Below are 288358 nucleotides of genomic sequence, written 5' to 3' on the forward strand. Positions count from 1 at the left end.
ACAGCTCTTGGAGTGTGTTGTTGTGGGCAGCTTTTTTCTGGGCAGTTTGGGAACCCTTGTGTGGCAGGATGAGATACATTGACTTTCTTAATCTGCTTTTATTATGTGCTAAATCAGAATACTTTTGCTTGCTGCTTTTCTGTAGCTCCTACTGTAGAAGTGTTTTTGTTTTAGGGGATAAGCAGTTTCAACTGAAATGCAGTTATGTACATTTGCATACACATTTGTGTGGGCTAATTAAAAACTCACCATCAGAACTGCTTTTCTGCTAACAAGCGCTCTACAGCAAAATGGTTGTAACTTTTTGGAATCGTCTGCTTTGGTGCAGAAATCTGAATGTTTTGTAAAATCATTTGGTCAGATCTTTGGGGTTTAGATTTCCAATGAATAATCAACATTCGCAACAGAAGATTTAAAGGAAGAAAGTTGTTCATTGAAGTTTCTCCGCAGGAAAAAAACTATAATATGTATTAGTAAATATAAAGAGGCTTATGTCTTGAGTTTCATAGTGCCGCAGCTTATAACAGTCCTTCAGAAGCTTGAAGCAGGGTATTTTTTTTTTTCATTAAACAAAATGTTGTGTCCCCCCTGCTGCATTCATTACAGGCAGCATATCGGAAGGTGCCTGTGCCCAGCAGTTCTGGCCTGGGGGGCTGCTCTCACCCATCTCTGTCAATGCCGTAAGTTATTTCATAAGCGATGGAAATACTTATTTCAAAAGTGGATGCAGAAGGGGTGACAGCAACATCAGAGGTGTGAGGAACAGCAAAGGGGGAAGCACATTTTCTTGGTGGCTCTTTTATACGTCTGCCTCCTGAGCTTCTAAGCAGGGAGGGGGCGACTTGGGAGAGGTTCCTGGTGATTAAGCCTGTAGCTGATGATGGGTGAAGCCCTTCCCCCCCTGCCCCTGGTCTCCCTCTAGCCAGTGGTCTTAACCCCAACCTGTGAGAAGTCCCCCCTCTCTGTCAGCTGCCTCTGTGCAGTTGCTTATGCACTTGGACATTTTAGGAAATTCTGGTGGTCTCTAGGGCTGGGAACACAAGGATTTCCAGCACCACCAGCAAGGAGCTGGGGGGAAACGTTGCACTGTGTCCCTTCAATTGTTGGATTTGCCAGAAGTGGGACTTGCCAGCCAGTGCTCCAAAGCATTGCTTCAGCAGCCAGGCAGACATGGAATAAAGAAATACTTCAGTCATGTTTTCATTCCCCGTGGCCAAGTTCCAATATCCAAAAAGGGATTACGAGAAGTGAAATGCAGTTGAGTTTTCCTCTGCTGACCTTCAGCAGCTGCTGTGCCAGCCCTGGGTCCCTGGAGAGCTCTGGGGATGCACCTCCATCCTGACGTGTCAGTCTGATATTCCGGCTTTAAGCCTGTCCTAAGCTGAGATGGCCAGCTAACCTACCCAGCTGCAGATGTTCTGTGATAAACTGATGCAAACCTTTCCTCCAGCACATACGCATATGTTTTGCAAAGCAAAAATAAGCAGTAATGCAAATATCATACTCTTCTTTTTCTTTTTCTTTTTTTTTTTCTTCTTTTCCCCCTTGTCTTTTTTCCCCCTTTGCTTCAGGAAAGCAGGAAGAGGCAAGAAAGGATTGACACTTTATCCCACTGAGGGCTTTTTCTAAGATGCCTGCTGGGAACACTCACTGTGTTTCTCTTTAGGTAGTAGCTCTTTTGATTTTCTCACTGCCTTGCAAGTCACACTGAGGTGCCTGGAGAGGGATTTGCTGATTGCTTATGAAATCCATTCTCCCTTGAGGATCTGCTCTTTCCATCTTGATAAACTTTTAATTCTTGCTTTCTAATAACACTGAGGGACTGTGCTTTATGCCTGTATGAGGGTTTTGTGATTGATGTTCATCTGTGCTTGCGGGAGACCAATAACCTCATTTTGGTTTTGACAGAACATCAGGACAAGCACCCTGTATCCTTCTCCCTGCTTGTTCATGTATAAATGAAAGAGAAAGTAAAGCGGACATAATCTGTCCAGATCTGTCAGCTGGGCTCACTTGTACTCTCTCACTGTATTGCTAAACTTCTGACACTGTTTCTGTCCAGCGTGGCATATAGGCACGTGTTTAAAGGACATGGTTAGCTTATTTTTGGTATCATTCTGTTATCTTGTTTTTATTCTTGGTTCTGTACACTAACATCTGGGATATTTGGAAGTAGCTCTGTAACTTGGCATGGGAATAGATTACTTAAATATTACCTCACAGAGTCAATGTAAATTTATAGCAGATAAGACTTGGACCCCAGATGCCATTTTTAACCCATTACTGTCTTTTTTCCAATTCCATTTCCTCTGCTCTTTCAGATCTATTTCCAGCAGTTTTGAGATGAACGTGACTCCTGTTCTGTGCTTAGATCAACCTCATCTGTGATACTTGAACAGTTTCTACAGGGCCAGCAGAGAGATCTTGCGCTTATGCACATGCACACACCAACAGGTACCCACCACCGGTGAAGGATTCATCAGTGTAAGAAATCCTGGAGCAAAAATGCCTGCAGTGATGAATTCATGGAAAATACACAAAATACTGTATACCCAGATAGCCAGGTCATATCATTCACCAAACTGTGACACTGTTCTCATAGTGTAAATGTAATTTTCCTTTAAAAATCCATTTTTTTCCTTAGGAGAAAGGGCGTGTAGAGCACCTGTACTGAAAGGGAGAAGGTCGAAGAGCCCATGAGCTTGCCCTGCTTCCTGTGGCATTATGCAGATTCTAAACACAGGTTTGGTTTTTTCTTACATATGTATATTTTTCCTCTCTGATTTTTTGCTTTGAAATACTGGCTTAAGTTCTCAACGAAGAACAGCTGAGAGATCAGGAAAATGGCTTAAGACTTCAGCGTGCTGTAAGCTATTTGGATTTAAAATAGTGCCTGGGAGAGAGCTTTTTGCACCGCCTTGCTAGACAATCCTCCTTCTGTCACCATCTGAAGTTGCCATCCTTTGTTCATCATGATGTTGCCGTCCCTCTAACTCTCCAGAGCCTTCAAGGAAAGGAAACGAAGGACGAATGAGACTTCTTTTTCTTTTTTAAATCCTCCCAAGTCCTTCAAAAAACCCCAACCTTTATGGGCCATATGCCTTTGCTTTAGTTGTGCTTGGCTTTGTTTCTTCATCATTTCCCCCTCCTTGCCCCTTTGCCGGGCACCACTGAGCACTCGGAGAGAGGTGTGCAGCGGCAGCTCAGCATCCCTGCTCTCAGCTACAGCACTTGGAGCATCGAAGCCTGCTCGTCTGCCTACAGCCAGAGCCATCTCTGCTGCCCAAAGAGTCTTTTCTTCCCTCTCCCAGGATCTGCAAAAGCAAAGCTGTGGCTGCTCTGCCAGGGAGCGAGGCTGAGCCAGGCGGGCACCCCGCTGCTTGCCCCTGCTGCGGCCAGCGAAGGCGGGCAGGTGGGGGCAGGTGGGCCTCGCTGCCCGCTGCATGCAGGGCCTCCCGTGGCTCCTTCGCACCCGCCGGGCAGGCAGGTGGCATGGGGAGGGTCCCGTCACGCTCGGATTCCCACTTATTCCCTCTGCAGAGGTAGAGACAGGTGGGGGGAGCGCAGGGGTGTCCTGCGGTAGGGGCTGACAGCCCATCCTTTCGCTTTTGCTGTGCAGCAGATGGAGGAGAGAGCTTTGGCAAAGGGACGGCTCCCGGACGGGCTCAGCGCCGCACGCCGGCACAGGAGAGGTGGCTGAGAGGCCTCAGCACCTTTTTGTGATAAACCTGGGGTCTGTGAGCAGGACCCCTGAGCCACCCTTCGCTGCAGCTCACCTTTTGCAGCCTGCCAAGGAGTATCTGCCCACAGGACAGGGCAGGCATGGCTTCTGGGGCCTTTCTAAAGCCATTTTTGTTCAGAAATCCCTGTTGTTGTTGTTTTTGCTGACCTAAGCGGGCTGTATCTTTTCCAAACGTTTCTGATGTTTTTCACAGAGTAATCTATTAATGTCGCAGACAAGGATTCTGCTGACTTCAGTTTGGCTTCTGTTTCCCATTGGATGGGCTCCTCTTTATGGGGGAATGCCTCAAGCCAAAAAGAGAGGAAAAAAAACCCCAGCCCCTGAGCTAACTGAAAACAGGCCCAAAGGGAAGCGCTTTCCAGCCGCATTGCCTCTCGCTGGCTGGCTTCTGTTCTGTGCTTGGGGATGTGCCAGACTTCAGTGCCTCCGTGCTTTTGATTCTTGTTTATCCCCAGCAACATGATTGTCTATAATTATATATAATCTCTCCCTTGTTTACTCTTCTTCCTCCAGGTCTGAACGCAAGCTCAATGGCAACTCTTTGGTCTGCCAAGGCTCCAGCTCCAAACTGCTTCTCGGCATCCTCCACCTTCTTTTTCAAAATAACAAAGACATTTGATTTCCTCCCACCCCTTCTCCGTGCGCCCCTGCGCTCTCCCCCTCCCCCTCGCTGGCACTGGGGTTATTTATACAGAATGTGGAAACAATTTGCAGGAAAGCGAACAATGTAAGCTGGAGTGAGGGAAGGGAGACAAGTTTATTGTGCACACTTACAGCCCCAGAAACGAAACACTGCATTTGGGGGGAGAAGAGGGAGTGGACTGTTTTCCTTTCTTTCTGCTCCTCTCTTTCCACATCTCGCTGAACCGCTTTCCATCTTGCCAGAGTCGGGTCCAAACCAGAGCAACCAGATCTGACTGCGTGATTTGGAGGAAGTTCAGGTTGGATCCCTCCCTGCATCACAGCTTGATGAGGCAGTATCTGTGTACTTAATCCTCTCGGAGGTTTTGCTCTCGGATCATTTCTGCTCCTGGATTAGCATTAATGAAGAGCACGTGTGCTGGAGAGGTCCTGATCCAGGCCCTGAGAGCCGCGGCATTGCTAAAGGCACTGTTTTCTGCCTGGGTGTTATACCTAGGTATTCTGAGGAACAGTTTGGCTGAAAGAGAATATTCCTTGGGAGTGAAGGAGACCTCACCCACTTAGCATTACATTTTCAGAACATCCCAGCACCTTGCCAGCACCAATGTGAGTGTCTTTGTAAATCAAGCCGTTTGCTTTAGTGCCCACTGAAGAGCTGAGCTCTGCTGGAGCTTTGGCAGCGTGCAGGGTGTAAATCAGGGGAAGCTGAACGGCCATTTGGTTTGGTACTGTTGGGCAGGTCTGAAGTCTTCAGATCTCACTCTGCACTGGGCTCGGTTACAATGGAGTCCTCAGAAGGAAGTAGTCCAATCCCACACATCTTTTGGGGAAGGGATATTGGTGTTGCAGAGGCAAGGAAATGTTGCATATGCGAGCAGAGTGGCTGCCTTGGCAAACTCCTCCCGTCCCGGGTGCCTGCATCCTCCTTTCTCAACAGCCTCGAGACTTGGGGCGTGATCTGTGCCAGTTGTGCTGAGCTGGGAGGGCAGGGCCAGGGAGCTGCCAAGTGGGACATCATGTTCCTCTCCAAACCGGGCAAATTTCCGGCCACGGACTGGTGCAGCGGCTAAACTGTGACCTGATGGCACAGAGGGACAGTTAGAAGGAACCTGTAGTGGGCTGCTCCTCCCTCCCTGAGATCTTGCATCCTCTCCACCTCCCAGTACTTACTGCTCCTTCTCAGTCTTTCTCTGTACACAAAGTGTGAACTTTCAGCGTATGTTTGTTGTGTAAAGTGCCACATCTGCCCTGCCACACAGAATGGCAAGTGTCTGCAGACAGGCTGACCACCTAAAGCTGACGGCACAGCACAGAGGCTGTTCCAAATGCTGCTGCCCCCCTCCCCCCCCTTTAGCCAGCGCTTGGCCTGAATTAACAACTCCAGGTGTACAATGCAGAGGGGCCTGGAGCAAAGATACTTTGGCCACCGATGTTTTCTGGTCCTAATTTTCACTAACACTCAAGAAGGGCCCACAACAGCGATCATTTCTGTTTTCTCTTCCAAGCCAGGCTCTGGCGCTGTGGACTGGAAGCCTGCAGCTGGGAGCAGAGTGTGTGCCACAGCCTGCGGATCCACGGCGGCAGCAGCAGCGCCCAGGCACGGCAGCACAGTGGCTGTGGCCCGACGGCCACGGGGCCCACAGGTATTGACTCCATCTACACTGGTGTCTGTAAGCGCCGCGTGCTGCCCAGCCTGGCTGCCCGTCCATGCAGCCGCCTCTCGCAGAGCCCATGGGTGCCGGCAGCAGCCTGCCCGGGCACGCCATGCAGAGCGCTTTGGCTAGCGGCACGCGGGGCTGCGGGGAGTGCTGAGTGCATGAGGCTGGCGGGTCCCCTCTGGTCCCCCCTGCAGCTGCACTTGCAAGCTCGGGCTGTAAGGACAGCAGCTCTGGGTTTGAGGGTAGTCTCTGGGCACCCCACTGAAGGCCTTGGGGCCGCCAGACATCTCCAATCTCTTTCTGACTCCTAAGGGTCTCCCCCTTTACTCCTGGAAACATGTGGCCTTGAATTAAACTACATGGAGAGCTCTCGACTAAACAGCTCACAGCAGCAGTACAGGTTTGGGCAAAGTAGAGTCTTGTAGCTGTACCTATAGAGACTTTAAAATGCAGAGACCAGAGGGATCAGTGTAATTTCAGGGAAACAGTCATTGGAGCGCTTGTGCTTTTTCCCTTCTGGTTCTAAATGTTCAAATTCTCATAAAAATATGAGAAAAAAATCTCCGTGGAATGATTGTGCTGCTGGAATCATCATTGGCTTTTTGGAAGTTCCTCTTTCTTTTTTTTTCTTTTTTTTTTTTTTTTTTTGTAATTATTTTTAGGGCTCTTTAGATGAGAACAGATTTGTATTCTTCTCTTCACGCTGCTCGCTTACCACCTGAAATCCTCATCTGCTCTTTGCAGTTCCCAGCACAACTGCAAGCAATATCCTGAACAGAGCATTCTAACTTCAGGTGAGGAAAAGCAACAGAAGCAGATGGGCTTGTAAACAGCAGAGATCTGGCTCTCCCACAGAGGTCCTTGCGGAGTGGAAAGGAGCAGAATGGTTAGTAAACACTGAGCAACTTTCATTTTCTGGGCTGAAATGTGATAATCTGGGGAGGGGAGGACAGCGTAGGAACAGCAGCTATCGCATTCTGGCACAATCAGCTATTCCCAGCAGAAGCTGTTCCTGTTAGAACTTGCAGCAAATTGGAGAATATGGGAAAGGGGTGTGCGTTTTCCAGCATCAGGGAATTTGTGGGTGATGAAAACAAGATTTCCAGCAGCCTTTTTGCACTAGCATTTTAGTCTTGGTTTCCAAAGAGGTATCCTGCTGTCTTTCTGTCATTCTTCCCTCCCCTTGGATGACTTCTGAAACTGTCAGTCAGTCAGGGTTGTGACTAACTTCATTGCTGACAAAGTTCCCACCAGTTACCTGAAGGTTTGCAGCTGTACGGAGGAAAAAGAAACCCAAAGTGGGGTCTCCACTGGTGGAACAAACCTCAGCTGTGCACCCGCGCCGAGCAGCAGCAGCAGCAGCCAGCTGGCCAGGTGGTGCACTGCTGCTCCAAGGGAGGGTGCGCTGCCCTGGGGCCAGCCAAGCACCTGTAGGATGTGGGAGTGAGCGGGAATGCTGATCTGTGGGGTCTAATGCCCCAGTAACCCAGCCTGGGTACTTCGGCTTCTCAGGGGTCTGCTTGCTGCCGCATGTGTTTCATGAGTGGGGTGACAGTGCAGAGAGCCACAGGGCATCAGCCTCGTGCGTGGGGTGTGGGCAGGTGGCTGGTCTGTCCCACCAAGGGGACACCACGGGGGCATGGGGAGAAAAGCCCAGTGCTGACACAGCTTGTCAGGGCCTTCAGACTGGGCGCTGGCAAACCTCCACGTACATCGCGCCACCCCCAAGAAGCAGCACGTGAACCGTTGCCTGAAGGGACGCGGATCCCCGACTATATAAATTCTGTGTTTTCTTGTCCTTTCCTTACCCTCTGTGTTGTAGAGCCTGAGAGTGAAGCACCCAGGCAGGTACCTTCCCCCGTTGGAGGGCTGGGGACTCCTCCTTGCTTTTCCTTCATGCTTGGGCAGGACTCTTTTTCCTGCTATTTCTGTCGACCCTTTGCTTAACAGTGAACCCAGGGGGATTTGGCTGCTTAGCTTTAGAGCCAGGAAATGAATGAGGAAGGGCAGAAAAAAGGAAAAAAAAACCCAACCAGAATAGGGAGGCTCACTGCCATATTTTATTGAGCCCACTGAGATTTCTATAAACCACATGGTATCAGGTGTAAAAGGAATGAAAGATGATAACCGATGTGGAAGAATGGAGCAGCCCAAAACTCCCACAGGCCAGTGAGTCTCCAGAAATGTTGGAGAGGCTTAAACAGCAATTTAATGTGTACCTGCTGGCAAAGAGCAGCCCCTCCACCTTGTTCCTGTCAAGAAGAGGTCCTGATTCATGTCATGTGTTTTCTTTCCTTGGCTAGGGAGACTGCTGCAGATCCTGTGGAGTGCAAGAGTCACGGAGAAAAGAGACCTATGAAAGATGGTTCCAGGTTGGGATTTTAGAGAAGTTTGTGCTTGAACTAGTGTTGAAGAGATGATGTTTCTATTTTTCTTGGAGATTGGGAGGGGAGAGATTACTGAGTCCCTGAGTCATAATGCAAAATGATTAGATCTGGAACGGATTCCAGAAAAGACATTTAGGGACAGCTAAATGCACAAAGCAGCTTCAATATACCCACCACTAGAGTTCATCCAGTTTTGGATGACGCCTCTGAAGTGGGCAAAGTTTTAATAAAATCCATATGTTCAGGGACTCAAAATACGAGAAAAAATAATGAGGAGGAAGAGATAACACTTTCTCTGTCTCTTAGAAAGAGAGAAAATTCCAAAAAGTTTCTAATTTTGAAAATGCCAAAAAGTTTCCAATCTTTTTCCTGAGAATGTCTCAGCTGGACAAGAACCACCACAGGTTAAGATGATCCCCATAACCTGACACTTGCAGAACAAGTGGGCTCACTTCATCCTGGCACAGGTAGTTCTAGCATTTCTAGGGAGAGGTGTAATTCCAAAGAATAACCTCGGAGGTTAAGTCTGAAAATCAGTTTATTTCGTAGGTGGGCTAGAGGGGGTGTTAATTATGTGTTTAGATTGGTGTTGCTTTAAACATTAATTTTTCCTGGGAAGGGAAGACGAATCATGAATGACACCTTCATACAGCTCAGATGTGGAGATGGAAAATCAGTGGGGACTGGTGAAAGCCCACAGCCTCTTATGGCAGGTGGAAATGAGCTCTGAATTAAAAAAAATCTCTTTTGTTTATTTTGGGCCAAAAATAACTGGACTCAGGGCAAGGGCTAGTTCCCTGAGAATGCGTGCTCAGCAGTTTTTTGACAGTCAGGCTGTCAGAAGGAAGCTGTCCGCAAGGCAGACTATATATGCCTCAATTATTTTCTTTGCCTTATTTCTCTTTTCTGCTTTGTGTGTCATATTCTCCTTGCAACTTCCCAAAGCAGAGTTACTCTTCCACTTGTTCCCCTTTGCCTCCTGCTGAGTCAGTTCCTTTATTTTCCACCAGTACTGTAGTCACTCCCAGAATCTGGGAAATCTTCCTCAGAAGTCTCCTTGTCTCGGGAGCTTACTGCCAGCTCTCCCATAAAGCTTTTAATTCTTCATTATAAAGATGAATAAAAGGCCAGAGAAGTGTGCTGTGACACCCAGTCAGGTGCCATTACCCTGTAATTCTTTAAAAACGCCGTGTGCATTTACAGTGGCTGAGAAGCTCCACAGTGGGAAGCCTGCGGCCGGGTGGTGTTAGCAGGTGAAAGAGAAGCCAGCGCTGTGGCCTGGTATCAGGCACCAGGTTCGGGTTTGGTTTGAACGCTGACTTGGTGAGCCTGGGGAGTCATTTCCCTCCTCTGTGCACCTGTTTCCACTCCCCAGCTCTAATTGTCTCCCTGCTTGGCCTGGGAGCTCTTCAGGACACAGCCTGTCTGGCTGCGTGTAGGTGCAGCGCCTCAGCACAATGCAGCCTTGTCTTGGTTGGGGCCTTAGGTGTTCAGGTAATGCAAACAAGAATAAAAGCTGTGCCCAGACAGCAAGGCAGGCTTCCCAGACATGCTGCCCTGCAAGCACGTCTGAAACCCGATGTACTGGGAGCTGTCTCCATTCCCAGACCTTGGCTTCGCTCAGCCAGCCAGCAAAGCATTAACCAGTTCCAATTACAATGGGGAGGTGAACTGGCACGTTCCCAGTTCCGCTGGGAACTGGTGTGAAATCACTGAACTCATTTTGCAAACTGAAGCAGCACCTGATAGGAACCTCCATCCCTCGCAGCTACGGACCTGCCTGGAGCTGCGCCACTTCCCTGCAGGTGACAGCTCCTGACGTCAGCCCTGAAGCTCAGAGCCATCTCGTCCCACTCCCAGCCCACGCTGCCCGTGCTTGAGCCTACTCCAATTTGCCAGCGGAGAAACGAGCAAAACCATTTTCTCCTTTCCTCCCTTGTCTGCGGAGGTGCGTTCACGTCCCTTTGACTGTTCTTGTCCGCTGGCTTCTGCACAGCCCCTTCCTCCCGTTGCTCGTTCGTTCCCTGTACTCCATCCCATCTTTTGCCTGCCTCCCTGGCTGGATGCAGCATCTCGCAGGTCCTGCTTCACACTAAGAGAAGGGGTATTAGATGGATTCCCCACAGAGTATAAATTGAATGGAGAGAAGTGGCTGGTTTCCCAGCAATAATTTATCTGATTAAAAAAATACTCCCCAAACTCCCCCTCCTCTGCTGATCCTACGCCCCCTCCAAAAAGAACATTGGCATTCGGGCTAGTGTTTGAACTGTATTATTCAAATGGCTGGAAGGGGGATTTAGATGGGAAAATAACTGTCAAAAGATGGCTCTCTGGGGATTTTCCCTGGAGCGTGAGCTCTGAAATTTGGAACATGGGTTGTTGTATGGCAGAGGCAGAGAGAGTGAATAATTCTGAGTCAAGTACCTCCACGATTTCTAGCTTTGCCCTCATCTAACAAATACCTTACACAGATACGCACAGATGCACACACACATGTGCCCCGGCACACACGTTCCATAGAAGAAGCCATTAGCAAATGGCTAAAAAAACTCCAAAGCACAGCAAGCTGTTCCTGCTGTTCCCTTTCTTCTCTCTTTTTATTTTTTTTGGCCTTACTTCAGGGCTGGTTCCAAAGAAAAAAAGAAATCTGCCTCATAAAATGCCTGTCTCCTTGTGTGTCACCTGTACAGGTTTTATTCCTTTCAAATCAGCGCTATCCAAGGCTGGTAATTCCCTTCTCCTGCATTCCTTTACTCACATGGACTGCTGTAACTGGGGAACAGGCACCCTGACACCCCTCTTCATCACAGCAATGCAGCGTGGGTGACCTGAGCCCCCTGTTTCTGGCCCATCTGCATTTCGCCGTTGCCTTGTTCTTTGAGGGAGAGAGGCAGGTATTTTACATTTCATACTGCTCCCACAGTACGCCGTGATTTATAACAGGTGCTACCTTATTAATGTCAAGGGCAGAATTGCTACCGACATTGGAGCTGCAAGAGCGTATGAAACCTGTGTAGTTAGCTGGGGCACCGGGCTGCTGGCTGATGTGCATTCCTCTGCCCGCGGGCTGCGCCAAGCCTGCCTGCCGCTGGCTGGGCCACTGGGCACAGCTTTGCAGCCTCTAGTCGCCAGGGCTCAGGTTTCCTTGCTTTTTGACAGGAGTACTGCTCAGATGAAACCTCTCTCCGCTCCTTCTGGAGGATTTACACTGCCACAAGTCTTCATTTTTTCCAGATGTTTTACCTAATAAATCAAGGAGTCTCATCAGAGGATTCGAATCCAAAAGCTGTTGCCATGACTTCAAAGGCACAGGCTGGAATGGAAAGAAGCAGTGCAGACATTTTATACCACTCTGTAGTCACTGATCAATAAAATACACTCCAGTTCCAGGATTTTTTCCTGTGGATACCAAAACTCCACTGTGATTAAATGAAATGGTGCTGTGCTCCTTTGGCCAATCTTTGCTTAAAAGCACTGAGCTGCAGTCCTCGCAGGCTGCACCAGTGACCCAGGATGGGGCTGGTCCTGAGGCTAGGGAGCTCTGCCAAGCCCCGTCCGAGATCAGGGACCATTAACTCAGGTTTGAACTCGCTCTGTCCTTTCAGATCAATACATGGCTGCGTGTTTTCTCTCAGTGCTAGGTTGAGCTATTCTCATGTGAAGGATTCAGATGTCCATTCATATTCTTAAGATGTTTGGGAGAGACAAAGATAAAAATACTTACGTGGCTGCAAAATGTGATTGTGATTATTCATATTGGTTTGTTCCTTGACTGAGAATGTAACTTTTTTTTTTTTTTTAAATATAGTGAACCGTTTTTTTTTACGGTGCCTACATGGTGTCATTTCCTTTCACTGTTACATTTCTAAAGATGAATGCTCTGGCATTTTGAGAAACTGTTATGTGTGTGTTTCTGATTACTTGATAGCAGACTGCACTGCAGGATAATGTAACAAAGACAAGCAGCTGAAGAAAGAAAAGATGTTGCTGCGGGTAGGTGAGCAGAAAACCGGCAAGACTGTGTTTTGGTTCCCTGCTTTCCCAAAGAGTGCTGGCATGGCTCCAGCTGCCATAGGTGCTGCCCATCAGAGAAGCCCAAGTGAGGCTGTGTTCAGCAGCAGCTGCTTTGCTAAGGTAAGCTGCCCTTCTTCCCCCTCCACCTTGTCTTCCCTCTCTGTGCAGATAGCTGTGGGGCCATATGCCAGACAGTTTCCCATCTGGATTTGTCACACCACTCCAGTAACAGTTGTGTGTCCAGGACTGAATGGGTGGTGGCAGGAGGGAGAAGGTGGTGTGGCTGTGGGGAGCCCCTTCAGCTGTGAAGAAAGGTGCCCAGGCTGTGTTGAGTTTCAGGAGAGGATTTGGACTGTCTCCTTCACAGGGCTGCCCTGCACTGCCTCTCAGCACAGCCATGAGGCTGTGAGAACATCCTGAGGCTACCTGCAGCAGGTGGCGTGAGCAGAGACTTTGGCTTGTGCTGTCTGAGGATTCTGGTACATGAATAAGTTGTCACTGGGGGGCTGTTGAGGGAGGACTAAGCTAACCCTGTCTTACGCTTGTTGCAGGTTAAAAGCATGCAGAGAGCTCTTGCTGCACAGCAGATGTGTGGTCAACTGCTTGTGGGCCAGATCTTTAGGGTAAGTGGGGACCGTAGCACTTGGAGTGCTGTGAAAATACAGTGCAACCCCCAGTAAACACTGTAGTTATGTAAAACAGACATGGGACATGATTTACTCCAGCTAGATCATATTCTATGTGTCCCAGGCAGCAGGGAGCAGAGGGCATTTGGTCCTGTGATGTGTTTAACCGATCTTAAAAAAACACCATGGTTGCCCAACAGGTAGATGTTTCAAAGAAGGGGACGTCCTGCTGCATTCTGGTGGAGGGCTGTCAGACAGGGAAGAGCCAGGTATGTATCTCCTATGTTGTCATGATATGTGCAGACTGAAAGATAACCTGATCTAAATATTAATAATAAAGTAACAGTTACCATGATACAGTTTGTTCCTGCCATAGACTTCAGAAAAATCACTGCTTTTCTTCCCTCCCCCAGGATGCTGAAGCACAGCACGCCAAACCGTTGTGACTGCCTGGGATTGGTGACATCTAGAATGATACGTGTTGGATCATCAGAACAGAGTGGGAGCTGCACAGCTTGGCTTCGGGATCCAAAAATAGGTACTATCATTTCTGAGCTGAAGCCTCCCTTCTCTTTCCCCACCCAGCCCTGCCTATTTGGCACATGCAGCACATAATTGTAGTGTTCACATTGTACCAAAGAAAAACCACATTCCTACAGCAAACCATGCATTAAGTAGTGGACATGCTTTGGAGGCAGAGTGTATTATGACATGGAGCCTAAAGCTGTGAGCATCAATGCTGATGGTTTGCAGATTTTCTATGGGCAATAGGTATAGAAAGGAGTACAGCTCATCTGCTGCATTGCCATATGGAAAAGCATCAGAGATGTTCAGAAACGTGCTGTAAAATAGGGAGCTTGAATTCCTTTCACTGGACAGCTGCTCAAGTATGTGTAATTGAATGATTGAGTGATGAATGTAGCACATTTGATTTTTCTCTGGATCTTTTCTCCTTTATTCTGTAGCTCTGTGAATTTCAGTCATGCTTTCACCTTTTTTTTAAGTCTGCTCACTGGAGTAAGTATTTGTCTGCCTCTGCCAAACCCCAAAAAGCTATGTTTCATTAAAAAACCCTGATTATTCAGGAAGGGTGAAGGTTGATCCACAAAGATAACACTCTTTGAAGATGTCTGCTCCTTTGGTAGTGACTGATTTAAATGGGTTCCATTTTATTATGCTTGTTACACTCTTCTCAAGGCCATGCAAAGGAGGAGGAATTGTGTGAGGCCATATAAATCAGGGTTTGTTATAGGGATGTCAGACACAACTGCACCGTGGGGTGTTAATAGTGAGCAGGCAAGTAGTCAAAAGCAAGTCAGGACCAACTAACAAAAGCCACAAAGCTAATCTGTCTGGTTCTTGATGCTTCCCAAAAGTGCCATGTCTGCACACTCATGTTCTGTTCTGGGAGAAGCTTGGGGTGTTAGCCTGATCCATATCACATTTCCAAAGTGCTCCAGTAGTTGGATGAGTAGGTTTGGTGGAACATCTTTGATTCTCAAGTTCTCCCGTCAGGAAGGACCTAAAGATGAAGCTGTGTGACACATCGCCAGTCCAGGTCTCTTCCTACTTACTAACACCACGCTCACTCCGCTGGATTCATGCTCAGCTAAAGCAGTGGTGATCAGGCCACCGGACACAGCAAGGGACCTGCTGGATTAAAATTCCATGGAACAGGTCGTCATTGCATGGAGGAAGAAAACTGCCGATCTTGGTGCATACAAATAAGAGTTTCCTCCTTTTCCAGCAGCACTTTGTGGGTAGAGTGGAAGGCAGCCAAGAAAATTTAACCAGATTGAGAAATATAAAAACCCTTTTAGTGTGCACTTGAAGCGAAAGCTCTCAGGCAATATTTGCTGTACGCTGGGCCACGGAGACGCTGCACTCACCAGGTCCTTTCTCCAGAAATGTTCGCCCTCGACACGGCTGCTGCAGTGGCGCCCCATGTTGCATCTATAGTCAGGTTCTTGCAAGCCCTGGTGACCTCTCCTTATGGGTGGATCTTTTATGTGTAGGTTCATTGTGAGGTAAATCCCGAGGCTCTGACTCCACTGAGTTCCTGAGTGCTCAAAGAAGTGGTCTGGGATCTTGGTGTGCGGCCTTTGGGGAAGGTACCAGCGCACGTGCCTTCCCCCTTCCTCGGTCCTGTGGTGTAGGAAGCCTTGAGTGCTTCAGCTTTTCAGAGGTTTCTGCTCGCTCTTTCCATCACCTGCTCTTGTCTCTAAGTCTCAAGGCTGCCTTTTTACAGAAGGAATTCAAGACAGAGGAAAGTTTCAGGAGTTGAATGTAGCTTGTGAGCAAGGATCTGGGATGTCCCTTGGACAGACTGTACACATGTGCATGCCCATGTGCCTGCGAGCACATACCATTGTGGTTTCTGTGTTACTTTTTGTTATTTCTCAATATTCCCATTAATATTTAATGTATTTATCTTGGTTGCTGGTAATTACAGCAGGGAAAGTGCTGACTCTGATGTCCTTTTGGGACATGATATTGGCTTGGGACAACCCAACATTTTTGTGTGGGCTTGTGAAAAATGTTCTGCCCACTACCCGGCAACCCCAAGAACATTCCTAGTTTCTCTGATAACATCCTTAAGCACAGCACCGATACAAAGACTCCTGTGTAGATGAATGACCTGACACTTCCAAAGATTATTTATTTTCCAGGACTTCTGGGTCAGGAGAAGCTATTTGAGTTCTACCTATTCCTCTCAAGAAGGAATTCAGCTATCTCAGTTCTATACCTACAGTGTCCCTCCATTTCACAGATGGAAATAAACGAATCTGGCAGACCAGCAAGCAGGGAGCGAGAGCCCAGACCAGGACAGGCTGGTGCCACCGTGGTGGCCTGACAGCTTTTCCGAAGACAGTAAATGAGATGGGAAAGGCATAATGCTGGCAGGGAGGAGGAGCTGGGTGAGCTCCAGCACGGGGACAACAGAGGGTGCTGTATGTCACAGCGCAGCTGGCGTGACAGCTGTGCAAAGGGTGCCACATGCTCCAGTTCAGGTGCAAGGGATGCAGCTGTGATCCCTTGTCGGGATGTCGGTTGTCTTGCGACGGTGACCGAAGTGATGGTGGGGGAATGATGGTCAGGGAAGACTGAGGTGCAACTGGATAATGCCAGATACTGGCCAGGGGTTCATGTCTCCCTTTAAAATCAAGCAGCCCTGCTTCTCCTCCTAAGCAGAAGGGCTGTGTTTAGGAGGCTGGGGGGTTCGGGCAGCCGGGGTGCCTGTGGGAGCTGGGAGCGCTGTCGGGCGGGGAGGACGCGCTCAGGTTCGGCACACAGGTACCCTCCAGCTGGAGGCACAAAGCTGGATTTTGCCGTTGTGAACATTTGCCAATTATAACATATCATGTGCGTCAATAGTGCCTCTAACTTGCCTTAATACCTTTTTATGAGAATAAAATCTGTTCTTATATGGTGCTTTTCATGCTTGAGGCAGTTCAAAGCGCTTGGCTAAGCACAGTAATGAGTTAGATCTGGGGAGCGCAGTGATTGTGTAGGCAAATACAGGGCCTATTATGTGCTTCGCAATAATTCACAGAGCCGCCTATGCTAGAAACTTATTTATTGAAGAGAGGAATGTTGGCTGGGTCTCACGGTTGTCCTCTGGAAGATTTTAATGCTCTTTAGCTTGCACATAGACTGGCACCTCAGAGAACTGGAGCCAAGAGACCTTGCTTGAGGAGCAGCACGCGGAGCTGTGCAGCGCCAAGGCAGTTGTGTCTGCTGAGGGGCCCCAGACAGTGGCAGCCCTCAAGCCCAAGATTTACCTTTCTGAAGCATATTGCATCTCTCTGAACCCTCTCAGTGTCTTCAGGCTGGCTTTGTTATTTGATGTCCCCTTTTACCTTACTTTTACTCACAAAATAAAAGCTTTTTTGTGCAGTACCTTCCACCCCTCAGTCTTGAAGAGGGATTACCGAGTGTAACAGTGACACTGTGGAACACCGTGGAAGTATTGCTGTTCTCCACAGGAATAAAGGGACATTTAAGGCTATATCCAAGTGGATGTCTGAAGTGAAATCCACACAAAATTTAGGCACCTTAGTCCAAAGTCATGATCCTGAAAAACCTGCTCTCAGCTCTCCCTGCTGCAGGAGCTGCCTATGCATGGCAGACTCTGAATATTCAATGTTCAGCTTCTTCCTTGTCTTCTCACAGGCACTTGGGAGTATGTCTTCCCAGACAGACCTTTCCTGCTGACCGGCTGGCAAAACTGACTGGCATTTCTTCCTGAATTATTTGGGTCAAAATGAACTGGTCTGGTGGAGGAGGACAGTAGGTCAGTAGGTGCTTCCACTGGCCTGGCCATCTGTGCTGGTAGATACCCAGTGCATGACTGCAGAACGCCATGTGCCGTCCAGTCCTCAAAGTAAATTCATGTCTTTTTACCTTTTCTAGAAAAGGCCAAATTGCCCTTAGCTCCTGTGGGTATATGCTGATGGTTGGGGTACCCTTCCTGCTATTATATAGGCCTTGGTGGAAAATACACATTATCCACTTCTGCTCTGCAGTGGTATTTCTCCAAAGGGAGCAAGATTTTTACTATTGCTGTATAATGACTCTATGATTCTATGCTTACAGAAGGATAATTGAGAAAGTGAGCAGGCTCAAAGGGGAAGATGCTGCCCTTCTAGGTGTTGTCTCAGCATACACACCTTCACAGGCTCACTGCTTGCACACCCACCTGGCCTGTGCAGCTTGGCTCTTTTGGGCTGTTCAGTATATTCAGCTTACCGAAGTGTTTGCCTTCATGGCAGAGGCTCTGCCCTTTGGTGTCCCCTTTGCATACCACAGCGGTGGTAATTAGCAAAGCAGTTAAAGAAAGAAGTTTCTTTGGCGTTTGTGATGCCCCAGAAAGCATCCCATGTTCCAGGGTAGCCTTGAAACGCCTCCTTAAGCTCCTGTGAGGTCACTTATGCTGCGCCTCCTGGGAACAAAGAACATTTGCATGGCTTTTCAGCGTCTCTCTCCCCCTGCCCAGTGATTTGTGTGTTAACTTTGAACAACAGTCATTACCTCTCTGGTGTTCAGAGCACCAGAGGGTTTCAAACCACTGTGAACAGGGCAACCCTGCTGTCAGGAACAGAGCTGGCCAATTTGCAGTGTAAGCAGAGTCTGACTTACTGTCGAATTCACTTCCTAGCAATTGTAGCAGGAAGGATAGGAAGGTGTCACTTTGGGCTCCTCTGGAATGGGACAGGGAGACCAAAACCAAAACAGTGAAGACTGTAATTAAAGTCTAATACTATCTCTAATTGAAATCTGATGAAACATTCAAGCAGACAGCCTACAAGTGCTTTACAAAAAGTGGAAAGCAAATGCTTTTCGGGTAAGCGTTTATGCCTCACAAGGGTTGTAAGCGCTAGTGAGAGTGCAAGAAGAGAATTCAGCTCAGTTAGCACCGGTCTGTAAAGGTACATGTCCAGTTTTGCATTTAATTCTGTTTATCTGGGACTATTAATTAGCTCCTTTCAGTTTCCTTGTGAAGATCTGTTATGTTAGGTCTACTGAACTGTCTTGCACATAAAGATGTGTGTCATTGATTGCTTGGGCAGCTAAATTTGGCAGATGGTTCACTACTCAAAGGAATCTTGACTTCGCATCCTTTTCTGCTGGGGCAGGAATACTGGGGATGACTTCAATCTTGTTGTAATCTGCTTGTACACTTTGCTTTTCTAATTTCATGCCTAGGTATGACATTTCCATTACAAAGGAGTTTTGTTGGGTGAGTTCTGCTGGTCTGGGTCTTTCAAAAGCTGATCAGAGCTTCTGGTCATGTGCTTCTACTCTTTTCCCTCAGAACAAAACATCATCTACACCAATCTTAGGCTATCAAAGCCCATGAAGCAGTTCAAGTGCCAAAGACAACCCAAACGGCAGCCTGAGAAAATTATGTCTCCCATAGGGGCTGTTGAATATGCACAGACGTATGGTCTGTTTTCCTAACGTGCCTGTCAGAACCCTGCTGATGCCTCCAGCAGAGAGAAATATTTGGCATAGGCCATTTCCCTGCAAACTACTCCTTGCAGGAAACAGAAAATGTTCTTTTCCTACATATTTATTTGTGCTTAACTGTAATCACAAAGGGTTGCATTTTTTCCCCTTTCTCTGGTGACCTATGAATGTCTACTTGCTGTCCTGCATTTCCTCTTATCTTTCCAGAACTGTCAGGCTTTTCACCCCTTCCTCTGGTGTCCGCTGTATGCCACATAACAATTTGCTGTAGGAGATGAGCTTTAAGGTGGGTGTGCTCTATTCAGGTTTACTTAGCACCCTGTGCAGGCTTTCCTATTTTTTAATCCTCATTCTCTTGTTCAGATACCCTGGTGAAGATGTTCTAATGTGGACAAGGCTTTTCAACACAAGTATATGTGCTGCTAATTTTCCAGACCGTCTCTTTTGCTGTCTGTTGTTTTCCCATACATTGATCAGTGGATTCCTTTGGTCAGAGAGAAAATCGCCCCTGTAAGTGCTGACTTAGAGTAGTTTCACCCGCTGCTCAATTTCAAGAGTCTGCTTGTAGCTTTTTTGGGAGTGTGAATTAAGTTCCTAGCACTGCATAAGTTGGTGTGCAACTCGCAATGAATTAATATCCATTTATCTTTCAGGCTGTGGTTTGCTCACCTGCTGCAGCATCATCCCACCCACCCCAGGCCCATGAAGTACTTCAAAGGGGGATTTTGTCGACATTGACCACTGTGCTGATGTTCACACATCCTTGTTATCGCCCCTTGAGTTACCCTGTCTTTTCCCAAAGGTGGGGACTGGTTCTGTTGCTCGCCCCACTGTTCAGTTCCATTGTGCATTTTTGCAGACTGCGGAACACTACAGATCTCTACCCGACTCCCTTCTGTTGTAGGTTCTTGGGTTATTGGATCTCTCTTCTGTCAGTCAGCTTTAGTATAGACATGGTGACTTTCCAGTGCTGTTTTAACAGGTTGGTTCACTGACCTCAGACCCTCAGCCTGGAGGCGGTCTCCAAGGCAACTGCTGCGGTGCAGCAGATCCAGTACTGGACTCATTGATGCCCATGTTAACTGTGAGTAAAAAAATCCACTTTTGAGTGGTTTGTTCCAAAATCTAATCAGGATCCGTTCTCTTACCTGAGTTCACTTAGCCTTTCAACATTGCAAATAAACTATTCAGGGGAGAGAATCACAGCGCTTTCTGTGCTTAGTCCTTTGTACGTATCTGTCATTTTTAGGTGAAGTGCAAGATATCTTAGCTTGGTCACTTCTAACACAGTAGGCATCATTCATCTGCATCAATTGAAGTTTAGTGAAACCTCTCATACGTCAGAACTGACTGTAGCCAGGAACAAGACTGCCGTCTTCATCTTCCTGGTGTGGGAATTGCCACGTGCGGTGCTTGCCTTGCTCGGGGCCAGAGCTCTCACCTCCTGCAGCAGCAGCCTGCGCACAGCAGGTGCTTCCTCGGGAGTCATCTGCAGGCACCGTACCCCACAGACCACTACCTTTGCCAGAAATTGGATGCAACACTTCAAGAACAACAACAACAACAAAAATGAATAAGAGAATAGGAGTGTTATAGGAGGGTTTTCTTCCTGATGTCTTTCACTGCAACTTTTTTACAGCTTTCTTTTTAGGCTAAGCATAATACATGAGTTCTGCTCTTCAGTAAAAACACACATTAACAGCAGTAGTAGCAATAAACATCAAAAGCATGTCAGTAATACTATTCCTTGCCTTCCCTGTGCTGCCTTCTCCCAAAGCAGTACTTCTTGGAATGACCTGGCAGCATGAGAAGTAGTGGCTCACTGCAGATACTGTGCTGACAAGTCCAGAAGGGCCAGGTCAGCGCTACCTGGTGTCTGGTGAGTGGGCTAGAGGTCAGAAGGAAAAAGCTGGGCAACCGTTTGAAAGGATGGTTTAGACAAAAGTAACAGATCATGAAGCAAGCATCAGCCTGAAAGAGGATTTTAGAGGCAGACTGCAGCCATTTGGGGCTAGAAAAACATTAGATTTGTGAGAAAGCTTTTCTTCCTCTGTCAAATATATCTTATTTGTTACCTGCCTCAGAGGGCTCACAGCTGAAAAATGCCATTTCTTTTCTTCATAGAATGTAAATGTTCATTCTAGATGATATAGACGTAAACCTCAATTTCTTCTCAGCCCTCACTGTAAGTTTTTGAACATGGAATGAGAGTCTTTTTGAGAAATGGATTTCTTGTTGAATATATGCACTCCTGTACTTTGAGGAATGAAGGGTGATGCTGATAGCCTTAACCTCTTTCTCGTTTAGCAATGTAAATCTGTTCTAGCCATCTAAATTCTCTCCAGTTTTTGGTAGTTATCCTTTTTAGCTGAATTCCTTTGGGAATGAAAGGTATCTTGCTTTTATGCAAGAAGTCCATTGCCTGTATAGCATATTATTTGCCTGTATAGCGTAGTATTTTCCTCCCAGATTTCCTTGCCAGCATGTGCCTCCCACTACACTGAAGGAGGATATGCCATTTCAACCTTTGGTCCTTCTAAGAGCATCCCCCCAAAAATGTGCATTAGTGGAGGGGGAAGCAGGTGGAGCAACAGCCTGGGCAACATCTGCAGTGTGGTGGTACCTTGGCTGGGAGGTGAATAAGCGCCTTCTCTTGCTTCAGGCCAGGATGCTCTTTGGGCAGTGGTGTTCAAAAAGCACTGATCTCTGTTGGTATGAACTAGCAACCTTTAGTTTCCTGCAATTCCCTCTGCTCCATTCAGAATCTCTGAATGTCTTTGTGACTCACTTGGACACAAAGTCACATTCTGACCTCTTTGAAACTCATTTCATATTTCTTAGAATCAATAAACTTCAAATGCAGTAGCAGAAATACCAAGCAGTCAATAAGTCCAGTCAAGTTATGTTAGAAGTAAAAGCAGTTTGTTGTAAGGGCAACATTTTCTTAAGGAACTGCTATTCAGGCATATTTGTTGTTTCAATTAGTCTGATTTAGTGGCTCAGTCAGGGGGCTGCAGCCTGTAGCACTCAGACTGTAATTTGATTTCTAAAGCTGCCATTCAGGTACTAAGGAAATAAAAATATGTGGTAAGACCACATCGTGACAGCAGACATATAGATCCTGGTGTGCTCAATGTGCAGCGTACCTGTCAGGAAGATACAAGGGTTCACGGTGTGATCACCCGCATTTCATATCCCATTGGAGTTGCATGTGTTGCTCTCCTGGCTTTGATCACCAGTCCCCTGAGAGGAGCATGGAAAGGTGGGAGAATGGTGGTATTTTTCCAGAACTGTTGCCCTGAAGGGATGTTTAAACAAAAAAAGAAAGTAAAATTAATGTCTGTGAAAAGTGCCAGATTGACAGCTTTAGCAAGTAAAACATTTTGCGTATTTGAAGGCTACCCACGTTTTATCTGCTAGAGCTGTCAGCGCTGTACCATTCCTCAGCATGAAATGTATTCTTTTCTTTTTAAACTGTCCTTGTGTTTCCACATTGCTCAGTCCTGCATCTGAGGAAGATTCAGACAGCACTAATAGGGATACGAAGTTGGACTGCTGAAAACTAGGAAGAAATGTTGGCAAATTTGCCCTGGTTTTGGAGATGCTTAAAATTTGCAAGAGGCTAGAAAGGATTCAAAATAAAATTTATGCAGAATGATTCAAGGCGTAGCTCTGCTTTCAGACTAGAAACTGCTGGGAACAGAAGCTTGTTCCTCTCCTAAGCAAATCAGGACTGCATCACTTGCTGCTTTCTGGAGAGAGACCTCCGTGCTCTCCCCTGACACTCCGTAGCCAAGGTCTTGCCCGGGCTTTCACAGCATGCCCAGGCGCGGCATCGTGACCTGCTGCCTTTCCTGGCAGGAAGGTGCTTTGAGAGGCACCGCACTCATGATGCACAGATCACATGGCAGGAGGTCACTGGGAAAGGACAAGTCCTCCAGGACTCCAGGTATCCTTCAGTGACACCTGAGGAGTTTGGGGAGTGGAAACCCTGTCTGAATGACGTCTTGGATCTCTTGCTTTATGGCATTGGTAACAAGCTATGTAACTTGTGGGATAGAGTCAAATCAGGTCTCTGCACTTTTATGCATAGATAAATTTACATCTAACACTGCACAGTGAGGTCTTCAAAGTATGATACATGAACATGAAGTTCTGTTCTGAAAAATTTAATTTTACAACTGTTTGAGTGTGTCCCTTTTTCAGATGACAGGATAAAACTGAAGAAGGCCAGTATTTCTCCCAGGAACGATTCATGATATTTATAGGAAATTCCTTCACAGCATTTGAAAGGGTGACAAGGTGTTGAGGAGCATTCCAGCAGGAGGAAGCTGACCCCAAACTCTCACTTTAAAGGACTGCTTGAGACGTGTAGGCACTGGGTAGCTGCTCATTACAGCAAACAGGACTCCGTCCCTGTCCTGACCTGTTGTCCCATGTCAGTATGCTTTCCCATTTTGGCAGATTATCGTCCCTGTCCTCAGTATGTCACAGTAACAATGGCGCTGCTGGTTTTGAACTGTAAACTAGTGGACTAAGGTGATGTTGTTCATATTTACTCTGCTGTCACAGGATTCCAAACCTGTCAGTTTAAAGCAGAGGGGTACTTCAGCCACTATTTTCAAACAGGGGCTCCTGGAATCATTGTATATGTAAATGCAGATTTAAACATTTAAAGTGGTAGCCTGAGATACCAGCCAGCCGTGACTGACCGCCAATGGCAAAGGACACTTCTGGGAGCTGTAGGTGATGGTGCAACAGTCGAATCTGTCTGCTCTCAAGTTTTATACATGAGACTTGCTCGTCTAACTCTGGCTGATCCATTTGTATCTCACGCAGGTAATGTGGCTTTTTCTTCCCACTCCCAGGACTCCAGGAGCGCAGCTGACCAGCCCACTGACCAGCGTGAGGGTCCCAGAGCTGCAGAGGGGGACAGTGCTGTGTAGCCGCGGGGAAGCGTGCCTTAGCCTCTGGTGTCACCTGGCACAGCATGTGTGGGCTCTGTGTTGCGGCAAACTGGTGAGCACTGTCATGTGCCAGGAACAAGGGGAATGAAAGATTCCAGCCACATGACCCTACACATCAGGTGTACCTATCAGGTAACAAAAAAAAAAAAAAAAAAAAAGAAAAAGAAAAAAAAAAGTGATGGGGCTGTGCTGTGCTGGGGCAGGTAACCTGCCACACTGGGCAGAGGTGAGGTTTATTTAGTATCTGTAAAGTGTGCTGAGATCACCAGGAGCAATGGACTATATTTTCTAGGCATCCTCTGTTGCTGATCTGAGATTCTTTGATTCCCCAAGCCCAGAGGCAAACGACTGTTTCTATGTGCCAAGTATCAGTTCTCTTCCTTTTGTCTTTAGCCTTTCTCCACGTTTTTCCTCTCCGTTTTGAATTGCTCTCAGACTGCTGCAGTCTCACTTCCCTGCCTTCACTGGCACAGACACCAGGAGAGAATGTGACAGTTTATGTAGCACTGAAGCACTAGGACCCAGGAGATGTGAGAGGTGGACCTGCTGCACTACCTTTGGTGACTCACACCGCCTTTCCTTTCCATGGTTCTGCTTTCCTTCCAGCTCCCTGCCAGGCTAACCTTCTAGGCTAATCTCTGGGGAAAGGACTTGCTTTTGTTGTGTGATCCTACGGTGTCTCACACAATAGGACCCAACCTCAGGTAGGACCTCTAGGCACTCCCATTATATGAATGAGAATAAGATTGTTGGTGTCAGTAATTAACATTCTTGTGGGATTGTTGGAAATGCTTTGGGATAAACACCACCTGGAATCCTCGTCTGGTTTATGTGGTTTTTAAGCTGCAGAGGAGGCTGATCCTGTTCACAGGAGAGGGCATGGACCATCTGTCTCTTCTCTTACTGGATGTGCAAAAAGCCTTTCCGTCCAAAGATGAGTTACAGTACCTCAGTGAGAAGTGGGACACCGGGAAGGTGAGGGCACTGCCAGTGGGGAAGAAGAATGGAGACTCAATTATCAGCGTGTCTCGGGTAATGAGAACATCTGAGAACAAAGACTATATGACAAACAGCCAAACAGAGAAAAATACCAGACTAAGTGTCACTGATAACATTGTGAATGCCTGTGGCAGGGTGTCATCCCATGACAGGCTTCCAGAGATTAAATCTCGCTCTGGTTGAATGCATGGCAAAAATCCCGTTGACTGCGATAACATCAGGCTTTTTTCCCCTTGAGGGTTACCTGGATTTCTCTCCTGAATGCCCAGCCAGCCATATCCCACATCATTATGCACATTCTGATAACAAATAAATTACTCTTTTCCTTTAAAGTGTGGATTGAATTCAGTAAACCCTGCATTTGGGATTCTATGTTCCCTCTATCTACACCTGAAATCCATAAATAAACAAACATTGAATTAGACCTCAACAGCTCCCTCTGCTCAGCAACTGAAGCCTTTGAAAGCATTTCACACCAACTGCTCTGCTTGGATTTCAGACTCTGTTAAACACCGACTCAAGCGAAGGGGCTCCATCTTCCTCTCAAACTTCCCAGGGAACTAACCTTAGTTATTGGAAGGCCTGCCTCCATTTATGACCCGACTCCAGTGAGGAGTTGGAATTGTTTAGCTGTTGACATCAGGAATGACATAAATATTTGCTGGGGTTAGAGGGTTTCTGTCAAATGGCCTGGTAACCTAAAATTTGCTTTGCAAAGTCAGAAGAATGACTTTTAACCTCTGAGCAGTTTGCAAACCCACATCTGTGACCAATAAATATGAAAAAAAAAAAAATATAGTCCCTCCTGAGTGATGAAAGACAGCATACCTCGCTGGGCACTGTGGTGCTGGAGCCGGTATGGAGACCTGCGCAGGAATAAGCAGACAGGTCGTCATTGCCAGGAGTTGTCTGTGGATGTAGCTGATGCCTCCTACACACGGGAGGCAGCACAGCAGATTAGACTGAAGGTATCTCATGGCTGTAAGTCTTAAACTTAATGAGCCAGGTCTTTATTTCTGCTGCAGCCCCTTCTTATCCCAAAATTGCCTTAACCAGCTGCTAGAGGATGCCCAGTAATGGAAAATTCTCTGGGTAACAATAAATTGGTGTAACAATTCAGTGTCACCTCGCATCCTGCTAAGAAATAGAGAAATCATGATCAGAAGAACGGATACAACCAGAGGGCCACTGAACAGTCCAATCCTAATTTCATCACCCTTCTTGTGGGCAACAGATAACCCAATGCAATTTACAGCAGCTCTGAAGTGGTTCCAAATCTCAGCAGGAGTCAGAAAGGCTCAGTGCTAGCCTCGGGACCGAGGAATCGCAAAAGATCACTGAAGCTGTTGTTGTAACATAACCTTGCTTCTGCACCAAAAAAAACCCCAGTAGGCTGGTTTGAAATATGAAGCAACTCAAGCAAAAGACAAAATTTTAATCCCTGGAATAAAGGTCCTCCTCTGGATCCCTCTCTGGAGAACACTGCCTGTCTCCAATGATCCTGCACAGACTTCCAAAGAAGGTAAATTTTGAATTTAAAACTCTACATCAATGCATGAGTGGCAGCATTGAAACTTGGCTGTAAGGCTAAGATACCTCCAAGAGGATAAAACCACTTTTTCCACTGAACCACGCAGCAGTGTGTGAGGTAGATGAGGTAAATATATTGTCTCTGACTATTAAAGGCTGAGCAAATAATTTATACACGTATATTACACGTTGGCAGCCTAAGGGTGATTTTTTTTTTTAATTCAGCGGTTTAAGAGTTTAGAAGTACCAGCATTAAGGTGGCCTGTGCAACTGTAATTTGTCCCTTTTGTGCATTTGCACTATGATACACTATTTAACTATAATTAGCTCACACGCTGTTCTTTCGACAGGTTCCCGGCCTCACTCATTGTACAGAATAGACTGTGCTAACTAAGTAATAATTTTATTTTCTCCTTGCTGTTCACTGTGTGGCCCATGCTTTATTTACTGCATGCTATTCAAATATTGTTCTGAAGACAGATTTATTCATTTCCTCCTGGGCTTTTCCGTGGTACTCATTGCTATGGTATCCAGGCGCTTCACAAACTAATTCATTTTCTCAGCACTGTTGTGAGAACTGGTTGCCCTTATATTACAGATAAGTAACTTAGGCATACAGACAGAATAGTAAAAAAAGAGTAAAAATAATTTTTAATTTTAGATACCCAATTAGAAATACTCATGGCCTGATTTTGTCAGAAAATATAACATGGCAAAGCATCTAATTTAGTCAAAAGTTGAATAAATTCTCATTTACTGCAGATACACCTGCAAGTGCTCTTCAGTTCTGCAAATCAGACTTCAAAATGTCAAATCAGGCAGCTAGGAACCAAAGACTGCACAATTAGTGCATTGCTGTGAAGCCTGGTTTAAGCACTGTGCTTTGCATCCCACAGGAGCCCGTCCGGAGGCTGCAGCCCTTTCCCGGGGCAGCAGTTGCCCACCCTAGCCACCGCGCTGGGCTTGCTTTCCCCACGGTTCCTTGCAAGGGATACAAAATACCTATATCTGATTTTTATAGTAAATTAAGTGTAAATTGTTTAGGCACTTACCTTGGTTCCTTAACCTTGGTTCAGCACCTGAGCCAGGCTTATCCTCTTGCACTGGCAGCCTTTATTCTGGTATTTCATAGTTTGGGAGTGGTTTACTTTGCCGCCTAACTACTTTTTTAATATATGTGTATTTCTCTTCCATTTAGAGATAACCTAAAAAATCCCTCAGCGATTTAATCCTGCGCTGACATCAATGCAGGCCATCAGCAATGCGGCAGCTTACCCTGTATGAGGAGTGTAGTAGTTTGCCTGCGGTCCAGCTCTTGCAGGGCACGAGGTACAGTCTCAGTGTATTTCACATACTTGCTGCCAGTAGAGAGACGACAGTTTTCCAGGTGGTCTTCATTCCTGTTCCTAAACCCTCACGTTTCTGATCTGCCTTCCTCAGTCTCTGTCATACCCATTTCTACATCCCTGTCCTTAGTGAATTCCCTCTTCCCGCTGCTGCATCTCACACTCAGCCTTGGGGTTGCATGTCCTGCTCCCACACTCTGCTCCAGCTCTCCCCTCTGATCCCTTTTGCCAGGCAAGTTCTCCTTCAGCTCTTAGCCAGGTAACGTGCTGGTCTTGATTGCCCCATTCCTCCAGGGCTGCACGTCCTTCTCGGGGCAATTTTCTCCCATTACCAGTCTTCTCCCAACAGGCTGGCTTCCAGACTCTTGCTTGTGAGCTTTGCTTTATCCCTGCCTCCAGGCAGACCCAGTTTCCCCTTCCAAGTCCTAGTTCCCTTCCACTGCCCCGGAGAACCTGTCTTTTCTCCAGACTCTTTGTGCCTGCCAATTCATTTGTCCTGGATCCAGTTCTCATCCCCACCACCTGTTATTCGAGGAGCTTCCTACTCCGCATTTCCCAAGAGGACTGGAAGGACAGGTTCCCTGCTCACCCTTCCTACCTTCAGACTTGGCATGGTCCAAAGCAGCCGGGAACTGGAACTGCGGGTCCAGCTCTGACTCCCACAGCCTGTGATGTGCTGGGTGCGCAGGGAGCTGCTGCAGGACCATGCTGCGAGGGGTGCTCGGCCCCCACCAAGCGCAAAGAGGGTTCGCAGTGGGGTTTGTCAGGGTGGGCGTTGAGAGAGCACCTCTGACAAGGTGACCATCCTTGTTTTCAGATTCAAAGATCCCTGACAGAAGGAACGAAAGAAGAAATGTGTATAATTTAACCTGAGGTATGAACTTAAGATGCCTAAATTTCAGCATAGTGGTTAGTCTGGCACTATTAAAAGTGACTGAAGGTAGGATTTTATGATGGGAACTGCTAACCAGCTTTAATAGGAGTTATATGACCAGTCCTGCCTATTAATCAGTGCTTCCATGTTCAGTATAAATTGCAGTTCGTTGCTGGTAATCCTTCTGGCATATCAGATATCAGCGTAACTCTGAAAGCATGATGTGGAGAAACCCAAACATCCTTCTCTCAGGAGGTAATTATTCATCATTGTGAAAATGCTTCAGGATATTTTTAGTGGAGGATGAAACTCCTGTTTCTTGACAGAAACACCAAACAAAATTGTAAAATAATGAAGCAAGTTTCACAATGAGAAACACTTCAGACACCTGTATCAGCTGGTACGTTGTAGTCATGTCAACATTTAATTAGTCGTGCACATCTCTACATCCGCATGTACAGCAAAATGCACACCTGCGTTTTGGTGTACTGCAAAATGTGTCAGCGTCTGCCTCTCCAAAAAGCCTTTAAATAAACAAATCTGCAAATCCCGCTGGATCAGGGATAATTTCTCGGGGAGCCAGCGGTGCCTGCATCAAGGGGGACACCCTTGCCCCGTGCAGGAAGGTTACCAGGGCAAACGTCCCTGAAACCAGTCCTGGGTTCCTCAGCAGGAGTGCTGCTAGCATTGCAAAAGCCTGTTTTTTTCTGGAACAATTTTTTTAAAACTAGTTTTAAAACATTTTTGCAACAGAATCAGACTTTTCAGGGGGATGTACCCGTGTTTCACGTCTGGCAGTGCCCCAGGGGTGCGGTTATCTCAGGGTTACCACTTCTTGAGCCCTGGTACTACATAATTTATATACTGAAAGAGACAATTCAATTAGTTAATAATAAAATGAGCAAGGATAGCGTGCACATAGTAAAAATATAATTTACTGGGTAACAAGCTGAGATGGAAAAAATATAAGAGTACACTTCACATGATTAACGAAGGAGGAATGTATATTTATAGCTCTCATTGTCCTCTTTGTAAGGATACCGGATCCAGCAGCCAGGCTAAAGCCGGCTGGTAACGATGCAGCATTCAAATGATTTGGATTTGAATGGCAAATGCTGTGTAAAACTGATTACCCCCAAGAGGACGAAAATACAGTTCATGGGCCTTTGCGGAGTAGGTTCGAGCTTTTTTTCCACATTTATTTATCCTCTGGCTTGCTGAGGCACAGGCTTGCCGCAAAATGCGGCAGCCCAACTGGGCAGCAGCGGGGCCCGCAGGGAGCAACTTCCCTGGTCACTGCGGCGGGAGCTGGAACGGCCCCGGCCCAGCGCGGCGAGAGCGGCGGCAGCGGCGCTCCGGGTCCGGGTCCGTGCCGTGCCGTGCCGTGCCGCAGGGCTGCGCACGGGCTCTGCAGCGGCGCCCGCGGGACCCCGCCGGGTGGCTTCGCTGAGGCGGGAACCCGGCAGCGCGGGCTGACAGGCTCCCCTCCGCGCGCGCCCCTCCGGCCCGGGCGGCGCAGGCTCGCGCGCGCGCGCAGGCGCGGGAGCGGGCGGGAGGGCGGGCGCGCGCAAACCTGGCGCGCGGGGGGTGTGTGGGGGCGGGAAAGCGCGCGTGCGCCTGTGCCTCCGCGCGACCGGCCGGGGGAGGGAGGGAGGGGCGCGCGGGCGCATGCGCGCGGAGGAGGGGGGCGGGCCCGGGGGGTGTGGGGGGGGGGGGGCGGGAGCGGGAGGGAGCGAGGGGAGGAGCGCGCGGCAAGCGCCCCTCCGGCTCCGTGTGAGGGAGCAGCGGAGCCCGGCGCTGGGACCGGCCCGCGATGGAGTGAGCCCCGGCCGCTCCCGCCCGCCCTACCGGCCGCGCTGCGAGCCCTGCCGCCCGGCTGAGGGCCGCCGCCTCGGGGTGCCGCAGGGGCGCAGCCCGGCGGCGGACGAGCGGGGAGCGCGCCCCGGCCGGCAGGCAGGCAGGAGGAGCCCCCCCGGGGGAGGGGCTGGCGCTGGGTGCCCGGCTGCCGGGCGCGGGGAGCGGAGCGATGGCGGCGGGGAGAGCCGGGCGGCTCCTCGGCTCCCTCTGGATCGCCCTTCTCCTCGGGCAGCCGGACCCGGCCGCTGCCGCCGCTCGGAGCGGCTCCCAGAACCTCCCCACAGGTAGGGAGCCGGACGAGAGCCTGACAGCGGCGGCGGGGGGCGAGGGGGCGGCGAAGGCGGCGGCGCGGGGCAGGGGGCGCCCGGCGGGCCCGGGGCTGTGAGGGGGGCGGCGGGCGGCGCTGAGGGGGCGCGCGCCGGGGGCCGCGGGCGGGGGGGGCCGCGAGGTCGGTCCCTGCGCTCCCCTCGCGCGCCAGCGGCACGGCCGCGGAGAGTGGCGCGCGCCGGCAGAGGCCACTGCACACCTGCGCGGGCGGTCGTCGGCGCCTGGCGGGGGGGGGCAGCCGCGCACCTGGGTCCCCTCCCCGCCGCTCGGCGCTGCCGCCGGTCCGTCAGCTGCGCCTCGCGCCCGCCCGCCGCCGGAGCGCACGTGAAGCGAGCTGGGGCGCGAGCGGCCCCGCCGTGCCTGGGGGAGCCGGCAGGCTGGCTGGGGCCGTGGGGGCTGCGCACCGCGGAGGGGTGGCGGGCAGCCTGCGGCGGGAGAGGAACGTGCCTCACAGCCGTGCCGCGGTAGCCCAGAAACGAGCGATCTGGCAGCGTTTCAGTCGCTGTATTTCTCACACCTTTTACCATTGTTACCGTTAATGATCCCTGATTGAATCCCGATTCTTTATAGGCCATGAAAAACGTAACCTCATCCAGGTGAAGCCTCGCGTGCCTGTGAGAAGCCTTTCTAAAAAGGCCCTTGCAAAAGACCGTTAATACTGTAGAAGGCTCCCTAGTTTTGCAGTAATGTTATCTGCTCGTTTTGCAAAATGCTGGCTTTAAAAAGTAACTTTTTTCCCTTTCCTTGTCAGCAACAAAGTAGTAGAAAGCTTGAAAGGAAATCTGGACGTGAATGTTGAATGCTGGTTGTTGTTGCTTTTTTTTCAAATACTCCTCTGTACGTTGAGTCCTGATACATTAAAAGAAAGCTCTGTGCAAGTGGAATTTGGGAAAAAACCCGAACTGCTGGTTAAATAAAGTGGTTTTTAGCATCTTGGAAAAGAGGGAATGATTAAACTCTGATATTAAATGGTGTAATTGCCCTGTTTCGAATCATGTTAGGCAATAACGTCCGCAGTAGCTCTCATCTTAGATACTACTTGTGTAGCCATGTATGCCGACTCCTGTTGACAGGGAATATATTCATTCATGTATTCTCTTGCACAGATTTGGAAGCTTTGCAGATTCCAGGTCTGAAGCAGATAAAAATTTCTTTTTGCTTTTGAAAAATACTGTACTTGGATTCAAAGATCTACAGAGTATGTGTAATAGATAAGTCACTTTTTTGATGTCTAAAATCTTACCACGTGACAATTCTTTTTCGGTATTTACTGATCTGCTCACTGCAGTTATGGTTGTGTTGGTTGCTCTTTGCTACTTTAAAAACTTTTATGGTTTGAGGAAATCAAGTTGATAGGTGAAATCTATCTGTTGAAACCAAATGTGTGAATTAAGTCAGCAAAGGGGGAGTGATGTGCTCAAACATGCAAAATAAAACCTTAATTGAAACTGTTTATCAGAGCTGGAATTTAGAAGTATCGTTATGGAAATCTTGGAAGTTCAGGTGAACTCCTACTCTCTCCTCTTTCTCTTTTTGTGGAAAGTGCGTTTATGCCATAGCAAGGGGTACTGTCCCATTTCATCCCTGGTAAGGATCAGGAGCCTGGCTTTCCCTAACCCTGAGGGTGTTGTTTGCAGGTTATTTAGAGGGAGCCAGTGACTGAGGAGGGAGAGGCTTTCTTGGTTCTTTGTCTCGATGAAGATAAGATACTTTATGCATAGTGGGAGTTCATCTTAATTCACGCTCTTTTCCACCTGATTATTACTATTTTTTCTTAAATAGGGGATGTTCCACATACTTTCATATTTAGCAAGTGGGAGAGGGACATCCAAAAGTCCCTCACTGCTCGCAGGAGGGGAGTCTGGTGCAGATGCTCCACCTCATGCATGAAAGTGCTCCCCTTTGTGTTTTAGATGCAAGGATGGCAGTACCATCTTCTGTCCCGTGTTTTGTGTGCAGCTTGACCTCTAGAATGCTCGTCAGAGGCTTGTTACATTGGTGTAAGGGGCCAAAGAGGCCGAGGAGCACCTAGTTTGTAGGTCCAGATGGGGCTTTAGCTGTGAGAACTGCAACTCTGCTTGTCAAGTCTGAAGTGCTACTTGCTGTGTCCAGAACAGCGGGTTTTTAATGGAGGGGGAAAAAAAAACCCCAACAAACTTACTTTTTGGTGTTGATAAATATGATATAAATGAGCAGAAGTGAAGAGATTTGGAAGCCTGTATTCTTTGTAGTCGTGTATGTTTGAGTGACATTTGATCCCATCTATAAATAGCCAGTCATTACACTGTGAAGAAGAAAAGAGTGTAGCTGAATTATTTTAGGAAAAAACTGTGTAACTTCATTTATTTGTGTATCTATGAACCTTAGTATATTTTCTAGTCTATTTGTTTTGCAAGTAAGGTAAAATGAGCTACTAACTTTAGAATTAGGACAATATTTTACTGAGCTAAGGGAATAAAACCAAATAAATCAGTAGTAAGGAACAGGCATCTACCTCTTGTAACTGTTTGAAACTGACTTGAGATTAATGTGAAAACTTTGATCTATACTGGATTGCGTTATTAAGAATAAAATTGAAGTTGGTGTCCCTTTTAATTTTTAATAGAAAAGCTGTGATAACCTATATACACCATTAAGATTCTGAATTAGATTATTCAGAAGCAGGAAATTTGTTCTGTCTCTCCCTGGTATTCTTGAAGTCCTTGGAAGTATCTTTTGTTAAAGGGTAAACTGGCAGTTTTGGAAGTTGACAGTCAAATGAAATGAGAAATTGGTGGGCATGGAAGCTGCACAAGCCTCCCAGAACTGAACAGGTCTTTTTAGTGACATGTTGATTATGGATAATTGGTGCAGTATGTGCTGCTGTATGGGATGCTCCTTCTGGGGTGTGAGAGTAGTGTGCAGATAGCTAAAGAAGATGGGAGCATAAATCACCTGGGTTCCTTAGAAACATAAGGTCTTAATTTGTTTCTGTTTTGTGTGCACTTCTTGATTATTTCTAAATATATCACAAGTTAAAAATAGAGTAGAAGTATTCAGGTCTCGGTTACATCCCAAGGCACTTAAGCATAGGTCTGCGGTTGATATTCCTGTGTCGTATAAATACGGTATATGTCAGCCTTGTGTATTCTGGGTGTTGCAGATGATCTGATAGAAGCAATTTGATTGCTCAGAGCCCCTGTGATGTGCAGAGACTAGTACCACTGCTTATACGCACGTATAAATAGCAACGGTGGAAAGGTCTGTTGATGCTGGAGTGTAGCTCTTGTGAGGGTGAACTATTGTTCTAATAAACTGTGTATCAAGGTGCCTTTCCCCGGGGCTGGGGTGATGCATTGTTGCTTGTCCTCACCAATAACTGCCTAAGTTGCATACGGCTTTTATGGCATGTATTTATTTATTTTATTAGGCATCTAAGAAATGGGTTTGACTTGCTTATGAAGAGTAATAAACTAGTGTTTCAATTTAAAAATTGTAAGATGTGTGTACACACCTGTGCCTAATATTTACCACAATGAAAAACAGCAAACAAAAATTGTCATTTTTGGGGAAAAAAAACCCAACTTGGTCAAGTTACCTCCTGCTAACTTATCAGTGCAATTTAAGTAAATACATAAGGTATATTTTTCTTTATATAAATAAGAATACTTGATTATTCCTGATGATAAAATGTTTTTGTGATTTTTTTTTTTAAGGCACTAACCTTCAACCAGAGATTTTCAGAGAAATCTGAAAACTATGTAGGCACCTAACTGAAGTTTTCTGCATTGCCAAGTAGAGGAGGTTGATAAGAAGTGAGCATGGAAATGGAGTGGGAGTTTAAGAAAACTACACAAAGAGCAATATGCTATGTTTCTTAACCTTTACTTTCAGAATGTAACTTGTGCAGCACCAGCTTGAGTATGATAAAGGGTTTGAAAGCAAATCTTTGTACTATCACTAGTTTGGCATGGAAATAATTTAGTGTATAAAACATGCTGATTATGTTTGTAGCTAACTTTTCTAAACATGAAATGTTTTTATATATGCAAGTTCTGTGAAGTTTCACTTTGCATTGTCTGTGAGGTGGTATAACTGAAATTCTTGGTAATAACTGATTAATACCAGCTTCCCATAAGGAATCTGTCCTAGTGTCAAGAGATGTCAGTCAGTGGAAGGGAGGCTTCATGCCGCTTCTGTTTAACCAGTTTGCATTTTAGGGATTTCAGGGGCTGCACTATTAGAATTAAGCTGGCTACAGGGCCAAGATTGCAGCTTCTCATGCGATAAACCTATTTTGTAACCAGTGTTGAAGTTGAATTACTTTCCTATGAATGTTAAGAACTGGTTGTTCAACCCCTGAAAAACCCAAAGTCACAGTATGTGTTTGGAAATGGCAGCTGAGGCAGCGCTCTGCTTGCCTGGCCTGTGCGCTGGGCTTGGGGTGGAGAGGTGCTGCCCCAGGTATTGAGGGGTGCTGCTTCAGGCTGTTCGCTGCAACAGATCTCTGTCCCTTGAATAGTTAAATGTAATTGCTTTGAGGCTATTGATCTTGTTAAAAAAAAAAAAAAAAAAAGCAAACCAGCTCTTAATAGAGAAAATGTCTCAGCACTGTGGAAACAACAGTCATATTTTACTGATTGGATGCTATTGATCTAGTTCTCCAGTTAAATTGCCAAAATGAAAGTGGTAATCCCAATTAATTCCATCTAAATACATAAGCACAATTTGTATGTGTATAGCTGCAGAGCTCTTTAGGAAAACTGAAACCCTAACTTTATATGGTCTTTTGGGTGCTTTAATTTTAAATGTTTGTTGTTTTTTTTGGTGTGGTTTTTTTTTTTTTACTATTTAGTATTCATGCTGAAAAGATTATCTTGATTTTACAAAAGAAGCAGACTATCAATTTATGATAAACCCTTTTTGTGGAAAGTGATTTAATGTTTAATTTCAATGAAAAACATTTAATGTCCCTTTAAAATCTGATCACTGCAAAGCAAAAGGAGATTTTTGGGGTTTTTTTTTTTTTTACATTGTGACTAGACAGTATCACTCTACTCATTGCTTCTGGATGTTTTGGGATACTTGAAAGTGATTGGACATGTGGTTGTGATTTATTTTTTTTTTTTTTTCTTACTAGCATCCCTAAAGGTGCTGCTCAGAAAGGGCTGTCAAACTCGAGAACTTGCTGGGCTCTGAATATGTAAACTTACATATTTTTTTAGGTGTTTGCTGATTCTCATTGCCAGTCTTTGAACTTTCCTGGTTCAGCTTTGGTTTGTAGTTGTGACATGACCAGGACAGAGTATGGCATTTTTAGCAAGGAATGTACTGGTAAATCTATGATGTGACAGTGTTTTATTCTTCCCGTTCCTTTTGCATTCTAGTTTTCATAGTTATTCAGTAAGAAATCTTGTCTTGATAAGTTGATGTAGGAACAGTGAATTACATGTTGGAGACAGCTTTTTTTCCTTCAAAATGCATCATTCTGCATACATTAGCAGTGAATTTTCTTTGCTGTGAAGTGGTTTGTGGAGCTGACTTGGTACTGGTTTCCATTGAAGAGTCAGGTGCTCAGCTTGTGCTGAATTTCTTCATTTGCAATTTTAATCTATTGATCTTGGTGCGTTGCATAGGTGTTGGCTCATACGAATTACTTTTTATAATATAATTTTTGGTGGTTCAGTTATTTTGTGTGTCATCAAAGTGTAGTAGTTTGATATTTTTTGGTATCCTCTAGTTGTATAGTTTTGTCCAGACATTTCCTAAAAGATGTGGAAAACCTGTTCTGTGACAAAATTGCTCACTACTTCATTCCTTTGTTCAAAGAATTTGAAGATACTACTGTCCTTTGTAGTGAAGTTAGGCAAGATTTTAATTGTTAGCCATACAGGAATGAATTTTACTGTGTTTCTATTAAATTTTCTTTTTAATATTACCTTAAAAAAACTATACTTGCTGGATTTTGTTTTATTTTCATTTGTCTACTATACAAGCTTAGAAAATGTGTTAGTTTTTGAAAGTAGCTGAGCCACTTAGCAGTCCGTCGATGTTTCAGCCCTTCGGATCACCCGGTGTGTTTTTACTTGGTGATGATGGGAGAGCTATCCGAAGGTGTGACTGCCACCAAATGCCTGAATGTCTTTGTTGTCTTGTTTACTATGGTTAGTAGTTCATGTGTCTTTGTACTTACGCTCCCTTAAAAATTCACTTCATGTTGTCTAGTTTTCTGATCATAATGTGCTTTATATCCTTCTGGGTTTCAGGGGGGTTATATTTCTGCTTGATTGGTATAGCTCTGCTGAACTTTGCCACCTACTGATCTTTTCTAATCTTTCTCTTTGGCTTGGATATAGGGCCAACTTCTGAGTTTTTTTGATTCTAGCTTTCTGCCCTTACATATATGTGGGCTCTTAATATTTTACCTTTGTTTTTATTTGATGTCTCTTTTTTTTTTTTTTTTTTTGTTTTGAAGCTGTCACATTTTGTGGCACTGGGTCAAAGCATATGTCAGTAGCAGCACAGTTGTCTTCCATTATTATTACTATACTTTGATAAATTTATCTTGTTTGATGTGCTTTTTACTTCTTTGACACGTGTCTAATGTTGATGTTGACCTAGAGGAAAACAACGCAGTGCTGCTGCTTTCGAGGTTTGTACCAACACAGGCTTAACCGGTGTTCCTTGCATATTAAAATTTTGAAGTTAGACTTCACATAGTTTTGAAGGGACTTTGTGCTTTTCTATAGCTTCCATCTATTTAATGTTCTGTATGTAGTTTCTGGCCAGGTATTATTGAGTGCTTTTCTATAAAAGTTTTGCTTTATTTAATGTTTTCTTTGCAATGATGTTTTGAGCTGTAGAAAATCTTAACTCGTCTTCATATTTATGTGACTATGAATACATATAATATTTTTATGTCTGTAGCATAGCAATTCCCACTGCGTTGTTTTGGCAGTAAAAACTGTATCTCTGATCATTTTGGCCCCATTGATTTCTCTTTTATCTTACTGTTGGCAGAGACCCCTTTGTATTCTGACATCACTAACCGGCCTGAGCACTCAGAGGCAACTTCCATCTTTTTTTCAGCTCAGTTTTCAGTCTGATGGTCCAAGCAGCTTGCTGCCACTTGGGTTGAGGTGGAGTCAAGTCCTTCTGTATAAGCTTCATTTTTCTCAGGTTTCCTCTGTAGTTAATAAACCTGAACATCTCTTTTTAACACTGCTCTGCAGTTCATGCATTGAAACCCTATAATGTAAATGTAGTGAGAAAGGGAGAACCACAAACAGAGGCTTTGGATATTCTTTCAAGAAGTAGAACAGGCTGCCAAAAGTCATTTAAGTCATTAGACCTGTCATGACTTTTAAAATCTCTTGAGAGTGTATTGAGAAGCGGAGTATAGCTTGCTTTCTAAATTTTAAGGGGTTACTGTCACAGTGGTTAAAAAATGAATAATTGTAACAGCCATTGGTTTCAAGCAGTGTTTTATATAGCAGAGAGGAAAGCTGGGTATTAACAAGATGATGAAATATTTCCAAAAGTAATTTATAAAGCCAGATGCTCCTGTTTGAAAGCAGATGGGGAAAGAAGTATAAAAGAACTAGAAATAGAGGAAAACTTCATCCAGAAACATTTTCTGATGTGTTGGGACACCTAAACAGTTTGTAGTGTACTCCTGTGCAGCGGGAATTGGAATTTTCAGTGTTGTACTGTGAGCGCTCACGTTGCAGGAAATCCAGGTATTTTGTTAATCAGTTTGTGAATCTTTTATTAGAAATGTGTTTGGGCAGATATGAAACACAGCATGTATGAAGTCATTGCCAAATGTTAATCCTGTTTTCATGTGTTCAGTTTCAGCATTTCAGGCTGGCAGTGCCATTAAAAGGGGGAGGAGGACCTGCATACTGCGCCCTTCGATTTGCTTTCACGAGCATTTGTGAAGGATGTAGGGAATTGGATCAGCTCCCTGATGTGCTGTGCCATGTGCCTGCATGGGTGCTTGTGTGAGCAGGAGGGAGAGGGTGACATGAGCCTGTTGGAATGGTGTCGTGGGAAGGCGAGGCTGCTTTTTCTGGTGGGGGGTAGAGATTGGCTTAGTATGTGAACGTGAAAAGCACTGTGAACAAAATATACTGCATGTCTTATGTCGCTGTATTAGTCTAATGTTATGACATATTATCGCATATTGATTTCAGATCTAGAGATTAAAACTTCGTTGAAGTGTGCATTATTGTTTTTAAATTACTTTGATAAAATGTTTCATAAAAATTCATCTTTAGATTGATAATGAATTCTCAATTTCGCTTTAATTACGGCTTTGGTTTGTTACTTTTTTCCCTGCACTGAAATCCCATTTGTTTGACTAGTTCTAAAGTGGGAATAAAGTTACAAGTTTCATCTTAAAATACATAGCCTTGTAGAAAAGAAATGTAAAACTATATATAAATAGGTTACACTTTCAGAAAAGGATAGTGGCCTAGTAATTTTTTGAGTGCAGTAGCTGTTTGCTTGCTTGAAGTCCAGAGGAAATCATTTGATGACGATTACCTTGCGTAGCATCATTTCAGGTGTCACTTTGAATCTGTCACGTACTAACAGCTGTGTTGTAGCTTTGTGAGGCCAGGACTTTCAAAATCATCCTTGTACCAGTAGTGAAATCCTGTAAGGATAATGCTGAGTTGAAACCTGGTTGGGAGTGTTAAGAAAAGCTTATAGATGTCCTATGATGGGACAGTATGATAGTGAAGGTGCATGGGAAACAAACCAAACCAATTTATGGAGACTTCCAGCCAATTGAATGGTTAAGGATGACATTATCCAGGTTTTCACAGGAAAAGATTTGTAGAAATTAAGTGTCAGGGATGTGCACATACTGGGAGGCTGGTGTGAAGGTGAGGTGTATTTGGGCTGTATAGCTGGGGGCAGGTGAGGGGATGGAAAACTGCCCCCTTCCTTCACTGTTGCCTATCTGTATATTTTTGGTGGTTCTGCAGAGCAGTTCAGGGGAGGGTTCTTGAAATGATTTAATCCTTGTTGCTTAAGGAGATGATGGTAATGCAGAGGTAGAAGTCTTTATGCTGATAGACCTGCCTCTACCAATCGACCGAACAGTGCAACCTGTTGTGACTTGTTTAGATGCTGATGAAGGGATAATCTCAAGGATTACACCTGAAATTACAGGAGTATGTTCTTATTTCTTTGCAAGGGCCAATTTAAACGCATTTTATGGGACACACTATTTTTATTAGCAGTAAGTACTATTAGAGAACATACAGCAAATTTTGGGTGGGACAGTGCTCTTCTGTAATTTTCCCAAGTTGCTTCCTTTTATAGAATCTGACATGGCTTGTTATCTGTTTGAAGTGTAAAATAGCTTGTTTATCCTAATCTTCTCATGTAGTTGTTTATAGCTATTTCAGGTCTTCGGAGCCTTAATTTTAAGTTCTGTAGTTTTTCTTTTGTTGCTATGGATTCTTTTTACTTACATCCTTATTTGAAGTTTTTAATATTTAGTATTTACAGTAATAAATAATAGTATTTACAGTCGTTTTTTAAAAAATATCTGAATACTAAGAGATCAGAAACAGCTTGGATATCTGCAGTGATTTAGTAACCATTTTGATGTTGTGGTTTTATGTAACTTTTTTGAGATGTGGATGAAAGAAAAACGCAAATCATAGCTACAGGAAGCGTAGTGTCATATTTGAACTACTGAGTTTTTTTCAGTTGTGCTATTGAGTGTAAATCAGTGTTCTTCACCTTTCAATTTGTGGTCTTTGAGTACACGCAAGTAATAATCTTTGTAAGTGATGTAAATATTGTAGGTCTAGCCTAAAATAATGAGGCAGAATCTGCAAGGTAACACCACAGCATATGAGCAGAGGTTTTAATATTTCAAATTTGAGGGTTCTGGAGGGTAGAGAAGTCTGTTTCTGAACGTGGAGGGAGAAGCCAGACACCAAATGCATCCAAAACAGGATATGATATATTCTGACTTCTAGGTAGTGCTAGTTAAAGGCTGTTTCTGGTTCAGATTGATTGGAAAATCTTGTGCTCATGGTAATAGCATGATCAGCCCCAAAATCTGAAGTGTTATTTTTCTTAAGTAGTTTTTTTCCAGTTTTCTTTCTTTACTGATTGTTGCCAGCTTTTCATTTTACCGAGGAAATCAATCTAAAGGAAAAAGCCAGCATTCATGGTAGCTGAAGATATCTTGTCTATACCACATCTGGTCTATGTGTGCGTTTTGATCTGTCCTGTTGTTTGTTCTCTCTGGAACTTACCTGGGAGGTACCACTGGTCACGGCTCTGTAGCAGAGGTTGAGCCTATGCTTTGGAGTTTCATCTTTGCCTTCCCATTCCTCATGCACAGGCTTTATTACTTTAGCATAGCATTTTCATGCATGTCCTTTGCTTATTAAAATTAAAAGGACCTGTAAGAAACAGATTTTTGCCTTTGTTTTTATCTTTTCTCAAGTTTAGCCTATACAGTTGTCATTCTTTTTTCTGCAGGAGGCTTTGGAAGATTATCAACTGATTGTTTCTGTTATTACAGATTCATCAGTGGAGCATATTGATTGCTTAAATCTAGTTTAGCTCCTGTTACATGGGTAAGTTTATTATTCTTAACTTGCATGCTGAAGGACACTTGCTTATTTTGAGTGCTTGCACTGAGTGGAGGAGAGGGTGTGATGGGGTGATGGTGTACATTTAAAAAACAACCAAAAAAAAAAAAAAGGGCCTTTGTAGATTCTGCCTTACAGCTACTGGTGGTATCAAGTGTCTTGCTGAATTATTACCAAATGCAAATCTAGATTCACTGGCCTATCTTGACTGTGATTCCCTTGGGATACAAAGCAGCTGGAGTGAGTTGGTAAACTGAACCTCAAATCACAACACATTCAGTGAACTACCTGTGTTGCTAGCATCTAATTTCTTGTAATTTGTGCAGTCTTGCTGTCTGTCAGTTGTATTAAGAAGGGAAGGTGGGTTGCAGGTTGAGTTGATGGCTTGTATCAGTCACCCAAAGACTGAAAATTTATGTATTTTTTAAAAAAATGTGCAGCTTTTCACAGAACAAAATCAAGAAATGGTTTTAACATATGAAATGCAGTTGAGGAGTTCAGACAGATTTAACTTTAACCTACAGTGTCAGAAAGAAGGTAGAGCGTGGTTTCAGCTAGGGAGAAGTTGATACATGTGTCCTAATGCCTTTCTCCTAGCTGTGTGGTTATTGTCTGGCATTAGCTGTTAGCACAGGTCTTCAGAAGACTGAAGGGTAAAGGTCATGTCGTTACCTGAAACACCTGAAAGGTAATGGTAGGATGGGGTCATAATCTGTTTTTTAGTGTCCAGCAAATTGTTATGTATGTTTTTTGCTGACTTTTTTTTTTTAAATAACTTACTAGTAGTTTCAGAAACAGAACTTAATCTTTCAGGGCTTCCAGAGGTGCTGTGTAGGTGGGGAATTGTTACCTATTCTCTGCAAATAAGCAGAAATATTTCTGTTATTAGTGCTGTGCAGTTTTTTGATTGTGGAAGCTGTTGTGGGTTTTTTAGGTAGCATTTTGGAATTCTAGTAACAAGAACACCTTTTGCTTCATCATTTGGAAAATACCTCATCAGGCAGTTTTCTAACAGATTAATAGAAGGGATTTAGATGTTGACCAAATGATATCTGGGTATCACTGTAAAAGCAGATTCACATTTGATTCATTCTTCTATGTTTTATGATAATAATTGTTACATTTATGCAATCTTTTATAGCAGTCTGAACATCCGTGCTTGTTCTGTAATTGCTTATATATTCTTCCACACAGCCTTCAGTGGTGTCTGTGTAGAAGTAATTTCAGTTTGAGGTGCCATTTCCTAAATGTTTGTAGAAAAAAATATGACTTGTTTTCAGGTCTTCGGATTTGCATGTGCGGGTAAGATAGAGTGAAGAAAGCAGCCATAATGTATTCTGCAGGGGCATTACTGCTCACTATAAAAGAGGTGAAAATGAAAGCATGAGCTTGAGTAGGCCAGTTGGGGAAAACCAAACTTTCAGAAATCCCAAAATGTCTGTTTTGTGATTGTAACTGACATGCATTTTAGTATACCAGTGAGCATATCAAGACTCAAAGCCAATTTAAGATGGTGTAAATATCTGACAAAAATTGTTTGTAAATGTAGTCTGCGTGTCCTTTCTTTAGCAGGCTTTTGATGCAGGAAAAGAGCAATGAAACAATCATTCTTCCCACAGAAAGAATAAGTTCAGTAATTTACCGCAAAGGCATTACATGTTAATTATTTGTCGTGCACTTCACCTTTAATAAACAGTTCTGGGAGTGTGGTTGCTGTTTCTTTCAGGTTAGCTCCTCCCACCCCTCCCCTTTGTGTAAACTCTGTAGTGCATTTTCTCAGCAATTGCCTCCAAAGTTACTACTAAGCTGGATTTCACAACTTTCTGATAAAATCAGAAACATGTTCTGCAACACATTTATTTGCCGTGGCTTTGTCATCCCTATGTCTTAACTTTTTTGCCTATAAAGATAGACCTGGACCTGATATGATTTTCTTCATACATGTTTTTGCATTTTCAAACTTTGATTTACAGAAAACAGTCATAAAAAATTGTTTATCATGGAAGTCTGTAAAACTGTTTGTGACATCTGGCATCATCACCTTATGATACTAGACTAAAAAAGAAATCTGGTGATCAGAACTATCACAGAAGATGGAAGTTGCGCTGGTCAGTAGGTCAGTCTTTTTAGATTAAGCTGGTAAATTTTTGAGAAACTGTCCTGATGACTTGGAGATACTTTTGAGCACAGCTGTAATAGCATGTAAGATCTTTCTCAAGTTGCTTCATGATTTTTGGTGTACAAAAGTGTAGATTTTCAGACTGTATTCTGGAATTCAAACATAACCTGGTTTGTGGCATCCACAAGGCTAAACTTAATTAGGAAACTGTATGTAAGTCACATAGGTAAAATCCCTGTTAGAATTTGAATAAAAAAATTATGGATCTGTTTGCTGATGGCTTTTTCAACCCTGAAAAAATCCTAGGTTTTCTTTTGCATGCCCCCACTCCACAGCTGTCTGTGGGAAGTTGTATGCAACGGATAATGTAGTGGGAGCAGAGGCTGACACCCACCTCCCCTACACCCTCCTTTCAGGCAGTTGTAAAGAACAGTAACGTCCCCCCTGAGCCATCCTCCTCTCCAGGCTGACCCCCCCCAGCTCCCCCATCAGACTGGTGCCCCAGCCCCGCTGCCCATCCCTGGACACGCTCCAGCCCCTCCATGTCCCTCCTGCAGTGAGGGGCCCAAAGCCGAACCCAGGATTCCAGATGGGGCCCCACCAGCGCCCAGTATGGGGGGATGATCCCTGCCTGGCCCTGCTGGCCACGCTGGTTTGGACACAAGCCAGGGTGCTGCTGGCCGCCTTGGCCACCTGGGCACACTGGGGGCTCGTGCCCCGCCGCCCCACCGGGCCCTTCCCCCCTGGCAGCTCCCCAGCCCGGTGCCCTGGCCCGCAGCTGCCTGGGGCTGGTGTGACCTGCGGGCAGGGCCTGGCACGGAGCCCCAGGGGCCCTCAGACAGCGGCCTCGGCCCTGGGGCCTGGCCTGCCCAGCCCCCCCCTGCAGAGCCCCCTGCCCCTGGGCAGATCAACCCCCCAGCTGGGTGTTGTCTGTGACCTGACCAAAGGGGCACCCAACCCCTTGCCCAGATCCTCGATACAGACAGCCCTGAGGAGCAGCATGTGTGCCCGGCAGCTCCATTCACCACCAGTCTTTGCATCCAGCCAGATTTTTGGTCAGCGTACAGTACAGGCATCCCAGCTGTGAGCAGCCAGTGTCTCCAGGAGAATGCGGTGGGAGGCTGTGTCAGAGGCTTTACTCAAGCCTAAGTAGATACTATCCACAGCCTTTCCCTCATCTGCTAAGCGGGTCACCTTGTCACTGGAGAAGATCAGGTCCGTCAAGCAGGACCTGCCTCTCACAGACCCGTGCTGACTTGGCTGTGTTTGTGTCTGGTTGTCTGGTATGTGCTGCATGATGGCACTCAGGGTGGTCTGCTCCATAACCTTCCCCAGCACTGAGGTCAGGCTGACAGGTCTGTAGCTCCCCAGATCCTCCTCCCTGCCCTTATAGATGGGTGTCATGCTGGCTAACCCCTCATCTGCTGGGACCTCCCTGGTTTGCTGGGAGTGCTGGTGAATGATTGGAAGTGGCTTAGTGAGTGCTTCTGCCAGCTCCCTTAGTACCCTCAGGTGGAGCCTATCTGACCACATAGACATGTGCGTCAGAGTGGTGTAGCAGGTCACTGACCATTTCCCCTTGGATTATGGGGGCTTCATTCTGCTCCCTGTCTTCCAGTTCAGGGGGCTGGGTACCCAGAGAACAACTGGTCTTGCTATTAAAAGCTGAGGGAAAGAAGGTGTTAAGTACCTCAGCCTTTTCCTCCTCCTTTGGCACTATGTTTCCCTCCACATCCAATAAGGGGTGGAGATTCTCCTTAGTCCTCCTTTTTGTTGCTAATATATTCATAGAAACATTTTTTATTGTCTTTTATGGCAGTAGCCAGATTAAGTTCTAGTTGGGCTTTGGCCCTTCTGATTTTCTCTCTGCATAACCTCATGACATCCTTGTATTCCTCCTGAGTTGCCTGCCTCTTCTTCCAAAGATCATAAATTCTTTTTTTCCCTGAGTTCCAGCCACAGCTCTGTGTTCAGTCAGGATGGTCTTTTTCCGTGACAGCTCATCTTTTGGCATATGCAGCTGTCTTGCTCCTCTGCCTTTAAGACTTCCTTCTTGAAGGATGTCCAGCTTTCCTGGACCCCTTCGCCCTTCAGGGCTGCTTCCCAAGGGACTCTGTAAACCAGGCTCCTCAGCTGGTCAAAATCTGCCCTCCAGAAGCCCAGGGTGGAAGTTCTGCTGACCCCCATCTCCTCCTCCAAGAATCAAAACCTACCATTTTGTGATTGCTGTGCCCAAGATGGCCTCAAACCATCACGTCACCTGCAAGACCTCTGTTCACAAATAACATTTTCAGTGGGGTGCCTTCCCTCACTGACTCCCTCACCAGCTGTGTCAGGAAGGTCTCTTCCACATGCTCCAGGAAACTCCTAGATTGTTTCCTCTGTGCTGGATTGTGTTTCCAGCAGACATCTGGGAAGTTGAAGTCCCCTACAAGAACAAGGGCGGGTGATCATGAGACCCAGCTGCTTTTTGTGCTGGTTGGGTGGTCTATAACAGACTCCCACCATGTTACCTGCCTTGTTGGCCTTCCTCCTGATTCTTGCCCATAAACACTCAACCCTGTTGTCACCACTGAGTATTGATCTGCTGGCTCTTCCTGGTTCTTCCTTCATCATTCCCTGCAGCTGGAAGGACAGAGGAGAAGACTGCTTGGGATGACTGATTAAGAGATCAGGAGCACAAGGCCTTGAAATCTCTTGATTGCCCTTGGATTTCTTGTTGCAGCTTTATCGCTGCCTACCTGAAAAATCAGTAATGGATAATGATAAAGGTAAGGAAGGGAGATACATACAGTACAAGAAAAATTGAGTTGGATGCAACGTGGCTGTGTAAGGGAGGCAGAAGGTGGTGAGCTGAGCTAGAGAGTAACGCAGACGCTTGTTAGGCAGCAGCACTGACATGCATAGTGTATCAGATGACGATAGTAAAAGAGTTTGACAGATCTTTTACTATCTTCCTTTTTTCTGTGCAAATCCACCTTGGAGTGGGAATGAGTTACATGTGCTGAGGTTTGGATTTTATGTGGTTGAGTAATGTGTTTGTACGCAAGTCCCTTACACTTTTGCTGGATTTGCAAATTGAGGTAGTTACCTATAATTTTTTTAAAAATTGAAATTCATGCATCTTTAATGCTAATGTAATGCATAAACGCCTACATACTTTGTAGAAGTAGGATTTCATTTGATAAAGTTACAGAAATATAATTTGGTTTCATAGGGAGATTGTTGTATTTACTTTGTGACTTGCTATAAAGCTCTGAGGCTCTGTGAGGGTATTGACGCTGCTCAGCAAAGCTGCGAGGTGAATAGGGCTCCGGAGGACTGAGGTGGGGAGGGGGAGAATATCTCCCCTTCCCCCCCCGAGCTGGAAGGTCCAGCGTTTACACTCTTCATAGCTGTCAACAATTAGCTTTTTAAGTAAACATGGAAAAGGTTTTTAAGTATGTGAAGAGGAGTATAATTATGAGAACCTTACTACCTTAATGTGGCCTGGAAGCCACACTGGGATTGAGTAATTTTATTTAGATATATTTACTTGGCTAAGTAGGTGAATGTAAAATCCAAACCTGAATACTATAGTGAGGGCCTCCTTCCTCAGGATTGTTTTCTTTCAATTAGTGTGGTGCTTGGAGCCTTTCTCAAGTGTTCCTCTTCTTCCTTACTGTAGAAGAAATATTTTTCCTTTCTTAATGCTTTTTTTTAAACCACTTTAACCCTTGACCACTTTGGTATGAAGCTGAATAGAAGAAGAATAGAGTAGCTGGCAGTGCCTGTACCAAGATGTGAAATAGGAAGGAGAGGTCTTGCTTTCTAATTTTGCTTGTTCTCTTTTTCTGGTACGTAGCACATCAGTGCAGGAGTAGAAGCCTGCCTCGCTTAATAAACACTTACAGACTTTGGTTGCATCCTGCAGGAGTGTAAGGCCTTTTAATGGTGCAGAAGTATCACAGAATTTTTAGAAGTCTTAATTTTTCTGAAGCTTAAAAAATGCCATTAACAGTTGTAATTGAGAGTCATTACCAGTATTGTGAACCCCAAAAGACATCTGTGTTCTTTCCTAGACTTTGGATGTTAGAGAGCTAGTCTTTTTTTCTGAGGCTCGGTCTAATCCTGTTGCTGATATTTTCATTGCTTGACAGAGCAGAGGAATGTCTGAGGCCGCAGCAGGGGGCTGGAGAAAGCTGTTAGCCATCAATGGCAGCAAGGGTTGAGCCGTGATGGGGGAAAGGCTCTGCGCTCCCCTGTGTTTGAAAAGCAGTGGCTAGAGCCCAGCAGATTTTCCTTCCCAGGACCAGGAGGAGTAATTCACACACGGCGCAGCACGCTTGCCTTATGGTGTGGGAAGAGATGAAGGCTGCATTTATGCAGCTTTATTTGCTCGAGAAATTAAATGCCATTTTGTAACTGTGAGCACCAAGGACCAGGATTACAACCATTTGCTTTATACCTGAAGCGACTCTTGCTGTGCCATGCCTCTCTGGCACCAGCTTTGGCTAATGGTTGTATCACAAAGATTTTTAGTGGCGATAAAGTATAGAAAGACTAAGAACTTAAAACATTGCTTCCAACGTGATGGCTATTAAAGCCAAAGCTTTTCATAATCTGTTGTGGCAGTTTGGTTATTGTCCTTAATTCACTCTTGCACTGGAAGCATTTTCATGGTGAAAAGCTGTTTTGTGGATTTATACAGAGAGAGAACTCCTGAGTTTTACATCTTGGCAAGGACAATACATATACTATGAGAGCTAAATGGATTTCATTATCCCAAAGACAAATGCAGAAAAGCCGCTAAGAAGTAAATATATATTCAAATTATATTTCTGTCACCACAATTGATTTCATATATGAATTAAACATAAAAAATTACTTTTTTGATGTCTGAGGTTAAACAGTTAAAATGTTGCTCTGGAACATTACAGAACACTGATGTATGGACAAGTTACATGGAAATGTAGCTGTGCATTCTTGACGTTTATCCAAATATTAGTCAACGTTGTAGCCCTTTGATGCATCCTTTGCTTGAGAATTGTTATGAATCTCACTGATCTTAATGATGCTAATATTAAGTCAATTCTTTCTGTGAAAACTGAGTAGCTGATCAATATACAGATATTTTTTTGTGTGAGTGCCAGAAATTGATTTTAATACTACTTATCTGTCTCTAGCCTCCCTGGGTTCTCGAGACGTTGTTTTAAGAAACAGGTAGAGAAGTGTCTTTTATATGGGTATTAGTTTTGTGGCATGGTACGGATCTGGCAAAGGAATTAAACTTATTAAATGTATGTAGTCATTGCAAGGATTTTTCATGTGGGCTAAACAATATAGTTTCTAAACATTAAAACAGTGAGGTTTGTGGGAATACAACACGGCTGCCTTGTGTCTTGAAAGCTCCAAAGAAAGCACTGTAATTATGTTCACTTCACTAATTCAGAAGAATACAACCTGTGAATTTGACTTGACATTTGAATCTCTATGGCATGAGAACTTCAGGATACGTTTTTAATTTGCATAGTTGGAGATAAAGGGTACCATGCATACAGATCTATGCTGCTAAATTTAGACGTAAAGCATAATATTAGCTGAAAGACCTGCTTGAAAATAGTTTGAGAAGTGTACTTCTCTCTTGCTATAGAGCAGTACAGACAAGCTCACCTTGTGGGGACTTAGCAAATGGCGAACCTCCTCGTAATCTCAAAGGCAGTTCTCCCAGTGAAACAAAGGTCTGCTGGAAGGGCATGTGTATGGGGCCCACAGTGCTGAAAGGCTGGTGGCTGTTACTGACCAGAGGTTAAAGAGCAGCGCAGCACAACCTAAATTGTTAAAATACGATCGTTGTACTGAAGCAACTGATACAGGGTGGGTAAGAAGGTGCTAATCTGATTCATTTGTTGCACCATTTCATAAGCTTGTGAATTGAGGTGGTGGTGTGTGCTGGTAATAGCAATTCCATTGTTTGTGCTGTACTGCTCTCTTACTCTCTGAAATACAGAAGTTATTTTAGGCATTCTTGGGTTCTTTGAATTTTGTGTAAAGGTGTAGTTGCCGAGTGTTGTCTGCAGGTGTGTGACACAGGTAATGGAAGCGGAAGCAGTGGCTGCCCATCGGGGCTTCAGTACTGCTTTGTCCCAGGAGCTGGTCCCTGTTAATGATGAGGACCTGATGGTGAGACTAAGCTACACGTTCTCTCACACTGGCAAATCTCCATTGATTTATACTTGTATACACTTCTTGTTTTCCTTAGCAGGTTTTTGCTACCTTGGTAGTATATTTTTTTCCTGTAGATCTTTACGTATTTCAGCTGCTGTGTGAACCTAAAGGAATTCTATAGACATGAAATGACATTAGCAATCGGCTGGGCACTGTACTCCGCTGTGTGCGCCCTGTCTCCAGTAGCTGTTTCGGGTGGAACTAGGCACTTTGCATGCATGCTGTTTGTTTTGAAGAAAACTAGAAATTAAAATAAAATGTGTCAGTCTTTTCCGAACAGTTTTCATATGGAAATAAAGCTACTTGGCTTGTTACTTTGACAAGTGAATTTTATTGTAATGTGCTGTTTCACTGTTGTTTTGTGCAGATTACACCATTCTTATGCATATAGTCTGGTCACATTATAGTTTATTCATGACTAAAAATTATTTTGGAGAAGTGCAGAGCTGCTAGCAGTTGTCACTTTCCTGAGTCTTTCTGAATGGCTTGAAATCACTATGAACTCTTGAACTGTCGTTTCTTGTTCCTTGGAATATTAACTTTATCACTTAAGAAAGGAGCACAATTTGTGTGCAAAGAATACACAGTATTTCATCATTTCAATCTCCAATTTTATTTTATATGGAAATCAAGATACAAAATTCCAAACCTTGAATATTCTCCTGTGACCGCAGGGTGTAAGGTGACCTCCTTGGCTCTGGTCCCAGTCCAGGAATGTATAGTTTCTTTGAGTTAGACTTTGAAACAGGTATTACTTTACAATTTAATTGGCTGCATACATCTCAAAAAGGATATAAAGCAGTGGGTTTTTCCGCTATGGAGACATAAAGGCTTGTTTCACAGAAGAGGAGGCATAAACAAGCTGGTACAAGGAACCCTGTATGAACTGAGCTATACTGTATACTTCAAGGAGGGGGGGCAATCCTGATGATTTTTTTTTCCTTGTGGGTTTTGGCAAGGTCAAACAAAACAGTCAGTGTTCTAGAAAAACTAAAAAATTCTTTTATATCTTGAAAACATATTTAAAGACCCCCCCTGGTCTTTGTGCCTTACTGCAAAGATTGTTCAGTCTAACTTTTGCGGGAGGTTCTTGCATAGTATGGTCACTGATGTGTTTTGTGTGTTCTGGTGACAATTTCAGATCTGGGGCAGCAACCAGCTGCTTTGAAACCAAAAGCCACTGACAATTAGAGAAAAGAAAAAGGAAAAAAGTTTTGTAGGGTAAACCCTTTGTTTTGGAGGCTTTTTCTTTTCTCTCTCTCTTTTTTTTTTTTTTCTTAATAACGGAAAGTGAGCTAATTAGTGTCTGTAGCTGGATCCAGAAGCCTTTTGCTGACCTATATTCAGACCCCTTTCATCAGCTCCTGTGTGGTTAAGATCTTCATAGTAGTTATCTAGCAGTAAGGAGTCAGAAATTGCAAGGAGAGCGGATAGGCCTTTTAGTCCTTTGAATCTTGTGCTAGTTGTTCATTCCTTACTTCAGTGTTTTTGGCTTATCTTCAATTTTAATCTTACTTTACTCTTTTGACCTTCCTTCTTTGTAATCTGTGGCTTTTAATGTCTAAAAGGTCCTAAATATTTGATCAAAATAAGACATAATTCCCCTTCTGAAGAGAATAAATCACTTTAAAAGTGGCAGAAAGAGAAACCATATGCAGGCAAAATGTAGTTTGAGGGGAAAGATACAGTGTGCAAGCATACACAATCAATTACTGAAACCTGGCACTAATGATCCCTCTGCTCCTTACTTAGCCACATCCAGGCTTACAGTGCAACTTAGGTAGTTTCCATTAATCTATTTAACGTTAAGAGCTCTGGGCACAGAACTTTTTCATGGGCATTCTCTTAAAATCTCATTTTCTCCCAGTTGCCTCTGTCCCGGTTTCCCCGGTTTCTTGTTCAGGTGTACTCGGTGTGTTTCAGTTAGCCAGCTGCATCAAGACTTATGTCTTAATTATTTTGAGGGGAGAACAGGGTTGTAAGTTAGTGTGTCTCTGCTGTTTCATAATTGCAAGTGGGACACAGTAATAATGTGTATCCTTCCTAATGCTTTTTTAGTAGAGTTTTTCTGCTGTCCACGTTTGCAACAGCTTGTCTTTTATGAAAACCTGATTGCGGAACTACCACGTTCGTATTGCTCGGACTTGGAACTAGAGGATGATCTTGTTACTGCTAACTAGTGGAGGTTGTTAGAGCTTTGAAGATGTCAGGTGCTGCAAAAGTGATATGCAGTCTTCATCCTGAGGTAGAGTTAATCAAACTGATGGAACATGCAGAGGAGACTGCAGATATGGGTAACATCTGTGGCAGAATAGGTTATAGTTACTGAAATACTTTTAGTTACAGTGTTTTTCTCTTGTGGATTTGGTTACTAATAACAAGTTGGAAAAAATTATTAATTATCACTCTTCTCCCTTTTTACAAAATCAGAGATGTCATTTTCAAGCAATTCCTGGCTTGTTAACTCCTGTACGTTTTGTCTAATCCTATCTGAATATTTTCTGGCAAGGTGGTTAAAATATTATTTAAACATAGTGTGTCACTTAAAGCTGATGTTTTTTCTTTTGAGAAAGCTAAATATTTAAAATTTTGCCCACTTTAAAATCAACATTTATATTAATGCATAACTAAATATTCTGGCAGTACAAGCCTGACATTTAAAATAAATTAATGTGAGTAGGCAGGGGAAGTCACTCAGTGAGCACTGGAAGTAGAGTTTAAGTGATCAGCTGGATTCTGACAGACATCAGGCTTCATGCTAGTGCAAGAAACAGTCACTTTGATGGAAATTCAGTAGATACTTCACAGAACCTGAAAATATTAATAAGGAACAGAAGAATCAGGGCAACTGTGTCTTCTGCTCCAGTCTGTAAATTAAGAAGCACGTGTGAGAAACAGAGATCACAGGACCTTGTGATCAAAGCTGTTCAGCTTAATGACTAGAGAGACTTTTGTCAATAGATCTTAAATGTGTGAAACATGGTAGGTTTGTAAATCAAAACCATTTAATGTTTATTGTTTAAAAAAAACCCACAAAAAAACTCCAACACCCAAATAACTTTTCCTGGTGTTTACAGCATTCAAGTTGATTCTCTAGAAAAGCAGCTTGATGCTGATATTAAGTAATTTTATGTAATAAGTATTTCTTTCTATGTAATAACATGTAAAAGTAGTACAGATGGGGTTTAGGCAGTACGATTGCTGATACACATAAAATAGCTTTCTCAGTCCAAAAATTATAGTATGATTACAGGGTATCATCTTGAAAATTACCAGCCTGGCTTTGAGGGGGAAAGATTTAGAAGAATAAAAATCATGATTTTTAGAACAAGTGGGGGATGGGATGACACAATAAAACTCTTTTCTTGTTCTTGCAGAGTAATAGCATTAATAAATTGTGTATCTTTCTTTTTTTTCTTATCCTGTGTTCTGACTAAGCACTGAAAGGACACCACCCGACAAAATCCTGACTTAAAAGTTCTGTTGACTTAATATTTTTTAGCTGCAAGTACAGCACTTCTATGGAAGATAAGTCTGATGCAATTTTAGTAAGTAACTAGTGTATTACACATTAAGATCAGTTGCAGGTAAAATTTTATTACGTTAAAATGGAACAAAAAGGATCTGTTGCATGTGCAGACACATTACTGTTTTGGAAGGAATTCTTTGTTGCGTCAAAGGTAATGGAAAAATAGGGGTTTGGAGCATGAAGAAGCATCAGGTTAAATGCATCATGAAAGAAATGCTTTTCTTCCCCTCACAATGCTTGTGGTGCTTTACTACATACTACTTTTTTTCTTTCAGACTTGCCCCCCAGCTTGGTTTTCTATTTGTGATTGGAAGGTGTGCTGCTTACAGGTGAATTCTAAAAAGCCTAAGACATTGGGCATTACCTGATCAGTTCATTCTTACTCTCCTTCCGTACGGTGGTAGGTTTGGCCAAAAGAAAAACCTATTGTTAGTGAGTCAGAAACAGGCCTGTGTCTGCATTTTAGGAATGTGCTTTTAATAGTCTTGGATAACTTACCTCTCAACAAGAATTGTTGGTGTTGGAGCTGCAAAGACTGAATAAACTTCCTGAGAGGAAGCAATTATAAAATATCCAGGAAGTTATTAGGAAATGCGAACTTCTGCTCCTGTCTGCTAACTATATGAAGTGGTCTGACTTCATGCGGTGGAGCTTGAAAAAAATGGACTTGTTCTTCAGTAATGGGAAACTTTTTTATTGACTAGATGTCAGAAATGTGACATCAAGTACTGTTAAAGCTGGGGCTTTTATAAAGGTTCCTAGCCACCCTGAGAAAAAGGGTTCGTGGCAGTTCTTCAGTGTTCAGTACTCTGCCCTGCTGATAGAAATGGATCTCATTTTCATTATTGTTGATCCAGTTTTATTTTTGAGTAACAGCTTGTCAACTTCACACTGTACTTCTGTCTGGGAAAAACAGGCAAAAAACCAAAACAAAACAAATGACAAGGGAAGTGTAACAAGAGAGGCAGACCTGAAAAGGGAGGCATAGAAGATGAATTTCTCTGTGTTGCCTTCTAGCCTGATAGAGGCCCTCCTGGCTGCGCTGCTGCTGCACTGCTGTTCCAGTGTGTTTTATCCTCGCTAGATTAGATTGATCTTAAAAGAAAGGAGGATCATCTTCATGCGATTAAACACCTTTTATGGTTTTGATTTTTTTTTTTTGCCTGTTTGTTTTGCCTTGTTTTATGCAGAACTGAAGTCTGTTTGGATAAATAAAATTGTAGATGATTGTGTTCTTGGGCTGCCGTAATAGGCATGGTTTCTTTGGCTTTGTCTTATTAATGTAAATCAGAACTTGCAGCATGCAAGTACATAGTCCCAGGTGGAATAATGATTAGTTAGTTAACTGCAAGTGTTACAAAAATATAAAATCAGTCTATCCTCTTATGGTAATGTAGATGAGGAATAGCTTTTTTTTTGTATTTGAACGCAACCATTTTGAAACTTGAGCAAGTTCAAGTTCAGATTTTTCCTAAATCTGATAGCATGTAAAAGTATCTCTTGAATTTGAGAATGTTCTTGAGGATAGCTGAAAAACTTGCGAAATTTCTCTGGTTTCCAGGGTGTGAAGGAAAAACATTAACATGTAATGTAATCTATATTTTGTGGAAGTACTTTTACCATTTGTCACAGATGCTGTTAACTTGTTTTACTGAAAGACTCCAGCAGAAGCTTATTGAGACAGCTGAAACATATTTTTGAAGTTGCAAAGTGCTGTATTTGTCCTGTTAATTTTGTAGTTGTTTCAGGGTTGTTTATTGCTGCCCTTTGCTGCTGCACAGACCATGCCACTAAGAACCCTATCCAGCTGCTTCATCTTCCCTTTCCTTTCCTAAAGCTTAGCCTGGCTCCATGAGACACCAGTATACAGAAAGAGCAAAGTCTGTGGTGGGCCATGTAAAGTAAGACAGACTATCTGTAAGTGTGGTCAGCATTAGTTTGTGTATTCTCCTCCTAGAAGTAATTCTGTAACTACTCTTTGAGAGAGGATACTGTGCATCTGGTGCAGTCATGCTGCAAGACCTGCATTATCCCAGAGGAATGTTGCTTCACAAATTGAAATTCTGTCTTTGTAGCGAGGGCTTTATCTGGTAGTTGCTTTGAAAATCAGAACCAGTTCACAGACTGATGCTGGAAGCTGGCTGAGCTGGTGAAAGAATTTGTAGTCAATTGCTGTTTTACTTTGCCACCTTCTGCTTTGGGAGTGAGAGGACAGCAGTGTTTGATGTTTATTAAAGATTTTATTCAAGTTCAGTTGTAAATGTGGTGAGATACAGATGACACCTCAAACAGGGATATGGGAGTGTGCTGGGGTTCAGCCCCTTATCTGAAGGAAAGGGAAGAAGCTGTCCTAGCTAGGTGCAGACTGGCTGTCCAGCTCAGCAGGGAACAGATGATACACTTCACATAAGCACTGTATCTCCATGTACTGTGCACTTGTAATCAGTGTCTTGTAACTACAAGTGTTTTCGCAGTCTCAAAGAGTAGTATTCAGTGTTTCTGTTGCTTTTGTTTTGTTTCTGTAACACAAATCTGGGAGGAAGGCAGGAGATAATTAATGATTCTCCTAGCAATGTAATGAATAATTCTTTCAATATATTTGTAATTAGCACTGAAGTACTATGCAAATTTTTTGGTGGTCAGAGTAGTTTGATGTGGCCTTTTTTTATGTTGAGAGCAATAAATCTTCCTGCTTGTTTTGATTGTGGTTTTATTAATTTTGTGGGACCTCTTCGAAATCAACTCTGTCACGTTTGGTTACAATTTGGAAATACTTGCAGAAATTCCTGAGTCTGTAGGGACTGTGTGTGCCCATATGTACATATATACGCACCTGTGCAAAATTAGCCTTGTTTACTTAAAAGCAGCTAGAAATGATGATGTGAGTATGGCTGATGTTTGGTGGACAGCAGTATTTTGGACTTGCTTGCTATTTCCATCTCTGACATGCAGTTTTCACTGCTCAACTAATTATATTTTGAGCACTTTTTTTTTGTTTTGGCCTTTCAGTGGTTTTAGATGTTTTAGCAGCTTGTAGAATGAGTTAGCAAAACTCAATGTTTTTCTGTGCAGTTTCATAGTAGCTGGCCATGCTTGCTTAAACTGAGCTAATTGGGGTGTGATTAAACTCATTTAATTCTGAAGAGAACAGAAATCTATGTACATCATTAATGAACTCCAGAAGGCCATTTAACTTATTTCTTTTCTTTCCTTCTACATGTCTTTCTGTATAAAGTGGAAACTTTGCAGGACTTGTAGTAAAGTATGTTTGGGCAGCACCTCATTTAGTGATATCCAAACTTTTGAGACCTTCAGACACAGTGCAATATAAGTAGTACTTAAGCATAAATGTGCAGGGTTCATCTCATCCCTCCCTGCCCCTCTTCCAGGTTTAGAAAGTAATTTGATAAAGGAAAAGAACTTTGAGAGCTATTTTATTCTAGAATTAATAATTTAAGAAGTGGTGCTACAATTTGATCCAATGTTGATAGCTATCTGCTGTGCAAGGCTTAGAACAGCCTCATGAGGACAGTTTAAAATTCACATTTCTAATAATCTCTTAAAGCTGCAAGAAATGTGTAGTCCTCAATAAAAGTTTTGGAAAGAATTCAATTAGAAAGAGTTCTGCATGTTCCTATCAATTCCGGTTCTTTCTGTTACCACTGCAAATGCTGGTCTTCTACTTCAGAATTTTGCTGTTATTCCTGCAATATAATCCTCAGAAAAGGTAATTATGGTGTAACAGAAAAGGTGAAACTTCTAACTAGAAGTCTTGTATTTATCAAAACCCATCTGCCCTTTTTTTTAGTCCATATCATGTATCGATGTCTCTTGCTTAGCCTTCTCCTTGATGGCATTTACAAGTTTTATCCAGCTGCTGTGTTATTCCATTGATTACAAATGCTAGGCGCTTCTGTTGTAATATCAGCACATTAGCAATACTATAGCCTAAAAGTGAGAAGGTTCTTAACTGTAATTGTTTCTTGAAATATTTCAGTTGTGTTTTCTATAGGAGCTGATATGTGCTTGTTAACCCTCTTGAGGAGGACTTGTGTAGAAAGCTGTGCTTCATGAAAACACTTTTCTTCTTTTGACCCTGGCAGTGCAAACTGTTGGTCCATGCTGGTTCTGGTGTCCTTATGTGACTTACATCTTGGCTGTATTACAGGCACAAGATACATCAGGTACTGTAACAGCATGCTGATGTTAGTCAAGTTCTAAGGAAATGGGCAGCAAACTTTTTAAGGGCTATTTTTGATAATTTTTAAGTAGAGAATGCCTGAACATAAATAGACTTCTCCATCCACTAATGAAAGGATTGGAGTTTAATTTGACTTAGTATGTTTTCTGGATATGCTAAATTACTTTGATGTGGCCCTTGTGGTTAAGAATTGAATTTTTTTTTTCAGCATACTGGCTCCTCTGGCTTAAAGCTTGCATGAACCAATGTTATAGCAGATTTTGTTGGTAAAAGTTCTGTATGTGTAAGCAAATGGACAAGAAAAAAGAATTTGATTTATTAAACATATTTTATTACATATTATACTACATATAAAAAGTATGTAAGTCTAATAAATGTTGACTGAATGCAGTTTGGGGTAAGGCTTTTGAACGACAAGACAAATTTCAGCCTAAAGGGAAATTTTAAATGTAGGATCTAGCTGTGTTTAAGCAAAGACTCCAGTGATACTGGGTAGAACTAGCTGCTATGCAGAATTTATTATAAATTACCACTGTGCTTAAGGTTTGCCACGCGCAGAGATCCCAACAGTGCCAGCATCAGTGACTTTCATTGCAGACTTTCCATGAGGTGCCCAAGTAGCTTCTAATTTCTACCTGTTTCTGTGTAAGAGTTTAGCCTGCTGTTTTTCTCTAAGCTTTATGCTGTTGCTCTGGGAGCCCCTCTAATGCTTGTTGTAGTTTCTGTTTGAAAATATTGGGGATTCTCATTAGGACCTCATGGTTTTCTATCTCCATGTCAGAAAGGTCCAAGAGACTCCTCAAACTGTACTGTTACACTTAATGTATGCATTGGGATCAACAGGGAACCCTTCCCCTTTAAAGATGTGTTTTGTGAAACCTTGAGCAACAGCAGTAGCTTCCTCTGAACTGTACCAAAGGCAGATGTATTCAGGTACTTTAAACTGTTTATTTACAACATACTTCACTGACTAAAATGTCCAGAAGTGATGCAACTTTTTTAAAGGGTCTGTCCTGTGATTTACCTTGAAATAATGGCTTTCTTTCAGGTTACATATGAGTACTACTTATTCATAAGTACAATTTTTAATCACCCTTATTTTGTGTGGAATTGTGTACAGTTGCTTGACTGAAGAACATGATTTATTTGCCTTTAACAGTCTTCAACCTTACTACTGTCTGCACTATTGGAGTTCAGTTCACCTGAGTCTAATCAAGAAGAATTGGTTCATCCTTTATCATTACCAGGTGCATGCTGTACAAAGAGGTCCAGGCTTGCATCTTGCTCTTGTAGGTGCTGCTAAGGGGATGAAAACCTTGGCTTAGAGTGGTGATGGAGTGTAGTAGTCACTGACTGAGGGAATGGATAACGTGTTTAGAAGGATAGCTCGAGTTATGTAATCTGTCACTTTACAGTTTTAGGGATTATAACATAAATGTGTTTAAACTGGTGTTTATTTAAATATGTGAGTTGAGTAATAAAGTTAATACTTCTGTTGCCCAGCCACAAGTACCAGAACTCTATCATTATCTAAATTTGTTCTGCTCTTCACAAAAAAGGTCGCCTTTGTCTAGGAAAATAAAAACACCCTGAACCACCTGCTTTGAAGAAGACAAAAAAGTGGACATTTATGTATCACTTTAACAGTTGAATGGTTTGTGTCTAACATGCAGCATCTCTTACAGTCCTTGAAGCTGCAGGCATCTTTTCCAAAATCAATATTTGGACATCGACCAAATGCAACTGCTTCCCATAACGCAAAAATTGAGGGCTTTGTGAATTGAAGAACTTCCTGGCAGAACGAAGTGTCAGATTTGAAAAGTCACAAAAAGCATGCAGATTCAGTCCTTTTCTTGAGTTTCAGAATAGAAATTCGTAGTGTCGGAATTCTGCTGATAACCATTGACCTCAGAAGAAACCAGATCATGTCCTTCAGTACCAGTGCCCTTGTTAAGATTGCATAATGAACAAAACAGCTGAAATCTAGGATTATATAGGAGAGGTTTTTTTACTTAAGAAAAATGTTCTTAACAAAGAAATTAATTTAGGCTACAACTGATTAGATTTCTCTATTTTATTTCATTGTTTGATATTTAGAATTGTTAATACAATTTTTTTAATGATGTGCTAATTTGCAAACTGATTTTTTTCACTTTCAAGCCTTTTGCAGATTTAATAACTTCAGTACTTCAGTTTTGCAGTTATAGCAATATAAAATTACAGAGAGAGGACAGTGTGATTTTAAAAATGCTGTCTGTGGCTTACCATATCGATCTCTTAACAAGTCACAATTCAAACTTTAGTGCAAGTTTTGTCATTCATAACTGTTTTAGTGGAATGGATAATTTCCCATGAATGATGACTGCTGAAGCTTATATACAGAGGGTCTCTTATTACTTCATCTGTTGCTTTTGAGGATGATGGATCACAATGCCCAAGCTGATGGAATAGCATTGTTGCTGACTTCGTTCATTGCTTTTTATTTGTTGCATTAGGATTCTGAAATCCCCAAGATTTGAAAAGAATGTCCGTGAATAAGATCTTGGATAAGTTTTTGAGGTCAGTTTAAAGATCATAATATTGGCTATGTTTTCAATTTATTGAGTTGTTAGAATAAAAATGTTTTTTTTAAAGCATTTCTTTAAATGAAAGGAGGACAACCCCTCCCCCAATGTTCAGAACTTTTACATTAAGGTCATAAATAATCTTGCCCTTTTTTAAGTCTTGTGTATGCGTATTCAATGTGGGTAAAAAAAGCTGGTGTCATAGTGGAAATAGCCTAATCCACAGTCACTGCAGTCAGTGGTGTTAATTTACCCCACAGCCTCCTTTATGTAGGGGAAAAAAATAATTTCTTTATATGTCAACCATATTCTTGAAGTCAGAAACATTGCTTGATTTGTAAAAATAGATAAGGGTGGTAGGCTAAGGATATGATGAAGTGTTGTGTGCATAGCAAAATTCAGGTACAAATGTGGGTTTTCTTTTAAATGAAAACTGTCATTCTGAAAACAGTGGTAAAGCTCTGCATATAGAATGGATTTTCAGTCATTTCGGATGTTGAGGTATGAGATGAAATCTGTATTTCAGTGTCTCCATTTGTTCATGTGTTCTCAGTGTCCTGCCTCTGGCAGGGAACTATTTTGTGATTACTGAAGAGCCATCTTTATGGCCAACAGCCATTTTGCACAGGGGTCCTCAAACTTTTTAACTAGGGGGCGGGCGTGTGGATGAAGGGGCAGGCAGTCATCTGCGGCTGCTTGGTTTCCCCCCCCACCAACCCCCGGGGGGGCGGGGGGGGCAGGGGGGTTCTGTAAATACCGGGGGCTGGATTGAGGACCCTGGGGGGCCATATCTGGCCCGCGGGCTGTAGTTTAAGGACCCCTGATTTTGCATAAGGTATGGTGAAGAAGTTTAGAGAATCTACTGCAGACTAAATTTGAAATTAAATTATGTATTGGTAATTAATAAATGTAGTAGTACTCAAATTTTCAGTGATCAGCACTTCAGGAGAAATGGTTAATTGTTTTGAAGGTTGCATTGCCTTGCTTTTTTTTCTGTTGAGCTCTGCTATTTAGGTTTCCGAGTCTCAATAGCTTTAAAACACTTGATTTGTATCACTGAAGCAGTTATCCTCTCACTGACTTTTTAATTTACTTCCTGCCCCCACAACTTCTTGATTCATTGCTAATGTGGCCCTTCATTTTCAGTAAAAAGTTGCCACCAGTACAGGATACAGAATAAACTGGTGAGTCACTTCAGTTGTCTTCATAAGAATTGCTACAGAACTTTCACCTGTTGTTTTTGATGAACAGCAGGATATTTCTGTTTATGTATGAATTTCAGAGGGTTCCCTTGTTTCATGTAAGGTATTTCTTAGCATCTAGTCCACATCTGGTAAGATGAAATTTACAGAGGCTGTCATGAGAGTATACTCCATATTCTTCATTAGAACTTTTAAAAGGATTTGGACAGATTAGGGAAAACCATTTTTTGGTCTTACTGATATTTCCACTATTTCAGTTCTTTGTAAAATTAGATGCATAATACAAAACTGGTGGGTACCTTAGGGAAGAGAGCTATGCGTTACTGTTTGCAGATGCTTGAATAGGTTCTTAAACTCAAAGGGCAAAGAACTTGCCTGGTAGGAGGCGTGATGCTGAGGAGGTGCTGCTGGTTGGACAGGGAACACCATGGGGAGAAACTGGCTGGGGATGGAGACGTGAGGGGAAAAATATAAGTTTCAGCCATAAAGTGCAAAGAGGAGGTGAATGTCTGTTGGGAACTGCTACTGCCTGTCTTCATACTTTCTTGGGATAAGCTCATGGATCTCCTCTCTGAGCTCTGTGAATTTTGGCATTGTAGAACTCTCATGTTTGGAAACCACCCATGACACCTACATACCTGAAGTAGCATTTTACAGAGGTAGTAATGTTATCCTACAGTTTCTTTGCCCATCTTTAACATCTTCTGTCCTGGGGGACTTCATAAATATCACTTCTTCCAGCAAAGCTGCTGACATGAAGCAAAAGCCATCAATAAATTATTCATATGCTGTTCATTTTCTATGTTTAGGAATTAATGCAGCTTCACTTCAAAATTCTCTTCCATGGCTGAAATAGAGTAAAATTGCTGCATACTAAGTTACGTCTTAATTTTCAATAAATTATTTTGCATTTTAGAACAGGTCGTTTAAAAAAAATATTAAGTTGCATAAAAACTCCCACTGTAATGTTGAATACTTTAGGTAGGTCCTATTTTAAAGGATTCACAGTGTGTACTTTGGTAATGAAGGCTGGTTTTTTATACAGTCACTTATATAAAGTGAAGTTTTGTGCTGTTTATAAGATATAATTTGTGATACTTTAAAACATTTATGAAGCAGTAGCTTCAAACTAGCTAATTCTGAAGTTAGAAGATGTTGGTTCTATTGAACAACAAAACAAAACCCACAAGCCAAACACCTAAACCACTAAATCCCCCAAGCTTCTGGTGTTGATTGCTTCTATCACATTTATGTCACGTTATTTTTTAAGAATGTGTTTTCTTTGTAATTTGAAGAAAGTGTGAAATTATGGTCTTTCTCTCATTTTAGCAACTATCTGAGAGGCAAAGACATATGTGTGTATATATATATGAATAGGTTAATTCTGTAATAATGTTACTCTCCACCTTGTCTGTTTTTTGGTGGTGTGGTTTTTTTTGTTTTTTTTTGTTTTTTTGGGTTTTTTTTTTTGTTTTGTTAAATCTTGGACTGGACTTGTTATGGGAAATAAGCCCTTTTCTTTAGGTCACAGATGTAGTTCATGAAAATGTCCAAATTTATTCCATAGATGTTTTATTTCAAGCACTGAAACACAGAGAAGAACACAGGATGAGGGTACATGGGGAATGTATGTCTTTGAAAAGATAGTAAAGAAGTTTAAAAGCTTCTATGCTTTTAGGACAGCAAATGAGGAGAAGCAATATTGGCCTTGCTGATGGGAAATAACGAAGTGTTAGGGATTCCTAGCTACTTACTAAATGAGCACTTCACAACATTGCAGACTTTATCTGAGACAATATAACTTTTATTTTTCAGTGTTGCTACACCTTGTTATTCTAGTTTGCTTGAAATTGTAGAAAAGAAAATAACGTCAATACTTAATTGCTGTGATGGTCTTTAAAGGCCGTTGCTGTGATTTGAAAGCTTTTGTCTTAAGCTTTTTTTGCCTTGGGCGTAACATGTAATTCACTGTAGCACTTTTAAACCTATTTCCTTAGTGACTGGGTGGCAGAAAACTTGGTCAAGGTGGGCATCAGTATTGGATTTGCACATGTTGGGGTACATAATAAGAAATACTCAGATGTAAAATTGTGCTGTATTTCTTTTCCCATGCAGCATCCAGTGTAAACCAATATAAGTGTTTCGAGATGAGTATATTTAGCTGCTGTAAAAATGTGGTACAGGAAAATACAGTTAAGCATTTTCTTCTGCTGTGTTCTTGTGTAGTGAAATGTGCCAGGTTGTGGATGAGGGTAGTCATGGGCTGTGCTGATGGTGAGGAGCTTCAGAAGGACCTCAGAGCATGGAGCAAGTGTGGAAAAGACAGCAGGTGAGTATCAGTGTAGTTTCAGCATATGTAAAGCTTTGAGAGGAGAAGAAATCAAAACTGAACCTACCCACTGCTATGCTCAGTGCTGGCCGTTACAGCTTGTGGACTCATGGCTGACATTTCTCTGATGTCATTAGCTCAGTATGCAGTGACAGCCAAACAAGTTGTTGAAGTGTAGTACCCCATTCAGGAGGGAGGCAGAGCGTTGAGAACATTATTTGCTGCTATGTAAGATGCTGGTGGTATGTGCAGCTCTGGTCTCTGACTTCACTACTTCTTTCCTGAGATGCAGAGGGGAGAAAGTGAAAAGCTAAGAGTGCTTGGCCTGAGGCAGGGAAGGCTGAGGCTGGAGAAACCTCTGAGGGCTGCCAACTTGGTAAGGCAGTGGGTGAGGTGAGTGCATCTCTTCACCGGACCCTGAAGTACGAGAACAATACGCTGCTCTATGAAACCAGTAGCTTAGTTAAGAACAACCTACAGAGGGAATGACATTACACAGCGGGGGCTGAACATCTGGAACTTGATGCCACAGGAGGCTAGAGGTAAGCATTGAATTCAGAAAGGGGTTCGGTGTGTTGAATGACAGGCCAATAATGGGGTAGTGAAAGTCTGAGCTGCGGTTTGCCCCAAACAGTTTCTGTGTAACAGCTGTAGATACTGGAGGGGTACAAGGCAAATGGGTTACAGAGAATGGTCAGGCTTTGGTGTTTTCACTAAAAAAAAAAAAAAATATAAAAAAAAAAAATATGCTGCTGTTGCTGGAAACTGAACTGTAAGTCTGGCCCAGTGTGGTATTATGTATGTTTCCTTAACCAAAGTGGAGACAACTCTAGGAAATGCATCCTACTTCAACTTCCAGCTGGTTGACATGCATTTCTCTGCCTCCTTTTATGATACTGCTTGTACACCTCTCCATTCATGGAGTCTTGTCTTTTGCAAATCCTGGAGCTCTTGTAACACACTGTGCAGGTTCTCTGCTGCAAGGAATGTTTTCTTTTTTATTAGTACACCACTGTGCCATATCAGTTAGAAAACAGGAGTGTCACTCCTTCATTTTCATGGCTAGAAATATGAACTGTTGATATGCTACCAAGTTTACAATCTTTACATTCAGTACCAATTATGGGATTTATATGACTGCTTCTTCAAAAAATTCAAATAAATGTTTGTGTGTACAATGCAAGGTGTTCTGTGGTGGCATGTACATACTGGAGAGTCTTTCAGGTTTGATCAGAAGAGTCTTGAGTGATGGGCAGCTTTTCACACTTGTTGTTCATCCAGCCAAGTGGTCAATTACTTGTCTTAAAAACATGACATCTCTAATTAAAGCTTGTGGACAGAGGCAACAGAAGGAATTGAAATATGTTCTAATGTTTTATGGCATTTTTATGTACAAATAATTACTGTCTTCTAATTTCCTCAGTAAAAGTTAGGTCCTCTGGAGGACTTTCTACGTTGCTTACTTTTGTAGGCTTCTACTTTAGCTGTCTTCTCAGTTTGTAAGTTTGGCCTGTTCTGTAGGTGTTGGATCTGAATGTGGATTTCTAAGAAGTTCTTACCCCTATCAATGGCAGAATTCATACTTCATATTAAATTTGTGTGATGTTCCGACTGTAGAGAGAGTTACGGCACATGCTTTTCCATTTGTACTGGCATTTGGAGTATGTGGCAGTTCAGAACATGATTTGATGGTGGACTTGGCTGTTTTAGGTTAATGGATGGACTGGATTATCATAAATGTCTTTTCCAACCTAAATGATTCTGTGATTTTATGATTGCTCAGGATTTGAATTTTCTTGAGCTTTAGCAGAATAATGCAGTGTTCTCAACATTAATGTGATAGGACAGACATGGAATGTGTTTGCCATGTTTTTCATTAACAATTTTGAAACCTGGATTTGTCTTAATTGCAAATAAATCTTTTATTTTGTGCCCTTTTTGAGGTGTCTGGAGTCTTTCACTGCTGAGTGGATCAGAGATAACTCCCATCTATAAGGAATGAGAAATTCATTAGCCAGAGCAATAAAATGAGTAGGGTTATCAGCTAAAGTTAGTGGAAATGCTGGCGTCAGAATATGTGATCACCTCTTATGCCAGCAGATTGTGTATTTCCTTAGGCTGAAGTGCCCATTGTAACATTTTTCTTAGGAGGCGTGGAAGTGTGACGGTTGTGTTGAGTGTGTATCACAGGAGATTGATGTTTGGTAGGTCTGGAATTATTCTGTTTCATCTGAACCTTTCAGGCTTGAAGCAGTGCTTAGTATACAGTGTCTTTAAAAGCATGAGATAAATTTCAAGTGATTGGTGGTAATAACATGGTGGATTTGAAATGGAGCTTCTAAATCTAGACTAGGATGAAAGGAAACTTGTTTTCAGGAAGTACTAGCATGCTGTATACACAGATGCTTTACAAAATGACTGAATGATGGGCAGCGCATTACCTGCAAACACTTCAGCTGTAAATCATCTGAAGCTCCGTGAATGCTGTTTTACAAGGCAGAAGGTGAGTCTGAATGTCGGGATTACCTGTTGTTGAACCTTCCTGAAATACCACCACTTTGATGTTTGTGCAGTCTCCTTTTCAGGAAAACCAATTGATGTACTTGTTTTGAAGTAACGTATAGGAATTACAGTTAATGCTTGGGTCGTGTTAGATATGGTCTTGTATACAGACACATCATACCTCTGCCAAAGAGTTTATGGTTTACTTCTAAAGAATTAAATATGGAAAGGATAGGACATGGGAAAGGCATTGAAGCTGTATAATAAAGTTTTAGCGTAGGCTAAACCCCAAAATATTTTCCTTCTGTATTTAGAAAAACACCGATGTTTTTGTGGGATGAGTAAACAAACATCTGGATGTTCTGTCTTTGCTGTTGCAGCTTCATAGATATTGCATTTGTTGCTTTTATTTAAATTTTTCCTGAAGATGCAAATTAAAATGAAAAAAGAAACTTCATTTCTACGCTGCTTATTGCTGTGGAGCGGTGCTCTTGAAGAGCTAGTTATTTGGCTTTTGTGAATTCTTTTCTTACAGGAAAAAAAGAGTGGAAAATTTGAGATGCATGAGGGAAAGTTGGAGCTGTATGCAATTGCACTATACTTCTAACAAAAGAAGTAGACTTGTGGGATTAGAAGTGTACTTTCAATATCAAGCACTTCTATTCTGGTATGGGACAATATTTATTCTAGTCTGCTTAAGGGACCAAGCAACATAGCAAAGTGGTTCAAATGATGGAAAAGGAGTTATAAGTTAAATGGGGTTTAAAGTTCTGGTTTGGTGTGGGGGACTCTAATGCAAACATGCCTTTCAGGTACGTGTTTAGCTGAGTTTAGAGAACATGTTTTCTCCTGGGGAAGGAAAACTTGGCTTTGGAAACAGCTGAAATCATGTGACTTCCAGCCATGTTTTTCTAGCTGATAGTGGGTTAACTTTTCAACTGTTGCATTGCAAAGCTACTTTATTTTGCAGAATGCTTAACCTTGAAGAATAAGTATTTCCTGAATATGGAAAACTAATGCTGTTTTTATCTGTGATCCCCATCTTCCCAGATTGCTTGCTTGTTTAAGAACACTTGCATGTTTGGTTAATTTTTATTTTTAAATAACCCATTGGTTACAATTGGTTAAATAATAGCTTCAGCTTTTTCAGTGAGACTTTTTCTTAAAGGCAAAATGGCATCATGGGGAAAGGGGCAGTTCACAGTAGCCTTCCGTTTGCATCCAGGAGTCAGGAAATAGCTTTCCTTTGGGTGAGTTGTGGCATTGTTAATCCAGGGCTGGCAGTTCTCTTTGGTATGTGGTTAAAATCCCATTACTGTTCTGTGGAGGATGGAAGTATCCAAAACATCATTATTGAAAATCCTGCTGCCAAAAGGTTACTGCTGCTATCTCCTATTCTGTATGCTCTTTCATTTTTTGAAATTGTACAGTTTAACCCTGTTTTATAAAATACTATTTAAATTATAAAAACCTGTTGAACTTGCTAGGTATCATTATAAATGCTAGTAACTTCAAATGGAAACCTCTCTAAGCTTTATCTTTTCTTCAAGAATGTCTTCTTACTATAGTTAACACCTCTTTATGTTTTAATCTTAGTATCTTTCCCAGAGCTTTTAAAAAATAATAATTAGAAAAGAAAAGAAAACGCACAACAAACCCAAAACCAAAAGCCAAACCCAATTATTTGTTTTGGGATCATCTTGTAATTTCCTCTGGTCTTTTTTTTAGCTGTTAGTGGCCTAGTGTTTTTCCAGAGTGTATAAATACATTTGAAAAATTAGTCAGTGCTTTTTTGGATAGTTATTTCAGTTAATAGTATATGGATTGTTGAAAGGTAGAGGGTAGGCTTGCTTGCTTACTTTTAATGTGTTTTGAAGTTTCTGCTGTTTTCCAAGCCACCATCTCTTACCTCTTGTCTTTGATCACAGTTGAAGACAGACTAAGGCAGTTGCAATGTTCCAGCTGTTGCTTATGCTGTGTACCTTCAAATCTGGTCCATTCAATCTGTGCTGTGAAAATGTGATGATGGAGGAACAGATAAATTAATGATAAAGCAGGCGAAGTGGAAAAACTGATACAAGCAAACATGGACAGTTTAGGTTGGTAGCTGCAGGTAGGCAACAGTGTCAACAATGAGTACAAAGTTCTGCCTCTCTTTACAGCCTCTTCTGTTTCTGCTCACACCTTGGAAAAATAGGAGGTTATTGTCCAGCATTAGGAAGGGAAGACTGATTATTTTAAACAGCTTAAAGTAGTAGCCTTTTCTAATGGTAATTAGGATGCATCTCATGAGTTTATATATCTTACTGGCCCTGGTGCATGCTGAGACAACTCATAGCCAAGAACAGGGAAGAGTAATTAGTTCTAAAATGAAATGGTTTTGTGGATACCTTGAATTCATACAGCAAACTTTTCTCTTAATGCCTTTACTGTCTGAGTGCATTCTCTTCGTGTTGTGGACCTTATTTTGTTAACTTTCTTGGAGGTAGAGGCGTGCTCTGAACTGTTGTCAGTTTTCATATGGAGGACTGCAACTTTGTTAGAGCAAGCGGCTTTGGGTTTCCTTTGACATCTTATAAAATTCTGAGCAAATTGGTTTTAATTTTGACTACAAGTTGAGAGAGATGGGAATGTGGTAAACTACTTAAATATTTTGTCCTGTTTTGACACTATCCTCTGTCTCCTTGTTCACTTATACTTGCCTTTCTCCAAAATAGGATTACTTCTGGGAGACCTGCCTGGCAAGAGATGATTAGAGCCACTGCCTGAAGATAGTTGTGGGGTTTTTTTTTGTTGTTGTCTTGAATGTTTTGGAAAGTGTGTATCTGTGTAAACCCCGTTCCCATATGTTTTTCAGCTTATAGGAGTCCAAAAAAATAGTAAAACAACATCAGTCTGGTCAAGGCACAGAAATTGTAGGTTGCCCTGTGTCTGTAACAGTGAGCTGATTTGTTTTTAAGCTCCGCAGTTGGGGGATGGGGTTGTCAGTCATGATAGTATTTCCGCCCCCCCCCCCCCCCCCCCCGCAAGAGCTGTTTTGCAGAAATACGAGTGTTTCTCAGAAAGGGCACATCCTATTGTAATGTATTGCTGCATTGTACTTTTGGCTTGTTAAGTGGTTGAAGGAAGATAGAAGAGCTTCCTGATCATTTCAGCATCCTTGCACTGGTTCCGTAAATGGCTCAAGTTTAAAAAGATTCATTTATTTTCCATCGATCACTATCTCTGTAAGAGGGCAGGCTGTTACTGACTTATGGTAGTCTGTACTTAAACACTAGCAAAAAGGAGAACAGGGCATGCAGAAGCCAGTCATAACATGACAGTGGTGCACCTTCACAGGAACGTGACTGAATGTCAACACGAACTTTCGTGACAAGAATTCTGTTGCTCTCAGAAAGTAGGAACTTTCTATTTTCCCTAGAAGAGAATTCCTATGATAGATCTCCTTTTTCCTCTTGGCAGCTTGCGGTTGCTAGAACTGCATTTGCCATTCACTTGGGAGGCTTGAGTCTGAAGGGGTCCTCTCCTCCGAGGGTACTGAGGGAGCTGGTGGAAGAGCTCGCCGATCTGCTCTCCATCATTTATCAACAGTCTTGGCAAAGTCGAGAGGTCCCAGCAGGCTGGGGGTTAGCCAGCGTGATACCAATCTACAAGAAGGGCAGGGAGGAGGCTGGGCCGGCGGGGCACGAGCCCCCAGTGTGCCCAGGTGGCCAAGGCGGCCAGCAGCACCCTGGCTTGTGTCCAAACCAGCGTGGCCAGCAGGGCCAGGCAGGGATCGTCCCCCCCATACTGGGCGCTGGTGGGGCCCCATCTGGAATCCTGGGTTCAGCTTTGGGCCCCTCACTGCAGGAGGGACATGGAGGGGCTGGAGCGTGTCCAGCGATGGGACAGGGAGCTGGGGAAGGGGCTGGGCCACCAGTCTGATGGGGGGTGGCTGGGGGAGCTCGGGGTGCTCAGCCTGGAGAGGAGGGGGCTCGGGGGGACCTTCCCGCTCCCTGCAGCTGCCTGGCAGGGGCTGTAGGCAGGGGGGTCGGTCTCTGCTCCCAAGGAACAAGCAACAGGATGGGAGGGAGCGGCCCCAAGTTGCACCAGGGGAGGGTTAGATTGGATCTCAGGAAAAACTTCTTCCCCGACAGGGTTGTGAGCACTGGAACAGCCGCCCAGGGAAGCGGTTGGGTCACGTATCTCTGGAGGGATTTAAAAGACACGCAGCTGCGGTGCTCAGGGACATGGTTTAGTGTTGGGCTTGGCAGCGCTGGGTTAACGGCTGGGCTTGATGATCTCAGAGGTCTTCTCCAACCTAAATGGTTCTATGGCTCTATAATGTTGCTGTGAGAAGTATTGAAATCACTTTATTATGGTTAAAACGAGGATCATAGAATATCTGGAGACTTGTATATGGTTTTGGGTCTGCTTTCCTGTCCTAATGGAGAATCTGAAACCTTGGAGGAGCCGGTTTTGTTTTGTTCAAAGGGAACTCGCTCTCTAAATGTCAGCTGATGTTCTGCTTTGTGCAAGTGACAGAGATGTCAGCAATGGAGATCTGTGGTACAGCTGTGGTGGTGGTGGTGGGGGACCCAAACCCCACAGTCCTGCCCTTCCACTAATAGGAAGGGGATGCTTCCCTGTGAATGCCTTGTTCTGTGAACAGCTGCAGGCAGCTCAGAGTGTATCTAGCAGCAGTAGAGTACATCAGCCTTTCATGAGGATCTTCTGCAAATCACCTTCCAGGCGCAGCCATGGATGTAGGACTGTGGGTGTTTCTGCTTGAGTAGGAGGCTGAGACTGGTCAATTTGATTTCCCTGAAAAGCTGGTGGGATTTCATTAAGTGGAGTTGTGGAGAAAAAAAGGGTGAAGGGATTAATTTTTCTTGCATTTCTTTGCTTTTTCTATTAAGTATTTTTTTTGGGCAACCTCCCTAAAGACCATTAGTGTTTATAAACTGGCTCTTACTTTTTGTCACAGTTCTGAGAATTTCACTTTCTCAGTCTTACATATTGGAAGAGAAACAGTTTGGCTGTACTCAGTCAGAGGGTACGTGTTACCACCTTCCCTGCCTACCATAATAAAATTATTAAAGGTTCATATTTTATAAGTGGCTGGCCACAAAGACCTCCTAGCTTTTCCATGCTGACCAGTTGTAGTACTGTGCAATCATCTAAGTTTTATTTTATTTTTTCTTGTTCTGATATATAGCTGCTGGTTTACCTCACTTCTCTTCCTACCTAATGTTGTTCATAATCGCATGTAGTCTTATGAACAATAGGATTCTTTCGGAGAGAATGGTTTTACTACCCAATTGATTTCCCAGGTGTTGGTTACACACACAGGTTATAGTAAAACAATGTCCAATAAAACAATTTAACACATGAATATGAACTCATCATACATCTGGTTTACATGGGTTTATTCTAAAGCTTTATGTAAGCATTTTTTTAGTATAGGCATGTCTTACATTGATAACTGTTTCTTGAGTAATCAAATGTAGTCTTGGCATTGCAAACTGATCAGTAACTTCCTGGTGAGCTGAACTATGCAATGCAAGTTTTTACTGATACCCTTCACGACTTCCCTTGCTCACAGATTTCTTCAGAGGCACGAAAATCTAATTGTGATTTAAAAAGTACAGTATTTTTTTAATAACATGTTCATATATGTGTATATAGCTTATTTTATCATCTTCCTGAACTAAAGCTCAGATTATTATTTCATTTTTTTCCCAGTTGTAATGAATGAGTCACTTCTGTTTATAAGGATTTGGTTGTTTACTCTGACAAACCCTTGATAGGAGACTCTTGACAAGATCTCAGTAAATCAGTTTGTTCAGGATCTATCTATAAGCATCTCATTAGCATTTATTTGCAATGCTCATTCTAAGCTCAGCTGCAGCTGTTTAACATGCTGAATCTCTCAAAGATTTCCAGGATTGTACACATGTGTTTTGAGATTGTGCTTTAAGTGTAAGAATTTTGTGGGCTTTTTTCATCTTTTTGTTGCTGCTGTTAACAAAGATCTCTTTGAATTGAATTGAATTGCAGGCTCTGTGTCTATAATCTTTCCCATTTTTGACTGCTGAAAGCTTAGTTGGAAAAAACATTACTGCTGGAGTGGCATGACTGAAAATTTATTCTTCTTCCCGTTATTCTTTTTACTTCATAATTGCTGTGAGGACAACACTTATGTTATAGCTGGAGTTCCTGAAATAATAATTAAAAGGAATCATAATGCTTTTTACCTTCAACAAATCCCACAGAGACGAGTGATGTCGTTGTCTTTGGGACTTGCAGCACAACGCATCCAGAATTTACATGGCGCGGGCTGCAAGTCAAATGATAATGCTTTATTTCAGAATGAGTGATGTGCTTTGTAACATAAAAGGAGGCCAGGACTACCTGCAGCTCTTAGTGATTGATTTTTAATACAAATCTCATAATAGTCTTTTTTTAAAGAAGTGTAGCAGAAAACTAGTCAGATGCCAACATCTCAAAAGGTAACCAATAGCCAAAATTATATCTCCGAGATTCTAAGGAGAGTAAGTTATTCTTTTTTTTATTTTCATGTCACTAACTAGACTGTAGGGAATGAGAAAATGAAAAAAATAGAAGCTTTTTCAGGGAGTGGCTGGGTAATTCAAATACTGCATGCCACAGATTGGAGCCAGGGTATGCTCTGTACACAGCCGTTAGTGATCAGCATGCCTGTACGTGTGTTCTTTATTAAAACTTCATTGTAACTTTTGTGAATATCAGTTTTTAGGAACGCAAAAGTGTGTATAAAATGGTTCTTTACTGCTCCTGCCAAAGCCAATGAAAATGCCTTACTGGCAAAGCACAGTGATATTTTACACTTACCTGTAATATTTAAATGCCTCTGGCTTCCTGCAACTCATACCACTCTCTGTGGCTCACCTTAATTGAGATAACCCACGTGTATTGTTCTTTTCTATTCAGGTGATGGAAAGATGTGTGCAAGGCTCAAAGCTTGTTTCAGCTCCAGCGGGGATTTGCCTGACCCCAGCACATTTATTCCTGCGTAGGCTCCATCAGCGCTTCCTCCTGAGAGTGGCTGTGGAGCATCCTGGCAGCCTGGTTGTTGCGAAAGGCTCCTCTTCAACTGGTGTAGCCATGGAGACAGCAGGATGGGCTCCCAGGGTGTCCCATCCCCGCTCCTGACCCCTGGGCCAGGGTTGTGGGATGCTGGTGCCCAACTGCTCCGGCAAACCCACCCTTGGCGTTAGAAGGCTTCCAAGTAAAGCGATTTTTGTGTACAGGCAAAAAATGGAAAAGCAGTGCTTCCTACTTTGTGAGCTGTGGGTAGGCTGGGGGAGTGCAGCATGCTGGAAATCTGTTAATCATGCTGGCTTGCTTTCGTATCTTGCAAGCAGATTTACTAGGATACTTGGAATTAAAACAAAAGAAATTGTAGGACAGTAAGAGGTAGTAATTATTTAAGAAAAAGATATCATGTTTTTGAATGGAGCGGTTTAAAACACCTAGATTTGATCAGTCAGCCCTAGTGTACCACCTAGTTTTGGTGAGCGTATCATAAGAGAAAGTGTCGTCAGATACATATACCTGAGTTAAAAAAGGCTGTTTGTTTGCTGTAGCTAGGGGAAGTTGCCTACTTCTCAAGAAACAATTTTCAAAAGATCATTCTGTTTTCTGCAAATGGTGATCACATTCTTTCACTGTAATCAGTACGTGCTCTGCGGAAGCCCTCCCACAAGTAGTCTGCAGTCCAGCAAGCTGCTTAAATACTGTTTTCTAAGTTCTTTTCCTTGTATGGGATTGGAAATACCATCGCTCATTCCAGCTGTTTACTGGTTTACTAGGTTTCTAGTGCTGTGGATGGCTTGCTAGAGTTGACCTAGTTTGAGCAATAGTTCAGTGAAAAATTGATAGTGTATTTTCAGCTTAGCTCAGTATTGGATCTGTGATTTGGGGGGGACTTAAAATACCACCTGTACAAATTATTTCTCATGGGAAAAAATGTATTTATGGCTGAACCAATTATGCTGAAAGTATGATTTAATAAGAAACTTGTGATCTAGAGGCATAATTGCAGGAGAGGATGATGAAATCTGGATCTTAAACATACAGCTTTGGAGTGATGAGGAGAAAAATTATGACTTATATTTTGTTCATATTCCTTCTGTAGCGTAACACAAAAGAGAACACAGTTTGGAACTGGTGCAAAAATCCAAGGTCATACTTAAAAAGATTGAATGAAGGAGACAGTGTAGCTGTCATGACAAAGATGCAATTTGTAAGCCGTGTAGAGTTTGGATATTTTTGAAGGACAGGTGTTAATTTCTGGAATTTAATGTTTAAATAAAATTAAAAAAAGCATGGCATTAACCACCAAGAATGTCCATGTTTGAGAGGTCAGTTGTTCATGCCCCTGAGCAGTGATCTTATTCAACCAAAGCACCAGACCAATTTTTAAAAGCTTTCAGAAAACCCCGAGTGATGTTCTTAGTTGCTCTTGTTCCGCTTGCTCCAGTCCTTGCCACTTGGATCTTTGCGGCAGGCAGCCAGCAGTATCCCTCTGCCAACGAGGAGCCTGCCCGTATTCCTTTCTGACCTCCTGCATCGCCTGGCAATCTCGCTTTGTTGCCTGGCAGTAGCTGAGGGTTTTATTGATTCTGTATTTTAGAAAAATTAACTTCAGATCATGACTGTCAGCAGAATTGTTTTCCAAGTGTACTTTGCCAAGTAGTAGTGTTATCACCTTTGCAGTGATAATCTCCAGTGCCTCTTCTACTTTGCTGTTTTACTCTTGCACCAGTGTTGTTGTCTTTTATGTATTAAATAACCCATATTTTTTTTCTAAGCCTAGTCATTAGCTGTGAACTAACTAGAAAGTACGTTTGTTCCAACACCAGACACAAATAACAGAAGTGTGGCCAAATGTAGCTATGGTACTGTGTTGTTAGGTAAGGCTAGAAATTTTTTTGTTCTGACACTGGTATCACCAAGATGAAGTGGCTGAAAATGCAGCTTGCTTTATTTTGAGTTTAATTTAAACTTTAAAATAGTGTAGCGTAGGCAGGTGGCATACTCTAATTGTAGCTTGAAATAATTTCCTTTTTCTTAAGCCCCTTTGACTACATAGAAAAATGTGTGTCTATTTAGTAGCTCCACCTCTCTCATTCTTTCAAGGTTACTGGTAAGCTGGAGGGAGGAGCCAGGTGATGAGGGGAATCCGGAGTGAATAAAATGCAGACCTTTTTTGTGTGTGGTTACTGAAGGTGAGGGTCTGTGGCAGTTCTTAACAATCCTTGCTGAGCAGTAGTTTAACCTTGAATTGTACAGTGGGGAAAGAGCTCCCATTTCCCATCTGATCACTTAATGAAGACTCAGTTATATTTTTGGCATAGCACTTGGAGAATGATCTATGAGTTGCATGCAAAATTAATGATATTTAATTTAATCAATGCGATATCAGAGACACCTTAGTATAATAATGTTTTGATCATGTTAATGCTAATTTTTTCCATACGAACTAAAAGCCAAGTGATGCAAACTTAATGTAACTTCTTGTAATGTTCTTCTTGGCTTGCTGTTTGGATGTGCACTTTGCATGTGATATGTTTTTGGTTTGGTGGGGTGGTTTTCAGTCACCAGCCCTTTATTTGGTGAGGAGGAACTTGTGACAGCCAGTGCTTTGTTCTGCAGACCTGGGAAGTGGCGTTGCAGGTTTCCCCAGCCATTACACTTAGCTGGAGTCCCAGTCAGGTGGTAAACCATCAGGTTAACTGGGGTTTTCTAGTTTGTTTATTTGGTTTTATGCACACTCATTTCTTGTTGAAAAGTTGACTCGTATCTGTGTGAACATTACTAACAGCTCACCAAAAGATGCTCTTCTTTCCACGGTCATCATTTCCCCTCTCATTAGACAGTGTCCTTTTATATTTTTTGGTCTTTTTCCATCATGCGGTCCCCAGATTTTCTGAAATCCTTAAGTAATTATAGTTTCCAAGGAGATTTCTCTGATTAAATACATTCTGGTAAAAATAGTTTGCCTAGATTACCAATTTAAAATAGGTAGCACCAATATCCAGGGTTACCTTTTTCTCTGTGCATATTTAACAGTTAAACTGGTGAGATGAAGCCCAGGTTCATTTCCCCAAATTGCATGGGACTGCAAATATGCAAAAAGTGATATTTTGTGTACGAGATGCTCTTGGCTAGTGCACCATCTGCTTCACCGAACGTATTTATGAAGAGCACTTAGACTGCTTTAGCAAAGAAATTAATTTGAATGCCGAAGTAGATCTAATGCCATTATTGGTTAAGTCTCGACTGATCTAATTTGAGATCTGTTGTATGCTTTATCAAAAACTATGGATTTATCATCTGTCCTATTGATAGATCTAGCTGAATTTTTGCTTTAGAAATCATTATGTATATAATTTGTCCAGCTTTGCTGATGTCTATGTTTTTATATATAAGAATATATAAAAATAAGTCAGTATAAGATTTTTATATGCTTCTGTTTGGGTTGCCTGTGTTGTTGCAGACGATGAAACGCAGGTGACCTAGCTCTGGGCACTCAGGTTGGGTGTTGTTAGATAATGCCTTGTTTCATCCCATTCCTGACACACTTCAGCTTGTGGCTCACTGAGCACTGGCCCATCTGCCTGCCCTGGTTGTGGTTCCCCCCAGCAGCCAAGTCACTTTTGTTACTGGCACAAACTCTTGTGCCAAATATTTATGTCCCTTCATCCCCCTCACATTCAGCCCATGTGGGGAGGAAGTCTTGCATGGATTCCAGTGGCTGGATGTACTGGTCTGGGAAATGGGTGCTGTTAGAACTGAAACTGAAGTGTGAAAATGTGAATAGCTTGCCCCTCCCTTTTATACTTCAGGTTTACAAAGATAAATCCAACTTTTAATACATGCAAGCTATGTATTTGAAAACTTTGAGGGACAAACTAATTACATTTTAATATTGGCTCTAAGAAATCTCAGCTGCATAGAAACCCTAGTGAAATAAGAGCAAAGCATCTTACTTAATACTATGTGATTTATATCTCCTCTCAGGTACAAGCAAGGCAATAGGGTGGTAAGTGAAGGAGGACCTCAGTAATGCATGTTACTGGGCGATTCAAAGCCAGAAAATCTGAAATAAACAAAAAATAAATAATATTTTTTGATTTAAAGAAAAAGTGAACATACTAATGTTTTATTTGTATATGCAGAATGGTGCGTTTGTGAAGTGCATCACCCCACATATGCTTCTTTTGACCAGTTCCAGACTTAAGTTTGCCCACTTCCTCTTATAATCTGTTCTGTAGCAGCGGATGTTTCTGTTATGGAGCTGGTACAACGATTTTGCATGCTTTTGTCTGGGACTTTTTGGTAGTTAACAGTGTCACGAGTGCCTGGCTCTCCTGGAAAGCTGTGTTCCATCCATCTTATGAGTGAAAGTAGGTGGTTCAGTAGTTTTGTTTTCTGGTTCTATAAACACCCCCACCCCCCCCACCCCCCATATTATTTGACAATTTTTTTTCTTGGAAATTTTTGTTTAAAAACAGTGCATATTACTCTGCTAGAAAATACAGGTTCCCATTTGTGGTAGTCATCAAGTGTTGTGAATTGATTGAAAAGCTTTTTTTCCCCTTAAACATAGCTTGTAAGTGTTAATAGTAGACTCACCAAGGATTGCAATCTAATTATCTGATTATACTGTGATTAAGGTATGTTTGGGTTAGGAAAGTTTCTCAGGAGCAGGTTGTAGAGGCTATTTACATAAAACCTCAGAACAAACAGGGAAAAGGAGACGAAAGGAATTTTTAGCTTTTTAACAGTGCCTGATGGTGGTCAGTGGTGGATGCCTTTGTGGAGCAGATCTGCCCTTCAGCTGAAAATGTTTGTGGTTTTATCTTAAAGCTAGTATTTTGTTGACTGGGACAAATAACAGCAGGAACATTTAAATTAAAGAATCTGGGAAAAAGCTTTGCTGTAACATCTTTTGGAACTTGTTTTATGCTGCGATGCTTGAGCTAACTTATTTGTGTGAATTGCTTTATATTTTAATGCAGTTCTATCGACATGTATTATTTAAAATAGAAAGCTTGTTGCAGCAGGCATTGACCATGATGAAAATATGAAGGATATGCCAAAAACCTTACCTTAATGCTAGCTAGAGACCTGAAATAGAGGAGAAAACTAGACCTGGCAGTATATAGAAGGTTGTAGCTGAAAGAGGATGAAAAAAAAAGACTGCAGTTGAAAGGTGTTTAGATCCTTGTGTTCCACGCTTATGCTGGTGGTGGCAATCACTGCTGACCTTGGAGAGAGCAGTCACATCTGAGATGTATCAGACTGTCCTCACAGATCTGCAGCTGACAGGTGGTGACAGCTTACTCTGTGCTTTAGTTATGGTAAGTGCAGTGCAGCTGATAGATAGGCAGTCACAAACATCCAAACCAATTTGCACCGTAGATTAACGGATCAACGTGTGCAGTTTGGAGCTTGGTTGGAGTCGAGAACTGATGTGAAGAGGTGTTCGAGGACCCTGAAGGACATTACGGTGCTTAACGGTTCTGTGTCAGGCTTGAAGTCATCACTGAGTCTCTTGGTCATTGGACTTGTGTGCTCTGTTTTTTGTGCCAAAACAGCGCACTTAGCATCATCGGTAGTGTAAGCAAAACCGTAATTACAGTGTCAACAAGCTCAACAGTCAGGTGATTGTGTTCAGGTTAGGTGAGGTTGTGTTGCAGCCTCATGGTTCCTCCAATACTGTGTTGCTTTTTTTCAGGTAGGTTTTGCAAAATCCTACTTCTGGGATGAATGGTGGGTTTGGGTGATACTCTGCTGAGAACCAGGTCTGTGCTTCCTGCTGCCAGTCTGAATACCTAGAAGGTGTGAATGTAGATTTTCAGTGTATTGGTATACTGTGTGCTTCTCGTTGTTTCTAAGTATGGTAACAGATCAGGCACTTTGTGTAGCTTTTATTGCTGGATTTATCAAAAAAGATTTTTCCTAATGTTGCCATTATCATGGCTTTATGTTCTGCTTCCTGTGATTTTTGTGGTTTTAATTAGAAGATATTTAACCAAAACTCACTGTTGTGATGTATCAGAAATGAAGTAACAGAAAGCCAGTTTGGGGGCATATTTCTTGCCATGCTTTCCTGCTTTGGATGCTTGTACACCTCTTGCTTGCTTGCCTTCTGTTGTTCTGTGTCCTTGGGGAAGCTTAAAGCTTGGCTGCCCAGATCCCTGAGCAATCTGATCTAGACCTGCTTGGAGCAGGTGGCTGGGCCAGATGACCTACAGAGGTCCCTTCCACAAAGAACTGCATTCATATTATCTTTTATGAAGTATTATCAGCTGGAATTTTATTTTGGGCCATAAGTTGGCAGCTGGTTTGATTCTGCTGTCCAAGCAGGTTGAAAAGCTTTTTGTCACATGAAGGTAAAGGTTTCTCTTGCGAGAACACTTTAAATTTGGTTACAGAGTACAAATTGGGATAAATGTTAAGTGTAAATACTTCATGTCCTGTCTTTACTTAAAAGTTCTCTTCAGTAGCTCACGCTTTAGCTCTCCTTAATCAGGTAAGCTTTTGCATCTTAAAAACTGAGGAGACAGAGTCAAAGCAAAAGCTGATATCAACACAGTCTGCACAGGTTTTTTTGAGCCATCTGTTACATGTCTGAAACTTGTGCAGTTGTCAGTGCTGGAAACAGGTATTGCTCTCTTTCTGTGGAGTTGTTAGTTCCTTCTGGGGTTCTGTTGCCATAATTAGTCAAATTAATATTTCATCAGGTCTGTCTATTTGTTTAACAGCTTAAAAATGTTGTGTGAATAGAGTACTGTCCCCCAATGTGATATACAGAGTTCAGATCTGGGTCTTGTTTTAATGTTATTTGAGCTGAAAAATTATGCTTCGTATTAAGCAGCGAAAAGTCTTGAACTGGAACCTTTCAAACAGCCAGCTAGGTAGCTGTCGGACTCTGGAGCGTGGTCTGTGCGTGCCAGTTCGTAGCACAAACGGCCATTAGCCGGAGCAGAGCCAGCAGGTTGAGGACAGTGAGCTGGATGCGTGGTGGGCTGCATCCAGAGCACCACATCCAGGTTTGAGCTCCCCAGTATGTCACTGTCAAAGACTTTATTAGACTGAGACGAGCTTGCCTGGCCCTCTACCAGCATGGCTAGGAGATGAAGCATGTGCCTTAGGAGAGGCTTGTTTGGCCCAAAGAAGTCTCAGGGCCAGGGGATGGACCCCCTAGCAGCCCACCAGTACCTGAAGGGAGGTTATCAAAGTCATGGAGACAGGCTTCTCACAGTGATGCATGGCAGAAGGACAAGTGACAACGACCTGAATTGAAACCTGGGAAGCGCACTGTCAGCTCTTTATGAACAGTCTGATCCTGCCAGTAGTCTGTAGCATCTGTAACAACAGGTGACCAGTGCTAGCTTTTCTGTTTACGGCCTTTTTTTAGTGGGTAGGACAAATGTAACTAAAGGGAGACATCTCTCTGCTGAATCTAAGGAGAAATTGTGCGCTAAACCCATCTTGCACTCTTTAGTCAACTTTTCAGGAGGTTTTACGTATTTACTGAGAGTGGGATGAGAACTTCCACAGCCATGGGGCAATTGGGATAAAAGCAAATAAGCAAGTACCTTGTCATGGTGACCTACAAATTTGCTTTTCTGAAGTATTTCTGACTAACTTAGTAATTCAGGTAATACCCATATCTATATGATAATTTTGTTAATATATGCAATATTTGAATTCCCACTCTTATGTAAGTTCTTTCTAAACATGCTTACTTTACCACTTTGATGAAATAATCTGTATTATAAATGAAGAGATAAAATCATTTTTTCCTTGCACATCTATATAACATTTGCAAAGCTAATATTTGCAAATATTTTTGCTAATATATTTGCAAAGCTACAGTTATGCTTTTATATTCTGACAAAAACTGCACCAATCAAAGCTATAGTGCTTCATGGGAATTTAGGAGGTTGTATCAGTAAACAAGCTAGATGAAAGCTTTTGTTTGTCTTTAGAAAATGAAACAGGAAGCAGTTTCATTAATACACTTTCAGAAGAGACAAGAATCTGTGTAAAGCTTTTAAAACTGGTCTTTCAGTTCATTTTACTTTCAACAGATCAAATAGGGAAAGCTATGGCAGTTAGACATCCTCTGTTAACACCCCGTGGTTTATATTCTCAGTTCATGTCAGACATACAAGTGCTGCTTTCCGGGAAGGCACAGAAGCTCACCCCAGAGCTCCGCTTCTCCCTTTTCCCTCACAGGGAAGTGGAGAGAACCACATACTGCCTGCTCCCCTTTTTCAAAAGGAGACCCCAACAATCGGGAGTTAAATTGAGGCGTTTGGCTGTTTGTCTGTTAGCTTTTCTTGGCTTATAAAGAGCTCACAAATAGTTTAGTTAGAATCTCTTACGTAAAAATGTCAACTGAGTAAAATAAGATGCCTGCAAAGTTGTAATAAAGAATTAGTGCAATTAGATTTTTTTATAGATCTGTTTTGAATACAAATAAGTTGTTCATAGGCTGCAGTTGCCTTCCTGAAGTATAGATCTTTGATTTCATACATAAAAAAGTAATAAACAAAAATCCAATGATTTGCTCTACTCTGTGTGTGTTCAGCGTACTTGAAATAATTAAGTTGCAGTAAGAAGGGCATGGGAATTTCTTTTTTATTCCAGATCATGTCGGTGCATTTCATGATAATAGTTCAGTAAGAGTTGCAAATATTTCTGTCATGTTCTGGCTTGGGGTATGAAGCAAGGTTAATTTATAATGATAAAGCTTCTGAGGTAGCTGTACTGTTCTGGGATGGCTTGTTTGATCCTTGAAGGTAGTCCGGAGTCACTGGTGCAAAGCCGTAGCTCAAGTCTGCTGTAAAGCAATTTTGTCATAGATGGCTATTCCCAGTTGGGAAGGGGGTGCTAGGCCAGCCAGAGCCTTACACCACTTCTCAAACACAACGACACTCTCTAAGTGTTATTGATCCAGACCCAGGCAAATTGTATAAAAGGTATTAAATGTTTCCAGGATCAATATGCAGAATTCACAATGGAGAGGATGCAAAAAATGTTTGAAACTTGTAAACCAGGTGTGTTGTTGAGATGACATATGGAGAGTTTTATCCACTGCTCAGAGTAAATAAATAAATAACTAAAAAGGAGGAGTTGTTAACTCAGTGACATGTGTTTGAGTTTCTGCTTAAACTGTTTTCCTGGTGGGCACTGGTCTGTGATGTAGCCGAGAGTTGTTTCTTGCCTTATTCTTGGCCACAGTTAGAATATTGTTCACTTGTGGCTAGTTATCCTTTTTTTAATATTGGAGCTGGTCTAGGTGTCAGACTTTAATTTCTGCATCAGCAAATACCTCTACATTTGTTACCAGCCCTGGATCTGCCAAGTTTTCCTGAAATCTAGTTCAGAAGAATTCTGCTTTTGTAAGCCATATTATATATACTTTTTTTTTTTTTAATACAGTGAATTCGTCAATGGTACTAATAAGATGTGTTTGGTTGATGTTTTTGATGATTTTTATAATTTTTAAAGGCTTGTCTTGAATAAATAATTGAGTTTTTTATAGTAGTCTGTTATAGAGGACAGTGGTAAGTGTACATGACTATAGGGTGTGTATGTGTATAACTTTTGTAAGTTGTGTTTATGGCTAAATATATATATATGTGGGGTATATATAAATTTAAAACTATTAAAAAGCATGTATTTGTTGCCTTTAGTTTGCATTATGTATTTGTTGCATTAATGATTTTTTGCTTAAAATTCACCAAGGTAGTCCATGCAGGCTTCCAGATGATGCTACTGTATTATGGCTATATATGTTCAACTTTAAAAGACCTTTGCCAAAGAGTGTTACCACCGGAACATTCATGTGCATGGGCTGGCGCGATGTACCCCCCACCCACAGACAGCATTGTGCAGTGTCCGTACGAGGGCATGGTGTGGCCGTTCACTATGTTTACGTGTTGTCTTTCTGTACAGTGCTGTTACTGAGCAGTACAGTAATATAAAAATAAATCATAACTGCTTATTTGAGAAGTACTGCTACTATTTAACTGTGCATTTGAGACACATTGGGCGTAATAACTAAAGTTGCCTTTCCTTCTCTGCTCTTTGCCAGTTTCCTATTTTCTCTCAGCAGTGATTTATGCGTGGCAAGCTCTTCTCACTTGTGTGATTTGTTGATGCAGCCTGTGGCTGCAGATGTGTGAGTGGGTGTACCTGGGCATAGGGGCATGTTACTTTACTGTGATACAGAATCCAGACATTTTTTGCCTCCATTCTCCATTTGATTGAAAGACAACTTTTTAAAATCACAAGGTTCATCCTTACATTTTCCGAGGGGTCATAACCAGGCAAATGTCTAATCTTCTTTTTCTCTAGTGTAAAGTGCCTTGCTTATTTTTCTGTAGTTCAGTTAGTGTTGAGTGTGTGATTTTTTTTGCTCTTGCTACAGAAATTAATTTAAATCTATACGTAGTAGCTTTTCTTCAGTGACCATCAAATGCTGTACCCCAAGGCATTTGTCTGCCTCAGTTATTAGAATGCTCCCTGAGTCTTGAAACATGAACAGTCAACCCTCAATTTAAAAATAAAGCAATGGTGGTGGTGGGGTAAAAACGCTGAGAGCTCAGAGTACGTAGGATCCGAGGAAGGCTTTGCATAGTGTTCAGTTAGTGCGGGTGTCCTGGTGCTGTGCAGCGGTCCAGAGAGACTCTGTGCCAGAGACTTGTATTTCACTAGCTGGAACAAAACTGGATGTCTCTTAAGGTGTTTATCTTTAGACTGTACAGCTTTTATTTTGGGCTCCTCAAACAACAAATACAGCAAATCCTTCATCTCAATAGCAAATCTAAGCAAACTGGTGATACTACTGGGTTTTCTGTTATTTCCTCCAGTTCCCTGATGCATTATTTATCTTGGTGCTGGTGTAGCTGGAATGGACTGCAGTTTTCCATGTCACTTGAGGGCATATGCTGCATCTCTGTCCTTTCCGTGTGACTGATGATGTGCCTATCATCTGGCTATATACCTTTCTGCTAAGTCTCAATTTTTAACTCTATAGTTGGTCAGCTTGCTTTTCCAAGAGTAGCATTATGACTTAAATTTGTGAAGGGTCAGTTTTATTGCAACTTAATTTACATGTGTAATGAACTCTGCCACAAATGTTGAATTTCATGGGATAGAAAAACTTGTGTGAATATGTTTTTAAAATAAGATCCCTGAAAACATTGCTTTACGTGTGTCTTTTCCTTACCTTTCCACTGTTCTCATTTCTTTCACTAGTGTCCTCAAAGATCAATAAAATCCTTATTTGTAAATTGCTAAGGTTATTATATTTTTATATATTGTGAATCAATAGTGTGATTGGAAGTGGTTGCTTTACTAGTGTAGGAGACCAGGGGAGTGAGAGCGGCTGTACAATTAGCTGTGCTGTGTAGAGAATTAACCGGTAATCTGTCAGATTAGTCCCCCAAGGTAGGGACCGTCAAAGTGAATGCTAACGCTTGAGCTCTTTTGCCCTCTCCCTTTCCCCCTTGTGCAAGGCCGCTGCAAGGGGCCTGCCGAGGTTGCTGGTCGTTGTCCTCCCAGAGCTGTTGGGCTGAAGAACAAAACCCACTCGTGGCTGCGGACATGCCTCAGCTGTGAGTGGCAGGATGCTCAGAGCCTGAACTGGAGAAAGTTTTGCTGTATGTTTGTTCTGCTCTTAGGTGCTCCCTAGCATCTGCTGTCGACTACTGTGACAAGACACTGAGTTAAAAGGATTCTTTTTGCTGTGATCTGATGTGGCTGTTCTTCTGTTTCTAGGCCCTCTTAGATAGTCCTTGCTTGATCTAACATTAAAGGTATTTGTTAAGATTTTTTTCCTCTTTTATGAAGCATGACAGAGGTCTCTCTTTAGAGAGACACTGGAAATGATTTTCAGCAGCTTTCAATTTGGTTCTTGCTTGCATATTATTTTTTTAATGTTCAATCCTTTTCCCACTTTAAGCTTCCTATAGAAACTGGGTTTCTTCTTTTCCTCTTCATGTATCTTCCTGTATGCCACTTTTGACCGTTGGCTGTGATTGGAACACACCTGACTTTATAACAGCATTCCCCCTTGCCCTTCACACTTCTCCTGCAAGCATCCTTTGTAATCTCTGTAATCACCCTGACTGGATGAATTGAATAGGTGGGCTGGAGGAAATCCACTGCAAGCAGGGAGATTGTTCACTGAAGTGCCACTCTTGTCTCACTTAAAGCGCATCTTTAAATGAATTTGCTACATCAAATATGTTCTGTTGCATGCCCCCTAACCTTGTTGGCATCTGAGAAATCGTAATACTGCTTTACCCTTTGTGCAGAGATCTTGGATACTCCAGTGTGTTTAGTACTTGGAAAATATTTAAGTAATTGGTTTCAGCAAATAATCCTCTTGTGATGTATGGGGACTTTTATCTGTATTTATATTCTAAACCATTTTTGAATTACAAGTCTGGCAAAAAACCCCTCAAAAAACAACAAACCTGAGGCAGCGAATCTGCTCCCTGAGTACCTGGGCTTGGTTTGGAAACCAGCAGGGAAATCTCCATGGGGAGCTAAACTGCTTGTCTAGCCCTGGTGAGGGTTTGGGCGAACCAGTTACTCAAGTCTGAAGACCTGAAGCCCTGGGTCCAAACAGGGTGTAAGTAGGGGAAGGTGGAGGAATCTCTTGCTAAGTGGTTAGCATCTTGCCTGCATTGTGCGTAATATGTATTTTGAGTCTTACAAATGGGTTTTCTGGCTTTTTAACTCTTTGAAAGCCACTGTTTGTTTTTAATGTTGTACATACCTGAAGAGGTAAATTACGTTCCAGAAGATGGGAACTCTAGGAAAAGAAATCTATTACTCCAGGAAAAAATGGAAATTGTGTTCACCTACGATAACAGATGTAGTATTGTCAGTAGCTAAACATATGGTAACCATTTCTGTGGAAAAGGCAAAGTACTATTGTTCATGATGATGAACAGAAGTACATTTTCTTCCTTTTGTAGGTGTCTTTACAGTGCCCTCTAGTAATCTTCTGTAGAAATGCTAGATGTATCCTTTCTCAGACCAATTTGATAAAGTAATGAAAATGGTCACTGGAGGAATTAAAAAAACCAACAACTAATTGAAATCTGGTCCCCTATAACTGATGTGCTTTCTGAAGGAAGCACTACTGATATTAAAAATTGCTTGCCATTCTTTTCTTTTTCATCCTTGATCAGGAGGAGTATGAAAACTATAAGCACTCTGAAGTCAGATTACTCTAAAAGCTACCAGAGCTGACGACTATAAATGGGGCATTTCAGTAATGGGGTTTCAGCCAGGGCTGTGAAGTTACAAACAAAGAAACTAATTTGATCTTTTTGCTTGAAGTATGGGGAAGAAAATCGCAGGGGAATAAGAGCCATACAAAGCATTCAAAAATGGGCAAAAAAAATTCTCCTGGCATAGTGTTAATTTCATATGAAAGGTAATCACTTTGGCTTATTTTGACAGAGAAGTTTGACATTGGATGAAGGCTTTGTTAGGGGGTAGAGTGCACATTGGTTTTTGTAGTGCTTGCTTACCCTGATGACAGTCATCACCCTGAAAGCATCTTAGTTCTGCTGTTAGATCATATATTGAACAACTAATCCCAAGAGATTTTGATTAGGGTAGCTTCTGTGCCTGGGGTTTAAGTCAAAAAGGTTATACCTTATTATCATTCTAGCTTATTTCTGTTATTAGTAGCAATAGAAAAGGGATATCATATGCAAGAATGTTTTGTCCTTTGTGTCAAGTGAAACATGGTACCATTTTTAAATCCTGTGCAAGCTTAAAAGGATGTACTAGTTAAAGAGATTGGCTATTTGAATGAAAGCTGATCATTTTCTGAAATGAGAGAAATTACTTTAGTAATGCCACAAAAAAAGGAAAAGGTGGATAAAATCCTTTAAGCTCTCCTTCTGAAATAGTTATGAAAAGAAATCTGCAGTTAGGATATTCAGAGCATTTTCTTCATTGGCTTAACTCGAATATGTGGCATTAGGTGGTCTGGTTTGCTTTTCCTTTGATTTGGAAAAGCAAAATCTCTTTGAAAGGATGTTCCTTGCAGAAGTTGAGAAGTTCATGGGTGTTTGTTCCTAGATGTGTTCCATAAAACCTAAGGGTTGTTTTTTAGCAACTGGAAAGAAATCCAGATTTCGGGTCGCAGGTGTTATAAAGGATTCTTTTTCCTTGCACATGAGGAGGAATAAAAACTCGAATAGAATTTGGTTTTGAAATAGGGCTGGTAGACAGTTTTCTGGGTTTCAGTGTAGGTTTAAGGCAGATGTAGAAATCCTTGCAAGACAGTAAGTGTCTAACAGTGGCACTCCGGACTAGACAAGAGAGGGAAATGTCCGCAGTGGGGATTTCTTTTGGGACAAGTTGCACAAGAGTACCAGTAGAAGTGGTTATAGCGAATCGTGCTTTAGGGGAAACTGCTGCAAGAGGAGTTTGTGCCATTTGTTCTCCTTCAGTTTTCCAAGCTTAATGGAACTGTAGCCCCTTAGTAAAGGGGCTGTAATGGTTGCGTGGCAGCTTATTAGCTGGCTGTTTAAGGGTGCTATTGTCACAGAACTGACAATTGTGCAGCAGTGCTGTAAATAATAAAGTTGCTTCCATGTGTTCAAAATCCAGATAAAAATTTCTAACTCCCTAGAGGTGTTAGAAAGGCCATGCAACTAAACACCAGACATAAATGCATCTCTTAAGATGTTTGATATTTGAGATTACAATCTATGTTTGGATTTTGCTGCTGATCATTATCTTGTTTTCCTTCCCATTATTTAATAATATATGAGGAGATGGTATCACTTACAGAAAGAGTAGTTAGAGTAAATGCATGGATGCTTACTTTTCAGTGTTTTGCTGCAGGCACACTGTACACTATTCGGATACTTTTTTCTTAATTCTATTTTCTCCATACTTTTTTTAAATGGGTTTTTTTAATATAATTTTGTGCTTGAGGTCTGTCATGAAGGTCAGTTAAGACTGAGCAATAATTTGTTATTAACAAGTGAAAGGTAACTGGAAGTATAGACAAAGCTGTAAAAAGCATTGTTTCAAAATGTAGCTTGCTTTGTTTGAATTCGTTCTTTGTTTATTGACTGCTGTCTGAAGGGCCAAGGTGCTCCTAAGTTACTGAAGGCAAAGTCTTGAAACATACATTATTTCTATATGTTACAGTAATTCTGCTGCTGATGGTGACTATTTTGACTTTCGTGTTCTTGTTAGTACATGCTGTCAAAAACCTTCTCAACTCAGTAATTAAACCGTTAAGAGAATCTAATACGCAAAAATACTTAGGTTTTCACAACTTCGTAGATGTGTTGCCTTTTTTGCAGCTTTTAGATGGATGCCTTTTGAAAAGCACAGGAGCAGAAAGGCAGAGTTCCTTCTAAGTAAAAGCTGCCATCTGTGTGTGGATGACAGCCTGCACCTGGGCCTGTTGGTATTCAGGTAGGTGCTCTTCACAGTGGACCATAAAGAAAATTTCTCTAAACTTACCATTGTATTGAGGAGAATGATTGAGGGCACAGGTCTTCTGGTGGTATCCTAGGCTGTTAGTGTTTGCTCAGTATTGTCCACTTGGTCTGTATTGTAAGAAGGCACCTGCACACAGGACTGACAACTAAAGAGAAGAGGACAAAGCCATCCAGTGTTAATGCTGCTCTCTTTCAGGAGAATTTGCTTGGAAAAGCAGTTTTCTTCCTGTCTTTCTACAGCACAGAATAAGCCGTTCTACTAAAAAAGCTCTGTATGGATTGTTTCCCCATCACAAAAAAAAGGGTATGTCTCCCTTGCGGATCGCAGCCCCTTCTCTGGTGGGCTAGGGCAAATCTGAGGCCGCGTGGCATTCTTCAGATGTCATTGCTAGCCCACAATGCTTAATGGTGCTGGGGCAAAGATGAATCATACTTTTTGATGAATATCTTTATTAAAGTCTATTAAATCATAAAAAGAGAAAATCTGCCTGTGCTGAAGGAGAAAGGAATCTACTAAGTCTGAGAAAATCTAGATTTATACATGGCATTACTTACCTTAAAATGTTACATCACTTGCTGTCCTAGGTTCCACTGTCAGCCTATCACTGGAATTATTAAAGTACCAGCAGGATTTATATTGTACATCTGCAGTCAGGGATAGCTCTTTACGCTTTTTCCTTTTTTTCTTGATACTTAAGTGCAATACCATTTTTGTCTCATAATTTATGGATTGTGGAGTCTTTGCAAAGAAATAAATGAAATGACGTTTACAAAATGCAGTTTAGAGAATTTGACCTTGGTTTTTCAGTATAAGTGAACTTGCCAACCACCATGTATACAGTTTTGCTTTGGATGTGCTTTTAAAAAAAATAGTCATAATGATCTTTAGTTGCCTGATGTATGTTGCCATCATATGCAGTGTAATTTGATCAGGTAGTCTATACTGTATATTCCCTATGAGGGGAAAATGTAATATTAAGCAGAAAGTCTACCTTTGCCTAAACCAGGGGTCGTCAAACTATGGCCCATGGGCCAGATACAGCCCTCCCGGGTCCTCAGTCGGGGTCCTGGTATTTACAGACCCCCCTGCCCCCGCCCCCCCCCCCGGGAGTTTGGGGGGGGGACGGGACACGGGATCAAGCAGCTGCAGATGACTGCCTGCCCCTTCATCCACACGCCAGCCCCCTGGTTAAAAAATTTGAGGACCCCTGGCCTAAACATTCAGTCTGCTGTGGTATATTGTAATGCCATGTATGAATTTTGCTTATTGGGTAGTACACAATTTTTTAAATGTTGACATTTGTAACAAAAAAAAGTTACCAACATGCTAATACTTAAATTTTATTTAGAGATCAATGCATGGAGCAATTTGTCCATATAGATAATGTGCTTCTTAGTAATGACTATTTTCACAAAACCACAAAAACGAGTTTATTGTGAGCTCCTGCTGGCAGCTTGCAAAGAATAGTGTTTGTAACACCTTCAGTTAAAATACGTTTGGCTAATTCTTGAAGACAGCTTTTTTTTTTTAATGATCTAGGTTAGGAAGGGCATGACATACTGTTTTTAGGATTACAAGGGCCATTGGGAATGTTAATTAAATTCTGGTGAAAAGCCTTTTAAAAGCTCAGTCCTGCAGCAAGAGCTTGGATATTTTATCATGTCCTTGCAGTACATAAAAAGGGGCTTTATAATAGTTCCTGCCAGTCTGATTAGGATTTTGTCAAATGCTTCTATTTTAAACGTCAGTTTTCAAGGGTGTTACGTAGTCTTAAATTGCTTTGGAATCTAACTTAAAAGGATGAGTATCATCCCCCCCCCATTGACATGTCTTTACTCAACAGGTAAAAGTAAGTAATCTTTCTTCATCAAAGCCCTATATGACTCTTTCCAGTGACCAAATCCTTGTGTACTACTAATCTCATGTCAGGTATTTTTGATGAAAGATGGGTTTGGTTGCCTTAATTTATCATCCTGTTTGGAAAAAGTGGTTATACCTGTGCTTCACATTTTCTTTGTGGATGGTCCTTGAAAAATGGAATGCGGTTCCCTTCCACAAGTTATGTGAAATCTGGTATTACAGTCTTCTGCTTTGAATGCAGCTGGTCAACATCAGGAAAAAAATCACAACCAAATAGTTTTGGTGGCAGCAGTGGATTAAAGTTAAATCTATAGCACTGGTAGTGGGGAAATCTTCTGAAATACATTGCCGAGCACCAGTTTGAGGTAATTTGTATGTACTATGTAGAACTAAGATCAAAGTGGTTTTGTCTGAAGTTATTTTTGTAAATTCCATAATTTCTGAAGACCTTGTGTCAGGCAGTTTTTAAAGCACACATTTAAATGATTTATGTTTGATATTGGAATGCTGGTGTCTTTCAGAAATTAACTGGGTAACAAAGGAAAGCTTCTTCCCACTTGAGCAGGCACTTTGTATTTACTGTTGTAGGCATTTCCTCACCTGCAGCTTTGTTAAAGATGTTCTGCTGCACAAAATGTGATGCAGCTAGCAGAACATACAAAAAAATGAAAGTAATCCTTCTGTAGGTGTGGTAGCAGTGAAAAGAAAGCTAAAGGAAGGCTTGGATTTCTTTGTCCCACTGAGGTATACTGCCCTTTGAAAATGCAGCATTTGGAAAGAGCAATCGATGAGCTCTTTCTGTCTTACCTAGCTGCCTTCACATTTCCTGTGGCTGGAAAGTGTTATGTTAAAACTGTTCTTTTGAGTTTAAAAACCTTTTCGTGGTCTTTGGGGAAGCATGCTGTAAGGAGAAGTTCAGGCAGATTCATCTTAACTTTGCGAACTTCCGTCATATCTCAAATATGCTCTTTTTGATCCTTTTCAGGTGAGAAGGGTTGCATGCTCTGGTCCTTTGTCCTAATACTGAGAGGATAAGAGATCAACTAGGCTTAGCAAAGGAAGGCTAAAAGTGATTCATTGTTAAATATTTTCAAATAATTTTTCTGTGATGAGTTTTATCTTGGCTGAAACAATTTCAGAACTCTTGGTTAATTTTGACAACTTGAGACATGAGCTTGAAGAAGGACTAGAAAAGCTCAAAATATTTTAAATGGGAGGAGTGGAGGAGCTTGCGATGTATAAAAGTAGTCAGCTTGGCTTTGGTTCCTGAGGGGTGAGTGAGCAAACTTTTTTTCTGACTTCTTCTGGAAGGTAATGTGGCTAGGAGGGTTAATTGATGTAGAATTGTCAAGGAAATATTTTCCAGACCATTCTGATTTCCTTAATAGCTTAAAATGTTTCATAGAAAAAAAATAAATTCCCTTATTCTTTCCTCAGCAACCACCATCCAATTACGCTTTTGTAAGGAAACGGAAACATGGTCTTAACTTACATAGGATAGCTATGAAAAAGGATGGATAAGTGTTGAGAGAAGTAGTAAGGACAATGATACTGAAGCTGCGTTGTGGGGGATTTTGCACTTGTGTATTCTGAGTAAACTTCTATTACATGTCTTTCACTTGCAGCTGGAGGACAGAGTAAGCTATGTTTGTTAAATTTTCACACAATTTAAAGCTCAAAGAGGTAGGACAAGGTTAGAGTTCAACATCAGTAAACTTTTTTGGAAGGAGGAAGAATTTAGAGGAGCCAAGTGAAAGTTAATACAGTTAGGCAGGAGTAATCAGCTAGTCAAACATTAAATGGAAAAGAACAAACCTTATGGCAGTTTCTGAGAAAAGGATCTAGGGATTACAGTGGTGAAGGGATTATGGATCGATGTAGTCAGCAGTGTTATGCTTCTGCACTAAAACTGAATTGCCTGTATTTTGGGAGGGATGAAGAAAGGAGTTGCAGAGCTTCCAAAACATGTGAAATGACACCGTACCTGCACCCAACACTGATATTGTCTCTGCTGGAGCACCCTGTTGTGGTTTGGGCTCAGCGCTTTGGGGAGGAACGTGGGCTGGTTGGAGGGGGTTCACAGAGTTAATAGTCGGCGCCCTACTGTTTGCCTAGTACTAAATTAGATATGCTAAGCCTAAAGGAAAGGGTAGAGAAGGTTTTAAGTCCTTGAATATGTAGAAGACTGCTGGGAAAGATTAACAGCCTGTGCCCCATACCCGCATTGGCAAAAAGAACTACGCTTAAATCCTAGCAGTACTGCTTGATAGTCCTAATACAGAGCGTGAAGTACTGGAACTGAATGCCTGTGGGAAGTGCCGGGTCTCTATCACTGGTGTTCAAGAGCAGTTCTGGGGTGTGGGGTGTGTGTGGAGTATCTGTTGGGAATGAGCAAGATTTAGCTGTTCCTGTTTCCGTGATAAGGAAAATAAAGTAAGATAAACTTGTCTTGCTTTTTATGTAAGTTTCTTGGGCCAGCATTATGCAAATCAAGCCACTGATGTGTACATACCTATAGAGTAATGGAATCGTTTAGGTTGGAAAAGACCTTTAAGATCATAGGGTCAGTATGTACGTACACAAACGCCAGCCAAGTATGTGGAAAGAGGAAGGGCTCCCTCCACAAAGTACACAAATTCTGTCCTAAATAATGTGGTTTCCTTTAACTGACTAATCAATAGGTTGATGGAGTGGGAGAAATGGCTTGTTGACAGAAATAGAAGTTTATTAAGGTCTTGTATGTACAAAGCCTTTTCAGGCTGAATCAAGGCTTAAATGAGGTATGAACTGAGTTGGCAGGGGTGTGAATGCAGCCCACCAGCACTTGTCCTGAGTGCCCCTAACTCTAAATTGCAAAACCTCTCTGAGACTGTGGGCTAGAAAGGTCCCAATTCTAGTTTAATGTCCTTCAAGATGGGACATAGTTATTTACCAACCCTTTTATTTTTTTTTTATCCCCCGCCTTCTGTGCAGGAGCATGGTAGTATCCCGAGTTGAAGCAGGCTGTGCTGTGTCTTCACAGGGCTCTTGGCAAGAGCTTTTTTTTTTATGTTATCTCTGAAACCCAGCTGAGAATTTGCTTCTCATTATTCCTGAAAGTCTCTAACCCCTTCTGTGCTGCTATTTCTCCTTGGCATGCACTTTTTTTGACATCCTCAGCTCTATATTCTACAATACTGTTTCCTTGGGCACCTTGTTGCTTCCAGGATAAGAACAATCTTATCCCATCAGTGGATTTGATCTGCTCTAATCTGCATCAAAGCCAGACAAAGCAAACAAGAAGCTGGCCTCCCCTTTGCAGAGTTTTCCTAGTTTTTGTTTGAAAAGCCAGAGAAGAAGGGCAGTGAGCAACAAAACTCAAGAGTATTTGTATTTTGTTCTGGTAAGGGTCTGGATCTATACTGGAATAATGCACAGGAGCTTGTAAATGAGGGGGGGGAAGGCTGATAGCTTGGATAGAATGCTTTCTCTTGGAAAATCTAGAGACAATAAAGCCAAATCTTTAATTTTTTTTTAAAAAAAGACCTTTAGTTTTATGGAGCAATGGAGGCGATTATACTGATAAACAGGTTAAGGTATTTTCATGCCTCTGGGCTTTTCTGCCATTTGCTATATTAGAACTGAAACTTGGTACTCCACATGCAGAGGATCAAGTATATCTGCATGTAGGTGTGATTATACAAACCTAAGTAACATAAGCAGCCCTAGAAATTTTGTATTGTTTTGGGTTTTTCTTGTTGTGTATGTTTGGGGTCTTTTTTGGTTGTCTTTTTATCTCAGGAAAGACATAATCTCATGGATTCGGTTACCAATGTAACAGGTCTCCAGTCTGAGACTTACTATCACTAGGGAAACTTCAGGCTTTCTATACTTTTCCCCCTTATTCCCTCTTTGAATTCTGGAAGGTAGAAGAACATTTGAATGATATAAATTACACTTTCGTAGGTTATCTGTTGTTTCTTTCACACTACTCCTTCTGCCTTATCTTCAGGTTTCGGTGAATTCCAAGTAGTAAATAGACTTTGTGCAGGAAGGCTGGAGTCCCTCTCCAGGGGGAAGCTGAAGTCTCTTTGGAGACGGGAGACTTTCTGTGCAATTCATTGATACAGGGGATCATATCAATTCGTTAATTAAGGCTATTTTAGAAAGTAAATCCGGCTTAAAAAAGCCCAACAAACAGTCAAGCAATTGAAGAAGCTAAATGCTTACAGGACATACTTTCTTTACACGTAAAGGTCTCCTTCATATTTGTACTTTTTCTAAAAACACAGGCTTCATAATTATTCTGTGATTGAATGAAGCAAATCTGGTTATTAAATGCATATTCCTCTTCAAGGTGGTCTTGACATACTTTGGCATTTCATTATTGACCTTACCGTGAAAGATTAAGTAGTTTTGAGATGAGTGTTTTTATCATCCTTTCTGATGGGTCTAGTGTGTGTAGTAAAGGCTTAATTTTCTATTTGTGAATGCATTTTAACCCTTTTCTAACAATACCTTTCCCAGGTGTTAGAGATTGCCTTCAAATTTTTAGAGGTGCCTAAAAGGGAAACCACATTCTTACTGTGTTACATATTGCCTACTGCCAGATCGAGGAAACTGGTTTATGGCTAGGTTTGCTACACCAGTGTCAGACAACAATGATGTAACTTACCTACGAAGAACAATGGAGAACAGGTCTTTTTTCACTGCTTTGTTACATTGAACATACGCCTTAAAGACTATATGTAACTGGGAGGTAACACCCACACCCCCCAAGTTCAGGACTCCTTCCCCCACCCCCCTCCTGTTAAGGACTATATACAGACCTTAAAGACCAACCATTTTTTCCTGTGTTTGCTCTGGACCACATGCTAACTGACAGCTTAATGACAGAAACCACTTGAAGTATATATATATTATTTTTTTTAATCTTAAAAAGTGTTACTGGTGGAATCTCTTCTGGTCTCTAGACAACCTGTGACTTTAAAAAGTTATTTTAAAAATGTTTAGAGAAGGGTGGTCTAGGTCTGCTGCTGCGTGCTCAGAATATATTGCTAGACACAGTGCTTGTAAAATATGCTTTATTAATTAGGATTGTAATTTAGTTGTTGCATTTGTATAAAAGTTATTTTCTAGGCCTTGCAAAAAGACCTTGTAAGTTTGGCTGTGTCTGTTTTCAGCTGGCATTTTAAGCGTTTCCTTTTGCAGCTTGCTTTCTTTGTATAAAGGTAGGAGGAATCCCTGCAGCTCTGGGTTCAACTGACTTGCTTCAAAAGCCCTGTTGACCTTTTAGTCTGTGCGTGTTCAGGTTTGCTTTGCTGGTAGACAGCTAGTGATATTTCAGTTTATATTGCCAGGTGGTTTGTACATGAATCCCACGCCTAGTCCCTGAGTGGCGGAAGAGTGGAGTTTGTCAGAGTACATGTGGGGAGCCTTGATACTATTTCCAAGTTACCTTTAAAAACAAAGACGCCATTCTCTCCCAACACAACGCTGTGCTGATTTGGAAAATCTTTCCTGGATGAATTTTTATGCTTTCTTCTGTGGATGGTTAAGCTAAGACAAGTCAAAGTGATATTGACACAGTCTTTCTGCTTGACCAAATACACCAGAAATACAGTAATTAAAATTAATTTCTTAATGCAAATAGATGTTAATTATAGAACTCTTTGGGGAATATTTAAAATGGAAAAGTAATGATGTTTATCCTGAACTAGAACCAAGGTAAAAATATGTTTTATGGCACTTGCAAGATGTTTTAAACTCAGGAGTTGGAAACTTTTTTTTTTCTCGAGGGCTGAATTATTCTTCACGTTTCTTAATCTTTGTTATACAAAAAAAAATACTGCACTGCTGTGGTACGGCACCCATACCACGGAAGGCCAAGGAAAGAGCCATAAGAGTATGTATCATTTGTTATAAATGTGGTACTTGAGCACATATATTACTTTGCGTAAGTTTTGATGAGGCAGAATTCTGTCTGCAATGGCTTGTTCAGAACTGTTAAACCCATATTGATTGCCATATAAGCAGACAAATATGTTTTTGGGATGAAAACTTAGGTGTATTTACTAGTCCATAGGTGTAAATAGCCAAATCAGACAAAGGTCTTGTCATACAGACCAAGCTATTTCTAATTTGTACAGGAAGACGATATTGCAAGTAGTGATGGCTCTTGTGCACATTACAGTATTTTGAAATGAGGATGCAGTTTATGCTTAAGAAATGTAGAAGGCTAACCCAAAAATTGTGTGATGTGATTTGTGTTTTACAGGATCCCTTGTGAGAACCTTCACTCCTTTTTACTTTCTGGTGGAACCAATGGACGTTCTGTCAGTTCGCGGAGCTTCTGTTATAATGAACTGTTCAGCTTATTGTGAAACTTCTCCAAAAATTGAATGGAAAAAAGATGGGACTTTTCTAAACTTGGTGTCAGATGACCGTCGCCAGTTGCTACCAGATGGATCTTTATTAATAAACAGTGTGGTGCATTCCAAGCATAATAAACCTGATGAAGGATATTATCAGTGTGTGGCAACTGTGGAAAGCCTGGGGACCATTGTCAGCAGAACAGCAAAGCTCACGGTAGCTGGTAAGTCTCTTTTTGTTGTTAAGTATAACTAACAGCATGATAATGTAGATATGCACTCTGCCGTTGTGAAAAGAGAAGGGCGCTTTCCAAGAAAGGAAGGATTATTTCATCAGTTATCAGGGAAACTGGGACTGTATCTCTCATTTTACTGGCTGAAAGTTGTCCTATATTCTGTTCATCTAAGCGTCTTAATGTGGTGGTATTCCTTGGAAAATGCTGAAGATCAGGAATGCTGAAATGAATGTATTAAACAGTGTCAGGTGCATGTAATGACAATATAGACTTACCATGGCTTAGAAGGGGAAAAAAAGAACAAGGTTCTACTTTCTTTATGTATAAATACCCTTTAAAATAACTTTCTCTGCCTGCTTCCATGTTGAGATTTATCTGCCCTCTGTCACGAATCATTTGGGAAGCTCCTAAAAGTTAGCAGTGTGTAGAGTCTCTAAAGAACTGGAAGACTGGTAGAGAAGGCAGGAGTGTTGGGGTTTTGTATTTTTCTGTTTCTTACCAAGTATGAACAAGGAAGTTTGAAAAGTCACAAAGAACAAATTGCTTAAAGCTTTCCTGACAGACATGAAGAAACCAAAGTCATAACCTCACCTTTGATGTTTGAGTGTCCATTAGACATGACATGGTAATAGCTTTTATGTAGGTTGTAGAGAGCAGTAAGTGAAGTTTGCATGTAAAAATAAAGACTCTGATTGGGGAAAGTGACCTGTTTTCAGAACATCATCTGTTTGTATCTTTGGGCTTGGGAGTGTCAGACTGTGTGTGTCTTGGAAACAGTGTAGCTGAAAGAGACTTAGAATTTGTGAGATTTCAAAAACCAACTGAAAAAAAAAAAGCTAAACTAAGGCAATGTAACTAGGAAAAAAGCCTATGAAGCAATTTTCTTTTGTTTCTCTAATGATGTTTGCCAGGCCTTTTCAAACAGGTTTTTTTTTTTTTTTCTTAATAAATGTCTCAAGGTAATGAATTCTTCCTGACTAGTGCTACAGCATCTCCCAGAGCTGCTGCTTACTGTCATTTATATTCTGATGTTATTTCGATTCAGTTAGCTTGTAGCATTGGTGTGAAACATCAGAAACGTCAGGAATAAAAAAAATTGGGGTTTTATATCTTAAAGGAGTGACTTTCAGTGTCTCTGAATGAGAAATACATTTCTAAGTTTCTTGGCAATGAGGACAATAAAAGCAGTTCTCACATACTTATCTCAGGCAATTACCACCTTCTTGTATTGCTGCTGTCGTGATTAATTCTGCTGCTTTCCACATGAGATCATTCAGTGTCTTGCTTCTGTTATCATTCTGGTCTATATGATCATTAGCTAAGGTTAATGGGGTTAAAAATGAAGGTAATGCAAAATGTCTTCAAAATCTCCATTCAATTTTCCTGTATTGATGTAGAAGATACTATTTTAATTGATAGTTTTTAAAACAATGGAGTCTTGAAGAGTCTTTTAGTATTAGAAAACACCACAATGAAGTTCTGGTGAGTTTTGTTTTCAGAATATCTTTGTTAGAAAACTGAACAAATAACAGTCTAACCCAAGCAAATACGAATGTTTACCGCACAAATAGGCCAACATGAGACAAAGGAGACTAACGGCTGTATTGGAAGATTATTGATCAATAAAAACTGCAATACAAATTTTATTATTTATTCAGTGCTAGAGGAAGTGCTCTTCACCCTTGTGCTGCGTTGTGCCACCCTGTTAAGTTAGCAGTGTGCACAAGGGCATCCTCTGGCTGCAGTGTAAGTTGTCCTGCTGTTCCAAAAGATTTGTCAGCTGTAGGTGTGTGAAAACCTATTTACTAACTCGCTTAAGTGCTAAGAGTTGTGGAAGACTACTCTGAGTTTAATCCTGTAGTTGGGAGGAAGAGTAGCTTTGGTTGTTGAAGGCTTTGGAGTAAGAGATGGAATATTTAAATTCTAGTTTAATTATAGTGCTTTTCTTGACCTCATTTGAATGCCTCAGTTTTATCAGTGATTTTTAATATTTATTCTCCCCTCTCTTTCTTTTAATTGGAAGCTTTCAGGCTGTGGTAAGTGTGGGCATAGTTAGCATAGTAAGGTCCCTCCTCGGCCTCAAGATAACAGTGGGAGGCATCTAATTTGCTTCTTAATTGAGCAGTGCTATGTTGAATTCATATTGTGTGTCTGAATGTTGTACTGTGATGCACCTGATCTCTTTAAAAAAAGAATATTATGAAACGTAGCTTGCATGTTTTAACTGCTTCTGAGTAATGTAGGCCAGGGCGAAGAAAATCCTGTAAAAACATCTAGTGTTCTATCATATATATGAATAAATACAGGCTTTGAGTTTTTGGTTTCCTAACTGCACTGTTTTCCCTAACGCTAATGGATAATGCTGAGCAATCTGCCTGTTGTGAGTCTTGCATAAAGTTCTAACAGGCTGATAAATTTTGATAAATTTCTCAGATTATTTAAAGGACTTTATATATTATAGCTTGATGGAGCTAAAATTTTTGAACATGAGAAACTGAAGCTCTTTTATTGCCATAGGGTGACAGGTATTGATAACACAAGGTGTTGCAAGGTGACAGAGGAGCTTAGTAAACCACTGTATGAAAAAATTAAACCAAAACACGCACTCAATAACTGAGTGTGGACTGCTCGGACAATGACTGAATGCTTTATGTTAGAGACCTGCTTGCTTGGCTTCTTGCTTCAATTTATGTTTTTGACACAGTGCTATAAATGTGTCACAGCAGGGAAAAATTGATGAAGGCGTGGATTGGCAAGTTTGTAGTGCATTTGACAATGTGCTTTTAAAGAACCTTTCCCATACATGATAGTAGATGAGAAGCCTTTACTCTTCGGATTTTTGAGGTGTGAGAATCAAAGTTTCTGTGGCAACTGAGACTCCTGTAGAAATTGATCTTCTTCTTCTTTAATCCCGTTTCTCATGTGATTTAAAAAACAAGTCAGAAGTTATGATAAAATATTATGAAGAATATTTTAATTTAGCATGATTAGTCTATGACTTGGAATTGTGTGCTACTGCACCTTGATATAGTAAGTTGTTAGAAATTGCAAACAGCAAGAAATTTGTTAGTTTTCTTTAATGATCAGTAGTTTCAGGATACACCTATCTCTTTTTTTCCCCCTTAAGTGTGTGCTTCCACGTTTTGGTTCCTTGTAGCAAATGAAGGTTGAGATTGTCATTGCCTGTGTTTCCTCCTCCTTCGCTTCCTCTCGCTGTGCAAACCTAAGCCTGCTATCATACTCTAAACTGGATCTGTGAAGTAATTAATTTATTTTTAAGAGTGGTTTTGCTTCCTTTCTTTGAAACCAGAATATGACCACACCAACATCAGGGTAGTGGAAGGAGATGGTATGGTGGTCATATAGTCCATATAATGTATAGTTTTTTCCATTATTATGATGGATTTGAACTAGGGAAAGTCAAAGGAACTGCCTAATTTATGTAAAGCCACACCGATGCTTAATCAGTGCCTTACTACTGAGTGGTTTTTTTAATTGGCTTTTGAAATGCAAATCTGTCTTTGATACTTAAGTGCCAGTTAGATGTTAAAACGGATTGGAATACCTCTTACAAAACATAGATTAAAACAAATCTACAAAATTTTTGGAAACTGTATCTGTAACTTACCTGGGAAAAATAAAATTGCATGTATTTTAGTAAAAAATACAATGATAGTAGCTTAAAAATATCCCTGCGATGATCTCTTTTTCCCAGCTACTGTTTACTACTACTTAGTTAAAGCTTTCATGAAGTTCTTATTGGGGGAACAGATATGTAAAGATCTAAAAGGCTTGAAGCGTGACAGTAGGATTGAGTTTCATCATACGGATGTATCAGTTCTATGTATCCATTTGAAGACTGTTCACTAAATTATTTATTTCACCTCTTAACATCTATTTTCCCCAAGTAAATCCATCTGTTTTTATTCTTCTTCCTCCACTTATCTTTGCATTTGATAATACTTGCTGTGAGCTTTATACGTAATTTGCTTGGTTGTGATGAAGTAGCTGTATCGCTGCCTTGACACTGACCTCAGATATGTCCAAGTTTCATTAATTCAGAAAGCACTCCGCAATAAGTTATGACCTTTTTTCTGCCACCTCAATTAAATTGCCTCCTTATATTATTATTTCTCATTTAAGTATTTATAGAGATTTTATTTTTAAACCTTCATTTTGTAATTACTTTTAGACAAAGTACAGATTGTCTGTTAAGAAATATTCTTGCCATGTAGTATCAAAATCTAAAAGGGTTCAATAGTCAGAAAAGGCAGGTTTGTGTTTAGTAAAAATGTAATGTTGCTTTTGAAATCATCTGAAAATATTGCAGGTGCAGCACTGTCCGGAATGAGCATTGTTTCTTCCTGAAAAGTAATTCTGAAAACTATTGTGGTGAAACCTTGATAGACTTCCCATTTTAATGTTTGCAGCTAGTAAGACTTGAGTGACTTGTGTGGGTTGAGGCACGTCATGTACACACTTGGAAGAATTCGGGTTTAATTCCAAGCAGTTTGTGCTCCTTGGCATGGTGTTCTCTGTGATTGCCTGCTTTTCTGACCTGAGTAAATCCTCCTGCTCTTGCTAGTTGGTTCAGCTAATGGTGTAGCTTGGACTCTACCGGACTGCTGAAGCCTCTGGCTTTGGATCCTACTTCTGTGGCATGGTGGAGGGATTGTTGCAGTTTCATTAATAAATTTTGTCTTCACTGTTTTTCTTTCCAGAACTTGGTTTAAAACTTCTGTAGTAATATTTTTGTCTGTGCAATCAAGTATTGGAAGGCAAGATGTCAGAATGTGTTGGCTGTGCAAAATTACCTGTCCCTTTGTGTATAGTATGGTCGTGTCTACACGATGTGCAGTACCTGCTCACTTTCCTTCTGCTCACCTGTCCATAGACAGAGAATCACACTCACCGGCTGGGAGATGGGGTAGGGCTGTGCAGTGAAAGAAACGCTCCATGATTTTGCTCTGTCGGGTCTCATCCTGCTTGAAAGATACATAACCCCTTTGTTAGCGGATTGCAAAAAGCAAAGATGATTCCTTAGTGAGCACAGGGCATCAGACCGGAGGAGGAAAGCCTTCAAGTGTGTTGTCTAACGTGCTGCATAGCATTGCATAGACCTAACGAGGGTGTTAGGCCCTTGAGTTGTGATTCACCAATGTGATTGACTTGATGTCAGCACATCAGAACTAGAGAAGGAATTGTTCCAATTTTTAGCTGACTAGGTGGACTTTTTAAGGTTTATTTTCATCTTGAATATATCTAGCTTTGGGTTTCCAAACTGATGGCTAGGAGAGCTGTCTGTATAACTGCCACTGAAATTATAGGAGGCCTGGATGAGCAGCTGCTGTGGTATTCAATGTAATGTGGCTTGGAGGAATTAATTGAGTAATGAGCCAAGAGATGCTAAGGTCTACTCCTGCTTCTGTTGCAGGCTTATAATCTCAAGAAGATCTCCATGCTTTGCCTTTTTCTCAATGGGCTAATAAAGAATTTCTCTTCAATAAATTTAGAGTATTACTTTTATAATATACCAAGATGCTGTAAATGAGTGCACTGAGAGAGCACCATGTAGAAATAAGTAATTCTGTATCCATTACAGTTTTGGGATGATATGCAGTAGGTAAAGTTGTGGCCCAGAAATGATTATCCAGGACATTCCCTGAGTGCAGCTTGTGGGAAAGAGGAGGACCTGGATGGATGTGTTCTCTCAATTAAAGCTAGATCTCTGCAAAGCACATCATCGAAGTAGTATGTCATGGTTGTGAGACCTTAATTTCTGGTATGTTACAGTATTTAGCTATTTCATATCAAAATCACTTATGTGTAAACAATGGTGAATAGTTAAGAATTTTGCTCAAACATTGATTTGGGTTGAAATTTTATCTCTGCTTTTTGCCATAACTGCTAAGAACTGTATAGAATTGGCCAGGTTGTATGGTTGTGGAATCGCATGCCTTTTGGAAAGTTTGCCAAAATTTGAAGATTACAACTGAACAGCATTTTATTTCTTACTGGACCTTGTGGGTGTCTGTGACGTCTCTAAAGGAAGAGAGAAGCTTAACTTAGTGGCCGAGAGGAACAAACTCCATGCATATACCAGCTCTTTGGAGATGCAGTTAGGTTAGAAATAACAGCATGTTTTTTACTCAGTATTGCATATTTCCTTTAAGAGTGTGTGGGGGAAATCTTGATCTGATCTTCATGAATAAAGAGCTTTCTGTACCTTGGAATTGGAAAAAATGTAAGAGCATAGATATTCAGTGGAGGGTACTTAAGAGCACTTAACCAGTAAGAGTGACATGGGTGATAAATTATCCTGGCAAAAACACATTTTCTATGAAAAAAGCATCTGCATTTTTCATAAATGGGCTTAGATCAAAATGCATTTCTTGTCAATGACAGGTAAATGGGAAAGGTGGTTTTAACAAAACTGCAGTTTGTACAGTATCTGTCAGCTGTTACTAAAAATGTGAGAGTTTAGACATTTAAGATAATAAATGTTCTGCTTTTATGTCATTCTAAATTCTTATAATACACATTTGTCCAGTTAGAGTAGGAAACAAAAATCTATGTGAGCCCTTGGACTGAAAGCAGAGGTCCAGCTTCAGAACTATAATGAATATTTTCAGCGTAAGGTTGGGAAAAAAGAATTTGTCGACTTTGTTGTCTCTTTTTTGGTTGGGTTTTTGTTTTTGTTTTTTTTTTTTTAATAGTAACTGCATACATTTGAGAGATGGGAACCAAAATGATTGAAATAATTTGTGATTTTGAGTGCTTCACTTTTTGGGTATGCAGCGTGGAAAGGTTTGCTTTTGAGAGACTGCTAGCATACCGTCTATTCCCTTGCCTTCTTCCTTTCCAACAAAACCCAAACAAGTGCCAAACCAAAATGATGTTGATGTTTTACTCCGATCTTGAATGACTTATAACACCTGTCACGTGGTGTTAGAGAGTTAGGGTACAATTTTTCTTCCAGTCTTTGGTTGAATTTAATTCTTTTTAGGGTCTGTGGCAGGAGAGGACTTGGAGTTGCTCATGACTGAAACAATTCCTTTAAAATGCATTAGTAGAAATTCAGTCAGACTAAATCAGTGTCATTTCATATGTGAACTGAAAGTGCTGGAGGCATCAGCAGGGTATCAATGTAGTAACTTCTCTAGACTTAGAGGAAGAAGTGGTGCTCCTTACCCAAGGTGTGTTCTCCCTTGGGCAGCAGTTGGTGTGTCTCCCGTAGTTTGCTGGTGTGCATGCCAGGGTTTGTGTCCTGTAGCATTTCAAGTCCTTGTCTGCCCAGTTAATGTCCTGCTTTTTAGGGTGCTGTGTTCTTTCCAGCAACTCTTATGAAAGCAGTATACCAAGTTACAATTTAATATCAGACAGCATGTTGCCACATCCAAAGGAGATAGCTGTACAATTTGTCTGCAGCCGAATTGATTATTTTAATCCTGTGTGAAAGCCCACAGCAGGAGAATTTTAGATCTGCTTGTTTTTAAACTCTTCATTCATATCTTATGATCAATATATAGCCTAGGTGAAGAGATTCTAATTTGCTAGTGGAATGATATTGAAATCATTGTTTCTATGTAAAAATGCAGGGTTTCTTAAGCTTTTGTATTTAAAGTTAATTACACCTAATACCAAATAAAATCAAACAGCCTATGTTGACTAATACTGTCCCTGCCCCTAATTGTGTGGGTCAGTGAGCTAGTTAAAGCTTGTTTGTGCTTATTGGAGGGTAGTGAATCCTCCTCCTGTAGCTATAGTGGGTGGGTGCAAATAGATCTGTAGTACTTGTGCCTTAACTTTCCACTTTAGTAACAAATTAATATTACTGTTTTAAAAAAATGTATGCATTTTCTAGAATGGAGTTATGTTTAATGCAATGGGAGATCTCTTACTAAGGCCAGTCAGAAAAGGGTGTGTGTGTGTGATTATGTATCCTTTTCTCAGGTGGGTAGATGAAAGAAAAAAAAAAAATCCAAGTTGGTGAAACCTCTGATGTCCATTACAAACCATTCCATTTATGTGTAGTGGAAATCTCCTTTCTTGCTGAATGTCTTAAGGTGATTATGGTAGCTAATCTTGATTCTTAAATACACAGCACACAATGTTTAAATTCTGTGGTCATTCATTAAGTTATGATTTTCTTAATTAGACATTATCTTAGGTGCAATGTTCCACATCATTTTAAACCAAAAAGATTAGGTTTTATCAGTTTACAATTTAAATTGTTAAGGTTTGTAATTAGCAAAGGAAGTATAATTTGTGTATTTGGTTAATGGTCAAAGTTGTTTTTATGTTCATGTGTTTCAAAAAATAAGCTTGCTGTAAATCATAAAAAATCAAAGCTCTCTGCAGTGTACAGTCAAATCTTGACCTTTGGTTTTGAAAAAATGAAAGGCAATATAGTTACTCTCTGGAGAAGTGTGGATTCTGTGAAAGGGAGCTTCAGCGCAAAATGTCAAAAATCACTTGGGTTTATAGTAGATCTGTTGATTCTAGATGGCAATTCAAAAGTAGAAAGTGGGAGCATATTGGTGATGCATTAACACCCTTAAACAAGAAAGCTGGATGAACTTTGTTCGGATTAGCTTTCTTATTTGTTAATATTTTCACTCAGATATGTTTTTTCTCCTTATTTATGTTCTGCATGTGAGCACCGGCAATCTCTTTTGTAATTTAGCTTGACAAGTTTTTGCATAGATTGCTCAGTCAATCCCAAACTGTCAGGCAAGTGATAGTTGCATATGCAGCTCGTATTCTTAACTTGCTGTGTTTTCTAGTGTGGTATTCAACAAGATGTTTCAGCTTTAATTAGACAGTGTAAAAGTGTGCAGTGTAAAATTATACAGATTTTTTTTATCAACTGAATAGTGCATTTTGGAAATGATAAGAATGGAATATCACACCTACCCAAATCAAGCAGTAAAGGTAAGAAATACCATGGCAGAAGTGTGTGTATCATTAGGTCTTTTTTTTTTTTTTTTTTCTTTTTTCTTCAGAACAGGAATTCAAGAGGAAGTTTGATGACACTGAAAAGGAAACAAAATGGAGGAAAATTATTTTTAATAAGGAAAAATAAAGTTATGAAACTTACTATGGTTGATTTCAGTGAGGTTATTTCTTGGTAACATTCTTAAAAGTGTAGGAATGATGTCTTCATTCACACAAGTACACTAGAAATAAAAATGTTTAAAAATCATTAAAAAAACCCCTGCAAATACTACGTATTTGCATATATAAACCCCTATTTTGGGGGGAGCATGGGGAGATGTCTCTATGTAATTTATAGGTTTCTGTAATGTGTTGCTTTTCCTTCTCTAATAGCTTCTGAAGTCACACTTCTGGATTAGGTCTGCTCTTTTGTGACTGTTCTTAAATAGAACACATTAATAATAAAGCGAAGAAAGGCTTCACTATCTGTGATATGATGAGCTTAATTGCTACCAACTGCCCGTGATTCAGGGGTCAGTGGTATGATGATCCGCATCTTAGCTGTTATTCTCCAGATCCCTTTGAGTGAACCACAGTTTTGTTGAGTGATTTGCTCGTTATACTCCTTTTAGTGTTTCTCCTCCTTTCTGCCATACATCCTTGTTGTCTCTAGACATCATGTTTTTCAGCTGGATGTTAGTATCTATAGAAGTTCTTTCTCCTTTGTATTTATGTCTCCTGTTATGTCAGTCTTCAAGTACTCTGGTTTTGAGGGTTTCATTGCTATTCATAGATTCTGAGTATTTCTCTGTGAAATTGTTTAGGTTATTTCCTATCTTTAAATGTCTACTGACAGATACCAGCTGTCTTTGTCACTGTCTATCAAGTTGCCTGCAAAAGTTTTTCTGATCTTTCCTCTCTTCCAGTTTCTTGGTAAATTTATCATGACAGTCTTCTCTGTGCATTCATCTTCTCTGAATAGCTTGTTCACATGAGCTTTCGTAATTGATAGCCTCGCCTGAATCTAAAATTATTTAACCTGTCAGGCTCTTTTCTTTCACCAGAATACTCGAATCTTATTCTTCTTTTGTTACGGCTATTGATTTTGTTTTAGAAAGAGTAATTGTGAGCCTGTACTTTTTTTAAGGCTGTCTATTGATCAAACCCTGAGGTTTCTTAAATGATGAGGCAATCTGCATATCTTATCTTGAGGTCTTCTCTTAAAATTCCACAGTGCTTTCTTCATTGTCCTCACTATTAGAATGATCTCCAACAGTACAAAACAAATTATTCCATAGTTTGCACACCCTCAGTTCATTTTTCTGCTGTATTAGAAATGTCTGCTTACATGTTTCTCAGTGCCTGTATCTTGTTCATTGTGGCTGCTGCAGCTTTTCCTGATGCTGACGCTGGAGCTTTTCTGTTCTTTGACCCGGTAATTGCCAGTGCTGTCTCTGATTTTAATGGTACTATTATTTCACCTACTCCATTAGTAGAATTATTTTTTCCATATTCCTGTGCCATTTCTTGCAGCACTTTCTGAGCCTGACCTTCCGCTGTGCCATGGACTGACACCCCGCCCATCACCCCCCATTGCCTTTCCTGTAGTTTATGGTTGTCATCGGTGACCTCTGATGTTTCTGGTCACTGATGTTTCTGAAGATAATCCTTGAATCTCCTTTCTTGTTCCTGTTTAATTCCTGGAATAATTTATCAATCTCTTTTTCATAACACCTGACTAGAACTTGGATTTGTTTTTTTAGCCTTGGTCTATTCTCTACTGTTGTTGTCCTTGCTTTTCAACATTTTCAGTAGCTTATCAAAGATCAGTTCATCATTTCTGATCTCTTTTGTTTCCTCCAAAGGGTTTCTGAGCTACTTCCATCAAGGAAGGCTGGATTAACTTCTTGGTTAGCATTTCTTCCTTCTGTATTACTAGTTTTTTGAGGCATAGCTAAACTTTATTATGCTAGGGGTTTCTGTAAGTGCTTCGCTCCTAACTTAAGCAGCTACACGTATTCCATTATCTTCATCAGAAATTTTGCCAGGACACGTTCTGCAGTTGCAGAGGAACTATCTTTCACTTGAAGTTGCCAGGCACCAGACATGCATCCCTGCTCTGAGCTGATCTTATTCTTAAAATTCCTCTGCTGCTTCTCCTGGAGATGCAGCTGGTCAGACTGTGAGCCTGGATCATTGCTGCAGACTTGGGGTGTTGCAGAGCATAGCAAGCACACACTCAGGGGTTCGGGGGTTTTTTGTGTGTTTTTGTTTTGTTTTTTGTAAGGGACCCATACCCCAGTTGATACAATATTAGGATGCAGGTCGTGTCTGTTTGGTTTTTTTCTTGGTCTTAACACTTTGTTATCCTTGGGACTTCTGTTAAAGGTCCTACTTGGCAAAGTGGCATCATAAAGTTATTTCTAGATGTTTGACTTCTCTCTTGTTCAATATTGTACTGTCAGTCACAAGTCTAGTGGTTTCACCAGCATTGTCTTACTGACTTTGGTCTCACTTCATCAAGCTTTTGCAAGAGAAGCTCATGTCCTGGTTTGGGTATAAAGCCCTGTTCCAGGCTAAGCAAAGTTTCCTGGGGAGTCAGGATCTCTCTGTATATTTCTGTTGATGGACTGAGTTCAACAGGTACTCTGAGCTTTCTGTGTCCTGGTTCAAGACCAGAATTAATCTGAAATAACTCTTATCAGATTTGATCACATCAATTTGTGAGTATTTTCTGACATCTATGTGGCTGTGTTCTTACGCTGTTGTATTTCAGTTTGGGCTTCCAGGATATTAGCTTTGCAAAATCTACCATGGTATGTAAAGCACAACTATATAAACACTGTTTAAAATAAATTCTGAGAGAAACTCTTTCGCTGTGTAAAACTTTAGAATAGTCTGGTATGTTTTACTAGTCCAGACACCCTCTTAAATTTTTTTTATGTGTGGTTTCTTAATTTTGTGTTTTTATTTGTGGTTCTGTGGCAAAGCTCACATCCAAGCCTGAGAGGGGATGATGGCATCCTCAAATTCGTGTACTCTAACCCTGTGTGCCAGGGCATGATCAATTTTGCTCTGACTTTCCCTGTTAGAAGCTTGTTTTGAGAGGTGTAATTCTGTTCTCTTTGCATGAGGATTTTGTTCTCTCTCTCTCTCCATAGTTTTCTGTATAGCTTCCCCAAATCATAGTGTCATTGGATAACTGAGCTTGGAAGGGGCCTCAGGAGATCTTCAGTTAGTTGCCAGTTCAAAACAGCTCTGAGGTCACACCAGGTTACTCTGTGTGTGTTAATTATATGTGTATAGGTAGACATGTCAACGTGTGCATTAGTGGTACGTACATGACATCCTTTCCCTTTTCCTGTTTCTTATTTCTGATCAAGGGATACCTTTTAAAATCAGTATATGCCATGTTAATTATGCTATCAAGGCTGTGTTTAACAAAGTCAGGATTTTGATTATGTACTGAAATTTCTCATTAGTGTTGTGTATTCATTCCATGTACTTCCCACTTTAGTTTAGCCTGCAAGGACATTTGGTAGATTTTAATCTGTGTTACAATCCTTCTAAGAACACTTATCTCCCCTGACTCTAGGGGTCCCTGCCCAGATTTTCAGCCGGGTTGCATTCTCTCCTGTCTAGTTTGTCTAAGTGAGGGGTGGGGTAGGGAATTAAGTAATAGTTGGTGCTTCTTATTTGTAGAAAGTGGTGGTGCTTCTTTGTAGAAAGGACTAGAAGCATCTAGCCTTAACTTAATTCAGGTAATGCCAGACTTCTGTTCTCCATGAATGTTTTGTAATTACAAAATCTAATCTATTTGCTAGTGAGATTCATGAAATATGTCTTACTAACAAAATTGTATTTTAAAACGCGTTTCACACCTCTGCCGCTCAGACAAATGATGCTGAATAATGTTAAAGCAAAGGAGAAGAAAAGGAGCTGCAATAAGTTAATGAAGTGTCCACAGATGGCTGGACTCCGTAATTTTTTTAACAGGGTTCGAGTGAGAAGCTGATGTGCTAACAAAACAGTGTCATCTTAAAGATCTGCTGCTTCACTGAAGGATAACAGATGTTGTAGTTATTTTAACAATAAGATATCATGTTTCTGTATTCCTTTACTTACTTGCATTGCTAAAATCTTCACACTTCCCAAGAGGCTATTTTAATAAAGTTTTAATAGAGTTACGGATTTGTCATAAGTTCAAATCTATAAAGCAAACAGAAACGGGGGGGGGGGGGGGGGGGGGGGGGGGGGGGGGGGGGGAATGCAAGTGTCTTAGAATTATCAGCAGTTTGTGTAATCATTCACAGTCCGTGTTTGAACAGAACAGTTTAATGCAGAAGGACTGGAAGGTAAAAGTGGTAGGGTGGCAAAGTTTGTAGATACTACTGAAGTAACCTTAGACTTGGGTAAGTTATGAGAAACTTGTGTAAGAGTAACATTGGGCTACAGAGGGTTTTCATAGCTGGTTACGGGAGGTAATAGGTTTGGAAAAACAGTGAGCTAGTCCAGTGTTTTACTTTTTTCATACTGCAGTAGAAATGATAGGAAAACATTTGCTGAGCACATTTAGATGCCACAAAAAAGCCTGAAACCAGCTTTGGTAAACTGTTAATTGCATAAACACACAATATGCCTGTGTGTTTAGAGCTGTTTAATGCTTATACAAAGTATTATGTTAAATTCCAGACTGTGGAGTAGTAATAGAGGAGACTCAGGCACATGACAAAGAAGCTCGCAAAGGCTTTATCTGACAGGCTTGCGACCACATTGTGAGGGTGCACAGCCCTGCCATAGGCAGAAGAAAAGTGAATTCCTGTGCAGCCTTCTGTTGCCCTAGAGATGAGGAGGTTATGGTCTTTTCTTATTTTTACTTTTGCAGTCTTGATTTGGCAAGATTGATGCCAAAAGGTTAGTGGGGTTCTAAAGAAGATTAAACGTGTATGGTGATAGCATCTGCGTTAAATAAAATTGAGCATTTACAGTGACTGCTGACAGTATTTAAAGGAGGTGGCAAGCATTTACTCTGAAGTTAGTTAGGACAATGTCATATGAGCGAGTTATTTGGTAATTGTTAATTATGGAAGTTGTTCTTTCAGCCTCCTTGAAAATGATTGGCACTGGCCCAGGTCTCAGAGAGGCTACTGAACTGGATTAGCATCTGGCTCAGTGCATTGAATTCCTCTTCTGGAAAGTGCAGGAGATGAAATACTGGCTCCGTTGAAGGCAGCAGACTACAGCCAGAATTTTTACCATCTGTGTTTTCCAGGGACGTGGGAGTTAATTGCTCTTCTAGGCACATCTTTTTCAGAAATCAAGACAATGGGCCACAAATCTCAGTAATGCTTAGACTGGGAATGCCGGCTGAATGGAACAAATTTGCATTAAGTAGATTGTTCTCTCACATTCCTGCCATTGCTCTGGCCTTTTGATGAGGGGGAGGGGAGAGACAAAAGGGAAGGAGAAATTAGGGACTGAGTTGCCTCACCGACACCCCCCCCACCCCCCCTTGCTTTGTCCTAGCAGAAAATTTAAAGTTTGTGGTGTATCTAATTCCTATCGTATGCCTGTGAGAATGGCACTGTTGCTTATGTGTTCTCCCACCAGTGTTTAGAGAACATTCCCAGTGGAAAATCATCCTTCTTAAATAGCAGGAACACAGGTTAATAAACTAGGTCAGTAGTATTTTTCCTTTGGTGTCCTAAAATCAATCCATAGTGTATGTGTACTGCCACAGAATGATTAATTTATGTACAAACATGAAAAAAATGTGTTTAATATCAGAACCTCAATTTATCATTTATCATTACCTTCATTTGGCAAAAGACAGGGTAATATCTTCAACTGAATGCCTTGCAACATGTGGGTGAGGAGTGAGTGCTGCTTGCTCATTAGAAATGTAACTAATTTTCATTAAATCCTCTTGCTTAGTCTTGTTGATCAAAGTGATTGGAAAATAGAAACCATTGAGAAAAATATGTTTTTAAAATTTGCTTCAAAAATAGTTTTAAATGTGTTTGTGGTTTAAATAGAAAGACAATTCACTTACATGGTAATGCATTTGAAAATTATTATAGAAAGTTTAAGGAAATACAGGCTTATAAGTCGATTGATGTTTTGAGGAGGAAAAGAGAAACTCTGTAACGGAAAGTTTCTGGACTAGTAGATGAAAGGGTATTTTCTAGTAGTCTGCTGCTGCAGAAGGTAGGCCAGCACTCTGGGGCCTGTTACTCTCTGTATAAACAGCTCTCAGAATTAATAGCAATTAAGGCTTATATTTAGAGCACCTTTTGTAATACTTCATTATTGTTTTGTGGTTGTCTGTTGGCTAAAGCAAAAGGGTCCCCCTGCACAGTGGAAGTTTTAAGTAGTGCAAATTGCAAATAATTGTAGAATAAGACAAAATTACTCTTTAGGACAAAATTATAGCCTAGGTGAAAATACATGTTTTAAAAACACACAGGACTGATCAAATAAGCGTTTTAGTGGCTTTTAAGATGACCTAGAAAATGAACTGTAATTTCATTACTAGTGAGTAATGAAACCATCTTAAATAAAGCATATTTAACCTTAATGGAGCACCTGCACACAACAGAATACACAATGCCTGTCTTGTCCAAAAAGTTAGTGGTACTAGTAAGGGATTTAAAATAAGGCATAGTTGAGCTTTCTGTTAGAAACTGCAGGGCTTTACTCTTCCGATTACATTCTTGCTTGTAGCATAGGTTGCCGGTGTAGTGATTGTACAGGGTAAAGAGATTGCAACAGCTGAGGTGAAAACAGGAGTCATGGTGCTCATCTGGCAAAACAAGGAGGTCCAGGACTCTGTTCCAGGCTGGTGAAAGAAATGGCTTAATATGCAGGTCTCTTAGTAAAGATTTCTCGTGAATTGTGAATCCAAGGGCTAGTACGTTTTTCTTGAAGAATAACTGATATGGAATGTCTGTCCAAAAAGGCAAGGGGTGATCATAGACCAATTAGTCTGATCTCAACACTGTGCCCTTTTAAAGGGATTTTGAATCAGTGTCATTAAGACAGGAAAGTGGAAAGAAGGCTAAACTGTAGCTTGACTTATGTCTGTGGTTTGCATCTGAGTTTCTTGATGGAGCAGTTGTGTTAGAGCACTCTAATAAGTGGGCATGCCACAACACAGCCTTTTGATACGCTATCCCGTTAGAAATTATTAAAAGTAAAAATGATAGAAATTTAAATGAGAATATTGAGATTGATAAGAATCTGAGATAATTATGAAAATTTAATGGGTTCTATAGAGAGGGAGATTTTCAGAATGGAAAGATGCCTCAGAGACTAGAGTGTAGAAGGATTTTGTTTAACATCCTCATCAGTCATTTTGCTGTAAGAACGAAGTGTTTACCTGCAGAATTAGCAAGTGTGGCAAATTTAGGAGATCTTGATACTCTCGTTGTGGCCTGGGTGGTCTGAAGAATTAAATGGTGCTGTAGGCAGAATAATGGTGAAACATTAGCGTAGTGTGCAAAGTCGAGCAGATACAGTGATACTCTTGGTATTCTGCGAAGCTGGGACAGAGGGATTGGTGAGTTTATGAGAGAAAAGAAGGCTGTTTGGTGGACTGTGGGATTGAGTGTAACCTGCCAGGGTGCAGAGAGCTAATGTGATTGATAAGTCTTTTGGGAAGATCTTTTCAGTAGAGACAGAGAAGCAATTTTGTTACATTTCCGTGGATGTTTGTGATATTAAATTACAATAGACACTTCAATTTTTCCGCTGTCTCATTGTCATTCTGCCAGTGGTGCATGGTGGTAGAGTAAGAGGCATTGGATATCAATTGAAGCAAAAGAGTTTCTGACTAGGTTTAAGGAGAAAGTTCTTCACTGTGAAGACAATCATGTGGTAGAACAAGTTGCCCAAGAGGTTGCGCTGTTTCCATCCAGAGGGATTTTTGAGATTTGACTGGGCAAATCCCTGACTAACCAGCTCTGACCTTGTAGCTGACTGCACTGAGTGGGTCCCTTCCCAACCACATGATTCCACAATTATGAGTCTTAAAGATGGATAGAATGTTTAGGGGAATGAGGAAAAGAAACTAAAGATTGTAGCTTCATTAAGCAGAAGGAAAGTTGAAAGAAGCTATGATTTTTCTTCCTATTAATACCTTAGGGGGAAGGAGTAATAGATAAATATCAAAGATGCAAAATGATACCAAAACAAGGTCACGATCAAAGGACTTAGAAGTTGGTTGTAAATACACTGGAAGGGGAAACTAGAACCTTTCTTCTCAGAGGAATGAAGTTGTGGAAAGAGCCTCCAGGTAGTATTTCAAGAGGGGAGAAAGTATGTTAATGCTTGGAGATGGACCCGTAGAAGGTTATGGAAGGAATTACTTGACAACACAGAAGTGATCTGTATGTTTGAAATGTAACGTGCCAGGCAGCACAGCTATTCTGAAGGATTGTGAAAGTCTCTGGTTTTGTAGCTCCTCCCCAATTATATATATGTCTTACATTCAGTTTGTTTTCCCTCTATAACATCAGGCTAGCCACAGCTGGAGAGCACATATGCTGCTGCTTCTCATTGCATTAACATTTTTGATTTTTCACATGGCAGCACATGAGAGTTTGTGGATTTTGGTCTTTTATTATAGATCTTATGTTTAATACGGGATGTGAAGATAGTGTTTCATGGGTTTGCTCAAATAACTCTGTTCTGTGGTTGGCTTTGATTGTAGAGCACCAGAGTTGGTGCTGTTGGCTTGGTTCAGACTTACTTTTCTATGGGAGAAATATATATAAAAGTTTTATGAAAAGTATGTATTAAAGTTTGTACTTAAGTGGGTGCTACTAGTGAACAGTTCTACAGTCCAAGTAAAGATGTTTTTCATTCAAGTGAGAAAAGCCTGAACATGTGATACCAGCTGCTTCTTCGTGCTGCTTCTCCAAAGATTTGTGCAAAATTTGGAGAGCGAGATCAGACAGTTTAAATAACAAGCAAACCAAAAAACCTGTGGGTTTTCCTTGAAAGTACATAGGGATTCAAGCTGGAAACAACAGAAAGTACCATTTAACTGAAGAAATATATGTTACAGATTCTTTCTTAGGCAGTCAAATATACTGCATATGGACAGGGAAGACTGCAGGAGATGGGAGTTCTGGCACCGCTATGTAACTGATAAGGAGCACTTCACTAGAAAACGGAGGCACAAGAGGTAGAGAACTCGCCCGCCCCTTTTCTGCCCCTTCATATTGAAGAGCCATGAAGTGTTTTTCATCCATGGGTATTTTGCATACTTCACCATCAAATTAAAGTCCCTGATCGAGTGGTTATTTATTATCCCTTTTTAAAGGAAGAAAGATTTGCAAAACACTGAACTAGGTATTTAAGAAATAAATTGATAAATACAGAAAAATGGGTCTTAGTGCTGTTAAAATCTCAGTGCGTTCTTGATGGGTGTTAAGTGAGACTTATAAAAATGTTGAGTTGAACTGTTTGGAAATGAGTTGAGTGTTTAAAACAATATAGAAGAATCATCTTGACAAGAGATAAGTGAGAATTGTTCCAGTTAGGTCAAGCTTTTGAACATGGAAGATAGTGAATAAGGGACTTCACCTTTAGGCTTACTAAAACAAGTGGGAAAGGTGAGAGCTGACCTAAACTGTCCCAGCCTCATTCATGTATAATCATGAGTATGAGGTACCACCTGTGAAGAGAGCTTGTGTTTGTGCTTTCTTACCTGAGGTCTTGGCTATGTGTAGCAGCATTGAATTAGAGGTTACCAGAGCCTGCTGCTTCCCAGCCAGGTTCCATTCTCATGCTTGAATAGTTGTACTAGGATGGTTTAATTTGTGCAACCTGGAGTCCTACCTTTCTTCTTTTATATTGAAGGCATACAGTTTATGATAAATTTAAAGAAAAAATCATAGTACGTACTTGAAGCTGTGTGCTATTGAGAGGGAAAGGTAAGATGTTAAGAGTACTGACAGGCTGTTTCTGTGGCAATAATAGTTTTCAGTGTGAGCATAAAAAAGAATGAAACTTTTACTTCATTACTGCAGCAAGCAAGCTGTGCCTTGCCCCATGTCAGTGTTGACCACACAACCACCTCTGCGCAGATTACGGAAGGGAGAGCTGATAATACAGCTCACCACCATGGGAAATGGAGAGTGAGGAGGCTTTTCATTTTCCTGTCCCATTTCCCCTTTATGGGAAGTTGTGCAAAATACTTGTGGTGAGTTGGCCTTGGCTGGCTGCTGGCTGCCCACCCGGCTGCTCTCTCTCTCTGCTTCTCAGCAAGGTGGAGGGAGAGGAAAGAAGATTTAAAAGTTTGTGAGTCGAGACAGGGAGCTCACTCAGCAGTTAAAAACAGCCTTGACTTGGGGAAAACTAATTTAATTTCTTGCTAATTAAAATAATGTTGGATGTAAGAAAACAAAGGCAAAACCTAAAATACCTCTCCCTGCCCTCTTCCCATTTCCCAGGTTCAACTTCCCACCTTCATTCCCAGTTCTTCTGCTTCCTGGTCCACCCTGGTTTCCCCCGGGTGGCACCTGGAGCTGCCCTCCTCCTCCTCTCCTGCCTCCTGTCGTGCCCTGCCTGTTGCCGGGGCTGTTTCTCACACTTCCCTCATGCCTCTTGGACAGCTCCCCCAGAGGTGCTGCCAGCTGTGCTGGCTGGCTCAGCTGTGGCTTCCGTGGGGCTGCTGTGGAAAGGGCTGGAACCAGCCCCAGCCACGGCTGGCATGGGGAGCTCCAGACAGTTCTCACAGAGGCCACCTTGGCAGCTCCGCCACTGCCAACACTGCGACATGGCCACCCAGCCCAGACCTGAAGCCGTTCAGTGGACTTCGGGCTTTTCTGGAGAACTTTTTTACTCAAAAGGTGACATATTCGCTGTGCAGAGCTGCTGGGTCCTCATGGCAGTGGTAGCTTTGTGTTATGCTGTGGAGAAACTTGGTTCTCAGGTACACTAACAGGAGAAGGATAAGTATTAGCACACAAACAAATGCAGCTTTACCTTAAGGCGTTGTGTAGCTGTGGGTGGTAAGCTGGGTGACTGTAGCCATCTGAGCTCTCTCCTTGTTCCTGTCTGCTGAGTGAGTGCTAGAGGGCATGCTGCGGTGGATCAGCAGCAGTCGCAGGATGCAGTTCCGAGGGTGCTTACTGGGGGTACCAGGCAGGCACGCGCCTGGGTTTTGCCACTTCTGTGCGATACACTCCATAAGGATAGCAGCAGCACTGGCGAAGGCAGCAGAGGTTACTTGCATGTCTCCTCCCAATTTAGAGGACTTTTGTTTCGTTGTCAACAATTGCTTGCTTCTAAAATGACTTCTGTTTTTAAATCAGTACTTTTAGTATTGGCTTTATTTGCCTTTACACCAGCTGTGTTTAGCATTGTACTATCAAATATTAAGATTTTTAGAGTTGGAGAACAGCTTAATTGTTTTTAAGCTACATTCATAAATCTTGACTTGGACTTCACAGCTTTGGTGTCAACTTCAGAATATCTCTAATTCAGTACTTATTTAACTTTTCTATTTTGTATTTGCAGGCCTTCCCAGGTTCACCAGTCAGCCAGAATCATCATCTGTCTATAAAGGCAACAGTGCAATCCTTAACTGTGAAGTCAATGTTGACCTTGCACCGTTCGTGAGGTGGGAGCAGGATCGCCAGCCAGTCTTTCTGGATGACCGTGTATTTAAGTTACCAAGTGGAGCTCTAATTATTAGCAATGCTACTGATACGGATGGAGGACTCTATCGCTGCATCATTGAAAGTGGTGGGACCCCCAAATACAGTGACGAAGCAGAGCTCAAAATTCTTCCAGGTGTTGAGCTATTTTTCTTTTTAAAATTAATAATTAAAAAATTAATTGACCGATAGGAGGAAAAACCTAATGAGTACTTACAAATGGGAACATGTGAGAATCCGCGCTGTTGCATTTTTGTGTACTTTTTGTTGAACTAAGCATGATGTGTGTTGTGGAAGTTAGTGGTTGGGTTTTTTTCAAAGTAGCTTAAAATGAGTGTAGGCACTTCAGCTAAAGGATTTTGGCCCTTGGGAAGACCAGCCTGTATCTTGCACTTGGCAAACAAAAGCAAAATTGGTTACCAGTGTCTGAGGTTTTTGCAGTGGTTGGAGATAGGTCGGAGACATGCACATAGTTTTTTGCCATACTTAATAATGTAGCTTTTAAGGACTTTCTGGAAAAGACTGCTTTTAAAAAGTCACTAGTAATACGCTTCCATTGTGACATGTTATGAAGAGGGAATTGCCCGTTTCTTTGATTACAAACGTTTGGGGATTTTGAAGTTTCTCAGGCTTGAATCCTATATTTAAAATACTGTTGAAATTTACAAAATAAATTGTTGCTTAGTCTGTTGTTCTTGGGATGCTTAAGCTGAGGCACTTTAAATTGTCCCAATATTTAGGAAGTTCTGAGTCCTTAAGCACTGGACCCTTTTGGGAAGTCTCCAGACCCTCAAAAGGGGAATGACTTTATTCTGAAAGGTTTAGCTATGCCTATTGTTCTGAAATGTTTAGATTTTTTTTAGTAAGAAAAGATCAGTCCTGATGTAAACTGTTTGTACATTTGGTGTGTTCTGTTTCAAATGACACTATTGCACAGAGCCGTGGTCACCAGATGTTCTAACAAAATTTTTTGGAAATTGACCAAGAAGCCAACAAGAATGTGAATTGCACTTTCCCAAACTAGGGAAATATGACCTGTGTTTTGTATGGGTTTTCTTAATTATTTGCAGAACTTTATGCTGTCTCTCTGAATTAGTCTTCATGTTGGAATTCTGATTCAATTTTTACTGCTTGGAGAACTGCCAGAGAGGGCTGCTGAACTTTCACCTTTGGAGGCTTTCAGGGCTAGGTTGGGCAATGTCATGGTTGGCCTGACCTAGTGTTGGCAACTTCAAGCAGGTGGTGGCTTCTTCAGAGATCTCTATCAATGAATATTTCTGTTTTTCATGACTATGTCACATTTCTACTTAAAATGCCAAAATATACTTTTAAATACCCAAATTCTGCAATGGCAATGCTCTTTGAAACTGATGTGTTTGCTATCTTTACAAATTAATCCTGCTTAAAGTAGAAATTTGTTTCATTGAGTTCTATAGCCTTTCTGAAATGAAAGCCTTATATTTTCTTCAACTAAAGATGTGTTTTTTGAAGAATAGCGCTTTTGGAAAAGATACTTAATTGAATTATTTTATTTTGGTTTGCCCTCGTGTTTTTGTGGCCTCTCAGGTGAACACTTAAGACTTTTCTGATTTTTGGCAATTGAAGATTTCCTGATAAACTTCCATATTGTGTTGATATTTCAAATTCTTTTGGCTCTAGATATAGCTTACTTGCTTTTGTAATGTTTTGCTAAAAGTAATTAAATATAACTCTATTAGGGAGTACAAGTAATGCTGTTTTCTTGCTTGGTCATGAGTCTGAAAGTGTCGATAGTGAAGTTTTCTGAAATCCCTCCCAGCAGGCATTTTTTTTTTTTAAGTGGGATTAAACTGTTGAACAGAAAGCTGTATTAATCTTGAGTGGCCCCATAATTGATTGTTTGGTCTGAGATGGTTTTGAAGGAAGGATTTGAATTAATCTGTTCTTCATTCATTTTATTCCCTTTTTAAATAGTTATCTGATGTGTGTCGAACAGTGACCCCACTGCTCTGCCTCTAAATGTTTGAAATACACCCAATGTGCGTTTGCATCGCACAGATTTGTGTCCACAGACAATGCTTTACTTTCTCTGATAGCAAGCTTCCATAGAGTGTTCAGTCTGCCCTTCATCTGCCCCCGAGCAGGAGGATGCATTTCTGAGCCCTGCTATTTAATAGCAGGTACTTTCACATACAGGAATGCAAGGAAGAAAATCACTTAATTTTTGAATCCAGTTCCTGTTGACCTGAAAACCGAGCGTGTTTTGGGGAGCTATAGAGCATTAATGAGTTCAAGTGATTCATACTGACTCCTCTCCCTAGTGTAATGATTGCTTGCTGGCAATCTGTTACCCATTTTTTGCAACTTGGCTTGCTCCATATGCTACTCCAGGTCACTCCCACTGCGTTACCCACCTGTTGTTCACACATGGTCTTATTTCTGGAGCAAGCAGACGAGTTCCTTCTAACAGGGAATATGGGCAGGGCCGCTGTGATCGTTTGTGTGTGGGCCTGAGGCAGATGGCGGGATCCAGGATCGCTCTAAGGTTGTCTCCAGGCCTGGTTCTCACAAATATCTTGGCAACCTCATCGTGTTACACCTTGGGGCATGTGCATGCCCTTAGCTTATTGCCATAAATGCTCGGTTATTATTTTTAGCATTTTGAGCTGAAGAAAACCAAACCCAACAATTTTCAGAAATTCCTGCAACTATTGCATAGGTCCTGGGTGAGACAGAGGCCAGATATGTCTGTGATAAGACACCAAATGAGCCTCAGAGAGCAAAAATTGCGTAGGTACAGAATAGCCTGCCCTGATGAGGTGGCCAAAAATAGTTTGAGCGCTTGTCCAGTTCTAGAGCTTAGCTGTCATCAAACGTGTAAGTGCACATCTGAGTACAGAGAAGACAGCAATTAATGCAATGTAAACAGTGGGGTGTTTTGAGAAGTTGGCAGAAAGAGTTGGGATAACTAACAGCAGAAAGGCTGTAGCTGGTATGTAGGAACTCATTTACTCCAGTTATGGTGCAAAGCACATGCTGAAGTTACTGCAGTGACAAAGGGTACAAACTGCATCTTTTGTCCAGCTGTTGCTGAGGCCCCTTGATGAATTGCTCACAGTTCTAGTTAAAATTGATTTTAGAACCTTTTTCCCAATGTTACTTTTTGAAGAGTCATGGATATTTTTAGGAAAGTAGAAAAATAGCCCTTTCTGAGTGTTTACTTGTGGTAGTTCAGAGTAGATTGCTGGACAGCCTTTACTGGGTGGGTATATGTTTTCAATTCTCACAATCAAAATGGCCTTTTCTTGTAGTAAATAAATGAGTAAATATGCACTTTGGTGGTGCTTGTTCTTAAGGGAGGAACAAAGAAACAAAAGCGTCCATTCAAAGCAAAACCAAAACTAATTCAGAGGGTTCACTGTTTCCATAAGGTTTAAAGACAGTAGTGGATTTTTGTTTTAATGTAAAGCTTGTGTTGTTGCTTCAGCAAGCAAGTTATCTAGTTAACTTTATTTCGCTTTGTGTTGGCTTTCTGCTGCATTAATTTCATTTTCCAGTGTGTAAAAGCACTTTCTCAGGCAGCTACCTGATGAAGTCAGGAGATTGCCCGAGGTTGGCTAGACAAAGTCAAGCCTGTACCTTTCTTTTATAAGTCTTTACTAGCTGGTGGAAGTTCCAGTTTCAGGGCTGTAGCTTTTAGCAAAAATTGTTTCCCAGGGAGTTTGAAGAGTCAGAATCCTGATGGTGGTGTACCATTTGGCATGTCTGGAGGAAATGATAAAAAGCTGTTCATGCGGGAGGCTGGGAGAGTCTCTTACAGAAAACCATTTGTGTCGGTAAGATGGTGACTCAGTCCTGTGAAGAAGCAGGAAAGAAATTGGATGTTTCATGTGTGAGGGTTTTTTTTATTAATATGATCACCTTCTGATTTTGCGTCTGGTAACAACTTTGTCCTTTACAAAATATTTGCAGATCCAGAGGTGCCACAGAACTTGATGTTTGTGAGGCAGCCCTCTTCACTCACTAAACTGACTGGGCAAAGTGCAGTTTTTCCATGTGTTGCTGTAGGATTTCCAGCTCCATATATCAAGTGGACAAGAAACGAAGAAGAGCTTGTAACAGAAGGGTGAGTAATGGCTAACACATATATTTTAATATAATGGCAGGAATCCAGCCAGTTATGATTTCAGATCGGTGCAGAACTTGCTTTCTACTGAATTTTAAACCAGGAAAATAGAAGCTAGTTTTCAAATGCTGGAGAGCTTCTAGACTGTTATGACACGTATGCTAGCTCATGACACTTGCGGAACAATCTCGTATTTTTTTTTTGCAGACATTGAAACCAAGAAATCTTATTTGAAGCAGAAGGGTTATTAAAAATGTACTAGTTTTAGATTGCTGCTGGAGTAAAAGAAGCAATTAAGGGAATAAGGACGCTGCAGAAAAGCTAAGACTTCTTCATGTTGGCATATTACGTGTCCAAAGCCCTGCACTTGTATTACTCTTTCTGCAATGAAAATGGCCAGTATGAGTCTAAGTGTTCCATAAGAATTTAATAATAAGTGTTTAAAGCAGAATTTCATAATTTGTCATTAAAAGAAAATATTAAAGTGTTAGGCATGATTAAAAAAAAATTGTGGTCTTTCAGGAATGCATTAAGTGAAAACTGCTCTATCACACATTGTCATTGTGTATTAATTCAAAATAGTGTGGTAGATGGTATGTATAAGAAAGCAGAACAAATCTTACCAAGAAAATTTTGGTCCAGCTACAAACAGATACTTGAATGTTCTCAATGTCCCTCAAAGTCAGTGGTGAGATTAATGCAGGAAGAAGTTAATTGTGAAGCAATGAGAGGTAAATTATATTGTGGCATGGCTGAAACAGAAAACGGCTAAAGGAATGTGCAGGTCTCTCAACAGGACCAGTAATAGTAATATATCTTTCTTTTGTCAGTTCTTAAATTAAAGAAATCTAGGGGCTTGTAATTTGAACTGTCTTTTTTTGAGAATACAAACTTCCGTGGGTAATGACTAACAGTTCTAAATACCACTGAGAAATTGTGTTGATGTCAATCTGATGGCATATGATTTAGATTCATATTATTTTGTAAATATAAGAAATCGCTCACATACAAAGGATGGTACAGACTCATTAGAGTTGCACAATCAAATCTGAAGAAATGTCAGAATAAATGTGCCTGGTAAGATCCTAATTTGTTTTTCTTGTATGTAAAATGATGTCATGTCCATATTTTTATACATTTTTGCTGCTTTGCCCCCCCTTGCTCCATCCTTCTGTAGGTTATGTCCCATTCAGTGCTTTATGTGGGCTTTAAGCTTAGTTACTAAAAAGGTCTCCTTTTTATTTGTTTGTTTTTTGTTTTTTTTTTTTTTTTAATATATATAGACCGTAAATTTTCAAATCCTGCTCTGAATACAGCTGTGCAGGCTGTCGTGATAATCTCAGAGGACTTCACAAATATTTTTCATTTCAAAATTCAGAGTGAGAAATTTTATTGGGGACCTGAGGCATAACATTAGTAAACATATTTGATATTTTTATGTGCACAGTTTGAACCATGTAGACCTGATTTTTCAGAATATTTAACATTAGTTTTTAGCAGTACGTCCCTTTGTTACAAGAAGGGGTTCCAGCTGTACAACTCGCTCTGTGAGCCGCGTGCCGGGGTGTCTGTGTGGGCAGTCAGAGCTCTGAGCGGTTCCTCTCTGCTGTCGCCAGCTCCTTGCTTGAAGCCACTCTTACTTGAGCATCGTTCTGTCATCACATGGACACTGCGCTGAGGCAGCAGCAGGAGCCAAAAGGCTGACAGTTGTCCCCAAACATCGTTTTAGTAAACACTTCTCTGCTCTGGCACCAAATGAGCTGTGTGTGTTCTCTGCCGAGCCCAGGAAAGCCTCTCGCCAGCGTGGGGCTGCAGGGGCCTCTGGTCCTGGAGTTGGCTGGTTGTTGCACCCTCTGGGTGTGTATTCACTAGGGAGGATAAAGTTGAAAAGACAAAGAAATATTCCTCTTCCATTTGAAATAACTGTTTTCTTCTGCTCAAAAGCAGACCAAAAAGGAGTAGGTAAGAGTTTTGAACAATGAAAATTTTATTTGTTTTGACTTACTACAGTACAGAACCTTTCTGGTCTGGCTGAAGATGAGTGAGTAAAGTTACCTTGCTGATGAAATGGATTTTTTAGTGAAATGTGTGCTCATTATAGAGTTTAATTTTAACGTAGGTAAAGGAGAAAATCTGATTTCTTTTTCACTATGTAAGAGTAACATTCCTTCATTGTTTGTTAAATCACCAAAATCTGTCTGCTGCTCATGACTATGACTTAACAGAGAAGAGATTCAAGCAGCAGGCAAGAAAAAGTTCTTAAACTCCTTTTACCTTGACACCTATCATATTATTCTTTTGAATAGGAACTGGAAAATCTCTAGAACTAAAAATTAAGATTCTTTGTTGGAGTAAAGCCTGCAGTTAGACTGTTCCAAAATAAGTGCCTCAGCTTGTTATGCATGGTCTGTTAATGTAATTACAAATTAAATCACATTTAATTTGTTTTAAAATCCCTTTTTGATATAAAAGTAAGACTTCTCTTATTAGCATGGCTTTTCTTTTAAACCCCCCCACCCCCCCCAATGATCCTTTCAACTGAACAGGTTTTAATGTACCTTGTGCCTGGGAAAAGCTCTTAAATGTCATGGGTTTTGTCTCTGTGCACACACTGCAGACAGTAACATACATATGTGTAGATGTACACACATGTATATACATATGTATTGATACATGGCTGTGTGTATGTATGGGGTTAGGAAACAAAACTCAGATAGCATGGTCAGGTGGGTCTCTAATTTTTACCCCTTGTTAAGTGATTTAGGCATGCAACCTTATTTTTACTTTTGTCTTTTTAACTGTGGCAATTAATCTAATACAAAATTAAGTATTTTCCTTTCAGGCCGTATTGCAAAGGAGAATATGTATAGGAATCTGTATTTATAGGAAAAATAGATTATTATTAAGGATTGGGATTGGTGGAGTTTTGGAATTAAATGTTTGTTGTAAGACCTGAAAAAAGGGAAGGTGTTTAAATTTGATGGAGTATTTGTCAAAGTCTGCAATAAATTTATGTTAATAGATAAATATGAATAAACTTTAATGGTGGCAGTCTTGGCAGTTGTTGAAACAAGCAACCTGTAATGCAATATGTTGTGAAATCAGTTTGCTGTGATAAAATATTTTCCAAACTAATTTGAGTGAAAGAGCAGGGAGCTTTGATTGTTGAGTGAGAAAATGGTGACATTAATGCAATGCTAAATGTTTCCATTATAGTAAAACTGTTAGAACTTGAAGGAATCCTTTCAGAGTTGTTAAGTTAAAGATTTTGAAGAAATGTGATAGTTACGCTGCTGACTTTTTTTTTTGTTATAAAGTCGTCCATCAAAGACTATGAATACCCAGGTTCTACCAGAACTTGGGGAAGTCTCAGTCCTGCGAAGAGTAAGAGTGTTTGGAGGAAAGTGTCTCTGCACGCTTCCACCATGGGTCTGCCCTTCTTTCGGCATTGCTGCCTGGCTTCGGTCTGCTCCTTTGATGCCTTTTTAGCATATTCACAATTTCAGAGATTAAAAAAAAAATCACAAAGTTGAAAATTGGACCCGATAGCCTGTCACTGAGAGAAACATTTGACTTATGATGAAAGCATTTCATTGGATCAGCTTACTAGTCAAGCTGGTAATCTCTATGATATATAATAGTTTTCTCAGAAATACGTTGTTTGAAAAGGAAGGAAAAGGCTTAAACCCTGTTCTAGGATGAGATTTATGATGCCTGTTCTTATAGCTCCAAACTAGAACTTCAAATAGGAGGCAAGCCCCTAGGCTCATACGTGTTTGTGTGTACAATCTTGTGATATAGGGTGTACTGCTCTGCTCATACAGTTCTTTAAGACTGGCTCTCTGAACGGACACCCACCCCGTCATACACGTGGTTCAGCAATGCGAATATACATTCTACTTTTTCAGCTGGATTTCCTCTGTAAACTCACAATGAGTAATATCTCTGCCAGGAATGTAGGAAATACTGAGAGAAATCGAAGGAAGTGGGGAAAGCCACTGAAGTATGAAGCTATTGGAATAAATCTTATGTCCTTTACAGAAAACCTTATAAAGTAAAATCTACTGTATTGTCAATATTACCTGATATAAAAGGCTATAATGGAAATGTTATATACAGGTTGAATGGTTTTGCTAACTTAGAGCCTTTCATACTTTTTTTTTCTTTTTTTTTTTTTTAATGCCTTGTCTGGCTAAGGATCCTACTGCATGAGAGTCTGTTGTTTAGCAAACGCAGGAGTAATTTTGTGCTTTTGATAATTCTGAAATTGAAAAGTGAAGTTTCAGGTGAGGTGGCTGCCAAGATGGATTTTCAAGAGCTTAGGGGGGGAGGTACAGTTTCAAATGTTTGGAAGATGATGTCCTGCTTTGAAACCTTTCCAGTGTGTGGATCAGTATGTGCTCAAACAGCATATATTCTGTACCTCAATTTCTATTTGGACACTTAGATGGAAGAAGTTACAAATACATGTACCACAAATTCTTTAAAAAGCTACAGTAAATCTGTAAAAATTCTAAATCTGAAAAACAATTGAAAGGATTCTGAATGATAACATTATATTTTAATAAGGCTATTGAAGTACAGCTAACTTCGTGCGTTTGGGCTGTTCCATATAGCAGAGTTTTATGCCATTGAAAAACACCTACTGAAAACTATTGTGGTTGTATGGCTATTCATTTTCTAAAGTGAGGAGATCATAAAGCTGAGGCTGCATGTGCAGCATTAATTTTATGCTGTTGCTGTATGCGTTCAAATGAAGTCCTTAATTGTACAATCACATGCATACTCTTAGTGCGGGGGTTTTTTCTTTAATACTTTGCACAAATGTGTGATATTTTTCATTATTGCATATTGCTGTTTGTAAGGCAGTCTGAGCGATTTGTATTAAGTGAATTACACTTGCCCAATTCTGTAAAGGTTAAACATAGCAGAGTAATTATGGAGATTTTTCTGGTAATAGATTCCACAAAATAATCTAATTTAGTGTCTGATTTTATCTGCTTTACTTTACCAAGACTGCAAATAGATTATAAGATGTTTTGGGAAGAGTAATTTAGAAGAGAAAGAAAAAGCCAAAACCTCAGGGTATAACTGGCTGTTTGAATGCAGTAAATTAATAAAGGCTCGCTATATTTTGTGATAATGAAACACAAAAAAGCATGCGAGTTAGGTATCCAAAGTAGCTGAAGTAATTGTATATTATGAGTGTGTAACTGAGGGCTGTATGGAATGCATATAAAAGGCTTGAATTTGATTTTCCTGTTCCCTGACATTGATCATTCAAATCTTTCTTGTTTTTAATGACACTTTAAATTATGTTATCCCTTTTACATTAAGCTGATTCTTTGTCTCCAGTGTCTGAAATCTGATTGCTTCACTCATGTGGCAGTGCTTCATTGTCCTTACAAAAATAAGATGTTTTTACTTTATCACAGAAGCAGTTTTTGCTTTAAGCCCAGACCTCTTTCACAGCTAATGCATACAGAAGCAATCGCCAAGGAGTCTGACAGATCGTTTTCTTCCATGTTTTTAACTGTGATGAGCTTGTGTTGGATCACATATTGGTAAACTCTGGACTCAACTCTAGGTTTTCTTGAGGAAAAGAATCAAAGAGAATAAAAGCACGGCACACAGTTTAGATGGCTGAAAACTGTATAACCTTGTTTCTTGACAAAAAGGAGAATTCATGCAAATGCTACCATGTTGCAAGTAGTTTGTGAGATTCTTTATGACAAACTCTTGTTGCCTAATTTGACAATGTCCAGTAATTTTTAATAGTTTTAGTAAACATCTTAATTGCTAGTTAATAACCATAATAGTCTGCTGCCTGGCCATGCAGATGTTACTTCACTTCCCCAGAGGTTGGCAATGGGAAAAAGAGCATCAATAAGGCACGTGTGGCTTTTAAAAGGTTAATGATGGAAGCTGGTGGATATCCAGAAAAAGGCACTATATGTCATCAAAATGACACCAACATTCTGTGTATAGCCTTCTGTCATTCCTCTGCAGTTTTGTTTGTCTCGGCCTCTTGCATCCAGTCAGTTCTTCCTGCACAGCCTTCCTCCCCATTCTGTACCCTGACTGTCTCTCATAGCTCTAGCACATTCACGAATAGGCTCCATTTCTTTCTGCTTTCATCTTAGCCTTCAGCAGATTATATGCTACTCAGATTAATTTAATTCACCATGAATGCTCAAAAAATAATCAAAGAAGCTATTTTACATAATAAAAGAAGACACGGAACTGCATATATGGATGTGTCAAGTTCCAGACTGGTTTTAGTGCAGCCTTAACACATTTAACACGCCGTTCTCACAAATACGCTTCAGTGACATTGTTCCTGTTTGCTTTGCTGGTGTTTGTGAAGCTCTGCTTTGTTCGTGGGCTGTCGGTGTCCAGGTGCAGTCACAGAGGTTCAAGACTCGGGAAGAGCATCGTTTTCTTAGATCTTGTTACATGGTCTTAGAACTTTCTCAGATGGTCAGATTTGCCTTGGAGGTGGTATAGTCCAACGCTTCTAGGTTCCGTTTCTTTGTGCTAACTTCAACAGACTTGTGTGGTTTAAATGTAATTAATTTACCTGGACGGAATACAGGTAAGTAGAATACAAGGCAGGGGGAGAGTGATACAATTTTGGCAGGTCCTGTTCACATCTTAGTACAAATTTTTCTTGCTGAAGATAGGAGGTGGATCATCCTTCACTATCTTTGGTTACTACTAAAGCTCCTATTTTTTCTACATACTAATTTTTATCTTATCCGTGATAAGAGGCTTCTGCCTTTTTTTGGCTGCAGTGACAATAAAATACATATCTAGATAATCCGAGATGTATTTTCTTGTTGCCTTACTTTCTGTCCTTGAACCACTATTACGTGTTTCTAAATCAGATTATAATGACAAACTTCTTGTTGTTTTTCTCTTAGCCTAGAACCTGTTGGCAGTGCTGTCCACATACTCCTCTACTATTTTTTCAGGCATTCCTCCTTTTAAAGTACCTAATACATTTTTTCAAACTTACTGCTATCTTCACTCAGATTCCCTACACTTCTTGCAAAACAAAGTTTTTGTAGTCTTCCTTTTACTAGATCATGGAAACAGGATGCCTTTCCTTATGGTATACCTGGATACCATCTCTCTGAATGCTTTTAAGACTAGTTTGTTTCACTTAATTCCAATAATGATTTTGTTTGCTCTGCTTTTAAATGTATTGCATCCGAAATTTGATCAACAATTATAGTAGTATCGTAAATCAATGTTAGTGGTAATTAGGTGAGTCAAAAGTGTTTGTGTCCTAACAATTTACCTTTCTAAACAGGTAAAAGCATTGGTTCTACTAACATAATTACTCTAAGATTTCAAGTGGAGAAAGGAATTAGGTTGATTTTTGTACCTTGGCCACTCTGTAGAGACCAAAAAAGTTAATTGTTGTAATGTGCTTTTTAGTTAATATTTTGAAAGAATGCAATCCGTTCCTGCCTGCTAAGCCATTGCTTGGTAATGCCAGAAAGGAAGCCATCAGGTATACTTTTTTTTTTCTTTTCTTTTTTCAGCTGTGAATAAGAATGGTGCTGGATCAGCACCCAGTCATGATTTGTTGTCTCAGCTTGGGGGTTTTGGTACTGGTACTGGCATTTTGTTGTGGACGCTTGGAGTGATGAAGGACCTTGGAAACCTCTTGTACAAACCTGTATCACATAAAGGGGAACGCTGGTTGCAATGGGAGGAGAATGTGGCTGGAGGCTGGGGGTACTACATTTAGCATAAAATGCTATGTTCATCTACTGCATTTGGCATAAAAAGCAGCTAGTTTATATGGGCTGAATTACAAACACACACACACACACACACACACACACACACACACACCCTTTACAAGTCAGAGGGGGAAAATTCTGTACCAAAACTTTGTCACTTCAATGGATTTGTGTTTGAAGTTTTTTTTTTTAACTGCTTTCCCATCCTGAATTCTTACATCTGACAGAAATGGCCATCTTTTTACAAAGATCCAATTGCTACACATTATGAAATGTACGTTACTGTTCCTTATGTTGTACAGGCGTAAGTCTGTCATTTTATGGTTCACTTAACTTTTCAAGCAGTAAGTCATTCCAGCTGTATCTGCAAGCGTGGGTTGGTTTGTTTTTTTTTAATGATGTGGTTAGGTTATTTCATTTTCATTCTTAAGTTCTAGTTGCTATTGTCTCAATACCTTGAATCATATTTAATTAAGAACAACTGAAGCTGAAAGTGCAGGAAGATGAGCTACACTTGTGGATTTGATATAGTTGAACTTAATTTTAAATGTAAAGCCACAATATGGAATTTGGTCATCTATTGAAAAATTCCTCTCTCTAACATGGTTCCCTGTAAATGGCACTCAGAAGCATTATGTGTAAACACTTCTTTAGTTTATGTAGACATTTTAGGCAGAGGACTTGTGAGCGTTGGTTGTGGTTTAACCCCAGGTGGTAACCTAAGTACCCCACGCAGCTGCTTGCTCACTCCCCGCAACCCCCCGCAAGGGATGGAGAGAAGAATCAGGAGGAATGTAAAACCAGAGGGTTGAGATAAGAACAATTTAATAATTGAAATGAAATGAAATGAAATTAATAACAACAATAATAATAATTACAATAACAATATAAACAGTAATGATAACAACAAAAACAATAAAAATGCAATAAAATGAAATTAAATTAATAATAACAACAATAATAATAATGACAACAGTAACAATATAAACAGTAATGATAATAATAACAACAAAAACAATGAAAAAGAGGGAGAAGAGGAGAGGAATGAAATCCAAAGGGAAGGGAGAAAAGAAAACAGGTTGATGCATGATACATTTGCTCACCATCCACTGATCAATGCCCTGCCAGTCCCCAAGCAGGGATCGAGAGGCCCCAGCCAACACTCCCCACCCCACCCCATTCATACACTGAGCATGACATCCTTATGGTATGGAATATCCCTTTGGCTAGTTCGGGCCGGCTGTCCCTCCTCCCAATTTCTTGTGCCCTTTCACCTTCTTGCTGGCACGGCCTGGGAAACTGAAAAGTCCTTGACTTTAGTATAAAATTTACCCAGCAACAAGTACAACCATCAGTGTGCTATCAGCACTGTCATCACACCAAATCCCAAACTCAGTGCTGCACCAGCTGCTAAGAAGAAAATGAACTGTCCCAGGTGAAACCAGGGCAGCACTTCTCTGGTGACACTCCGCTTAATTCTGTGTGTCCATCGAGTCACCTGTGTGTCCTGTTTTGCACAGCCATGGGAGATTGCTGCTGCTTGCGGGGGGCAGTCTGGAGGTCAGCGAGGTTACGGAGGAGGACGCTGGCACATACACCTGCACAGCAGATAATGGAAATGAGACGATTGAAGCTCAAGCAGAACTTACAGTTCAAGGTAGGTCAAGCACTTAATTTTCAGAGAGAATGTATCTCCAAATGACTTTTCACAAGACCTATATTGTGTGAATAGTTAAAAACCTGGTTGTGTTTTGTGCCCTGTTTGGGAAAAAAAAAACAAACAAACAACCCCCCAACAAAAAAAAGCCTACCACCCCCACAATTCTGTTATAAATACTGTGTTACGTGTTACTCTGATTTGTTGTTCAAACTGCTCATAATTTTGTAAATATTGAAATGATTAATTTGCTTATATAATGCATCTTGAGCGTGGTTAAAAGCTGTTGTACATGCTCAGATATTATTCAACATGGTCAGTGCCATACTTCTTAAATGGAGGACAAAGGTCACTGTGGATAATCACATCTGAAAATTGGCCTATACTACTACTACTACGGTCTACTTTGAAAAGGAAATATATAAAGTGTTTTTCATAATCCTTTAAATATTTTGTTGTTTTCAAGAAGCTTGACAGTAGGTAAAAGCTGAGATACGTATTTAGTAATGCTCTTCATTTAACGTGCATATAACTTCCTTGCTTATTCTGGAAAGCTATTTTTACTAGAAACGGCACTGAAATGTTAATGTTGTTTTAAAAACATCTGACATAACCTGTGCAAATGAAGTACACTTGTTAAGGAGCAGGAAAAGAAGTTTGGCTTTTTCACCTTTCTTACATTTTTCAGGAATATCTTTTATTAATTTGATCTTAATATTGGTTTAAAATTCTCCTGCTAGGAGGTAATGATATGTAAGAGTGGTTCATATATGCAATATCCTTGTAAAAGCTTAACTGACTTTGTTTTACAATGGATTGTAGCAGTAGAAAGTTTGTCTTAAAAGCATGTTTGATGGGATACATTTAATCACTGAACAGCCCTAAAGGAAGGTTTATCTATAGGTGAAACCTTTATGACCAAAAAAAATTGTTTTACATTGTGTGATAATTATTCTTGTACCATGAAATGTTATGTAAGGGCATGTGAGCAGAGTTCTTGCTTCTCTATCAACAAAATGCATGCAAGTTGGACAAATTTTAGTACTCAAGGCATGTGTATTTAAGGTGATGCAGTCTGTCTCTTGGAACATCTGAAACACGGCTGTGATTCTGGTATAGAAGAGCTACAGAAGATCAGTTGAGTTTTAAAAAATTATGTATGACAAGGGACAACAAGAGTTGCTCAGTATTTATTATTAACATTCAATTGTTAATATACTATATATTATATAATTAACATATAAACATTATAAACATATTATTATTAACATAATAATATTAATATTAACAGCTAAAGTCTTTCTCTTCAGGAAGTGGAGTATGAAAGAAGGTTTATACTGGCATCTGCAGCATTTCTGCTTGATGCCGCAGCTGTATTTAACCTTGTCTATGTAAAACTGAACATAAACAATGCTGTACCTTGTTAATGAACATATGGGGGGAATATGCTCCTGAGACTACGTTGTCAGTGCTCACTTTGCCCTGTTACCTGCCCACCGGTACCTTATGCTTCATGTCGCGTTTTATTCTCTGCTGGTCTTGGCACTAGCTTTCTGAGCGTGTCTTTTGCTTTCAGCACATTACTGGTACAGAGACATTTTAGCTTCTCTGCCCTTCGTTAAAAGTTGGGGAAGAAGATCTGAAAAATGCATTTTCTGCAAGGCCTGTTGAAGTGCAGTATAGCTCTACTTTGGCTCGAAGTATTTTGAAAACCAACAAATTCTGGTCATGCACAAAATCCCTCACATCTTTCTTACCTTATTTCTTGGGCCAAAAGGATAAAGATCGCACCCTGTCTTTTGAAATACTTACATGCTTGATGCTTCATAGCACTTTACGATGGTTTTATGCAACCCACTGTGTGCTGTGTTTAATTCAGTTCCAACCTATATATTTTGCAGAATTGGCATGAGGCTTTGAGTTTCATGGGCAATGACAGAAATTAATAATATTAATGATATGCAATTAAGCTAAACATGCCATAGAGAAGACTGAAATTATAGCCTTAATATAGGATATACAGCCAGGTCACTTCAGGGATGAAAGTGATCTTGAGATAACTCTTTTGCTCTTTATCTAAACTAATGTCAATTATTTCTTTATTTGCTTGTAAAAATTTAGAATATGTTCTGCCAGTTCTTTTATGCTGAATTTTACATAGATGCCTGGCACCACCAAGGGAAAAAAAAAAGAAGATTTCTTGCAAGGCTTGAGTATTAAAATATATTAAAGATTATACAGAATGCATTTTGGAAAGCTGAATTTATGATTTTACTTGGTTCTAATCTTAATTCTACTTCCTTTGAGGGGTCACTGTAGAGAGTAATTGTATTTCTGCATTACTATAATTTGGTGAAGGTTTGAATAGTTTGAGTAACTGTTATCTGATCACTGTATCATTTCTATTGTATCACAGTAGAAAAATTGTCATCTCATCCCACCTAATAACTGCATGATTTTGCTTAATTTAAGCTGCTTCTGTCATTCTTAGAAATTAGCCTGGCAGAAATTCTTACAAGAAATCCTTATTTTTAAATTTTTTTTATTTTTTATTTGATTTCTATGTCTCATCTGTTTTCTGCACCTCTTGAAGCACCTGAGGTTTTTTGTTTGGAGATTTCAGTAGCATACTAGTCATTGTTCCAAGGCAATCAGTCTTTTTTTCTTGTATTAACATTTCATGATGGCAATTCAGTGAGACGTTTGTGAATCTCTGCTGAAGTGTGGTTAAGATGGCATTGTTTGACAGTGTTAGGACAGTTAAAGTGAAAAGGTGTTCCTGTTGATGCCTCTTAACTGAGATTTCCCTGCAGCACCAGGTAGGAATTGACTGAAATTCGCAGGTAGTTAGAAGCAACCGGGTTTATCCAGTTGTAAGCTTAAATTGTGCACAGAATAAAAAGAATGCTCATTAAGCATTGCTTTGCTCCAAGACCAGCTTTTCTATATCCTTTAACAGGGATATAAAAACCTGGAAGCTAGCATGCTTTCTCTGTGATGTGATACCAGTGGCAGCAAGCTGCCATGCATCTGCTGCACTGGGCTGATCACTGGAAGCTTGTCCTTCCATGGCGGTAAGGATGGAATTGCTGACCTTCATCATTAAAGGGCAGGGTGCTGTGAAGTGTCCCACCCTGAGGTGTGTGCTGTGCTCAGCTGGCAAGAAATGCCGACATTTTGCTGTGCTGCTGCTGTGTATGTGTAAGGTACATGGGAGGTAATTGAAGATAGCTTATTCCAGCTGCATACAGCATATAAAGTGGTCAAGCCTTGGGAGTTGGTGCGTTTTTTTTCTGTTAAATTTGGCACTATTTTCAGTTCAGATCAACAGTACCTTAAACTAATGCAGTTTACTGAGATGCTATAGGTGGCGCTTAAAGATATCATCTGTTTCAGATACCTGGAAGTAGTCTGTAGCAGAAGTAGACATAGGCTACCCTGTGTCATTTTTTTAAAAAAAGTATGTTAGAGTAGCCTTCTGTTGTCCTTAATGCTTGGTTTTAAAAAATTATTTCATTTCCCTACATACATTACAGGAGGACTGAATCTGGAAAAATGACTTGAGCTATAAAGAAGTTCTTGACTAGAAAGGTACTCGAGGGTCCAGAAGAATATTACACAAATTTGTTTCCTCAGTCTCTTTGTCTACAACACGTATCTTGAAGCTAGAGTTACAAGAATTTCATTTTATTCAGAGGATGATGGAAAATTAATGGAATATTTTGGTGAAGGCGGTTCTAAGAGTATGCACGTACAGATCCTGAGAGTACAGGAAAAGTGCTATTTCAGTACTGATGAAGGTAAATAGCAGTGTTAAAAGTGTTTACTTGAGAAATTTAAATTTTAGGTGGGTTTGGAGAGAAGAAAGTGTTTTTTAAGTAGCCTGCATTTTTGAGGAAGACGAAAGAATCATCAATTATTATAAAATAATACCTGTTTTGCCATTAGTAACATTCTTTGTACCTTTACTCGTGAAACATCTGAATTCCAGCCCTTTGTGAAGCCTTGTTATTCTTTGATATGGTACCAGGGGATTTTTTTGCAAAATTCACAGGGAATTGAAAATGCTAAAAATCTGGAGTACATCTTGGAAGACAATGATTTTTGGTGTAGGTTCTATCAACCACCTGGATTTAATTCTGTCCGTAGTGCTGGGTGACACAGCTGTTCCTGCCCTCCTCTCAGTGTGGCTGTGCCCACTGGAAGGGTGGGCACTGTCCCCACTTATCCCCACAGCCCCTCTTGTCTGTAGGCCCAGCTGCTTTTTGTGAGCTCTAAGGCACTTTAGTTAACTTAAACCAGTTAAACCAGGCTTTTTCAGACTGGTTTGAGCTGTCTTAGATCATTTCAGTCAAAATGGGTGGGGGAGCAGCTGCCTGAACAGCTCAGCGGTGGCTCTGTTGGAAGTGCAATTTTCAGGCCTTTTCCTTGAAAAAGGGAAGATGCACTTTGCCACAAAGTGAGGAGACACTTGGAAGCAAACTCAGAAGACTGCTCTGCATCAAGGAGTTACAGAAAATAAAAGTTTCTAGTAATGTGTGTGCAAATTAGAGATTTCACGTGTCCTTGTGTCACGCACCAAATTTTTGACTTGCAAGTTCGAGAAGTGGTTTGAGTGTGGAAGAGAACACGAAATTTCCTGGGGGAAGACCTGCAACTGAGAGGGTTCCAGCCCCTAAAGCTTAACATTTCTGAATCCCATCCACATTTAAGATAGTCTTTAGGGAAAAGTATCTGATGGATAAATGTGTGTACAGCTTTGTACCTGCTCACTTTTCCCTGAGTTAACCTTGGGTGCAAAAAGCGTATGTCAGCGCGGTCTCAAGCCAGCACCTAGAAGGTGCCATTCCCAGGGCAGATTACCTCCCATGAAGGGAGGTGATAATTTGGTGTCCGAAAATCTTTGATAGAAAGTCAAATATCTTTTAGCCGTGTTGACAGTGTTCTTCCCCTTACTGTCAGCAGGAGGAATGGTGCTGGGTACCAGATTTATTTACATCACATGTAATGAATTGAGAGCACTGGAAAAATTTGTTTTGCTCTCACCAGCAATGAAAGAATCTGTAGTATTTCTATTAGATAAGAGTGGAAAGTGATGAAAGTAAAGCTGGGGAAACAAGTAGTAAATGTATTTAAAATGCAGTTGGCTGGCTTCTGTTCAGTCTAAAACCTGTGGCCTGGAAGACCCATAGTGGCAGTTAAATACTGAGAAGGTTATAAGTTCATTCTTCATCTGGGAAATATTTCAAATTTATTACTGTGCCCAGCACCCCTGGGATTTCTGCAAATACTGTGACTCGAGTTAGATCACTGCATGAGCTTCCTGTCGCCTGTCTTGGTACTTGTGCTGTAGATAACGAGTTTAGAGGGAGTTTTCTCTTTCTGTTGAAATATTTACTGCAGTTAATAATGAACCAGAAAATAATAAACTAAACAAATTCCATTTTCATTTTCCTTGTAAAATTGATATAACAGGTCTGATGTCTTTAAAATAAATGAATCACTGCATTTGTGTGAGAGAAGTCAGAAATGCTCTTTTTTTTTAGTTGTCTGTGTTATTACCTTTCAGTGGGTTTTTTGGGATAGCAGACGGTTGACTTGAGTCATCTAGGACAGCATTCAGTGTCTGATAACATATCTTACATCTAGGCATTAAATACTTTGCTGTGTTAATGTACTAAAATTAAACATCAAAAAAGGAAAGTTTATTTTTGGGTATCTGTAGTGATAAATTAGAGGTTGCACATGGCAATAGGCTGATCAATACCTCATTTGTGCTGCCAGAGCAAATTGTATGGAAAAAACAAATGCAGAAGTGTTTTGATAGAATTAGCAGTTTTGTGCTTTGGGAGGAAATGCTGGAAATATTTTCAGTATAGCTGAAAAGCATTATGCTAATGGAAAATCCTTATTCTAGCAAAAGATATGTGTATTGCAATGTTGGTCCTGCAGTGTAAGAAAACGATATTTTTGCTTTCTATGCAAGAGTTCGGTAGTGATATTTTGTCTACCCAATAGATTTTCAATTAATAGTCCGTGACACAAATCAGATTTGAAAAGATGATGTTATTACAACACAGCTGAACTGTAGTTGATTGGGAGTCAAGACTATACCAACTAAAACACTCCTTTGTTAGTGCAGCATTGTCACATGCAAAAACGTTTGAGATAGTGAAATTTAGGATCGTGAACACTTGGAGCAAGGTTTGGCACACTCGAAAGGAAAGAAACTTGGCTTTCACAAATCTGTGCAAGGGTGCGTAGGTCAGGCTTTCTGAGAAGCAATCTATCACTTCTGTGGTTCTGCTTTACTTTTCATACAGCCGTTGTATTTGCTGTTGGTGTAATAGTGTTTCTAGTACAGGAAACACATTGTTATTGATGGCAGGTAGTTATTTTAAGGTTTTGTATTTGAAGATACTGGCTTAAAAACTAGCTGTGATTATACTTGTGTTAATAAGAATTCTCTATTTTTGTTTACTGCTCTTTATATTTGGGAATTGCATAGTCTAAGGCTGTTGATGAGGCTTTAAAAATAGCTTGAAAAATTGCTCCCATTTACACTGTTATTGAGAAACAAGACTTTGGTCAAATAGCTCCCCTCGTGTCATTAAAATAAGATGAAAATGTACCGGGAAGTGTGAGGTAAGTCAAAATGTGTGGCTCTTTCCCCATAGCTTTATTTTAAACATGTAATTTTAAATGTGTTTGGTTTGGGTTTTTTTTAATATCTCAAAAACTGTTGAAAAAGAATTGTTTCTAAACTTACTGCATAGGAAATGGGCTATTGGTGACAGTTGTCTTATTTACCATTGCAGCTGCAAAGAGGGAGCATTCACTCCTGTCTGTCTGTTTGGTTTCCTTGTCTTGCACAAAGAGCTGTTTTATTCACTTTGTTTTACTAACTAACCTGAGTTAAACTTGTAAAGACTTTCTTTAAAATCAAAACAAAACAGTTGTAGAAGGAAGAGCCCTAATGTAAAGAATCTTAGACTTCTCTTCCAAGGGTACATATGACCAGTTCTTCATCTGTGGCAAATGCTTTGATAAAAGATAATGCCATCCTTCTCAAAAAATTGTAGAAGTTTGAAAAGACTATTAAATCCTGCAGCAACAGAATAATATGTCTGGGTAACTCTTATTTTTGCACTTAGCTTTCATTATTACTGAAAGCAATTCTAGGGAAGAAATTTGAACCAACACTGAAAATTGCTAAAAACTTTCTCATACCTTCTAGATTATCTTTATCGATTTCTGTCTCTAATTATGCTCAGTGCTGTATCTTGATAATAGACTGCACTTCAATTTTAGATTCAGAAGATAGTACACTAAACCTGGTACTGTCAAAGGCTTGTACTTGGGACAAAGTACCAGTTTTTTAGGTTATATTGGAACTACTCTGGTTGGGGGAAGCTGTTAATGATAAAAAGAATATCTCTGCTTCATGCATGTTTTTTCTTTCCCTTGAAACTAATGTGACTTCCATTAATGATCTTTGTTCCATGATACAAAAGAAACGCAGTAAATCAGAGAAGTCTGATGTGGGGAGGATGTATAAGCAGAACTCACTGTAATTTTGGTCAGTAGCATTGTACTTGATTATCTGAAAATTTAAAAAAAAAAAAAATTCCTTGCTGCTGCTCTTAAGTATAGTTTAATGTTTATGCAGTTGTATAACTTAGTTGTGAATTCAACTAAATATGTCTAGAGATACCATTTGAGTAATTTTTGTCTCTGTCACAATCGTGTTCAAAGACAATGTTACTAGTGATAAAGTTGCGAACAAATACTCAGAAGCACACATGGAATGGGGAGGGAGGAGATGGTAGCATTATTTTAAGACCTCACTTGCTCAGGCTTTACCTGGAGACCAAGAATGCCCATCTGTGTGAGATGCATAATTTTTAATACTAAATGTAAACTTCCACAAAAATGAATCGTTCTTTGCATCATGCAGAACATCACACTTCTGTTGTGTTTAAAGATACTGTGATCTGATTTCTGTTGCCCGCTACTGTCACGCGGACTTGGGCTCAGCAGAACCTCAGATTGCCTCTGCCTGTACCTACTCACTTTCCAAGTCTTGCTCTGTAGTTGGTGAACCATTGTAAATTTTTTTTATGTCTTAATGTTTTTCTAAGACCACAAGGAACATTTGTCCAGTTCTTGCCATATTTCAGAAGCACAGGACAGTAAAGCTTCTTGAAGAAAGCTTGCCACAATTATTAATAGGGGCACAAAAATTTGTTTTCTTTAATTGTGTTTCCAAAAATTATGAATGAGCTTTTCTAGAACTTTGAAGGAGGATTCCCTTGTAGCAGCGCAAATGTTTAAAATTCAGCGGTATTACAGAACAATGAGAACTGAATGTTGTAACAAGAAGCATTGGGGAGCCTTCACAAGCAATGATCTCTGCCTTGCTGCATACTCCTGGTTTTCAGTGTTCAAAGTGTGCAAACCCTCCGTGAAGCTTAGGGCTGGGATGGTTTGCTGACCTTTCCTGGGGTCAGGGCTGAGCAGAGACAGCTGCTGTCTGTGCCTTGTGCTGCACATGTGAGCAGGGTCTCAACTTCTGTGGTCAGGGCAAGTACAGGATGATTATTGAAACCTGATAGTGAAGACAAGGGTTATGTGTGTGCCTCGTAGAGGTGCATCCCCTTTGGTATGAGCCATCCACAGGTCGACAAGGTGGTGTGGAGGCTTCACAGACCAGGCACTCATTACAATAACAGATGTGGTTTGGTTTGAACTGTGCTGCAGAGGTATGAGTGTGGTACGTTCAACTGTCAGAGCGTGATATTCACCCACCGACAGACTGGGGTGAGGAACTGGAAATGGGTGTACTGTGTCTCTGAAGCTTCTGGCACAGGATGTGAAAAGCTACATTTGTCAACTGAAATCAATCCCACTCTTTGATCGTGCTGTGACTGCAAATGTTATGCCCCTGCTGCATCCAGAAACATCGGCTCACAGCACGTGCTCTTTCCAGCAGTGGTGACTTCCCGCTAACCGGCAGGAAGGACCATGGATGTGGCAGTTCTCTGGGTTTGGACACCGTCCTGGGGGCAAGCTGTCTGGAGCAACCGACGGGCGGTAACAGAGCAATGCAGGTGAAGCTGCAGTGGTCTGTAGACAATAGTGTTGCAAGGCAGGCTTTTCCCCTTCAGAGTCTCTTTCCTGAGTACCTGACAACCATTAACCATGAGGTTCTTTTATGTGAACCATCTGTAATTCACTCAACAGTTTGATTGTATTTGGAAAAGTTTTTTGTGTCATGTAGGTGCTGCATAGTTTTCAAACACATTTTTTTGGTGCCAAAAAATGGATTGCAAAAGCCTGAAATGGTTAGATGTTAATGAGGACAAAGATTAGATCCTTTTGGCTAAGTGCCCGTAACTGAATTGCACTGGGGTTGGGGGGTAGTGTCTCCAGAGCTGTACGTGCAAGGAAGATGAGATACACTTACTTTCAATTTAAAAAAAGCTTTGTGATTTATTTTACACACACATATAAAAAATACCATTAAGAAAGACAAAACCAAATTATCAGTAACCTGTACAATTCATGCAAATGGTTTTCCTTGTAAATGTTCTTGAGTAATCCTTGGGGATAATGAAAATGTTACTAAATTAAGCAGCAGTGTCTTAAATATCTACAGTGTAGAAACTGATATTGAACTAAGGGAATTGTAAAAGCTGTTTTCTCTTTCAGCTAGAATTTCTAATAAATTAAGATCATATTAATGGGGTTTTGAACCAGCTGCTGCTTTATGGAAAGAAATACTTTTTCCCACCAAATGGTTTTTAAAACAATAAGCTGTGGTTGCTATCAATACCTTTGGCCTAGACAGTCAGTTACAGAAAATGCACGGTTTTGCCCAAGTCTCATATTTAGATGTATTTGTCTAGTCTCCAAACTAAAAATGTACTTTTTAGTTGGAGCAGGGTTTGCCTGACACGGGACTTACTACCTTGATTCTGAAGTCAGTTACCTGATGAAGTACGTAGCGCTGCAGATAGGGAAGGAGAGGCATGCTGCAGTGTGGGGCGGTCAGTCCTGCACCAGTCAGGCTTCCACCCCTTTCCCAGGTTTCCTTTCATTGCGCTGCTTCCTTGAGCTAAAATGCTCATCTGAACTAATACTGTTGAAATGATTTTCTAGTTTTGGGAAGACATGCAATGATGCCTGCCATCCTGTTTTCTATACCTAGTTTCAGCTTGTTTCTTGATAGTGCGTTTTCCTTTAGATTGTTTGGAACAAAACACCAATTCCATGAATTTTGTCATACCATCTATGTTACGCGTGAATATACATGGTACGTTATATGAAGCATTCCATTAGGTTCCTTGTGAGTTAGGCAGGAGGTATACTTATTTCTGGGTGGACAGTTCATCCTCTGCACAACTGACATGATATTATAAATGGCCCCTGGTTTTCATGCAGTGCTGTAGGAAAGGTAAGCTGGTCGGGTAGCCCAGCTGGTTCATTGCTCCAGGTGCTCTTGAGTAATTGTTAAAGAGTGAAGGGCATGGTAGATACAGTCGTTAACTACAGATAGGCTATAGGTTTTTCATTATTGATTTTAGTCCCTATAAAAAAGAGATGACAGAATTTCAATTAAAAAATATTTTTTTTAAAAAAAAAGCTGAAAGATTCAGTAGTGATTTTTAAGTTGCATATGCCAGTGACTTCCAAGAAATGTGAATGTGTGAACTCAGAAGCTCATTAAAATGCCTTCTTCCTTGAAGTGAGAACTCTTTTTATAGAAATTGTGCCCTAAATGGCAAGTATTTTTCTCTATATATCAGGGTCATCCTTCCATGTTTAATTGGTTGAATCAAGCTTTAAGTTTGATTCTTGGATTTATGGGTTTTAAGTTTTTTTCCATTTCAACAGAGACTTTTGCTTTGTTTTTGCACCATCAAATTTGTGATGAAATCTGAGGGTGATGTTAAAATGGAAATGCTGAAGAACACCATGCATTACTTAAAATGTCTCGAGAGAGAGACCGTACCATAAAGTATACATATACTTTCTTTCAAGTTAAATTTTTATGGTAGTTAAGCTGACTCTTACACCACCAGATGATTTATTTCTCTAATGGGAGCTAGATTATTGCAGTTGCTAGGTGTCTCATTATAAAAACTGTAGTCCTTGGCAGGGAAGTTTATTCCAAAGTTAAAAAGATGAAACAATTCAGTAATTTGTTGTAAGAAGGTGGTCCGTTATCTGTAGTGACTTACTCCCTACGCAGTCTTGCAGTTAATTAGTCTTCATGATGAGAATAATTGAAAAGAAAAACACCATGGAGTTTTGATTCCTGAAGTAAACAGTTTCTTTAGTTACAGTGTCAGTTTAAGTTCAATGTACTGTTTTGTAGTAGCAAAGAACTTTGAGACAGGTGTGATCTGCGTGATAAAGTTGTTATATGCTCCTCAGTGACAGTTCTGAGGCTCTCTCTTCAGAAATGTGTTGGAAGGAGGCCTATAAGAAAATGTGAACTGAAAATAGATAAAGGAAACTGGGCTCACAGGAGGCTAGTTGATGGTTAGTAAATGGCAGAAAGATAATTTTTTTTAATTGAATATTTTTCTAAACAGTCCTGATTTCTGCATCTCTGCTAGGCTTGCTTGTTTTCAAGTGCTAACTCAAAGATTTATTCTATGTTTTTTCTTTTTTGCATTCTCAGGAGGTTGGATATAGCCTCAGTATAGTGTTAAACAAAGCATTTTACAAGTGAGGACATAAATTGCTCTACTGTATGGTAATTCAAAGCACCCTTGTGCTCTAGAAGTGGCATTCCACAGGTTACGTGCCTCTGACTCACATCAGATGGTTTTAGTTTCAGTAAAGTATTTTGTTCTGTAAATACAAGTTCAGTACAAGGGTTTTTTTGTTTTGTTCCTCGTAAGTTACAATACTTGAAAGGTCCAAGGTAGGGGGCCTTGAAAGGCCTACTGTAACCTTGCCATCACTATTAAGCTAATACACACAATGTAGGCTTACTAAATATTTCTCTTTATGAAAGAATAAATGTATTGCCTGCAGTGATGGTAGGCATGCAAGTTGCGAAATCTTACCCGAAAGTACTTTTTATCAGTAAAGCTCTGGATCTGTAAACACAAGGAGCAGTTCACTTAAGTAGGACAAGGTATTTCTTGCATAGGCATGTTGCAGTGTGGAATTGTATTTGAAGGAGATATGAAAGTTTTAGCAGTCTTCAAAAATAATCATGCTTCACACTGTATAACTCATCAAGCTCAATAGTATTTTGGAGCTTCAACTTCAAATTAACTTTCTTTTTTTTATTTTAATGCAATACCTTTCACAAAATACCCAGAGCACTACAGGCCAGTCAGTCTCACCTCTGTGCCCAACAAGATCATGGAGCAGATCCTCCTGGAAACTGTGCTAAGGCACATGGAAAATAAGGAGGTGGTTGGTGACAGCCAACATGGCTTCACTAAGGGCAGATCGTGCCTGACCAGTTTGGTGGCCCTCTGTGATGGATGGGGGTACAGCCTTGGTGGGTATGGGAGAAGCAACTGATGTCATCTGCCTGGTCTTGTGCAAGCATTTGGCACTGTCCCACACGACATCCGTGTCTCTGGATTGGAAGGGCATGGATTTGACAGCTGGACCACTTAGTGGAGAAGGAATTGTCTGGGTGGTCGCACTCGAAGAGTTGCAGTCAACAGCTCAACGTCCAAGTGCAGACCGGTGATGGGTGGCATTCCTCAGGGGTCCATGCTGGGCCTAGCACTGTTTAATGTCTTTGTCAGGGATGTGGACTGTGGGATTGAGTGCACCCTCAGCAAGTTGCCCAGCGATGCCAAGTGGTGTGGTCGACACTGGAGGACCGGGATGCCATCTGCCTCTCCAGGCTGAGGGAGCTGGGGCTGTTCAGCCTGGAGAAGGGAAGGCTCCGGGAGACCTTCCAGCACCTTCCAGCACCCAAGGGGGGCGACGGGAAAGCTGGAGGGGGGTGTTTTACAAGGGTAGTGATAGGACAGGGGGGAATGGCTTTCAGCTGAGAGAGGATGGATTTCGATTAGATATCAGGAAGAAATCCTTCCCCGTGCGGGCGGCGAGGCGCTGGCACAGGCTGCCCGGAGAGGCTGTGGGTGCCCCATCCCTGGCAGTGCCCAAGGCCAGGCTGGACGGGGCTGGGGGCAGCCTGGGCTGGGGGGGGTGTCCCTGCCCCTGGCACGGGTGGGACTGGGTGATCATTACGGTCCCCACCAACCCAAACCCTTCTGTGATTCTATGAAATGGTTGAAGCCCTTCAGGTTTGCAAGTCTGCATACTGTCTTTTGAGAAGCTGAAGGCAGGTGTTGCGCATAGCGATGAAGCAAAGAGGCCAGAAGTGCAATTTGAAATATGTCAGTCTTCGGTAATGAAAATCTCTTTTGAGATGAGTTTAGCAGCTCATAGCTTCTGAGAGTTAAGTTGATGCTGTTAAGCACACATTTTAGTAAATTCAAATGTTTTACTCTAAGCTATGAGTGATGCTTTGGGGAGAATTTTTGAAATTAATTTTTGCCTTTCCTATCCCCTTTGGGCAAATAATTTTTCTTCTGCTTTTTTAGTACACTTAAAATTAATAACTTTGTTTACTGACAGTGTCAAAAATAACATAGCTCTGATTTACAGCATTTATCTTTTGCTTGTTTACTTCCTGTCTAGCACATCATGAAATGCCATAGACAGAATAAACCGTTTCTTATGAAGGTGGTTTTGTTGAGATAATAGAAAAGCAGAGTGCGTGAGCACTACCTTGTTATGTTCTCTTTGATGCAGAAAAAACCATGAGGCCCAAGTCATTGTCCTTTAAATAATTAGTTGAAAACTTGTTTTGGACAGCTGTCCAAGAATTTGCATGGAGTGGGAAGGGAAAATAGCCACTGGAGGCTTTGTGAGAGAAAAAGGACATTTTGTTATGCGAGATCAGGCTTCTGAGGTTTCATGAAGTGTAGTGTATCTATCCATGGCACTGACTGTACATTTCCTTCCAGTCATATACTTAATTTGAATGTTGCATGGTTATTGCTCTACTAATTTGCTTAAATTATCATTAGTGTAATTATCCATTATAGGAGTGATTTTCAGAGTTGCTAATCTGCTACTCTTTGCTGTGTTCGATTCACTCACAAAAATATGTGCATAGTAAGACTGAACTGTCACACACCTTTCTTTGCACAGCGTTATTGTTAAAATAAGAGGACTTCAAAGAGTTGCAAAGAGTCCCTGCTACTTTTGATTATATTTTGATTATAACTGGAATAGTATAGACATCAACTCCGAGGGTTACAAGCAAGAGAACTGAGGAATTAAATAATAAACCTATTAATTTACGTAAAATTTAGCTGGATTGTAAGCAAGTGCAATAGAACACAAGGAGTAAAGCTTTTATGAAGCCTCTTATATCGTTTCCGTTGACAGTTTTCTCTGTATCACTGCTCTGCATCATCATGTTAATCTTATGGTAATGTTAAATAAGTATTTTGAGTACTTTGGCAAAATACTGTGGCTTCAAATCCTAAGCTGGTTCTCTTGCAAAACTTAAACTTGGTTTCTTTAGTTTGACATTGGATTATAATTGTTGATCATTGTTTTCAAAGTAAAAGAATTTTCTTTAAGGTACAGAAAAATGTTACATATGAAGAATAGTTTTAATTTTTTTCTTTGCCTACAGTAGCTCAGATATGTAAAACTTTATTTGAAAGAACATTTTTCCCTTTTTATTAAACAAGTGATCCATTATTGTACCACCTTACAAAAATAGTAAGTGTTGTTGTGAGATATTCTTTAGAATTATATGCCAGCTTTTTTCTGGAGTTCTAGTGCTGTATTTATGTGAAAGTGGTTGCTGTTTAATATACTAAGTTGAAAACTCTTCCTAATCTATTAACAGTCATTAGTTTGTATCAGTATTGTGGGAATGCTCCATGGTCTGTTTTTTCTGTTTGCTAGGAAGAATTATTTTCTAAACTATTGCAAACTTAGAAAGTTTATTTGATGGATTTGAGATATGCTCCTTGTCCATAATATCTGCCTTGATTTATCTACCTTAAGAAAAAAGAACTTGGCTGAGGTATGTGTTTCCCTGAATTCCAGTTGCTTCCTGTGAGCTCCTGTAACTGAAAAGCAATGACTCTTGCACCAGGTAGTATTTCAAGATAAGCAACCTGTAAAGGCCAAACAGCCTGGCAAATTTGTAACTGTGCTTGGAAATCATGCTGGTTTTCTGCTTTACTTTTGTGGTGTTTTGTTTTTGTTGTTCCTTAGACTGCAGAAACAGAGCAAGTGACTTAGTTATTTTTGTTTAAGTTTAAGCCTAACAGACTGCAGGCTTAGTAGAGGACTTGATGCAAGCTGTGGCCATCTCTCAGCTAACCCCTGGCAGGGCAGGGAAGCGCTGTAACGCACAGTAGAACTTCTCTATATTCACTTAAGCTGCCAGTTTGAGACTGATTCGTGCAGTGTGGTGAGAAACACATCCTGAAATTCCAACTTCAGTCATTCTAGAAAGCTGAAGGATTAATTAGAAGTTGTGCTTTTGTGCAACTTGCCATACAATTTACAAAGATTTCCTTAAGTTCATTTTGTGTCTTTATATATTTAAGTTACTATGATGATCTTATTTTTTTTTAAATTTTTAGATTTTTTTAAAAGGAAGAACGAACATATTTTGGTACAGTGCAAGGTTCTTGTGGCGTGGTGTTTCTGTTCAGCCACAGAGAAGTGGAAGTATATTCCAAATCCATCCTGCCTCTAACTCAACTTGTATTTAAATTTTTAAGACCTTTGATCTTTCAGCACAGGGAAATGTTTTTTAAGGTTTGCCACGCCAGCTCAAATATAATGCAGGCCGTCCAAGATGCAAAAGGGCCTATTCCCTTTAGTGACAGACTAACTTTAGGAGCGTGTGTACTGTAATGCCACTTGAAGAGCTCTCCTAGTGCACTCCCGTGGTAAAAACCTGCTGATGGAGGCACCATAGTCTTTGCCTTAACCAGCTGGTGCCTTCGTCAGTATTGTATATGTGTGTTAAACCACCTATTGTAAGATGTGGCTGCTACCGGGTCTGATTCCCGAGTTGTCCTGATATAAAGGAGCGCGGCTGACGCAGGACCAGGAAAGGGGTAAGTGGTGGAGCAGCCCATGGGATGGGCAGGAATGGGGGCTTTTGGTCACGGGGCTCTGAAGGCTGAGCAAGTCTCTGCTGTCAGGGTCAGAAGACAGCTTTCCATTTGAAGTCCTCTTATTTTAACAATAACGCTGTGCAAAGAAAGGTGTGTGACAGTTCAGTCTTACTATGCACATATTTTTGTGAGTGAATCGAACACAGCAATGCAGCAGTAGCTGTGCTGGACCAAGCAAAAGGCTCATATGTTTGGTGTCTTGTCCAAAAGCAGATGGTTCAGAGAATGTAAGTAAGGGGCAAGAATATTTGTTGCTTCCCTTGAGTAATGTCTCATTCTCCAGCCATTTGCAGACTGGGGATTTTCTGAGCTACATGTAGTTCCTACATTATTTAGCAATCCTCAATAGATTTCTTTCCTATTAATCCGTCTTCTGCTCCTGTCCCCCTCCCCCCGCCATGTAAACATCTTGTGTTCGCAGCATCCCGTGACACTGGGGGGAACAGCACCTCCTTTTTGTTTGTTTTGACCCAATCTCTCTTAAATTGATTTGATTTTTCTTTTCTTTAACTAGCTTGTGTGGGAAAAGGCTGAAGCAAGCCGTCCTTTTTCCCCCACTGTACCAGACACCATTTGATAGGCCTTTATTGTCCCCTCTTCAGTTGTTTCTTTTTAGACTGCGCAATCTTAGCTTGTTTGCTTGTTTCTTATACGGAAGCTGTTACTCAAGTGGATTGTAATTAAAGTTGTTCTGGGGATTTGTAAATTAGAAGGGACTTTGATGTGAAGATAGGCCTGCATTCATTGATCAGGAAATAAAAGTGATTGGGTAACTCTTAACTGATGCATAAAACAAGCCTACAGAATTTGTGTCATTACAGCCAAAAAAAAATGGAAAAGCATAAACTCTCCATCTCTCTTTTTTTGAGTTGATCAGAAAAAATGGTTTTTTTCCTAGCGGGTGATGACTGTAGGGATATGCCTCGTTTCTGCTGTAGCGTGCCGTTGGAAGTTCGCATCATGCTTTGGTGAAGATGAGAGGGGCTTAGTGGAGCAGTGGATCCAATCAATTACTTTTACTGTTTGCAGACGTAGTTCGTTTCATTCCCAAGTGATCTGAGGCAAGCTGTATTTAGTGAACAAACGGTTTGATATTTGGAATTATCTTAAAATCTGTGCCCTTTTTGGCCTTTGGTGGCTTCTCAGTCTCCAGCATAAAAATGCACTGCCCTGTTGCAAAGGCTGCACGGGCAAATATTCAAAATAAAGAAATTTCAAAGGTAGTTGTCTTTAATTTGTCACTTCCCCGTTGTTATGGGATGAAGTTACAGAAATCTTAAAATACATGTTCTGCTGTTTCTCCACAGGATCTTACTGCCTTGTGCAGTGCACAAATTTCATGGTACTACTTTATTGAAAAAATGTTCGATATTTGGTATTTTTTTTTCTTGTTCAGGGGATAGTACCATGACTTATTTATCATACCCAGTTCAAATCCATATTTATTTCTGTTCTGCTATTCAGCACCATGGAATCTGAATCATTCATAAACACTAATGAATGTATTTTTGCACTGTGCTGAAATGAAGTGGTATTGAATCCATTTAAAAAATTGACTGAGACATGGAAAAATTAAGATGAAATGTATCCAGCTGCTTTAGTGCCCAGTGTGAGACACTTAAACATTGATTTTTCAGAATATGCATCTCTTAATATGTCCCTTTGGAGCTGTGATTGGCGTTACGCATTGGAGAAGGGTGAGCGGCTCTGCTGCTCTGTCTGGCTGTTGACCCAGATCACAGGCTGACAGGTTGCAGTCACCTGTCAAAAACTGGATTTGCTTTTTAAATACCCTCCCCAGGCCCCGCAGTGAGGCAGAGGCAGGGAAGGCATCTGATTTTCTAGGGCCCTGTTAGAGACAGGGCTGTTCATTCCCTTTTTGTGGTTTCTTCACCAGCCTCTGCTTGCCTCCAGCGGTGGATGTGTTGTAGTCAAGGGCTTTCATGCTGATTTCTGCCTCTCGAGCTGGGTACCAGCCACCCTCCGGTGTGCCCAGCTGTGAGGGGGTCTTCCCTGGGCCGGGGTGGGGAGCAGATGGAAGTGGAAGGTTGTGTCCATTTGCTGAGGACATGGGAGTGGGCAGCTGGCCTTCCCAGGCGCCTCCAGCCTCTAAAGGGGCAGCACTTGGAGAATTTCTTCCACTGTTGTCCTCTTCTCTGATGTTCCAGCCTGCCCTGGCCTACTTACACGCCACGTTCATCAGTGTCTTTTTCTACTGTACTTGTTCTCTCTAGTGTCCTACTAAATCCTACTCTTTGGGTTGCGGGTCCCTTCAGATGCCTACTCTTTGCTCAGTTGATCCCTGTTACTCTGCCTGTTCTGTCAGTTCATGCCTTTTTACCCTTTTTCCTTTGCCATCTCTTGCCATTTTTGTCTCCTTAGTCCCTCTACCTTCCTGAGATCTGCGAATGGTAGTGCTGTCAGCGCTCCCTGCACTCTCACCGTCCTTGCCCGGCTGTGCCATGCCCCTGACTGTGCTGCTCCCTCCACCTCTATCTGCCTGTGCCTGAATTTACCCCTCTTGTCCCAGCCTCCTCACCCCGTCCTGCTGTTCTCCCGTCCCCTCTCCTTTCTCCAGGCATCTTCCTTCTCTTATGCATCTTTGACAAAATGAAAAATTTAAAAATAAACCCCAGTGTTTTCTTCACTGATCAAAAAGATCTGAACAATTGTAAACTTATGATTTGAGTTTCTGAAAAACGCAATTCAAGGAAGAAAATACACGTGGAAAATTTGCCATATTCCCACTTTGGCAAGTTATGAACTTCTTTGTAACAGTGCACTTGGGTGTCATTCACTGTAGATGGAGGCCTCAGACTTACCTATAAAAGTAATTCAGAAAATAACTAAACCTTTGTTTTAGTCTGCTGGAAAGGCTCATCCTTAGCTGTCATAACTGATTTACCGGCTTCATGGTAACACTGCAGTGTTTACAAATGCATTAATCATGGTAATCATCTTTAAAAAGTCTTTATACAATAACAGATGAGTGATGATAAACAATGTGATAGCATATTTTACTGAGGACTAAAACTTTTTGGTGGGTATGTTTGAACTTGTATGTCATGACACATGCCTGCTGTGCTGGCAGTTGCTTTAGATGTACCTTCCAGGAAAAAATCTCTGTATCTAGAATAAATATCCATAAATGCCAGAAGTAATGTTTTTTTTATTTTCCACAGTGATTGCAGCAGTGCTGCAGATCCTGTCATTAAACCGTCTCAGTATAGATGAGGGACCCATGTTAGTGTTTTGCTTTATACAGTGGTGTTTTAGAAGCGGCAGAGGGGATCTAAACAGAATTGTCTCCCAGGCTGCTCTTGCAGTTTTGCTTCCGAGAGGTGGTGGGGCAGTACCTGGAACTGGGGTGTTCAGTTGGAAGGAGCTTTGTGCTGAAAATTGGAAACAAGGGCCTAAAGGCTGTGGGGCTGTGCCTCGCGGAGGGCTGTGGCTGCTGCCTCTTCACCATGTGTTCTTTGTGTAGGGAATTAGGGCTCTGGAATCCAATAAAATTTTCATTGCCTTTGGCACTGCTGTAAGAAGTTTAAATTTTGATGAGCGTTCTTGTTATTCAGATGTTTCCATGGTACTTGGAGTAGACTCAGGGTCAGACAGGCTTGATTTCTCCTGGAAGGACTGGGGAAGGAGGGCTTAGTAAAACAGAAATAATAAATGTAACATTTTTACATTACTGATGCTTAGAGTAAGGTTTTTCCTTCTAAAATTCATCCTAGACATTGCTTAGAAGGCTTGCTTTGAATAATAATCAGTAATATTCACTGATAAGTGTTGTGAGTGAGCTCTGTTTTAGTTTATTATGACTGATAAGTTTTTACATATGATCTGGTTTTCTCATTTTAATACAGAAATGTGTTTTGTCATCTGTTCTGTATCATGAGTTCTTCCTTAATTGCGGAGTTCACCCCGATAAGAGCATGTTAATCCCAGACTGTGCCTTCAGAAGTTTTCACAGAGAGTGTCCATACATAAAGGGCGGGCTCCGTCTTAATAAAAAGGAAATAAATAGGGGAGTTTTACTACAAGCAGTGGAGGGGAGATGACACATGCAGCAGGTATTGAGGCAAAACCTCCATGTCCTCATATAAAAGGAAACAGAAATGTGCAAAACTCAAATAGGAGGAAGGGAAAAAAATAAAAATCTAACCCATCGGTATTGGTCTGAAACAGGTACATAAAATTTGAAACAATTTTTGTGTTAGAAGGAGGAACACCAAACAGCATGATACTGCTAAGCTGGATTTTTTAAGTGGACCAAGCAAGGGATAAGCGAGCGCTTCTTCCTGTAAGAAAACCAGTGCTTTCTGTTCTCTCGTGACACCATGAGCACACTTAACTTGCATCCTTCCAGCGGGGCTCTCCCAACAGTCTTCCGAGGCTTACCAGCTTTAAGCCATTTGTATCATGGATGGTGATGGGGAGCTAACACCAGACAATGTGATACAGCCAAGCTCCATTTATTAAGCAGACCAAATGAGGAGTAGGCCATGTTGGGGGAGGCATTTCATGTGCACTCGCATGTGCTTCTTGTCAGCTGAGTCATACTCCAAATACCAGCCTACTGAGGTGGTACGGTTGAGCCTGGGAAGAGTGGAGTGCCAAAGCAGCAGCCAGTATGTGTTGGAGCTGAACTGCTGCTGAAGAACCCAAGACAAACTGGTCCAAGGGAGAGCTGGGTTTCCCCTGAGCTCTGCTGCAGCCACTCAGCGGGGTGGGTTGGGGCAGGTGGTAGGTGTGTGCATGAGCATTGCTGTTTCCCAGCCACAGCCTCTCTCCCGCTGCTTCTGCATAAGAAATTGAGCTTAGCTGTATCATGTTGCTGAGTGTTCATTCTTCCCCCCATGACCAAATTCTAGAGGTTCACACAGATCAGAGGAGATAATGCCTTGTTTCCATGAAGGTGGTGGTATAGTGTGTATATTTGAAATTTTTAATATAGAATGTCTTTAAACTGAGATTCCAGACTTAAATTTGAAAACCACAGCATTAGGGCTGTACAACTGGTGGTCTCTCCAGGGTGGTGACATTGAGCATCACCATCAGCATTTAGTCTTTTAAAAGGAGGATTACATAATGTGGAGAAAGCTTACTGAAAATGCAAAGGCACAGCCAAAATGGTTAAATACTTGGCAAGTGGTGTGGTGCTTAAGGAACTATCACAGTAAATGCCTAACACCTGTGAAAAGTTATATTGGAAATACAAAAAAACCACCACCCCCAGAACCCCACCAAAAATCTCCTAACAACAAGGTCAAGAAAATTTTTCTCATGTTTATATGCAAATAAAATAATACAAAGCTTTCAATCATTTGCTAATAACATAATAGTCTTCTAATATTTTTTTCCAAGCCTGTCGGAGAAACTGTAGGGTTGGCAGATGATTGAACATAAAGAGAAAGGGGTGAGAAGATGGCCTGAAGCAGAAAAGTGAATTCTTGATATCAATGTTGTCTGCAAAATTGGAGGTTTCTTTTTTTAAAAAAAATCTATTTTCCTTCTTAAAATAGAGGGAGTTGGTGGGGGGGTACTACCTGAAATTGTAGAGCTAGTAAAATGTATTTCAAAACAAATCCATAAAGTGAACAGTAAGTATTCATCAGGACCAGATGGTATTCACTTAGAATTTCTCAACGAGTTTAAGTTACCAAGTTAATCCTGAGTTACCAAGTGTGGTGTGTTACCTATCACTTCAACTGGCTAATCCAATAAAAAAAATGAGACTAAAGATAGTTGGTCAATGTGACATGAGGTTTTTTAGAAGTCTTTTGGGGGAAATCTGGGAAACTGTGCATGAGTTAATCTGGTGTCTGGACCAGCTGAATTGACAGAAATTACTTTAAAATATAGTGGTGTTAGACATTTGGGAAATACCATGTATGGAATCCGTTTGTGTATGTTTTGTGGGGAAATAAAACACACTTGACTGTTGAGAACCTTTTGAAGAATGTTGAGGACTCTTCCATTCCCGGAACATTTCTAGCTGTTTCTCTCACTAAGAGCCTCAAATGATGGTGCTGTGGAGTCAGAGGGAGTGACCTTGTGGAGATAAAAAAGAGTAAATAAGTTGTTTAACAGATAGAAAATTAGAGTGGAACTAAGAAATGGAGCAGAGTCTGCACTGCTCAGCATTTTTAGGTTATCTGGAGAAGGGGATTGTAAGGGGACGGTTTGCTTTGCTGCTGAGCTGAGTGGGGCTGCGAGTTTGACTGCTGTCTGGGAAGAGCTTCAGAAACACCTTGTTGTGCAAGAAACAATTAAGCAGGTAAATGACAGGTGAAGTTCAATGTACTGTAAATTGGTATATAAAGTTAAACATAGTTCTATAAATTTATATAGTAGTGGCCTCTGAGCTGCCAGGTTTTGCACGGGCATAAAATATTGAAGTTATAATTCGTAGGTCTTTGGAAAATGCAAGATCTTAAAAACCCAAATTAAATGTTAAGAATTTTTAGGAAAGGAATAGGCACCAAAACAGAAAAATCATTATGGCACTGTCAAAATTGTGATGGTCCTATACATCAAATGCTGTGAGCAGTTCTTGCTCCCTCCCCTCCTAAATGCAGTAAAGCTCTTAGGTGTAGTAAAGCCGAAGAAGTTGTAGACTTTAACAAGGATGATAGAAGACGTGTAGAATGTTGAAAATGGTACTTTTCTGTAAAATCATGAGTGCTATGGGGAACGCAAATAGGAAATGAATGCTTGTTCCTCTTCTCTTGCAAGAACCAAGAGACATCATGTGGTTGATTGACTCAAAGACATGCAAAAAATGGTAAATTTTCTCGGGGACCAATGCATGGATCTTACTGCTGTGAGCATTATGGATGTTGCAGGCTTACCTGGATCCAGAAAGCAGCCTGAACTGGTTTTTAAAAGCCAAATCTAACCAGAATGAGTAGATGTGAAGCTATATTATCTTTCTTGGGAAGTCCCTTGTCCAGTGATTGCTTGACGCTGGGAGAATGTATAGAGACATATTGCTTTGTGCTTTTTTCATTCTATCCTTGATACCTGCAGTTGGCTGCTGTGTGGCACTGTGCAACTGTCACTGTGTTTTTATGTTCCTGGATGTGTCCTGCTGATAAGCAACCTTTGTTCACCAGTTATCAGGGTAGTGTTACTGTGAAAGCGTGCGAAGCAGACACTACATCTTCAGCAGATACTGGTTAGATAAGGTAGTTTCTCTAAACACTTCTCACTATTGCCGAACAGATCGGCTGACAAGAATGGACATTATTTACGCTTACCTTTGTATAGATAGGATTAAGGGCAGTGTGGATGATGTTGCAATCTTGCCAAAGGCTTAATGTCAGTGTGCAATTAGTGTACTGAATTGGGCTGCAACTGCTAAGGTGCCCCACAAATGAAAAACGAAAAGAAAAATACTGCTAGTGTATAGGGTGCTCGGAGAACTTGCTGTATGTTTCTGCACCTGGAAAACTTCCCAGACAATTCAATTTGTGGGTATGCGTACATGACCTCCAATTATCTGCAGTCCAAATCCATGTGCCAAACTAATGGCTCACAGCTTTTAATGAGAGTTTTTGCTGAATATGTAGTCTCCTGCATATTTAGTAGTTCATAACCGTTGCTTTAGAAAACGGGGTTTGTTTCACTAAAGCTTGTACTGAAAAGAAGAACCCATTTTCTTTATCAAAGATGAGGAGTGAGAAATTAATTGTTTAGAGTATTATATTTTCAAGAACAGGGCAAGAATCTAGATGTTACTCCTGTGTAGGAGTTCTTCCTGTGCAAGAATGATATGTGGAGATAGATATATATACACATGCACACACACACACTGTTTTTCTATCTATTGCAGTATTTCTGTATTAAGCTCTCTTACCTATTTGAGGTGTCTGATTGCATGCCTGCTTAATCTTGCCTTTGCTCAAATAACTGAATCCAGGACTTCCTTTTTTTCTTTTGGAGCCAATTTTCTGAGTCATTGATCACTTTCATTGCTTTCTTGTGAATCAGGGTTCATGTTTTCCTTGAAATGTTGTGCTCAAATAACATGGTCAGCTGAGGCATTAGTGCGTGTTGGATGGAAGAGGAGTCTCAGGAGCTACTGTTACACCTCCCTCATATGATCACTTCTTTCCATAACAGTATGATACTGGGAGTCATGTTTAATTCATGGTTGTATTTCTGATCTCTGATAAAGTCCTTGTTTTTCAGACCTTTTTCTGCAAAGTTTATCACTATTCCTTCCTGTTATGTAAATGGGCAGTTTATTATTGCTCCCTGAAAAAGAAATGCACCTTCATTGAATTATATCCTGGCATTTTTATTCTACCTTTCTAATTATTATGTGTTATTATTGTTCTGTACTATTCATCCTTACCTGGTTTCTTGGTAGTTGTAGTATCATTGAATGTTTAGGGGTTTTTGACCTTTCTGCTTCTGAAATGCATATTTAGGGGCTGCCCTCTGAAAGATAGTTCATACTTCAGTTGCTGAATGAAAGTTTTTCAATGCAAATATAAAATATTTGTTTTCAAACCAACTCGAATGCATTCTGGTCACCCCCTGCCCTTCTCCCACCACTGAAATAGTAATAGCTCTGTGTAGATGTTTCAGCATTTGTGGGGGAAGCTGTAAAGCGCCAGACAGTCCACAGAAGCAAAAGCACAGAACATGAAGTGCTCGTTCAGCCTTTGCCTGGTGAGCAGAGTGTGACGTAGGCTACCAGAGAGCACTAGTAGGACACAAGACTAGCCCCTTTCTCTGCTCCATCTGGTAAAGAAGTGGGGAAGCATTCCTGCTGGTCAGGATGCCATAGACAGGGAACCATTTATCTATAGGCACGTTAGCTTTTGATTTTCTAAAATGTAAAAAAAAGTCATTTATTTGTTAAAAACAGACACCTGCAGTCATTACCTTACTAGGTAAGAAAAATGATACAGTGTCACTAGCACTGAAACTTTCATCTGCAGCTTCTGTTCATAAACTGGAACTTTGCTTTTTGTGCAATAAAAAATCCTGTGCATGTCGTAGTTTACATTTTTATAACCTTTTTGTGTCTTGGTACACTGATTTTTTTCTTTTATTTGACAGTTTTCTATTCCGTGTATATTTTTCTAAAAAGACTCCTTTTTGTCAGCTTTTGTTTGCTATGCAAATTTTCTAGCTGCATATTAAGTGTGTTTTAAGGACATGACAGCCCTGCTCAGATGTTGGGAAGACTTTTGACTTGCCTGCGACATAGTTTTGGTTTTTAAATCTCTTTTTTTCAGAGTACTTATCCATATACCTTTGCCATTTTTAAGGAAGAACATTCTAATTCCCCATTTCCATTTCAAATGTAATTTCCATTTCTTTTCTTCCAAGGTACATTTGAAGAAAACCTGCTAATTTGTACAACTATAGCATGGAAATAAAAGATACTTGCAAGTTCTGCTGTCAAACATCAATCTATGTGTTTTATCTGTGTTTTGGTGCAAATGGTAGGAGGTGAAGGATGTCATGTCATTTTGAAGCAGAAGCAAAAATTTGGGAAAACATGTTTTCAGAAGGCAAGTAAGCTTCCTGACTAGTTTGTTATTACACTGATACCATGAAGCAGAAAACATTTTCATAGACTTAGGTGAATATCAGACATAACTGTGACATTTGGCAACTGTTGCTCTCACCTTAATGGTTCAATGTTATAATTTATCCTGATTTTGTTTGATTTCATTGTCCGCCTTGCAGTACTTGAACACTTAGTGGGTCTGCTCCGTGGGACCCCTGTGATAACACAAATAATTTCAAACATTTTCATCAGTCTGCCCTATGTGTTGTGCTAGCTGCCTGACAGAAATGAGTTGGTTTTGGCTAACTGAGCAAGGAAATCACTCTTAGTTTAAATAAAAATGCACGCCGTAGGTGATGCAGTCTTCTCTGGAGTGAGCACTGAAAAGCGAGCTCATCCCAGGCAATAGAATTATGTCCTGTGCTGGGATTTGGCCATGCAACTATCCACGAAAACACCCTTCGCTTTGGCAGATTTACAAAAAAAGTTCGAAGATTTTTAAATCCTGTCAAACATCTTATTAAAATAGAACAGTTTGTCACTTGACAGGTAGATTTAGAGAAGGTCTTATGTGTTGCAGTGATACCACTGCATGTGTTAATACTGACTCAGGGTGCGATGGAATGGATTAACAGGGTGATCATCATACTGCGGAGTTACATCCTTCTTAGAAACAAACTTGCAGTTGTTAAAATTTTTAACTTTATGAGGATTCTAATAGGATTTGTAGCATATCCTAATGGAATATCTTGTTCTCCATGGAGGAGAAAATAAATCTTCTGGGCTTACCATTTTAGGCTGATGTGGAAGGATTTTTATAGTAAAATGCTCGGTTTAAATACTGGTAATCCTGGTTGTTAACTGAAATACAAGGTAGGGGTTCTACCCATAGTGTCCATCAGAAATGTAGTTATAAAGTGGAAGAAGTCATTTGACCAAGTATGCTTAAGTCACGATTAGTTGGAGATATGCTATGAAAGTGTATGCGGTCTGCTTAGGTTTTATATCTGCTATTTGGTGTGCGTGAGGACTTTTGGAATTGGAAAACACTTTTGTATTTGAATGGTAAGCATTGATTGCTAAAGAAATATTTGTCATGGACAAAAGTATGGAAGGAAGGGGATGAAGGGATGTTGACAAGAACTATGATTTAATTGTGTGACTTCAGAAAACACATTCCTAATTTTTGGGGATTGAGGGCATTTGTAGGTGGCTGAGGCAGCAGAAATGACTACTTCAGTCTTGTCTTAGATAATTTCTATTCAGAAATTCAGTTACTGCATTTCAGTCCTTTGGCTGTCTTAGACTGTTGGGGAAATTATAACACTGATTCAGTGTGCAAAGGGAATGGGCCTGCAGTGGGTTTAATGCATATTCTTTGTTCATGCTGTAGAAAAGCGCAGGTGACAAAATGCATCATACTTAATCAGGAAATTTAATCCTGGTGTGAGCTGTTTTGTCAGTTTGTGATGCTGCGATGCTGAGTGAGATCTTGGGGTTTGCTTCAAGTTGCTCGTGGCTACGACAGCAATCACAGGTGGAAGAAGTTCTCCTGTCTTAGAGGTGATGCTTTTCACCACTCCAGACTTACCAGAGGCCTGTTTAGACTAGTCAAAAGCTCCTTCAGTTAATGGTACTGATGAGTTTTAACTTATGGGTAGGGAGGACCACAAAGTGGGTGTTGCACCTGTGCTGTGAGCCAGCATGTTATACATATGGGATGCTTGTATAGTCACATCGCTGGAGGGACTTGGAGTTAACAGCAGAGTCATGTCTGCAGGAGTTTGGTGAATTGATGGGAGCAAAGACAGTAATTCATCTGCACGGAACGAGGAAGGTGATAGAGGACATGGGGAAACAACCGAACAGTGTAACAGAGATGATATCTACCTTTTACTGTGGATCACGTTTATGTTATTTTTGCCTGATGCTATGCTTGGACCATCAGTATATTTATTAATGCTTTTTAAAAAGAGAGTAAATCTTTTTAAGGTACAGTTTGCAGTCTATGTTTCTGTTGCATCAAAATAAGATTATTTTTATGCGCTTCATGTATGACAGACACTGTTTTAAATGTATTAGGAAGTGAGCTAATGGTGCAGCTGCAGCTGCCTGACCTTTGAGGAGTACTGGACATAATGCCTACTTCTCTTTTGGATATGTTTTTTAAAAATAATTTTAGATTTTTTTTTCTCATTACAGTGGTCTAAATGGCCTGCCTGCTTGAGGTCACTTTTCTGCCTCTGCAGGTTTTTCTTTGTCGCTCAAGTCTGATTATCAGGAATTGCTGCTTTGCCACCATTATGGTTTTCTTCATCTTTCTGGGGAGCAACGTGGAGGAAATTTGACTTTTGGGCGAGGTTAATGTGCATAAAAATGAGATCTTAGCTAGAATAGCAGCATTTTGATTGGGTTACTGTGGGAGAAGGTTCATTGTGCTTGTAACCAAGAGAGTTCTGATTAGTTAATTGTGCAGAACTTGATTTTTTCCTTTTCTTGTGTAGTTATAGCTTGGCTTGATGTTTCAGGTTGGAAATGGGATTGCGGACCCAGAAACCTTTGTCCTTACATCAGTGATTGTGAGATTGAAGGAAAGCTCCTCTTCAAGAGATGGAGAGGAGGATTGAATGTAATTAATTTCTCTCTCATTTGAAGCAGTACAGATGGCTGAATGGAAAATATATTCTGTCGACTGTACCCCTGAAGGCCACGAAATTTCTTTCTTAATGAGAACAGGCAAGAGCTACTGACCACTGAAAAGACATTTGAAGAAACAATTGTTCTGTAAAGTTCAGAATAAATGGTGCTCTTTAATACTCTCCACGTAGCTATCCAAAGGTTTCTAATCCTTGACTTTTTAAAACATAACACACAGACAATGTGGGTCCTTAAGCCGACATTGTTCCTTGTGAATCTGCTCTACTGGATTGTGCTGAGGTGTGAGGACGAAGAGCAGAGCTTTCTGCTTCGGTCCCATATGGCACTGTGCTGCAGAGTTGGGGTAGTTCGTTTCCATTCCCTCCTGATCACCTCAACTAGTGGAATGGGGTCTGTGCCCAGCATCCATTCCCATTTCCACTTCAACTTGGTGCAATTCCTCTTGCATATGTGTCGTTCCTCAGCTCTTTCCATTATTTTACAGCTGTTGGCTTAAAAAAACATATTTTTCAAATATTTCATCTTTACTGGGATTTAGTTTAGAAGTTTGAATCAACTGCTGATGTAGATTGCTGGGTTTTCTTTTTTTTATTATCACTGTTATGATCAAAATACTTTGTTTTTAAATCTACAAACGGGTGGAAGATACTCTTGGACAGGGACTCTCTAATGGTGCCACAGTGCATGTGGAATTCTGTGCAAGAATCTTGCAATTTAAATAGTTACTTGCGTGCTAACGTTAAGAGGAATAGAAGAGTGGGCTGAGCTGCCAAGTCTTCTTTGAAGTTTAATTGTCTGTTTGGTAACGGAACACATAATCTTCCATTACAAATCTTATTTTATATGGTAATTGGTTCATTTGCTTTCTGGTTATCAATTTAACTTTTCTACCACAAACATCTGTACTTGCATTGTGTTAATCTGTGTGAATGCTAAACACTGACATAGTTAAACTATAAAAGTGTATTTTAAAAGTGGTTTTTATTCATTAACTGGAATGTAATTGATAATAAAGTGAGCACTTCTCGTATTATTATCCCTTTGTAAGCAGTTTGGCATTTGCTCCAAAACCCAGAAAAGCAAAGTCACTTTGAAAAAAGAGTACGTTTCAAATTCTTAATCTCCTAAATCAAAAATATTTGAGAGCAGATAATAGGGTATCTAGTTCAACCTTCATTTTTGTGGCAAAAAGATACTGAATCTTATGATTCAATATTAATGCCTGCTGGTGGATGATGCTGCAAGTTAAAGCTGTAAAGTTGCTAATGATACTTGAGTACTTTCCAAATGTCTTTGTTACAAGTTAAACATTAGTGGAGAAAACGGAAATAATTCCAGAACTTTACTTTGCACTAATTTTGTTTCAGATGTGATGATCCATCTGTTCCCTTATGGTGCTGCTCCCTCCTTGTTACCCTCTCCTTGTCCATCAACCTTTCAGATTAGCGATGGCCGTTCCCAGGCTACTACTGTTCGTTCTTCTGTGTTCAGTTTTGGGTTTGCTTTTAAAAACATACCTGTTTTCTGCTAGGTATGATGGAAGTCTCTTGGTAGGTGGATGTTGAGGGAGGTCTAAAGTGCTGGCAATGTATTCAATGAGGAAAATACAGAGTACTGCTAGAGATGTCTGTCTTCAAGAATTTGTGATGGGATCCTCCCACCGTACCGTCTGTGCTGGGCAGACAGCGTGTGCATACCGAGAGCAGGGGCTTGCCCTTTCTGATGCTCCTCTTCCTGAGGGAAGGGCTGCTGTGTTGCCTCCGTGAGCTTTATGCTCATCGTTTCAGAGATTAAAGGGTGTCTCAATATGTTTTTGAAAGAGGTAAGCATTGAACACATTGAAGGAAATAGAAAACTGGATAAAAATGTGGTTTAAATAAAGGTAAATCATATCATAATACTTCTTTTGATAAAGTAACTAACTTTGGCAAAGGCAGTCTTAACCCCAGAGCAGCTGGGTTTTTTGTAAGAGCCACTTGTGATTTTACTGAAATTTTCTTACAGATCCTGTTTCTCATCCTTGAGTTTTCCAGTGTAGCTACTCAGTACGGCAATTTGCATGTATTCTTGAGGTCATCAGATGATTTTTTTTAGACAAGGTTTGTGCTTTTGACAGTGAATATTATTGGGTTGTGTTTATTAAGATTCCTGTGTAGTATGTGGCTAAGGGATTAAATGTTGGGCTGTAATGAATGTTACGGAAATAGGAATATTGTACAGTCATGGAAAAACTAATCTTTCATGTTTCAAATTTTTACATTCCCTTTTTTCAACTATGTAACCTTTCTAAGTATCAGTGTGTGTGTGTGTGTGTGTGTGTGTATATGTATACATGTGGAGAAAGAGACTAAAAGGGAGTGAGAACATACACTATTGAGCAAGGAGACTGGAACAAAATCAGTCATTAGTTAAAAATGGCTAATGATGAGAGAGCAATGATCTATCACAGGCTGACATCAGGACGTTGCATCTAGGGAAGGGCAAATACGGTAGTAGAATGAATTGGGCAAGATATTTGCTGTGGTGATAACACTGTATTTATGCCATTTTTCAAGTCAGTGGTGAGACACATCTGAAATTGCATGTAAATAATTGAAACTCTAGTGGCTGCAAAGATTAATTCAAACTAGAGCAAATACAGAGAGTCTGCAAGGAGGGTGTGGGCGACTTGACATACCAGAACTAAGCAAACATGACGTGTGCCTGCCAAAACCAAGGCTGGGATATGGGAAAGGAGTGGAGAAATAGTGCAGCTCACAATAGATAGAAATGCTGAGGATAAATGCCAGGGAGGAATACAAATCTAAAATGAAAGGCACTGTTTTCATAAAGAATAAGTAATAGCAATTTGGCCACAAATAAATACAGAAGACAGTTTTCAAATGTCAGAGTTATATACAGTTATTATAGTCATCTAATATAGATAGTAAGTACAAAAATTTCTAAATCATTTTAATGTGGAGTTTACGGTGTGTTTAGTAAATTTATGGAAAGTTGATGTGAAATGGATGTCTGAAGTCGTAGGCAACTGGACTCAGCCCCATCCTGATTTTTGCTCCTAAGTGAGACAGTTTGAGCAGTTAATATTATGTACATGTTTATGTAGTTTCTGGTATAGATTTGCAGGCTTATCTGTGAGTTAAGCCATCCTCCTACTCTATAAATAAGTATTTCCATATGTTAATGTTCTCTTATTTAACTTATAATCAGAAAATTGGGGGGTGTGTGGGTTGTGTTAGAGAGCTGCTTGTCTCCAGCTATCTGGTTTTAAAAATATTACATCCACCTACAAATGTGTACAGTCATTTCACAGGAAGAAGTAAAAACATGGTTTAGTATTCCTTATGCTCTAGCATGAGGTAAATCCCATTGATAGGTGAAGCGTGTAAGATGTTTGTCTAAACTCTGTATCCCTTCCATATTGACTTTCTTGGATAAATATTAAAGGGCAAAAGGCTGCTTTTGATTTCCTGGAACTTGAATAATCAGACCTGCCAACATAAGTAAATTGCCCTTATGTTGGTGAGTGTAGTAAAAACAAATAAATAGGTGAATGCTCCTCATAATAGAATATATTCAAATAGTATGTGCCTGTGAGCAGCTCTTCTTCCTGGCACTGAGCTGAAGAAGCGGAGAGTCCTTTTACGCAGCGTGATGCTTCTTGGTGGCACATTTGCTCACAGAAGTTTTTTAATATGTCTGTGCATTGAACATTTCGTGGCTTGTATTACCAAAAAAATCTCTATTTCTGAGTTTTTACATATTTGAAATATCTTTAATTTAATTAATCTTACTCTAAGGACATGACATTTTTAAAAAAGCGGCCAAGACCCAGAGGTAACACTTTCGGTACATGTCTTAAATGAAGAACCTGTCTGTCTTACTGTGCAATGAAATACACATCTTTGTGTACATACCTGTAATACGAAAGGTGTGTGTAGTCCTGTACATAGTGTTTCTTGGGCTTACACAAACCAGAGAAGAAAATCTTTGGGTCAGTACATCACTGTCTATTTGATAAACAGAATTTCTTCAGGGGAACACAAGGCAATGGTACCCTAGGAAACTTTCATCTTAGTTTTGTGTCCATTCATTTTTTAAGAAGTCTTTTTTAATACAATTTTAGCTTTTCGTTTACCTACTGACTTAAGTATTGAGTACAAAGAACTCCATGAAAAATCTATGGTGTATCAGCCGAAGGATTTTATCTAATAAGTAACTGGTTGCTGATCATGGTGCACCCTTACATGCTCTAAGTGCCTGACTGCATGACCACCGATTACAGCGCTCCAGCTGGACTTACCATACGTCGACGTGTAGCTTTTTAGAAAAAGTTGTACATAGCCTTTTTCATCGTAGCCTGTTTTTTTAATTTCAAATCTAAGTTACAGTCTTTCCATTTAACAAACTAATAAACTTTGCTGCGGGAGGGGGTGAAAGCATTTGTATAACCTTTCATGGTCTTGCTGGGCAGCTTAGCCCACAAGATTCTGTATTTGTGGAAGGGGCATAAAACTGTTGGACAACTAAGCACTAAATGATTTGCTCAGATGAACTTGTGAGTTGGTGAAGGAAGAGTGTGAATGGTGTCTGAAATCCACTGCCTGCTGTGGACTGCAGCGTGCAGCAACATGCCTATGGCAGATAAGAGTGCAACGTGTTCTTTGACCATGGAAATATTTCTTTTTTCCAAATGATATCTATGTCTCTTGGTTTTAAAATACTTCTTAACTTTACACTTCATACATCCCGGTTCAATTTTTTGTTTCACGTATTCTCCAGAGGTCGTTTCAAGTTAAAATGGCTGGCTGTTTAACTGGCCCAAATATCATGTTGAAACGGTGCCGAGCTCGTATCGGCTTCTGTCAAACCCTGATCTGAGAACGTCTGCCGACATCACTGTGCGGGCGCGTGAGCCCTTGCAGGCAGCTTGTCTGTGTTGAGTCTCACTGCGTGTTGGAGTATGAGCACAACTGATGTGGTTTTGTGGATGCTGACACCATCTTTTGTCTTTCTTCCATTTTATTTGAAGTTCCTCCTGAATTTCTGAAGCGGCCTGCAAATATTTACGCTCATGAGTCTGTGGACATTGTGTTTGAGTGTGAGGTGACTGGCAAACCTACTCCTACTGTGAAATGGGTCAAGAATGGAGACATGGTGATACCAAGTGACTATTTCAAAATCGTTGTAAGTACATTGTCCGTTTCACAATTTTTTAAGCTGTTGGCCTGTCTGTTAATCCTCTGACACATACGCATGGAAGCTAGGTTCTTTTATAGGACCAGCTTCCTATTTTTGTACTATTGATTTTCGGGCCCTGGGAGAGAAATGGTTTCTTGAAACCCTTAATGCTCCATAATTCAGTCATTTTACTGAAACACTAACGTGTGTTGCTTATGTGGTATGAGTTGATTTCTTTATAGCTTAGATTTTCCGTAAGGGACAGAGGCACAAACACTGACAAAAAGCACTTTGTTGGCTGAATCTGTGAATGCGCGGGCTCGCCGTGAGCACTGCCGGGCTGTGTCTTCAGCAGCCGTCTTGCAAATGACTGTTTCAAACAGGAGCTGAAATATAAACATAACTGAGTTGTGGATCATGAGTTTTGGCACAGCAGTACTTCTAGAGGGAAATTCTAGATGTAGGGGAAGTTGTTGTTGAGACACGGTTGAGAACTTAATGGTTGTATAATTGGGTATACCTGAGGTTGTAGGATTGCAGCGATGAGCTGTGTAGTTATACTCTGTGCTTAAAATATTGTAAAAATGGCTGTGGAAATTCTATGATTTGCCAGTGATACGTGATGCTAGAAAATGATAGCCGTTGGTAAGAGCTGCTGCTGCTTTTTGAAACCATATAATTGGAGGATTTAGTGCGGGAGAGATGCAAGCTGATGGGAACTCCAAATGCACTTTTCCATGTTACTGTTCAGAAGTTTCTCCGGTCACAGTAATGTCCCATAACACCACCATTGTTTTTGCAGTTGCAACCCATTTTTCAGTGTTGTGTTTTTCCTTCACTCTTCAGAAAGAACATAATCTGCAAGTTTTGGGTCTGGTGAAATCAGATGAAGGATTCTATCAGTGCATTGCAGAAAATGATGTTGGAAATGCACAGGCTGGAGCCCAGCTGATAATACTTGACCTTGGTAAGATAAACTGTGACAGCAGAGTGCCAAAAGATGGGGAGGAACAATTTCAAGGGACCTTTTCCACCACATGTGTTATAGCTTTAACTCTGCTAGAGTGGGATGTGTTTTTAAAATCATATGCGTGATTCAGTGTTGTCTTCTGTACACTGAAAGTTACTTAGGGGAAAGTAAGGAATTCTATAGGTTTCACCTTGTATTCTGGAAAATATTTTGAAGATATTTAGTGCAATAATAAACCATAGGCAGAAATCTGAAATACTGTTGCATGCTGAAGTTTTAAAAAAACAGGATAGCCAAAATGAAAACAATCACTGAAATTACAAAACTGAAAAATAAGAACTTAGGAATTGCACCACAAATGAAGTATTTTACACTGAAGTCATTCCTGTGTGAGAAGCTTTTTTTCTGCTATTTAAAAACTAGTAAGCTATGTAATTTCTGCAAACAGCAACTGTAAAATTTTTTTTTTTTAGTTACAGCTGCAGTTTAAGATAAATATTTGTTCCTGTGCTTCAGTCAGTGGAATTACTAACAATGCTCACCTTCTTGCAATGTCCTGCATTGCATATTTTGGATGTTAAAAGAGAATAATTAGTGGTACGATTAAAGACTTAGTATCTTCCTGAAAAAGAGGTAGTACAAATATCGTTACTAAGGCATCAGCTTGTTTTGCTCTCTCAGGTCACACAGTCCTTAAAAAAAAATTTCTAAGAGCACAAGGAAGAAAACCAATAGTAAGAAAGATGAGGGAGAGAGACAAGTCAGACAAGAAAATATTAGTTCTGTGCTTTTGGGGGCTTTTGTGTTGCCTGTCTGTTTGGGGGGTATTGCTTCAAAATTCTAATATCTTTTTTTATTTGGATGGAAAGAATTTAGGGGAAGCAGTCTTACGTATGATCAGAGGCATGATGTAACTTCCCACTTGCATTTAACAGATGCGAATCTGCTAGACCTGGTTTTGGTGTTCATTGTACAGAGGGTACACTGTTACAAGCGTGCCCTAAAGAGAGAGATTTCCCATTTCTTTTCTGATTGTTTTGTAGAGTAGTTGTGCACTTATAAATTCTTCTGAATTCTCGTTTGGATATGGGTACGTTTCATTGCTGGCTGAAGAGATGCATGTGCTTCCTAGAATTACATGGGGAATGGAAGGTGCCCTCTACTGGATTCAGTACCTTTAATACTACAGAGCTGTGGGATTTCAGCCTCCTCAGCACCTGGATCCAGCAATGGCCTACTGTCATCAGGTTGCCAGAAAAATTATTAAAAGTAATTTTATTTCTGCTATATGCATGAATCTCCTGAGTAGTTTCCAAATCTCTCAAGCGGAAGCATTATTCCTTGTTTTCCACGTTTGAAAAATACTGAATAATTAATGCATTTGGGTTTTGAAGCCCTGTCCAAGTTTGTACTTTCACCCAGTTCCCAGTAGTGGTTTATTAATTGCTAGTACTGTTATTATTTTAGTTCCTGTGGTCTCACTCTTCTTCCTTTCCCTCCCCTGTTGTTTGCCCAGTGGTTTCTCCTTCCTGCTCTTCTCTGGCAACCTGTCCTGTTATGCTAAAGGACTTTGCCTTATAATGCTGTCCTTTTTTTTTTTTTTTTTGCATGCTGCCAAAGGATTGTGGATGCAGTGTTGGTGGAGTCTCATTTCGGGTGTAAAGATACACCCCCGAAGTCGTATCGTTCTGTTACATGGCCTGCAGTGTTTTTAACAATGCACTCCCTGTGTAACACTGATGCATTTTAGTTGTTATTTTCCAACAGTAAAGATAACCACATGGTACATCTGAAAGTACATTTCATTTTTTTGTTATTGTTGAGTAGTGGCATAACAACTAGTGCAATTAGGAATGAATGTGCTCTATTTTAGTTGTGATATATGAAAACTGGTATACACAGTTGAAGAAAATACAGATAATTGATATTTTGATACCTTCTCACACTATATGGACGGTGAAGAAGGAAACTATTCAGGGAAAGAGGGCAAAAGTTACCATATATAGTAGTTCTTTCATGACATCTGACTTGGTATGAAAATTTAAAAATGCTAATTTGAGCAAAACCTATTCTGAACACTGAACATTAATTCAGAAAGCTTTTTTTTTTTTTTTTCCATTTCATACCTGTTGATGAGAAATACCTACTTTGCCAACTGGAAGAGTAATTTCAGTGAAAAAATGTCAAGTGTTCATCAAAGTTCTTCCCAGTTAGCAGTGTGTCCCTTCCCTTGCTGTTCTGTTTTCTCCTTCCTGAATGGAACTGGCAAACATCTGGCTATTTACAAACAATTTCCCATTAACTCCTTTGCTTATCATATCAAATTGATCTTTAATAAATTAAATTTAAATTATAAAGTAGAAGCCTCTGAGTTTCTCTCTGAGAAGACTCTATGAGTTTCTCTCTGAGAAGACTCTATGAGTTTCTCTCTGAGAAGACTCTATGAGTTTCTCTCTGAGAAGACTCTATGAGTTTCTCTCTGAGAAGACTCTATGAGTTTCTCTCTGAGAAGACTCTATGAGTTTCTCTCTGAGAAGACTCTATGAGTTTCTCTCTGAGAAGACTCTATGAGTTTCTCAGAGGGGGCACACACATTTTTTTTATGGGCCAGTGTTGAAGAAATGGACCAAGACTATTTTGTGGGCATCTGTAAATGGGCTACAGCACTGGTTGTGGTAGTTGACAGCAAGGAAGGAGGTAGTTGGCTGCCGTCAGAGATGAGTTTGGGTGGTTGGAAAAGACATAGTTACTCAGGCTTTGAGGGAGATACACTGAGAAAGGTTAAAGAGAAATAAACCAATAAAACTCTACTTTGCATATTATGTCAGCACTTGGTTGGCTCTTCTGTACACTAACTTGTTTCAACCTAAACCCTTTGTATAGAAATTTTCCAGTGTGTTGGGTTTTGCTGCCTGGAACGATACTGTTCCATCCAGAATTCTGTTGAGGTGTGTACTGTAAGGGTTTCTGACTGGTCTGAAAGTGAAAGACCACATCTGTATTTTCTTCAGTCTTAGAAGGCAGCATAATTTTTAATTAAATACAATAGGCATAAAGTATACAATGTCATTATGTGCTACAACAAAAGGGGTTTTGTATTTGGACATAGATTTCTGACTTTGCAGGTAGCAGTATTTTGGTGATTCACTTTGCTGCACGACAGTTTCGATGCATGAATGTATGTGAGTGTACGCTGTGCCTAGCCCTACAGACCAGTGTATATGTAGGCTCTCGTCTGCTGGAATAAGCTTAAAATAATTGTCGATCAGACATAAGTTTCTTTTGGGTTGGTCTCTTTTGTATTTGAGAATTCTGAAAAAGCTTGCAGTATATACAGAAGTTATTTATGGAAAACATTTAAAGAATTGACTGGCTAAAAATGTTAGGGTAATTTGAAGGCTTATTGGAGTGGCTTTTTATTTTCAATTCTAATTATCTGTATACCTTTAGAAAAGAAGACTGTACTTGGATTGTTTGTACAGAGTCACCAAGTTTTGCTTTTTCTGGATAGACAGAAGAATTGTGGTATTGAGAGAGGAGATTTTTAGGAGAACTCTTTGTAATTGAGAAGGTTGACAACAGGAGAGGGAGTAGGATTCAGGTGAATGGTCTGAGTTAAATACTCTTCTCCTACCGATATCCCCTGTACTTAACTTCAGGTGTAGAATTCTGCAAGAGAGTTCTAAAGCATCCCATCTGCTTTCCAGATGCCTTCAGATTTGAAATTGTGCCCCTGTTTCTCAGATACGGACCTTCCCCTGGAGGCCAGGAACCTTTGGGAATGTCACTGTAGTTGTGGCTCTGCTGCCTGGTCTGCCTTTGGGGGAGAGTTTAAGAACTGCCTAAAGAAAGGGAAGTACCTCAGTTACCACCTTCCTCTGCACTTGCCCTCTGCTCACGTTTGGCACTCCCACTGGTCCTCTCTGCCTCATTGAAGAAGACGTGGGTGGTCTTTTCTTGTGTCCTGCAAATGCCACCATGGAGGACTCCGACGTATCCCAGTGAGAAGGAAGAACCTTAGTCATGCCTTGGGAATGACTTTCTTGGCAACCTCAAATCTTGCGCCCTCCTTTTTTACACAAAACCAACCATTTTTACTTAAAATTTGATCCTGATTGGTCAGCCTCTGCCTGTTTCAGTTATGGATCAGAGAGATAATATGCTTAATTACAACAAACCTGTTTATTGTAATCATTTTTACAGCATTATTTTGTGTGGTCTCTGAAAACCTCTGTAATGGATGCATTTGGGTTTTCTTCGTGGAGGTTAAATGCTAGTGACAAGACTGAAAAATTCAGCCAGGACCTGTAACCTGGCCTTTTCCAGTGTATCTAGCGTTGCTCAGAATTGCCATTTGGGGACTGAAAAAAGAACAGGTGGTAATGAGCGAAAGGAGGTGCCTTTGGGGGAGCGAGGCAGATGGTTCCCTGTCACCCCTGTGTGATAGGCATCTGACAAGTACTCAGGCATAAAAAAAAAAAAGTGATTCTTGAATGCTGTATAAAGAAAAATTGTAGACTGTAAACAAATATGCCACATTATTTAGAGAACAATTTCCAAATGTTATTTGAGATGCACTGTATCACCTTCAAAATTCCACAGTAGGTGTGTATACTGCATGAGGGTTGTAATTTTATACTGCAGAAGTTAGTGTCTGCCTTTCCGTGCCGTGTCTGCGAGTTGTACAGGAGTGAGATCCTCGTGGGAATGAATTGACTGTGCTGCAGGTATAAGCAGTACACCACGTCGAGATCTCTTGTAGTGGAAATATCTGTTTCTTTAAACTTAATTTTTTCATGGAAAATAGTCTATATCCAAGCAGGGATATCCTGCATGTGAATTGATATCACCAGCATGGGAACCAAGGAGGAGGAATTAGAAGCTTGCATGTAGTTGCAGATCCTTTGGGATTGCAAAGACATCTCGGGATAGCGCAAGAGATGGACAGGCCGTTTTGGAGGAGTGGGGCAGGGAAGGAGGGTCAGGCTGTATGAGGGGGCTGGCTCGAGTGTCTGTAGCTTTACCCTGGGAAGGGTGATGAGCCAGCTGAGAGCTTGCTTATGCATGAGGATGGAGATCGTGCGTGTCTGCTAGAGACCAACTAACCGAGGGGGAGAAGCAATGAAGCTTTCTGCACAGGGCTGGAGGTTGCAGGCCCTGGTATTTGTGTGGGGGTTTAACCACCTGTGTGAGCTGGAATGGCGGCCGTGTGGTGCGGGAGCTCATACCGTGAGGTGCTGCGGTGGGCTGCAGGGAACGTCTTGACACAGGCTGGCTGTGTCTGGCTGGACGTCTCGTGGAGGAGGTGTGCTGGACCTGCTGTTCGGGAACAAACAAGGACAGGTAAGGGTCAAAGCAGCTTCGGCAGCAGTGATCGTGAGATGCTTGAATTTAGGCTTCGAAGAGAACTGAGCAAAACAAACAGCAGAATTACAGCCTTGAACTTCAAGACAGGAGATTGACTCGTTCAGGGATCTTTTTGGCAGGTTCCCATGGGAGATTGTGTTAACGGGCAGGAGGCAAACCATTTGATCCTGAAGGACAGTCTTCCCAAAGCACAAGAGTGGTCTATTCCAGAGTGCAGGAATTTGAGCACGTGTGTCCAGGAGACCAGCAGGGGTAAAGAAGGTGCTCCTAACTGGGCTCAAACACAAAAAGAAAGTATGAGGGATGTTGCCAGGATGTGCAGGGATGGAGCTTGGGAAGACAAAGCTCAGCCGGAGCTGGAACCCTTTTGGGGAAAATTATGGACCAAAGCCCCCTGGAAACGAAGTGATGGGTACATGAAAGGGGTGATGATGACGGGGAAAATCCGCCATGGATTCACCAATGGCAAATTGTGTCCAGCTATCCCAGTAGCCTTCTAAGATTAAATGGTTGGCCCTGCGGTCCAGAGGAGGGAAGAGAAGTGGATATTGTTTACTTGCCTGTTACAAGGCCTTTGACACCACCTGCAGTAGTTTCCCTGAAGCTGAAGTGGGGAAATCTGGGCTGGAGGGCGGGCGGTGGGGGTGAGCAGGGCGGGCCGGCCCAGCAGGCTCCCAGTGGTGCTGGTGGGGGGGCAGCCCAGTAACGGGTGGCACCACCTGGGGCTTCATGCTGTGACGGGAGGGGTCCTATCTTCATCGGTGACCGGGACGACAGGACAGAGATTATTCGTGGTGAGTTTGCGGGTTGTACTGGATCGGGAGGAGCAGCAGCTACACTGCGGAGAGAGGGACCCGGCGGGCTGGAGAAGCCGGTGGGAAGCTCAGAGCGCAGCCCTGGCAGACGTGCATTCCGGCACCAGGGTCAGGGTGACGCCATGCGGCGCAGAGGCTGCCTGCCAAACAGGCAAGGAGCTTTGCAGAGAGAGCCTTGGTGGGATAGGCAGGAGGTTGGGGGATGGGATTGTTTCCCCCTCCTTGTCGCTGGGGAGACCACGTTAAGACAGTTTCAAGCATCACAACACAAGAAAGACATTGGCATGGTGGGACTGCAGTGGAGACATAGCAAGGTAATGAGGGAGCTGGAGCCCGTGGTGAGAGATGTGCTGCGACTGTGAGAGAAATGAGTTCGATTAATCCTGACGAATGGAAGCCTAGCAATATCTTACTGCTCAACCAGCAGGACAGCATAGAGCCGATGGAGGTAACAGGAAAAGGAGGGTAGATTTAGGGTAGGTATTAGGAGGAAATCCTTCCCCGTGCGGGCGGCGAGGCGCTGGCACAGGCTGCCCGGAGAGGCTGTGGGTGCCCCATCCCTGGCAGTGCCCAAGGCCAGGCTGGACGGGGCTGGGGGCAGCCTGGGCTGGGGGGGGTGTCCCTGCCCCTGGCACGGGTGGGACTGGGTGATCTTTAAGGTCCCTGCCAACCCAAACCGCTCCATGGTTCTATGATAATTTCCGATCAGATAAGAGAAAGCAGTTACACAGTGAGGGTAGTTGGAGTTGCAACAGGCTGTCCAGGGAGGTTGTGAAATCTCTGTTAATCTTGGAGCAACTCAAGATGCGCCTAGGCAAGGCCCTGAGCAGCCTGGTCAGAGGTGGCTCTGCACAAGTGAGGGGTTGCACAGATGAGCCCCAGAGATGCCTCTGAACTGGCAGTATTCCAGGAATCTGAAGGACTGTTGGCCTGAGAGGTGTGAATTGACCTTATTTATCTCTTTGTGTATAGTCTTAAAGTAACAGTCAAATTATGACAATCTTGTGGTGTGTATTTTCCTGCTGATCTCCTTAGGAGAAACATAAATGTCTGGTATCAGTGGTAGTTTGACATTACAAACCAAATTTGATTAAAGTATAACACCACTTCAGTTGCACTGTACAGTATTAATTCCTCTGCTGAATTGCATTATGTGAATCCTAAATCTGAGCGAGTTTTAAAGACATCATTTATTGACCTAAATTGTGGCTTTCTTTGTGTAATTGAATTCTGTCAAGGACCATTGCTGCATGAATAATTTCATTTTATGTTGGTACTTCTCTGCCAGAGTTTGGCCGTGAGCTGTATCTCAGGTCTTAGAGCAGGGAAATGAGGTGGACAGGACTCCTGGTAGGGTAGGGTGGGAAACATCAGAAGCCTGATCAAAGTTTTCTGGGGTCAGCCCGTTTCAGCTAAGAATGTGATGAAAATCTGTCATTTCTATATTGCAAGTGGTATTCAATTGTTGGAGGTTACTTCAGGCTGACACAGACTTGGAGATTTCAGCGGATCAGATCCTACTCTTAGAAGCTATTTGAGCACCCCTAGACCGACGCCAGTCAAAACAATTCCCAGATGTAGCTGGGTTTCCAACTTCTTGTTAGTCAAACCTTGGACCCTTTTTGCTTAACTTGTAGAGTGCCGAACCTTTGCTTTTTTTCAGGCTTTTTCTCCACTTTGACAACCCACTCTGAAATTCTAAATGCACCCTTTGGTGTGCTTGCAGCCCTCCTAACGTTGCTTTTGTTTTAAACTTCACGAGCCTTTTCTCCGCTCCATCATCTGGATTGTTAAAAAAATACATAGAATCGTACAGAACTCAGCATCCCCTCCAGTGTCCCCCAGTTCAATATTGCCTTCACTCAGCCAGTTATGAATCCACTTTTGTAGTAGCCTTGTCTGGAAGATATTTGCTTGCTTTTGAAAATGTCATGCCTTGTCAAAAGCTTTATTTAAATCAACATATATGAAATACTTTGTGTTTTCTGTATCTGTAAGTTCCATTATTCTGTTGTAGGAGGCAAATATGAGTTATTTTTGACAGATTTTGGCTTCTGTTGAAAGAAATCCAAAAGTTGGCACCAAGAGGCTTGTGCTCTGGTTTGAAAAAAACTGTTGGACTTTTGAGCATTTTCCATATGTAAAGAATTACATAAATTTAACTTGTACCCTTGTCTGGTTTAAGCTGAGAGGCAGACAACTCATACTCCAGGACCTATTCTGGATAGTTTCACAGATATCAAATGTAATTTCTCAGGCGCTCACATCTTAGAGAGGTAATTTTTTTAGAGTATTTTGCGTGCAGTCACATACTGCGAATCAAGCACATTTAGTGGTGGTGTTGAGGTAATAAAGCACATATTTTCTCAGTTCATGGAATTCTATGGAGTTCTTGGACACTACAGAAGTACTTGAAAAATATGCAGTGTTGCAGATGAAATGTCAGAGCAAGATGAAAAAAAAAAAATGACTAAAAGAGGATTCTGTTGGGTATTCCTCCTGAAGACTGTTCTGTTTCCTCACTCAAACAGAAGTGTCTTCGCATTCTTTCTGTCTTATACAATTTCATGTGTCTTAAGGAAAATCAGAAAAGGACACAAGAAGTCTTAGTGTCTACTAGAGAAAAAATGATCTGTAGATTAAGACTGACTAGTAAGGCTGCAAACCCTTGCAGCCAAGAATTCAAATTATCTGTACAGAGGAAAAAATACTCGAAAGAAATGAATGGTGGATCTCAAGGGAGCAGGAATAGTAATGAACCTGACAGCAGGTCTGTGCAAAGGGGCACCAGCTCTGCTAGGATTTGAAAACCTGGGGACATGTGAGAGATCCCATCTGGTCTGATACGGGCAGAGGATCCAAAAGTGGGAAGATGGAAAATCTGCTATGACAAGTATCTTCAGAGACAGGACTAGCAGGGGAATTTCCTCTTCCCTTGAGAAATCTCCCCCCCTTTGTCTGTCGTATATCAACACGTGGGGTTTTTACTAAGCAGACTTAAGGCTTTGTTTAATGTAAGCAACCAGTTGCTGTATTAAACCGTGCTATTCATACAGTGTTTGTCACAGTTCATGTCAAAACTGTTTCTGAGATTTGGAATAATATTGAAGGTTATGGGACTGTGATGTTTGAGCCACGTATCTTCTATATGATACGTGCCATTTAAAATAGTTTGGCTGTTTGGGGCAGTTACTGTGTTATAAAATCAAGGTAATTTCCTCATTGACTGCTGTACATGCACATAAGCTTTGTGCTCTTCTGTACATATTCACATGTATAAAAAGCTTTGTGTGCATAAATGCTCATCTTTTTAAATGAAAGCGTTCAGGATGCTGTAGATGCCACAATTCTGCAAAAAAATTTAAAAGCAACAAATGTAACAAATACAACCTTAATACTGATGGCATAATGAAGTTTTTAAAAAATAATGGCAGCGCTTTGTTACATGTAGGCAAGAGCTTTTCCAGACTTGCTGTCTCAATCACTGTCTTAAACTTATCAAAACGGCTTCATATGAATGATAGATGAACAGCTTGTAGGTCTCATTTGGAAATTGTGTTTTAGGAACATAAACAGCATCTGAAATCACAAACTGACTTCAAACAGTGTTTTGTAAAACCAAAGCCAAACTCTGTGAATATTTTGTTACTGGTTGTATACACTTCATTGCTAATTTTCTGTAAACATAACAGTGTGTGCTCTTTAATGCTGAAAGACTTTTTTTTTTTTTAATTTACATTACTTAGCTATTATTCATCAGTGAAAGTCAGCATTTGTATTTCTCATGGCTGCTTGTATGTTCAAAATTGCCAGAAAGCTGTTTTAATTCAGTGAGTTTCATTTCTTGACTCAGTGCCTGTTTAAAAAATGGCCTTTATTTATTCCCTTTTTATGGCCCCTGTTTTATATATAGTCTTACTGAGAAGTCAAACTGATTAAACGAAGCCACACTAGATCTCAAACTTCTAGAATTTTAACTTTGTGAAATTGGGAGCTAAACAGTTCTCATATTCTGTATTCAATAGACTATTCATGTTTAAAGTTGGCATGCACTTTAAATAAATTGCTCTAATTTAGATAAAATTAGTAATAGATTAATGTTTGCCAGCGTGCGGTGAATTGCAGGAAGGCATAACGAAATTTATAGGATGCTTTGATTTTGCTTATTAGTTTTCATTTCTTGTTTTATGACTGTATTTACAGTTGACTTGGCAAAGAAATTTGAAACCTCATGAAGGTATTTATATCAGATTGCATGCACCGTGATTTTAAGTCTGCTCAGAGCAAATATGCATTACGGTGATTTCTACTTTTGCAGTTACACTTTGAAACACTTGGACTGTGTTACCTGTTTGATTTTGGTTTTTGTGAGTGAAATTAATGGTTTAGAGATACTTGCATTTGAAGAAATTATATGTCTTATTTATTTTACAGAGGAATAAGACATAAGGAATGTTAGGTGGAGGCATAGAAAGAACCAGTGGGAGCAAAAAGCTTCAATGTATTTTAGGAAACATTCAGCATGCATTAATTCATGTTTTCTATCCTTCACCTATATTTAGTCTATATTTGTGGTACCATAGCAAAAGTGAGAAGAACTAGGATGTGCATACGCTGTGCGAGGACTGTGAAACAGTCCCAAAGGCTTTGGGTCCCTGTTTTATGTCATCCCTTCTGCATTACCCTGGATTCCCAATAGAGTTTCTCCGTCCCATAGAAGTCCCTCTGCCACAAGGAAGGCTAATCAAAGCCCATACGCTTACTGTAATATCACTTCCAAATCCACCAATTACACCTTCCATTTATCCTCTTATATTTTCTATAATTGTTGTTTCTGGCAGTTTGGCTACTGCCTTACTAGTCAATACGTGGTCAGCAATGCCTGTTACCAGGAACCCAAACTGTGCATCTGTGGAACAGTAGTAAGCAAATGCAAATGTGTTCGGTGTGACCAGCTGCAGTTGTTGAGTTGACGGTTGGTTGTTTCTCTGCCCAAACACAGCTTCTGGATAGAGGTGAAAATAAAAATAAGGGTGGAGAGCGTTAGCTGTGGGTATAGGATGCATTCATTGTATCACAGTGGGTGTTTGTTTTCAGTGGTTTGTTTTTTTTTCTTGTTTAGATGAAGAGTATAGCGGCAGGATTAGCTTTAGCTTGATATCTGTCGTGACTGCTGAAGGCATTTCCTCTGCCTTTATTATTCATAAACAGGGTTGTGGAGATTGACAGAAGTAACCTTAATTTGTAATTGATCCTAGCCTCATGTTGTAAAGGAAAATATCAGATTTTGTCAGTCTCACACCAGAGGGGAGAACAAACGTGTGGATATGGTTTTAATTGGTTGCTTATATTTCAAAGTTGCTAAATTATACAGTAATACCAGAGACAGCCAAATGCCATTTGGAGAAAAAGGAAAAAGGATTGGTTTACAGTTTGGTTGCATATGTAATAGGATTCATACAGCTGAATATCTGAATCTAGGAGAAGACTGTCTTAGTTCTGATGTCAATTATTTTCCCAGCAGTCTTGCCAGGATAACCTGAATATGCTGCTGGTTTTATACCATAAGGAAATAAAATTAATCTAACAAAGAAATTAAATTTCATTTTTAATAATGTGCATTCAGGGTTGAAACTAGCTGCAAATTGTCACTGTTCTTACTGCATTAGAAATGTCCTGGGGTGATATTTTCACGTTTTCTTGATTGTTTCCTCTCTTCTGTTGCCTGTCAGTGGTCAGCGAGCGGCAGGTACGTGGGATCGGTAACACAAATGCCGCTGAAATGGCTGTGCGAGCCCAGTGCCACAGCTAGTAGTGCCGCTTTGTACGCGGTGGGGGCTGAAAAGAGGAGAGCTGGGGCTTGCCTGGGATCTTCTCTCTCTTGAAAAAACCCAAACAACATTGCATGTCTCAAGCTAAAAAAAAAGAAAAGAAGAGTGCACTAGGTATCTATAACAGACAAATAGATATGTAAGTTAAGTAGATGTTTGATAAAGAGATTAGCAGAAATTAGTACAATTCGACATAAAAACAGCTTGTTCAGTCTCATCTGTTGCAACTTCAGCTTGCCAGAGTTCTTGCTGCAGGGTTGTTTCAAGTCTCAATAGATCCCAGACTGAGCAAAATCATCTTTTACTTCCAAGTTACTTCTCAGAGAAAACAGTGTGGGCTAACGCTCAGAGAAATCCTGCGCACACTGCAGCCGCCCCTGCGTGGCACACATCGGCTGCAGGTGTGCTGCACAGGGAGTTGGATGTTTTATCCAGAGGGAAATTTGGGGAGCATTATGATCATTTAAATAAAGTATTTCAGCTTAAAATCAAGGATTATGAAAGTTATCAACAAGAAGCAGCGTTGAACAGTAGCAGGAGTTGCATCTGGTGGACAAACAACTGCAGCTTGGGGGTGGGTTAATTTATTTCAGTTCAGGCTGTTACTGAGAAAAGAGGGAGAGACAGGAATTACCCTGCGGCGTTCCTTTGAAAATACATCCTTTAGTAGTCAAGTGGTGTGGTTTGATCATGGTAGTGCTGTATTGGTACTGCTCTGCCATCAAAGCGGTGATGTAGTCCTAAACCTGGCTGGTTGAAATTGTTATTGTTAATTATTTGTAGCATGTACAGAGCTGACAGCAACTGTGGCCCTGTTACCTCGCGTATGCAAACAGTGAGGGAAAACTGAACAGCGCTGCGAAAAACACAAAAGGTGAGATTGGAAATGAAGGCGTGGGGAAGTGACTTGCTCAAGGTGATAAAATGAGTTATTGGCAGAGTCCCAGTGAAATTTTGGGCTGAGGGAGCAATCTTGCCTGGCTCTTCAAATATGCAAATGGCTGCTGTAAAAATGAACACTTTCCAAAAATACACAGTATTTTTATTAGGAACTACTCCATAAAGAGTATTGCACAAGTATAACACATTTGCTTTTGAAATAAAATAATTGCTTTCCTGTTATTATTAAAGTCAAATTACAACACATTGTTGCAGGCTCTACTGTTCTCGAGAGATATTTTTTTTTTATTCTGCATTAAGAGTTCAATTTATGAATATTTATATTAAGGGGATAAACTGTATAGGGCTCTTTCAGTGCATTTACATGCATTTTTACTGCCTTGGGTTCTCTCTGTGTGTTCGAGTCTCCTTTCTCAAGGAGTGTCCATTTTAAAAAAATAAATATTTTTGCACGATGAAATATTCACTACTGAATTTTAAGATTATGTCCATCATTTTGCCATATGTAGTTACAGTTAGTATTTCTTTCCGATAACAAAATCTGTTTAAAAGCCGTTTAAAACTCCTCGGGGATAGGGAGAGACATATTTGACTTTTTTCCCTTCTTTTTTATGTGAGTCTCATGATCAGAATGCATGCCGGGCTTTTTTTCTTTACATCCTCCCCTGAAACTGTGGTATCTGATCTAAACCGCGGGGTTCCTGCTCAGGTCTGTAGGAGAGGCTGCTGTGCTCTGCCGGCTCACCTCTGTGTGATGCGTCAGCGAGGACTGTCACGCCTTTTTAATGGCTGTTTTGTGAGACAGGAAAAAAATAAATTGTTTCCTCTACACCAAAGCATTTCATCGTGAAATGAAAATGGGAGGAGTGTTCTTTATCGGAATGGATTTTATGACTTCCTTTAAAAAACAGACTCGTGGTCAGAACGTGTTTATCAGTATATTTATGTAGTCCCAATTTATTCAGTGCCCATCAGTGTCAATTTTACATTAGAATGTAGAACCAAATGCTTAAAAATCATAATCGCTGGGTATTAGGCATTTGCTTTTAGGTATTTTTGCTGAGCTTTTTGCAAGTAGTATGCATTCAGTGAAGAATAACCGTTCTCATTCCCAGTGGTACTTGTAAATTAATCTAAGGAGTTTTAAAAAGGGGCAAGGGGTGGGGGGGTGGGAATGGCCGCACATTTTGCCTGCCTGCTTTAGCAAAAGATGCCACCACTGAGAGATAAATGAGGCATCTCCATTTCATTTTAGGAAGAAAATGAGGGTTGCTTTGGTTTGGGGGTGGGCCTGTTCATCAGGTGCAGGATTGCATTTGGTTTTTTAAGTCTGCTAGAGACAAACTGATTCAGAGAGCTGTGTAGGGTTCTTGTCCTCGGTCATCTTCTTTCCTTAGGATCATCTAGGGGAGTGTATTTCATACTTTTTTTTAATGAAAAGTTTTCGTACTTTTTTGTATGAAAAAAGCAGTTAGTTGATTCAGGATGATAAAGCAGCAGAAAGTTTCATAGTACTGAGAAGAAGAGGGTTGTTAAGTCCAGGTTTAACTCCATGAAGTGGGTTTCCCATAGGCTCAGGTGAATGCCCACCTACCGAGGCAGGAGTGAGAGATGCTCTGGTGGGAGCTGGGTGCTCCTCTTAGCCCGGCTCGGTCCTCCAGCTGTACCCATGGTGGTGATGATGCCTGGGCGCCCCTGGGCAGCTCACTGACACTCGTCCTTGTTTCAGGCAGCAGCTTCCTGTGCAGCTGAGACCACCCCAAAGGGAAGGTCCGTATCTCTGCCACCTCCTTTGAACAGTTCTGGTGTCTGTCATGCCCTTTCAATATCTTCAGCTACCTTGTAGCCTGCCCAGAAAGGTGTACGCTCTTTTTTTCTGGACTAACGAGGCACATTGGCTTTGGGGTCTGGCTGTAAAGCTGGTACGGGGCTGGATGTGTGTGTATATGTAGGTACAGCCGGTTCTGCAGCATGGGAGGGGACTCTCCCACGGGGCAGACAAACTCCCAGACAGCATCACCTCGTTTTCCCACCAGCCAGTGATCATCTGTTATAGTCAAAAGTAGTTAAACTACTACAGAAATTAAAAGCGCTGGCTTTAGTAACACTGGTATATAAGTGCGTAGAAAAAATGCCTGGGGTTGGAAACTGTTGACAACCTGGATGTTTCCTTGGCCACGTAGAGTGGTGAAACAAAGAGACACTAAGGTCACTGGGAAAAAACATCATCAAAGATTCTACTATTTTTCTGTCTGGTTTGGTACCAAATGTCTTTAATATACAATGGTAAGCTTTACTAACAGATTTACAGTTAATCACAGCAAGTACTGTATAAAACTGCAATATAAATGTAAAAATCTGTGTTTTAATTTCTGAGCCCGTTGTCCCTGCTCTGTAACATACCACCGTCCCACAGTTTGGGCATGAGGCAGCCTTTATGGGGTCAGCTCCTCAGATGTGCTTCGCATTTCTGAACGGTTTGTGCAATTTTAATCCTAGGAGTAATTTCAAGGTTAGTGGGCTTTATGTCCAGCTGGCCACAGTTGTGCTTTCTTGTAGGTGTTGGTCTAAGTGTTCTCATGTGTTTTCTTTTCCTGACAAATTTCCTATAAGAAAAAAAAAAGTCACACACAAAGTTCTGCATTTTAAATTACTTTAACAAGTGCAATTTTGTATACAACTATTGAGATAATTCTGAATTTTCTCTGAACTACTAAATTTTGTTACCTTTTTGTGGCCATGTCAAGCAGACATGGATCTGTCTTACACCAGGTAAATGGAAGTGCTGGTCACCGTTGTTATGAACTGCCAAAGATTCAGGAAATGTATGTTCATTATATGCAGCAGAAGTTAGTTTAATACACTCTTCTTTCCATGTTTGCTTATTCACTTTTTCAGTTTCGCATGAAAGCGCCTCTTAGTAGAAGAATAGCAGTCTGATAGATTTCTTTTAATTAGTTTTTCCAAGGGAAGGAAGTAATTCAGTTGTTACAACTCATCTATTGAGATGAAGTACCACTTCAGCATGGTGGCCATTTCTCCTGTAAGAACTTACTAGGGCCAGTTAATGTGTTTTTCTTTGATTATGGTATCATGCAGGGAACTACCAGGAATAACAAGATGAGGTCCCTTCTGTCATAAGTCTGTGAGTTGTGCATTTGAAGAAGGATGACAATTTGGTAAGAGTAAAAACACGGGGGAAAAATAGGAAAGAAAGCAAAATTTTAAAGGGTAGCTATATAGCTTTGGACTTACACACTATTTCTTGCTACATTGCAACCAGATACCGCTGTATTTTTTTAATACTACGAGGGGAAGCATACGAAAGAAAGTCAGTGTTTTTTTGACTATGACTCTTTGAAGTATCACAGCTTCTTAATCCTGATTTGAATCCTTCTGGTTTGGACTAGATGATCTCCAGAGGTCCCTTCCAACCCTGACCGTTCTGATTCTGTTCCAAAGCAGGAGCAGTTGTATCACACACTCAAGCTCAACTTTAGGAAAACAGTGCATTAGGTAAAAGTAAGAAAAAAGTCTTTATTGCCTTTCTGGAATCAGTTAAATTGTAATTTATGTGACAAATATTATTTATCAAGTAAACAGTTTTATCCAAATACCCCAAGTCAAAATTAAACCTATCAGTACCTCTGAGGTATTTTTTCTTACAAGATACAGTTAAAATGTTAGGGGTGTTTAGAGATCTGAATGTCCTAGGTCATGTTTTTTTCCAACAGTTCTTTTTTTGACAAAATAGTAATCTGCTGGTTTTAGTTGCAGTAGGTCTCTGTTGATGAAATCAAGGATTTATTTACGTTTAAAAGCATTTAAAGTCCACTCTGAAGTTCTTATAAAGAGGACTTTCTTTTCTTCTGCAATAGTATAGATTAACCACTCTCTGATGCCCCAGACTCTTCAGTTGTCCCCACAGCTGATTCCTGTTGGCCAGGTCTGTCTTGTGTTCTCCAGTTGCTGCATTATCTGTGTCCTCTGAGGTGCATCTCTACGCGTCCGGAGCACACGCCCGAAACTGCCGGCCCCTGCCTGCTCCTCGCGCGCTGAGTTGCATTTCAGAGTAGTCTCGGATAGCAATGTCTTTGGAATGAAATTGAGCTGGAAGATGCACCCCGGTCCCTGTTGGTTGTTCAGAGTAAGAGCTAGTCCAAAGTGAAACCTGTAGAGTCCATACAGTGCAGGTGCTGGGCTCTCGGGAACAGCTGGTTCACTCACCAGTGCCTCTCCTACTGCCTTCCAGCGTGGTCAGCAATCCCCGACACCCCTGTTTGACAGGTGTTGTAACTGTGACTTTGCGAGCACTTGAATGTGGCCAGGAATAGTCTAAATGTGGCCACTAACTAGTTCTTAAAGTGTTTACACGTCTTCATGTCATACATTTCAATACTCCCTTGTATCTACCTGGTAGGTTGTGGCAGTGGCGTTCTCATTATATGTACCAGGTAGCCAAGGGAATTGGACTTGTCCTCGGTTGTTCAGATAACAGCAGCAGAGCCAAAGCAGATAATATTCCTGTGTGGTATGTCCGATGGCATAATTGGAATGTTATTGCCTGAAACAGGAGGAAGCTGTGAATATGCCAATAATGTGCCACAGGAGGAAAAAAGCAGGAAGAAGGAAATCTAAACCGGAGGGGCTGGACAACATGGAAAATATTTTTAATAATTAGGTAGCAAAGAGAGCATTTCAATTACTGGTTTTCAGGTGTGGAATATTTTACAGAGTTGTTTTTAAAAGATCACATCAGCCTCATGAAATGGTGGTGATAGAATAGCACCACAGACACACTCAAATTGTTTGTTGCCTCGCCGCAGTGAATTACGCTAATAGCAGTGGGGGTCATTTTTCCTACACGATTAAAAGCTGGGTATCACATTAGCGTATCAAACTGATAGGCATCTGTAAGCCTTTGCCTCTTTGATGTTACCAGCCTAATGTTGGTAAAATTAAAGCATTGTGCTTTTGCCAGTGAAGGACTCATAGAAGTCGTTGATGGTTATTCATTCGTCTGAGTCCAGCTCCTTGTGGGTGTTTGTATACTTGACATAACATTTTGATAAAATTGTTGCCATAGGTGATGTCTGCTCAGAAGAAACCCTTGAAAGAGCAGCTTTTGACAGAAGGGATTTGAGAAATTAGCAATCCAGACATGTGTCCTCAGATCTTCGTCCTGCACAGCAAAATGAGCTGGGAATCTCAGCGGTTTGTAAAACACAGGTCTAGAGGGAGGAGTCTTCTCTTACACTGGATCAGTGGGATTTAGGGTTGTCTTAGCTGGAAGTCTCGGTGTTGCACCTGAGTAGCACAAATGCAGTGTTATGTGTTGGAATCCCATATAAGGTATATGTAACGTGGGTCAAAATGACTTCTAGTGGAAAGTTAAGAAAATCCTACTTTCTCACTTTTTCTGCCTGCCTCATCCTGTTGGTGGATTGCTGGATGTCCTGCAGTGCCTGGGTTTCAGTAGGTGAACACAACCTGGGTTTGTTTAGTAGCTGAGACAACATTCTGTTGCCCGGGTTACTACATAAGCATTAGAAAAAGTATTGTGCGAAGCAGAAAAAGGACTGCTTGAAATATTTTCCTTTGTTTTTAACTGATTTTCATTAGCTTTTAACTTTGTTAGATGCAGACAGATAAATCAAGTGACTTTCCTTGTCTATTGATTCAGAATTGAAATCGTATTGCGACAGTTTTCATGTCTCCTCTTGGCAGCATTTACTTAACCTCGGCCTCCCCCTCTCAGCCCCTGACTGCAGTGGAGCCACTGTTTAAGGAGTGATTAATTTTGTGTCAGCTGTTTTGCTGAATGATTTCTTTCAAATGCTGTTTAAGACAATGTGCTCTATCTCGACTGTACAGCCTTTGTGTAATGCCAAACTGAGCAAGGACCTTAGAAAAACACAAGCTCAGAAAACCCGATATATCAGCAGCAGTTGAAAAGATAAATCTGTTGTATATGTGTCTGGCATGCAACAACGTCATTCTTTTTCCATGTTCTTAGCATGTCATTTGCTGAGTACGCGTATTTTATATTTTTTTTAAATAAGATTAATGTGAAACTGTGTAGGAGTAGGCCTGCAAAGAATGTTCCAGAGTATAGTTACTTTTTAAAAAGTCATTAAATATATGTTAGAAGGAAGAGACTTGTTTTCCATGTTACTTGTTACATCGTGCTTAAAAGCTTGAAGTAATAAAGCTGCTCCCTTATTGGCATTAAAACTAATTTTAGTGTAATTACTCATTAACACAGCTCTGCACTGCTGAGCATTCTGCTCACATGGCTGTGTACGAATCAGTTTGTAATGGCACTCCAGGCATTTTGAGGAAGAATGGGGGGAAAGGAAAGGAAATAACCTAGTCTTCTAAATACAATCCACAGCTATCAGCAGTACCAAATTGCTACCAAGCTGGTATTTAATTGCAGCTTTCAGTGGGTGAGTTTTCTTGCCTATTCATTGCTTACCCTACTTGTACGATTTACAAGTCCTTTGTGCTTTCATTGGGTTCACAGTTTATTTTTCAGACACCACTAGTTTTTTGTTGTTTGACCAATCTACTTATAATGCTGTCGGAAGGAATATTTCTGGTTTTGAGTCTTGTGTGAGGATAGAACTGGGTTTCTGTTAACCTAGGAAACCTTGGCAACTCTTCCAGACTCCTCATCTTGATGCCTGCCGGTTCTTCAAGCACTGTGTGTGTGCTGACCACTTACGTGAAAGGTGGATCTGTCTCATTGTATGGGAAGACAAATGCAGGAGTATGTGGGGTGTGTATTAGATTAAGCAGATGAATTTTTAAATTTTTTCAGGTGAGTATTTTTCCTTAGAGAAATTTCAGCATTTTGTTAGATTTAATAATACAAATATTTTTAAAATTACTCTTGAACTAAACAGAATGATTTTTAGAGATAGTTAAAGGTACAAATTTTGCATCAAGAACATGTAATTTGAAGCAGATCACCTGACAATATAACCAAGACACTTGAGAGAAGGCAAAGTATTAATGTAAGGTGATGGAAGATGTGGTTTGCATTTCAAGCTCTAAAAATTCTGCTACTGTACCTAAGAATGGCAGTCTGATGCTGTTCTTTGGACTTTGGTTCTCTCTAAGTCCATACAGTAGAAATCAGTCTCCTGCAGTCTTCCTGGAGTTAACACAAACAACTGAATTGTTACGTGTGTGTGTGTGTGTGTGTATATATATACACACACGTAACATGGTTATAAGGAATTTGTGTATTGAAGTAGCAACTGCCTGTTGTGCTGGATATGAAGTGTCTTATTAACTGTCTTTTTAAGAAATGGAGGCGCTTCATATGTTAAGTAGTTTTAATAAATGTGTGAAGCAATCAATCAAAGAGTTCACCAGAATGGTTCAGAAGATGTTACTTCAGAAGACATTTGGCTGATGCAGCTGTAAAACACAAGTTTGTTTTTATAACAGCCTCCCTACAGATTATTCCTCAAACTGTTTCATGGTTTTAAATAATCTTATGAATGTAATTAGTTAACAGAAGGGTAGGAAATTAAAGCTCTCTGCAAGGGAAAAATATTCAGTTGAAGTGTAAAGTGAACACAAATTTGAAATGAAATGGAAGTCAATCAAGCAGACACTCTGAGAAAGATGCTGGGAACCATAGGCACCAAGGAGGTTTGTGCAGAATACCGTACCTTGTTCCTCAGTGAAAGCGTGATGTGGGAGCAGTAACCATAGGTGCAGCGAGTACATCTCCAGTCCAAAGGAACTGTTGACATGGGCTCAAATTGAAAAATGCGAGAAGCCTGGCTGGTGTAACTGGGACCATAAACGCGATACTGAGTTGGCACTAATTGTCATCTAGGGGCAGAGGGCCGATAGTTGGGAAGATCCCATGACCCTGGTGCCGGAATGCACGTCTGCCAGGGCTGCGCTCTGAGCTTCCCACCGGCTTCTCCAGCCCGCCGGGTCCCTCTCTCCGCAGTGTAGCTGCTGCTCCTCCCGATCCAGTACAACCCGCAAACTCACCACGAATAATCTCTGTCCTGTCGTCCCGGTCACCGATGAAGATAGGACCCCTCCCGTCGCAGCATGAAGCCCCAGGTGGTGCCACCCGTTACTGGGCTGCCCCCCCACCAGCACCACTGGGAGCCTGCTGGGCCGGCCCGCCCTGCTCACCCCCACCGCCCGCCCTCCAGCCCAGATTTAGCCTTCCCAATTCCACGCCTGCATGCCTGGATCGTTTCTGTGTTTCATTAGGTCAGCCACGCTGGTCTCGGGCTTTGGTTCCTTTACGTTTTCTGTGCTTAAGCCAGGCCAGCAGTTCGCAGACCTGCTGCCGTCTGGCCATGCCCATTTGTTTTCTTGCATGCAGGGAAGCAGGTCATTCTGGGGTTGTGAGTGCTTTGCCCCTCAAGACCAGCGAGCTCTCCTGACCTTTGTCATCCATGAGTGCAGCCACCCACGGGATTGCATGTGTCCTGTGACCATGCTCAGTTTTCTTTTCCTGTAGTTCAGTGTCTTGATTACGCCAAATGCCTTCCTCAGGTTCCTCACGGTCTTGGATTCTACCATCTGAGGGTCATTTCAGCTACGGATGCCACTGACTGTCAAATCTCTGAAGACATTTTCCTTATTTATGAATAGCAAACGTAGGAGAGCATCCCTTCTGCTGGGTCACCCAGTGCTGGTGCTGAGAAGTTGTCCACAAAGCTTGGAGAAATGGTGATGTTGCAGGTTGGAGTAAGGTTATAGTGGTAACTGTAAGTGCCGATGACTAGCTAGAGCGGTTTCTGCCCCGAGCTGCTGCTGCTGCTCCTTGGGATGTTGTCCTGTAGCAGGGAGCAGGGATGGAGCTGCGCAGTGCATGCCCTGTGCTGAGCGGGCTGCAGTAGTGGGGCTGTTCCTGGGGGCACAGGGGCCCGGTCTGCGGCCAGAAGAGCTAAAATGTGGTGCATTTCTGCAGCAAATCTAATTAGGGAACATAAAAATAGTTCAGATTTTGCAGTGAATGTGAAATTAATGGTGTAGTCTATTTATCAGGAGCGTGGTGCTGGTGAATACTTAATTGTGGTCTGTGGCTATTACAGCGTGGAAAGGATAATTAGGAAGATATGCTTGAGTACTTCTCTTCCTGTGATCTGTATTTCAGGACCAAAATATGTATGTACCTGGCTCTGGTAGTCTTGCAGAGTCCTATAAAGATACGGGTATTGAAGTAAAAAGTCTTGATGTTAGTAGGAAAGCAAGAAGAAATGTGTAATTAAAATAAAACTGACGATTGTGTGTACTTGTTGGGGGAGTGTAACTTTCCCAGCTGACAGCATGGACAGTATCTTGGAGAGGAGACAAGACGTGAACGAGAGCTTCAGGAAAGGTGGAAGGTGCGACAGAGCAGTGATGGGCACACCGGGATGTGGGAAGGGTGGGAGGACGCGGCCAGTGTCCCTGTGGAGCTGGGCCTCGTCTGTGGTGGTCGCTGGTTCCAAGAAGTCCCCTGGTCCCTGTGGTGCTGTGGGTGGTACTGGTCACGTGGAGCAATGGAGGGTCTCACATGTCTGCCCACACGCTTCACTGCATTCTGCAAATCTGATCAAAGCCAATGGTATGTTCTTCCACCGCTGTCAGCAGCTGCTTAAGAAATAGAAACAGAAAAAGAGACAGTTCTGCCCATTCAAGACCTGCACGTGAGATGATTCTTTGCTTGACAAGGGTTTTTTTAGAATTTAAAATCAGGTTGGTTGTGGATGATGAACTTCTCAGTGTGGCTGAGATGTTCTTAGTGTGTCTGCTTGAAGGTGTGGTCATCCAGATAAAGATTTCTGGTTTATTTAGGTTTTTTGTGCGCAGTTTTCTCCTCGTCTATCAAGGCACAAGTTCTTGTGTTCTGCTGGTACGTTAGGTGGAGATGCTGCTGCTCTCACCAAAAAGTGTACTAGTCCTGAACTTCATTCTGGGGAAAGTCTGAGCCATTTGAGTTAGTTTCCCTAATTAATAAACGAATAAATATATTTGGCAGCATAGATTCCCATGTGGAAAATGGCATTGGATGGCTTAATCTTGGGAAATAGTTCAGAATCCAGGGCATCCTGACAAATTCAGGGCATCCTGAGCTTTAGGGTTTTGTTACTAACTGTGCTTCCAGTAATATTCTGTGGTAATTGGGGTCCAGCTGCTCAGAATATTACTGTTAGATTTACTGGATGGATTGCTTTAATAGGATTTGGAGAACAGCTATTTGTACGTTACAGCTTGCGCTGTTAACATGCCAACCTTTTAATGCAATAATCCCAGGGATTTGTCCTCGCTTTAAAGTAGTAATACGGGAAGACATACATGACTTGCCACAAAAAAGTTTGTAAAGTCTTCATATAATACAAAGCAAGACTTGTTTATGCTTGTTAGTGTCTTTGTGAAATGATGTAATATATGTTACGACAGGGAGGAGAAGCATTGACGGAAAGAAAACAGTGACCTTAGTGAAAGTCAGGAAAAAGTCCGTATTTCCACTGCCATGCCGAGTTTGTCACCACATTACCATTGGCAGTGGTAGAACCCAACCAGTTCAGAAACCATTTACCACGTGAATTGACTTCAGTGCTTAATTGCACAGCCTGGATGAGTTTGCACTTCTTAAGTAAATTTTGTGTATCTGTCTGTCATTTTTTTATGATTGAGAAGACTATAAATTAATTCTGCATGTTACTGAAATAAAGTAGAAAATTGGGTCCGGATGTATTTTTGCATAAATAATATAAGTTGGGGGGGTTTGATTGGTAAACGTTTGGTATTGCATCTGTTTTACAAAGAAATGAAAATATTGTTTGCTGCTGGTATGTCCTCTTAGGAGGTCATATTTTATCCTCAGTTTTCACCCTTCCCGTTCCCTTGCCACTTCCATTACAATGGAGACCTGGTCTGCTTGCTCGAAAGTGACGTGTCCTTTAATACTTCCCATTAGTTTTCAGTAGTTACCTTTGCCTGCATGTCAGCCTTCAGTTTAATGGCCTTTTTTGTGTGTGTTCATTTTCTTTTGTTTCCCATCGTGGTTTTGTTTATTTCTTTTGTGTTTTTTTCTGTTTTCTTTTTTTAAAACCGTGGTGATGTTTGCCCTTCATATTCCCCAATGTTTGCACATGACAAGATGTTGCCATCCCAACATTACCTCCCACTTCACTGACCAGTGCCACTAATGACCATCTAGCACCAGCTACAACAGGACCACTGCCTTCAGCCCCGCGGGACGTCGTGGCCACCCTCGTCTCCACCCGCTTCATCAGACTGACGTGGCGGACACCTGTATCAGACCCTCAAGGAGACAACCTCACCTATTCAATCTTCTACACCAAGGAAGGTATAAACAGGTAAAGATCTCGATGTGCAAAATGGGTCGTGCTATTTCATGACTCTTCTTCATGCTAGCTTTGCTTAAAGCACTATAAACCTTCAGGCTTTAATGCTCAGTCGTACAGGCTGCGGAGTCCGAGGGGTTCCCTTCCCTCCGGCACCCTGATCAGAGGAAGTGCAGTTTGATTTGCTTTGTTGCTGCATAATGTGTATTCGTAGGGGCAATGGTTGTGCGTGTTTTTGACTGGAGACAGTTGCTACCTGCTTTCAGCAGGCTGCTTAGAAAGTAAGAGCAAGCACAGAAGGTAACACCTCTTCAGGGGCACTGACACTGCTATAAATGCCATCCACAGCAGGCATGGAAACGTCCTCCAGTCAAACCATGTGCTGTTGAGAGCAAGCAGTCACCTCCTGCTTTAAAACCCTGTAAGTGCAGTCTTGTTCTAGAGAGAACCGTGTGGTAGGTGTCAGTTAAATGTTGATTCTTTCCTAGTAATCCCTATAAATTGAAATTTCATGAGTGTGAAGCATTCTTGAGTGTGAAGCATTCATAAGTTTCTGACAGATTATCCCAAAGGTTTAGTTCAATCTACCCCTTTTTCTTGCTGATGGGATCTACCACTCGCAACTGCAGTTTCAAATTGTTGTGATAAGTTGGAAGAAGTTGAAGCTAACAATAATTTTAAGCAATGCTTAATTAATTGCAAATTAGCTTGCTTATCAGATTTATTACTCAAGAGAAAATTATCTATCTACTTACTGACTAGAGTGTAAGACTCAAAGTCATTTGAAGAGAACATAAAATGCACTACTGTGTATGGTGAATTGCCACTCTTTCTTAATTCTGTGGGTAGACATCTTGTCCAGGCTCACGAGGATTAGCTGAGGCAATTAATAAAATTCTTTGCCTCACAAATGTTGTTTTTCTCTTTCCTTTGGTAATATTCATTCATATTGGCAATATTTTAAGTGAGACAGGAGAAAAGGTGGGATCTTGCCAGGCACTCTTGCTTTGTGCTGCTTCTCCTCCACGTTCCTGGTTGTAACCACTCTGCCCGCTGGTTTTTAAAAAGTGATTTGCTGGAGACGGCTTCATGCCTCTCCCTGTGCTGCTTTGGAGGGAACAAAATGCATCCCTTTCCACTACGTACCAGAGTATCGAAATCTAGAAAACATTCCGCTTGGGCCAAAAGCATTAGCAGAACAAAGGGTAAGAGGAATCACATAATTTGTGGTGAATAAATTAGGAAATTATAGGACAATCTGCAGAAACGGCTGTTTTCAGTTCTGGCAGCGCAGCGCTCCGGGCTGGGGTTAATGCAGTCCACAGAAAGTTTACACAGCAAAGCACTTAAGCTGGTGCTTATATGTAAGCAGGTGGTTTCACTGACTTCAGTGAGATCTTTGTTTGCTTAAGCCCCTTCTGGATCAGGGTTCAAAGCAGGCTCTGAAAGCCCTGCATTAGCACATACTCGCCATTTTCTCAACTTTACCACTCCTTTGGATTTTTGAAGGGGGTTTTGTGTTTCCTTTTTTTGGTGGGTTTTTTGTTGTTTTTTGAGTGTTTTTTTTTTTTAATGTCTTACAAAGACAGTTGATATAACACATCTCACAGACTGGTTTTCAAATACTGTGAAATCACGCCTTTCAACCTGGATTTAAAGAATGAGAACAATACAATTAAAAAAAAAAAAAAACCCAAACCAACAAACAGTTATGTGGTACTTTTTGACGGGTTGGTCAAATGTGGCCTTGTGGAAATGCTGCTTGGTTACTGAATAAAACCGTAGATGAGCGTGTCGCACACCTAGGCCGTTGGAGATCAGTCAGTTTGGAAGTCATGGCTGGATGTGCAACCTTCCTTCCTTTCTCAGCATTGTAAAACACTGCTTAAAGGATCACTTTGTCGCCCTTGAATTATGCATGATCCTATATCTTTGCTGCAGTTTTAAGTGCGTATGTGCCATCTTCTCATCCTGTTATATTTTTGCCTACATGTACCATTTTCATTGCCTGCATTACTGGATCTTTAGTAACCTAACTGTTGTCTCTTCCTCGCTTGTATTTGAACAGTCATCAAACCAGGTATTTGATTTATTTAAGTTAAATCAGGCTTGTGAAAAATGAAAAAAAAAAATGACGTATGGTATGGCATGGGTTAGCTGGATATTCTGACCTTGCTGAACCATTTTTAAAGGGCTGTAGGGAGTCATCTTCATACCGTGAACTGCAGCAGCACTTAACTGCAGTATGTGAGCCGTGTGGTTCCTGAGGGACCGGCTGCCTCTGCCACCGCTGATTTACACCCCCTGTACCTGTGCAGGGAAAGGAGATGCACAGAGAAACACGAGGTTTCCTTAACTGTGCCCTGGAATGTAGGGTACTGCAAGGGGGTGGGAGCGCGACTCCCCCGTCACCGCGGGGCGCCCCTGCGAAAGGCTCTTCCCGTGCCCCATGGCAGCGTCGTGCCACCGACTCCTCAGCTGCCCGGAGGGTGTTGCCTGCCCCCCTGAAGTCCTGGGCTGCACGTTTTGGACTCGCTGTCTGCTTGCAGAACATTGGCCCCCGAGCTGAATGTACCGGCAGAGTTGGAAGTGGCAGCAAACAAGGAATTACAGCAAAAATGCAAGTGCTGCCAAAGTTGCAGTGGCCGCTTTTACTGCTTCTGAGATGATGAAAGCTGGGTTTGATGGTACGTAGGGTCCGCTGAGGAGTGAGTGACAATAGAGATCTGAAGAGCCTGGGGGTTACTCTCACCACAGAAATCAAAACTATCCGTGGAAGAGGAGCATTTCAAAGCATGGAAATCCGCCGTGAGGGCAGCTTGTTTCTGCTGCTTTCACTGGCTGCGGGATGCCCCTGGCTGCGGCACGTCTCCATGCTGTCCTGATGTCAGAGGTGCCACTGAGGCAGTCATGTGAAATGGAGTGTGTGCCTCATGGCTTTGTTGTTGCACCTCTAGAAAAAACAAAGTAATCTCATCAGATGGAAACTACTGCCTTCCTTATAGATCGTATAGTTACGTAGTTATTTCATCCTTGCGTTCCAAACTGAAGACAGTTGCCCTGAAAAAGGTATGAAAATTCAGATGTGTTGGGGGGGCAAAGGGAGGTGTAATTCTATGAACCGGGATTACCAAGAGGGTAAATTACGCTTGTGAGATATTCAAATAATATGAAACCCTCAGTTCAACACTGCACTTCGAGCACAGAATGGAGTTCAGTTGTGTGTAATCACAATCAGGAACGCCTCTCTGAGCACACCGCCAGGCTCTGCAGCTGACGTGGCTGGCACGGATGATACTCACTTCTTAACAATTCCCTGTAGGTTGATTTTCATGTATAAGTGTAACTTTAAACTTCACATTTCCAGATTAATGCTTGTTTCTGGGTTTGAACTGTAGGCTTTTTCCCTTAAGTACTTGATAGCTATTTTAAACTTTAACTCTAGTTTACAAAGCTCTTTAATTGGGGATTAAACTGGAATGAGTTAGAATAGTCATAATGTTCTGTAGGGTAATATAGTTATTCATATAGACCATCTGTTTTGTTACCTATTACGCCTACCTAAACACATCACAGCTCATAAAAGGTGCTCAAGGCTCCCTTAGAAAGGGCATAAATGAGAGATTCATGTAGCGCTTAATTAGATTAATCTCAACGTATTTTTAACATACTGTTGCAAGGGAAGGCAGGCACAGTTCCTAGTTATTACTGAAAATTGTAATACTTTGACATGTCTATTTTTTGAGAAATGTTGTCTTTCCATTAAAATAATTCTGATTATTATTTTTTAAAAAAAATTTAAATAATAATCTTGGATTGCTGAGGGTTTTTCTCTAGATAAAAATCAGTGAGTGCATTTAAACTTGAGGCAGAAAATGCAATATATTTTGCATGTCAGTGGGAGACGAATGTTATTCCACAGCTGTGAATCAGTTGGCGCTTATTCTGCGTTTTCAGTTACCGTTGTGGTAGCAAAGGCACATCTTAAAGGAAACTGTCCATTTGAAAATGCATTTTCAACCAGACATTTTGCACTAGCTGTAACTGGAAAAGTTAGTGAGGGAGAGTATCTATCTCTTCCCTCGCCTTCCAGTTTCATTCTGTATTGGCTGTGATATTTGTTTAGTGTGTGTCTCGCTTCTCTGTCAGCTTCCTTCTTTAAAAAAATATTTTATAAACATTAAAAGAAGAAAAATCTTCTGTAAACATTTTAGATTCAGATATGCTGTAATGATGCTCCTCATGTAATGATGGAAGTTAATAATCTGAAATAAGCCGTTTACAGAATGCCATTTTAGCTCAACTTTCATGAAGGAGAACATTCTAGAAAATGTATCTAAATAGGTCTGTAGTTACAGTAAGTGTATTGTTTCCCTCTCTATAGATACAATGTAATAGTGAAGAAATAAACAGGGATTTCAAAATGTTTTTCAACTAAGTTATGCTAAATCATCTGTATCAGTTGATTTAAAAAGAAATAAATTAAAAATGGGAATTTTAGCATCATACTTCTGTGGTATAGACTGAAGTCGAATGGCTGGAAGGTAGGAAAGGGGACACTGTGAAATAATTTTCCTTGGGCTTCTGCATTAAAAATGATTTAATAGCAGCTAATCGTCAGGATGAGAATCGTCTGCCCTCTGCTGTGCAGCTCAACAAAGTCTAGCAGACAAAAGGGAGACGATTGCGTTGTAAGCAGTTGCATTTTCCCTTTATTTTCTCAGTGGGGAAGTTTTTGATTTCTTCTTTTGTAACACTGTTTGTATTTGTATTTGCAGGGTGTAGGGAGCTTTTTTTCGGGAAAGGACAGGGTGTAGATGTCATTACCCAGGGGCAGCTCTGTGAACCTTTGCGTGACAGCAGCAATTGTCTTGGAAATAAAGGCTGCGTTAGTTGATGATTAATCTTCTCATGTGCTTGCACCCGGCGGATGAGGAGGGCTGAGTTCCCCGGCTCTGCCGGCAGTGGCGGTGATCCTTCCTGTTGCCTCGGCACACAAAGTGGATCCTTCCAACTTGATCACAGCTTTCAGCTTGCAAAATGTTACCCTTTTTGCTGAGCCTGCCAGCAGTGCTGCTTCGCAGAGTGTGCCCAATCTTCAGGGGCTGGCAGCCGGCCGGGCCCCAGTTGTGCCCCCTTGGCGTGGCGTCATGTCCCGTGGGTGCGGCTGAGCCCCCGGCGCCTGCTCCCAGCGTGCGGTGCGGGGGCAGTGCAGGCAGCGCGGGCAGGCGCTGCCTTGTGTTGGCGCGAGTCCTCGTGCGATGGTAGTGTAAGCGCCACAGCTGTCGGCCTGGCTGCGGCGTCAGAGCTGGTGGGTGTTCTCAAAAAGTGTAAATATTAGGGAGGAACTAAGTACCGTTTGGAGGTAGAATACTATATTAAAACAGTTTCTTTGAAAAATACTGCAGAACCAGCCCCACAATATTAACAAAAATGGCTTGAATCTTGCCAGACTCTCTGTATGCTGCTTAAATATTTTTTTTTCTCTGGCTTCAGAGTAGTAGGACAAACTGTCACTACAAATTACCATGTGCTGTTACAAGAATAACAAAGAAACAACTCTGAATTTTGTGATGTTGAGTATCTCTTATTCTTCTACTTCAGTGCATGGGTTTTTTCGGAAGAAAAGTTACAAAAGCACAAGCTGTTTATCACCATCAATTTTGGCATATTATTGCTCTGTTGTGTAGTCATCACAGTATAAATAACCACGTCATTAACACACTGGATATATTCAGATGGGACACATCTTAGTAGCAACTATTCCTTTATTTACCCCTGAAAAACTCCGTTACTAATCGGTGATTGTTTCTGTGCCCAAACCTTTTGTTTCCTAAAGGGAACGCGTTGAAAATACGAGTCGTCCTGGAGAGACACAAGTGACAATCCAAAACCTGATGCCAGAAACAGTTTATGTGTTTCGAGTTGTGGCTCAGAACAGGCACGGCCCTGGAGATAGCTCAGCGCCGCTCAAGGTGGCCACCCAGCCTGAGGGTAAGCTGTAAATATTTTGAGTCTTCTTGACTTTCGGATCGATTTATTCTTTTTTTTTTTTTTTTTTTTTTTTTTCCCCATTCATGACCTTTCCCAGAAGAAGTCAATACTCTTAGAAGTTGCACTTGCAGACCATAGTTTCAGAATTATTTTCCAAGTTGGTGAACTTACATGATTTATTTTTGCCATTAAGAAATACTGATAAGACACTCCTTGTTAAATTTTCTGAACTTGCCATTGTAAGAGGAGTACTTTTAATTTGTCATTAACTGAAAGAGGAAAAAAGGAGAACTTCAAGAAAATGTGAAGTCTGTCATTTGTAGGATCATTCAGGACAAAAGGAGCAGGGAGCAGGAGCTCCTCCAGAAATTTGGTCCCACTTTTATACTCCCCAGTGAATCCATGTGAGAGGCTGAAATGTGACCAAATACCCATCTTTTAACCGGAGTTGATTTATAGTGAAGTTGATGCTACAATAATCAGCTGCTGAAAGCGCTGTTGGTTAGGCCTGGTGACGAGCAGTTTTGTGCTTACATTTTAGTTCAGCTTCCTGGTCCAGCACCCAATATCCGAGCGTTCGCCAGTTCACCCACCTCCGTTACTGTCACCTGGGAGACACCCTTGTCTGGCAATGGAGAGATCCAGAACTACAAGCTCTATTACATGGAGAAGGGGCAGGACACTGAGCAGGTACAGAGCTTGGCTCTTCCCATGTCAGATACAATGCCAGTAATGGCCTTTTTTCTTTTATTAGGGTTTTACCTTAAATTTCTAGAAACACCTTGTGAAGTGTTCATTTTTCTGATAGACTGAATCCATTAGCCTAAAAAATACTTAAAATTAAAGATACAGCATGAAATGCATGTATCCTAGAATTAAAACAGGGTTTTTTTGTGATGGCTTATTTAGATACTTATCAGTATCAAGTACCTTTTGGGGAAGTCTGTTATATCGTGCTAACGAGAGAGTGCACTTAACAGCTGTGTCATTATTTAACAGTTCTGCTTCACGTAATGTAACGGACTGGCATAGGTTTTATAGGTTGGCTGTTTTTCAGTAAAGCAGTCTAACTACTGATCTTAGCAAGATCCCTTATCTGAGCTGTTGTTACTTGAGTTCTTTGATCCAGTGATTGGTTTTTTGATACTGCTGAGTGTCTAATTGATTACATTTTCTTAGGAGTTTACTGGAAGAATCCAGTATGTTCTGTAGAAGTATAGGCTGCCACTTGAGAATAATCACAGCTTTGAGAGGATTAATCCCAATCATTTAATTTCCCATCTGATTACATACGATTCAAGCTGTAAAAAGCTAAGGGAAGAATATCTTCGTGAGCTTTCAAAATAATTCTTCCATCAGTTTTTAAATAGGAATGTTGTATTGCTCAGGTAAAATTACCTTTTCTAATTCTGCATCCCAGTGTTCAAAATATAGTAGTAATTTTTACTATATAGGCCAGATCTCTTTTCATTTACAGAACCAGAGTCCATGTTACAATTTAAATCAGATAGGTAGGATTTTCCCTTGCAAGCTCACTGTTAGCATCTTTACAAGACCTTGCTGTATAAACTGTGGGTTTGATCCACAGGTGCTACAGAAAGATGTCATTCCTGCTTTGAGTATTACTGTACTGAAATTCTTAAGACATGTATAATAGTTGCAGACCTGATTCTGACCTTGGCTTGTATGTATGTTTCTTTATGAACAGGATGTTGATGTAGGAGGACTCTCCTATACCATTAATGGATTAAAGAAATACACAGAGTATAGTTTCCGAGTGGTAGCTTACAATAAACATGGTCCTGGTGTCTCAACCCAAGATGTTGTTGTACGAACGTTGTCAGATGGTGAGCTGCTTTATTCCATTTTTTTTTTTTTTTTTGTTAGGAATTATCTGGTAATTTTCTTCAAAGTGAATTTTTAACCAGACTTGGGTTTTGCTCATTGTTGCACTATTTTACTGATAACGTTGTTGTTGCCTATGGCCACACATGGTGCATGTTCCCCCGGAGGCTTTCCAGATTGGGTGAAGGAAAATTACTGTACCTGCAGAAGTACCTGGGATTCTGATTATGAAACAACAGTGTCCTTCATTTCAATGTCAGGAGTTTACTTCATGGGTTATTGAGTTTACAAAGTATTAAGAGCAGACAGAAAAACAACTATATTGAATGCAACAACTCCAAATTATTTTTTAGGTTCTATACTAATTTTACATAAAGCAGACTTTTGCTTTTGGAGCTTTTTATTTTCATTGTGGTCGTATGGGAAAACGGTGCGTGTCTTTGGGCTCCAGCACAGATACTACTAAATCAATTGCATATAATAATGAAAGCAGGAAGTGGTAATGGTATTTTGTATAAAGCAAATAAATTGGTAATGTGAGCAGCTATGGATATATAAACAATTGTAGAATGACCAGTTAATGTTAACTGTTATTTTTTATAGAGAAGTTTGTTTACATAAAAGAACAGCCAGACCAAAATGAGCCTAGCCTGGAATCCTCTCTCCAGGAGTGACCAAAAGTGGAACAGATGAGCAGAGAGGAGTATTGTCCTAAATGCTCTCAGTGTTCACAAGTTTGCTTCTGTGGGACTTCTTGACTCTGCAGTGGTTTCTGTGTGTTTACTAGTTCAGTTTCTTTTCCATAAAACCCTGCCGGCATCCTCTTAAACCCATGTCAGCTTTCATCATCCACCGCATCAAGTTGACAGAGATTCTACAAATACGTTTTCTGTGGAAAAATCACCCCTTTTTCTCTGTTCTGAAGCTGCTGTGTGCCAGTGTCATTTGTTGCCTATGGCTGTACTGCCTGGAAGAGGGAATAACCAGTGTCCACCAGCCCTCTCTGTCCCACTGCTCATTTTATAGCCCTTTGCTGCATTCTCCCTCATTCAGCTTTTCCAGGTTCCAAAGCCACAGAAATGGTTAGCTGTTTGTTTTGTGAAAGCTGTTTCAACCTTCAGTGCCCTTTGCTGAACTTTTTTCTGTTTCTTTTCTCCTATATCCTTCTAACAGTGGAGGTAGAAGGGACTGAAACTGTATCGAAGATGCAAGTGTGTAATCGCCAGCATTTGACTGACATGTTTGGCTCATTCTGAACACTGAGGTGACATTTTTGGGATATACAGATCTTGGTGGCATTGGTCTGCTTAGAGCCACCATTTTGCATGTAAAGGAAGGATCGTTTTCCCCATGCGTGTAAATTTATCTACTGTGAATTTCATCTGCCCCTTTAATATCCAGGCACAAAATGTCCCGAGGTCTTCCTGTGCTTCTTCACCATCAGATCTTGTCTGTACTAACTTTTGTCACCTCGCTGCTCATCCCCCTATCATCACTTAGGAATGTGTTGAACAAAACGGGTCACAGCACATGCCAGGGTGGAGCTCCACAGGTCATCTCCCAGTGCATACCCACCTTCCTACCTTCTCTTTCTTTTAACCAGTTGTTTTCTCAGGCAAGGATTTCTTTCCCCTCATCACTTTGTTTCTTAAGAGCTCTCCAGCAGGTTTGCAATGTGGGATTTCCCTTTAAAAAGTGACAAATACATATTTATAACTTCATGGATCTATGGATTTTGTGCTTTTTGTAGCTTCAGTTAATTTGCCTAATACAGGTTTCTGATTTCCTACTTGAAGTTTCTCAAATGGAACTCCTTCTAAATACTGGCATCAACTTTACCATCTCCCAGTTACTTATAAGTCAAGTCATGCAACCGTTTCATTCCCAAGTTCCTTGAGAAACCCTGGATCAGTGGCATCTGACTGGCAGCAAGCTGCTGTTTGTTGTGTCTGACTCTTCCATAATCCCCTACACTGACGTTTCCATTTGAGAGATCCCGTAAGTCCCGTGTAAAGGGTGCTATGGAAGCCTCTCCTCTTCCTTCCTCAGCACAGACACAAAGTTGAAGACCGTTGTGTGGTCCTTACCATTTTCATGTTCTGGCATACCCTGACCGTTGTCTAGCTCTACAGCATCTCCAAAGGGCTTCCAGCTCATTTTCTGGAAGAATTTACTATTAGTTGTAATGTCATTTTCAAGTTTTCCTGAAGTTCTTTGTGGCCCAACTTATATTTTCACATTTAACCTACAGAAATTTATTTTCTAAAGCTTTCTGAAGGATGTTGCCTTGCTTCTTACAATCTTATAACGCTGGTGCTTAACACCTGTTCTCTCCCTTCAGTCTCTCAAATTTTTCTGGATGAACGATACACATTTGCTTATTGTGCTATCTGGAAGCAATCTCCATGCTTCCTGCAGGGATTTTTTCTAAGCTTCCTTTAGCTTCTATTTAACAAGCTTCTGCATTTTTATGTGGATCTTTGCTCCTAATCTGTTCCGGTGGTTTGTTGCAGGATAGCTCTGCTGGTGTTACTATTTGAACCAAGGTTTATGGGCTGCTCATAAGGATTGTTTCTCTCCTCGTGGTCCTTCCTGATCCACAGAAAGCAGTGGTGTACTACAGCTAGGAATGCAGCTCTGCATCACACTCCGATGGAGGGCAGCTCCCTTCCCTGCTCCTGGCACCACTCTGAACCATCGGCATGTCGCGGGCCTCCTGCCTGCGGGGGTTACTGTACGGTGCAGGTGGATGTAGGCTGTGCCTTTCCTATCAAAGCGTGGAATATCGGCCCATGGGAAATCCATTGTATTTGTTGGCCTGGGTAATTCTTAATCTGGTCTGAGCCTGAGCTTACCTTGACGTAAAATGAACTGTGCATGTGGTGAGACGTACGTATGGACATATTTACGTGCGTGTCTCCTGTGTTCTGCTGATTGTCTTTCACCAAGTTTGCAATATGTGCATTAATTATTAACCACTCCATGTGAAACCCAAGACTACTTTTTCAGGTTGTTCTGAAAGTAGGCAACAACTGTGTAAAACAAACAGCAAAAAAAGCTTCATTTCATTTCCTCCTCTTGTGGCTTTTTAAGGGACCTAGCACGTAATGCCTAGGTCTGGTGATTTCGGGCTTCGCTCAGCTGGCAAGAGAGAAGGAAAACCAAATCCTGCTTGTCTCCGTTGCTGTTGTGGGATAGTGGGAGAGGGGTGTTTATTTAACCACACCCCGGTGTACCTTCTGCTTACCACAGGGCTACTTTCACTTTATGCACTCAGGATTGTTCTCTTAGTTATTGTTGTGGCTCCTGGGAGTTACTTGGAAAACACATTATTTGGGCTGGAACAATCTTTACCCCAGTCTGCTACCTCTCTGTCCTCCTGCTTTGCTGGGGCCTCACCTTCCTGCCAGGGAACCCTTATCTGTGCCCTCAGGTGACGTGTGTGAGCCTGAAGTGCTGGACAGGGTTTCCTTGGTCTCTCTTACTTTGCCCTTTTGTCTAATGGAGTTTCAGTCATGACCAGCAGGTTACTACAGGTAGTAAAGAACTAATGAAGAACGAAGTTTAGAAGCAGAAACTTACTTTGTGATGGACTTCACCTCTTCGGTAGCACAGAGACATGTTGACTCAGGGGTCTTTCTGTTACAGAAAAACATGGTAATAAAAACCATGGCTAGAATTTTAAATGTGGGTTCCCAGAATCAAAAATATAAATTAAAGATCTGATTTTTGAAAACTACTGAATGTGATCTCTCTTCTTAGATTTTATGGCAAGAACCTTTAAATAGAACATTTTTTTATTTAGGTATCTGTGATAAGACCTGAATAAAAAGTGAGTTTGTTCTTTGTGATGAAAAATATGTAAAACTCCTAAGCTAGTCACTGTATGTCCTAAAGTACCACTGGTAGAATTTCGTAGTTATATAGTGCCTTAAACCAGAACGGTTTGTACTTTCATGATGGAACGATAGCAGAGAGTAGGTGTGTATGGAAATACAGTGTGTGATACAGTATATGGAAATTTTGGAGTTGTAATTCCTTCAACGTTTCTAGTCCCCAGTGCTCCACCACAGAATCTAACGCTGGAGGTACGGAATTCCAAGGTAAGATGTGGAGAATTTCCTGTTCCTAATGGGTAAATAAAAGGCTGGCAGGTCTTAGAACGATCAGATTTTAGAGCTGCTTTGGGTCTCTTTTCTACCATGCTGCTTTTCAGCTATTTGTGTATGAGTTGCGCAGCAGGAGAGTATCTGAATGTGGGGCTCGAAGCATTAGAAGCTCCAGCCCGTTGTGGATCGTACGTCATGGAATGCAGCAAAGACTGTGACAATGACAAGCATGGAGGCTAATTATGGAAGAGGTTTAATCAGGCACAAAGGCCTGAAGCGCCAGAGCTTGAATGTGTTCCTGTTGATTAACTATTGTTTACAGTGTGTGTGCACACATACGCACATTTATAGTGTCCCAGGCACTTTAAAAGAGAAAATTATATACTCCGTCATTGTGACTTCAGTGATTACGATTGGAGATTTTTTAAAAGCCTTTTCCAAAAACTCTTTTCCAGATTACCTTCTTCTGCTACTTGTATGATTAAAAATAAATGCACATAAACTACATACAGTTCAGATAACTTGTACCCTTTAGAGAAAATACCAGTTCTTAAAGATAGATCCTCAGGTAAACCATACCTCAAGATAACTTGAAGGAAATGGAAAGGGAAACCCCAGGGGCCATTTGTGAGATTGGAATCAGAAGGGCTAATAAGATCGAAGTGCTTAGAGATGAACTGTAGGCACATGTATGACCTGGGCTGCTGCTGAATCACAGGGGGGGTATTTTTTTACAAATAGCCTATGATTTACTGTACAAAAATGTGGTATTTTCTGTATGTGCGTTTTTCTGTCTTGTTTCATGAAGTATTAGCACTAGAGTAGTTTCTGGCTGTGTGGGTGGCGATGACTTTGTACTGACCTTCTGCCTCCCACAGAGCATCATGCTGCACTGGCAGCCTCCCCCTGCGGGGACACACAGTGGACAAATCACTGGCTACAAAATTCGCTACCGTAAAGTGTCCCGCAAGAGTGATGTGACAGAGAGCATCGGTGGCACCCAGCTCTTGCAGCTAATTGAAGGTGAGCTATTATTTGCAAGCATTTGTTATCAGAAGGGCGTTTTTTAGGTGCTTTTAGTGGGCTCAGGCTCAGAGGCATGTTTATGTGGGGTTCTTGCCTTGGAAGAAAAAATGAAAACCCTTAAAAGGAGTGTTTGTAGGTAATGAGATACTCTGGGCTGGCTGGTGGTAACTCTGGGCTGGCTGGTGGTAACTCTGGGCTGGCTGGTGGTAACTCTGGGCTGGCTGGTGGTAACTCTGGGCTGGCTGGTGGTAACTCTGGGCTGGCTGGTGGTAATTGGAGTTCAGTGACCTGGTGTTTAGCCCTAGTTTTGCCATTGGTTTGCAAAGCGGACTGGACAAGTCCTTTTAAAATCTTTTGTAAAAGGCACAGGGTTGCATGCAGAAGGTGGTCCTGAGCTCCTGGTGTCTGCCCAAATGTCAGAACTGTATGGAGAAGGATGCCCGAGCCCTGCAGTCTGGGCAGGCGTCCTGCAGACTGCGCTGCCTGCGTGTGGGTGCGCGGGAGGCACGCTCTGCCCTGCAGTGCTCACCGCCAAGCCCAGCTCAGCGTCCTGTGGACTTCTTGCCTCAGGCATCTGTGCAAACCATCCCTCCTAGTTTCACTGACATCAGCCTTTTTTCCTTCTCTCTGGCATGAATGTGTTACATTCTCTCTTTATTTGTACACTTGAAAGATGCAGACTAGTACATTACTTAGTATAGATTATATATTGTTACCAGAACTAGAATTTGCTTTAGCAGAAATGAAGAGTACATGAGAACAGGAGCAAGACTATGTTTTGTTCATTTTCTTTAACTCTCTGTAAATGAACAGTTGGTCAAAAGAGAAGAAATTGTGCCTCTCTGGAAAATGAATATGCACTTTTTAACAAGATGTTTTGATTTGTGCTCTGAAACTCCAGCTGTGACTCCGTAAGTTTCCGTTTCTCACAGAGCAGGAGTTGATATGTGCCTGGAACCGGAGTGTGTTTTTACCAGCAACAGAAGTTCCATATATCAAATTTTGAGTGCATTTTCATAGTGCTTTGATTATTGATTGTACAGTTTTCTATACAGTAAACAAATTGTTTGCACAGTTTGATCACTTGCTGTCTATACCTAGCTTTAGTTATGGATGCGGGTGCTTCTGCACTTAAAGCTAATTAATAGCCAGAAATTAGAGCTGGCTGCAAAGAGTGCCTCACAATCTCCTCCAGTGGCCCACAGGGACAGCCTGCAGAGTGTCACAGCCCCGGCTGTCTCCGGTCCCAGTTTGGCTGTTGCATCCTAATTGGCGTCAGCTTCCTCACGGTGCTGCGCTGTGGGTGCTGCTTCCATTCCTGACCCGTGTTACGCCCAGGGGCAGTGTGGGGTGAAAGGCTTCTTCCTGTCAGGTTAGACCTGGCTTTTAATTAGGAGCTGTGACTCCTGGGATCACAGCTGGAATTCCCGGTTTGATATCTTGGGTACTCTTTGTCTCTTAGGTCTTGAACGAGGTACAGAGTACAGCTTCCGAGTAGCTGCCTTGACTGTTAATGGTACCGGACCAGCTACCGACTGGGTATCAGCAGAAACCTTTGAGAGTGATCTAGATGGTAAGATCACAAGTGTGACCATATTTGTGACATCAAAAACATTAGATTTTGTGGGCAGGGCACACTAAAGTTGATTTGTCTTTTTTAAAGGCAAACCTGATTGTTTTCAGTTGTTTCTACTGTATTCTAATAGTACAATCTGCTTTATGATTAAGCGAAATTAATTTCTATTTCGACATAAAATTCTTGCCAAGTGGCTTGAAATTAAACCCTGCTTTTACACTTTCTAGTACTGTATGTTGGCACTATGTTTTTTCTGCTAAGAAATACCCAGTCATGAATGCCAATGTCAGTGATTCAGTACTTCATAAAGGGCATAATAATAATGGTTCAATTTTTATATTGTGATAAAATTCCTCTGGTTAATCATGCAGGGGGTTACGTGCTACGAAACTGAGATAGGAGGACTGTTTTCCTTTGGGGAGGTAAAATAGTGATTATGTATTTCTGTAGCACCTAAGTTATGCTAATGAAGCCCCTGATGTGTACCCCAGTGTGCTCAGGGTGGCTTCTCTGTGTGCTGGCGGGCTGAGTGTAGTCCTGCGGGCTGCAGTACGCGGTCTGGCTGCAGCCTCTGAGTTGTAAACTTTGCCAAGTGCAAGAGAGATGCCACAGCAGGAAAGAAACAGTGGGAAATGTTGCCCGTAGACCTTTGCAATCTTTCCACTGTGTTTAACTGGTGCCATGCTTTCATAAAATATTTTTCTTGGGTTTTTTTGTGGGTTTTTGTTTGTTTGTTTTTGTGGCTTTTTTGAATTGATTGGGTTTGGGTGGTGGTTTGGGGAATTTGTTTTTTGCTTAGACTCTTTCTAAAGAGTCTAAAGTAATTGTTATTTTGCCATTGTAAAAGAAAAGGGGGATACATTGTATTTTCAGAAGTGGTAGACTAGTATGGACCTTATCTTTCATCAGAAATTAAGTCCCTTCCACCAAATCCATAGATTCATGATGTGTGGTACACAGAACCATGTTAGCATCTTGTTTTTCCAATGCAGAGTTCAACAATAACAGTAGAAAGTGTTCTGTGAAAAATTTTGACCTTTCATAGTTGGTCCAGATGTTTGGTAAGTAGGGGCCTGATGCTTGCAGAATTCAAATGAGCAAATTTGTGAGCATCTCCCAGAACCTGACTGAGAGCAGCTAAAATGGGGGAAAAGTGCTTTTTCTAGAAGGATGGCTGGGGTGACTCCTTTGGAAGTGCCTACAAGGAGCTAGTGATTCTGGGTGAACTGTTGCTATTTCAGAAGAGCATTTAATTGGTGCTGTTGCACACACCTACCTTATGCTTTTTGGAGGCTGGTCTCCCTCTTGGCTGTGTTAAAAGTCGCTGGAGGGGCATTCTAGCTTAATGCCACAGGACCCAGTAATGTCTTTCACATCTGTGTGGCTTGAGATTCGGTTGTACTGGCAGCTGGGAGACAGAATAATGAAACAGCTTCAGTATTTGTTCTACACTGCTGGAAGATTGCTTCAACAGTCAGCTGATCAAAGCCCTTGAGAGCCCGTGCTTCAGTCTTTGTGTTATGCGAAGTTGATGCTCAACTTAATACTTGCCCTCTTACTGCTTACTCTCCATTGCTTAAGAACAGCAAAAATCCCAGCGTTAACAGTAGGGTTCAGTTTTGTAGTTATTTAAAATTACATTTTAGAGTTGAAATTACTTTCATCTGTGTGTCTGTCTTCCTCTAACTGGATATGACACAACCTTGCAGCTTTAAGAAACCACTAGTTCCCCAGTCTGAAGTAGAGCTCTGTGAAATAGGCAGCACTTACACAAGGTAATGAAAATGTAACTCTGCTTTTGAATTTTGAATTGCTTTTGAATTGCTGGAGTTAACAACACTTGGCTGGAGGGTACCATCAGGATTAAATTTAAATAGGGCAGAAGTGGGCAGAAGAAAAGAACCTTTTCATTCTGTGTTGATTTTTTCATTTGAATTTTTTTCAAATTGGACTGTTGCAGTCCTTGCAGGCAATTTTTCTTTATGCATATTCTTTACAATTAATAAAGTAATAAAAATTCACAGCTAAGACAGTGGAACATAGAATCATAGAATTGTTTAGGTTGGAGAAGACCTCCGAGATCATCAAGCCCAGCCGTTAACCCAGCGCTGCCAAGCCCAACACTAAACCATGTCCCTGAGCACCGCAGCTGCGTGTCTTTTAAATCCCTCCAGAGATACGTGACCCAACCGCTTCCCTGGGCGGCTGTTCCAGTGCTCACAACCCTGTCGGGGAAGAAGTTTTTCCTGAGATCCAATCTAACCCTCCCCTGGTGCAACTTGGGGCCGCTCCCTCCCATCCTGTTGCTTGTTCCTTGGGAGCAGAGACCGACCCCCCTGCCTACAGCCCCTGCCAGGCAGCTGCAGGGAGCGGGAAGGTCCCCCCGAGCCCCCTCCTCTCCAGGCTGAGCACCCCCAGCCCCTCCAGGAACACAGACCTGAAAATCTATAAATCCTGGTGTGATCAGGCATGATATTCATGCCATCTTCATATCAATCACAGAAAACCATGCTTTTCTTTCTTTAGTAAGCTCGTGGGTAATTTTAATACCATGCAAAAGTATTTACAGCTACTCTTCAGTTTCTCTGGTTCAACAGACATGTAAGGCATTCCTTTTTATTCCATGGCTGCTTTTTGAATTTAAATAGACAATTTACTTTATAGTGTCATCAAGGTAAACAGGAGCCAGACTGTTACAACTTAATGTTGGGAGGGCTGTGTCATTTTGCAGAGTCGGTGCAAGTCTCCCCAGCAGCACATATGCAAGAGGCGTTAACCAGTTGTACAAAGTTTATCCCCCAGTGCACTAACTTCTGTGCAGTTAAAAATGTCATTTCTTATTGCAATTATGTAGCTTTTCTGTATTTAATAGTTGTGAACTTTAATTGATCAGCTGTGTCAGCTGGAGACTATAAACTCCCCGGGCTAGCAGGCCAGTGGCATATTATGATCCAAATAATCCTGTTGTGGTGCTTTATTAAATGTTTTTAGATAAATGTAGCATGTTTCATTAAAATGAAATCCCTGCAGGAAGCAGAACACTGAGCTGATTTTATTTTAGACTGGGGAACTCAGCTTACTATTGCATAGAATTATTTATAATCTGTCAACATATGGCAGGCTCCAGTGGCCTGACAAAAGTACTTATTTAATTTTTGAGAAGTTAAAACAAAGGTACGGACACTAGCACAGTTGTGCTTTTAGATTGCTTTTAAATTCTAATCAACGGTGGGGAAAAAACCTTTCAGTAAAAATATCAGGGCATTACAGTGGAATCAGTGGACACGCTGTGGAAGTCCTGCTGTTACTAAGGACCCACGCTCCATTTCTCTGTTGGGTTGTGATGAGATTTGTGTTGCTTGTGGGGTAGGGTTTGAATAGTTCATATGGACTCTTTGAGTATTTCTTTATCTTGTGGTATGGTTGTATAGTCCTTGCATATATTTTGTGAATTAAGTTAAAGAAACCCAAGGATTTAAATAGCAACAAATGTAGGACAAATCAGAAGAAAACTTTGCAGCACAGTTTACTGACAATTCTTAGAGATTTGGAATATTCTCTTTAATCCTACAAGCAGCTCAGGAGCCTTTCTTTCATCATCAGTGTGTTTTCAGTTATAATTATTTTAATGCCCACAAGTAAGTAATATGGTGGAACTAAAAGGAGATTTCTTTGTGGAGGTGAAGGACGTGATAAATGTAGTGCGTATTTTGAAAAATTACAAATTGGTTAAAACATGCACAAGCATCAGAAGAGTCTGCCTTGAAGCAGGTTTGATCTTTTCCTCAGTACGACTATCCTTTCTTTTAAAGAGAGGATCTATTAAAATATATTAGTATATGAATCTATGTTAATTTTCTTCTGCTTATTAGAATTCTTTGTGCTCTCTTTACAGTAAAGCTCCCTCCTGCGCAGCGTACTCATTTGAATACAGACGCAGAGTGGAAGTGCTACGTTTGACCTTACTAGCTCACAGCTCTTCTTGTAATTACCTTTATTTAAGAGAAGACCTTTAAATCCATCATTTTTCTTTAACAGAAACTCGTGTTCCTGAAGTTCCAAGTTCCTTACATGTCCGTCCGCTGGTCACCAGTATTGTAGTGAGCTGGACTCCACCTGAAAACCAGAACATCGTGGTGAGAGGCTATGCGATAGGGTACGGCATTGGCAGTCCTCATGCACAGACCATCAAGGTGGACTATAAACAGAGATACTACACCATTGAAAACTTAGGTAAGGAAAGCAAATTAACATCAGTGCCAAGTTTTACCTCTCATTTATGTTACTGTTTGCTAATCATGGTATTGCAAATAAACGAAACTACATGCAAGTTTTTGGATTTTTCCTTAATTCAGATATTATGCGGGATGCCAAACTGTTGATAAATTTCAAATAAACTCAATTTTCTGATGATAGAGAAAGAGGCAGAGGAATAAAAAAAAAAAAGCCCCAAACCCAGAATCCTACAGTCCCCAAGTTTGAAGCATAGAGCACTTTGATCCAATGCTTTCCCTTCAGTGCTTATCACAAAAACTTTCACGCTGAGTAGCATTCCCTTGTTCTTCTGCTGGAGCTGCAGAACAGTTGGCTTCAGGCAAAAAAGAAACTAAAATGTTACCAAGGTGCAGTGGCATCTGCTTTAAAAGAAAAATACAGATTCACCCCTCCACAGAATTCTCTGTGGCAGGTAAAATATCCTGACAGCAAAATAAATATTGCTGTACCAGCCTACTGAGAAGTTCCATTAAATGGAACTTCTGAGTAATTTTATAGTAGAGCAGCTTAAAACATTCCTTTAATTCCTCACTGCTTTTTTGCCTGTACGTAATGTAGCTCTATGACTGGACTGCCGCTGTACGAGAGCTATTGAGTGCTACCAGGTCTGTGTGGAGACCTTTGCAATTCCAGTTTAGTTTACTTATTTCATGTATTTCTGTTAAAAAACAAAATACTGAACAAAGAATATGGAAAAGCAGAAAATCGGATTCACGAACGGCTTGCCCTAAAAGGATGTTTGTTTTTCCCTTCAGACCCAAGCTCCCACTACGTGATAACCCTGAAGGCATTTAACAACGTGGGGGAAGGGATCCCCCTCTACGAGAGTGCGGTGACCAGGCCACACTCAGGTACAGGCCCGCGGCTGCCTCTGGGGTGGGAGGACCTGGGGCCGTGTTCACCTGTGGCATCAAGCACACTCCACCTCTGAGCTGGCTGGCCTCGCCTGTTTCACCCAGTTATTAAACCACCTAGAACTAGTTTCATTTTTAAATGACAAAACTTTCTACTACTTAGAGATGCTCTTATTCAAACAGTTGCCATTACATGAGCCAGGCTGTGTGATGCAGTTCTAAAGGCGTGGCCCTTACCTTGTTTTTTACGGACAAGTATAGTTTATTTCTTTTTGGTCTTCTACCCTGACATCTTGAACATGATGCCTGCATTTTCTTTGTCTAAGTCTCAATCTGCTGTCACTTACACAAGTTCTTGGCAGTTGTTTTTTTTTGGTCTTGTAATACATTAATAGAAGATTTTAAGCAGAGACACTTGTTTCCAAGTGAGCTGTTGCTGTGCTATGGCTCACCGTGCTCACTACTAGACTGTTGATGTTAGTTGTTGTGTGTAGATGTTAACGCTTTGTTCTAGTCTTCTGAAGAGCAGGAATTCGTATAGATTTTATAGGGGACATTGGAACTGCAGTTTCTTCTGTTACTGCAAATTTGTGTGGTACTTGGAACGTGATTGCCATTAACATTCTTTAAAAGGTGCTGGGAGTTCCCTGTAATTTTTACGAAGTGGCATTTACCCATCTAGAGGAAGTCCTGCTCTTTTTCCTCCTTGTTGTGTTCTGGAAAGGAATCAGTGGACATTCTGAGGCAGATGAAGTCAAAGTTAAAATTACTGTATGTCTGGGGTTCTTAGGCCATGGTTGAATGTGCTGGACACCAATATGATGAGGTGGATATATATTGGCATATATATGTTGTCTTACTGTCTTAAGAAGAACGCAATGCGAGATTAATTTGATTAGCCGGTCTTATGTCACCTATTAACTCTGGCTTTCTCTCTCTTTCTCCATTTCTCACCTTTCATTTCATTGTACTACCCTGCATTTCCCCTTTTTTGTTTTTGTTTACATTAAAATGCCACCTTCTCCCTTTTTAATTATAATACACTATTTTACCCATCAATTCCCTAGACACTTCCGAGGTTGATTTGTTTGTTATTAATGCTCCATACACTCCAGTGCCAGATCCGTCTCCCATGATGCCACCGGTGGGGGTTCAGGCTTCCATTCTGAGCCATGACACCATACGGATCACTTGGGCAGACAACTCTCTGCCGAAGAACCAGAAGATCACAGACGCTCGCTACTACACGGTTCGCTGGAAAACCAATATCCCCGCAAATACGAAGTACAAGGTATTGGAGTTTCCACAACACTAACACAGCTGCGTTACTTCAGTAAGAAGATGTTTCATGTTCGAGCCAGGGTTAAGTGGAAGCCGAAAGTAACGACAAGTGCTTAGAAAGTGGTGTAGAGGTGTGCCCGGTTTTGTTTGAGCTGCCTGGACTGAGTTCAGATCAGTACTGCTCCGTTAAATCATTGCTTGAAAGACTAGACTCAGTGAAGTAGTTGGTTTTGTGTCTCTTCCGTGTCTGTGTGAGTGGCTGGAAGGGCTGGCTGGGGCAGGCAGGCGAGCACGTCCAGAGATCCATGCTGCTGTGCAACCGTGGGCACGGTGACAGCTTTATATGCTGTACTTCACCCCAACACACTCGCTGTGTACGACAGATGTGGGCTCCCCTTTAGAGGAGCCAATAATGCTCTAATAAGGTGTGTGTTACTATTGGCTTCTCTCCAGTTAGCAGAAGAATCTGAATCTTTTGGGGTGAGTCATGCAAGGAAAATATTTACCCTGACAGTTTTAAGTTTCCTTTTACAACCTTTTCTGTTCATCTGAACTTGATAGTGAACGTTTCCTTTGGGAACTGAATGGGTGCAAAATATACAGCAACAACTTTATGATATCCCTGCCTTCCTTGATTTTCATCTACTGTTTTGATTTAGACTAGATTTGGGGTCCAGTTTATTGGTTTGGATTTTTTTAGTTGATTGGTGGGATTATTTTTTTTTTAATTTTCAGAGTTATCTGAAGGCCTCAGAAATGCTGACTGCAAATTTCGCATTTGAAATGAGACTCAAAGGAAATGGTTGTTAAACTATCCAGCTAGTGGAGCTCCCTTTATGCTCTTGCAGAGCAATCTTGTTACAAACCAGATATATTTTTTTATTATTGAAATGAAAAGTTGTATATGTGTGTGTTTTTTCTATAAAGACAAGTTATTTATGAACCCACATTCCTGAGTCATGTGCAGAGGATGTCTTGGGAGTGATTTATATAATGCTGCAGTTTCATTAGTTAAATGCTTTAAAAAACCCACCCTCAGTGGTAAATGAGATACTCCCACCGTTCTCAGTGCTGGCGGCCAGTGGTCAAGAAGTTTTATTGTGGACCAAAAGTAATATGTGGTGATGGAATATAGTTAAAAATTACTCATTGTAAAAAGCATTTGCCTGAAAGGTTGTAACTTTGAGAACATTTGCTCTAATCATTTTTAGCCCATAATGTCTGAGGAGCTCACATCCTGCTCTTCTTTGTTTCAATCATAAACTCTGTACTACTCTGTCAGACAATAACAATTGCTAATTTTAAGAAAGGCGAAGCCTCTTTTCAGCCGTGCTGTTCAATAGGCTGCTGCCTTTCAGGTCAGGTCTTTGGTAAACTTTATTAAATATGAGCTAGGATAATTGCTATCTCTAGCAGCTTTGTTATTTATTGCGTGTTTTGAGGCTGTTCACCCAGTTGCATTGAAGCTTCTCCGGTACGCAGCCTTGCACACAGAAACTTTATCTTTGTGGCAGGTCTCTAGCATCCAAAGCTGCATCTGTTCAACACAGCATTGTTCCGTCCATCCCTCTCGTCAGTAAATTGGATGTTGATACAGTTCATTCATAGTTTCTACATTTGCTCCCCGCTTCTATGCTGACAGTCACAAACTGTTATTAAAGAAGAAGCTGCACTTTGTAAATACAAGTTAAGAGGTTCTACTTGAAGGAGTCTTCTTTTCTTAGATTTGTATAGGAGTTGTGTCAATCTAGAGCATATAACCAGAGGAACAGATATGATACAGTTCCTGAAGCTAAAAGACTCCACTGTGCTTTGAACAGTGTAGTTCCACTAACGCAGATCAGAGAGCGTTTCTCAAAGAATCTTTGTTGGTGGAGCAGAGTTGTCCTACTCGCGGGCTACCCGTGACTTATGAGTGTGCTCTCAAGCATAAGCTAAAATATTAAATCTTAACTTAGATCTTTCAGGACTGTATAAAAGGCAAATAGATTTTTACAGGGTAAAATTTATGAAGTTTATTTCTAGTAGGTGAGCAGGTTTTAGTACCATGGGATATGCTGTGATCTTAAAAACAGTAAGTGGTGTTAAAAAATGAAGAAAGTAGTGAAGTCTAACACTCCAGTTTAGCCTTTCATGTGTCATTTCCATTCAATATAATGTGCAGTGAGATGAAAAGATACCAAGTTTCAAAGCCATAAACGAAAAATACAACTTTAACCTGTGAAAAGGACTGTCACGTACGACTGCAGCTAGGAGCTAAGAAGTACTGTAAAGTGATATAAACAGAATCAATTGCCTAAATGCTGTTAAGGAATTTCTATAGGTATTCTGGAGAGGAAGAAATGGTGTGCGTTTCCAGGGGTAAGTCAGCTTGTGATGCAAGATGCCAGGAGAGGATTTCTCCTTTGGATGTGTCATTACAGGGAGGTTGTGCTCAGTTGAGCTTTGTCACTGAACTAGTGTAAGAACTGTCCTGCTTTACACTTAAATGTTTGAACTATTTTTCCACAATCGCATTTACTTTGAAACTACACTGAGTTTGTGTCAGGTAAAGGTTTAAAGTTAACAGAGGATTTTATTTTAATTAGCTTTATGATGTCTTCGTTGTTTGTCCACCCCTGTGATGTCTTAATGGGCAAAGCACATATGTGAACAAGCAAAAATGTTGTACAAGTCTAAGTATCACTTGGCTAACAGTTTTCTGCACTTTCACTGGTGTAAGAAAAAAGATGTCACTGATACTTCAGAATAAGGGGGTTCCTTTGCAGCACATTTGAACTGTATTGTTCATAAAGTCTTCAAGAATGTGCATTTTCTTTGTAATTAGCTGAAAATAGCTGTTTTCTGAAGGCAGTGGTTGTATACGGTTGCTGTATGGCCATCAAATACTGACAGAACCGATTCTGTGCTCTAGATTGCTGTAGGTCAAGGGCAGGGAATATACGCATGTGTAGACACATCCTTCTTGTGTTTTCATAGGCCATCCAGTACCTTCTGTTCACATTCAAGTCATGTATAACAAATACCAGATATTTTAACCAAAAGGTGAAAATTCTAGCTAAATGTCTGAGTACAAATTCCACTGTAAGCCATATGTAGTTCAGAGTGCAATCCTAGGTAACCATTTGTTCTGAAAAAAATCTACATATTGGTAAAGCTTCATTATCTTCAAGTCTCAGCACCTGTACCTTCAGTTGTTTTTTTTTTTGAAGGATATTAAAATTTACTGAAAACTCCAACAAGAATTGGAAGGCAGATACAGATTTCAAGAAGGACTGTTACTGTTAGCTGTGCTTCGTTGTTTCCCCTAGCCAGATCATTTAATGAGATTGCTGTAAATTAACCACCTCCACCCCTCCCCATAAAGTGATTTAGCCTGCTTCATAACAGGTGTGCCTTGGACCTTGTATTACTGCTTGCTTTTTTTAAAAAAATATAATTACTACTAATGGTCTTGCTGATTGCGAAAGAACTTCTAGCTGAGGATAAAACAACTGCACATTAATACTTGATTAATGAATTTGCATGACAGAGCAGAATGTTACAGAATTAATGACAGTGGTTGTGAAAATGTAGCAGTGTCTAAAAGATATTAACACCTGAGACACGGGTGTTTGAGAGCTGTTGATGGTTTGCCGTTCAGAAGTTACTGACTCTTTGTTTTTCTTTCAGACTGCAAATGCAACCACTTTGAGCTATTTAGTGACTGGGTTAAAACCAAATACCTTGTATGAATTCTCCGTGATGGTGACTAAAGGTCGAAGATCAAGTACTTGGAGTATGACAGCACATGGAACAACTTTTGAATTAGGTACTCCTTGGTGGCTTTCTGGAAGGGCCAACATTCCTGATAAGATTAATAAAGCAGAGTCTGTCAGAATTCTGGAGGAGGGAAAGCATGTATTTAAAATGCTTATGCTGATGAATACTTGCTGGGGGGTTCTTTTCTTTATAGTTTAGTCAGAAATTCTGATTAAAAAACAACGACATACTTCAAAATTCAAAGGGATGATTGCATGCAGAAAAATTTACATCACATTACAGAAAAGTAATGAATAATGTACCACGGCTCATGGACAGGAGAGGATAAAGAAGTGTATGCCTGAAACATCTCAGAAAGAGTACATAATAGCAAATACAAAGAAAATGCTTCAGCAATTACTAATTAAAGTTTGCTATAATTATGATGATAAATTATTACAGAAGTGAGGAAGTGTGTGAGGCAAATGAATAAAAAAATCCTAGCGGAAACTAAGACATTCAAATTAGCCCTAAATTTTTGTTCTTCCACAGGAGTTGCCACTGCAGTCCTCAGTGCTGTAGAAAGGATGCACTCTCAGAATACAGGACAGAAAAGTGTTTGTAGCTGCTGGGAGGAACTTGAGCCCCCTGAGAAACTTTGAGGTTCAGAACCTCTCTTCCCCCTGACCTGTCCCTCATTAGCTCTTTTTGTCCTGCAGTGTTAAATGATTTTTGAGCAATTAAATTTACTGCTTATTATGCTTAGGTTTCCCTTTATATGAACTGTAAGGACCAAAAAGAGCCTATCCAAATCACCCCGTAGTTCTTATGCTAGATAAAAATGCAACAGAAAAATAAAGCATGCAAAGAATTAGTGAAATCATCCAAATATTCTATAACGAGGCATAAGAAAAAGCAAAGCCAGAGTAAAATCAGAAATCTCCAAGCTTACTCTGAATCCCATAAACCCTTAGTGAGCTTCAGCTGCTTTTGAAAACATTGTTGTGTTTTTCGGTGGGAATTCCATGATGTGGGCAGCGACCCTTCGACAGCACATGGGCTGGACCAAGGCTCTTTTCCCTTCCCAATTACTCTGCCATCCCACGTTAAAACACTTAATTTGTATTTTGCTGGCACACATACAGTTCTGCACTAAGTGGGGACTGTGAAAGTTGCGTAATAAATTCTTAAAAGAGGAATTTGGAACTCAAGAAAGTCAGGAGCAAGAGCGAGATACAGGAGGTCTCATTTCATTTAAACAGAAAGTAAATTTCTAGTCAGGCTCCTTGTAAAGAATATTTGCAGATACGACCTAAAAGCTTGGGAACTAAGAAGCAAATGAAAAGGAACAAAAAAGGCTAATATATTTTCTCATACCAGATCTTGTGATTTATATTACTCGCCAAATTCCTGAGTGTTCGACTCATTATTTACAAATACTCTTGAGTAGCAGCGTTGTATAGGACTTGCTCCTCAGCTAATGCTGAAGAAAAATACAGGATGCTGGGTTCAGTGTTGGTCTGTGAATTAGTAATTTCTTGTGGGCTAGTTCTGGTTTAATGGTGTTTTTTTTCTCTGAAGCTTGCTGTAGGGCCTTGAATCGTGCTTTACATCTGTACGTTTCTGTTGAGCTTGTTTTTGAGTATTTGGGATAACAGTTCCAGTAACTTTGAGCTTTGCTTTCCCTGGTTCCAGCTATTCTGCCCAGGGTTAATAGGTAGCCCTCTCGGAGGATGTACAGATTAATTTCTAATAGGTAATATACATAAAGCTCTTTAAATGTAGAAAGCACTAAATGTTACTATTATAGTATTAATATCCAAGGCGGATTTACTTTGCTAAAAGTTACCTAATAGAAGTCTCATGTTTTTCATAATGTGGCATTGCAAGCTGTGGCTGGTTAACGCACCTTCGGAGACGCTGGCTCTGTGCATTTGAAAGCCATTAATCTAAGCCCCAGCTGGCTATTTTAGTTCTCGGGAGTGAGGTCTCAGATTTCAGGCCTTCACTGGAGCGAATTATGCCATTCCTGAATTTTCGGCCAGGAGGAGGCTGATGGGAGAAGGAAGTGTATCTCTGCTCCTTTCTTTTTCTCTCCTCCTTTCTTGCTTCTGGCAACCCAAGAAAAAGGCTGGAAAATTGTGGTCAGCAACTGTTTCTGGATTTCAAATGCTCTGTGGTGCAGATTTCCTTGCCAAATTACAAATAATCTTCTAGATAAAGTAAGCGGCACTATGGGTTATGATCGAAATCTCTGGAAGATTACTTTGCTACTTGGATTTAAATGGCTAATTGGCATTACCAGGTCTCAGTCCCACCATAAACCTGAAAATGCAGAGACATTTCACATGCCTGTGCATCTAGAATGTGTTTATTTCACAAGTTCATGTCATCTTTATGATGAATGAGAGGTTAGAAGGTCATGACCCCCGCTGTAAGAGCTGTACAAAGCTGCCGTGTTTGGAGACAGGTGGGCTCGTTCAGTCATGACCCACAGCACCTGGTGCCAGAAGTGCTTTAGAAACAGTAACTCCTCATGGAAAGGAGATGCTGCACACCAGATGGCATTTACCAGTTGAATGAAGTAAATCAGTAAGACCACTACCACTGGGGGTGGCGGATTCTTTGAAGATCGAATATTCAGCGGTTTTGTTACCTGTACATCGCTCTTTTTCAGCGGTACAACCAAATAGAGCAAATGTGCTGAGGTTACTGTACGTGCACTGAAACAGGGCCGACCTGTTCCTGATAGTCTGTTTTTTGTTTGTTTGCAGTTCCCACTTCTCCTCCAAAGACTGACTGTGGTGAGCAAGGAGGGAAAACCTCGGACAATAATTGTTAACTGGCAGCCCTCCATCCGAAGCCAATGGCAAAATTACAGGTCAGTTTGCATGAGCAATAAAGCAGATATAAGATGGCTGGTTAACAACAGAATATAATCTGCATAACATGTGAATGTGTTCCATGCTTCATTTAGCACTAGAGCTAGCCAAGAGGTCTGTTATCTTCTTTGTCAATCTTTTGTAGCCCAGATTAATTATTTACTTCTGTACCTAGTACAAATGTAGTAAGATACAAACTAACTGCAGTGTGAAATTGGAGTCTAACCAGAAATAATATTGAAAGTTTAAATATCTCAATAACCTTTGCCTTCATCAGCTCTGTGCTATTTTAATAGCATGCCTTCCAGAATAGGTCTGTAATGCCTCTGGCCCATCAGTATTTATTTAGAAGGGTTCATCCCAGTGCCCTTTGTCATCTTTGTGTCAGTTTTGTGGCACAGAACAGACTTAAAGTCAGTTATTAAGTCCCCTGACATAACCATTAGGAGTAAACTGGTTATTGCCTTTGTAATTGCATCACTTCCAAGTTGGATAACTCATTTTACATCAAATAGTAACTACTGTGTCCCTTCTCTAATTTCTGTATGGATTGCCCATTTCTAAGGTTTTCTGAAATAATTCTCTTAAATTTTCCTTTTTTCACACCAAGCTTTAAGCTTAAAGCAGATTTTATTGGGGTGTAGTTTGCAGTGTTCGATTCTGCTTTTGTTCTCAGAATTAACTATGGTGCAGAATCAAACCTCCCAGCTGGGTCTCTGATAGGCAGTGCTGCGGCCAGCTTCAGACAGGAGATAAAACTGAGATCCCTCTGAAAAGGCAGGATAGTGCAGACTCTTAACCTTCAGTAATTACAGTCAACTTTTAAGTAAGCCATAAGAAAGACCCCTGCAAGGCAAAGAGGCGCTAAGCACGCAGCCCAGAGGCTCCACCAGGTCTTTGTCTGCTGTGGGTGCTGAAGGGAGGGCAGCAGGGGTGGGTGGGTGCCAGGTGTGGCGCAGAGGTGGGGCTGTAAGGGTGCCATGGACAGCCTGCTCTGCACCAGAACGTGTGCCTCTGCATGCACACAGCTCTTTGTATGTTGTATGTTTTTTTATATTGACTATAAAGCCAATTCTGTATTAGTTTATTATCAGCAAGATGTTTCCTCTATGTGGGAAAGAAGGTTTGACTGGAGAAACAAGAGCCTTTATCTTAACTGCAGGTGAAAGGACATGGTTGCTAGCAGTCAGGGGGGGCGTTCAGACAGGCACGAGTATGCCCAGGTTATATCTGCTCCTGAAAAGAGAAGCCTGTCCTCTTAAATTGGGTGTATCCATGAGAAGGGGAGACAGTGTACAATGAGATTGGCATTTACACAATGTGGTTAGCAAAATCATCGCACATGTTCAATTTTCCAGGTAAAAAAAAAAATCTCCTTGCAGTGTCTAAAGTGTGAAGGAGGATCTTACATTCATTCACACATGTTGAATGTAAATACACATAGTATTTATTAGCTTTTGCATATGTAGCAGTTAACAGCTAAAAGATAAAATAAAATAAATCATTCTGTGGTAAGTCTGAGTCTAACATGTTAGGTTCAGTGTCATAGGAACCACAGAAGGGTTTGGGTCGTCGGGGACCGTAATGATCACCCAGTCCCACCCGTGCCAGGGGCAGGGACACCCCCCCCCAGCCCAGGCTGCCCCCAGCCCCGTCCAGCCTGGCCTTGGGCACTGCCAGGGATGGGGCACCCACAGCCTCTCCGGGCAGCCTGTGCCAGCGCCTCGCCGCCCGCACGGGAAGGATTTCCTCTAATAAATCGAAATGTACCCTCTTCCAGCTTAGAGTCGTTCCCCTTTGTCCTGTCACTGAGGCCTTTACACAGAGCCCCCCTCCAGCAGCCTGTGCCCAGTGAGGTGCTGGGAGATGCCACACGCTCTCCTGGCGGCTCCTCTCCTGCCGGCCCCGTGCCCGGGAAGGGGCAGCTCACACAGCCGAGTGCTGTCTGCTGGGCCAGCCCCTGCCCACCGGAGGGGCAGCTTCATCCTCCAGTAATTACTCATTAACTTGGCTCAGTTCATTCTGTGTATTAAGTCATGCAGTAAAAAGTGATGATGTAATTCCATGCACTGGCTGGCGTGTCTGTGGAGTACTCGGCTTTTCAGCCCTAATCTTTTGAGAGCACAGGAGGGATACGGAGTACTGAGCCGTGCTAGTCTGGGTTCCAGATGCTTGTGTATCATTACAGTTGCTGACTAATTAGTACAGTCGTAAGTTAACACAGTAGTCTTGTGCCACTAGACTATATATAGTGCTTTCAGCTGTCACCATATATATACTGTTGCTTTGTGACCTGTACAAGTGGCAAATTATTCAGTCTCCTCCCCAGCAGTTAACTGTGCCATCAAGGGAAGAAATTAAGCATTGGCCTGTCAAGCATCACCCTCCGTGCCGTACTGGTTACTGTGAATTCTGTGAATATGGGGTACCAGCAATATTTTCAATTGCTATAAGGAAGTAGAAATCACTCTGGGGAACATCTCCCCTTCCTTACTGTTACCCCCAGGCTGGTGGTCCGTGGGACAAGGGAAGAAGCAATTTGTGCATGAACCAGCTGATGACCCAGCCCTGTACAGGGCTTTACTTTGGTACAAGTATTTACTTCATGCTGGGGCTCTGTGTTTCTTAATAAAAAGTTATAAAGCTTTTACTCCATATTGGTTTGTAATTGCAGTATATTTAGTAACAGAACATAAACTCTTCCCATGCCTTTTTTCTATTACGTGCAAGATAACTTCAGTTCTCTTCAGATTATTGTCATCTTTGTTAATAAACTGAAAAATATAAAATAATTACAAACTACTGAACATGTTCTTTAGCTGTGCATGGGAGTGTTCTGTTGTTTTAATGTTATCTATTTTCTATAAATGTTAATACTTTGACAACGCTTTGATAACAGCTTTATGTTATTTTATATTATTTGGACTGTGAACAGTAACGAGATGGAAATGAGGAGTTTCTTCATACTCAGTGAATGGTGGTCGGAAATAATGTTGATATTTTAAATTGCTTTTTTTCCTCTTAACATCCACTTTTGATCAGCTTAAAATTTAAGATGGGAAGGCTGCCTAATAATTTAATGCAATTGAATAATTGAATAATTAGTCTTTGAAAGAGAAAAAATACACTTTCAGAAAAGCCATAGTCATTTAACTGTGCAAATGTCATTAAAAGTCAATAGAACATTTTCTGTGAGATCTTATGACTATCCTGTTCTTTTATGTATGAAGTTCTTTTGCTTTTTCCTTTGGACAGGATACATCATTTACTACAGTACGGATGTGAATGCTGAAATACATGACTGGGTTATTGAGCCCGTCGTGGGAAACAGACTGACCCATCAAATACAAGAACTAACCCTTGATACACCATATTATTTCAAAATTCAGGCCCGCAACTCGAAGGGCATGGGGCCCATGTCTGAGGCGGTCCAGTTCAGAACCCCAAAAGGTGAACTAGCACGTGTATCTAAATGTCTTCCTCTTGTTTTCTTAATGCAGCCCCTGCAAGGATAAGGTACCAGTAGCGTGAATATTACATTTAAACTGGAAAAGACAAGAAGACAGTGGAGTCTGACTAGAACAAAATTTTCTGTTGGGTTCTCTTGTGTATATATATTAATACATACACAGACGTTGCTCAGCTGTTTGATTAATTGTGTTGTTTCAAAGTTAGTGGTGGGCACTCGGGTCATCTAGTTATTAATGCTGTGGGTCCGGGTCCTAAATGTGCTTTTTAGAAAACCAGGTTTTAGTTGCTTTAAGATTCAGGGTCTTGTGCATCGCGGCTGCTCGTGATGAAACAGCAGCAGGCAGCAGGCTCTGGAGGTGGTAGCCAGCGGCACAGCTGCTTGCCAGCGACTTGGATGATATAATGGGAACTACTGTGACACAACAGGCTCTTAAATATAAAGAACTGCTTAGTGGTGGGGAACTAGTGAAATAGCACAAATGCATGATAGCCTGGAAAAAAGTACTGTAAGGAGTGGTGAAAAACAAAAATTTATGAGCAGCTGTTTTTAACGTTACTTTTTCCATGTGAGTATTGGTGGTTAGAAATGAGAGCTCTAGCTAGTCTGCTTACGCTATGTGCAACTTAAAATTCCGTCTCTCACTCCTTCAATCCTTGTGATCTTTCTCTTGTTTTTTCCTTCCCTTTGCTTGTCTCGCTAGCTGAATCCTCAGATAAAATGCCTAATGATCAAGGTAAATTAATAGCCATGCTTTCTCTTTTATTCCATCCTTCACACATTTTGTTTTTCCTGTCCATGTGCTGTTGCATTTCCTAAATGAAACAGTATCTGCTGCTCTAACTGTAAATGAGTGGGTTCTTCTTGTGCTTTTAATAGTGGAAGAACTGGAAGCCCTATTTGTGGTTTGGGTGTTAGGAATATAAAGTGATCTCTGTAGTCAGATGTCGCATGAAGGGACAAGCGGGTTGTGCCAGAGCTGAATCATTCTGTCAGAACGAGTTTGGATTAATTGATACTCCAGCCAGGCTCTGACCACTGATCCAAGATCTCAGTACATAGAGGTGGAAGATCAAACAGTTACCATTTTGTGAGCTCTACATCTATAATTATTTTCATAATAAAGGTAATTTTTTCATAATAAAGGGAAGTATGCCTGCTCTAGATAGCTTTTTTGCAAGAGAGATTCTGCTCGTCAGCTCATTTAGACTCCAGACACTCCTGAAGAGCAGCAATAGCTACTAAAAGCCTTAGGTTTTAAAACACTAGCTTGAAAATGATAGCTTTGAGTCTACTACATTGAATTATAAGGTGGATGTCCCAGGGCTATTTTTGCTTTCTTCCAAATCACTACAAGCCCAAAAAAGGGAAAGAATTAATCTAAAGGGATGAGTTTAAAAGGACATTGGCAGCAGCTTAGACATACAATTAAATAGATCCTAAGGGGTTGAGAATGAGGGGGGTGGGGGGTTGCTTTTCAACTTGTTACTTAGAAGTAATTTATTAAATATGCTTTTACCTTCTGTGTACCAAATAATGCTGGTATAGATGGCTCTGGAGTAAATTCATATCCAGACTTGTGTAACAGAGATGCTAGCTGAGATGTCTGTGGGTAAGCAGATGCTCACGTGTCATCATCAGCGCTCAACTGCAAGTGGAAGGGAATAGGGGGAGATTAACAGGTGCAATGTAAAAGTTGCTGGTTTCTGTTCTGCACTATTCTGACCTCATTTCAGCAGAAAACTAAATCTTCTCATCCGTCTTATCACCTAAAGTAACACATTCTTCCAGTAACAATTTGATTAATTTTACCAAATTATATAATTATAAATCATAAAAGCTGAGAGTTTTGTTTCAGAATTCCTATAAGAACACTCGGAGATCATAAAATCATGGCAGTACGTTAAATGTAGAAGGGGAGCAGAGGAAGAAGAGCAGGACAGCCCGCTGGACTGTCCCTGAGCTGCAGGCCGTCTTTCAGGAAATGGTGGGCAAGTTGTTTGGCACGGGGAAGGAACAGAGCTACAGGGGCAGCGGGCCTTGGTGGTTCTGTCTGGTTGGTTCTGACCCCCAATTTAATGTTTTTCTTCTGTATTAAGCACACTGTAGCGTTCTTCCACACACTTCCACAGCACAGAGCTTGGATGAGAAGTTAGTGGCCGTCGCTGTCAGGCCTCAGGGAGCTGCACCAGCCGAGTACAGAAGCAGAGGTTGAGGTGTCTGACCCCGGTGAAACTGTCCTGAAGTGACACAGAATGTGTGGTCTGGCTGCAGACACCTAATGGGTAACATGGGGACCGACAAGCTAAAAACAATTCAACAATAAAATAACAATTTCAAGTAAACGTTACCTTAAACTGTTCCTTCGTATGGAAGGAAACAGGAAACCTCAACAACAAACTTTATGAGATCCTGGAAAACAGGCCAGTGTCTATACAGCTGGTGCAGCACGTGTGTGTGCTTGTTCAGAGCATGCGGGGTAGAAGCAAGGTGTGTGCTCCGGAGGGGACGACTCGCTGCTTCCAAGGGGGGCAGTGAGGGACAGTCCTTACGGCCGCATAAACGGCAGCGGAGGGTCAGCCCGAGGCACTGCCTCAGAGAGGAACTCCCCGGGGTTTAGAGCCTGAACTGTTGATCCCTGGTTTCAGGAATTAGATACTGAGAAGCGTCTTGGTTAAGTATCTAAATTACACTATTTTGAAAACTGGACTTTGCATCTTGTAGTTAGTTACCTTTGCATTTTTGGAAATGTACAGACACTGTCACCGCAGTCAGTGCCAGTATCAGGTGTCCCTGAGCTGCCGCGCGCTGTGGGGGTCGTGCGTAGGTAGTTATTCCCAAGGATGGCTACGTCCTCTAGAGCAGCTTGCCAGAATACTGCTTCCTCCGTGTCACTGCCTTCCCATGTTTTTTGTCATCTAAATGTGATTTATACTCTTTGTCACTTACCCACACACGTATGGGGGGGTATAAAATCTGCAGTTGGCAGTGTAGTATATACATCATTCAGGGAGCGCACACACCCCGCAAACCACTGCATTACGCTCACATGTACCACATGACCCCGTCGGTCTGCGCAGGTGATTTTGTATATCTTATCTACACCATTTTATGTCCCTGCTACCTTCAGTAGCATTATTTTAATTTTCATTCATGGTGTATTAAGGATATTGAATTACACTTGGCCAAGCACAAGTCTTTGCAGAACTCATTAGAAATATGCCTTGTGAATAATGATTCGGCAACTATAATTCTCATTCTTATAAGTTAATTTGTTGTTAATCTTGTTAATATGTGCCACATTGTTTTTTATGATGTTATTTTAACAAAGCATTGTAAAGTACTTGGTAAAATGTGTTATGGAAGTCTAAATTCAGTATGTCTGACTGTTGCCAACCAAATTTATAGTCTGACATTTAGTTTGTTTGAAAATACCTGTTTTCAATAAAACAGAAAGGTGGGCATTAAGTATGCCACCATCGCCTGTCTGTCGCCTTTTCCGTGATCCTGCCTATGTTAAGGCTGCAGCTGCTGCACTAACAATGTGGGGTGTCTAGTTGTCCTTTTGAAATACTGTCAGTCACCTTCCCACAACCACCACCACCACCCCCAGCTTCTCTGGTGCTTCAGTGCATCTTCTGCACTACATTCAGTGATTCAGACAATTCATCTCGGGTTGGGTTGTTTTTTTTTTCACATATTTCCAGTGCAAGTTATCTGGTCATGCAGATACAAATGTATCAAATACAAGCTGTTTAAAATTCTGTTAAATTATTTCATGGCGGCTGCAAAGTTAGTAGTCCAGTATTTCCAGAAAAGGACACGTTTTCACTGATTGCAGTGTCCTTTCTAGACTTGCAGGGGCAGTGTGTCTTTTTCATTATAGATTTGTCCTGCAATACATCTTTCCTGCAATTTCAGACTGCATCTAAATCCTCACTGATTACATGTAACGTTCCTTCTTATTTTCTTTTTGGGGCATAAATCAGTAGTTTTGCTGGAAACTTTGCTGGGTTACCAGTTGTCTTTATTTCACAGTGATTAATTTACAGACTTTGACTTCAAGTTCACAATTTCCATTTGTTACACATCCTTTAACGCTTACTACCTCTTGATTAGAGTAGATTTTTAACTGAGAAAATCCTTCTCCCGACGGTGAAACTGCCGAACTTGCAGACTTCTGATTTTTGTGGTTTTGGCTTTTTGTGCGTAACGGGTAAAAATGTGCGGAGTATTTTGGGTACCAATAGGGATGTTCTTTGCATCTTGCTTTATGTTTCCCCTACTATAGTATTTTTATCATTCATGGTCATATTGCACTAGTGCATTTTAATGAAAATACAGAAGTGAAAGAACGAGGATTTTGTGTATCTTTATCTGCAGGAAGCATTCTGCTAACTCAGGAGAGGTCTTAACATTAGAGGTGAACTTGTGACTTCATGTGTCTTGCTCTGGCAGCAAGTAATCTAAATTAGACCTGAATTATGCAAGGGGAAATACTTTTTAAGTGGAAGGAGGACAGCATTGCAGCTGGTGTTGGCTCTGGCATTCAGCACCTAGGAGCCCCCTGGAGCAGCCCAGGTTCAGGAGGGCTGTGTCATTGGCCTCAGTTGGTGATGACTGGGGTACAGATACGTTAACTTCCATTGTCAGCCTATAAAGCTTTGAAACTAATGAATCCCAGGTTTCACCAAAAAGTTTTTTGCAATACTTCAATGTCACTTCCGGCGAAGGTGAAACAAATGGAAAAAGAACAGGGAGAAGCTGAAAGCAAGTTTTTTATGGATAGGCAGGGACTTAGTATGGTGTCTACTCTGCTTTTGATCCTTCACTTCTAGCCTTCCACACCTACTGTGATTAGGTATGAAGGGAAAAAAACCTGTATAATCACTGTTTCAAGGTGATTAACTGTCTGTACAAGTGTGGCAAAGCCATTTTCTTCAATATATATCTGTGCATTACTGCAAATAATTTTTATTGTATTTTTTTTAAATTAATACTAGTAGAGGCTCCTAAGCTTACTTAGGAAAATACTAACACAATAAACTAATTATTAAATAGGTCTTTTGAAGAAGTTGTTCTCTTCTTGGAGATACACAGTTGCTGTTCAAAGCCAAATAGATGTAGGGGAGAGACAAGGAGGGGGAAAATGCACACAGTGGGTCAGAGAAATTCTAAAAGAGCTACCTTAGAAATGCTAAAGTGTGTGTTTATGTGTGTATATATATGTATGTAAAATTACCACATATACGACCTTTCCAGCTTCAGGATCTGCAGGGAAAGGCAGCCGCCCAGTGGACATAGGGCCGGATTACAAACCGCCTCTCGGTGGTAAGTGGTGTTACAAAGCTTTTCAATTTAAATGCAAAGTCGTTTGGTGTTTCACAGAGTGATGCTGTATCCGACTGAAAATACCAATTACATCTGTTCCAGTGACCTTTTCTCTTCATGATGATAGTTCTTTCCACTCAAGAAATAGTATCATACTTCTGTCACAGCGTTCTTGCCTGCTGTGTGGGGTATATGGAAAAATAATCAATGTGTGCATTTGCATTTCAGTCTTGATAAGCAGATCTTGTTCCCAGTTTAAATGGCTGCTATAGTGCACAAGTGTAAAATTAATTCATAAGAACATATTAGGAAGGAAAAAAAATCATCCTAACTCCTCCTTTAGCACTGTGCATTCTGGAAGCCTTTCCCTAAGGTAACACTCATTAGTGTTACAGCAAGTGTGTTTCTTTTGAAGGAGAGTGACCACTACAGAATACTGATGCTGACCCGTGTGATTATTGGGTCCAAGGGAGTGCCCGTGGTACTAAAGTTGTAGCAAAGTCCCAAGTTAACTCCCCTTAGAGTCTAAACTATTGAACTTTTTTTATGATAACTATTTGAGTAGGATGAACATACATTTTCATAGACCGTTAGTTGGAAATGGATCTATAAAGCGTTTTATAGATTTAGTAGTTGTACAGAAACACAGTTAGCAAATGACAAGAACATAAGCAAGCACTTCACTTGAAGTCCTAGCAGACAAATATCTTTCTCATTCTGCTAATCGGAGTGATTTTAGAAGCCTTTGATGGGCACTGCTTGCTTTAGGTGGGTTTTTTTCTGTATAATAAATAACCCCTTTCTTCCATCTCCAACAGGCAGTAACAGTCCCCATGGAAGTCCTACTTCTCCCTTGGACAGCAACATGCTGCTTGTAATCATAGTGTCTGTTGGAGTGATCACCGTTGTGATAGTGGTGATAGTCGCCGTCTTCTGCACTCGTCGTACAACTTCTCACCAAAAAAAGTAAGATGTCCAGGTGGCACTTTGCCCTGTCCTACCTTTCTCGTGTAATTCTGTGATTTAATCTTTTCTTTATGATGCTTAAGTTTATTGCTTTTAAGTCTTGTGGGCTGTAGAAATGCTCGTCCTGACAACAGATGGGTAATGCAGTTTGGATTCCTGTGTTCAGAAGACTACATGCATCAGTGCAGCTACGTGATCCTACCTGCAGTGGTGAGGTGCTGTTTTCTTAATCAGTGTTTCAGAGTTTACAAGCTGTCCAGAGTTTACAGGCAAACTGTGGCAATGCTTTCATGTATGCCTGCACTTGCCCCTTTCATTGTTTAAATAATTGTTGCCAAACCTGAGCCAATACATCTGTTTAGAGCTGTGAGAGCTCAGCAGCTCAGGCAGATTCTCACTTCTGTTCTAGCTGTACTTCACTGTGTGGAGTATGTTTACAAGCTGTGCGTGGTAATATCCAATTTTTAGATCGCGAATTACTGGAGTGGAATCTGAATCTGGTGCTGGGCTCCCTTAGAAAGTGCTCCAAATTCAAAGTACAGGTGGTATCTGAATTCTCCTCATTTAGACCATCTGAATCAGACTACATGCTTCCCTTATAGGTCCTGAAGGTGTTCCTGCATGTCCTTTGAAAGAACTGAACAGAGCTGAAAGCTTTTTTTTAACATTTGAAAAGACTCTGTTAGCAAAACAGAGTTTTAAGAACGTTATTACAAGTCAGGCGTTAGAAGTCATTTGCACTGTTTTGCTGAAGCTGAAACCATCTGTAAAAATGCCGTCTTCAGGAGAGGCAAGCAAGTAATATGGTCTAGCAGCTGGGGGTGTGCTTGGGAGATGGGCAACTACCTGGGCCTGCACCAAGAGATACATTTATTTTCAAAGAGCAGAAATAAGCCTGTGAAATCTTGCCTTTGTTTTCCCAGTTTCTAAATGCCACCTCTTACATGCAGCAACCCACAGCCAGTGAATAACCTGATCTGTTGTGCTGGTTCAGCTACAGTGCTCCAGGCAGGATGCCGGGGGCACGTCTGGCTGTGAATCACCGAATCAGACAGCTCTGTTCTGTTCGTTGTATTTTCAAATAATTTAGTCATATCTTAGCCGGTTCTAGGAACTTGCCACCTAGAAAGGACACCTTCCTCGTCATTGCCAGGGTCCAAAAGCTTGGACGCCACGTGTGGAGGGCAGTGTCGGAACTCTGCGGTTTACTTTTCCAAAATTCCGTCATGTCAACTGTCTGCCTTAAAATCGGGTGATGCTGTTCAGCAGTGATGAACAAGCCATCATCAGTGTGTCTGACCTGAGCGGTGGGAAAATGATGCTCATGTCATAATCTGTAGAGTTAACCATGCTATGGGGATAAGTGGCTATTTGTACACTCCTCCTACAGCTATTGTTTGCGGCTGTTTGTAAGCCCTGGAGTAAGGGCACAGCACGATGTATGTACACTTCATGTTTAGAATATTCTCTTATAACGTAAGTACTGAAAACTTAATTTTTGTTAATGAAAGCCTAGACTGTAGAGCACAGTTCTACAGCATGTGGTAGCATTTGAGACAAATTTCATGGCGTCAGAATTGCAGAATATGCTTTGAGATGTCAGATGTGCTTATATGTAAAATTCAAAGCTTCCTGCCCAGTGGGTAGCTTTTGCTCAGCTGGATACAAGATCTGAAGGAAATCTCAGTGAAAATTTGCCTCCTTCAACAAGTGAAAGGAAGCCTACATCTAAGAGCATTTCATTTGTTTTCCTTCCCAAGGAAACGAGCTGCCTGCAAATCAGTGAACGGGTCCCATAAGTACAAAGGAAACTCGAAAGACGTCAAGCCTCCTGACCTGTGGATCCATCATGAAAGACTGGAGCTAAAACCCATTGATAAATCTCCAGATCCCAACCCAATCATGACAGATACCCCAATCCCTCGCAACTCCCAAGACATCACCCCTGTTGATAATTCCATGGACAGCAATATCCATCAAAGGCGCAATTCCTACAGAGGTGAGCTATCAACGAGTACTTTGACTGTGATGTTTAAAACCAAATGCATTTTACTCTGGTGAAATTGCTTTATTGACCTTTTATTTAGTTACCCTTAACCTTTTTTTGTTCTTGTTTTCCAAGTAATGAATTGGGGTTTGTGCCTAGTTTGTAAGATTCTCTGAAAAGGCTGGATCACACGTTTTAGTGAGAAAATTGAGTGCCCAGGAGTTAAGGCATGCGTTTCCCTTGGGTAAATACTGATTAGTAATCAGAAGATCAACAAGTGTTTCACATGAAACCGCTGAGAGATGTTTATGACATTCTTTCAGCGGACAGACACAGTCAGGTTTTGGTGTGGGTGAGTTTTCATTTGGCGAGTGGGTAACTCGTTAGTCCAGCATGTCTGACCCACACGTGTGACTCTTCGTGCCTGCCCCTCACTGCCCAGAGCTGCACTGCCAGAGGTGTGTCTTTGCATGATGGTCTGGAAGAGTTTCTACAGTGCCTGATAATCTTTACCCTAACTGTCTTTTCTGCCTTCTAGTGAGGGATGAGAGTGCTAGTTTTATCAGTTACGAGTCACAGAACTGCTTACAAACAGGACAGCCCAGAAATACTGAGGACTGAAATAGTCTGGTATGGTATCACACAAGGCTTGCTGCAGTAGTGAATAACCTTCAGTATTTTTCCTTCAGGGCATGAGTCGGAGGATAGCATGTCCACCCTGGCAGGAAGAAGGGGGATGAGGCCCAAGATGATGATGCCTTTTGATTCTCAACCACCTCAGCGTAAGTCAACAGCCCACGTACTAGCTGGCTTGAAATTGGGAGCACCCAAACAAGCCATGTTGATACTGTATGCACAGGCGCACACACTTGCTGCCTTCCTACTTACTTTTCCTAAGTAATTCTGTCATACATGCAGTGCAGACAGTTCAAAGAAGGCGTCCTGAATTTCTTATCGTGAAGGCAGAGTTAGATCAAGTTAAAAGGAAAAACTGAGCAGCTGTATCGGAGCGAGCAGGAGGCGCACTGTGGAAGTGGGGACGTCGGGGCTGTGCCCAGCAGTCTGTCTGTCCCAGCCCCCAGCAGTGGCAACTGCACGTGCTTTCCAGGACAAGCCTGTGAGCCTGGCTGCTGGTTATAGTCCGTGCCCTTTTCACTCTTGCCAGTATCCAGCTGTTACGTAGGAACTGTAGAGAGCTGGTAAATCTGTCACGTTCTTCTCCACTACTAGTTTTCTCCTACCTAGACCAAACAGTCATAGCCTTTTTAGCCTCCCGTCATGAGGCAACTACTTCATCATCCCCTTTATCACTTTAGTCACCATTCTCAGAACCTTCTCTAGCTTTGCTAAACTGCTTGAGGTTCAGAGAGGCCAGAGCTGCACACAGTACCACCAAGTTCTTACGGAGCAGGGAACGATGAATGAGAGAGCAGAATGATAAGGCAGAGGCCTTGTTCTCAATACCTTCCTTGCCCAGTGAGGTACTACATTCTGTTGGCTTTTTTCACTGCCGTTGCATATTGAGCTAATGATCTGTCAACCCTATTTCCAAAATCTCTTTGCTGAATTGTAACTGGCAGCTCTGAGGTCCCGCATCATATAAGTACTGTTTGGATTTATTTATCCCTCAGTGTATTACTGTATATTCAGGTGATGTGGAAGTTTACCTGCCACCTCTTTGCCCGCTCATGCACTCTTGTGAGGCCCTTCTGGAGTTCCTTGACATCAGAATAGCATTTGACTACCCCAAAGGCCTTAATATTATTGACAAACTTGAAGATGTCTTTGATTGCTTCCTTGTCTGGGTCACTGAAAAAGATAATTGGTTAAAACCAGTCCCAGCACTGATACCTGGGGAATCTCCTGCTTCCTCTCCTCTGTCTTGAAAATTGACTGTCAAGCCCCTCTTAGCTTCATATCTGTAACCATCTTTCAATCCATAAAAGAGCTTTCCCTCAGCAGCAACTTAGTGTTTTAACTTTGGAGTGGAGTCTTGTCAGAGCCTTTTTAAAAATTTATCTGTATTATATTTGCTGGTTCCCTTTATTGACATATTTACTGTCTTTAAGCTCTGAGATTAGTGAGGCAGGATTTATTTTTACAGGACTCATGCTTAATCTTTTCTAAACAACCATGTTCACCCATATCTGCAGTGATCGTACTCTTCTGCCACAGCGCTAACCGTAACTGCTGTCCCCACTGCATGGGCAGCTCTGTGAAGCAGCTCTTGACAAGCTGCAGTTTACAATCCACCCTCCTATGGCAAACCAAAATCAGTATGGATTTATGCTAAAATGTGGTAGTGGCTCAGAAGCAGCTTCAGAAACAACTCAGCTGCTCTTCCAGTAGGAGAGAATTAGGGAGCTGGGGCAAAAGGTCACCACAGGTCTCAGTGCAAGACGTCCCCATGTGCCAACTTGTCCCGTGATTTACTGAGCAGAATGGCCCTGAAGGAGCAACACTGGAATCTTTTGGAAAGGATACCAAAAGCCTGCAGTACATGAGAAGCTTTCCTCCACAATGGGCCTTTATACAAATTTATCAGAAGGTGGACAGACCACTGACAGAGGGTGAGGTTTCGCGAGTCTGGCAGAGCAGACTCCTAAATGAGGAGAATGTCTGGTTTGTTGCTTCTTATCTGTGTATCTCACTATTAGTTAATGACGATTTGAGCAATAGTGCTGAACTGAGATTTTGTTGAGGCAGTAGTAATATGTTTTAATTACTATTACAAAATACTTTAAGAATTAATATATCAGGTTTTCAAACGATGACTCTGAGATGGAAAGGGACTTGGCTAAACCTCTGAACAACTAGGCAGAAACCCTGACTTGAGAACCTAAGTAAAAAGTACAAAAGGCAACATGCAGTGAGAACTGTGAGGCAAAATTACAGTGCTTGCCGGGGCTGGGATGTAGGCTTTCCTGAGCACTCTGCAGCCAGGTAATTGCTGCCACAGCCTCCTGTGTTTTATGGAACGAATTCAGACTAGTCAGTTACGTTTCAACTTTCTAACTGTTTACTTTATTTACCTGAAACAAGTGCTTGGTTTTCTTGGCCCCTTACGCGCTTTTTCAAGTGTCCTGACAACCTGATTGGCTCTGTTTGTGAATTTTCAACTGTTTCCTTGTATTACTACCTTCTTAAAAGACAGTATCTTTTTTCTTGGTTTTAAAGTAAGTAGCCTGATGCTCCTTGTTTTCTCCAGTTTTACGCATATGAGGAAGGAGTGGAGGATAGTTTTATATTAATAATCTTTACTCTTGATTAGTTTCTTAGAAGTTTGCATGCTGTCATATATGGGTGTCTAGCAAGGGACATTGCAGCTATTGGATTCTGAGGATTGCCTGATGATGTCCCATGGCAAGTGCTAGAACGTGATGAATTCAGACTTGTGTGACCCTGTAACAAATTCACACTACAGTAAGTCGTACCTTGCACTCAGTTCTAAGTGCTTTTTCTCTAAATGGAATGCAGTATTGGACACACATAAGATAAACTCGTATAGGAGCCCCTGCTGAATTGTGCAGGGTGCCTCACAGAAAGAGCGCAGTGAAGTATCCCTTGTCCTGTGTCATTCAGTGAGAAAGATACTTAGCAACTTATGTGATCAGTCCCACAGAGGACTAAAAGGTATGCAGGCCACACAAGCCATACAGCGGTGATGCATATTTTAGGGAGGTAGTATATTCCAGTTCTGCCTTTTGATTGTATTCAAGCTGATGTGATAATGCTAGCAGATACAGTTGTGGATATGGTATTTCCTGGCAGCACTAAACCCAGCTTTGACATCTCTTTTTGATACCAGTCCTGCTGTGTTCACTTGAAAAGCTTCTCTGTTTTCCCTCTCTTTATTAGATATTGCCTTGCCCAGAAAGAATGAACCAGACACACAGCTGGCTCAGTGTGACAGGTTAGCATGATGCACTAAATGTCAGGAAGGATATGCAAGGTCATCTGGTGCCTTAGGGATTGAGATTGTTTTTGTGACTTTGTTTGACTTTTCATCCTGTTTGCAAAAGCTCTAAGGGCCTCCAGCTGTAGTCTTCTATTTTATAGTAAGTGGAAACATTAATGTAATGTCTTTAGATACCTTTTTGAAGAAGCTGCACAGAAAAACTGACACTGGTGTGTGAGGCCCTTTTGCAGTGAGCAACGCAGAAGGCAGGGCCATTTAGTGTGTTTAAGCCTGTGCCTGCAGACACCTTCCTATGGCTTTTTTCTCCCTCTGCCCACTGTAGCATTCAAGCCTAGTTATTTACCTCTTAAATACTAAACTAGGATAATTTAGTATGTTCAATTTTAGTACAATTTACAGTAATGGGGTGTGCCTAGTTGTTTCCTTCTTTGACAACTGGAATACAAAAATGCTGGAAGGACATTGGGAAGCAAAGGGCTGTTTCTTTTTTAACAATTTCTCTTTATCCAGTTCTTCACCTGAACTTTTCTCTTCCTTGGAAGTAAATAATGCACCATGATCTTCATTAAGAACTGGTGATACAACATGCTGCTTTTTGACCTGTAAAGCTATACATGATTTAGGTCTCATAACCCAGCAAACTGTCAGCAAAATGCAGCAGTGGAAGGTGGCTGGCTAGGTGGCAGGGTAAACCTTCTGGCATTCTCACTGGATTGGTTTTCCCCACTTGTTCACTGGATGCTGCTTTGATCATGTTTCAGAGCTACTATGATTTTGTGGTTTTCTCCTCATCTCCAAGCTTTTAGGAAATTTCTTGAAAGGTTTAGTATATGTGCATGACTTTTTATTGAGGTTGCAAAAGCATATAGGCAGTCTTTTGTACTAACGTACGTTATATTTCAAAGTGATTCAAATGCTGGCTAAAACACAGGTGTAGACCAGTGGTTTCTACAAATAAAGTAATGAAAATGTTTATGCCTGTAAAATTTTATGCGTTACAATCTTTACGCCTCCTACCTTGCTGGCACATAAAAGAGCTCCTAGTGTCTCTGACTGTTGCCTCTGGATTTCTGATTGCCAAGCTTTTATGGGTTATTTTGCCATGTCAGTTCCCTGCAAGACAAAGTGGTGGTTTAATTTTGCTGGAAGCTCTTAGTGAGAATACCTGACTTTTCACATCCCCTTGACAGCTGTCTCACAGGACTTAAATCTAGAACCTACTGATTACTCAGTATTAGAGTTAAGTTGCTCTTTGTTTACAAGAGGTAGGTAATGGCATTAGCTTTCTGTTGGTGTAACTTAATGGGAGAGAGAAATTGTTTATTACCAATAGCTGAAAATCTCTAAGTATATTGCTGCCACTGATCAATTCACATATCCTGTCCTGCTGACAGGCTGTTTTCCAGGAAGCGAGGAAGTCAGAGGGTTCATATTTGTTTAGTCAGCCTCTGAGTTCAGACCGCATGCATCAGTGCAAGAAGTCTTAACTGCACTCGCGATTATAATGATGGATTTCTGCATCATGTCATTCATAGAAAGTAACTTTCATAGGCAGCACATCTGGAGAATTTCCAGAAAAGGTTCAAAAGAAAATAACCAACCACAACCTTTTTGTTTTTTATGGTGCTAGTGGCGGTGTTCCCGTCCTGATTTTTTTGTGTTGTGACTCTTCTGTATGATTTTAAGCAGTTCAGTGTTTTAGTCAGTCATATGAACTAAATTCTGCGCACGTTTTTCCTCCCAGCTGGGGAGTAGTGAGGTTTTGTTTGGCTGTGAGGGCAAAGGATGATTTACATTAAGTATAAAATTCATGTGTCTCAAACAGGAAAAAGAAAACAGAAAGATTTAAAAAAAAAGGGGGGGGGGGGGGGAGAAAAAGAGGCTTTAGGTTTGAGCACACTGGAGCAGAGCTTTACAAAGTCCGCACAGAGGGAATAAGTGGAGCCTTTGGTGTCTTCCCTACTCTTATTGTTTGTCTTGCATTGTTTAATTAACTAAATACGCCACATCTGGTTATAATGTTAAGAAATTCAAAGACAACCAGAAATTATTTTGGAATGTGAGCTCCTTTATCTTCTGCCTTAGTTCTGACATTTATGGCACAGTGTGAAATACATGGAAATTATAAAGGGAGCTTAATTTTATTTTTCTCAAGTGTAACAGAAAGTGTCTGCAAGATACAGCCAAGAGAGATGCACTTTCTGCACAGGAAAACGGAGAGCCTTGCCTCTTTTGGGGGTTTTGTGTCTTGGTATGGAGGGAGCTAAAGTGCTGGAGCAGAGTTGGAAAACTGATATTAAAATACATCATCTTGGTGTCACTGTAAACCTGCTGGGCCATTGGCTCCCCTGTTCGGTGGCTTTGTGGGAGAAGGGAGGGATATGGTGCATTTCAGTACATGTGCATGCTTGTCTGTATGTTAAGCATTTTTCTGTCTTATGTTCATTCACAGCTGTGATTAGTGCTCATCCCATCCATTCACTCGATAACCCTCACCATCATTTCCACTCCGGCAGCCTCGCTTCTCCAACTCGCAGCTATCTCCATCACCAGGTCAACCCGTGGCCGATTGGCACATCCATGTCCCATTCAGACAGGGCCAATTCCACAGGTGAGATATAAATGATCAGATAGATTTTGCTTATAATGGAACAATGAGTGAAACATGTGAAATCAAAGCCTGAAGCTTAACTTGGTCAGTCACCATTGTGTGTTCCATGAGAGGCAGTGATCAGTTTAAATACCAGCAGAATCCTTGATAGGTTGAGTTTTCTGTAGATCAGATTTTGAGATCCATGACAATGTCCTTGGAGAAGGAGGTTTAATGTTTTGTATACAACTTAAAATACCAAGATTTCTTGTTCTGAAATCTTCAGCCCTGGAGCCTGAAACATGAGAATTAATCTAATTTGAGCTACTTAATACGGTAACTAACTTTTTCCCTAATCAGTTTTGTTTAAAACCAAGAGAGGACAAAAGTCCAGACTTTGCTACTGAGAGCTGACATTAGTTAATCTTCCTGAAGCACCCAGAAAATTGCAGTGATTTCTGTGCAGTGTTTTCAGGCTTGAAGCACAATCATTTGCAATAGTTTCTTAATGTCTCCAGTGCTCTGAAAAATTCCAGAGCACAGTATTGCTAAATTGCATGTAGGTAACATCTTGAGATTAAGTGAATTCTGAGCTTGTCCAATTGAAGGTCTATGTTTTAATTGAGGTGCCACAGCCAACAGCGTTGTTTCCTGTTTTCTTATGAAAACAACTCACAAGGCTGCAATTACACAGGCAGATGATATGTTCGAGGCAGAGGTTTCCCTTGTTCTGTTTATACTGCTGAAGTGACAGATCTCACAAGCCAGATCTTTTCCTGAATATTGTCCAAGTAGGGTCACAGTGCCCTAAACTCAAGATACTGTCTTATTGTTCTCTGAGATCAGGGCGGAGCCTGCTGCAGACAAACAAATGAACCCTGTGGTTTCATTTTAGCATTCAGCAAATAAAGGGATTTCAACTCATACCTGGGAAAAAAATTTGGTTCTTCTGTATGCACTACAGTGATATATGCTTAATGTATACCTATTTAAGAATGTCAATACTGTGAAATACTCAAGGGTGAAGTGAAGAATGAAGATTTATGTTCCATGCTGTTTATCTGGGTCTTAGTACATGTACCTGTTTCATTGCAAAACTATAGATTTGGTATTATGCCTGTGGAGTCGTTCAGTGCTCAAGCTTATTTTGTTATTAGACAGCTGTTGCCGTTCACCTTAAAACAGGACAGTGAATTCACTTAAAACAGAATCTGTGAATTCACTTCTTGGCTTATGGAAAAGGTGCTTGCAAACACTACTGTTTTGTTTCCGTCTGACCACAGAGAAAGTTTCTGTTAAACAACTTTTTTGTTGTTGTTGTTGATTTGTTGGTCTCTTGTAGAATCTGTTCGAAATACACCTAGCACAGACACCATGCCAGCTTCCTCGTCTCAGACCTGTGCTGACCACCAGGATCCTGAAGGCACCACAGGGTCTTACCTGGCTAATGCACAAGAGGAGGACTCGGCTCAGAACCTCCCCACGGCACATGTCCGTCCTTCCCACCCGCTGAAGAGTTTTGCAGTGCCGGCAGTTCCACCAGCTGGTTCCACGTACGACCCTGCATTGCCAAGCACACCATTATTGACTCAGCAAGGTGAGCAGGGGAAAACTGGCAAGACACACTTGCCAAAAAGAGAAAAAGGCAATTTTAGAGGAAAATGAGAGAAGCTGCATAAGGGGCAGGGGGTAGACTTCGGCATCAAAGGAAATGTCAGAGGCTGGAGTGAATTTTGCTGGTATAATTTTCAAGACCCTTTCCTTTTATGTACACAGATAAACCAGGCAAAGATTCAAATTCAGCACTCTGTAATCTGAAGTGTTATTTTTCATCTAATAGAATCCTTTTTATTCTCCTACTTTCAAGAGCTTTCTGAATAGGCAAAAGAACTAATTAACTGAGGCATGACTATATAACAATTTATTTTATGCTTCTAACCATCCAGTTCACTCGGTGAAGACTGCATCGATTGGGACTTTAGGAAGAACCCGACCTCCTATGCCAGTGGTAGTCCCCAGTGCCCCTGATGTGCAGGAGACCACCAGGATGCTTGAGGACTCAGAAAGCGTAGGTACTCTTACACTGCCAGGGGCTTTCTTTGGCAGTGCTTATCAAACTGTGGCAAATCTCTCCTTGTGTGATACCTGTAATCTTTAGTAATGTCTGCATGAGACTTGCGAAGGCAGAGGATAATGAGGCTGCTGACTTCCACCAAGTGCCATTGCCTGTTAACCGATATTAAAAAAATCTAGTGCAAATACCTTCTACACAAGGCAGTAAATTCAGAGAATAAGCACTTAAATGGCAAGTACTAGTAGTACTTTCTAAATCTGAAAATTACTGAAGAGCAGTACCTTCCTTCCTAATTACACAACACTAAAACAGATGCAGTGCTTCCACCTATTCCAGTCCACAAAGCCCATTCAGTCAAACACTGAAAAACCTCTGACAGTATTTTGGCTGAGCTGATGCCACTAGCTGAACACAGAGTAATGTTCTCTGGGACCTCCTTTCTTGACTCGTGCTCACTGCTCTGGTTTCTGTGAGCCTTTCGCAATTACAAGAGGAAAGACAGATGCAGTCTCTAGCCCTAGTCTTTTCGTTCTCTGCAGTACATAGTGCCTAATGGAGCTTTGGTTTGTGACTTGGGCTTCTATATGCAGGCCTCCGTACTGGAGCTGTAGAAGTGCCCTGCACATCTGTTTTTTGCCTGCTTATCTTGATGTAAAGAGCATCTTTGTTCATGGAGCTGAAGGCCTCCAACAGTGCCTTTTGCTCTTCTGTGCAGCTTAAGATGTGTTCATGCTCGTGTTGAGATGTCATTTATTGCCGTCTGTTTTGCAAGCGTACTGTGCTTGGATCCCATTAAAGTCACGCAGCTGCAGCTTCCTGTGCTGCTGCAGAGCATCCAGAGTGTCATTGCAGATGGAAATTTAGCACGAATGCCAAAATGTTTAAAGCTATCATCCCAAACATGTTTTTAGATACTCATATGAAAGTGTTCTGACTGGGGGAAAAATACAACCAACTGTTGGTCTTTTAGAAATAGCTTTTAAGAAGCAAGGATGTTTTGGGTGTCAGATGCTGGAAGAGCTGTTTTCCTTTCAAATTGCAAGCCAAGAAGTACTGTATTAGCTATTGTATTACTGCTACAGGAAATGCTTGGTTTTAATTATTTTTTCCTTTTTTTCTTGTTTCCTTACTGTCCTTTGGTTTTGTTACCCTCTTGGTTTTATTTCTGTATGCGCTGGTCTAGAAACTGTATGCATGCTTGATTTGGTGCACTTTTGCCCTTCTGTCTGGTTGTCACTTCTACTTTATTCTTTCTTTTGCTTGGTACAAAAGATACAGTCACTAGTTTGTTCATCAACAAATCTGGAATATTTAATTATAGGCATTAATAAGTTGTTATAAGATAAAGTCATCACAGTATACTAAATATTAGTTATAAGTATGAGTTTTAAAAATCAGGATGAGGTAGTGATTTGAATTGATTCTGGTTTTATGAGAGCCTGTAGGAATGAGTCTGAGTACTTCCAGCTCGCTGCTATTTATCATTGTCAGTAGTTGGCAGATAATGTGTTAGACACAGGACAGAGATGAATTTTCTAGTACAGTCTAGATTGCTTGGTAAACTGGAAAGTGCCTGCTGCATTCATTTCTATTTAAATTAAAGAAAAAAGTTTGTATCTGAAAGCAAAGGAAGTGAGATTGCAGTCAGGGTCGAGGGCTCTACTCTGGGAAGGACTTCAGGTGTATGGTACGCAGGCAGCTGAGCAGTAGCTTCAGTACTAGAAGGTCTAATAATGGACCTTAAATACATAGAGCAGAAACTATCAAGCAGGAGAGGAGTTGTGTTGCTTCTGATTCGGCATTAGCAGAGCTGGTACAGGAATACCACAGGCAGCCCAGCTTGCCTTCAGTGAAAATGGCATTGGAAGAGCAAAGAGGGTTTGGAGAAATGCTCCAGGAACTGCACAGTACTGGGAAAGACTTGGTCATCTTAGAAAATGTTTTAAGATTAACTAATCCATGGTGATCTATCTACGTAGATGCACAGATAAGAGTGATAGCTGTTCACCGTAGCTGAAGCCAGACAGTTGAGCTAGACAAGGGAGTATGAATTTAGCAAGCATAATGATTATCAAAACCATTTTACTGAAGTGCTTGCTTTGACCTTTTTTCCAATTAAATTGGGAAGGTTTTTTAAAAATATCTTCCTTTTGTTCAAAGGAGGCTGTTATCTTGAAGCAGGAATTGATACAAGGAAAACAGATAAGATGATCACAGTCTTAAATTTCAGTGAAATCATGAATCACTATTGGGGGAAAAAAAAAAAAAAAAACCAAAACACCCGAAACAAAGACATTCAGCTTGCAAAGGAGTGTGGGCAGGACCAGGCAGTGTGGCTGGGGAGGTGGGGGCCTGCAGCAGCACTGCACCCAGGCTGGGGGGCTGCCCCGGGGCCAAGTGGGGATGTCAGTGGGTGACCTGACGTAAGTAACTTGGCGGCATTAGGTTAACAGTTGGACTCTGTGATCTTAAGGGTCTCTTCCAACCAAACTATTCTATGAAAAAGGTCTGCACTTAAAATAAGAGTCAAGTTATTAATTCCTGCAACTGTTGCTAAATCTGCTTCTGCTTATTTATGTGCCAGGGTCACAGTTACACTAGAATCACTGACAATTTCTTCTTATTCTGTCCGTCTATTAAAGGAAGCAAGTAATCTTGTCAATAATTCTTTACATCTGCCACAGAATTATGAACCGGATGAGCTGACCAAAGAGATGGCCCACCTGGAAGGACTTATGAAGGACCTTAATGCCATCACTACAGCATGACCACCTTCACCAGGACATGACTCCAGACAGCTTCACAAGTCTTAGGACTCAGCCTTGGAACACAAGGAATTGTACAGAGGGAGAAAAAAAATAAAGAAAAAACAAACAAAAAAAACCAAACAAAAAAACAGAAAGAGGGACAGCACATGAGAACATACACAGAAAGCAAACGAACCAACCAGTGCATCTGTGCTACAGCTGGTCAAAGAGAGATGACCTTTCTTGTCATTGTCCTGCAATGAAGTCATTGCCAAGTGGAATTCCATTTACCTGCTGAGACCATGCAGGATGGGACGCATCAGCCTGAAATCCAGCATCCAGATAAAAGGAAAAAAAGTGGACTTCATTGGTTTGGGTTTTTTTTTTTTCTGATCAGGTTTTGTCTCAGTGGTGTGATTGCCCTGCCTTTTCAGTGTTGGACATTCGCATTTATGTACAATTTTATTTGTGTTTTTATTTTATCTTTTTTTATAAAAAAGAAAAAAATATTGTTAAAAAAAAAGAGAAACTGTTGTTTTTCCACAGCCTAGACTGACGTTTGACTGCTTGTTCTATTGTGTATGAAAAATCATTGCCAGCGTGGGTTGTTCTGTTTTTGTTTTTTATTCTGCGTATAATTATGTCCCCTTCTGGCAGTTAATCCATGGCCTTTTGGGATGCTGCACTGCTATTTGTAAGCTTTTTTTTTATTTTTTTATATTATAATTATTAAAAGCCTGACTTTCTCCTCTCATCACTGTGAGATTACCAGTCTGTTTGAATTGAATTGAAATGTAATTTGAAAGGCTTGTTTGTCGCTTTTTGTGCAGTTTCAATATTTTGAGTGGGGAAAAGTAGATGGGGAAGGGGAGGGGATCCAGTGGGAGGTTTCATAATTGTTGTTTTCCTGTCTTTCTACATTGATTTGAAAGACTGAAGAAAATGAAAGCATCTTCTGTAACATCCTTCCTTGTAACTTCAGCATACTGTGTCTCTGGTTACTGAATTGCAGTGAGAGTCTCATTTAGAAACATTAAAAAATTCCTCCTGTAAAGTAGGGTTCCTTATGTTTAGATGACACTACAGCTTCTTTTGGCAACAGTGCTCTATTTTGTTGTTAATTTAAAGATCACATCATGAAACTTTCAAGTGCAGATTGAGCGCTCATTCAGCATGGAGAGCTTAGCACAGACAGCAGTGCACAACACTTCCCTGCTGGTGGTGCTTGGGTTTGAGCTACCTGGACCTCCCAGAAGCAGAGAACTGTGAACCTCTTCTCATCAGCACATACCATATCTTACTTCTGAGAACACTACATGTCCACAGGATCCTTCAGCCGCAAGTCCAACCCCAGTGCAATTTCTGTATCCCAGGCCATTTAAACAAGAATCCTTCTCTTAAGGATTCTTCGGAGATGTAAGCAAGGCAAAAATGTATTTTTTACACTTTTGAAACCATTTGAAAAGAAAACCAGTATTAGCGACTCGGGTGCTGATCACATATCTGACTAAAAAGGAAGGAAAGTTAAAAGGGAGCTCCCATAGAAGGGGAAGGAAAAGGGTTTTTTCTTTTCCCCTTGTATGATTGCCTGGTTCTGCCAAACGCCACAAGGAGGAATAGAAAGGCATAGAAAGAGGGACAGTATTTTAAGAAAAAAAAGGAAGGAAAAAAAACCCCAGTACCCAGCTGCCTAACAAACTTGTGTGCAATTCCATTTTTAAGATGAAAGGAAACTCAAACCTTACTGATGATTCAGATGGAGAATCTGTTCCTTCTGAGCAGTCGGGTTTGTGATCTCAGATGCTCAGTGATACCGATGGGGGACACGCAGGTACCAAGCACTTCAGGTGCGGGGCGCTGCTGCTGTAGCCCACAGTGCCTCTGCTAGGTGGCTGTACCTGTAGGAACATTAAGAGAAAATACTGTAACCTTCTTAAATTTAAATAAAAACCCAGAAACTTTGCTTCATGTATTTTCTTTTATCCATTTGACTAAAACTAGAGCTCAGCCCATTTTCGTAGTCCCTGTCACTGAGAGAAAGGAGAGCTGATGAATCATCCTGGAGAGCAGCAGGGGTTTATGTTGTAGCTTTACTTCCTTTCTTTTCCTGGACTCTTTGTGTTGTCATTTCTAGGACATTTGCTGGGTTTATTTATTTGAGGGGGGGAGGGAATCAAATGAATTGGAGCACTGTGGGCCACCTGGATAATTGATGTTTGGACTTTTAATCAATACAATTCAGGACAAAATAAGCTACAGAATATGTATTTAAATAATAAAGTACGCACCCTGTCCTGAAAGGAGGGAGTGCATGTTTTCCTTTGCCTATTTTTTACCTATACCCAAAGAAATACCATCATACATACACAGTATTCTTAACTGGTGGGTCTTTGTGAATATTACTTATGTATAACACCATGAATGTTAATATTGTCATTGAAATTGGGGAGGGGGAATATTTTTAATGATAAAACAACTGTTCAAAGTTGGTTTTTTAAGGTTAAACTAAAAGAAAAAACATTTATTCAATTCAGTGTACAATCTGTATTGCACTTTTTCACATTTTAATGCTACGTTTTCTTACATATCCTGTGATTTTAAATTTGGAACATTGTGTATCCTTGTAGTGTCATAGTCAAGCTGTTAAGTGACAGCTTCCCTCAGAGACCTTTGGGGAAAAAACCAAACTTGTATATTGTTTTATGATTCTCATGTAGAATAATTTTGAGGACTGCTGTAGATGTCTACCTTTCTGTACAAATTTTTTTGCTTTTCTGTAGTATTTGCTGTATACTCTATGGCTTTTTTTAATACCTTCATGTTTATTATTTTGTATTGGACATCCAATACACTTTTTTTAATCCAATCAAATTCTGGTCTGCTTGGAGAGTTTGTTCTGTTTTTAATTAATCCTATACTTTTTGGGGCCTGCCCGCCCCCCAGTCACTATGGTGACCAGGCTTGGAATTTTACTTGCTCCTTTTTTGTTGTGGTTTGGGAGTCTGGCCCACCTTGCCCTTGCGCAACCACTGAGCATGCAGTATCTTTCTGGCTAACACCTCCCATTTCAAAGCTCAGTAGCAAAAGTATCACCTTCTAACAAGCAAGCATCAGAAGGAAAGGTTTTTAATCACTGAAATACAGCCTTAGTAAACCAGTAAAATCACAAAAAAATAATATTATCATTCTTTGAATATAGCCCTTTCTGTGTATGGATTTTAAAGTGCAGTAATTGATACCCTTACTGTTACCCTCATGCTAACTCCAAACACTTTCAATACTAGAGATTCACACTGGTCATCAGCCTCTTCATCACTTTCCCCAGTTACTTATGTCCCATGTTCTTGGGTGCATTAGATCACTCCTTGTCCTGTCCTGACCTCTACTAACAGGAGTACAAGATCTTGCATTGTCTTACAGCCCCTGCTCCACCCCCACCCCCTATTTTGCTGGTCAGATCCTCCTGTTGCAGCCACACCGAGGTCTGGGGTGGGAACCCTGAGGGAGTGCCGTGACCCTGCGGCTGCTCAGGGACTTCCTAGCCATGCTAGAACTGGGCTGCACATGCATCTGCATACAGGAGAGAAGTAGGGAACCAGGGCGTTAACCATGAAGCTGAGAGTGTCGCAAGGCACACGAGGCACATCCAAGACGCAGACAGGCAGAGTGGATACAGAAAACACCCAAACCCTACCCTCTGCTTACTAACCTCTAGCGTGAAAAGGGAGCATTTCTTACTAGGCTAGCCCAGATAATTTGCTGCGCTACTTGCTTTGCACATCAAGACAGATGAGGAAGCGAGGGTGTAACGAGGTGTTCATCGGGTAGCCCATTTTAAGACAGGCAGAAGTAACCCCTGCCGAGAGCCGCGCACCCTGCGCGGGGGCAGTGCGGGACGGGGACACTAGAGGGCAGCGGTGACCCGCCGCAAGGCAAGCGGCACCGCAAACCCACAGCCACCAGCTTTGCATCCTCCTGGAAGCGAGTAAATTGTTTCTCTTCAGCCTCTGTTAAAGAGACTAACATCAGTGATGCTTCCTTGCTAGTAGCAGCTCAGTAAATAACTCGAGCTGCAGACTCGCGGGTTTTCATGCCTAGCGTGGCTTGCCTTGAGAGCACTTTGGCTTCCGACACAGAAGCAAGAGGATGCCCCAAACGCAACACTACCAGGCTTTTTCCCATTAAGAACAGCTGCCTGTCTTAAGACAAATTGAGACTGGATTTAAACTAACTCACAGCAAATGACTGTTCATCTCAAACAAAAGCATTCCTGTAGGGGCTCAGCTGGATTTAACTAAACTACCCTTGCCTAAAACATTCAACCATTACAGCTCTTCTGTGGGGCCAGGTCTCCCCTAATCCAGCATAGGCTTCAGCCAGGTTATGTCTCCCTTTACTACATGTGAGTTCACACCCCTGCAGCCTGTGACTCTTAAAAGCCAAATCTTGAACTGCTGTGTGACTCTCTAGAACCTTCCATAAGCAGACACAGCAAAATTCCTGCCTCCAAAAAAGCGTGCCAGCTCTTCAGTGTGATGGGACACCCTGGAAGTCAAGGGGACAATCAGCCTAGCAAGCAAACATGCAGAGCTGACAGGGCAGAGGCAGCAGACAGCACCAGTGGGTTCGGAAAAGGAAAGCCAACCCTTGGCAGGCACAATGTGTAGAAGTGGCAAGAAGAACATGAGCATAAGAGTGAAAGGGTGGCAAACACCCACAGATCCAGACTGTACACCTCCCTTTGGAAAAGCCTGAGTGTGGTAGAGTGCCAGGAGACAAACTAAAATGCCATGAGTGGGACAAAAGAAGGATTCAGCCTACTCTGAGTGCTACTGGGCCACCTGGCTGCGGGGGGAGCATTCCCCACCAGCTGAGAGAGATTCTCTGATCAGGACTCCCTCCATGCACAGGTGCCCAACTCATTTCCACAGGTGGGGCTGCAGCACTTACACTAGGACAATAACCTATTCCCTGTTTTTTAGTAATTGAGAATCAACTTTTTCCAGTTCTTCCCAATTTCAGATCCTGTTTCCCAACCTTCTCCTACCACACACTGCCTTTCCTCCAGGCCTTCCTCTCTTTAGGGACAGTGGCCCAAACGGCTGGCTCCCATAGGGCTGCAATTTAGAGCAGACACCATTTTTCTTTGGTAATCTCTTAGGAGGAAATTCTGTTCCCCAACCCGGCTGTCTCAGAACATCCCACCTTCAGTCAGCTGCCAGGTGGCCACTGGCTAAGGGGATGCTGCAGCATGCTCTGCCCGTAGGAGGTTGGTCACGACAGCAGTTTAACCACGACCCTTTTGTTCAGCACACAAGTGCACCAGTAACACTGCTGCTGGCCTGCAAACATCATGTAGTGCTGCTCTAGTACCTGCAAACCCTCACCACCCGAACCAGACACAAGACAGCCCTGCTTACAATATCCTGCAGCAACCCCATCACTGCGAAGGCTGGGAGAGTTAAATGAGACATGCTAGAGGTGCAGCAATAAACTCATCACACATTAACTTAGTCCAAATCAGTATTACTCACGCTTAGCAGGCTCCAGGCAAGGGAAGACTGGACTGCCACAGGCTCTTCTACCTGGAGGCTTTGCTGTGTCCCTTGCGTTCTTTCATTTCAGGATGGCTGTCAGTGCCTCCACCTCCTATGATTTCATCATTCTGTGAAGAGGGGGTGAGGTCTTGAGGTCTTCTGTCCTGGGCTGCAAACCTGAGAGGAAAAGGAGAAGCAACCCCTTTGTAACCTCAGTCACTGTCCCTGGCTGGCAGGGCCCTTGCAGACAGAGCTGGGACATTCGTGTGTGTTGGAAAGCTCTGATGTGAATTCAGGCCCCTCTTAGGACCCTTTCACAAGGAGCATGAGACTGCTGAGGGACCTCAGCCTCCCAAGGGCACTGCTAATACAGACATCCAGGTCCCTTCTTGTAGCAGGACAGGGGACCGGGGTGGGGGCACTGGACTCTGGGGACCCAGCACAATCTGGGGGGGTTGCAGGACATGGAAGTTTGTCCTTTGCCTCAGCAGAGCCTGGCTGTGATCAGACATGTGCCCTGGCCAGGGAGAGCTTGGAGAGGGGTTTCCCCAGTGGAACAGGGGAACTGTGGATGGCTGCATCCCCGACAGCTCTGTCCCAGCCAGCATCATCCCCAGTCCCCGCATCCTTGTATGCGAGGAAAACACCAGACCCCATTTCTCCTCTGTGGGCACCGTCACCATGGTAACAGCATCCACTTAATCTGGCCAAGCTCTGTGCTGCTGAGGATGGCGAGGCTGGGGAGGCTTCCCTCCTGCACAGGGGTTTCCCCAGCAGCTCTGCTGTTCTATGAGGCACAGCCCCAGTCCCACATTGCTCCTATCGATCTCGTCACTGTCATGAAGATTTGGAGCCTTGTGACCAAAACCCCCCATCACTGCAGAAGGGCACTGAGGTATGGGCAGTAAGCAGCTGCCAGGGAAACCTTCCCCAGGGGCTCTCTGCTTCCCCAGTGCCATCTGTAAACCCTCTGACAGCACCCCGCAACCTCCAGGGCTGCTCTGGTGTTATCCTGTGTGGGGGTGTCACTGCTGTGCCCCAGGAAGAGCCACCCTACCAGGCCCAGGGAGCAGGATCCATCCAGCAGCTGGGCCATATCTTACCCTCCCCAGCCTGGGCCCTCTCCCTTTCATCTCCCTCTGCCTCTACCCAGCTGCTCTTGCTCCTCTGGAGCAACCCAAAAGTTCTGGTGTTTCCCTGTCCTCTTCTGAGGAGGAGATAGCCCTTGCAACATCCCCCTGCCTAGAGACCAGGCTAGAGGCACAGAAGCACCAGGAGCTGCTTCACAGGGGCTCCCTTGGCTGCATCCCCCCCAGACCCCTACAGCATTTGCTGTCCTCCCGTGCCCAGCTCTGGGCACCAGCACAGATAACCAGGGTGGTTCTTCCCAGCCCAGCCTGCCCAGGCTCCCCAAGCAGCTAATACCTGGCTTGCAGCATTTCACCCAGCCCCTAGCGCTGCCTTTTCAGCAAGCTCCAGCAGCCAAAGGCTGTGATGGGCTGTAATGTACAGGGTTACTGAGCTGAGGCCACCACATCCCCACGTGGGATCAGCCATGGCTGGAAGGGGAAAAAACATGCTGCTGCAGCTGGTACTGGTGGAGCAGGGCTGGGTGCACGGGGAAGGCAGCGAAGCCGAAAGGACAAGGCACCCCTAAACACAGAAGTGGGGGGTAATGCTGCCCAGTCCCAGCTCCAAACCCGGTAGCACTGAGGGGACCCTAAAGACAGAGCACACAGCCCAGGTACCAACACGCTGCAGCATGTGGCACCTGCCAGACCCTTTTGTTCCAACCACGCCAGGCCCACCTCTAAGCAAAGGGCAGTCACAGCCAGGGTCCCCAGTGCAGACTCAGAGCCAACCTTTCCCCAGCAGTTGCTCCCAGAAACCAGGAAATTAGGACCACCAGCATCCCACAAAATATGAGCTCACAGACAGCAAACCACCCCAAAATCCCCACCACCCCTCTTACCTAGACCTGGAAAAGCTCACTATGAGTGAGCCAGGGACCGTGTGGAACCTGCCCCTCCCTCCCCCCTCAGGTGTGTCTCATCTCCAACCCCAGGGCCAGGGCCCCCTCCCAGCTGTAGGGCATTAGTCTGAGTACCCAACTGAACTGCTGCTCCTCGCTGTGGGCTTGTTCTGGCCACCTGTTTGGGCTTTGTTTTGCAGGCCAAGCCGGCTGGTTTACAGCCTTTTCCAGCCAGGGCTGCTTTAGGTGCTGTGTGAGACATACTATGAGCCATTGAGATCTAGTCAAATCCAGCACGAAAACAACAGCATCATGACAAACTAGAGCTGGATGCTGAGGCCCCAGTGCCTGTGATTGATGGGCTCTTGGAGGATATTCCTGAGTCTCCAAGATTAGTGTCTGCCTGTTTTCATACTACTTGAACAAAACCCTGTGATTCTAGAGACCATTTTGCTGGAGGCAGGGAGGAAAAAATGTGTATGTTGTGCCCATGCACAAATGCCTCCAGGTCTTCCTGTTCATCCCCGGGGTATCTGCAGCTCCTACAGGGGCCCTTGGGGCGACATTCAAGCCTTCATGGTAGAGCTGATTAAAAGCTACATGTTAAGCATCTTTCTAGAGCCAAGTATGTATGTCTTCAGTCACCACAGCCTTTTCAGGAGCATAAGACTTACAGTGACATGAAGTAAAAAAGACATGATCTTTGCCACAAACCATGAGCTGCAAGAGGGGCCTGAGACACCAGGGAAAGGTTAATAATCTATCAATCAGGGACAGTGTTCCTGCCTGGCAGTGCAGCCGTGCTGGTCAGCAATGTCCTTCCTCCAACACAGTACACCCTCCCTCCCCAGGCTGGCCGGGAGTCCTGTGCTCCTGGCTACACATTCAGGCTGATCCCAGGGAGGGAAGTAGAAATGCTTATAAAGGAGCGGCACTGAAGCCCTGTCCTTCATCTTTCCTCCATTGCTAAAAGCAAGAAGTCACTCCCAAGTCTGCTAGGCCCTTCTGACTCTGGTGGGTTTGCTCCAGCAACACCAGGATGTGCTGTACCCCCCACCCCATGCTGGGTAGTAGGGGTGAGCTCCTCTGTCCTAGACAGCTGTTTCCAGGATGGTGAGGCAGCTGGGCCAACTGGAGCATCAGCAACAGCAAAGAGCAGCTCCCATCTCCAGCTCCCCCACTCTCTGGTGAGCCACCCCAGGGGCTGTAGTGGCCCACACAGCGCAGCAGAGGAGCATGTCAGCACTCAGCCTCTGCAGAGAGGATTTGACAGTGATGGGCATGCACAAGGCCAAGAGCTGACAGCATCCTTTGGCCACAGCAGGCGGCCAGCGTGGGTAGATGGGACACCTGAAAGCCAGCACCTGGTCTGGGGAGGGCAGCTGGCCATGCCCTCCCATGGACCACCCCCACTAGCCCTGCATGCTGTCACAGACAGAGCTGGAGGGGGAAAGCACAAGCGGACCCCAGAGAGGCTGCTGTGAGCTGTGTGTGGATGAGCCCCAGCCATTCCCATCACATCTGAAGAAAGGGGGTGTATAAAAACAAAATAAAAGGGAAGAGGGGAAAAATGACCCTGAAGAGCTCTCTAATTTGCAGCACAGTCAGGAATGTCAGCTTCCCAGAGAGGTGAAGGCATTTAGACATGTGGCACTGGGAGATGCTGTTAACACCTTCCTGCCTAGCACTGCAGGACAGCTTCAGGGAGCTCCCATTCCCTGCCCAGCTGACAGGGCAGGGCACACACAGCATGGCTGCCTTGGTGGGGGCATTTCTGGAGGAGGTGGCTGCCCCCTTCCCCCGGGCAGGAGAGCTGGGTTCTGCAGCATCCGTGCCAACAAAAGGTCACTCAGAGGAAGTCCTACAAAGGGCCTGGCATTTGCTGGGCTAAAGCTCCGATTTTAACCTACCAAGCTCAATTTTAACCTACCAAGCTCTTGTTTCTCCTCTGTTAAAACAAATGAACATCTACATCTTCTGAAAGGCTTCAGTCAATGTCTTTTCTAATCAGGTGTCTGCTAAAAGGTGGACTTGAGCAGAACAGTCACTGCTGGTGATTAGGGTCAGCTGGTAGCTGGAGGCTGAAAAGCAGCTGTTTTGCAATGCCTGCTTAAAAGAAAATCAATCTACTTTCCTGCAACTGTAAGTGGCAGAAGCAAGTTAGGATTTTCTTCCCTTAATTTACCAATAGTAGATGGTACCATATTCACCTCCATTAAAAAATCAGAGCCTGAAGTCAAAGTGGGGCTTAGGAACAGGCTCAGGTTGCTGTAATTAGTGAGACAAAATGTCTGAGGCCTCTGCAAATGATGTGACAAAACTGATGTGCATATACTCATGTGTTAAATTTCACCCCGTTTTTATCAACAGGGAGAAAGCAGGCAGTGAGGGGTTTTGTTTGAAGACACCTTGCCAATCCAGACAGCAGTCCCCTCAGATTGCTGGGAGCAGAGACAGGCAGGGACAGGGACAGTGCCTGACAGACCAGGGCCAGGGACATTGGAAAGATTCCAGCACTGTGCTGGCTCTGATCACAGCACAGCCCTGGGCAGGCCAGACCCTCAGCTCCCCCACAGATTCACTGAGGTGTTGCTAACAGGGTCATCAGGGAGGGTGGCACCGACAGCACACAGCTCATGTACAAGGTCCTGCATGTCCGGTGAGGTCTCCTAGCCCAACTCCTTAAAGAGGGAAAACATCTGGGACCTCAGACTTCAGCACTGATGGTCTGCATTGAAAAATTAGGTGGTTCTCAGCTGTGACTTGGAGCCAGACTTTGGTGTGTCCCAGCTTCTCCACTTTGTTCTAGAAAAGCAGTGTTCAGCCAAGCCTATGCCTCTGCAAGGAGCGGGTGAGTATAGCTCACAATGTGCCTAAGCGGCTCCATTTAATTTCTGCAGATGTCTCAGCAGAGGCTTGAGCTTAGAAACCAAACTGGCTGCCAGTCTCACCCTGGCTGGGGGGCCACATGCACACACAAAACCTGCCATCAGAAACTGGGCATTTCTCTCTGTGAGGAAAGGGAGAAATGTGACCAAGGAACTGCACAGCTGATGAAAGAGCTGCAAAACCACGTCCGACTACTGAGGGCAAACCCAAACAGCATCTTTCCCTGCCCTGCTTCTCTTCCCCACTGAGGGGGATTATTTAGCCCAGCTTTAGTTCAGTAGTGGAAATGACCACCCACTTCCCTGCTCACAGACCATCCCCATCAGTCACCTCAGCCAGGGATGGGGAGGCAGGATACTGGCTGCAAGGGAGTAATGGTGGATGGGGAGGGAGTCTATGGTGTTAAAAAGTGCCACCAGCAAAAATGGACTGATTGTTTGTGCTAGTACATCCCAGATCCTGAGCTTTTATCCCTGCAGCCATCACCGTAGTCCAGCTCTTCGGCAGCACTGCCCCACCAGCCTGGCAGAGGGTGTCAGTACTGGAGCAGAGCACCAGCACAGGGTTCTCAGAGTCCTGGCATGAGCTGGCCTCTTTCCTCCCTTCTCCTGGGACTCACATGGTACTGATGCCCCAGCTGAACCTCTCAGGGGCTTGGAGAGGTGGCTGCCACTCACCAATGCTGGGCAGGGAGAACTACCTTCAAGGAGAAGGATCCTGCCTCATCAGGTGCTGGGCCCAGGCTGGTGCCACCAGCTGCTGTGTCTGGTTCTGTAGCGGTGAAGCTGTAACACTGCCCTTGCCTATAGGAAGCAGAAACTCCCAGTCAACCTTTCAGCCCAAGCATGCTCCCCAGCACCTCACTGTCAGGGCTGATGAGAAGCCAACTCTGGCCCCTCTCCTTTCCCCCCCTGGGCTCCAGCTCTCTCAGCTGTAGGACTTTGCTCCCACCCTGGTGCCTCCCCCGGGATCTGTACTGCTGTCCCCGCGAGGCACATGGCCTGCTGGCAGACATGGGCTGGGCTGGAAGGATTTCTGTGCACCCCATCATCAGAACATATGAAAAATACGAACATATGAACAATATGAACTTATTATCTGTGCCCTCACCTTCCTCCCCCCTCACCATGTCTCCAGTCCCACAGGGAGGTTTTGGGGCCCCTTCAGGCACTCATGTTCTCTGCAGTGACGTGTGATGTAATGGGCAGTCTGGCCAGAGGTGGCTGTAGAGCAGCTCACGTAGGTGACCTGCTGCGGGTTTGGCAGCAGGGTACCCACAAGGTGTTGAAAAAGCCTTCTGCTGTCCTACAGGGCTGTAAGCAGTGAGATGTCACCTCTTTGCCTGAACACCATTTACTCCTGCTTCTGCCTGCAGGTGGAGGAGCAGCAGTGGGTGACCCTGCACAGGCCATGCCAGACCTAGAGTAACTCTCATTTGCTTTTTACATGCTGTGGTTTGCACACAAATGGTGGCATTGCCTTGTGCAGATCTTACCTTCCACATCCCAAAGTGATCCTCTTCCACAAGATAACAGGGATGCAGAGTCTGGCTCACACAGCAGCTCATGTCCCACTGCCACACTAGTGCCTTTAGCTGGCAGGTACAACCTTGGCCCATGGAGCTGGGTGGAGTGAATTAGTGAAAGCTGCCATTAACTTATTTTAAATGAAATATACACTATGATGTATTCATATCTTTTAAGTGGTGATTCCTAACTTACTGTCTCCCTTAAGCAAGGAGAAGAAAGGTGCAAATCCCTTTTGGACATTCAGTGGAGTACTTTGTAGAGTAGCTGTTGCCTCCTCTGAGCTCACCTGTGCTGTGAGCCTGTGCCCAGCACCATGAGACCCCTGAATTTGCAGAGAAGATATAAAAAGGAACGAACCAGGGCATGTACAACCCCATCCCCTGTGCCAGGCTTCCTGGAGACACACCAGAAATGTTGCAGGGTCTCTCTTACACTGGTTGTGACTGGGGTACAATGCTGAGTGAAGAGGTCTGCTGAGGGCCCTGCCAGGCAGACAGCCTGTCCACACAGCGCTCCAACATTTTGTGCTCAATTAACCTCATCACCTTGCTGGTCCAAACAACTAAGTGAGTTTGCAAAGAGGAAGAAAAACCTCATTTCCATGGGCTGAGCCTCAGCCTGCTTTTCACTGTAGCTCTGGCATCGCTTTCCTTCCTGTGTAAGGCTGGCTGGTGCAGGGGATCAGACAATCCCAGTGTCTGCAGGAAAGCATTGCCAGGAATAGGTCTGTTCTGTTAACTCTCAACACCCCAAAATCTCTCACAGGGTGCAAGGGGTGTAAGCTTGGGAGCCTCTGCCTCTATACCATAACCAGAAACTGTTTGCTCTTCTCCAGGAGGGAGGGAAGTGGGGTGGGCAGCTAGTCTGGGACAGTTTTCCCAAGACAAGGCTGAAAGTCCCATGAAGAGCACTGGCCAAACTGTGAGTGGGGAAAGGGAGAAATCACAGGAGCTGGTGATCCCTGTCTTTTTCCCACTCAGAGCTTCCACACCAACAGGCTGGGTCTTCACAAGGCACTGCAGGAGTGATAGGAGGTAGAGAAACCACCCTGTTGATAGGAGAGTGACTTGGCTCCGGTATCTGAGCAGTTTGTTCCTGACAGCCGGCGTGCAAGTATCATGAAATCCCACTGCGGTCTTACGTCTTTTCAATAAGATAAGGAGGCATCAGCACATACGTTAAACCAGTCAAGCCCTTCCAAGTGTGCTTTCCTACAGCTGAAGGGGCTTCTGGTTTCTCCAGAGAGTGGAGCCATGGGTTTTCTTTGGTCAGGGAAAAGCATGTCAGTGCCATCCTGATCCACAGTGGCCTAGAGCAGAGACATGGCTACCAGCCGTGTTGAAATGCTCTGGGTGAGGTAAGGATCAGACTCCATTACCTAAGCTGCATCCCTGACTCCTCTGGTATCACGCTTATCATGAGGGCCTAGTGGTTATTGTGTTACTGTGATCTCTGCCCTCAGGAAAAGCATGAGATCCTCCTGATGGAGTCCTGCCCATCCTTCTGCAACTTATGGCAGTGGGGCTGCGTCTTGAATCCCTGCTAGCTGTTCATGGAGAACAAAAAGCATGTTTCACAGGGGGGTTCTAGGAGCTCAAAGCTTGGATTTTGTTCTATTCCAGCATAAAAACCTTGAAAGTTCAAAAATCTTCTGTGAAATGTGATTTTAGAAGCAATTTTTGATTGGGCAGGACTGAGTCACAATCCCAGTTTCATCTGTAAAAGTAATGGCATGTAAAATAAAAACATTCATTCTGAAAGGCAAAACATTTTACTGCCTGAACTTCCCTCACTGACACTCCAGGACAACTGACCCACCATGGCAGAGCCATCTGGTTTCAAGGGAATGGCATTTTCCAATTAAAAAATTTGGTTTACTCTTTCCTCACCAGCTCTGCTCATTTACAACCACACCAGGTCAGAGAATTGATGGAGGGAGCCTAAACCATCAGAAGCAGGAGGCAAGAGAAAAGAAATGTCCTGCTTGGACCGAGCCTGTGGTGTGCTGTGTCAGGGGGAATGTGTCAGTGCGTGTCAGTGCATCCTTCTCTGCAAAATACTGATTTCACTCATGGCCTGGGGGCTCCTTTTTTTTCCACCTTCAGCATTGGGAGACCTGGTAGAGAAGGTTCTGGACCTTGCTCTTATCTCAGCAGAAATGACACACTTATGCCAGGTCAGCAAATTCAAGTCTTTCAGAGGCTGGGATAAATGTCAAAGGGCTAAATGCAAACATGGCATGAGAAGGTACAAAGAAAATGAGATTTCAGAGAAGGAAAAATGAATGTGAGACCATCAGCAAAGCAGAGGTGAGGCACTCTCAACACCAGCTGGATGGAGGAGAGGGCACAGGGAGGATGGAATCCAGCTATGTCTTGTTGCCACAAACTGTAGGACACGATCCAGCAGCTGGGCTGCTTTCCCCTACATTTTCTTGGCTACAAAGAAAGGGCACAAGGCCATACAGCTCCTATGTGAGCTACTGACCTGAAACATCAATTTTGTGCATATTTCCTAGAGTGGGTTTGGACAAAGACTCAAAGCGGGTATCACAGGATTGAAACGAAAGCTAAGAGTTGAAGCTAGTTTTACCTTCCTAAAATAGATCAGGTCCTGGCCTTGGCATCATCCATCTTAGTCTGAGACCTTGAAGTAGCTGCTTCCTCTCTCCTGTGTTTTCCCGCTTTCTGCGATAGTCCCTGTCCCAAGTTGTTAATGACTGTTTCCCGTGGTAGGGCTCCTTAGGCTCTTCTCCGAGGATCACAAAGTCAGCCAGTTTCCATGTCTGCCATTAATGTGAAGGACTTTCATACACGCCTTTGCAAAACTACCAGATTTCTCCTTTGTATTGCTAAATACTCAAGTGTAGAAAAGTTTTAAACTTTTACTGTCAATGGCTTAATACAGACTTTCTACATGTGTGAGGTGGAGGTCTGGCAGCAGGTAAACATACTATTAAAGCTCCAAAGACATCAGGAAAACACAGACAGGAAGTGAGACAAACCCCTGCATCTTCCCTGCTCAACAGGAGAGAGAAGACTGAAATGCCACCCAAGTTTTTTTCTTCTTTAAACCTCATGTCATGTTGCCTGAAGTTAACACTTAAAGCAGACAGCAAGTCAGAGGGATGGTTTTTTCACATTTTTATTTACTAAGGTTTTTATTGTGTGTTTTATATTGCAAACCCCACCCCTAGAACTCTTCCCTCCCTTCCCCCCAAAATAAACCAAAAAATAACAGTAATAATAAATATAGTTCCACCTACTGAGACAAGCCTAGTGTTGACTGGGGTCCAGTCAGAATAACTCAATATTGGCTACTGCACTGCTAAGAACTGGAAAATCAAACAATATCCCCATGAAAAACAAAGCAAAGGAACCCAACTGAAGAAGGATGTTCACCAGACTGGTGGATGGAACGCACATCTACCAGAGACAGCCCTCAGGGTGTTTCTGTGCACCTCCGCTTGTCTGAGTGTCCACAGGGGTTGTTGAGATTCAAGTACCAATGCAGCAGTCACAGGACAGCCATGAGAGCTTGGCATTGCTGGGCTGAAGACCTTTCCCACCTGCTTATATTAGATACCCTAGACCCAAACAGCTCCCAGGCTCCTGAGATGCTCATTCTAGGGGCCCTCTAGCATACAGGGAAAAAAGATTGCTTAAACAAATATAAAACTTAAAAGGATATTGTGAGTCTTCCTTCTAGGAACTGCCTCCTACCTACCTACGACAATATGAGAGGGTCTGTGAGTCTGCTTCAATTCCATCAACTGATTCTGTTTCAAGATGAACCTGTACATATTTGGAAAATCAGGATCTATATATTATAATTATCACCTGCCAATCAGTCCTACAGGAGGGTCAAAACTGACATGTATTTTAAAACTAGGATAGATAGATATATAAATATATGTGTGTGTGTGTGTGTGCATGCTCACACATGTGCATAAATAGACTACATATGTGTATAACTATACTATATATATAAAAGCATGTGTGTATATATATATATAAAATCTACACACACACACACACACACACACACACACATGCACCCCTCCCACCACACACACTCACACATATATAGTTGTATGTAGCTAGTAGAAAAAACAGAGTTCCCCTGACCCTTTAAGGAAGACCAAAGCCGATTACATCTGAATTCTGAGCCACCAAAGCACATTGAAGCAGGAGTGCCCAGGAATGCTTGCAGCAACATTCAAGATACAGGCACATGTCAAGAGTTTTGCAAACAATCCGATATAAAAAACAACTGTCAGCCAGTGTTTTGGGAGAGAGTTGGAAGGAGGTCAAAGAGGGAGTTACATGGACCTGTATCATTACTGTGATAATAGTAAGTTTTTTGGCACTGCTGCATGAAGTCCTGCTTTCCCCTCTGAGGGCTGGAGGGACCCCATGATAGCTGGAAACAGAGGGAGGCTGGACATGTGTTTCTAACAAGTGTTAGAAAAGTTGAGCACCTGACTCTTTACAGTGAGGTGGCCGGAGACACCTCTCGGCCCAAGAAAAAAAATGAGAGGAAGAAAGGATCAAAGTAAAAGGAGACATTTGCTCTAGAGGTAAAGGCTGTAGCTTCTCAGTGCGGTGTACACCCAATGGCCCCTTACTATCTTCATCCCACTTTGACTACCTTAAATCAGGGGAGCCCAAAAAATCCAGCTCAAGGTGCCTGCCAGGCCCCAGATGTGTCCAGTGATGCTGCAACTGCAGGGCAAGACCAAAGCCAATCAGGTGCAGGCTGTTATTGCTGGTGAAATCAAGCAAATGATTTCAATTCCCCCATCAGAGGAGAAGCATGGACCATGGCTGGCCAAATTTCTGGTCTAATCTTGTTTAATGGTATAAATATAGTTGCAAATCTGGAGGATTCTTGGCTGGGCACCAGTATTACCCTTGGTGCCCCAAAGCTCAAACTCCCCTGGGCTAAGGAGGAAGAGGGCTGGGGTGACTGCACCCCACTTTTCAATCTTTTTCTACACAATTCTCTTCAAAGCAGTCAGCCCATGGACACTGAGACATTAAAATGGGAAAGGGAAGGTTAAACTGCTGCGTCTTTCTCCATCCCTCCCCTTGCTTTGCACTCCTCAACCTGGAAGGCAGCACACAGGCTTTCCAGTCCATGGAGAGGTTGAAGCTTAGGCTCTTCTGTTGGCTGGGGTGAACTGCCTGGTGTGCTGGCAGAGAGACAGGACTTCTCCCACAACCCACATCCACGACGCCTACAAAAATAGAGAGGATATTCACTGCCCTCCTTGTGACTTACAAGGGATTGCTTCTTGTTCCCACTAGAGCATCAGTGGAATAAGAGACAAGCATCTGAAGTCAGGCCCGTCCATCTCCTGGCCACCTTCATCTTCTTCAGATGGAGTTCAAACAAAAAATTGGCCCTTCTGAAACCCCTAGAGGGGACTGCATTAATGAAACTCACCCCTCCTGTTGCTTCCTCTGCAAACTGCTGATCACAGGAGAAAACCTAGGAGTAAGTAAAACTTTCTGACGCACACAGTGAGCTATCCAAATCCCCCCGTAACTAGGTACTGGGGCCCAGATTCACAGCTGGTGCAAAGCTGAGACCAACTGCAGCTGTTCTAAAAACACCATCTATATGCCTGACCTGATGTTCCATTTTACAGCCCACGTCAACCTCAGATCTTTGTCTCAACAGGAAAACCTTTTTTGGTGGCTTCTATGGCTGATCATTCACATGTTCCAGCTCAGGCACACGCCTTGTCTGTGTGTTACCTCGTTGGATTAAATTTGCTGATATCCTTTTTTTCCATGTATTAAAATATTCTATAAAATCAAGTGACCAAAAATCTATAGCTCTAAGAATACCTGGTTATCTTCTTTTTTTGTTGTTTTTCGTGTTGTTTTTTGTTTGTTTCTAATCACAATTAAACCTAAACAAAAGAAATGAAGGAAAAAGGTCGGGCGGGGGGGCGGAAGAAAAGGAAAAAATGATTCATGAAAGTCTAATAAGCAACTGAATTGCACGGCTGACACAACAGCTCTCAGAAGGAGTCCTCACAAATTGGAGGGCAGTTTGGATCTGACAGGTTCCAGATCCCCTGTGAGCACTATGGATTCTTTCCGCCCACCAGCAGTCAGAGAAGCAGCGCTGGCCCCAAACACCAGTGGATGTGGTAAAGAACCTGAGGACATCTGACGTGGTAAAGTCACACGCCCAGGAACTGAGCTACAAGGCTTCCCAAGAAGTCCAGTCCCTCCACCAGGAAAAGGAGAGAAGCTGGAAACAGATTCTCTAGAGGAATGAGAACTTTGACTCAGCGTCTGAGCCAGCTCTTGGGGCAAAGATGGCTGGGAAGCAGAAATCAACTTGATGTCCTGGTTCAGACGTCCCGGTGGTACAGGTGGCGTGCTCTTGGACTGCAGGATCTGCAGAGGTGGGCTGGCGGTTTGAGGCAGGAGCAGAGATCCATGAGAGCCTGAAGCCCCAGAAGGGCCACACTGAAAAGTTCTTGTTGCCACTGGGCTCTGAGTGGGAGGACTAAGGCCAGAAGGGGTATAACAGGGAGAGGCAACACCAGACTGTTGTAGTGGAGACATGGAAGCAAAACGTGGCCGTTCTTGGTGGAGCTGGGCTATCGTTCCAGTTAAAGATCCTAATGCACTTGGATGTGTTTGGCACAGGCCTGAGGATGGCCCGCCAGAGGCTTGTGCCATCTGGCTTAGGCTGGAGGATGGAGAGCTGGAAGAAGGAGGGGGTTGGAAGTGATTCATTCCTGCCAAAGTCCCACTGCCTGAGAGCTGCTGTAACTGTCCCCCCTGCAGTGGTCTTGTGGTGGGCTGGAACTGGTTGAGAAGACTCGGGGGTGAGTTTGATGAAAGCTGAGTGAGCGATGTTGATGGGGAGCTAGTTGTAGCTTGCTGGAAGTGCCCAAACCCACTACTGGAAAGGGCTGGCTGCTGCTGCTGCTGCTGCATGGGCTGAGCTGTACCTAAGGGTGATCCAGAAGGTGCATGTTGGAACTGGCTCAGTCCCACTGAGGATGCGCCACTCAAACCTGGCTGGCTTGAGCCACCTGGAGGGGATCCCACCTGGAACTGGCCTAAGCCAGCGGCAGCTGAGAATCCTGCGAGCTGCTGGATGTGGAAGGAAGAGGATGAAGGGGTTTCTGCTCCTGGTGTATGCAGCTGGGATGGAGTACTGGAGGGAGAGCCAAGAGCAGAAGGGCCAGTTGACGGGATTAGAGACTGAAGCCTTTTCAGTTGTCTTGGAGTCTGGTTGGACTGCTGCCCCAAGGAACCCAAGACAGACACTGGAGGACGGAAGATGGCTGTTGGGAGGCGTGGGTGGTGGGTCAGAGCTATAGCGACAGAAGTGGTGGCTGCTGCAGCTTGCAGGGGTGCCTGGATCAGTGGCGTCCAGATGACAGGGGTGGGTGTGGATGCGGCAGCAGCAGCAGCGGCAGCAGCAGCCTGGACATTGTGAGCACAGTGCGCCATCTCTCTGTCATGCTGCACAATCTGCTGGATGATCTCATTCTCTTGGTAGTTGAAAACACCCGAATTGAGGTCATGCTGGACTTTATGCAGCAGAATGGAATTTTTCTTGCCTGTAGAGAAATTGAAGAGAGAAAGAGTCATTCTGATATATCAAAGCATGGGAGGCTTCCTCAAAGCTTCCTGCCAGTCTTTTCTCAAATTGTTGGCACTGCCTGCCCTCCACTGTCATTATGGGATCTGTGTAAAGTCTCTGTGCTCCAGCAACAAGATGACAAACATCATCTTCTGCTTTTGTTGTATGATCAACAAAACTGAAGATCTCATAAAAACGTGTCTGTCAGGACACACATATCCTTAGTTAGACAGTAAAGCCACTTTTGACAAGCGTAGCAGCAGACTGGTAGCAAAGCTTATGAATCTGGAAGATTCCCAGTTTGAACCTCATAATATGAACTTCCATTAGAAAAAGAGAATAAATCCAAAGGCTGCAATTTTTTTGTGTGTTTGCATAGGAAAACCTCAAAAATGTAAGTCCAGTGAAGTCTCCTGAGTCTTCAGCTACTTTCCTTCAGCTACACCTCTTCCTTATGTCTCATGCAACCTGTTCACTCTGGAGTCCAATACATGTTTTTAGTTAAGGGAAATTTCTCCATGAATAAAGGACAGAAGGACTTTACATGTGGGAAAAGCTCATCTGGCCCAAGTAAGAGACTTCAGACATGCTGCAGCTACCATCTTATTTGGCCATGCCCTTCTAGCCCCAACTTCAAGGAAACTGCAGGCTAGCAAACATCGTTCCAGCTGGACTTCCTAGCCTGCAGCAAAATATTAGCTCAGCATTTTGCCTTTTCAACTGGCTGGAAAACGTGGCATAATGAGTTTGTCTGGTCTGAGAGCACACCTGGCACTGAAGGGATGCACTCTCCTGGACTGAAGGACAGAGCCATTCAACACAGGGGTATGAGATGCTGCCAGGGATGCCCTTCCACCAGAGCACAAGTGCCTTCTCAAACGAGAGGATTACTGAGAGGATTACTGATGTGGACAGGCTCTCTGCATAACAGCTTTTACACCTCTGTTCTTGTAACAGCATGCAAACTGGTAACTGTGCCAGCACTGATTTATAAGGAGGTGGTATATGCTGATCTCAATGATTTTCTTACAGAATTAGTACAGTTAGATCCCTGTTCTTGTCTTTTCAAGGGTCCTCTACCCTGACAACACATGCAAGTTTGAATTGATGACCTATCAATGCAAAGGAAGCACCTGCCTATGGGCTTCCTTTTCACTTTTGTTTACTGAAGCTATTTGGATTTGAAGAGTTCAGTCTAGGAAGTTCTGTGTGTGTGTGACTATGTGCGTGCATGTGCATACCTGGCCCTCTGGTTGCGTGCCTGTGCACAGCTCAGTTTTTAGCTGAAGCTCATTGGGTGAGTGCAGAGAGGTCACCTCTAGATGAGGCACCAGCCAGTTTGGATCAGATCAAAAGCTGTATTAACCCTCCTTCTGAACTGAACAAAATGTACCCTCAGGCTCCGCATCCATTAGCAAACCTCTCCTCTGATTCAGATGTCATTTCTGCTGGTTCCTGTCTGATCACTTCTAGTTCCCGTACAGGTCCAGGGCAAACAGACAGCACCTTGCCCATCTTGCCAGTTGCCACGGATTTACAGAGGATGAGATAGCAGCAGGTATGGAATGGAGGCCTGGGATGTGGAAGGGCCTCTTTTTCTGTATTTTAACCCCCAAATCATGTCATGCTTTAAGAACTAAAGGCTGGCAGCGCAGCTCATATCAATGAAGTTTTCTGCAAACAAGGAAGGGTTTGTCCATTAAACTTGTCCCCACGCTTTCATGAAATCACAACTTTCAAGATAAGTCAACCATTGATACTATTAAGACCACAGTATGATATTTAATTTGTCCCACACAGCATTCTTGTTTAAGCTGGTCAGCTGATAGTTTCCAAGAGTGGACTGCCATGTTGGGTAGTAGTTCCCAGTGAGATTCCAGAGGAATTTCCTTCCAGTCCTATACCAGTCAGAGCTCAGATCTTTATATGCAGACTCGGGTACATCTCTGTGCATAGATGACATTGTTGTTTGGGTTTTTTAGTGTACCGTTTACATCCATACAGATAAAAGAGTAAGGAGTTTAAGGACATGCCTCTTGTTCTAGCCAAATGTAAAAACAAACGTCTGCAAACAAGCAAAAGAATTTGAATGACACTCTGAAAAGGGTAGCTGGTATCCTGGTGTCCTAAACGCTGAAATGCTAGTCTTGAATATAACTAGCTAAGTTCCAAATCTACCATCAGAAAAAAAAGTAAAAAAATTATTGCACAAATAAGGAGGAAATTGCAAAGTTTAAAGGAGATACTAGTCACTATCACACATAATGCTAGGAAGGCATATAGTGTGGTTTAATTCTGGTGTCTAACTGCAAAGCATGAAAAGATACAGAGAACACCCACAAGAATCAGGCCTGAAAAACATCAGTAAAACACATTCAGCTTCTCTCAGAAGAGTTGATTTGACACTGATTTATTGGAAACTTCACAGATGAAGGAAGCTGCTAAGAACTACTCCCTTCAGTTCCAGAAGGACTCATGAGACACTGTGGTTTTAGACAAGCCCATAAAGAGAAGGATCAATCTAACTGTAACTGTAGTTAAGCATTGGAAGAACACACTAAGGGTTTTTCCTTTACTGTACTTTTTAAAATCAAGCATTTATTTCTTTATAAAGGATGAGACGTGGCTCTAGCAACCGAGTGCTACACAATAGTGCTATGCAATTGTTCAGAGTGGGTAAAGCTTGCAATCTATAGTGGGCTGAACTGCACCATGAACCCAAACCACTAAAATGCTGACGAGGGTTTTGAATCTGGATCTGCAACTGGCACGTTTGGGGGATGTCTGTTGGGGGTAGTGGTATGTGATGCTTAATGCTTTTGTGTTTTACCTACTGCTAATCGCTCCCTCCAAAAAAAGCAGTATGGTATATGAACTGGCCTTTCTTTTCTCACCTTCGGAAAAGATATCACATCTGGAAGGATGCAGTCCTGAAAGCAAACAGTGTTCTGAGCTGTCGTTACAGAGCTTGTCTGCACGGGAAATACATGTGTAGGGTATGTCTATACAATACATACATAATGTCTGTTTCATTGTATACTGGACTAGAATAAGACAGCACTGGATACCCCTAAACAGACACATTTAAATGGTTCTACCTGCCATTCATGCAGTCAGGTGCACTAGAGGGAGCAGAATGTCACCTTTAAACTTAAAAGAGCGTTTCTGCAGGGAACATACAGTGAAAGGGAGTGAATGGCACAGAGGGTCACGCTGCACACAGACCCCCCACAGAGTACTTTCCACCTGGTATCTACTAGAAGGACATACACGCTCACAAATAAATTAGATCGCAAAGAGCTGCTTAAACAGAAAGACTGACTGCTCCAGTCTGAAGAGAAGGAGCAACCTATCTAAATAAAACTGACTGGTAAGAGAGAATACGGCCAGCACACTTGAGTTAAAGAGGGATTCAGACTGCAGGTTTGTAATGGAGTTGATGGTACTTTTTCCAGAGTTGAAGGTACAAATCCCAGCATGGGGAATCTGTAGCTATCTTGCACAACTGCAAGGTCAGGATGCGGATGGGAGACAGCATGCTGAGTTCAAAGCAGACAGGCAAAAAAGCCGCCTTACTACATTTGCTTTCTTGATAACAGACTGTAGCAAAACCAGGCTGAAGAGGAATGGCTAGGAGTAGAAGAAGGAGAAACAGCAGATGTTGCTAGTGCAGCTTTCCAAAAAGCTCAATACCAGCAACTGCTCTGTGTTTCCATCATTACACTTCATCTCACTCTTTTAATTCCATGTCACCTGTCTTTGGCTTCTGATTTGCTTGTCTGTGCTTGAATAGCCTGCAATTTCCAATGCTGCTCTCAATTCAAATGAGAACCCATAGCAATGTTAATCAGAGCTGCATGGATGAATTGAGGGTACTGATGTTTTCATAACCTGAGCTCTTGACAACACAGAAAGAACAGAACAGCAGACCCTGGTTTCCTTGGCAGAGCACTAAATAGGGAATATGCTAACATGTTCCAAACATGCATACAATTTACTGGAAATGGTGTGATCAAAGCTCTTAAATTTGTGTCAAATTGATAAAATAATTCCAGCAAAAGCCTTGGAATGATTATTTTTGTTACTTTTTAAAACAGAACATTTTGGTTTTCCTTTGAAATTACATTACACTTAACTGTTTTCCTGACACCAGCTTGAATCTATTAACTGTTTTATTAGACCAATTTTTCTTTCCTGTTTTGCCAAGGAAGTCTCAAATTTCTGCTCCAGAACATTTAAAAACATTACTGAAAACATTATTTCAGTTATTGAAGGGGAGAGGATTTTTTCAAAATAATTTTTCAAAATTTTCATTTATTAGAAAACTGAAAAATTAATTAATTCCACTATTCTGAAGAATTGCATCATTTACATGATGCTTCCACACACCAATATAAGTCTTACTAGTTGCTTCTGGAGAAAACCCCCCTTCCAGACAGCACCAGATGAGAACAGGCACTCAGCAGAGTCCTGGTGGGACAAAGACATTTTCTCAGCAGGTCTGTCTGACTGAGGTCCTGCATGAAACAAGCCACCAGTTGAAGAAAGCATTAGGAGCAAGGTTGTTTGGGCTAGTGGTTCTCAGATTATTTTTCCTCCTCATCTTACTTATGAAACTTCTCCAGTTTCAAATTCATTTTTCCTGCTCTGGATTTATTGTCATAGCACCTGCTTCAAAAGGAGAGCAGAAAAGACAGGAATCAGAAGACTGAAAGGCTGATTAGTTTGGCTCTGTGTAACCCTAATTGAAATTATGTTCTGCAGCTCACAGCTACACTCAGTGAACCGCAATAGAGTCCTGTGTTCTTGCTAAGGCAGGGAGAAGCTTCATTAGGAGGAAGGAAAAGGGACTCCCGTTTCGCCTTCAATCTAATCATGAAAGTATGGAGGCTCTATGTTAAGAGTTTCTCCTATGTTATTTATCCCACATAGATTAAAGTGCTGAGCAGAGTCTAAGGCACCAAGGTAAATCAATCCACCCAAGCATTTCTCCCAACCCCAAAAGCATTACACAAATTCACTGAGATGCCACGGAACTGGCACAGGATCCATCTGCAATTGCCTCAAGCACCAAGTCCCCACCCTTGGCTACTCTGTGGTAGCTCAAGGCCCCCCACCTTTCTACAGAGGAGAGAGAAGCTGCCTTGGGCTTCTGCAGGGCAAGGGGTGTGCGACACCTGCTGAAGGGTGGACCAGGTGGCTCCCAAGCAGCCACTCGGGCTGGATGTATTCCTGAACAGAACTGAAAGACAGTTCAACTAATGGAGGGAGCTACAGGAGCACAGTCAGTTAAAGGACTTAAGACTAAAAGGTCTCCCATGGCAAACTGACTTTTTTGTTCTCTTTGTGTAGCTCCTAACACAATATGATTTTTTCCTATAAGCAGACATAAATAAATATAATCAGTGGAGTGCTCTGGGTTCTAAAAACTCCATTCTCCTCACTGCAACAATAGGCTAAAGCGGGGGGGGCGGGGAGCAGGGGTAGAGGAGGAAAGATATTTAGAGCCTAGAAGATGTTAATAACAAAGCTACTGGTGCTTTGAAGTGCAGTGCGGTATGTAAAATGATGGAAACTAAGCAAACAGGAGTTCCTTCCTTAATAAAGAATTGCACACTCAGATTTTCCTCAACTGTAGACAGCGCACAAAAGAACAGGGAGAAAGGCTCATGTGATTTCATAAAAGGAGCCAGCGCTCAATAATAATTCTTCTATCAAATAATCAAAATTAGCCTTCTGTTAAAATTCTGCACAGACACAAGGGAAATTAGCTGTGACTTTCTGTTCATTTCTCTTTTCACTTCTGTCTAAGCCTACTGGCTGCAGTTTAAGAATTCAGGTCACTAAATTGCTTTCTGCATTTGCATGTATTTGAAATAATCTCACTTTATTAGGCTGGCTTATGCCCTGGCCTGCTGTCGAAGTGGCCTCCCCCTGCCACATGGTTACTTCTTTCAGGTCTTGGCTTCTTACTATTCATATGACTGGATACTAAACACCCTGCTTGGATCACTGGTTGCAGCAAAGGGCTCACAGCACATTGCAGCTTTAAAGGTGGTCTTTGCCCTCCCTTGCCTATGGGTTACTTGTGTCCTGAGCTGGTCTCCTGTGGTAATTCAGCTTGCTGCCATCGTCCCTGGAGGGGCAATACAGCAACTGGCAACTGCAGGCAAAGAATCCCTGGACATACTCAGTAACTGGCAGTTTGCCACAGCTGCTTCTGTGCCCCGGGGGAAGTCTTCTGCACTGGGACTATATTGCTTGAAAGGTCTTGGCTGCACCAGTTCTTGCAACTGCCTTAGGAGTCCACGTATACCTTGAAATCAGCTGGAACACAGATTTCAAAATAATTCTTAAATCCCCGTCTATGTACTCTTTTCCCATTCAAGCCTGACTTTCAAACGTAAGTTAACTCACACTGAACTGTATTCACTATCAGGTAAAGCTTTCTACTCAGAATTGAAGTACCTCTTGGAAGCAATGCAAAGCCAGCTGAATCAACTCTAAGAGCATCGACTGAGGAGTTCAGCGTAATTAATCTGCTCTAGGTTTCTAATTCAGATTAACTTTTTTGAAAGCCTGGATGCGTAAACACGTTACAAACTAGATGTGCAGTTCTTGATGAACTGCTGTGCAGTAGTTGCTATTTGTGTACTCTTATGCCATGATACGTACAAGGCAGCACCCACCTGCATACTGCAGTGTCATTTCTCTCTTGCTACAGCTGTATCCCTTGTTGGTACATTTAAAGTACAACAATATCTCCTCCCCTGCTCTGTCCTCTGCAAGCCTATGTGGAGTTACACCTGTGCACAGGGATTTTATTGCAGGAAAGCCAAATACCATATTGAAAGTGAAACAAATTTTATCACCACGGAGCCCATTGTACTGGTTAGCTGAATTCTTACCACCATCTTCAAAAACAAAAATGAGTTCAAAAATCTTTCCAAGTGGATGTCTTCCCTCCCTGGACCACTCAGGCCTGCCACTGATTGCTTCTCCTCTTCTATAAAATGAATAGATATCTTCCAACATATGTGGCATCTCTTTTAACAGACAGAATGCAACCTTTAACTGGGTGAAACTGCTGTAGATCAAATGACACACACTGAGTAATGTTATCGGATAAACCTCATGACAGTTAAACAAAGCTTAAAATAAATTAAGCTCTTCCCTCCCACTCTTCACATTTATACCATTCATACAGTGCTTTGCAGAAAATAAATCTGAATATATAGAGCTATCTAGAGCAAGCTGTTTGTGAACATCCATGAAGGGGTATAAAAATTGTGTCATTCTGGAGTGCCTGTGATGCCCTGTGCTGCCCAAAGCATGGTGTCCTGGCTGTTAGTTATCACTAGAGACTGAAGCCAAAGAGCTGCCTTCTCCTCAAGTGGTAGAAGTGCTTGTGTCTGGAGCCAAAGCTCCTGCACTCAATTCTCAGTGTCCTACTGGAGCTGACAGCTGTGACAGAGATATTCTGGAAGACTCTGGACATTTTGGCAGTTTTTCTGTCAGTTGTGTGTTTTGCAGTGTGGGCCGGTTGCAGATAGCTACAGGACTGACTTCAAGATAGGACATGTCCCCTGAGTCCAGAGATGTGTTGGCAAGCAGGTCCTACTTCATGTAATTGAAGAGCAGGTTGAAAATTATTTTTAAAGATGTTGGAATGGTAAAATGTTACCTGAACAGGTGTTTTATTTTGATGCAGATAGCAAAGAGCTGTGGAAGTGGCTCTCTAAATATAAAAGGAATCCAGTAACTTGTGGGAACCATGGAGATAGGGTACAGATATATTGTACCTCCTAGAATTCCCTCAACTCTCTCACTTCTGCTTCATGTCTCCCAGGAGTCCAACTACTAGTGACTCTTGCCTAGAAGACCGTATTTCCCAGAGAATTAGCACCCTGCAAGGTAGACATAGATTGGGATAAACTGATGTGACCAAGGTCATTTACAAAGTCAAAGACGGGTCTCCTGAGATCTCATCACCACCCCTCACTGTCCCGTCTACTGTGGTGTCTTGGGCTCTATTGTCCTTCTAGAGTTGCATGAAAAATGGCAATTCCCAGTTCACCTTTATTAAGCTGAAGTAATCTGCATTCACTCATGGCTAGTAAGTTGCTATCTTTCCTTAGGCTAAACAGAAAATACTCTGAGTCTAGGCCTTCACTTCCAAATACAAAGAAAATCAGATGTTCAATTCCTGCTTAAGTCCAAGTTCCTACCCTGCACATCTGTCCTAGATAGCATTTCCCAAGTGTGATCCACCTAAGATATTTTAGATAACCACCTTAGGAGAAGACAAATCACACTTTAAATGCCTTTTTCTCTCTGTCAGCTATGTAAGTCAGACTCAGATCTCCACATTGTAGTGCTGGAAAACATGGGAGAGGATTTCAAGTCAGAGGAACACACATAATGGTATTTGACCTTTGATTCCTCATAAACAGTTATGTTCATGGGTTATTGAGGTGATGAGAGAGGACACAACACAGGAGAATCTCTGTTACCTTGTCAGCCACTGATACCTTCACCTGCTCAGTACTTGGCTAGTAAGATTCCACCTCCTTAAAGGGCTGGGCAGAGTTTAATGTGATTTTGAAATAAAGCTTTCTCCCAAAGCACACACACTCTAGACTTGTATACCTGGGCCACAGGAACTTTGACCCTTATGTCACCTGTGCCTGTACCAGCAGCCTCAAATCAGATATATATCTCCTTATGACCAAATCTGCTTGCTCATCTCATGTGCAGCTCTTTGGGGATTACTCACCTGTCTAAAGGAAACAAAATTTGGGACTACAATGTGGATACAGTGTAAAATTTACACTGAGTACATATTGTTTTATTTATTCACATTTCAGTCCACTTCGTGCACCTGACACAAGGGAGTAGGCAACTAAAAAGCATTCAAAGACCAAGCTCCACCTTTGTTAGCATTATTTTCCCTGTAGAAGAGATGAGGAATTGAGGCACAGAGCAAAGGCACGACAAGGACAAGGACAAACAGGGAATCTGTGGCAGAGCTTGGCACAGATCCCAGATCTTCTCATTCACAGTTCACCTAGCCTAACACAGGCCAGCCCTTCCTCTGAGGCAGCAGATCCCAGAGTATTAGTCATGACCTAGACAAGTGGGGTTGCCAACCCAACAGGATTTCAATTGCAGAAGCGTGATCATGAGCTGACAAACAGGGTGCCCAGTCAAAAAGTGTGGGAATAGCTGTTTTTGTGGCTTGCTATATGACAAAGCTTTTAAAACTTCTACCACTATGATCTTGAACAGACACTTTTGTACTGCAATAGCATTACATAATTACAGTTAAGAGACTAGCATTGTGTTGTCTCAGCTTTTCTTTGGTTTTTTTAGCATCTGGAACACCTGGAGGAAATGCAAGGCACTTTTAATCATGGGTTAACTGGGATCCTTGCATCAAAACATACACAACTGGCACTTCAAATGTATGCATTTCAAACTACATGGCAAGAAATTCCTGATGAAAACGGAAAAATAACTTCCTCTGGCTTTCACCTCTCACCACTGGCCTTGATATAGATGGTAAGCAACCTTATGACAGACCTTTATGGTATCTATTACAGCACAAATAATTGTCCCCCAACATTTTTTGAATGCATCAGTTAATTTTGATTTGACAATATTCACAACACACATTGTATTTACTTTCAATGAACATTTGAGTGCTTGTGTTTTACAAGCACAAATACATGTGAAAATCTAATGTGAAGCTTCAATGATGACTGAAAGCCAGTTTCAAAGCCAGTCAGGAACAGAATGATGTGACTTACGTAGCTGACACATCACAAACTGGGATGATTAGCAAATGCTTGTCAGACAAAGAATTACTCACTGGAGAAATGAATAGATCATTTCAGCACACAAACACCACAAAGAATTTCACAGCCTGGTCAAGAACAAGAAAAAGAGGAAGATTTAATCTGTGATAAAATTATCATTAATCAGTGATTGGCCTAATTTCCTTGAGTATCAATCTTCACTCTCTGAGCCTGTGGAGAGTTAGGTGTGTGACATTCTGCAGGTTGAGGAGTTCTTTAGAGTCTGAAGTTACCCAGAGAGCAGAGTTAAGCAGGGACACAAATCTTTGTAGAATCCCAGCCTTAGTCAATTCATGAAGACTAATCTCTTCCAGTCTTTAAAGAGCTCTGCAAGTGCAAAACACCTGGGAAACTTCCCTAGCCATGCATGGCACAGGCAGGATGCCAATATCAATTCCCATTAACAACAGAGTTTAGAGGGACACATCAACATGCTCTTTGCCAAGCGATCAATGTAGCTGACAGCTCCCTGGGGGCTGTGCCCTTCCTGCTGCTGCACTGCCCATCTACCAGCAGGAAGCGATGCGGGCACACAGATCAGGGCACATCTGCCCCTCTCCTTCCCCTCTGCCTAGCCACAGGCTTTCAAGCTGTGTTTGCTCTGCAAAGTGAATGCCTCATCACACCTTCAGTCAACCAGTACTGCTCCGGTTGCTTCAAGGGATGAGGTCTTACATCCTCATCCTGTCTCCCTGCTACCTAGATGAGCTCACACTATGCTTTCCAAATCCTCCACATAGCAGGTAATCCTATCAACATTCCTCCCGTCACTGACAGGATGGACTGAGATTTCCCCCCCTTGCCCTCTTGATTCCTTAGTGCACAGAGGGAATACTGGATGGATCTTATCCTGGTACCAGAACAGAGAGAGCCCTCTGAATCATTTCGTGTACTCAGTGAGGCATACGTTTCTCAAGGACAAGTTGTCACCTGGGTGAAAGGGAGTTAGTGAATGCACCACTGACTTGGAAAGAGGCTCCCATTTGCTCCCATCTTGTGTACAGATCCTGAGCTGAAAGTAACAAGAATCAAAAATATGGTCCAGCTTCTGTTCATATCTGGCTTTTATGAACTGCTATTTCTTAACTTCAGTCCTCTCAAATAATCCCTCTGCTTCCAGAGAGTCACAGCAGAATGCAGTGATCTTGACCTCCCTAAAAAGTCACGTGCTGTCACACATCTACTGCATTACTCTTTCTGGATGGGGCATGTTTCAGAGGAAGGTGAAGAAATGCCTTATTTATAGACAGGGATTTCCATGGGATCCGCCAGTTTCAGTAGGGTACACATAACTCCCGTAGGCTCTTCGGGAAATTCCAGCCAGGGAGTGTTTGGCACAGAAGGGTTGGAAAGTGCTATGAAGATGCTATTTTGTGATAGTAGAGGATGTAAACGAGAACAGGCAGCTCTCAAGTCTGATTGTCGGGGAAACCAGGGTAGCACTAGGATTTTCAATGTATGACTGAAAGTCTCTGCCTTTTTACGGCATAGGGAATGACGTTGTCTCAGGTCAGCAGAATGGCAAAAGGAGGGGAGGGCAATGCCTGAGCTCCGCACCAAAGGGCCTGTTGTTTCAGTTGCTCTGTGTCACCTTCTGACCTTATGCTGACATTTTGCAGCTGTCTGTGGAGCGGAACTTCTCCTAAGGAGAGAAGCATGTGAGGTTCTTTATGCTGGTTCAGAATTTTCCAGGAATTTTAGTTACATGTGCAGTGGCACACAGAGCAAAAGACAAGAAGCATAGGATGCCCTGCCCACCTGTATACATGGTCACAAAGAGCATGAGGCTAAGAAGCTGAGCAGCACTGACCACCCAAAGCTGGAGAATCTGAGCTAAAGTCAAGCTGGCTCGTCCCTGGTTGCGCCTGACACTACATTCTCTCAGCGGTTTGTACAGTCTCATTTCAATAACCCAAGCGATGGGACTATTGCCACTTACACTAGGGCCTCATTAGCGTATGCTTTGCCAAACTCAACATATTTAGCTTATAACCTTTTCCTCAGGGGTCACACTTTCTGATTTGCAGCAGATAATGAGATGCACAGAATACAATGTTCCTGGCATGAAAAGCCCCAGAGGCACTGTACCCCTTGCTGGGATGCCAACTTCTTCCCCACCCCCCTCACCCCATTATTCTCCTTGCCTCCTGCAGTGTACTCAGACCTACGCTGACCTTTTTCATTCTGAAAAGCAATGAAAATGCATGCAATTTAAAGAGATGTATAAGAAGCTAAAGTTGTTAGACCGGGACTCTGAAATGCTTGGCCCTTGACTCTGCAAAGACTTCTTGCATGACCTTGCATAAGTCACTTAATATCTCTGTGTTAAATGTCTCTAGTTGTGACCAAGGAATGTTATCCTGGTCTTCTCTAGTTAAGACAAGGATGTCTGCAGCACAAGTTGTCTCCCACAGTACAGAAGAGCATCCTGGGATTGGTCACTATGAGCTATAACAATCCAGTAATACTCTTTGGCTAAACTGTGTTTAATTTGGGCTGTGGGAGACTACGTGTTTATCAACTGTGTACGCATTCTGAGCTATAATTCAAAACTTAGTGAATTCACCACCATGGCCCTGATGGCCTCAGACTGCCAATCTCAGTTCTTCAAAAAGACTTCTTGGAAACAAATGGAAGCACGAGCCAGCCGAAATGTGTGTATTTGAGAGAGAAAGAGAGAGAAGCAAATGGATTTAACTGATTGTGAATGGGGCTCCTTGTAGGAGCTGAAATCAGGCAAGGAGAGACAAGCTGGGGTCTCCTTCAGTTCACAACTCCAGCAAAGGAACTAAGGATGAAGCCTGGAGATGGGGTGTCAGGGCAGCAGGTAATGGGAAGGAGACTCTCACACCTTCTACTTACCAATTCTGTCCAGCCGGTCAAGAGCCACGGTTTCAAAAGCTCGCCGCATCATGGGATACTCTTCCAGCACCTCGTTGAAGTTGTCCACCGAGAGGGAGTAGAGCCGGCAGTAGGTATCAGCTCGCACACTGGCTGTGCGCCGGCCACGAGTCAGCAGGCAGATTTCTGGAATCAAAGACCCAGCCTGAGAACATGGGGATAGACACCATCGCCTCTGCAATATGAGACCTGGCACTGTCACTCACAGGCAGTCCTGCCTGCCACCCAGTCTCCTCTCTAGCTGGACTCTACCTGGTCTTCCACTGAAAACATCAACAGTGGTAATATTCTGCATATGCACTAACATTTAAAAATACCAGGGGGCTCAGTTGTGGCAGCTGCTGCACACATTTGCACCTCAGGGATTCTGCTGATCTAATTAGCCAGACAAGTTTTGTTATGGTGGATTATCAAAGATATCATTTGCGCATTCAGACTGGAGAACCTGTCTTTCTTCAGCTCCTCATGGGCACTGGGAGCAGAAGGTCAAGCTCTGCTCTCATTGAAGCTAATTCTCTCTCTAGATTTGTAGTAAAGACTCCGTGCTGACCTGGGGCTTTGGTGCCTGGTAGTAATTTTGATCACCACACCTGGAAGATTTGTCTTTTCAAAGTTTTCAAAGCTTTCTGTAGATATGCCACAAGCTTACAGATTGTCAGGCAAAGTCAAGCTAGTGGCACTTACTAATTCCTGGTGTGTTTACACAGCACTCATCTACTCCTAGGAGGATGCTCAGCTGGTTACGGTACAGAAAGCCCTTGACTCTTCCATAAATGCCTCGCTCGGGCACAGACACTCCTTGAATGCTCAGCGGAGCTCCTGACTCTTGCTTTTCCACTGACTGCACACAGAGTATGGGCAGCTACAACAGACACTTAAAGACAGATAGTATGACCCAAAGACTGACAGCACTTTTCTGTGTGCTGTCTGTTGGGTGTCAATCCACTAGCATCACTCTCAGGATTCACTCTGGGTCTACCCCAAAGCATTGTCACAGCAGCACTACAAGGTTGTAGTGCATTATTAGGCTGCTTTCCTAAGGAAATGATGCTTATGAGACCATGCCATGTGTGTGTGTCACTGTGTGTATGGTATCTAAAACACATAGAATGTCATGGGCAATTTTAATCAAATCTGTTAGTCAAGGTATCCTGACTCCAACCCTGTAACTCCAAACCCCAGCAAACAGACCCAGCTTGCTAGGGACATGCAAAATAATCCGTAGGAAATATGGGGATTTTTTAATGATGCATGATTGGGATTTTTTAATGGAGAAAAGGCCCATTAAAAAGAAAGGAAAGGCAGGTTTCATTCTGCTCCCTCTCAGAAGACCATTAATTGTGGTGCCTCCAGTGCTTGCACAGAAACATCCATCTACCAGAGAACTGTTTGTCTTGGGCTGTCAGTGAGGTCTCCACAGGGCTCTGATAGGAGGGGTGTGTCCATGTTACTAGTAAGAGCACCATCCTAGATCTTCTCTTATAGTCTTTTTTGGCCTCATACTAGTTTCACTGTTCTAGAGCTCTGCTGATGATACATTATGCCTGTCTGACATTTTGCTGAGCCATGAGAAGAACAAGAGATGGAGGGTGGGGGAGGAGGTGCCTGGGTTATCAGTTCCACATGTTGCCATCCCTGTTCGTCCAGGACAAGTTAAGGAATGTATGAGCAATAGCAGTGGGTGTCGCTGTGAAACAGTGATTGACTTAACACGCACCTCCAAAGTAGGAGCCATCTGCCAGCTTGGTTTCCTTGTTGCCTTTGGTGAGGACGCTCACCACCCCATGCTGGATGAAGTACATCTTCTTGCCGATGGTGCCCTCCCGGATGATATAATCCCCTGGCTGAAACACCTCGAACCGCAACTTGGTCAACATGGACGTCACAAAGTTGGGATCTGCGTTGGCAAACAGGGGCATGGAGGCAACCAGCTTCCGGCAGTTGAAGTTTATGATTTCCTGACCATGATGTGATGCAAAAGAGAGAGGAAGAGAGGGGGAGGGGGAAGAAAAGATGGGACAGGGAGCAGAAAAGACACACACATGTGTTTAGTCAACATCTAATAACCTACGATGTTCCCTCCACCTGATCTCCACATTACAAGGGGGCGGGGGGGCGGCAATGCTGTTCCCTTAGTCTGGCTCCTCCAGTGCAGGCTGGAATGGGCTCTGGATGCTCAAAGCATATAGCAGGGTGAGCTGAAGCGACAGCTCAACACCGTGCTTCCCTGCTTTCATTCATATGCTTTCTCTCTGGGTAGGGACAATACCCCACAACCTCCCAAATACACACAATATACCTCTTTCTGCAGGAAACCTTGGACTGTGAGAGAGGTGCACAGAACCAGTGAAACTCTGTATGAAAGAGCCCAGGGCTCCTCTCTGGGAAAATGTTGTAACTCAGCTCAGCAGCTCGACGTTCTCAGTTGCCCTTGCTTGTCAATGAGATACTGAACAGCACAAATGTGCCAAGATGCTCTGAGAAAGACTTATCCTGCGCAGATGGGGACAGCATCAAGAGACGGGAGGAAGAGGTGCCCGCCAGTCACTGGGTCATGGGCTGGAAATCAACCACAGAGGAAGAAAACCCAATGCAGCTGTTCGGCTGTCATACAGCAGACAGGGACTGTGCCTCCTCCTGTGGCTTGGTGTCACTTGGAGGGTATGACAGCACTTTCCACTGCACAGGATCTGCTCTGTGCCATGTCAGCTCAGACTCAGAAAGTGGCAGAAAGTGATACTGAGTAAATCACCTCAGCACAAGGCTCCCCAGCCAAGCAGGGGAAGGAGCATCTGGATGACTGGAGCAGGACGAAAGAGGGCTGGGGAAGCATTGCTCTCTTCCTCACCGAGATTCTTTTCAGGGTTGCCCTTTGAGACTTTGGCAGAACTAGTTTTAAAATACATCTGGTAGATCCTCAGCTCTTCTCTCTCCTATGGAGGTACGTTATTGGGAGGAGGAAGACAGAAGGAAGACTGCTTCTGGTGCTTCTGGGTAACATATTGGAGGCATATACCAGGGAGAATCTGCAATGCTAGGCTTCAGCTAGAGAAGGGGATTTTCTATAAACTCTTTTGAAGTGGGAGCCCTGCCAGAAGGCTCCTCCTTCCTTTGACTCTACATGCTGTTACAACTGATGGATGGGGCACAGATGAGGCCAGCACACCACATAGTGATTTATATAAATACATGAGATACAGCTTAATATTAGGGAGCATGAGGTGGGAGCTTAATGAGATGCCAGGCAGTGGCGCGTGTTTGTGTGGGAAGGGAAGGGGGCTTGCAGAAGTGTGAGAGAATAGCAAAGTACTTTCCAGAGTGTTCTCCTGCAGGGGCTGACATCGCCGGACATTGCCATGGCCTCAGAAGGTGCCAAGATGTACCTATCACATGGTGAGTGGGCGGCAGGGCCTGTATACTGCAGCCCCCATTGCCTTTACGTCAGACATCACTTGTGCTGCAGCAATTAACAGACATGGGCAAGAGTCCTGCCAATGCCAAAGGCCTGGGTTTCTCTCTCCACAAGCAGTGACTTCTGCTGTGACCAAGGCAAGGGAATACCGGACATACACCAAAGGCTAGGACAGTCACTCCCGCTGAATGAAACTCTCCAACAGAGACATAGACAAGCTGTGGACCATGTTCTTCTTGGCCTTGCTCTCCCAGAAAGTTAGGCACAGCACAGGAACAGGTACAGCCCCAAGAAAAATGGGGCCTTTATGGCTGCTCAGACACATGAATATGATATCTCTGCTGGGCATGACACTAGAGCGCACACACAGCCAGTGCTAATGGGAAAGCCGGCCTCTCACAACTCACATCACCTGATGGTGTTATCTGCAAAGCACTGGGACACGACATTGCACACCAGGAACTCCACAACTGCCAAAGACGACAGGAACATGCATTGCCCATTCACTGCCCTCTCCTTACCTCTCGGAGGGGCTCGCTCAGTTCTCCCAGGATGCTCTCCTCATCAAACATCTTCCCCTGGTAGCGGTGCTCATAGTAATCATGGATGCGCTGCCGCATGTCTGCAGGGAGCTTGTGGAAGGACATATACTGTTCCACTTGTTTGTACTGTGCAGGGAGACAGAAGAAGAGAATGAGTTACCAGTACATACAAGAAATGGCCCCTGCTCACAGACAAGCACATGCTAGACCATACCCATACCTGTTTCTTTCACACCAAGCTGGGCCCAGGAAGGAAAATCTGGTGCAGGAGACCACCAGTCTGAATGCACAGGGAGTTTCCAGACCTTTTGTTATATTCTCCAAATGGCTGCCCCATGTTTTAACCTTTAAACTTACCCTCAGCCAGCTACACTGCGGACACAACTCCTCATTCCCTGGGTGCTGGGCAGCCCAGGTGTTTGTCTTCCCCTAAACACACAGCAAAAGCTGGGAGCAGAGATGAGTAAGAAGTGCTCAGCTGGGAATCTCCTCTCAGCAAATACTGCTGAGCAAAGACTGCCCAAACCCTGTGCAGAATGAGAGCAAGGGAAGTACAATGTGCCTTCAACAAAAGGTTTTTTCATGGCACACAGCAGAACTGCAGCCAGGGTGTATGACCCGGCAGCTTTGGCTCTAGACCAGTAAATGATGTGCAGCACCTCGAGGCCTCAGCCAAGCACAAGAACCCACTGTACCAGGGGCCGCAGAAAACAGTTCTTCCTTGGATGTTCATAGTCACATACAAACTAAAGAATGCACACACACAGAAATCTGAATTATTCAGTTGAAGCTGCAGTAGCCGTGGCCTGCTTTTCCTCTCCTCTAGAGTGTTCTTGTCCGCCCTGCTATGATGGCACCTTTGCTTTCCCACCTAGGGCTGCACAGGTCCCAATTTTCTTCACCTTTTGCTGGGTCCCTATCGCCCCATGCACTTGTGCTATCTAACCTGTCCATATTTTTACCTAATGATTTGCATTTCCATCATGTCACTTAGAGGGGAATAGAAGGGCACATTCTCCCTAGTGCTGCCAGAGCAGTTTTTGGGGACGAATGGTGCTTTCTATGAGTAAATGACACTTCCTCAAGGGCACAGGACTGTAAAAGGGCCCACCTGCCTTGAAGGTGCTACATGGACAAGGTGTGTGCATTGCAATGGTCATGCTCCCTCCCACTGGTACGCAGTACAGAGTATGATCCTGAGCATGTACCAAACCAAATAGTGCTGACAAAAGGACCATGCTCCCCTTTTGCCATCTCTCCTTCCCCTCTTCTCTCCAATAAATCTGTCCCTGAATGTTCCTTTACTGCAGCTTGTGCTGAAGAGCCTAATTACAAAACGTCTGCCCATTAGAGACCTCCACTGCACACATCAGTATCACTCTGCTCTCAGTACAGTCTGTGCTGGCACTGCCTTGCATGCTAACAACTTGATCTGCACCGGGGAGGAGAAGGAATTACTCTAAGAAGCCAAGGTGGTAGAGGGGACAGTCGGGGTTTCCTGGCACTTCCAGAGCTTTTTGTCTGTAGCTAGCAGCAGAGTAGCTGACTGTAAATATTCATGATCACTACAGCATGATCAAAGTCACGGAAGTCACCACCTCCCCACAGGGAGCCTGGCAGAGAATTGGCAATGAGCGCTGCACTTTATTATTTGGATGGCTGAAGTTCTGTAGAGACTGGCAGGATGCTGTGTCAGGTGGCACTATACTGGGTGCTGCACAGAGTCTGCAGCTCAAGAATAAGGGAGATAAAGGGAGTGGAAACCACCAGCATCTCACATGCTGGTCTGAGTCCATGAAGAATACTGAGGTTACACTCTTAAATGCAGGAAGTTTCAGGGCTTGGCTCAGATGCCTAAACATAGATGTCTACAGCCACTGGAGATGCCTGGCAAATCAGACATTGGACATGAAGGACACTCATTATGGAAAGTAAAATCCCTAGGCTGACTCAGGTTTAGTCAATTTATCCTAAATCCACCAAAAGTTCTGCTTGTTTCAATGCTGCATTTTTGTTGAATAAATTATTTGCCAAAAATGCCACTTTATACTCTCAGTTTTAGCCCAATGTCTTGAATTGAACCATTAACCAGTGTCGTAAGATGCCTCTCATCACCTGCCACCAGCCACCTGCCTGCTACCCCTCTTCTCTCCACCATAAGCACTTGCTATGAATCTTCAACTGACCTTTGCTTCTCAGGAAAAATATCCCCAAGCTTCTCAGATTCACAAGCAGGTCCGATGGGGCGACTCAGACTCTGCTTATTCACTACTGTACATGGATTTATTGCTTTGTAACAAAGAGTAATAAATTACTGCTCTGCAAAGTCCCTAGGGCTTGTCAGATTCTCTTACAATCACTGTCCCTAGATAAGGCTCAGAGTAAAACCAGGACAAATTTACTTCACCAGAAAAAAAGGTTCTGCTTTCGACTACAAATTAAAAACATGTTTATAAAAGAAAATTGTAAAATAAGAAACCGTAACTCTCTGCCACAGTTAACAAGAGGTACGCTTCTTGGCTCTCCTGTCTTTGCTAGTGCTACCTCCTCTCACCCATGCCAGCTGGAGAGTTTTGAGGGCCCTTAACTCTCCCTTGCGCTGAGATGGAGCCTGCAGAGGTACTCAGAAATTAAAAGCACCAGCCCCTTCTCTCTACATTTGATAAGCTGAAGATTCATGTGGTTTTCCCCCCTTTCTTGGTGATCTCAGCCAAGCTGAAAGCCACCGCTCTCGCAGTGTCAAGCATCACTAGTGACTAGCCACTAAAAACCTGCATGAGGGAGGGTCTTTCAAAGTGCAGTGGGATATACATCTCTCCTCTCAGCTCTAAGCTCACTCAGATCACTCCTGAGGTCACCAGCAACACTCGGCGATGGGACAAAACAAAGGGTTAAGGGTGACATGGTGAACATCAAGAGCAGAGTGCAAAGGGATTAAAGACCATGCCTGATAACCCTGAATTTACAGGTCTTCCTTTTTTTAACTGAGGCCCTGATACCATGCCAATCTGGCACTCTCTAAAGCCACTTCACATCCTCTTGAGTTGGCACCCCTTTGAGTGTCCTTCAGATGTGGCCAGGCCTGTCCTGACAGCTCCCTTTTGCCTCCTTTCTCCCTTGTACTTGTCTGTTTAGTCTTCCTACTCGTCTCCCATGTCCTCAGTCTGACCTGTGCTCAGAGGAACACACAGAGATTAGTGGCCTCTCTGAGTTCAACTGAAAAGACTGATTTAGACTTATTTAAATCTCTCTGAAGACAATCAAGTCCATTTAAATCCTAACTCATTTTCTTAAGTCTGTTTTTCCCCAAATAAGCCCTTGAAGGAGATATTAATATATCAAAAGGAAACGATTTAACTGAGTATTTTTCCTTCTGCAACTGGCCACTTTCCCTAGTTGTCTCACCACTCTGACCACCCATCCACCAAAGCTCAGATCACTCACAGCTCAAAGGGAACCAAATATTTTTAACTCCTGCCATGCCCTCAATCTCTGTCATAAATCCTCCTCTCTCTGGCAGTAACAAATCACTGGCTGAAAAGGCTCAACTGTTTCCTTTGCCTACTTCTGAATATAAAAAAGATCCTACATCTTAGAAGAGCTGCTCCCATACCAGTCCTGGCGTTGACACCTCTTTGAGTCTTCTTTTGGTCCACACTCAGCACTATTCAGAGCTTCACAGAAACAGTGATTTCCATTTCTTCATCTCAGTTAATTCAAACACACTTACACACTTTCACAGTATGCCTGCTGACATAGGCATGCAAACATAACCTGCTGTAATGAAGGCACTTGGGATGCTTGTCTCCCTCTATCCAAAGATAAATACACATTTCCTATACAGTGCTGTTGTGCTGCTTGCATCCTTCCAAAACCAGGCTGAAATCACTGTGGGGCAGTTTAATCTCAGTCACAGTCCCCACATCAGGACTCCATGGAAGTCAACATAAATGCACTTATGTAAGAAAAATGATAATCAAGCAGAGTAATGTATTTCCAATTAAGTGAAATATTATGATCCTCTGACAGTATTTTGAATGCTGGTAGTATATATCCTGTGAGATTGGATTAAGATACACATAAGCAGCCACAGTGTGCAATGCTGTGGCTTTCTCAAGTGGATTAGTGCTTCACAGGGGTAAAGATCGAGTCACAAGATTCACCAGATGGAGTGCTTTGATGGGACACAGTTGCATCTTTCTTTTATTTTCTCTGACCTATGAGAAGGAGGAGAAGCGTGGCTCCCCAGCAGTTAGTAATCATCAAAACCAAATAAATGCTGAGTTCCATTTTCTTTTGTCTTTGAAGTCATTCATATTCCCACCCGCAGGATTTGTTCTATGACCAGATCTACATCTTACTCAAAATGATCAAGACACATTCTCATGGAGTCGTATGACTCCAGGAGTGAGGGGTTTAAGGGAACAAAAGTGAACTTCTGTAACAATAAAACTATGCCAACACTGCTGGTGCAATCTTTGTTGGTTTCCCTTTACAAAGCTCCATGCTTGTAGCATATTGTGTCAGTCCTTGCTTACATAATTTTGCTCTTCCCTCTTCCTGAAATTATGCTGAGAACTGTAACTGGTGTAGGCTATCACAGTTTATCCAGAGACTGCCAACATTTATAAATGCAGTTGGCTCTACACACATACTCAGGCTCATGAGCACTGTCCTGCTGTTCTCCAACAAGAATACAGACATTCATAGAATTAAATGTGCACAGGGCTGTCTTCTCTATAGCAACAGGAAAGTGATTGAGAGGAGTTGTATTCAGGTATACGCTGTCCCTTCCATATCCTCCAGCCCCCAGGCAGCAAGAGGGTGGGCTTACTGATGAGGCTAAAGCAGGAGCTGGATTCCTTCACAGAGGGAACCAAAGGAAACTCTAAGTGAACTAGCAAGTAGAAAGATAGCTGGCGTGCCTGCATGAGAGGTGTGGCAGTGGGGAGGATCAGACTGTGGTACATGCAAATTGTAGCAGGTTGTATAGGAAATGGTCGTTATTTCCATACCATTAATTCAACCAGAACAACTCAGACCACATCTAGCACAACACTGAATGTTATGAGTGCTACTTTTGCTTTCTGATTAATGAGCTAAATTTAAATCCACATCCATCTACTCTTCAGTTTTGGAAGCTATTTGATAGCTACCTCCATTCTGCAAAAAGCTTTATGTAATGTCCTGGTTCTGAGTTCCCCCAAAGACTGGGTTGATTTTTGTACCACAGCACTAGCTCAATTTGGTACAGGAAGATGGCTTTTTAAGTATTGCATGTTACATTCTGAAAAACATGGAACACTTTCACCCTTACTGCAGTGATATCTCCAGAAATTATCTTACCTAGAATTAGGCTCTTTATCTTCTTGCTGTGTTACAAAGACCACAAACACTAGCAGAAAATTCCTGGAGCTTTTTTTTCTACTTTCTAGACAACATCTATTACATTGAGGATGGCTATAATGATAAGCTGCCATAGCTGCCTCCCTTTGCTGTTAATCAGTACCTATTGAGGCAAGAATTGTGCTTCAGACAATCCCATTTTCGGGCTGTAAGATGTCAACAGACTGAGTAGTGTCAGTTATGAGCCTGATGAACCAGTTGTTTACTTCTGCCCATCGGGTGCGTTGTTGCAGTGGCCACAGCGCAAGCCAGGGAATCCCACCACAGGGGATGTGCTGTTAGCACACAGCGCTCGGTTGCATTCACACCCGGAGGATGTGGCCTGGCTTTTGCTGCAAGCAACAGAAAAGTCTGCTAACTTCAGGGGTCCCAGGAGAGCAGATCCAAGAACTCTGTGACAAATCTCTTTGCGTTAAATGTGGTGGGCAATGCCCTGTTTGTCTGCTGAGCCTTAAGGTCTAATACTGTGCATCATGGGAAGGTAGTGCAATGATGAATGTATTAAGTACAACTCTGTAAATCATGGTTACAGAAACAGCTCGTTTTCCACGACCAGCTCCAGCCTGGGAAAGGCACCTGAAAAGAATGCCTCAGTGGGTTTGAGAGGTCACATCCTAGTGTAAGTCAGTAGTCCATCACAGGGAACTTTTGGATCCGGTCAACAAATCTTTTATTATTCACTGAGCACTGTGAAACTCAGATCGCAGGACATTTTGGAGATGTCAGCTCATGTCACTCGATCCACAAATCTGGCGGTGTGATGGGGAAAAAAAAAAAAGAGATCAACACTACTTTCATCAGAAGAACAGGATGAGAGAGATGAGGCAAGATCTGCCACCAGACAAAGGCTGGAGAAGGGGAAAAGGGGACAGCGAGTCTGTGCAATCTGAAATCAGTATTACTGGGAGCAGCCTTTTGCCAGGAGAGACGGCTCAGCAGGGAGGCTTAGCACTTCACATGATGATGTATTTATTTATTTATTTACAGTTCAAGTGCCAAAATTAATTTCAAAACTGATAATGAAGTTTGAAATCCCACACTGGGATACAAAGAACTGCTGAGGCAAAAGCACTTTCCTTTCCATGACAACACATGCAGTGCTCGTGCGTGCACACACTGCCCAGACCAGGCTGTCATCGACGTTGCTCAAAGAACAGAACTATTTGTCTGGCTTCCACTCTCAGAAGACTTCAAAATCCTAGCTAATCTCAGTATCTCTGATACAGCAAACCAAGATGAATCCCTAATGTAAACCTGCTGACAGAAGGCAATCTACATGGCAGCTTCGTTTCTCCTTCTGTAAAGGTGTGCTACAAAAACACTGCAATGTCACTGACTCCTGCCTTCCCTTGTTCAAGTGAGTATGGAGAGAGTACCGCATGTACCCCTGCACTTCATTGCAGTCATATGCTCCATATAGGCACTGCCACCCCTAAGATGGACACACTCGCACATCTGGGCACTGAACTGTTTGCACAGATATCTAGAAGATGTGTTTTACAGCTTCAAAATGGGGCTTCTCTTAGGAACACATGGGTAAACTCTTTCAAGGAACAGTAATTTCACCAATGAAATATTCTCCTGCAAGAACAAAAACTACTTGACCCCAGTTTAGTGAAGGATCGTCATGGTTTAACCCCAACCAGCAACCAAAAACCACACAGCTGCTTGCTCACTGCCCCCACCCCTGGTGGGATAGGGAGGAGAATTAGAAAAAAGTAAAACCTGTGGGTTAAGATAAGATCAGTTTAATAATGGAAATAAATCTAAAAATATAATAATTATTATAATGACAATGATTGTTACTATTAATAATAAAAAGAACAAAAACCAATGATGATGATGAGAAGGGAGATAGCAAAAAGAGAGAGAGAGGACTAAAATCCAAGAGAAACAAGTGATGCACAATACAAATGCTCACCACCACTGATGCCCAGCTGCTCCCCAAGCAGCGATTGGCTCATCCAAGCCAATTTCCCCCAGTTTATATACTGAGCATGACATTCAATGGTATGGAATATCTCTTCAGCTAGTTCGAGTCAGCTGCGGTGCCTCTGCTCCCTCCCGGCTTCTTGTGCACCTGCTCATTGGCAGAGCATGGAAAACTGAAAAGTCCTTGACTTAAGGTAAGCACTACTTAGCAACAACTAAAATATCAGTGTGTTATCAACATCATCCTCATTGAATCCAAAATATAGCACTGTACCAGCTACTAAGAAGAAAATCAACGATATCCCAGAAAAAAAAACAGAACAGGCCATAAAGGGAAAGCAACTTGCACAGCAAGGTATTTTTAAAAGAAACCATTAAGTTTTCATTCAGAAAACATTTCCATCTTATAACCAACCCAGGATTCTTTTGTGAAAAGCATTACATAACCTTAAAAAATTGACATAAATTTCTGAATTTTTGGTTGAGCTGAGCTGAATCCATTATTATTTATACCACACCATTACCCATTTCTTATGAACATTCTTCTAAAATGGAGACGGATGTCGATATCTGTAAAAGGGCAGCTGCCTTGCAGCAGTGGATGCACAATCCTGACCCAGCCTTCCTTACTCAACGTTGACTACTCTCTGCCTGAAAGCATTTAGGGACTTCAAATCAGAGTCAAAGAATAACCTAAGTTGGAAGGGACCTCTGGGGGTCATCTGGTTCAAATCCTCACCCAAAGGAGGACCAGCTTTACATCAGGCTGTACTTTTCTGGTAGCCTCCTTGGACTTACTATCCCATGTGGGTGGGTGTGCAGAGAAGGTGGGCATGGGGGACCCTTTGCTGTTCCAGCCATTCTTCAGTATGTCAGGGGGAAGCTGGGCCCCTCCTGTTAATTTAAGCTTCATCTAACTTTGCTCTTTTCACTTGCTGACTCTGGACTGCAAACCTGCCAGAAAATCCAGTCCTGATAAAGGCAGCACTGAAACACCAAGCCCAGTGCATATCAGAGGCCCTTGCTTCTAGACACAATCAATAAAGCACATCATTTATAAGCCTTGTTATCAACCCCAAATGCTTCAACTGACATTAACATGGGACATAATAGTTCTCAGGCCATCTCTTAACAGACTGAGGTAATAAACAACTAGTATAGTCATAACAGGATAAAACAAGGCTCTCCAAACTTTTTCCAATTGGGAAATTTGATTACATTTTCCAGACACCATTAATTTCTGGAGTGCTGCACACTCCCTACTTTCTCCTTCACCCACATCACCAGAAGACTAAGGGAGATTTGCGGCTTTCCTGACACACACAACTGCGGCATGAACTCTAGGAATCTGGGATGCCACTTGAGAACCTCCAGACATTGGTGCCCAATCATCTTGGGAATGTCACATCAAATCCTCTCCAGACTGGTAATGAGCATGAAATTTCCCACCTGACAGCTTTGTGGTAGAGTAGTGTGGGAATACTGGCAGTCATTGCCCGGCTCCATGCAAACAGAGCAGCTGACACTAGTTATCTTAATGTATCTGTGCTGTGTCGTCCCCAAGGTAGCACTGGCTAAGCCAGCCCTGGAGCCACAAGAATTAATACAGCTTCAGTACAGTGCCAAGCTTGGGTTAATTAGCTCTGCTTAAAGGAGGAGTGGAGGGGGGTAATCAGCAAGGGCATGTTGCCAGGCTAATGTGATTATACTGTATCCAGGACCCCAGCTAGGAGTCTGCACTGAACTCCCTGCACACATTCAGAACACCTAACTGCATAGTAAAACAGCCTAAAAACACAGGAGTAGCCATGAAGGGTCAGGCTGAGGGCTCCTCTCACCTGGTGATGTGTCTCTGACAGTTCCAGGTGCTTTGAGGAAGAGGAGAAAGAATAAAAGAGGCACACAGCAATCCCGCTCCTGGCCACAGCCTCCTAGCTTTTCTGACAACAGCACGTTAAGGATACCCACTGCCAGGGGTTGTATCTGCATCTTAGCATTCAACAACACACAAAAGATCTTCCTTATGTGACTTTGCCTAAAAATTCTGAGGTTCATCAAACTTTGGGCCTCGACAGCACCCTTGCAGCAATGAGGTCCATAGCTCAATTACATACCATTAAAAAAAAATCACTCCCTAAACCTGTTGCTTAATAAGACTCTATACTGCTGGTCTCCAAGAAAGGGCAAGCACTGACTAAGCCCCAAAGACAGATTCTCATCCCTCATTGTAGTAGGTAGGCACAATGCAGTGTTTCACTTCCCCTCTAATAAATATTGGTCTAACATCTATTTTGTCTCCAACAGAGACTGAACTTCCCAGTTGTCATGCCTTTACAATTACTACATTTTCCCCAGTTACTCTCTGTTGAATTCAGGCTGATGACAGAAGGGCTGAAATGTTGATAGTTGGACAGTAAAGGGCTTTTTTGGCTTGGATAGCCAGACCATGGGGTAAAACTGTGGCAAGAAGGACTGTGCTCATGGTTAAGCAGGGCTGTTTCAGGAACTGAGTTGTGATATCATTAGTGCTTCTGTAGGATTTCTAAAGTGATTCTCTCTTTAATGTCACATGCTTGCCCCTTGCAACTGTGGTACAGCATGTGCTTCTTCAGAATAATGACAAGTGAATATGCAAGTATCTAAGTACCCACCCAGTTTCAATATATATTTTAAGAACAAGAGGCATTGGATAGTTCAGGGTTCACTGGATAGTTCAGACAGTGATGGTTCAGAGGGGAGGAGAAGCAGGGGATTGAACGTGGAGAGCTGGGGGAATGCCAGTGTAGCAGACAGATCTTGAGGAGATGAAGCTCTGGAAGGAGAGATTACAGTTTTGCTGGGCTCTGCAATGCTGACAGCAGCAATTCTTACCTCTCATCAGTCATTCTTCTGTATGTACCTGAGAAGATAACACAGGAGAGCCGAGCCTCTCTGCACGATGCCAATCACTGTCTGCATCCTGCTGGGATGGGAGAGCAAATCCCAGAGTCTCTCTCTCCTTTGTTCCAAGGAGTGTGGCTGCAGTAAGCAGCATAATCACTGCTCCCAAAAGCCTCAAGGTTACAGAGTCTGCTGGGGAGGATGAGAGTGTGTGTGTGTGGTGACTTGACATAAATATTAATCCAGCTGAGCTTTAGGATTAGAGAAAGAAATGAATAGGGGAACCTGCAAAAAGCATGAAAATAACTTGCGTATCGGTCTAGTTTATTCATTTCCAGGGTAAGAAACACTCTTCCTTGCTTGTGAGCCTCAGCTAGCGCAGGCTGTAGGGTAATTTCGCACTCAATGATGAACTTACATGTTAAGGCTTGATCTGATCCATGAATAGTTGAAAAGGGCCTTGCGCCTCTGCTCTTGCTTATGGACCTTCTCCATCAGTATGCTGCACCAGCTGTGGCATTCACTGGACTCTACAGTAAGCTAATTCCACCCACTAATCTGGCAGAAAACTAACCCAGAAGAAAGAAATCAGCTCAGTAAAGGCCTGAGAAGTATGAAAGTGGTGCACAAGAGTGAAACAGTGTAGTTGAGAATACTGGCAGGGAGCACTGGGTGAGAATGTGTATGTGAGGCTTCCCCTTTTCGGTCAAAGCTGTCATCAGTTCAGTTATAACATGTAACTGTGCAACATGACTTTGGGAAACTTTTCTGTCAGAATCCTTCAGGATGGATTTGTAGTAATATTCTCTCACATGCAGGAAATAGACACCAGTTTTGGGCGCACAGATATCTTGGAGTTAAACACCAGGTTGAGGTTAAGAGATAAGAGTCAACTCCTGATCCTGCCACTGACTCTGTGACCATGGACAAGTAATTTAGGGCACAACAGACTCTGCAATGCAAGATGGGACCGACAGGTCCCTTCTAATTTTGCCACTGGGACTGTAAATAAGACAGTCATTTCAGAGGGACTTTCTGTATCTAAAGAGTTATTCTTATTCAGAGCTTTTTAAGGAGGCACAGAGCCAGACTTACACGATGGCTGTGCTACTTC

The 288358-nt window shown here is 42.0% G+C and overlaps 2 protein-coding genes and 1 long non-coding RNA gene across 3 annotated transcripts; 2 read left to right on the plus strand and 1 right to left on the minus strand.

Annotated features, from left to right (window-relative positions):
* The first annotated feature begins 2684 nt into the window (after positions 1 to 2684).
* Positions 2685 to 26707, plus strand: LOC119151829. The gene is made up of 7 exons (XR_005105566.1): positions 2685 to 2743; positions 5894 to 6027; positions 6787 to 6928; positions 8346 to 13066; positions 13270 to 13338; positions 13483 to 13607; positions 23908 to 26707. It is a non-coding gene; the product is annotated as an uncharacterized LOC119151829 (long non-coding RNA).
* Positions 26708 to 30477: 3770 nt separating this feature from the next.
* On the plus strand, positions 30478 to 242431 carry NEO1 (neogenin 1). Its single transcript, XM_037394077.1, is given in 31 exon segments — positions 30478 to 30896; positions 96852 to 97169; positions 117645 to 117920; positions 121736 to 121889; positions 131164 to 131300; positions 164728 to 164882; positions 165723 to 165843; positions 189954 to 190113; positions 195941 to 196095; positions 196637 to 196785; positions 197804 to 197942; positions 201994 to 202043; positions 202928 to 203072; positions 204538 to 204648; positions 208690 to 208884; positions 209682 to 209777; positions 210848 to 211071; positions 214734 to 214872; positions 217577 to 217595; positions 217597 to 217651; positions 217653 to 217683; positions 220940 to 221134; positions 221857 to 221889; positions 226416 to 226484; positions 227303 to 227450; positions 229211 to 229449; positions 230127 to 230219; positions 235809 to 235967; positions 237289 to 237543; positions 237893 to 238014; positions 240705 to 242431. Coding segments are annotated over 31 exon segments (4341 nt in total). The 5' UTR covers positions 30478 to 30781; the 3' UTR covers positions 240789 to 242431.
* Positions 242432 to 256686: 14255 nt separating this feature from the next.
* On the minus strand, positions 256687 to 277136 carry LOC119151845 (potassium/sodium hyperpolarization-activated cyclic nucleotide-gated channel 4-like). Its single transcript, XM_037396176.1, has 4 exons — positions 277006 to 277136; positions 274790 to 275030; positions 273034 to 273198; positions 256687 to 260291 (listed from the first exon to the last, which is right to left on the minus strand). The coding sequence occupies exons 1-4, from the start codon at positions 277129 to 277131 to the stop codon at positions 258739 to 258741; spliced, it is 2085 nt and encodes a 694-aa protein (XP_037252073.1). The 5' UTR covers positions 277132 to 277136; the 3' UTR covers positions 256687 to 258738.
* Positions 277137 to 288358: the final 11222 nt, after the last annotated feature.

Source organism: Falco rusticolus, chromosome 7 (genome assembly GCF_015220075.1).
Source record: "Falco rusticolus isolate bFalRus1 chromosome 7, bFalRus1.pri, whole genome shotgun sequence".
Classification (NCBI taxonomy): Eukaryota; Metazoa; Chordata; class Aves; order Falconiformes; family Falconidae; genus Falco; species Falco rusticolus.

Excerpts from the sequence above, each read along its gene's own strand:
- LOC119151845 (XM_037396176.1), bottom strand. The coding sequence starts at position 277,131 with ATGTCCTTCCACAAGCTCCCTGCAGACATGCGGCAGCGCATCCATGAT. Across the intron at positions 273,199-274,789 it reads AGATGGCTCCTACTTTGGAG|AAATCTGCCTGCTGACTCGT; the intron begins GTGCGTGTTAAG and ends CTTTGATTCCAG. Across the intron at positions 260,292-273,033 it reads TGACCGGCTGGACAGAATTG|GCAAGAAAAATTCCATTCTG; the intron begins GTAAGTAGAAGG and ends ATTTCTCTACAG.